Source organism: Micrasema longulum, unplaced genomic scaffold (genome assembly GCF_059751315.1).
Source record: "Micrasema longulum isolate JH-2025_06_02 unplaced genomic scaffold, ASM5975131v1 h1tg001215l, whole genome shotgun sequence".
Lineage (NCBI taxonomy): Eukaryota > Metazoa > Arthropoda > Insecta > Trichoptera > Brachycentridae > Micrasema > Micrasema longulum.
Genome location: NW_028278402.1, coordinates 1 through 234,184, shown reverse-complemented (window position 1 = coordinate 234,184; position 234,184 = coordinate 1). Strand labels below are relative to the sequence as shown.

At 31.5% G+C, this 234,184-nt stretch overlaps 4 protein-coding genes, 2 long non-coding RNA genes and 1 other non-coding gene across 20 annotated transcripts; 2 read left to right on the top strand and 5 right to left on the bottom strand.

The window, feature by feature from the left end:
* The first annotated feature begins 11,068 nt into the window (after nt 1–11,068).
* Nucleotides 11,069–76,199, top strand: LOC148276463 (uncharacterized). 12 transcript variants are annotated; one of them, XM_088234218.1, is made up of 10 exons: nt 11,069–11,191; nt 18,289–18,436; nt 54,334–54,443; nt 56,263–56,409; nt 68,373–68,455; nt 70,148–70,744; nt 73,000–73,105; nt 73,226–73,344; nt 75,524–75,599; nt 75,981–76,199. In XM_088234218.1, the coding sequence occupies exons 2-10, from the start codon at nt 18,315–18,317 to the stop codon at nt 75,992–75,994; spliced, it is 1,374 nt and encodes a 457-aa protein (XP_088090344.1). In that variant the 5' UTR covers nt 11,069–11,191; nt 18,289–18,314; the 3' UTR covers nt 75,995–76,199. The 12 variants fall into 12 exon arrangements, with proteins under 12 accessions (XP_088090344.1, XP_088090347.1, XP_088090343.1 ...); XM_088234221.1 differs by lacking the exon at nt 56,263–56,409; XM_088234217.1 differs by lacking the exon at nt 75,981–76,199 and having other exon boundaries at nt 75,524–75,928.
* Nucleotides 51,121–52,716, bottom strand: LOC148276464 (uncharacterized). The gene is made up of 3 exons (XR_015823728.1): nt 52,576–52,716; nt 52,085–52,175; nt 51,121–51,256 (listed from the first exon to the last, which is right to left on the bottom strand). It is a non-coding gene; the product is annotated as an uncharacterized LOC148276464 (long non-coding RNA).
* On the bottom strand, nt 70,971–117,515 carry Herc4 (HECT and RLD domain containing E3 ubiquitin ligase 4). 3 transcript variants are annotated; one of them, XM_088234215.1, is made up of 17 exons: nt 117,213–117,515; nt 116,962–117,124; nt 114,684–114,917; nt 109,056–109,212; nt 107,059–107,167; nt 106,443–106,574; nt 105,924–106,106; nt 103,543–103,743; nt 102,510–102,689; nt 100,340–100,627; nt 98,484–98,660; nt 95,564–95,824; nt 92,407–92,584; nt 91,965–92,143; nt 91,683–91,874; nt 90,604–90,855; nt 70,971–71,333 (listed from the first exon to the last, which is right to left on the bottom strand). In XM_088234215.1, the coding sequence occupies exons 1-17, from the start codon at nt 117,273–117,275 to the stop codon at nt 71,220–71,222; spliced, it is 3,063 nt and encodes a 1,020-aa protein (XP_088090341.1). In that variant the 5' UTR covers nt 117,276–117,515; the 3' UTR covers nt 70,971–71,219. The 3 variants fall into 3 exon arrangements, with proteins under 3 accessions (XP_088090341.1, XP_088090339.1, XP_088090342.1); XM_088234213.1 differs by lacking the exon at nt 70,971–71,333 and adding an exon at nt 88,686–89,305; XM_088234216.1 differs by lacking the exons at nt 70,971–71,333; nt 114,684–114,917; nt 116,962–117,124; nt 117,213–117,515 and adding exons at nt 88,686–89,305; nt 110,687–110,985.
* A 4,013-nt stretch (nt 117,516–121,528) lies between these two features.
* Nucleotides 121,529–206,094, bottom strand: LOC148276459 (myosin heavy chain 95F-like). Its single transcript, XM_088234211.1, is given in 25 exon segments — nt 121,529–121,680; nt 122,585–122,779; nt 127,241–127,358; nt 129,933–130,053; nt 130,778–130,825; nt 131,641–131,733; nt 132,861–132,998; nt 134,742–134,849; nt 134,931–135,043; nt 135,286–135,527; nt 137,454–137,661; nt 138,323–138,547; nt 138,713–138,907; nt 139,268–139,491; nt 139,867–140,031; nt 141,232–141,389; nt 143,311–143,567; nt 144,959–145,108; nt 145,921–146,183; nt 146,568–146,669; nt 146,672–146,731; nt 146,891–147,023; nt 147,104–147,177; nt 148,436–148,641; nt 205,988–206,094. Coding segments are annotated over 24 exon segments (3,723 nt in total). The 5' UTR covers nt 148,617–148,641; nt 205,988–206,094.
* On the bottom strand, nt 172,132–172,204 carry TRNAD-GUC (transfer RNA aspartic acid (anticodon GUC)). The gene has a single exon. It is a non-coding gene; the product is annotated as a tRNA-Asp (tRNA).
* LOC148276460 (uncharacterized) lies at nt 172,970–175,309 on the top strand. Its single transcript, XR_015823727.1, has 3 exons — nt 172,970–173,142; nt 173,543–173,633; nt 174,463–175,309. It is a non-coding gene; the product is annotated as an uncharacterized LOC148276460 (long non-coding RNA).
* A 4,929-nt stretch (nt 206,095–211,023) lies between the features above and the next one.
* On the bottom strand, nt 211,024–232,476 carry hlk (hulk; the record flags this gene model as incomplete). Its single annotated transcript, XM_088234212.1, has 20 exons — nt 211,024–212,046; nt 212,780–212,962; nt 213,167–213,490; nt 213,580–213,746; nt 213,841–213,997; nt 214,091–214,222; nt 214,334–214,516; nt 215,994–216,107; nt 216,591–216,728; nt 217,855–218,043; nt 218,669–218,992; nt 219,300–219,431; nt 225,247–225,429; nt 225,831–226,151; nt 226,253–226,393; nt 226,548–226,736; nt 226,887–227,201; nt 228,417–228,731; nt 230,838–231,152; nt 232,345–232,476. Coding segments are annotated over 20 exons (4,142 nt in total), but the record flags the coding sequence as incomplete, so codon positions are not given.
* Between the last annotated feature and the right edge of the window lie 1,708 nt (nt 232,477–234,184).

Genomic DNA, 234,184 nt, shown 5'->3' with positions numbered 1-234,184 from the left:
GTCATTGGAAAAAAGTTTTCTGCTCTATACGATAATGTGTTTGCTTTTGCGTTACGTATATTATTTTATTTTATTACTTGCCTTTAAAATGGAGTGTCAAGTAGACGAAAGTTAGCACTTTCGACTGCTCTTTCTATTTGCGTTCAATCGAGAGTTTATTCCCTCCAAAGCTGCTCGCGATATTTGCGCAGTGTACAGTAAAGATGCTATGAATATTAATTATTTGTGGTAAAATAATAATGCAGGTGAATACATTATTTTTGCTTGTTATGTATTTTGTTATCTTCATTTGGAAAAAAATGGACACGTCATATGTTTATTTATTTATTCATTCAAAATTACACTAGTTAAAATATTAATGAACTTATTAAGACTTTTTAAGCTATGCCCGTGTCAAGCGATAATAATTAACAATGAAGATACACAGTAAAATTAATAAGATGAAATTATAATGACATGTGATGCAAAAGAATAAGAATCTAAAAAAAAGGTATAAGTAATAAATAATAAAATTCCAAAGAATACAATGCAAAAAAGATAATCAGAAATAATTTTTAAAATATAAATTATACAAATTTAGATTCACGCATAATCATATATACAAAAGAATGGTATCATTAAAATCGACAAAATAATAGTAAAATATAGTAGTATTAAAAAAAAATTAAAAATAATAGTATAATTGAAATCAATAGAAAAAAATATGTTTCTATAAAAACATAATTGAAATGATAATTGAGATATGTTTTCTAGAAACTCATTCGATACTATAGAAAAAAATATAAGAAATAGGATTAATTAATAATATGCCAAATTATGGTAAGTATTTAATTAAATAATACAAAAATACATCATAAAAAAACAAAACAAAAGTATCAAGATATATAAAAAGCAAATAAAAGTTAAAAGTATGGAAGGAAAGCCGATTTGTAGATGTTAACACCCAACATAAAAAAGTTCAGCTTGTTTGCCTACCATGCAAGAGGTCATGCTATATTCATTTTGAAAAAGTACATTCTTACATTGAGGGGATCCCCTCAAGCCTGCTATCCACTTGCAGCTAATATATGTTGGCTAAACATATAAGAAAGTTAACGAAAATATTCCCAAGGAATATAAACTCTACGCAGATTAATAAGGGGGAGAAAGATGTATGAACAGAGGCCAACACGTCGTCCTCACCCCTAAAAATCACTCAATGCCTCTGTTTTTAATCAAGTTTGTTTTTGCACTAGAATATTTCATAGTCCCTGTACTGGGAGCTGAAGTGTAAGACTGATTATTTTGCCTTAATCTGCCATTGGTTAGTGTTCCAATGCAGTGACCTCAGCCCTATAGGTGCGGAAAGAGAATGATGATGCGTATAATTAGTAAAATAACCAAAAAAATGTAAATAGGTACTTGAATTTATTTTAACTTTATTCAAGCATTTTAAAATATCAATCAATAATTTAACAAAAGCAGAATGGTAAATGTTACGCAATGAGCAAAGTGACCCCATAAACTAGCATAACTGGTCATAAGATCCGTCCACACACTAATACTCCATTCTCAAAAATGTTTTTGTTCATAAGAATGTAGAATTGATTCATTAATATCAAGTACAAAAATGTGAGAACTGGCGGCTAAAAACAATATCTTCCTGCCAACAAATAACGGACTAGTGGAAAATTTGTCGAAATTTGTATTGAAAAAAAACCCGTTATCTAAATTCACTCATTTTTTAATTACAGTTTTATTATAGTAGGCAGATTGAGCACATGTAAATTTATTGATGAAATAGTTTCGTTTTACAAATAATATGATGACACACTTGCCATGTCTGCCTAGATCATGCCATGACCAGATTCTTAGATTATTTTGGATAAATTAATTCATTGTATTATAATACAATCCATCAGGGCTTTTATAAACCTGTGGTTCAGCTTTAAATTATTATTTTTTTCAATAAATTATGGGGAATTTGGGATCGGATAAGGAGTTTGTAGGGAGACAGGAAGAGGATCCAGTAATGGAAAGGGATAAAAAATGAAGGAGGTAAGTTAGGGTTTTAAGGGTATGTAAGTATATTATAATCATTTTTCAAACGTTCCTTGAAGGTAGCCAAGAAAAGTTAATGTTCGATATGAAGAGGTAGCTCATACCAATATCTCTAAATCTTGATAGACTCTCTATAGAGTATAATCTAAGATTTGTTTACAAACATTTGGACTTGGTCAAAAGCATATATCGCTAGCCCAATGCAACAGTGAGATAAACCCGAAATTTCCAATTTTGAGATACACATGCAGATATTTTCAAAAATGTTTTCATATAATAAAGTATTGAAATAAGATAGCTATCCTATGTGAAAATATAGAATTCATAATCGAATTCAAATTATTTAATGTAGTCAGACCCTTTGCATACCTCAAAGTCCGATTATCTCAGAATATGTTTTTCAGAGATATCTCACTGTTGCTTTGGGCTAGCGATATAACTTTATTACAGTGTTGTTTCAAAACCGAGTGAAAATTAATTAAGATAATCAAATTAAATATTTTCTTCGCGTAATATCACTAGGGGCGATCCGCAATGAAACGTCCAGTTTTATTCAAACTTAAATTTTATTTCATCCATTGCTTCGAAACCCGAACTAAACACTTTAAATTTATAAATAATTTATCTGCTACATATCTTTAAAATAAATAAAATATTATAAAACAATTAAAAAATAGTTTTTGTAAAGAACCCAATCTGTCCGTGTCAAAATATCGGCGCTTTGAAAGGACAATAGGTGTTATGAAACGGACATAGGAATGAAATCAAAGATTTATCAACTTAAAAATAAATTTGGCAATTAAATGTGGTAATAGTGATAGGAAATAATATCAAACATTTGTAGACATAAACACGGCGAAATATGAATATAATATTTATCAGTAATGAAAAGTAAATATTTTTTTATGAAAATAATATTTGACAAAATTATTTTTGTCGCAATTTTGAAAGAAAAAATACGTGTCCCTTTTACACCACTTGTCTCGTGACACAATAAATAACATATAATGAATTTCAAGCAGTCAATCTTACTTTTGTAGAACTATTTTCTTGTTTTCTAGTTACTTCATCCTTTTGTTTTTTGCCTTTACCAATTCCCTTTCCCTTCCATTTAGTTTTTGAAGATAATGTAAGACGTTCCTTAGTAGAACGTTCAAGTATCCGTATTATTTATAGATTATAAGAATAGAAATATATATACAACCATAATTTTCGTGCGTACTGTGTTTTTAAGCTTTTAACCATTTACACACAAAATGGATAAAAACATAACATATGTAATGTTTCAGTGATTTAAATAAAAACTCTAAATGTGTGTGTTATGTGCAAATTAAGAACAATCACAGTGAGATCTTTTATAATGTTTCTGGAGACGATATAATCCTCTTTTTAATGTCTAAATTATGAATTTGTAAATACAACGTATATGACAGTCTTGATTTTGGTAGTACATGAAAATTCGATATTCAAGAAAGTTTTAAGAAGCGGTCGGTGGATGTCAATTTTTCAAACTAGTTTATAGTTTACCTCAAAAATAGTTTATATTAAATTAATAATTGGAACTCACACCAGTTAGCAACTACAACTCAAACTACAGTAGACATTTCAAATTTTATAACAATTCTACAAATATAAATTTAAAAAATTGCAGATTGGTACAAAGAAATAAAAAATAAAAACGAAATTGGTAATGAAAGATGATATAGCCTTCGAAACTTTCAGCAAATCATTGGGTGATTTTTCAAAGAAAATGGTTGAATTTTAAATTGAGAAAAAAATTCAATAAATTTCTCTTCGTTGAAATTGAAGGAGTCCAACTGAAAAAATATGAAAATTCCAATGTCCTAATAGAACGATTATTTATAAAATTAAATTATGGAGACATGATAAAAATAAATCGATTACTATTTTAATCCATGTAAAAAATATAATGCAATTCGATTTAACACAAGAGACCAAGAAAAAAATATTTATCAAAAAAAATAAAGCATATATAACCGCTAAGGATTTGGAATACAGTGAATCTATAGGGCAAATATACATAAATGATTTGAACAACAGCAAATAAACAACTGCTCTGGCCAAAGCCACAAAAGCATATGGTTATGAACAAGAAATGGAAATACCTATGAGAAAAGATAATGATTTCCCTGTTTCGAAAATCCGAGATGCTGATGATATTTCACTACAATCATAAAAATTAACCAATTACTAATTTCCAGATACTTCTCGTATTTTGCGTTGACTTCAAGTTGGGTTACAAAAAGTGTTTTTTTTTGTTATTTTTTAATTTTGTATTCTATCGAATTCAGTAAAAACACAATATAAATAATTAACTAATTCTAACAGATAATTAACAAAAATAAATTATTCCCTTCTATCCACCGAGGCATATTATGCATACAGCACCTTCCAAACATACCTCACATAACGGTATCACATTATTTCTTAACACAGACATTTCTATTTTATTATTGTAAATAATATTATTAGTCTTTACTAATAATATTAATATTTCTACAATAACATTTCACTACTCAAATGTCGTTCATATAAGTTTTACTAAAATGAAAAAATATATACAACCCTCATTTTACATGGTCCACCGTCTCCAGATAGTAAAGTCTTCATAAACAAATAAAAAATATTTTTTTATATATACTGTTTATAGGGAAATATTTATTTTTCATTTGTGCTTTTAGGTTTATTATTTGTTTCTTTTATTAAAATAAAGTAATAAGAGAGCGGACGCAGCGAATCCCAGTGACAGCTGTCATCAAGCGGAGGCGATTCAGATTCAGTAGGTTGGGTCATATACTGCGAATGCCTCCTGAGAGCCTTAAACACGCTTGCTTATTTTATTAGACTTCAGGCTCTCGACCTTCAAGACGTCCACTGCTGACTGTTCGTTAGCAGTTTATGAGAAATTCGGGACGAGATCTGACATGGGAGGACGCACAGAAGCTAGCAGCCGATGGAGATGCATAGAGGCTTTTTGTAGACACCATATGCTCTAACTAGGGGGCGGACATGGAATGATGATGATTATATTAAAATATTTATACTGTGTATTTTTATTGTGCACGTGCTGTAACGTAAAACTGAATAAAATCATGTCTAACGCACAGGCTATGCCCGAGTTGGATTTTTTTCTTATTATTTTATTCTGTTTTATCTTATGTTTGTATACTATGTAATGTAAGGAAAAATACAATAAATATTTTTTTAAATAATCAAAGAATAGCTAATTTAAAAATTTCTCCGTTGATGACTGTGCGAGCGCGAAAATATTTTTTTTTGTTTTCATTTCTTTCGCTGATATCCTTTTCTTGGCATTTTTTTTTTTACATTTTTCAATTATTATTTTTTCTGACGTGTCAGTGTTCACTGCACTTTTAAGTTTTCTTCTTCCCATACGGGTTTGTTTTCTCGGAGAAGCTTTTGAGAACGGGCGTAATTGTTCTAGTGATATTTGTGAATGGTGGGATGTTTATGGTTGATTGGTTGTTCGATTATTTAAAGTAGATGCAACGGTACTCAGAATGTCGTCTTCACGCATTATTGTGGCAGATGATTGTATTGACTCAGAAATTCCTTTGTCAGATGATCACTCACACCTAAGGTATAATTTTTTTTTAAATATACTAAGAAAAAAAAACACTTTACAATATATCTTTAAATTAAAATAATTAGATAATTAAACATGATCATTGCCAAAAGAACTTTCATTGCGCAATGAAACTGTAAACTCATATGCAAATCATATTGACAAAAATACTTGTAAATGATTTCATACAGAAATACGAGTAATTGTAATAATTACTAGAATAACATGTTAATACAATAATAAAATTAAAATACACTATAATGTCTACCCATATTTAAAAAAAAACATATTTACAATATCCCAAGTAACACACCTTGGCAAAAACTTGATTTATTTCCCTTTTTATTATTGAAATCAAGAATTGCGTTGAAATTTTTATTTTTATAATTAAAATTAACTGTGTTATATCTTAATCGTAATCGGGGTCCAGGTAGTTAGATCGATGTTAATTTAATTTCAATGTTCCTAAAAGTATGCATGATATTCGTGGATTAGTTCTCCAAGAATGTGACGATAGTCCCAAAATAGTTCCCGCCCGCCAAGTCCGCCCACGGCTACCTGTTCCCGCCCATTCACCCATGCCCCGGGCGGCCGTGAAGCTACCGTAACTCCACTTTTCTTTCGTCTCCATCGTATGTAACGTATCGTGGTCAGACACAATCAATACTGGCCGCTAAATAGACAAGTCGGAATATATGTGTGTTGATGAATGTAGGAACATTGGTCTGAAATAACATGTATACCGAAAGTGCGTCATGCCCTCTCCCATACAAACACACTCATATTAAAAATGTGTGCTTGAGGAATTCCAATTTGAAAAATCACGGGACACAATCTGTAATAATATGTATTTTATGATGTATTAGTACTATAAATGCGAAAGTGTCTTTATTTGTTTGTGTATCCTTCGCGTCTTAGCAGAGCGACCGATCGATTTGATTTTTTACACGAAGATAGCCGGAGAGATGGAAAGTCAAATAAGCCACTTTTTTACGTAGCAATGAGCAAGTAGGCGGTAAGGTGGGATGTTAGAAATAATGATTAAAAAAATATTATTAATATTTACTTTGTGGTCAAACATTTTACTTGATATTATTATTTTACTAACTAACATAAAATCCACCTTAGTTGTTGCACAAAAATATAAAACCAACATGCCGATTTCAAACCAAATGCTTTATGTAATAGTTTGTGAAAATGTTTCATGTTGAGGGAGAAATAGTTGAAAAAAAAACGGTAAAAGTAAGGGTTGCCTACTAAAAGCATGTGGTTTCAAATCAGCAGTTAGTTTTTTATTTTCATAAATTCTATTAATTTGGAGCGAGTGGCCGAAATGACTGATCTTGGTATTATATTTGATGAAAAATTAAACTTCATTAAACATTACTAATAAAAGCATGAAAACTCTCGGATTTCTGTTGCGAACGATTAGAGACTTTGACTCGGTCTATGAAATGAAAATTTTATCTGTTGCTTTAGTACGCAGACAACTTGAATACAACTCGGTTATATGGTCACCATATTACAAAGTGCATTTAAATAATATCGAAAGAGTTCAACATATTTTTTTACGTTTCGTTAATATTAAATTAGGTATTCCAGTTGAACATATTAATTATACATACTAAAATAAATATTTAAATTTACATCATTAGAAACTAGAAAAAAATTAATGATTTGTTATTTTTATTTAAAATATTAAATTCAGTATTTAACTGTTCGGAACTGTTAAAACTAATTAACTTGCGAGTGCCCGGCGGGATTCCTCGATTTAATAAACTTTTCTATATAAATTTATCTACAACACACTACAGTGCACACTCGTCTGTAAGGAGAATTCGTGTGTTTGCAAATGAATACGCAAATGATATAGATATATTTAATACAACACTTTTGATTTTAAAAAGGCAGTGTATCAATTTATTAACTCCAAATTTAAATACTTAAATTATACTTTGTTGCTTTAAATTGTACACCCTTTATTAAAATATCTGTATTTTTAATTTTATTTTTTCTAACTTCTTTCAATTTTTAGATTTTTTTATAAAGCCGATGGGAAAAAATGAACTTCTTTTCTCTACTGGAATATATGTATGTATGTACTAAATGTAAGATTAGTTTTTATATTTTTTTTATTTTGTGTAAAATACATGTCTGTTCTTTTTATATAAAAATATTTAAAACATGTAAACGCCTACAAGGCGTTTAAATAAATAAATAAATAAAATATTTTTGTGCAACAACTATGATGAAGGTGTATAGTGAGTTTTGCATGTTTTTTTAGTTGGTGTCCTGACAAAAAGACGGGTACGTCTCGAAACCGAGACATAGAAAAGTCGGTACGTGGATATATACAAATATTTCATGTAAAAACATGACTACAAAGTTAATGTCTTAAATATGTATTTTTTTGTTTAAAAATGTATTCCTAATTTAATTATTGTTGCAAGAATGATCATATTTCATCAATAAGTGTTACTTTTGAAATTAGTACGAAACCAGACTAAATCTTAACAGCTTCTATTTTGTTGTTAGTCATATTTTTGTGATGAGAGAAAATATTGTAAATACCTTGATGATGAAGGAAGCTTTGGTGAATAAAACTAAGCTTTACATAAAGAAGACCTTGTGCGATCATTTGTCAACACTTCAAGATCAATGAAAAGAAATCTTTTGAAGATCTAAAAACTCACAGTAATTTTCAACAATACTTATTATATTTTTGAACAATGTATTTTTAAATTTTTGTTTTTGATCATTTGTTTTAAAAACTTGCTTTTCTTGTGAATATATTTCACTTTCATGTTTAATTTTTAAATTTACACAATACATATATACCATCATCATCATCATCATTCCCTTTTCGCGCCTAATAATGCAAAGGGCTCTGAATTGGTACACCAATCGAAGCGCATCTTGATCATTTTTGTTACATGAAGGTTAGATGATCAGTCATACGATTTAGGTCCCAGTCCAGGGACTTTGAAATATTTTAGTGTAAAAACACCTTTTTAAATAAATATTTAACATCATCCATGTCGGGAATCGAACTTGAGACCTCTTTTATTAGATGTCTCTGATGGAGAAAGAAGAAATCGAGTTTCCACGCAGAGCTTATCCTAGGGATAAGAGGATGAAGGGGATCATTTTTTATTTAAATGTTTAATTGTTTAATTTTAACCACAATATGAACTACAATATTTTGACGCTGTCCAAATGTTTGTAGACAGGAGACTGGAGTTCACTCCTTGGGGAGTCATTAAGATAAACAAATTACAACAGAGATGGAGATCATTTTAGAAAAACCAACTGGTTCATGGAGAAGTTTAAAAAAATTTAAAAAATTTTAGGCGTTGCCTAGAATGTGAACCAATGCGATCAATTTAATGTCTTGACAACAATAAAAGTTTAAGCTCTTTAACTTCACGATAATAAACAGATTGAAGAACTGGAGTAAAATGAAAGTTCAAACATAGGCAAAATTGTGAATGTTACAGTGTGTAAAGTAATCACTTCAACCAGCCAACGACCGGCATAAGCTCTGTAAATGCCTAGACTTCCATATTCTCTTCTCTAAAATGTTTTCCATATCTGTTATAATTTGTTAACAATATAAACTGTTTACAAATTGGTTTTTACTTTTTTTATTAAATTTTAAAAAAATGTAACATGACAAATTAAAATAATTTATTGGAATAAAAAATTGTTGTATTTAATCATTGTAATGAGTATTAAAAATAATTCAATCAACATAGTTGAATCTAATTTAGCTTTGACAATGATTTGAGTATGTCTAAATGTTTGCAGAAAGGCTGGGTTTCCTCCCTCGGGACTAAATTTGTTGCAACAGAGAGGAAAAACCAGCCAATGACAGTCATAAGCTCTGTTAATGTCAAGACTTACATATTCCCTGATGAACTAGCTGACAGGCGTCTTACGTTTAGATCAGCTACGTCTACGGCGAGAGGAAAAAATATTGTACCTCTGCGCAAACAGCGCACTAAATTCGGTGAACGCGCATTTGCGATCGCAGACCCTATGGCATGGAATGCTCTCCCAACAGAGGTGCGAGGCTGTGAAAGTGAAGTAATGTTTCGGAAAAAACTTAAAACCCACTTGTTCTCTAAATCATTCAAATAAATCCGTAGTATGCAATTGCAAAATAAATTGTTTTAATTAAATAACAAATTAAAAAGCTTCAATTAAATCTTTTTAACATTAGAATCACTATGTAAAGCGCCCCTGAGGAAGTGTATTACGAAAATAGCGCTTTACAAATTATCCATAATAATAATCCCCTTATCAAAATGTTTTCCTTCTCTGTTGCAACAAATTTAGTTACTAATTTTTTAGCTTTTTTTAATATTTATTCCGCAGAAATTTTATATTGTAAATTTAACATAAATTAGAAAATTAAAATTTATGTATTAAAAAAATCGAATTGGTCCAGGTAAAAGAAATAGAAACTCATAGAACAGAATACTCGGGCATAATAAAAATTTCTTTATTTCTATCTCGCTGGGAATCGAACCCGCAATATCCGCACCAAGCGTCTTAACACTGCTTAGAAGCCCCCCCCCCCCCCCATACATAATTATTTTAATATTTAGTTGTTTATAGCCAACATAGTTAGAGTATTTCATTAGTAAATTTCTTTAAATTTCACGGCCGTAGAAACGCGCAATGAGGTTTTTTGTTACTATATCGTGTGTAGTTTGCATTTTTTCCAACGTTTCAGATCGTGTTACAGTGCTCATCATCGGGATTGATGTTGAAAACTCAGGAAAACTCCTTGTGCAAAGCAGTTTTTTTTTTAATTTTTCAAATAAATAAAATTAAAAATACAGAGAAAACCTATTCATTTATCGAAGTTTTCTGTTATTTTTTACATTGACTCACTAAGTACCGGAAAATTATTTTAAGATTCCTTTTGAGAAGGTGTTGATGCGATTCTTATTTACACCTGCCAAATGACATTATGTGTATATGCAGTGCACAAAAAAACAATGACTACGCTCTTTTTTTTAGAAAAGAAATATTTGCGTTTTTATGATTTTCCCAAATAATTTAATTTTGGGGGCCATTTTTAACGAGTTGTCAATAACTCACTATTAAAAAATGGGAAATAAGTTTTGGTAGAGCTAGGTGCAGATTTTAACTAATTATTCACTAATAATATTCAAAAGAGCAAAATAAACCCTATTCATAACAAAATGGAGAAGTATTTAAAATTAAACTCACTTTTTTAGTAAATTAGATGCCATATATATTGTATAAAAGAACGTCGCTGATATTCTAAAAGACATTGAAAATGATACAAACCTGAGTTTAGAAAACCAAGCTATGTTTGATAATTGTTTTGCGTATGCAGAAGCATGGATAATATCTTTCAATACAAAAATCTCGCCTGTATAGGTATAATGATAATATAAGAAGTTAAGTGGAAGGTGGTAGCGACGCCTGGCGGAGCAGCGCCGCGACGCCGACGTCCAGCAGCCAGTAGCGTCCATATCGTCTCCCTAACAGGCGTCGCACACTCGACAGGTAAAAAATTATTGCATTCTGAAGGTGAAATATTTTAATTTTTCATATTTTCAGACTCGGAATTTCAGTTTTGACTCTACTAAAAATAATTCAGTGATGCCAATGACTCCTTAAAAATAATTTAAGTGCTTTTAGTTTTTAAATATCCTCGTTAAACTCAAGTGAAAAATATTATCGTTTTTTTCGTGTATGTAAAAATATTTGGATGAAATTCATAACATTATGCATTTGAAAAAATTAAGAGGTTTTTATTTGATTAAGTCATTCGTGTGATGTAATTAAACAATAATTGTATCCTACCAGAAGTAACTTGAAGTATTTTATAGAAATACTTTATTTGTTATATAAACAATACCCATAATCAGTGAACATCTATAAATAGTTTGATGGTTTTTATTAAATAGTTTTTCTGTTAATTATTTTATTTTGTGAAAAATTTAATATTATACCCGGTTATATAAATGTATCGTGTCGTGTCGTGTGTTTGAGTGTCTTCAGCCAAATTTTTCTAGTTATTTCGGTTCCAGATTCTCAAAATAATTTGCCGTGACACAATCTCTTTAACTTTACAATGAACCCGGTGACATTGTCACAGATTTCACTAGAAATTTATTGTTTTATCTTGTATCTATTATCTATTAATTAATCGACAAAAATACTTTCCAGGCCATTAAAGTAAACAAAAACAGGTGTCTTTCATTTATTTTTATTTTCAAGATAGGAATCGAATTCTTTAACAATTTATTCACTATAATTTTCTTTATAAAAACTGTCATTTAATGTTTTTTGTGAAAATAAACGTAATAATTTACAGTGGAATTATTTGAATAGAATTTATTTGAAATAATTGTTTTTCAATAAAAAAATTCGATTCTCGTTTTTCATTGTAATTTAAAATAGCAATAAAAGGCATTTAATTTCCTTTTTAAAATAAAAAAAGTATTTTAGCAACTAATTTAGAGAATATCTTAAATATATATTTTTTTTTTCTTTTAAGAGAACGTGAAATGCTTTATTTAATTCATTAAATATGTTTACTATTAAAGTGAATTGGTTGGCGCTACCATTCTTAAGGTTCGATTTCAGGCAAGGTGGATGTAAAATATTGATATTAAAGGTTGTTAAAAAAAAATTATCGCAAAAAAAAAACAAAATTGGCGTTCTTAAAATTTACCAAATATTACAATTTTGGTGGCCATCTTCAACGAGTTGTAAATAACTCACTATTAAAAAATGGAAATCAAGTTGGGTTAGTGAGGGGTTCGAACCTCGGAGCTCTGACCCGTGAGTCTGCAACACTAGCCACAGAACCACAACCTGATTTCATTGTTACGAAACTGGCACCTGAAGCGTAGGACTGATCGCCTTACCTACATATAACAGACGATCAAAATACGCTGTTTTGGGCTTACCAATGCAGTGCCCTATGCACCCCAGTGCGGGAAGGGTAATGACGATGTATAGAACGCGTTGCTTAGTCGACGTCCCTTGGTCAATAGAACAAAAAATGACAAAAAGTATCTCGAACTCTTCCAAGAGTAAAAACTGAAAGTGTTTCGTAGTTTTGAATATGAAATTCAATATTCCGTGCGTCAAATTTAGATTCACGTGGGAGGGAGAGTGACGTTTCTCTCCTCTCTTCTCTAACACCCCCACTCTTTCTTCACAACACGTTCCTATAATATCTTGACAGTGGCGGCATTGTTCCTATTTGCCAAGTTCATTAATGAAATATTTAGCATAATAAAAAACAACCGCTATCGAACCAAACCTTGCGCACAATTTAATTGAAAATGTAATAATTCATGTTCAACAAAAAAATATTACGGCAATGATAATTTTGAATAAAATATTATATTCAAACAAAGTAAATTATTTAACGGAAGTTAATTGTGATATATATATAAATATATATTTATTTTTTGTTAATAAATTTCATAAAAGGTACATGTTTTTTTAAAACTCTATACATATCTACTTTTACACATCTAGTAAATAATGTTATCACTGTAACTCTCCAAAAAAGAGACTAACTCTTGTGCTTGGACAGTGACTTACACTGTTGTGGTTGTTTATTGTTTATTATAAGAGTTTATGTAATTTTAAATACATGTATATATTTAATAACGAAAAACTTATTATAATTTATTTTATATTCTTATCCCCTACAAAATAACAAATATTTTATGGAGAAACCTGATGATTGTTTTAGATTTTTTTAAACAAATCATCATTTTTTATTATTTACTATGTCTCCTAATAACTTTTATCCGTATCTAATAGTGCGTAAAGCTTTGCATTGGCACATGATTACAGGATAGCACAGTATTTTTATGTTGTACGAAGGTGAGATGATCAGTCTAACATTTTGATTTATAAAATATCTCAGTTTATTTAACATTTTTTCCGATAATGTTAATTTTATTTTGGCTTTAACTATTACGTACTTGCCTGATTGAACATGTGCTTTATTTGCGTTTTTTTAGCTTAATTTTTCAGAAGAATCAGATATTGACTTGTTTGTATTTGTAGACTTTGCCAAAACTAGTATCTCTGGCAGGTGATTAGGCGATCGTAGATAAAGTGTTTATTTGAAAGTTGGTCAACACCTAAATAAAAAAGTGCTTTGAACTTATAATAAAACACTTCGTAAAAAATATCTTTGATAATATTTATAAAATGTCACGAGCCTATTTTAGGTTCATAATCACAAGACTCTCAAATTAAATTTCTAAGTAAATTATTTATTTCTTATTAAAAATAATATGTTTCAATTAGTGGTGTTCCACAAGGTTTGCATTTTGGCACAGTTTTTCATTTAATTTTTATTAAATTTATAAAAATTATAAAAAGAACTGGGCCAAAATACGAACTTTGTCATCAAATAATCATTAAATGATATTTTAAATCGATTCAATAATGTACAATCACTTCTGATCAATCACATCTTCTTGCTGGTGATCTTAAATATTTAGAACCATTAAATGTACAAAAGAATAGTTATATTATTCAAGAAAATATTGATAATTTAACTAAATGGTGTATACATAATATGCTGTATTACAATATCTTAATGTATACAGTTATAATTATATCGTACAGAGAAAAAAAAAATTATGCCCGATTTCACTTTACACAATGAAGTTTAACAATCAGTAAAAATAATCCACGTTTAGGAATTACTTTTGATGAACTACTGAACTTTCTTAAACATATTTCAAATGTCTGAGATAAAGTCATCAGAATGCTAGGCTTCGTAAAGATGTCCAAAGACCTCAATACTGTGTAAGACAAAGTACTGTGCTCAAACATAGTCTCCGAATTATAAAGTACATATTAAACTTTTTGAAAACAAAGAAGACTTATAAAACAAATTGACTACAAGCTCAAAATCTTAATAAATATAATGAACTATAAAGTATTACAAGCAGAACTAAAACTACCTTCATTGTATGACTGAAGTGAAATGTTTAGTTTTATGTTAGTGCATAAAATAGGGTAACTATATTTTATTGCATAGAAATTTATTTATTTATTTATTCATTCAAAATTACAAAATTAAATATTTATGAACTTATTAAGGCTTTTTACGCTATGCCCGTGTCAAGCCACAATAAAAATACATCGTAAAATTAAATTGATTAAATTATTATGACATATAATAACAATCTAGAAAAAAAAGGTAAATGTAATAAATAATCAAATTCCAAAGAACACAATGCAAAAAAGATAATCAGAAATAATTTTGAAAATATAAATTATACAAAATTAAGAATCACACATAATCAAATATACAAAATAGTGGTATCATTAAAATGAACAAAATAATACTAAAATACAGTAGTATTAAAAAAACAAAATAGTAGTATCATTTTAAAAAATTGACAACCTCGTCCCTATCGATGTGCAGCAACCAATTGCAAACATTTTTCTTAAATACATTGGCACTTGTGGAGTTTTTTATGGATCATGGAAGTTACCGGAAATTATAAAATTAATAAAGTTTAGTATATCACAAAGATGTACCATGCAAAAAAAAATTCCGGAAGAAAACTGCCTAACCAACGTCAATTACAATAGTATTATTAATAGGTAGGCAGTTTTGTTGATATTTTTAAAACGGGTCATTAGGAAATCAAAAGATGTCTAGAATCCCACTTTTTACTCTTAATTTACAATAATTATACTTAGTTTTCTCCCTTTTACATGTTTATATTGTATCATTTCTTTATTTTTATTTTCCATTTTAATTTTGGTGTCTCCGATTGTCTTTGGTTTATTAAGTATTTGATGTAATTTGTTTGATTTATTACGTGTCCCAATGCATGAAGGTATATTTAATTTTGTTTTGCCGTGTACAATAAAAGGCAGCAAGCCGTTGTTATTATGTGGATGGTAAGGTGCTAGCTCAGCTAGCTTACGCTTCAGGTGCCAGTCCAGGAATATTGAAATATTTTAGTTTGAACAACTACTTAAAATAAAACCTAACGTTTTTGTTAAAAAACATGTATTGAGAAGCATATTGATAAAAATCACCTATCTTTTTTTACGATTCGAGAGAGAAATAAGCGTTTATACATTTTTTAAATTCTACGATTTAGTTAATTACCGTTTTTGTTCATTGCGCATGTATTTCATTAAATCGTTGGCAGAAACAAATAGATAAAAATCACATACCTTTATTTTACGATTCGATAAAGAAATAAGCGTTAATATTTTTTTTAAATTCTAATTTTTAGAAGAACGTGTTTCTTATTTATCCGCTTTATTGTTTTTTTACATACCTGTCATTATCATTATAAAAAACCTATTTACCGAAGTTAATTTCACGAGTTGTCAATGAACGTATCTAAAAACAGTAAAAGCCACTCAAAGGAATAATAATAATCTAACACTCGTATTGAGAGCGTTAAAGGAATGCACAAAGTAAAATATAGGAAATCATAACAGGGTTGGCAATTTGAAAACAATTTTTTTTTATCATTTCTTTCAAAAGACCTGGACTTCGGGCCCAAACTATACTCGGTTGCGAATAATTTTGCGTCCAAACAATAAATTTAAGAAAAATATTTTTTACCCTGGCTACCCTAAAGTTGTTAGTTATCTTTGATAATATGTCAACATGACATTTATTTTCTAATAGCATTATTGCATGACATTCTTACATGCGCTCACTTTTAAAGAAGATATTTTGACATATATCATACATTGCGCCCAAATATTATTTAAATGATTTTTACTTGATTTTGTAATTTGGCGCAAAGTATTCCCATCATATAATACAATATGATACTTTCCTCTTAATTTTGAATCTTTTTTCTGCATGATTTTTTTTGGTTTTATTTATTTATTTTAAAGGAACAAAAAGTCGACATTGATATAGTAACATTTAAAAAAAACAGTTTAAAGACAGACCAGCAAAGTTTCTAAATAAGAATCATAAATATTATTAAATAACAAAAGGGTGTGTTTATGTGTATTTGTATGAGAGTACGTGTAGATGTGTGTGTATGTGTATTAGTGTAGGAGTAAGTGTTCAGGTGTGTGTAAATGTGAGCATCATTAAATAGTAAGTGGGATCATATCGGAGCCAGAAATAATGAGTCTTAATTTATTTTTAAATAAATTAAGGGGCATGTAAAATACTCGCATATCAATAGATGAAAAAAAAGCATTATAGTTAGAGCAAGAGAGATAGAAGGAGTGTTGTGCATATTTAGTACTACAGACTGGCAGATCGAACAAATGCCTATATCTTGTCACGCGAAAGGGCAAATAAGGATTTTTATAATTTTGGAGAGTAGGTTTAAAGAGTCGTCTTTATTATTGAATAATTTTTATAAATGTCATAATTCATGTACAGTGCGTCTATTTTTAATGGTAAAAAATCCATTTTGTTTGGCAAATTGGCTGTAAGTACAAAGTTTTACTCAATAAATGTGAAATGTGCACATTTTCTATCTTCCAAAATGTGTGTTTTATTTTATTCTTGATACATTGGGTAGGATTTTTAATATCCACGATCAGTGCTTATTATGGAGCGTGAAGTCACCCCGAGTTAAATAGAATTCACATTTTTGGTACTGCAACATAGAGATCGCTAACTCAGCGAGGGAGCAAATAAATGCAAAACAATAGGGAAATATCACATACTACAAATACCGATAAAAATATGAGAAAAGGATTTAGGAAAATTAATTATAAATTTTACATCAATAAGAATATTGTAGAGAAATGTTATCATACATTTAAAAAAATGTTAAAAAATATGTCTTCTTAAAAACGTGACACGTTTAGCCTTGACAATAATTGTGGCGTCAAGATTCGTGACGATGTTCTATTTAAATTTAAACGATAACAAAAAGTTCATATTTCAACCGAATCTTGACGTATTAGAGGCGTGGCCAATGCAATAAGCCGTTTTCGCGGGAATTTTAAATAATACTTTTTTTTTAAATATGTTCGACATCATTTCATAGACCATTATCAATTTAAATTTGTAAAAAAAAAATATCTCCCTATCGTTCTGAAAAATTTTGAGAGATTCAAAAAAATATTTTTGATTTGAAAAAAATATTTTTGACTAATAGGTCGTTCTTATAAATTTTGTTTTTCATCAATTATTGGATTCAAATTAATATTAGTTTATAGGATCAATAATGTTAATTATACTATACTATGCATATTAATCTAATTAAATAGTGCAAACGCTCTATAGCTGATGAGAAACTGTGCCAGCAAATTCTCGACGTTTTTTTCTAATAACTGTATCATAATTTATTAGCACCTGACTACGCATTTGTGCATCAATGTCAGCATCGTTTATTTGATTTTAAAATGCAAACCTCAACTTTAAAATAATTTATTTAATATGCTTCTGTTTGTTTTCAAAATAAGACGTTTTAACAGTCTGGAAAATAGGTACGTAGGATTAAGTCAATATTTAATGCTTGTAACTCTTTTCAAAAAAGAGGGTTATAAAAAGAGTCATGGTAACCGTTTAAAATTTGTAGGATACTGAATTGGTTTTTCAGGTGAACACATGGTTATCAGGTATGACGCTGATGATTTTATTTTGTTTTATTATTTTTTTATAGGATAAGACGAACTCGAGATACCTAAAATGGCGACCGGTCCACGTTTAGTGAACAAGCAGTTCAACTCTCCGATTGGTCTGTATTCCCAGTCAAATATTCAGGACACTCTCAATAAACAGACTCAAGTTCTCAACAATGGAGCAATGGGGTGAGTCTAATACCAATTTATTACTACAAAGGCGATTAGGGGAATTTGAAATGTATCTGTAGAGTAAATCAACCGAAAACACCGGTCAGAGGAAAGTCAAATTATATGTCTGGCAGAGTATGCTCCAAAACATTTATTTTTTTATTTTTTTGGAGTTTTCTTTAACAAAAAAAAATTATTCTGAATTTAAGAGCTTCTAAGCACACGGTCTTTGCCAAACACTTTTCTCAAATGACTGCCTCAACATATTTGTTTTAAAAACCAACTACTTATACAACCGCACAAGTGGCAAACTATGGCTTAAGGATTTCTTAGTTAGAGTAAATTTAAATTTAGATTAGAGATTATAGATTTAAATTTAGGTTAGATTAGAGTAAATCTTAATTAGAGTAAATTTAAATTAATTAAAATGGCTTTGCACCATACAGATTGTCTTTTATTATTTTGTAAAAAATACTACAAATCTCACAATCCAAGTTTTTAAAATTGCTGTTTTAAAAATATTTTTTTAAAGAATTGAATCCGTTTATTTTGTACAAATCGTTAAAATACTTATGTTTTTAAGTCATTAACTCAAAGCATTCGAACTCCTAAAAAGTTAAATAAATTCGAAAAACAATAAGAGCAAGTAGTTAATTTTTAAGTTTGGTTATGAGAAATGATTTCTAAATATAAATAACGTAAGCGTTTCATTTTAATGTTGCCAACCCTGCTGATAAACAGTGTGAGTCAACAACTTAGAACATCCTTCATCTCTATTTCAATGAAATACTTAGCCAAAAAAGCATTAACGATCTACTTGGGTCTAGACTTGTCTGATGCATCTTTCCAATTTTTCTAAACACGCTGATTCGATCTGCCATCAATAATAACAAGCAAAAATACATCACTTCTCATTACAGAGAATTAGCCAAGTTCCATCCTAATAGTACCCATGTATTTTTGGTACGTTTCTGACTCACAAAGTTTTATGTTTCGCACGCGTTGCAAATATTTCGTTCCGGCAATGAGATCTTCTTTGTCGTGTCTTAACAGATGTGAAATACGTTAACAGATTATGATGCGTCATCGATTGTTAACTGCAACTATTTTAGGGACACTAAAACTTGAAGTAAATTTAGACTCAACACACAAATCTTGACACATTAAGAAAACACACTCTCCGCATATTTATACGAGGAATTTTGATGGTGGTTAAAAAAGGAAACGGGTCTACAAACGACGTATTTATTTATATAAATACTTATTTTAGTGCAAACACAAAGAGGTTTCTTCGCTTTAAATACAAGGTTTGAGTCGTTTATTTAAATTTATTTAGCCAATATGTGCATTATTAGATTACCCTATTTCATCTACCAGCTTTTTGTTTTCATTTTGTTCCTTTCGGTATATTTAATTATTTGCTTCGGGTTTTCAAATTCCTTATGTTTTTTTCTAACTGGGATACTGTGGACAGTTATAAAAATTTACGTCCCAGTTTTATTTTGTTTTGTAAATGTCTTCTTTTTTTTGTAGCTTGTTATTTCACAAAAAAATATATATATAAAAATTGTATGGTTCATTAATAGTCGGTAATCAAATCAGAAAATTCAAAACTGTAAGACGGCACTAAAAAAATATTAGTTTTATTTTAATTTACCATTTTTGACACTTTTCGTTCAAAATATTTATAAAAGGAAAAAAAAAATTATTGCACTACTATTTTTATTCAAAAGCATTAAAGTTATCTAGTTAGAGCCAATTGCAGCCAGAAAAAGTATTGAGAATGTTAAATAATTTATGCGTTTTTTTTGAAAATGGGAAAAAATCTCATGGTTTTCACGAAACAAATGTTGTCGATTTTGACGAATACTCAACCATTATTGAACTTTTTTTGGTGCAGCTGACCTTTGGTGATTATTAGACGGATCAATAAAATTTATTTAGTTAAACTAGACAACCCAAAGTTAACATTTACTGTACTTGGTAAAGTTTAGTTCATCTATTAGTATAAGCAAAATTTCATATTTATTATGGTTAGGTGCTCATAAAAATTAGGAGAGTTCACTAAGACACGACAAAATATTTTTTTTTTATGATCAATCTGAGAAAAAATACATTTTGATTATTACCTAAAAATAAAGTAACATGTGTTGTGTCTGATATTACATTATTACAAAATTATGGTCTGACAGCGCTTGAGTTATGTGAGCCAATTAGGTGAATCATCAACTGATTGACGACATATTCTTATTGTGTTGTAAACATAATTTTGGTTCATCTCCAAATTGTATATTAAAATTAATGAAATATGTCAAACACGCATTCTATTAGCCATAAATTAATTATTTTCGCTATAATAATAGAAAGAATTGTATTTGTTCAAATAGCGGTTAATTGTATTTAAACCATTATATGATTTAAAATGATTTTGAACTTTTATTACCGCATAATATGAAAAACACGGTTCTCATAAAACATTGTTTTTATATTATTTTGTACCGTGGAATATTTTTGTTCGACTATGAAATAAATAAATATTTTAGTTTTTTAATGAACCACATATAACTTAAGAAATGAAACCCGCTGGTAGACAAACTTACTTTATATTATAACCAAATCAAAATACATATATACATTCATATATCAGTAATTTTTTTATAATAAATTAATAAATTGAACCAACCAACGTACATGGTATAAATGATGTCACTGTCGAATGAGATTGTCATTTTTTATGTCAAATCTTAGTGCGGATTTTAAAATTTTAGAAACCGTGGACATGGATAAAAAATATTTTGTCTTTGTTAAACTAATTGTAAGTGCCTACAAATTCTAAAATATAAAAAAAATAATATTCTTTCTTTTTTATAACTTTTTTCAAACTACCAATTAATGTTTTTGATTTTGGACACGATATCTTAATTTGAGATCAAACTCCTGTGCGTGATATTTATTGTGATGAATATTTAACATAATAAAAATAACGCTGTCAGAATGTGATTTTTTTTCTAAATGGGAGTCTGATTTTTACCTTGTCTCTGGTATTGTGGAAAACAGAATCTGTTGGCTTAAGTATAAATCATTAACAACTCTGTAAATTAATTGTTGGTTTTAAGTTTTTTCCGAAACATCACTTCACTCTCACACCCTCGCACGTCTGCTGAGAGAGACTTCCACGCCATAGGGCTTGCAACCGCAAATGCGCGTTCACTGAATTTAGTGCGCTGTTTGTGCAGAGGTTTAATAACTTTTTCTCTCGCCGTAGAAGTAGCTGATCTAAGCGTGACGAGACGCCGAGCAACTCAATTAACAACTCTGCTCCCGAACATCTGAGGGAACTATGCATTCCAGATGAACTAGCTGATAGGCGTCTTACGCTTAGATCAGCTATGTCTACGGCGAGAGAAAAAGTTATTAAACCTCTGCACAAACAGCGCACTAAATTCAGTGAACCCGCATTTGCGGTTGCAAGCCCTATGGCATAGAATGCTCTCTCAGCAGACGTGCGAGGGTGTAAGAGTGAAGTGATGTTTCGGAAAAAACTTAAAACCCACTAGTTCTCTAAATCATTTGAATAAATCCGTAGCATGTCATAACAAAATGGATTGTTTTAATTGAATTACAAATTTAAAAGCTTCAATTATATTTATATATCTATAGAATCACTTTGTAAAGCCCCCTTAAGGGTCACAAGTTATAATATTACGAAAATAGCGCTTTATTTGTTATCCATGATAACAATTATTGTGATCATGTTCATGTTGACTTTGATAATTTTTTTTCCAAAACTCTTGAGTTATTTTTAAAATAAATAATATTGTACGCAATCGTCATATTTTGAAAATATTATTTGCTTATACGTTAATTCCTTAAATACATTTACCATCAAATTTACACTTTTATATGGGTTTTTTTTTTCAAAATGATTTTAAAAACTTTTGTTTTGTAATATGGTTAGTTAGTTTAAATGTTCTTTGTTTGATAAAAATAATATGCTGCTACAGTAGTTAATGTATGGTTCAATAATTGTGTTGTAAATACTTTTGCATGAATTCTTATCAACAAATCTTCTAATTCTTCCATAACTGTTTTTTTTTGCAATTTTTTTCGTTACCATCTATTATGATGAAATGTAAGTTTGGAATGCTTTATTACACCCAAATATTTCATTTCACTAACTTCATTAAGTTTTTCATTATCTACTACAATTGACGGCGTTACTTCTTTCTATTCTGTTGTTTCCTATAATGAGGAACTTCAGCCCTACGGGAAATTGGATACAAAAAATGTTTTCTTACGCGGGGTAAAAATTAGAGCATTAAATTGTACTGCAAAGTTTCTTGAAAATGTACAGAAAAAAATGATAATAAATATTTTGATAAAAACGCACTACTTTAAATGACGTCACTGGTTCATGTGAATCAACCTATAATCTAAGAGCTATGAAAGATTTCCGGTCTGCTTGTCGCTTCTGGACCAATGGGAAGAACTGAATGAGAATAAGCGGAAATGAACCTCTGACGTTACACGTGGAGTTATTTCAGAAATACAAAACTTTGAAAAATCGTAGCGCCGATAATACGATATACAAAAATTAAAAAAAAAAAAAATTGACTTAGTTTAATAGTCTATTAACAAATGTTTTTTTTTTTAAAACCACTGAACTTCCTCATTATATATGTTTTTTTGTTAATATTTAATTTTAATTCATTAGTTTTTGGCCATAGAAATACACTATTTAGATCAAGATTCAAAATATTTTATTTGTTTTTACATTTACAATTTTTTTTTTTGCACCACAACAGGCCAGAATGCCTAATTACGGTGGTGAATTACATCACAGAGCACCCAGGCTTGAGAAAAATGTTTTATCGTTGTTTGTCTCTCCTCTCCCGGTAATGTGTAGCCAGTACATATTGCTTCTTATAACTTAATACCTCTATAAATATAATAAAAACTGGGTTTATCGCCTTTAACTCTAAACAAATCTACATTATTGAAGCAAATGCGAATGAATATTCTATTTTTCAGGTTTTAATCCTTAATTTTTGCGTGCGTATTGACTGCACATCACCGTAACGCGTGGATATTTTTGGCACAGCAAGGGAACAGTTTATTGATACAGATTGACTATCGAATTAAACTGTATTTTTAACGTCTATTTTCCTAAAGTAGTTTATAATAAGTATCGGATATAATATATCGCTATATACATTAGACATTTTGATGTTTATTGACAAACTCAAAATTAATGTTGTTCGGAAACGAAAAAAAATACCTACATAGACGAAAACAGGCGTAATATTTTTTTCATGAAAAATAAGTATTTTCCATTACATACTCCTATAACGAAAATTTTTCAGTTCCCGTTCCATTCAGTTATGAGTGTGAAATAGAACTAGAATCCAGGAAGTGTTCTTAAACCTTAAAATCCTTAAAAAAGTCGAGTTTAAAAAAATCCACCTCTTAGTGTACTGGTTGGCGTGTTTCTCTGGCAGGGTCCAAGTGAAATATTTGTTTAATGGTAGTTTGACACTGTAATATTTTACTGTCCCTGGATTGGCTTATGAAGCGTTAGACTGGTCACATTACCTGCCTGTACCACATGATCGAAATATGCTGTATGCAGGTTATTTTTCAATGCAGTTCCCTATGCACCTTTAGGTGCAGATAAGTGTTATGAAAAAAACAGTTAAATACATTATTTTAAAACCTGTTTTTAATACGTTTATTTCTTCATCAATACTCTTTTGTCTGCATCACATTTGGTAATAATGTAAAATAATGCATTAAGCGCTGCATTGGTAGGTACCTACACCAGTTTGGACCTGAAGCGTAAGACTAATTACCTTACCTTCCACGTATAAAAAATATCGAAATATGTTGCAATTAGGAAGTTCAGTGCTAAAAGAAAATTGATAAAAAAATATTTTCGTACACGCGTAAAAAATTAGAACACTTAATTGTAAGGCATTTTTTTTTTTGAAAAGTGTCTGAAAAAAAATTTACTCAAAACTGCACAAACCGTTACAGAGTGTTTATGTGCCGCGACAGATTTCAGGTTTACAGGAAGTAACTTTTTTCAACGTTTAGTGTTTTTCGAAAGCCAGGGGATTCAACTTTTAAATGTCAGAACAACTCACCGATGACAACTCATGACGTCACGGGTGGAGTAGTTTCAAAATTACAAAACTTAAAAAATCATAACGATGGTGATACTTTACACATATAAAAAAAAAAAATGGCTTAGTTTAAAAGCCTTTTAACGATAAAAAAAAAACCACTGAACTACCACATTGGAATACCAGCCTTACGTACCATTGGGCGCAGGTAGGGAAACTATAGTAATGGTGAAGATGATGAATTTTAAAATTATAATACTGAGTCAGGCTTTACAAAACCCACCATGTTCAAAAAAAGCTATACAGTATATTCGTAATAAAGTTTTAATTTTGGTGCCAAAATAAATAATCAACAGTTTATTTTTAAATTCATTCATATTTCAATTACATTAATATTTATTACTTTGACAACTATTAATATCTGTCATGTAGGATTATAAAAAGTGAATAATGTATATATTTAACCAACTAGTATCGTTGCCAAATAAAAACTCTTCAGAATTGTACATTCGAAGTAGTCGAAAAACAGGGAATAATAGATTAGAGAAGGTAAGAGATTGATTAACGAAAAGAACAAAAAAGATAGACGAAAATAAGTTATTTCTGTACTGATCTCAAATCTCGGCACAAGGTTAAACAATTTTCAACCAACAATGTTTAAGTATGTCCAAATGCTTGCAGACTGGCTGGGTTTCCTCCCTATGCAGTTATTCATATTAAAATTTATTTCAACATAGAGGGAAAACATTTTTGAGAAGGGAATATGGACGTCTAGGCATTTACAGGGCTTATGACCTGTCATTGGCTGGTTTAAGTGGCCACTTTACACACTGTGTAACATTCACCATTCTGCCTATGTTTCAACATCCACATTTCCTCAACTCTTCCATCTGTTGACTTTTGTGAAGTAAAAGAGCTGAAACTTTTATCACGTGGGTGAGATTCATCCGGCTGAACCAAATCGTAATTAATGTGATGTTTCTCCTTGGGTAACTCCTAATTTTTGTTTAAAATAAACTCATTCAAGAACATCGTCATCGTCGCACCCATTGGTGCATAGGGCATTGCATTACTACTCAAATGTCTGCTAATATGAAAAAAAAATACATGGAAGGTAAGGTTATCAGGCTCACGCTTCGGGCGCCAGTCCATGAACAATAAAATATTTATTTATCACGAAAATCATAGTCTTTTTCATAAACACAAGGTACAAGAAAAGAGTTTTAAAAAAATAGACCAATTGCAGATTTCACATGATGGAGATTGGAAAAAAATTAAATACTAAAAAAATGCTAGCAGGACCGAACCACCTTATGAACCAATATTTCTCATCCTGTCAGGAATCGAACCTAGGAGAGGTTGAGAAGAGAGTAGACAACGCGTTTAACACAAGACTACGGGGTGGACAATCTCTACTCCATTTCCCCTCTCAGGATTTTTACCGAGTACCTTATCTTTATCACACATACGTATGTATAACTCTCTTCTTCGCCAGGACACAGACAAGTTATGTGTCAGTCCAGCTCTTATGTCGGAGTTATCATTAAATGTCCCTGGCTACCGCACCCGTCACACGTCAAGCTCTCTATTTCATGTACCAGCAGTTCGTTCGAACTATGACCAGAACTCTCCACTAATACGTTTAGCTCGTGAATATAATTTAAACTTTTCCCTAATTGATCCGTTTGATATTCACAAATTAACATTTAAAATGCGCGTTTCGAAACAAACTTTTTTTTCTTATACTTAATTTATACAATAAAATTTTATTAAATTCTCAATATTTAAAAAATATATATTTTTGACACTTGTGCAATAGTATGTACACACTTGTCCACCCTTATTCCATAATAACACCCACCCACCCACCCTCTCACACACTTACACTAACACAAACACACTAGCATGTATTGTACGAGTATTTAATGTATTTCTGTGGATATCTATCATTAGTTTTATGCTCTGTATATTTTATTTGTTATATTTTTTTTACATGTATTACTGTTATTATAAAAAATATATTTAAAAAAAATTAAAAATCTAAGCGAATCATTTTTTATGTTCTTCCACTACAGTGATCTTTAACATCGATTTTTTCTGTTAATTTTATTCATGTTTTTGCGAAACATCTTCTTCTTTAGCCTTGTTCTCTCCACTGCTGGATAAAAGCCTCATCCAAACGTCTAGATTCCTTCCTATCACCCGCTTTTATCGTCCATGTTTTACCGTCTGTCGGGGCAATGTCATCGAACCATCTTTTTTGTGGTGCAACACTTCTTTTGTTTGATCTTGGTCTCCACTTTATTATTCTGGCTGTCCGCCTGCCATAAATTTTGCTTTTTTGGTACAAAATTGATAATTTTATATTCATCAAGTTAATCTATGAACATCAGCTACAGGAAATATTGACTAAATTTGGTCATGTATCCAAAATAAAACACGTTTATAGGATTTTAATTCTAGTTGATTTTTTTTAATATTCAAGAGGGTATATTGTGACGTGTTTTGGATACATTACCAAATTTAAAATTGAATTCTACCAATTGTCTGCATACACAATAAATATTGACTCAATTTAAATACTTATTTACTAACACAATACATTACTAATCCTTTGTCTATGTATTATGTAAAAGAAAAGAAACTTCAATTCAAATGTGTACTAAATAGCAAAAATATTAGTTTATGATTATATAAGAACTTTAATTCAGACAAGGCATTTACAGGGCTTATCACCAGGTCATAGGCCTTTAAAAGTCTAGATTTCTTCATATTTCCTTCTCGAAAATGTTTTCCCTCTCTGTTGCAACAAATAAAGATCTAAATACCTCCCTAGGGAGGGAATCCAACCTATCTACAAACATTGGAACATATTCATAACGTTTTTGACTTAAATATTAATTTGCGAACAAACCAGAATTCTGTCTCTGCCAGTTTTCCTTGCATGCTCGTAACAAATGTAGGCATAAATAAATATTAATATCAATAAATAAAGAAATGCTATAATATTAGCTTTATTTCCATTTTATTTTTTATCATCAATGTAGTTTGTACTTCGTGTAAAGGTTTTAGATGGTTTGTTTCAAAAAAGTATAATATGCGAGTATAATGCTATTCCTGGGGCCGTTCCGGTGTTATTAAATTGGAATTTTAACTCTTCCAGACATGTATGTACTAAATTTATTCTGTAAACAAGAAGAGCAAAACTATCTAGCATTCCTCTGGACTTACCTGAAGTTGTTTGCAAATGCCGCGAGCAATATTTTGGCGCCAATTTCAGTCTGTGGATTATTTTTAGCGGGAATTTTCGAGTTATCGCGCAACGAAATCGGATTAGTTATTGAATTTTCTAAAATTCAGTTAATGCTATTTATTTTTTATTTAAATTGACATATAAGTTTATGGTACAAAACAATAAAATATCATAATCGTCATCATTCCCTTTCCGCACACAATGGTGCATAGGGCACTGCATTGGTACACCAATTGCAGCGTATCTTGATTATTTTTAGTTACATGAAGGTAAGATGATCAGTCTTACGCTTCAGGTACCAGTCCAGGGGTTACGAAATATTTTGGTGTGGAATCACCTTTTGAAATTAATTTTTCATTTCAACCATGTTGGGAATCGAACCCGAGACCTCTCACATTGTAGGCAAACGCGTTGAGTATTACACCGCGTCGCTGATAATCGAATATACAGAAGCAAATAAAATATTCCCATCATGCCACTTTTTGTGGCATGTTAGTGGAGATTTACCTATATAAAATTAATCCTACTTAATAATATACATAAATATAAATATACATAAACATACATATCCATACGATAAAAGTTCAAGTAAAGTTCAATAAAGTAAAGTAAACAGTAAAACAAAAGTTTTTGTTTTTTTTTTAAATAATTCAATCAACACATATTACATATTTATGAAATATGCATATATGCGTCTACTTACATAAAAACCCAGCAATATGTACATTAGAGTGGGCCAATGATGAATTAAGGGGTCTAAAAAGTTGCTTTTTGGATCACATTGAACGGAAAAATTATTTAAAAAAATATTCCATGCTAAGTTTGGCTCTCAACCGAGGTTTAAAGTTTATAACTGTCTGAACATTTTGTTTATTATCCATATTAATTAAATTATTTTTTGTTAATAAAGATATAACTTAATCACATTACAAATTCAAACACGTTTTAAAACTACCGAAATGCAAAAAGTTTACACTCTGCGGAATTAATTCCATTGAGCGCCTGGCTAATTTTGATAATGCTACCCATTTATCACAAAACAAAATGCAACTTACGCCCTTAGATACTTACTTAATAAGGTTTAGTGCACATTATGAAATTTAATTTGACTAATTTTATTTTTAAATGCGAAATGACAGCCGGTTTAGCGCTAAAAGTTGACTTTTTCGAAAACTTCAAGATCAGGTTGAGGGCTTAAAGTAGCTTCAATTTTTTTTTGATATTTTTCGCATTCCGAGTAATCCAAAAGGCAACTGTTTAGACAGACCCCTTTCATTTCAAAATTCAGAAAAAAAAACTATCCGCCCACCCTAATGTACATACATTAATATAAAACTCTTGGTCGAGTAGCGAGTAGTCTTTTTATGTCCTCGTTGTTTTTATTTAAATTAATCAAACCAAAAACTTCATGTTTTTTTTATGTACATAGAAATTTTTAAATATTTTTATACGTTCTTAAGTTTATGTTTGTATTATCATCCTTATTCGACATTTTTTACCGCATGAGAAAGTTTTTTTTATCAAAACACGATATTCGCCCTAGATGGCGTTTCGATTTTGATTTTTTTTTAATTTAAAGCCAGTATTGAGCATGTTTTCGGAGTTAAAAAATATCAATGTAAAAAGTATCAAAGGTTTGAAAAATGATTTTTTATCATGTATTAATCCCTAATTTCAACAGTTTATATTAGGTACTAATGAAATATAATCGGAAATTATGAACTCACAATGAAATTACCTTCAGGTTAAGTTGTAAGGTGTAATTTTTTAAAACAAAGGTTGTTCACACCATTTGACGCGAATCACAAAAACCCTCTCTTGAAAAATTACGTTTCAAGCGCATATCGTGTTTTGAAAAAGGGTAATTACAAAATAACTTTTTCGTTCTGCGGGTGAATTTTAACAACACAGAAAACCAGCGCTTTATAAAAATCACATTTAAACTACTGTGATCTAACCGGGAATCGATCCTGTAGCTCCCGTGCATGAGGTAAGCATCTTAGCCATTACAACATGAGAGACGTCATTCAAGCAACCATACTTTAATATGAATCAACGTTCGCGTATTGTCGAACCTTGTTTTATTGTTGACATTATATCGTATTTACTGCATTTTGTGGTTACCTACCGTAATCGTATTGTATGGGACTCGTCGCACATTATTCATTCAGTGTGTATCAGTTCAATTTTAAAATAAAATGCTAATTTTTCAGAATATGGTTTTATAATCTAACATACTTTCAAAAAATACAATTTATAACATTTCTTGATTTAAATTTGAACAAAAAGGTTTCAAACTTTTTACCAAGCTCTTTCTTGTATCATTTTCAATATATTTGCAAGTTTTAAGCAATTATTGTTTTATACTTACCCACCCACACACACGCACCCTCTCCCTCACTCATTTACGCATACACACATTAACATACATATGAATACAAACGTCACACACATAAAATTACGTTAACTATTTTCTTATATATTATGTGTCATTAGATTTACAGTGGATTTTTTTAATTGGCTTAAGTATTGTTAATATTTTCTACTTATTTTGTTTATGTAATAGCTGTAAAAACCCCAAATAAAATAAAATATCTTATCTATTATTTTTTATTACATGGCATCATATATTTTGAATTAACTTCACCTAGGATTTTATGCAAAATTTATTTAATGAATTTTAAGTAATTTGGGTTATTTTAAGTGCATTTCTTTAAATAGACCTAAAGAAAACTATTTATAATGAGAATATTTTCACCTAAAATACAATTGATTCAAATGAAGAAGAGACCGACTGAACTTCACTCGATTTCCTTAAACAGGTTTTTTCCTGAGAGGAGCCACAAAATAAATTTGAAAGATTAAATATAATAATAATAATATCTGAAGCATTAACTTTGTGGTCAAACATTTTACTAAATATATTAAATATTTGTATGTAACCACTTACCGACTTTCTTATGTCAACCAGTTTTGAGACGTACCCGTCTCTTTGTCAGGATACCTATTTAACTAACATGCGAAACACACTATATGTTAAGTAAATAACAGCATTTATCGATATTATTCCTTGCCGATTACCTTTCGTTCCCATCCTTCCTTTGACCCATCCTTATGGTACCTACCTAACATCAAGATAGAAGATATTCAAAATTAGAAGATTCGGATTTAGAACAAAAACAAAACAACATTTTTGACTTGACATAAAATCGGATAAAAAGTGGTTGGAATCGTCGCGCGTCGTGGAAAACATTGTTCCATTTAATAGTTCATTTTGTCATCCAGTGCCAGAAATTGAAGAACATTCAGATCATATTAAAGGTAGCTAGCTATCCATTCCATATTCCTATCCTTTCTCAAATATTTCCCAATAACAAAACTGAATGAAATTCGTCTTTCATTTACAGTCCGCCTTTTCGTTATCACTATACAGTTTCACCATTAAAAATTCCCTTCATATTAAACATCAATTATCTCAGTTTGGGGTTAGTGTGGCTTAACATGTTTTTAAACAACACCATCCACACATGAATTGGGCGTTTATGTAAGATACTACGTTAATTAAGGGAATATTAAACTTACAGAAACTTTGCATTTTATTTCCAAAAGTTTATTAATTATTCCTCATGTTTAATCTGCGATAATCACTATGTGCACATGTAATTAGATTTTTTTTAATTCGTCATAAAATCGTATGTTTGATTGAGAGATATCAGGAATGTCAACTTTACCTTCTTAGATAATACAGGAAAAACATATTACTTTCTTTTTAGAAGAAAAACACGTATTCTGTAAATCCTGCACAGTCCATAATACTATGGAGTTGCATTCATGCATATGTATGCATAATGTACATTGTACTCGTACATGCAACGGATGTTAAAGTAGGATTGATTACATTCATAAGTAATTATTTTTTTCTTCTTTGAATATTAAAAGAAATAGTACGTACGCAATAAATATGTAGTTGGATAATTTATATAGCGCCATTTTTGTGAAAATCACCTCAAGGGCGCTGTCCAATTAATAAATATCCCAGTACGTCTTGCAGCTACAGAGCGCATGGACGGTTGGGATTCTAGTTCCTCGTTTTCAATTAAGATCAATCAAAAATTATAACAGATATGAGCTAGATTACAGGACGTCTTGCAGCTGCAGAGCGCATAGACAGTTAGAAATTTAGCCCCCATTTACACATTTTAAAAATTGACAAATAAATTTAGGGTATTAATGATACTAAAAAAATAAAATAATATGAATAATAAAATAGATTAAGATTACAACACGTCTTGCAGCTACTAAGCGCATAGACGATTGGAATTCTAGACCCCATTTACAAAATTTAGGTATTTTAAAGTTGATATATGAAAGCTAGATAACCAATCATCGTGCAGCTACAAAGCGCATGGACGAGTGGAATTCTAGCAAAGTTAGAATGATATCAATAAATTTATAAAAAATAGAGCATAGTAGTAAGTTTTTCAAGTGTTCATGCCAAGAAGTAAGCAATAAAAAACTAAATAAATAAAGCACTGTATCAACTCCATGGTTAACAAAGGGAGATAGATGTCCGATGAGAATCTTTTGTAGACAGTAGGTAGATACCGTCACCATGTGGCCCACTGGCTGCTGGAGAATATCTGGAAACGCACGTGTGTAGACAAGTGTGTACGCAAACCATAAAGGTCAAGCAGCACTACAGAGTCGCTGCACTTCAGCGGCGCTGCGCGATAAAATTTTGTATGGAGTAACGCGCTGTGTAGTGCAGTGGTGGTATGGTTTGTTTCATCCAAAACTCAAATGTTTTTTTAAATATTATAATATTATTTAGATATTTTTAATACAAAATTTTGTGACTTCAAAAAAAACTTTTTGGAACGCTGTAAAATGAAACATCTGCCAGTGTGTAATAAGTTTATGTTCCTTTAATTATTAACATATTACAACAGAGATAAAGAACATTAAGGAGAAGGTAATATAGAAGTCCAGGCATCTACAGGGCTTATGACCTGTCATTAGCTGGTTTAAGTGACCACTTTACACACTGTGTAACATTCAGGTCATAAGCCCTGTAGATGCCTGGACTTCGATATTACCTTCTCTTAAATGTTCTTCATCTCTGTTGTAATATGTAAATATAAACAGCTCCCCAGGGAGTTGAATCCAGTCTTTGTCTACAAAAATTTGGACAAACTGAAAATATTGTCCTTTAATTATGTTTATTTTATTAAAATATAAAAATTTTGAATTGGTCAATTATATTATGAAAATCCCTCCTCCACTCCTCCACTCTACTTCCTCATCCCTTAACCTTCTTACGAGCTCTTTTTTTCTCATGTCTTTTATAATATATTATTTTTCTCTTTACTTTACTGTTCTCTCATTATATTTGTGAAAAACTTTAACTGGATGCATATACTAATTTTTATATTTTGTATTCTTATAAAACAACTGTTGTTTTTCCTTAATAAATAAAAAAAAAAAATTAAAAAAAATATTTGATTATAAAATTTGTATTTTTTTTTCTCTGTTATATACTGAGTCAAAGTCAAAGTCAAACATTAGAAAATTGTAAACATTTTCTTGCTTTGTTTATAATTGTAAAATAAACGTACTAGAAAATATTCCAGAACCACCACTTACCGAATTTTCTATGTCTACCGGTTTCGAGACGTTCCCATCTCTTCGTCGCGCCATTTATAATAACACCAACATGCAAATCCTACTTTATACCTTTACATGGTTCTTCACCGACTATTTTGGTGAAGGGTACGTCTCTAAACCGGTAGACATAGAAGAGTCGGTAAGTGGTTGTAAAGGCATATTTACTAACATATTTATTGAAATGTTTGACCTTGTTAATGCTCTAATTTTCTTGACTCCTCTTTCACAGTAGTAGCAGCTCGATTGTGGAATAATCTACCTACTTATGTTATATTCAAATCAAAATTGAAACGTCACAATCTTTGAATGTGGTGTGAGATGTTTGAGATGTTCCTTTCTCCTTTTTCTTTTCTTCCCATCCCTTCTCCACTCCTCTCTTTATAGTATAGTGTAAATTGTTAGTTATTTTTTGTTTTAAATGTTAGTATGAAATTATTAGATTTTGCATATTTACCTAGAATATGTCCTTGTACTTTTGATTTTCTCAAACAGAACGGTTTGGGTAGATAGGAAGAAATTTCCTTAAAGCAATATGCCCGCCCTTATATATGTATAAATTGTTTGGATATATAAAGTTTTGAATAAATATTTTATTTTTATTAAATACTACATTGATACTGTGTCAAAGGTTTGCTGAACCGTTAAAAATGAATAAAATGGATATGTACCACTTTTCAACAACACAAAATTAATGTTTCAAATATAAATTTTATAAAAAGTGATCTATTTTTGCGTATCGATTTAGTTTAGTTGAGATAACTAATCATTTTTTCAAAGCTACCGACTTTATGTTGCTCATGACAATATGACAAACAAATATATGTACCTATAATAGTTTCCACGTAAAAATTAAACGTGAGATATGTAATTGTGCGCTGGTTAATAATATTTTTAAAAATATTCACTAAATAGAATTAGTTAAGATTCTGTATTCTGTATTCTGTCCGCCTGGGTTCGTGCATGTACGCCCTGTGGGCAAATAACAGTAAAGGTACAGACGGACCTACATTGGCGCCTCACAGATGCAGTTCTGACCGGCAGAAATGCAGCAAAAATAAAACCATGCACTTACGAAAGCTCGGCGTGATACCAACTAGAAATCTCAAAACTGTATTATTTTATTTAAAATTTTATTGAACGTATTTTGAATTGCACACAATTTGCATTTAAAAAATACAAAAAAGATCATAACATAATAATTAACAATCCTCACCGATCCAATTTATATGGCGTGTCGACGGTGATCTTTTTGAAAAGGGGCATAATATTAATACTACTAATCATTGCATTCAAATCTACTACCTAAACTGCATTTTAAGAGCGAGGAAAAAAACTGTTAATTTATATTTAACTGGGGTGTTTTACAAATTTTAAAAATTAAACAATTTATGTTTATTTCATGTAGGTTTGCTTTGATTGTCGTTGGTAAAAAATAAAATATAGCCAACGCGTCTTATTTATTAAAAACAGTTGCTTGATAAGTATCTAAATAATAATAATAAATGCTATTTAAAATCGATTAAAATAATATGTTTGGCAAAAATAAACTTTCATTCGATTAATATGGACCGATTTTTTTTTCGTACTCAAATTGAATTTTCACACAGAACACAATGAATATCCATATAAATTCAATGCTTAGTAATGAACTGAAAATAAATATTGTAAAGTATGTCAGGTTCTAGCTAGGGTGTTCTATCCTTTTTTACTTTCTCTGTGCGCGTATGTCGTGACAAAATGTAAAGTTACTATAAACGATAGGATAACAATATAATTTTTAGAAAAACTTCTAGAACGTTTTTGTAAAAAAACTTGCGTTTTCAAAAATTTTGTAAAAATATTTTTTTAAATAACCGTTTTCGTGGTAGCGTCGAGGAATCACGAATTAGCGGTTCAAAGTTCAAACACCGCTCTACCACAACTCAATTTCAGTTTTCTAACATAGTTATTTATCGACTTGTCAAAAGTGGCACAAAATTTTAATACTCAAAAATTAAAAATTAATCGTAATTTATTTTTCTGACAAATAAAAATTGTATTAGATTGAATAATTACTCGAACGGCAATATTATCTCCATTTTACCTTCACTGTAATCACTTTATCTTGTTAATTGGAGCTATTAAATCATATAATTATTGTTTTAGAAATTGAGTTAATATCTGTATGATTAGACAGTTTTTCACCTACCGGGAGAAGTGTTTCTACTGCACGCAACGGCGAGCAACCGAGAATATGTGGAGATACTTTATTACTTCCAGTGACGTAGGATATTAGTTTTTACAACGTTATTTATCTAATCAAAAGCTTATAATAGTCCTGCCCAATGAGATTTTGGTCCTCTGTAATGAATTAGAAAATTACTTTAATTGGAAGTAAATAATGCGATCTATTTTGGCATAATGTTAAGTTATTTACAAACATTAATATATCGTCGTTGCACATCAAATATGGGCTATGTGACTCGGATCACATTCTGAGAAAATTATCAAATGCGACTTTTTGGCTTAAAGTAATAAATATTTAAATAAACATATTACTTTATTGAAAAACACTGTATTTTTCCTACTTCTTCCATACACAGAAGTGTTATTTTTGGTTTAGGTTTTTTTTTTAAAATTGTTTTTATCGATTTTCTCAGAACGTCCTCCGAGTCACATGGCCCATATTTGAAGCTCAATGACGATATGGTAAACAAGTGCATGTTTAATATCGGCACAGTGTTTTTTTTTTGTTTTTACGTATGAATTTTTGCTAACTTGTAAGGGAGAGTTGGACCAAAAAAGTGTCATGATCATCATTACTATTTCTCGTCCACCCTGTCACAAATATAACTTTAGGCATGGTGGGTGAACTTCCTTTTAAGGATTTTTATCTGAAAGCAGCCATCGAGTCGAAAGCACTCATCCATGGTTCTGATTCTATTTCACACACAGAACTGTATTATTCATCCACCCGGATACATTTTTTTTATAATCGGGTCGTTAAATAGAATATCTGTATTTTTAATGAAAAATGTAAGTAGTTGTTTCTCAAAAATATTTTGATTTTGCCTATATCAATTGTTTTCTCCATCCTCACAGGCACAAAATAAAAGAATCATAATCTTTATTTCATTTTCGTCAAAACTGACATAATAAGTAACATGAAATGGACGAGTAAGTTGTTGAGATAAAACAAACTACTTTGAGAAAAACGCAACTAAAATTCTAGTTCTATCTTTTTCAACATATTTTTTGTAGTTATCGCTTACATGATACCTAAAGATATTTAACAATACTTTATCATTGTATATTTTTGCACCACAACCGACCAAAAGGCCTAATTATCGCCTATTTAATATGAAATGTTAGTTGAAAAATAGGATATATATTTAACATATTAATTTTACAATTCAATTAATGAAATTATTCTAACCACCTGTTATCGGTAGACAAGTACTTAATTTGTATCAATCGCATATTAATCAAACTAATGCAATAATAATAACGTAGTTTTTGGATAACTGTAAAATACATTAATTATAGGTTTTTTTTGTTAATAAAATTGAACTGAGGAAAGAAAACAGCTTCTTATATATATTATTAAATATACATACTTGTTATGTGGTTTTAACTTTATGAAATTCGCAAGCGAAATCTTATTTAAAAATGTACTTTTTCTGACTCACCTGTTTACAAAACAGCATCTTTCTCAGTAAACTTACACATAAAAACAGTATTCAGCACAGCACATTAAGATGTCACTTTAGAAAATGAATCACAATCCTCAGCTGTATTTGTCACAATTGTATTTTAACTATATTTAGAAGATTCGTCGTGTTAGTGAGACGCCAATGCCTCAGTAGTCCGTATATACTTCTCGTTGCATCTGATATTTCTGGATTGGTCATACACCATATTTGTATTATGCTAAAGGTCTCGAGATCTTAGTCGAACTCAACACCCGGCCACCAGTGGTCCTCTTAAACACGAGCATCTACGTACGAACTGACCAATCCGGTGCTACTTTGAAAGTTACCGTTATTCGAGAAATTCTCGCCAGCATAACAAATAATTGTTTTCATTTTTTCGAAAAGTTTTTTGTGAATCGGTGGAATATCTTTGATCAAAATGACGAGTATTATGTCTAACCCCGCGCATGGGTAAGATTCAATATAAATTTTTATTTTTATCATTTCGTATAAATATTTTTGTAAGCCAGTTGAACATTTTAATGAATTTTGGTATCTCTATTTTTAGGAATATTATTTTAATATATGTGTAGGAATATTATTATATAAGACTTTTAAGTAGAACTTATTATTTAAAAATATTTTAATGGAATTAAACGATATTTTGGGTAGGTAGGAAGAAATTGCCTTAAGGCAATATGCCCGCCCTTATATGTATATAAATTGAATGTGTATAAAAAGTGTTAAATAAATAAATATTTTACGCATGTTAATTATTTATTAAAGTTAGTAAATACGTTGTACACATTTAAATATTATAAAATGATAATTAATCAATCTTATTACAATACCAATATAATCATATAATCGGTCAGTTATATATTTATGAGGAATTTTAGCGGAATCAATGTATCTAATTACCGATTATAAATTAAAACTTTATTATAAATATTACACAAGTTTAGCATATTACACCAGAGATGTAGAACGTTTTAGAGAAGGAAATATTGAAGTCTGTTTACAGAGATCAGTCATTGGCTGGTTTAAATGGCCACATTACACATTGTATAACATTCATCATCCTGCCTATGTTTAAACATCCATATTCCTTCAATACTTCCATATCTTGTTTTCTGTAAAGTTTTGGCGCTGAAACTTTTATTGATGCGGGTGAGATTCATCTGACTAAATGGCTAGACTTCCATGTTCCTTTCTTAAAAATGTTTTCCATCTCTGTTGTCATTTCTTAATAACTTCCTAGGGGGGTGAACTCCAGTCCATGTTTACAAAAATTTAGACACACTCCAAATATTTAAGATTACACACTTTTGTTATTAGTATCACAACTTTGTTTTTACAACACATCGTTTAAAATATTTTCTAATAAACCATCATGAAATAAATCTTGATTCATTCAATAAAATTCTAATTGCAATGTTGATTACACGTAATGTCTAATTTAGAAGTAAAATTCGGTTGGATTAACTGTTTACAAAAACATCTTATATGTCTACATTTTTTTTTTCTTTAAAAAAAGAAATATTTGCGTTCTTATGATTTACCCAAATATTTAATTTTGAGGGCCATTCTCAACGAGTTGTAAATAACTCACTATTAGAAAATGGAATCAAGTTGGGGTAGAGTGGGATTCGAAGCACGGACCTTTGGTCTGTGAGTCCGAGACACTAGCCACGGGACCACAACCCAACATTGACTAACCTTTCACGTAAACTCTACAAATCATTAACTTACAATTACAGCAACTAGTTAAATAATATTCTACTCTTTCTAGGAATCTAGGAAAAAAAATAATTAAGAAATATTTGCATTTTTTATGATTCATTTGAATATTTCAATTTTGGGGGGCATTTTCAGAGAGTTGTAAATCACTCACTATTAGAATGGGAACTAAGTTGTGATGGAGTGTTCGAACTTCAGACCTCTGATCCGTGAGTCCGCGACACTAACCACGGGACCACAATTCGGTTCCAGACCGACATAGTTTATTTATTTATTTAACACTTTATATACATATGCAATTTATATACATATACGAGCGGGCATATTGCCTTAAGGAAGTTTCTTCCTACCTACCCAAATCATTCAGTTTGAGAAAATTACAAGGTTTACTACATTTTGAGGTAATATGTTTTATTTTTTTTAATGACTTTTTGGAAAAATTTCATTAGATATTTTTTTTAAACTTACGATAAGGAATGTTCCTCTGAAGTTTTGCGGTCTGGCCCTGAAAAACCGTGTATACCATATATCATTTTACGTTTAAATTAAACTGTTTTTTGTTTTTTTTCTTCTTTTGTATGGTATATGCCTTTCGACGTGGGCACAATTCAATATATTTTTTAAGGCAACGTTTTTGTTTGTGAACATTTTTTCGAGAATTCACAAATTTCAAGTATACGTTTTTTAACAAAAAAAAAATGTATTTATATTTTTTATTTTTTTGTGGGAAACTGTATTATTCAAACATACATTCATTACATGAGTAACATAAGGTAGATAAACGTGTAGGTGTAGGTACTTCGATATCAATACAGGTATTATCAAGTATCCGATTGTAATTTAAATCTCACAATTTTCTTCACTTTCCCGCTTCATTTCTGATTACACAATCTTAATCATTTTACTTTCAAACGTTGAGAAGTGAAATTGTTTCTGCGTCAAATAAAAACATTAAAAATTTAAACTAAACACACATTTTGATAATTAGGAAAAACAAAGATATTTAATTAAACGTCGTCTGATTATTTTTAATTACAGGGCAACTATGTACCTATATTAATTCGTTGTTAATCAATAATTAATTCCCACATCAGTAACATCATGTGAAATAAGTTTGCTTTTGTCTACATTTAAAAAAAAAAAAACAAGTTATTTTATTTAATGGGATTGCATAAACATATATTTTTTAAATTAGTAGTAAGTATGCTCGTATGCTGCTGTAGGCATTCCTGTCACAAGGATCAACTTTAAATTACAGAGAGACATTACCTATTACTGTATTATTTACGAACATTCTAAAATAAAATAAAAATAAATAATTTTATATAAATTGTACAATTCAAGCCAATTGTACTTTATTAGTAGGCTTCGTGGTGTAATGGTCAGCGCGTTTGCCTACCATGCTAGAGGTCTTTGGTTCGATTCCCGGCATGTTTGATATGAAATATTTCATAGTATTTCATAGTCCCTGGACTGGTACCTGAAGCGTCAGACCAACGACTTTACCTTCATGTAACAAAATTGATCGAGATATGCTGCGATTGGTGTACCAATCCAATGCCCAATGCACCATTAGGTGCGGAAAGGGAATAATGATGATGATGCTGAGTATGCAATAATTTAATCATTCTTCTTTCTTATATTATACTCGTATATTAAAAAGCATAATAATTATGCAATACTATTGTTATTAAAAATTCAAGAATTATCGATTTTTTACTAACTATTTTATTAATTATTTTTTTCATAATCCATTTTAATATCTTTCTAAAACATTATTCAATTTAATACCTGGTTGCGGTCCCGTGGCTAGTATTGCGGACGCGCAGTTCAGAGGTCCGAGGTTCGAACACTGTTATTTACAACTCTTTGAAAATGGACTCCAAAATTGAAATATTTAGGTAAATCAATAGAACGCAAAACAATATTTTTCAATAAAAATGTTTTAGGTTTTATCATTACATTTCCTTTTATCTATTTTTGCATTTTTTTTTTCAATTTTTACAATACTTTTAATTCAATTTAATCATTTATTTTGCTCATTTTATAGAAATATGTATTTAGTTAGTGTTTACATGTAATTGATGAAAAATAAGTAGTGTCGATTTTTTTTTCCAATATTTATGTGTATTATGTATCATTTTTAATTGTTTTTAAACCAAATAAATAAATTTCAAATGTTTAATTTATTTACCTTTATATTTTGTGATGAATATTTACTACTGTATCCCAATATATTAAGTAAAATGAAAAGATAAATATTATATGTCAATAAAGGTTTTTATTTGGAGAAAACAACCTGATAATTGGTAACTTGTTTATCAACATATATACAAAAATCAAAAATGTTACCTGTGTGGATATTCGCTAATAAGCGGAATGAATGGGGAATGTTGTAGTACCTACTTAAAGTGGCCACTTAACCCAGCTAATGACAGGTCATAAGCCCTGTAAACGCTCGAATATCCATAAATCCTGAATTTGAAAAAATTCTACCTCATCTCTGTAGGGATATAAATAAAAAAAGGGAACTTGGGTATTTTATTTAGAGCTTTTTTTAGATGTTTACAACTTATTTTCGGTCGAATATTTTATTAAAAAATGAGTTAGGTTGTAAATCGCATAATAATAAATCATGTTGTATATATTACCTCAAAGACCAGCATTTTGTAGTCCCAATATGGTCTTGTTTTCATATTATTTTAATTTATCGCATGTTGTAATCAATCATAGATCTTGAGAAGCAAACGAATCATATTATGAAACATGGATTTTTCACATGAGATATTATTTCGCCATTGAAGAAACACGTTGTATAATACTAAAATAAAAAAGAAATTCGTATTGGTACGGTATTAGAAAATTGTTATTTTATGAAAGTAACTATTATTTATTGAAATCTGTATTTATTAAAAAAGGAAAAAATATTTTAGAACTAACATGGCTTTAAATTACTTGTATTTGACTTGTTTTACGTTATCACTTTATAAACTGCGTAATAGTCGCCATTCTGCCCATTTTTTCATTTCTGCTGCAGGCTTATTCTGTCACAATTTCGTTTCGTAAGTTCGTTCATTCGTCATATATCCATCTCATTCTAACGCAATTAAAACCGTATTTCGCTCTCGTTCCCTCTCATACGATACGAATTTTATTATTTTTATTTTATTTATTTTTCACGCCCATAAGGCTTTTACACACATGAAAGTTATATAAATATGAGTATATAAACAACATTAAATTTAAAAAATACAATATAAAGCAACAAAAGATAAAACAGTGTTTAGAAGTAAAGTTGGTATAAAAAAAAAGAAGATGAGTATAAAAACAACATAAAGTTTTTTTTTTAAATACAATATAAAGAAATAAAAAATAGGAACAGTGTTAAGAAGTATAGTAGGTATAAAAATAAAAATAAAAAGATGAGTGTATTGACAACAATTTTTTTTTTTAAATACAATATAAAGTAATAAAATATAGAACTGTGTCTAGAAGTTAAGTTGGTTTTTAAAAAAACTATAATAATATATATATTTATAAATATTTTTTTTATTTTTTTTTTTAATAAGCTAAAGAAATGCAGTTAAAGGTTTAAAGCAGCTAGGTACATAATGTTATAAAATAAAATATGAACAGAATATTAAGTTATATTTGATATGGAACATATACGTACATTGATATTTAAAATTTACAAGACTCACGTTAAAGACATCGAATTTACGAAACGAATAAGTTACAGCATAAGGCCACAGTGGCATGATGTTTATTTTATCGATTTATTCAAAACAAGAATCTTAGATCAGAATCATAAGTTATTACTGAATAATACATGCGTTTAGTGACCTACATGTTAAATTTCGTCTGACAACTTCACTTACGCGAAGGAGTTCAAGGCACAAGGTCAATCGTCAGTCACTTCCATATTTGGCTATGTGGCACAAAATCCGCTATACTGCAACGGATATATACTTTTACTTTTAAATTGCGCTATACCGTCAATTGTTTTGTTTTTGATTTGAAATAGTTCATAATTTATGCCTCGAAGCCTCTAAGTAAAAAAAAATATTGCTCGGATAACCTAGCCACTGCGCTGTATCTTGTTAAATTTTTCAGTAAGAATAATTCATATTTATTCATTTATATTAGTTTTTCTTGTATCGAATGATTATAATACCGAATACACGCCTATGTTCGGAGAAAGTTCAATTTCATAAATAGGATCGTAAAGCAAATTACGAAATTTCAAAATTTTCCTTCTTTTAAAAAACATGCACTATCCTGGATTCAAACTAAAGATACGAACTCTTTTTTTCTATGATTTATTTTGTTGCCCTTTATTAAGGTTTAAGGAATATTTTTGTGTGTTTTTAATATTTTTTATTTCCTTTTTTAATTACTATAAAAAAACCATATTATATTTTACAGAATATCTTATTTTTTCTTTCTTATGTTACACAAAAATATTATAACTGTCCATTATTTATTAAAGGAGCAAAAATTCATTAACATTTTCTTGTATACCCACAAACAGGCCATGCCTTTGTGGGAGTTTTTGTTTACTATTTTTACTACATATTACTATGTATTTCATTTTTATGTAATTATGCTTTATTTTTGTAATACTCTGTTTTATCATTTATGTTTATTGTAAAAAAAAAACAAAAAAAAATTTAAAAAAGCATTCAGAACTCAGTGTCTCACTTTTCACTCTTCACAAATTTCTCAGTCAGTCCTTAATTTTAAATATTGCCTCCGGCGAAGTAACCCAATATTTTTATTTTATTTATACCAGTAATTTGTAAAGTAATTACCTTAGTAAAACGTTGTAAAGTTACAAGTCATAAAATAAACTTCAAGAGTTCGAAACAGAAAGACGGCGTTTTTATTTTAGCAAATTACACGTAGAGTTTACCTTTTAAAAGTTTAGTTATGACTTATAAACCAACATGTATGGATGAAAAAAACTTCTTCATTCCCTTTCTGCTCTAGGGCTCTGTATCGGTACACCAATCGCAGCGTATACACCTTATTAAATAAATAACCATGTCGGAAATCGAACCCAAGACATCTTTTTTGTTATATGCAAGGATTTATCCAATATGTTTATCTTTAGGTTATATTCAGTTGACTAACATTTTTCACCGTAGATAACAATAATAAAAATAAAAGCAGAATCTGAATAAACAAAATAACTCTAGAAATATTACATTAACAAATAATAAAAAAAACAGCCGTAAAAGTTGGACGCAAAAAAAACAAAAGAAGCTAAATACCACCATTAAATAACTTAGCCTGCTTGATCATCGATTACAGTTCAGAAGCTCAGCTAGGTTATTTGTCGCAGTAATCCGACTGTTTAGTTTGCATTAAAGCTTCCATCGAACCTATCGAACATTGGGCAGTATATTAGAAGATGTTCTACAGTCTGCTCAGTGATGCCATCACATGGGCAGCAACTATCGTCTCGCAGCCCAAAGCGATGCAGATATGCCCTCATGCATCCATGCCCCGAGAGAACCTGAGTTGGTTCATATGTAGGCGTTTCAAGCTTCCAAAATGTTTTGGCTCGTCTGTGCTTCTCAAAAGTTGCTTGATTTACTTATTGGCCGTTTTTTCTTTATATATTTTCCTTCACTCATTGGATTTATCTTTTGAAAGGGACCACCTTACATGGCTTATGGCTGTCTGGGACAAAAAACTATAATGAATGCATCAATACACACTTAGACCTTACACCTGTGCTTTGATAAATGGTGAGGATATGAAAAAACGAAAAAAGTTATATCTATAGATAATAATAATTAATTATAAAACACTACAAATGAGGCCATGAATCTTTGAAAAAGCGTCTTATGATTTACCCAAATATTTCAATTTTAGGTCCATTTTGAAATTGCCGACGTCGTAAATAACGGCAATAAAGATAGGTATGGTAGATCGAATTTTAAACCCCGGAACTCTGATCCGTGAGTCCGCGACATTACCACGGGCCCACGCCTTGGCTCGAACTAGTATTAACGCATTTTTGTTCACATGTTACACCCCAAAAATATGATATATTCTAACTTATTACCCGTAAGATTCTAGGTTTTTATGTGAGACTGGAATATTTCCATTCAATCATTTAATACTTTTTTTGATCAAATATTACAAAAAATAACTTGAGTAAATTTGTTTTTTTTCTTCTCTTATTAATTAAATCAAATAGGTAAACGAAAAGTATCTTTAGTTTAAAACATTCTAAATAAATCATTTTCTTTAGATCCCGGAAGTTAGGACTTTTATGTTATAAATAAATCATTGTTATAAATATATTCATTAAAACAGTTTTATATTAAATATATTACGGGATTTATCTTAACGGTCAATGCGGAAATGTAATATGTTTTAATCTGTCACATTACTTACATGGTACATACTGATTCTCCATGGTGAAAACTTATAAATCTGGTATGTTGAATGTAATGGCGATTAAATGAAAATCAGTATTCTAGTTTGATAGATTCAATCCATATACGTGAGCGGTTGAAGATATGTCACATTGTGTAAATAAGCAAAATATTGTAATGAGCATCAAATACTGAGCTCTATAATATCCCGACAAGACTACTAAAAAATTTTCTTTTTAATATTGAAACCTATAAAACTAATTATGGTTATCACTCCACGTTGCCTAGAATTCTTAAGCTTGGGTTTCCTAGGAAAACGGTGCCGATATCTTAACGGCCGTACGAACGGTGATGCGGTGAACGGCCGCCGAAACGGTGACTAGAGAGTGGTTTCCTAGGAAAACGTTGTCATATCTGGCGGCCACGGCAGCTTATCTGTCAAAAATATGCCCTAGAATGCGATCTGTCATATTTGTCGTTATTTATGAATAGTTTGTCACAGTTTTATTTAATTTTAAACATTTTCGAAGGCATGCGACCTTCTCGTGCACGAAAATTGTATTAAAAAAAGAGTCAACTCTTTTTAAGATTTTTAAGACAGTGAATTCAAGGAGAAATACTGTTTTTCGAAGGAAAATATGAGGCGCATAATTACTCTAGTAAAACTCGATTTGGAAGGACACAAACGAGATGAGAAAATACCAGTAGAACTCCAGGGCCTATTTGCTATTCGGTACTGGGATAGTAATGAGGTATGTAATGAATAATAATTTTGGCAATATGTAAGTATCGTTTCTGTCAATTCATTTGACAATTTTAAATACGTAAATGTTTAATGCCTATAGATATTAACTTTTGATAAATCTTCCAGATTCAAGACGACTCTGCTGATATACACGAATTTAGTCACCAAACTATTTCAACATCAACATCAATTGGCATGAAAAACACCGGACTATATTATAATGAAGCCAGTGTCCAGAACAAATCTAGTTATATCCGGCTTATTTTGTATGAGAGGATTTCTTAAAGTTATAGGTGCAATAGATTTTTTTTTAAATTTATTAATAACAAATTTAAATATAATATTAAATACAATTTTTTACATTAATCAATTACATATATTTACATTAACGTTTCCCATTACGTAAAAGAAATAAACAATTCTTGTGTACATAATCGGGAGTGACGTCTTATAATAGATTATTTTAGAATAACATAAATAAATTACAAAAAAGATATTAACGATGTTTTCAATCAGTGTTACAAAAGAAGAATTATAGATGTAATTTTTTACTTCTTTCTTAAATATATTGTATTCCTGACTGTACTTTTTATTATCTTTGTTCATTTCATTAAAGAAAAATATTCCTCTGTAAGTATAATGATGTTGTGCAGTAGTTGTTTTTAATTAATTTAATCCATCACAATAGATCTTCACAGGTTGCAGTGACGTCAGGAGTTTGTATACAAGGCCTACTTCACAATATCTTTGATATCCGATAATAATGCTATTAACAAAAAAGGCATTTGAATTGTTTCAAACAGATAAAATATTACTCCCTAGTTTACCTCACCCTTTAGATAATAGTAGAACTTTATTTTTCAAATTTGATCCTGTACTTACATCTTATTAAGTGTGTTTGCAATAATTGGATCAATTCAAAATAATCCTCATTTAAATGATTTCAGTATAATATTAGACGCTCAATTTCAACATTCGAAATTCATTAATGATCTTGAAAAAAAAACCTTGATCAAATTTGGGCACATGATATCATACAAAGTCCTATATCCAAGCAACATTCTAAAACAAAATGTATCCCTAGAGTTAAAAGTTTTTAATGAGAAAACAATTGGTGGGTTTAAAGTGCGTAGCGCCTAAAAATCCAGAACTGTTTGTAGAACCCGAGAGTACTCTAGATTTTAAAAGTATATTTTGTAGATGGTGGAAGATTGTAAATGGGTAAAGTGTATTTGAATTTCAGAGATTCAACAATCTTCACAAGGAACCCATTAGAGAAGATAGTGTAGATCATAAAAATTTTCTAAGAAACATGTCCCTTTGGTTAAAAACTTGGAGACTCTCAATACCTGAGAGTTAGTCTCTAGGTGTACAAAAATTTAAATCCCCCATTACTACATTGGATGCGTTTTCAATGTTGATCCTATATATATTTTCCATACATAAAGTAGAATATTTACTCTTGAGTAAATTTCAAAACGATAACTTAGAAGCGAGGTTCGGCTGTTATCGTCAAACGAGTGGAGCTTATTATTGTATTATTTATTTGCAAGTCTTAGAGAGTGAGAGAAAGCTTTGATTTAAATGTGCTGTAATATTGCTGGAGTTGAGTGAGGTTTTGGTAGGTATGTGAATATGAGAGTTAGTGTATATGAGTGTGAGGGTGGGTTTGTGGAAAGGGTGAGTGTGTGTTTGATACAAGGGGATAGAAACATCTTAAATTTATAATGTAAAAACAAATATATGATTTATAGTTTATATAATATATGTTTAGTCTCTCTGATTTGATGTTATATGTTAAACTTTTAAATAGTATTCCTTGAGTATGTTGGATTTATAGATAAATATTTGCAATTTGTAAAATATCATAATTACTTATAATCACATCTATATAATAACTAATTTTAGTTTATTTAATCCTGTAATTATTGTTATTAATATCATACTAAATGGGATATGATAAGGTTTGCTGACGATATTGCTATGGTTGCTGAAAGTGAAGAAGAACTGCAAGAGCCCTTACAACTATGGAAAGCATTCTTCAAAATAACTACAGTATGAAGATAAATAAAGACAAAACAAAGCTACTGACTGTAGGCCGAATGCAACACCAGATGAGAGTAGTGATGTCGGGAATACCACTAAAGAACACCAAGGAGTTTCTCTACCTCGGGAGCAAAATAACGTGGGACGGTTGGTCTAAGAGCGAGGTCGACAGCCGTATACATCAAGCTAGACTTGCATTTAATAAAAGGTCCAAAATAAAAGAATCAAATAATATAGACCTAAAACTAAGAATACTCCTAATCAAGACCTATTTATGGAGTATCTTGATGTATGGCTGCGAGACATGGTGCGTATCCGAAAGAGATAAACAGAGACTAGAGGCTTTTGAGATGTGGTCCTATAGAAGACTACTAGGAATTTCCTGGAGAGACCACATTACAAATGAGGAGGTTCTCCAAAGAATCGAAGGTGGAAGGCACCTGCTCAGGACCTTGTCCGAAAGGCGAGCGAGATGGATCGGTCATGTAATACGTCAAGAAGGCCTGCATGTGCAATGGAGGGGATGACCGAGGGAACAAATTCTAGGGGATGCCCACGCCAAGAGTACCTGGAGGACCTATTAGAGGACGTGCGCTGCTCATCATATGTTGACTTTAAATGAGCCGCACAAGACAGGGAGGAATGGAGGAGAAGAATGAAAGGAATTGCTGCCAGCCAATCCCAGGATTGAGACCAGAGAAGAAGAAGATCATACTCAAATAATTTTAAAAAATACATTACATAATAATTTATAAAATAAAAGGTGTATGTTTTTGATTAAATAAAAATAATATATGCAATAACTACATTTTTATTTGTAACTGATCTTGGTGCGTTCTATTCCTTCACAGGGCCAATTTTTTAGTGTTTTGGTGAACAAATCATGATATCCTGTAAACAGAAATAAGAGAAAGAAATATTTTTTTCTTTTATTTAGGAAACATTAAGTACTATTACATAGTTTTATAGTATGCAAAATTTTATGTAAATTATGTTTTTAATACCTCTTATGAATATACACATTATTGTTATTCCATTTTGTATTATAATTTTATATGTATTCTTCTCCTTTTTGTAAATCATGAGAAATGGAGTTTATACTCACATAATATATTCTCTATTGCATAATATTTATGTAAATTTAAGATCATAATGAAAAATTCTCAAACGATAACGATACTAAAACGATTTCTTGTTTAGCATTAGGTCTTATACCCATATATATGTAACTAATATAATATTTGTACTTTTATACAAATATGAACTAAACTTTTCTTTTTTAAATATCTCTTTGTAAAACAAAAGAACCAGAATTCACTTTACTTTATGTTTTCTTTAATATTCATTTATGAACTTGTAAATATTATAGTAACAATTTATACTGGAACATCAGAACTTAATATTGCTTACCATATATAAACTCTACAGATTTCTTCTGAAAAATTACAATCATTATACACTTACTTCTTACAGACACCATAATATATACTTATAACTTTCATATGTAATAATATACATAACTAATTATTCTTTTCTCACTTAAAATTCTTATCTATTTTTTATTTTTTTGTCACATTTAATGTTTATATCTTTTTAATTTATGAAAACTTTATTGGTCTTTTTATGTTAAAAAGTTGTTGTTTTTAATACTTATTTTTTATTTTTTTTAAAAAAGAAATATTTGCGTTCTTATGATTTACCCAAATATTTAATAAAATAAAATAAATAAATAAACTACAAACTGTAAGTTCGAAACCAAAATGTCTTCAGCGTTTAACTAATAATTTATGTACCTCACAACACAGTATTGTATAACTTTTAATTCTTTAGGAATATCATCTGCTCCATATCATACAAGTATATGTCCAACCTCTTTGAATCATAATTAAATTCATTTTATTAGTCTGTCAAAATATAATATAGTATTTTACATAGTAACAACAAATATAAAGAATACATTTGTCATTACAAAGCAGACATTGTAATCAATTCATTATTACTCTATTATAGCTATGTAAGTACTCACCTAGAATTTACATCCATAATTTGGAATCCACAATACATTACTTATATTGACAGGCTGGAGAAAGTACAAAATATTTTTTTAATATATTTGAATTTCTGATGCTCTTTTACATTTCACTTGAAAGACTTTTATTCTTTCTTTTTTCACTGCTGGTTTTATATTTTTAAACTTATTTGAATTACTTTTAGAATAGCATTTAAAAATAATATATTGCTTTTTTTACCATAATATGTTATTATTTTTTTAAGATGTTTTTTTAAATTAACTTAAATTTATTGTCTTTTTTTCTTTAAATATCTCTTTTTACAAAGAGATATTTAAAGAAGAAAAGTTTGGTTCATATTTGTATAAAGAACTAATATTTTATGAGTTATATGTATATATATGAGTATAAGACCTAATGCTAAACACGAAATCATTTTAGTATAGCATACTTGAGGATTTTTCATTATAATCCTAAATTTACATAAATATTATGTAATAGAAAATATATTATTTGAGTATAAACTACATTTCTCATGATATAAAAAACGGAGAAGAATACATATAAAATTATAATACAAAATGGAATTACAATATTGTGTACATTCATAAGAGGTATTTAAAACATAATTTGCATCCAGGTAAAAATAGTTTGCTCATATTTATTAGTACATTTTTGTTTTTATGATCAGTATTATTCTGGGAAGTGTTCATTTCAGGGGAGTGTCTGCCTTCCTGGAGGTGGATCTGGTGAGTCCGAAGTAAGTACTGCTGTGGGTATGGTGTCATTGGATTTTTCCATCACAATAGTGAAGGTAGATTTCAGAAAGTCTTGTCTCCCGTCTATTCTACATTGTATGGCGTTCTGGAATGGTCTTCTGTGGCAGTCAGTAAATATAAATACGTGGCTCGTGTTGAGAAGTTCTTTGTGGATAAAGGTTTTCTTTGGACTGTGGTGGATGCCTGGTGTTTGTCTGATGTCTGCGAGTCTGAGTCGTAGGTCGTTGACGAATGTCCCCTTGTCCTTGCATGTTGAGGCAGTGAAGAAATCGCTCGGAAGCCTAGTAATTTCTGCTGGCAAACATTTGAGTTCGACTCGCACAGCAAACCTAGTAGTACTATCGGGAGAGTATCTACCCTCTCACTACTCATATCTTGATCTGCACTTGGGTGAAAATAATTTTGTAGTATGTACTTATTCTGAAAATAAAATTCACAATGAATATACAGGAAAGTTATTGCAACCTACCTTATGTATCTAAATAAGAACTTATTACTGGTGTTTATGGAGTTGCTACAAAACTAGTTTGAACTTGTCTCAAATATAAATGGGAGCTCATTTACATACCATATTATTTAATTGAATTCGGTGATAAGAATCCTGGAACAAATGTATTAATAAGTCCCAAGTATGTCTATATTTAATCGTTTTTCTGTGCCATTAGTTTACTCATTAAAAACAATGTTTTGAGTATGTCCAATGTTTGCAGACAGGCTGGATTTCCTCCCTAGGGAGTTATCTAGTTCTAAATTTGTTGCAACAGAGAGGGAAAACATTTTCGAGAAGGGAATATGGAAGTCTAGGCACTTACAGGGCTTATGCTCTGTCATAGGCTGGTTTAAGTAGGCATTTTACACATTGTAACATTCTCCATTCTGCCTATGTTTTAACATCACATTTCCTCAACTCTTCCATCTGTTTTCTTTTGTGAAGTCAAAGAGCTGAAACTTTTATCATTTGGGTGAGATTTATTCGCCTGAACCAATTCACCTACGACGCAAATTCAGTATTCCCTTCTCAAAAATGTTTTCCCTCTCAGTTGTAACAAAAATTGTTTATGTTGGTGACTACTCTTTGGTGTTTGTAGCTTTCTAGAATAAATAAATGTAATAATTAATGCAGAAAAAATATTATAGTAATGTTCATACAAGAATTACATTGGTATACTTATTTGTATCCATTGACAAATTTGTTGTATTCATTTCATGTTCAAAGGGCATATTTTATTTAAAATTCATCAAACTTACTCTGTTAAGATTATGTTCCAGGCATTTTTCTTGGCTCTTTAATATTCATGGAGAACTCCTTATTTTAAATCACACCCATGTGACTTTTAATCTGAAATGTTGTGTGTTATTTCATAAAATGTCAACTTCAAAATAGGTTAGGATTTGGTAAGGTAACCTAATAAAAAGTTTGATAATGTCCTTACAAGACAAAATGCGTCACATTTTACACCCTTGTAAATAAAAAAAATAAAAGGATAATTGAATCCAATAAAAGCATTTTACTTTGGATACCTTACGAAATTTTAATATAGAATTCAACCAATTATCTGCAGACACAATAAATAGGTTAGGATTCCTTGGAATCTATTACGTATAAACAATGTTATAATACATGTTTTGAATTAGAAAAATAACATTATGATAGATGCTTAGCTTTTTTCTTGTAGCTTATAAACATTTGCTCTGTTATTTTTATATGATTCTATTGTTATTTACATTTTAGTACATACCTGATATTTCAAGCGTTGTCCCGATATTTCTTCACGAACTTTGTTTCAACTCGACTTTTTAATAGTCTTTGCCCTTCCATTACATAAATCGTCATGATTTTTACAAAATTAATCAATATTTCGACATTTTCAACATTCCGCACCACGTTTGCACTCATTTTGACAGCCAAACGGTCACCGCTTCGCGACAAAAACCGTTCGAAAACAGTTCGCACCGCTGTGACGGCCGTCTTGCAAATGGCGGCACCGTTGCTTCGACGTTACGTTCACGGTCAACGCTCTCTAGGAAACCAGCGCCATTGATTTACATAGTCAACGTTTTAATGACGTCATCCGCCGTCCCGTGACGGCCGCTTTGTGACGGTACCGCTGTCTTAGGAAACCATAGCTTTAGGTCTACCGACAAATATCCCAGCCTTGATTTCTTTGATAACAAGTTGACTTCTTCCAGCGATCACTGAATCAAATTCTACCATAACTTTCTCATTATCTTCGTTTTTTGCCCCGAGTCCCAATATGCTGTGAATATTGTCCTTGTAAATGCGCATTAGGCTAATATATAAATAAAACATCAAATGTATATCAAATATATTATACAACGGAAAATAATTCAAAGTTTTTTTCAAATTTATATATTTATATTTTTTTTTTTGATTTATAAGTTGATGAAGATTCCCGATTATCCATCGATTTATTTTACAAATGTCCTGTAAGAGGGTAAATTATAATGTAAATTTAAGTTCATAATTGTTCAGAATCGTCCTTGAAGTGATTTTTCACAAAAATGGCGAAATATAAATTTACCAAATATTATTAGATCATCAAACGCTTTAGCTGCTTGATTTATGAAACGTGATAACCATTTGTTAAATATATTTCAACCTTGCCAGGAAGCGAACCCTAGATCAGTGGCAAGGTAAGAAAATGCACTCAACAGTACACCTAGGGGGACTAATTTCCACTCGATATTGTTTTTCAGAATTTTACCTGAGAGTCGAATCAAAATCACTCTTCCATAATTCTGGTTATATTTCATACCCAAAACTGTACTTATTTTTATTTCTACCCGGACACAAAATCGTTTACTTTTAAAATAACCGAATTTTTTTTTTAAGTGTATTTATTTATATATTATTATTGAAATCATGCATTCTTCAATAAAATACAAGGCATAAACGGACAAATTTTAAAAATAAGACCGAATTCAGATTTTATAAGTACTCGTATATTTATGATAGATACGAAAGGGATAACACGTACTTATTTGTAGTGTTTGTAAAAAATATATGAAATTCATTCTCCATTCATTTCCCTCTGTTTCCATGTACATTTATATTATTTTTAACTAAAATTCCAAATCAATTCATTGAAAATAATAAGCAAAGTCAGATTATTTTTGTTGGAAAAATATTTGTCAGAAAAAAATATTTGTTAGGCGGTGGAAGGCCTTACAAAACTCTTAAAAATTTCAGTTTTAATAGTTTATCAAGTTACAAAGTTTGGTTGAAAACTCATTTGATATAAAAATATGACTTGTAAGCTGTGCCCCCATTCAGAATGTTAATAATCCTTAGTTTCAACAGTATTTCAAGTAGGTAATACCAAGAAAATATCTGGTAATTTTGAGTTTCCTTCGAAGATCATAATTCAATGTTTAATGATTAATTGTCTAGTGCATGTTTTGTTTCCATTTTCTTTTGTAACGTGTCGGTACGCCATTTTAAACAAGGGAATAATTTTGTTTATTTTCTTTTCTAGAATCGATTTCAACAACCCAGTGAACACCAAACCCTCAAATCTCGCTAACTCCGCGGTACTCCGCATGTTAGAAGAAGAGGAACAAAGACAAAGAAGTGGACAAGGAGCCAGTAAGTTCAAACATTGCTAATCTTCTTCCTCTTGACTTTTATGTTCTCCCGATACCTTTCCACGCAATTTATTGTAGAGAATTAATATAATTTACACTCAGTAATTAATCAACTTGTATATGACGTGTCAATGTCTGCTTTGGCTGTGAAATATTCTGAAAATAGCATTTTCATGTTTTTGCTTTGTGAATACAAGTTTATATATTATTTTCCCACAGCTGTCATCTCATAAATATCTAAAGCCTATAAATTATCACAATACTGTAAAATTACGTAAGAATGTGTATTGTTGCGTCTCCGTTAAATTAAAGTAGGTATTTATTTAAAATATTAAATAACATTATTTGTTCTATATGGTTTGTGTAACTTTTTCAATTTCTACATTGCTATCGTGAATTATGTCAAAACACGTTTTTTTTATAAAATGGTGTTTTTTTGGTAAATTTGTCATGTAGTATTTATGTAGGTACTTTATATTAGTTACTGGGTAAAATGACATATTAACAAAAGCGTTTTCACCAAAATATTGTTTTAAAAATCTTTCTACAAAGAATGAAAAAAATCATGTGATGCTTTTCTAAATATACCGACAATTATTAAGCGTGTCCCTATCCGCACCACGTGGTCTACAGGGCATTGCATCCGTACATAAAACGCAGCGTTTGCTCATCTATTACATGAAGGTAAGGTGATTAGTCTTATGCTTCAGGTGCCAGTCCAGTGAAAAACAGTGAAAAATTGCAGTGTCAATCTACCTTCCAGATCAATATTTCATGTCCACCTTCCAAGGAATCAAACTCGGGACCTCGCGTATGGTAGGCGAATGTACCAACCACTACACCACGAGGCGGACTTATCTTAATTCAATTCCATTTTTCGGGATTTCAACCTGAGAGCACCCATTGAATAAAAAACAGTCGTCTAGGATTCCCCTGACTCGAAATTACATTATAATTTGTTTAAATTATGCTGTCGCCTAAACCAGCATATGACGGGTCGTATGCTCTGTAAATGCCTAAACTTCCATATTTCCCTCTTAAAGGTGTTTAGCCTCTCTGCTACAATAAATTAAAATTGTTATTAAATTATTATTTGAATCGGGTTGTGGTCCCGTGGCTAGTGTTGCGGGTTCACGGACCAGAAGCCCGAGGTTCAAACCCCACTCTACCCCAACTTGATTTCCATTTTCTAATAGTGAGTTATTTACAGCTCGTTGAAAATGGCCACCAAAATTTAAATACTTGTATAAATTATAAGAACGCTAATATTTTTTTTCAAAAAAAATAATAATTAAGGCTAGTTGTACAAAAAAAAACGTATGGCTTACTTTTGAATTATTTTAATAAAATATTTGCGTTCTTGCGATTTGTCAATATATTTCAATTTTATGACCATTTTTATGAGTCATAAATACCCGTGTTTGATAATGGAAAAACAGTTGTGGTAGACCGGAGTTCAAACCTTAGATTTCCAAGCCTGTAGACCGTGATACTAACTTTAAATAACCTTTTCTCGATGAGACAACCCTTCAATAATATTAATTTAAAAAAAACTTAATGCATAAACATTATAAGAGGTCTTAGGTTACTGCCTCCTGTTAAAAGCATTTTAACCCAGCTAAAAACATTTTTTCATAGCAATCGTATGCAATTTTCGCAGCGACGATCTAATAAAATTGTTCACGAAGGTACCTTTGGTGGTGACTTTTCCCCGATTCGTGGCTTATTTTCCAAAGTGTTGTGCAGTGAGAAATTGTAAAAGTTACACAAAATAAAATAATAAAAATGGTTTGATTGATAACGAAATCTCATTACCGAAGGGTATAGACGAGACGAAAGAGACAGGGATCCATTTATACGAAGAATCGACCGAACAATAGATTGGCCCCCTAAACCCGCAACTGACCAGACACAGATCAACATGAACAATACTTATTCGGCCAAATTTTTCCGCCCAAAAACCGAAGGTACTATATGGTTTGTTTTTCTCAGCGCTCATCGCAAATAACGCATAATGTGGTAAAAGCCATAAACTCACCCGCCATTATCGCCAGACGCTTAAAACTTACATGGAGTTTGGATATATCAAATTTCTTCGTACATTTAAAACCATAACCATATTATTGTTCATATCCGAATGGTTCTATCGAATATCGATGTATAATAGTCAAATTATTTCTTCCAAACCATGTTAATTTGTTAAATAAAAAGCAAAAAATTTCGTTAATGCACTAAAGTAAACATTTTGTTATGAGACCAATTGAATTTATTTTGAAGCACTGTTATATAATTTTGAAAATCACAGATCTTTCCGAAACTATAAAGTAGTGTTTAAAAATACTCATAATTCAAGTGGTCTCATAACAGAGTGTTTAATTTAATCAATGTAATCATGTTATTCCACAAAGTTAATGCTCATTCAATAAATAATACAAAAAATGTTATATTGAAAATTTGCATCAATCATACATTATTCATTCATGTTTAAGTATCCATAACATTTTGATAAATTTAACGACGTTTGCTTTTTATTTTCAAACCAGTTTTTTCGTAATTTGGCTCTTATTCGTCGATAAAAAATATGTACAATAAATACATTGATTGTGTGTAGGTACCTAAAAAATAATATCCATATTAAAATTATCTAATAGATAAAAATATCAAGATAAATATAACGTACAGACATTATACGAGTAGTATTTTTAATGAGAATAAGCGATTTCACTTTACTCTTGAGACAAAAAATAACTCAGCTGTATTTAATTGATGCATTGCGTGCATTTTAAATATACCTGCATTGTCTCAGTTTTAATGCACACTTTTCCATTAAATTTTACCACAATCAAGAATTTATTTTTAAATCACCAATGTGAATAACTTAACGATTCTCATTCTGCTAACATTTGTCGTTTTCTCTAGTTTACACATCATATCAAAACAAAATGGTGACTGTATTTTCATGATATTGATTTATATCTACTTATAAAACTCAGCTTTTTCCAAGTAAGTTGAAGCAAACCTTCGAATGATTATTTCAAGGTAAAGTTCTGTAAGACGGTTTATGTTTACTGCATAAGGCTTGGTAGAATAGTATTTGTATACCTTCATAACTGTTTTATTATGTGTTCTGTTTACGTACCAATGCATCTCACATAGGGACATGTGTAGGTAATTTATTATTTATTAAAAACAAGAACATGATATACCAAATAACATAATACATATTGCTGAACGAGAACTAACCAAGCAACAATTCATTTTATACATAATATCATTTATACATGCCACAGAACAAAGACAAACTTTTACGGAGGCACATAAATAAGGAAATAGTCGTTCGTTGTACACCATAGATTGAAGCTAATTAAAGTTGTACACCTCAGAGTATTTCACATAAACTTCGTTATACTACAATTAAAATAACTAAAACACCGTTTAAATTGTTTGTTTTAGTAATAATAGTTCAATAATATTCTTTACTGTTAAATTAAATGACTTTTAACTACCGTTTCTAACCAAAGTTATGTTTAGATTAGTTAATTGGGAAAATTAATTTGACATTTAATTTTTCCAATCATTATTCCTCGTGACAAAAATGCATTATAACACGGCGTTCACGATGCATATATGTATTTTACAAATTATAGTTTTTCTATGAAAGTAAAGCGCCTTGCTCCGAATTTTTACCTACATAAAATCAGACTGAATGTCTATTATTTCTCGGAAAAAACACAAGATTTGCCAGATATCTATTTTCGAAAGTTTTTTGCTGCTCTGAGCAGATACTTCGAGAAAATGCGAAAATAGTAGGTGTCGTACATGCCGTCGTTACAAACTATCTTCACTTAATCTCCTGGAAAAGAGGGAGATACGCGATATATTGATGCGATAGGTGCGAGGGAATCGAGTGTATTTAACCAACGGAAAGCAAACATCTATAAGAAAATTCGTGGCAAAAACATTCGTGGAAAATTTAGTTTTGGCGATATGTGCAAAATCACTAACATGAGATAAACGATCTTGAAAAGTTTCCTTAGTCATATTATTATGCTTTCACAGCCAACAATGAATGTGGCATTACGAGGGAACACGTAGGCAGTAGGTGACGCCAGCTTCCAAGTTCTCACATCGAAAGTGCATATTATTCATATAGCTGCTTCATCGTCGTCGATTCCCCCTCTCCCGCGAGCCGCGGGTGGGGGAAGATGCTCCCGAAATGTTCCCGCCAGGTTTATTTTGACTTCACCTTACATTTTGGCGGAATCCGCTACCTGCTCATTGTAACTTTACACCAAATCGCGTTCGCATCGTGCAACCGCGGCCATTTTGAAATTTAAAAAATTGGACTGCACGCACGCGCACTCAGTTCCATTTACCTACACACCGACACACGGTTTCCCTCGTAAGTGATTTATTGCCATTTTTCATATTATTTTAATACATTCTTTTATTTATCTACACATTTAAATCTCAACGCAACATTAATTTAATTACCCGTGATAGAATTATGATTAAATTCATTTTAAACTAAGTAGGTAGGTACGTATATCATTTTATGACAGTTCTTTTTTTTACTTTAATCACACTTATAAATTAAAATCATTTTGACACACTGTAGGTAGTAATTGAATCAGAGTTATATTAATGAACGGCTAATTCATGTGGAAGATGATGATCTTAACTAAATATTATATTCACCTTTCTACCTTTATTATGCAATGCATAACGCCAGCTTTTTTAGAAATATAATTACTTTTGTGAATCTTTAAAATTACGCATCGACTTTAACAATTATATTTTCGTACACCTAAGCGCAGCGCATTCGGCGAGCTAATAATTTCTTATGGAACGATAGGTGTATTTATTAATAAAATAAACCCGGCCTCGATTCCCGCAAGATGAGAGTTGATTATAAAATTATTTAGTAAGAGATGTCGCCACCGGTCGTGATGAAGGGATACGATTATAGCAAAACAGAATGTTGGCAAACTATCATCGGATGAATTCATACTTCAAAATAGTCCTGAACCCGCTTTTTGCGTAAAAGCAACCTATCAACGCAAACTTCGTATGAAACCAAGATTAGGTATGCAAGATAAAAAGTAGATACACTACAAACTTTTAAAGAAAATTATTTTTCTGTCTTCGAGACACAAAAAAAAGTGAAATCCGTGATTATTTTTGCATGTATATTTAGGTAAATATTTATAATAGAAATTAAAAGTGAATTAAGTGATTTTTACTATTTCAAATAAATTATTTATTAGACTTTTTATTAATTAGTAGGTACTTGTTTATGATTGAATTCGAAAACAATTTTTTTTTCATATTAAAATATTGAATTTAATTGGGTACCTAGGTACTTGTTTACGGTTGAATTCCAAAACATAAAATAACTCATTTCCAAATACAGAATTCTTTTTACAAATGTCAAACTCTGCGCTACTTACCAACAATGGTGCATTTTGTGTAAGAATCCGTTTTTCAAAAATGGATCAAATGTCAGTTAAAATTATTTAAGCATTACTAAAAATCCATTAAAAATATGTTAATATGTAAAAACTAAGACATTGTAAGTAAATTAATCAATTCAGTGTCCATTAAAAATAATTTATGTTTGTACAAACTTTTTTACTACCCAAAAAAACATAATACGAATTTTTCAATATATGCATTTTAGTCGCAACCCTGGAAGTTCAATGAAAAACACATATTCGGTCCTTACTTTTTTTCTAATGAACACATTGAAGATATTATTATTTACAAACCTAATTCACGTAAATTAGATTATTTTGCGAAAAATTGCATGTAAATTGGTCCAGTAGTTATTAAGTCTATTAAAAACAGACATACACACATTCATCTATATATACATAGAAGATAGATAGAAGATGTCTCTATCTCACTTTCGCACCATAGATTACATAACATATCAAGATAATATTTATATTATTATTGTAAGTTGTATTATTTATGCGATACGTATTCTTTTTTCAAACCTTCTGACTGGTATAAAAGTTTTATCAATACCTATACACACCTATACACACACCTATAGATAAATCAAATTTAATTCTCGTTTACCTACTGACTTTAATCTAATACTAATAATTCATTATTAATCATATTTGATACATGCAACATTAAAAAAACAAAGCTACATGTGGTTAGATGGCGGACTTATTGCCACTGGAAATCTCTCTCAGTCAATCGAAAATAATAAACCAAAAAAATACCATAGAGAAAAGTGACCAAATATGGAATAATATCTCTAATATGGAATGCCACAATTTCTTTCGTACAAACTTCATATATCTCATTCATTCACTGTCGCCTCATTTTATATCGTCATTTCGACGAACGCTGTCTGAGTGGTGGAAGATTTTGTTTTGGCAGTGATAGAAAAATTTTCAAGAAAGGTTCTTAAAAGTTAAGTAATTTTCGTTAATTTGTTGAAAATAACACGATGAATATATATATGTTCAGCAATCTATATTTTCGTTTATTTTTATACATTTAACACGTTTTATTGTTATTTGTAAAATATACAGAAAAGTTTGAACTTAACTGTAATTCCGAATATGGAAAGTCACTGGGGATCTTATTATGGAATATTCCAGTTTGGATATTTATTATTATATTTTTTTAATATCTTCGTCACACTAAAAAAAACTAAGAAAATATTTAACAGGAGCATAGAAGCTTATGTGACCCTACAAAAATGATTTGGTATAGATCAATAAAATAAAAATACAGAATATTAAAAGAAAGAAAACTAAAGATCCTGGAAACTTAACAATTATGAGTGCGCTGATACTTAGATTCGTAATTTTCAGAAGTAGATTAAATTCGGTCTTATTCTTAAACAAGTGTCTCCGATCCCTTGAACGATAAACATTTTATTTTCAAAACAAACTTTGTGCCTTTTTATGATTATCCATATTTGGGTACCTATTCCATAAATGGATATTTTTGTTATTTTAATTTTTGGACAATTTTGATAATTTTAATTAATTTTGAAACTATAAGATCTGAATTCAGCGAAAATGTTCGACCAATTATAAAAGTCTTCAATTTGTAAAACGTTTTTCTTTTTTGTCAAGAAAACAAAATGGTATCCCATATTTGGTCACTTCCCTCTGTTAGTTATGATAACACACAAAATAATAATCGCTCACATTAAACACATTTACATTTACTCAGTTACGTCTTCAATATTTTGTCATCATTTGCAATGGTGCATAGGGCACTGCATTGGTACACCAACCGCAGAGTATCTCGATCATGTTTGTTTCTTGAAGGTAAGATGATCAGTCTAACGCTTCATGTGCCATGGACTTTGAAATATTCACTAAATATTTCGTGTCAACATGTCAGAGATTAAACCCGAGACCCTTCACATGGTAGGCAGATTCGCTAACCTTCACACTACAAGCGGGCTTGTATACAGGTAATTCCCCGTTGATCGCGACCCCGGCGAGGGCGGATTAGTTAAAACGCGATATTTTTCGCAATGTAATGCCGTTCTTATTCTTAGAGGTGGGGGTCAGTGCTATACAAGCTTCTGACGTCACTGAGACCTGTGAAGATCTATTGTGACGAAAAGAAACTAAAAATAAAAGAAATGGTGGTAAAATTGCAGTTGTAGGTAGGGATTTTAAATTGCCCGAGTCTACAGCGCGATCAATTGAGGAAAAAAAGAGAAGAACGAGGAAAAATTGTTTTTAAAGCAATCAATGGTTCGTTTGATTGGTTTAAATAACGATGAAACTTGCATTGCCTTAAAATAAATTAAAATCAGATGAAAAATATCCGAAAGAGTTCCATGAAAAATCCCCCGTTGATCGCGAAATTTCGCTTATCGCCATGTCCAGTAGCTCAGCATTGAGGGGAGATCCTCAAGCCCACCATCCACCCGCAGCTGTTACAGAGTCCTGGGGGACTCTCTGTCAGCTGCGAATAGAGGAAAGTTATTATAAATATTCCTAAGGAATACAAACTCTATGCAGATTAAGGAGGGGGGAGGAGGATGTACGGACAGAGGTAACACGTCGTCCCCACCCTCAGGATCCCATCAATGCCTACGTTTTTTTTATTAAAAAATATGTATTTATACAAACAAATTACATAAATAGTCCAGTAGCTCAATCACAAATAACTATCGATGTGCTAAAAAACATATTAAGCATTTGAGCAATCACAATAAACAATTATGAACATGCTTAAGTTATTTATTTATTGTGGATAACTTATATAGCGCCATTTTCGTAATAAAATACCTCAAGGGCGCTTTACATGGTGATTCTACTGTTAAGTTAATTTAATTGAAGCTTTAAATTTGTAATTTGATTAAAACAATTCATTTTGTTGTCACGTGCTACGGATTTATTCAAATGATTTAGAGAACAAGTGGGTTTTAAGTTTTTTCCGAAACATCTCTTCACTTTCACAGCCTCGCACCTCTGCTGGGAGAGCATTCCATGCCATAGGGCCTGCGACCGCAAATGCGCGCTCACCAAATTTAGTGCGCTGTTTGCGTAGAGGTATAATAACTTTTCCTCTCGCCGTAGACGTAGCTGATCTAAGCGTGAGACGCCTGTCAGCTAGTTCATCTGGAATGCATAGTTCCCTTAGATATTCCGGAGCCGAGTTGTGCAGTGACTTATACATAAGCCAACAGAGTTTGTATTCGACCCTCTGTGGAAAACGTAGCCAGTGTAGTTCCCGAAGTAGTGGAGTGATATGACTGAACTTAGAGATTCCGAAAATAAGTCTCGCTGCGGCATTCAATACAGATTGTAGGCGAGTCATTTTGTTCATTGGTAGACCTGCATAGATACCATTACAATAATCGACTCTAGACACTACAAACGCATTTATTAATTGACGGGCGGCATCAACCGGCAAATTTTTGCGTATGCATTTAATTTGTCTCAGCTGGTAGAAGCATGAACTTATCGTTCTACTAATTTGAGCGTCAAGAGATAGGTCAGAATTGAGTAAAACTCCCAGTAGTTTAACGGTGGGTAGAACGGCACTCCCTACATTGGGTAGAGCCGTATCCTGGATCAAATTCTGTCGTCTGGCTGAAGCCACCCACAGTTGTTCAGTTTTTGATGGGTTTAATGTTAGTCTGTTTTCAGCCATCCAGTTTCCTATTTTCTTGATGCATCCATCAATTAAATTGACAAGCACACTTCTCTCGCCTGGTTTGCAATAAAAATAAATCTGCGTATCATCTGCATAGCAGTGCGACCACAATCCACATTCTTTGATAATGTTCTCTATATCTTTAGTGTAAAGGAGATAGAGAAGTGGTCCGAGTACTGACCCTTGAGGCACTCCTGTAGACACCCGAAAGTTGGTTGAGCTTTTACCCTGGAACACGACTGCATATTCTCTTTTATTAAGATATGAACTGAACCACATATGTGCCTGATCACGGATACCATAAGTTTTCTCCAGACGTTCAAGCAAAATATTATGGTCTACAGTATCAAATGCAGCACTCATGTCCAGAAGAGCCATCAACACCAGATTACCAGAGTCCACCGACGTTATAATGTCAGACAGTACTCTTATCACTCCCGTCTCCGTGGAATGAAAACGTCGGTATGCCGATTGCCTTACCGAAAATAAAGAATTCCGCTCGATATAGTTAACGAGCCTGTGAGAAACTATTTTTTCTAGTATTTTTGATACGATGGGAAGATTTGAAATAGGGCGAAAACTGGAAAGATCTTCCACATCTAGTTGGGAATTTTTTAAAAGTGGAGTTACATTTGCTTTTTTTATGGCTCTCGGAACAATGCTGCGCTCCATGGATGTATTAAATAAATCTGTTAAAAATGGAGCTAATACGTTAATGCATTTTTTCAAAAGCCATGTTGGCATCGGATCTAATATACATTGTTTGTTGGGTAATGCTGCAACAATTTTTTTAACCTCATTTATAGACGTTGGTTCAAATTTACTGAATTTTTGAAGGGCATTATCTAAAATTACAGGTTTTTTCGCTGAACTACACGCCAGTCTGATTTTTTCGACTTTATTTGTAAAAAAGTCGGCAAAATCAGTGGCAGTAGCGCTTGTGTTAGATGTCTCTGCTATACAGTCACCACGAACAGATTGAAGGCTTCGCCAGAGTTGTTTTGGAGACTTTTTCTGTTCAGTGATTTTTGTACACCAGAAACTAGATTTTATTTCTTTTATAAATGTCCTATAAGAGGCTTGCATATCTAACCATATTGATCGGTCCAAAGTTGACAGTGTGTTTCTGTATTTGCGTTCTAGACGTCTTAGCTCTTTTTTTTTGAGTCGACAATTTTCGTCAAACCATGCATCAGATTTCCTTTTTCGAATAGTTTTCGTAGTAAATGGTGCATGTTTGTCTATCAGGTTAGATAGTACCTCATTGTACAACCCAACCAATTGATCGACGTCGTTTGAGCGACGGTCAATGTCCGGACCAATCAACGATGTCAGAAGTTCGGATTTAAAATGTTCTAAATTTAATTTTCTCCATGGCCTTGATGCGAGTGTTTTGTAAGTTGGTGTTGGTTTTTGGATATTAATTTTACAGTGCACTAATCTGTGGTCTGAAAGTCCGATGTCTGTTACAAAAACTGTGATTTTTTTATCACAATTCCGTCGTATTATAACATCAAGTGTACCTCCCGCATCATGTGTAGGGGTATTTACTTCTTGTGAACAATCGAAATCACTTAAAAGTGCATTAAAATGAACCGATTCTGAATCCGTCTTGCGGTCGAAACGAATGTTCAGATCTCCAGTTACGTATGTTACTTCTGTACGAGTGATGGCCCATTCAAGTAAAGATTTTATTTCCGAATAAAATTTCCGAGGTGGTGCTTTAGAACCTGGTCTATAAATTGTGATTAAGGTAAAATGGTTGCTGCCTGCGCTAACCCTACAGCCAATGCATTCAAAAGTTGTGTAGAGTGGTATTTTAATTTTTGTTAATTTAAGCTGATTTTTTGTTAGTACAATAATTCCACCGTGGTTCGTCCATGTTATATTATTTTTCTTATGAACGGTTTCAATGGATGGTTTCCGTGCCTCTTCAATAACATTGAAACCCTTACTACGAAGTAGATTAATGGTAACAGAATTATGGTCTTCATGCCAAGTTTCCGTTAATGCAAGAACGTCTAGATTATTATCGTTAATTATGTTGGGGATATCATCAATTTTATTTCTGATTGAACGTACATTCCATGTACCAAGTGAAAGAGGACAAGGTGTGTTTGCGTTTCTATTTATTTTTACGTGTTTAATTGTTTTTGGTTGATTTTTATCTTTATTTAAATATGTGACTTGTGACTTAGAAATCTGATAAATAAAAGTGTTATTTGTGTTATCAACTGTGTTTGTTTTATTTTTATTTTTTATTTTTCTTCCCCCACGACATCCTCTATATTTCTTAAATAGATTTGAAACTTGTCCTGAAGAAATTAAATTATATTTATATACTATATCGATAACATGCTGATCTAAGCGTTCTTTTACATTTTTAAACTGAAGCAATGAGTCTGTTGTGTAGGTAATGTAAGGTAATGAAGAGACTCCTTTGCACATGCCTTAACTTTAGAGAATCGACAAATTGTTAACAATTTTGTCGACGTATCATAAATCAAGTAAGGGTATTTGTAACTTCCCTCAAGGGTACGGAGTGGCGGAGTGATGAACATGTGGCAGTTCTCTGTCCGCTATCCCCGTCCACGTGCTCGTCTTAGGTTCCGGTGGCTCACGAGTCCGATGGTTTAGTACGCACAAAACTCAACTGAACTAACACTAGCGATAGAAAATTACTTTATAATTTAGTCAAAATACGCGGATGTACAAACAAAATAAACTATTTTATTCACTTAAACTGAGGTAATAATGCTAATAAATTATTTGATACAGAATACGGATTTTAGAAAGTCAGATTTCTTTAGAAAAAATATTGTTTTTTGAGGAGCGAGTAAAAACACGTCAGGCCGCTACAGAGCGCCAGAGACGTCTTAAGTTATCTCAGTCATAAGTCAACGCGTGTGTAATCTCTAAGTCAACGCTCGTGTCGGTTTGGTTTTTGTTTTTCTCGTAAATAAATGCAGTTCATTGACGAAAAATCGGCGATTACTATAAAAAAATAATACAATATATTGCAATTGCAAAATAGTGAGGAGTATCTAATACAAAAAAGTGAAAATTAAATTACAAACAATTACTATGGCGACTGCTTTTTTGACATTTGGGTTGCCAACCGCCGCGCTGGCTAAATGCAATGAATAGCGTGATAAATAATAAATAAATTAATTAAAATTTTGGAATATTTTCCATATTTACACCGGTGAAATTCAAATATGCGATTGCGCAACAGGATAATACGTCGCAAAACGTAATTATTTTGACATTTAATATTAGGTGTTCACGGATGTTCCATTGTGATCGTGAATGTGATAAACAACCATGGTGAGATATTGTTATCACGTCGCTTATTAGCACGTTGATAGTTATTTGTGATTGAGCTACAGAACGCATCCCCGCGGTCAACGGGGGGGTTACCTGTATTTAAGTCTAATCATTCTTACTACTTGCTATAAAACAATTTTTAAAAAAGGGTTTTCACATACAATGTACACCTGTCAAATCAATATACTAGGTAGGTACTCATACAAACTTATGAAAATGCCATTTCGCTTTTCTAATTATGCAAACCCTGATTGTGGACACCCCAATAACATCCAGCATTTATTGTTTTTTTTTATTAATATTCAATGTTTATTATAATTAATTTTTTTTATAAACACTTGTTAAATATATTATAAATATGTTTCATCATCATCATCATTTCCTTTTCGCACCTAATGATGCATAAGGCACTGCATTGGTACACCAATCGCAGCGTATCTTGGTCATTTTTTTGGTACATGAAGGTAAGATGATCAGTCTTATGCTTTAGGAACCAGTCCAAGAACTATGAAATATTTTAGCGTAAAAACACCCTTTCTATAAATATTTCATATCAACCTTGTTGGGAATCAAACCCGATACCTCTTGCATGGTAGGCAAACGCACTGACCATTACACCACAAGGCGAACGCTTACATTTGTTTACCTACCAAAAATAGCTGGATTCTTGGTGTTATTTAGACCTTTTAAAATTGCACGTGATTTATTTATGTTTTTTTGGTTTTCATCTTTGATTTATATAAACTTTTTATAATTTTGGTCAGTTAAATTACTATTTGTGATAAAATTAACATTAGAAACGTAATTTTTTTATAGAAAGAAGTTCTCTTCAGAATCACTGACATGTATAATTAATGTATGTAGGTATTGAGAAAACTGTTAGTGATGTCAACGACAAAAAATAATGATGGACTAACCCACAACCAGCTAAAATAAAAAATGATTCCAGTAAAAATCGTCTAGTTTTGAGATATTAGCACATTTTTCAATTTGCGGAAATCAAGAATTTGTTTCGGGTGCCATAAGTACAAAATGCTTTATTTTTAGGAACCTTTTTTATTATTTCTATACTAAATAAATACTTCCGGTTGAGTCAGTCTGGATTCAAATCTAAGTACTTGGTAATCCAACACATCAATAATATCAGGTGACTATATTGTTTTAGGGAACACTTTATTTTATATTGGAAAACACTGAGGTTATGAAAATGACACTACAAAATATTTTTAATTCAATCTTTTTAACTTTCATTCCAATTCTCTGAGATTTTCAAAAATTTTTTGGGCTTTTTGTTCTCATATGGGCATCTACGTAAATCCGTGGGATTTCATATCCCCTTCAGAAATAAATTATTTATTCTTGTATCTAATAAAAATCTCGCGAGGGTCAAATTTGTTAATGTCCTTTACTGTGAAGATTTTTTCATACTCAAAATATAGTTTTAAAATTTCAGGTACAAAACGAGTTGCGTGGCCCCCCCCAGCTGAAGAAACCAACGGTCAAGAAGGAGAAAGTGAGGCTCCTGTACAAAGACAGGTACAACTAACTGATCACCTTTCTCAACAGAATATAAACACTGCCCAACATACTAAATTATCCGCATCTTTACAAATTTCCCCTTTATAGTATTTTCCCAAACTTCATATTGATCTCTCAAATTACATACTATCAATACCACAAGCACACCACACTTTGAAGCATTTTAGATTTTTTTATTAATCTGACTCATTAAGATGCCAGCTAGAGGATAACAGTGTTAGGATTATCATCAATATTATAAATATAACATGAAATTCTATAAAAACATTTCGTTTCATCATATTTTTTCTTCCCAGTGGAAACATAAATGCTTTCCTGAATATTTTTTTTTATTGCTTGTAGTTAGACTCCTGAGAACGCATTAGATTGTTTTATTTGCGTCCCTTGCTCCTCCTAATGTGACTGTTTATGTCCATGAAATGTTTTTGTAGCTGACAAACTGTGGAATAAATGCCCTTTTATAACTAAAAAACAAAGTATAACAGATATTTGACAGATAAAACATTTAAGGTACCTACCTACATATATGTCAAATTATTTATCATAATAATTCTACATTTGCACAATGCTTGATTTTAATTAAAAGCCATATGGAATTTTATCAAGAAAATTCCACCATTTTTATATCACTATCTATAAGTACCTATATTGTAATATTTCAGTTATAACCCGTAAAACAGCTTTCATCTCAGCACTTAATTTCATGGAGTTTATTTATTTCTTAAAAGGTTTACGCTTTTGAACAATCTAAACATTAAAACATCACATGTATGCACAATTATCATAGACAACAATATTATCATTCTCTCCCTTTCACAATTTTTTTTATTTCAGGTAGAATGTTGTTCACTTAATTTTTTTTTAATTCAGGAAAGTTTGTATTGTAGGGTTGAAACAATTTCTATTTTGGGCTACGATTTACTGTCTCTAACAAGTAGTTCCTATATTCTTGTACTAATACCATACTCCTGTAAATATGACGCAGCATGCTGCTTATATTACGTCACTTCTCTATCATAAATGGTGATTGTGATGAATATGAGTTTTTTTCAAAGTTATTTAAAGACATAAGTAACTGGTGACAGATATATATATTGTTTTTATTTATTTTAATACCAGTAACGGTAATGTGATGGGTATTTTTAATTTGTTCATCATAATATATTTTAAAATCAGTAAGTATGAAATGTACATATGATAGATCCTCGAACATTTTATATTTGTGCGGTCAATCATTTTCTCCTAAAAACATATTAATAAAAAAAATTAAAAACGGAATTAAAATGCCGAAAGAATGCAAAAAATTATATTTAAAAACGGTTTCCATCTACCGTTGAAATTCTCTAAAATTTATAACGTCTACATTAAATACCCGTGCCAAACTGATGGTTGTACATTTTTTTTACTGTCCTAAATGAGGTGACCAAAACACTGGCACGGGGTAGAAATCTGAATTTGAGAACAATTTGATGTGAACTTTTTGAAACAAAGGTGTTTTTTGATGTGGATCGCGAGTCTCCTGACTTGTTATTATTTATATTTTATTTTATTTAAGTAAGTACAATTTAGCAAGGAAAACTTTGTTTTCAATACATTTAGGTGTATTTCCGTCTAATTGAAAAAAATAACTATGTAAAAAAGTAATCCAGTTATGCGTGAGATTAACAATAATTCCGGGTGCCATTGCAGGCTACCCCTGTCAAGCTTCACCAATCCCCCGCCCTCACTCGCCTGATCCCCATAGAGCGCGAGGGGGCTCCCTTCAGCCCTCCCGAGTCCAAGGTCTACTCTCCCCAGCCCAAGGCCTTCTCTCCCCAACCCAAGACCTTCTCTCCCCAGCCTATGGCCTTCTCTCCCCAACCCAAACATCAATCCCCCGCCTCCACTCGCCTGATCCCCATAGAGCGCGAGGGGGCTCCCTTCAGCCCTCCCAAGTCTAAGCCCTACTCTCCGCAGCCCAAGGCCTACTCTCCGCAGCCCCCCCTGGGCTCCCCCCAGCCTCACACTCCGACCCAGACGTTCCCCCCGCCATTCCCAGACTCGTACTCCACCTTCCCCCGCAAGACCCAGTCTTCCTTCGCGCCGGTCTCCCCTAGGGGCTACGGCGCTCAGCCTTTCGAGTCCCCCAAGACCCTGCCCCCGGTGACGTCCCAGGTGTACGCCCCCGTGCCCTTCCAGCAGCCCTACAGCCCCTATAACCCCTCTCCCACCCCCTCCAAGTACGGTGAGACGAGAGTACAGCAGCCGGGAGCCCCCGCTCACTACGTTGCCCCCAACCATCTCCAGGTATGCGGTGTTTCTCAACATAAACTGTGTCGCTACTGTTATATGTCATTGTTGACGCATAGTGATAGACTTTTAGATTAAAAATAAATTAATTTGATAACGGAATGCATTACCTTTTACAGAAAAATCCTAAAAGGTATATAATATTTGTCCTCCGGTTGCACATAAAATCTTAGGTACCCATGGAGCTGGCAAAATAATTTATCAAAAGAAAACAACAGCCATTATAACAAAAAAATATTATTTTCAAATAAACCAAGATTATAGACCAATTGTAGTTTCCTATACATTACTAAATACAATGTCAAAAAAAGATGAAAAAAAAGGCGTACCTTCAAAAAGCGGAGTGGCTCTTATTAATCATTTAATAATGTAAATATTTAGTAAAATCTACAAAAAAAAATCCATTAGCCAGGAATATAAAGTATTCGGTGTGATGGGACTGCAACATTGAACAGATTTATGTTCATTCAGGTTAGGTAAAAAAGCTTTTTCCGTATCCAGGCAGATGAAAAATACAGTTCTGTATGAAATAGATCCAGAACCCTGCGGGTGCTTGAGACTCGATGGCTGCTCTCGGGTAAAAGTCCTGAAAAATAAAATCAAGTGGAGATAAGTCCACCTCGTAGTGCAGTGGCTGGTGCCTTCACCTATCATGCTTGATCTCCTAGGTTCGATTCCTAATATGGTGGACTATTGGTTTTATAGGTGGTTCTACACTGCAAATTACATTTCTCCTGGACTGGTACCTGTAGCTTAAGGCTGATCACCTTGCCTTCCGTGAGACAAAAACGACCCATATACACTGGAAACGGAATTCCTGGGTGAGGATAGGGAGATGATGATTTAAAAAAAAAATATTTTTCATGCAACTTAGTACATTATGGTCATTCAATGTTATCATTTGACATAGAATGGATGTACATAATTCTCGGTCGTAAGTTTGCTCTAAGTTCATAAGTTACAAAGTAAGAAAACAACAAACATATTAGAGTGTTTTTACTCTATCAATGTGAGAACAAGTGGATATTAAATTTAGAAAACTCGGATTTTCTCAATACAAGAGATAACTAAAACCGTCAATACTTTGTTTTCGACTGTTTTCTTAAAATTATAAAGCTTCGTGACATATAACATAATGGGACACAGCTTATCAAAACAAATATAATTAAATGTGACTTGCTGTTGTGTAGGCTTATGTGATAATTGCAATGTTATTCGTTAGATCATATTTACATAATATTATAATCATTTTACTTAATTAAGTGGAGCATCATGTATTTTTAAACCATTACTTCAAATTTCAAGTGCTTAAAATTATTTTTTAACGCAACCTGATCCTTAATCATACATAATAAATGCTATGTTGAAATTGAATGATTTTCATAAACATCCATAACCCTTTTTTGCTTTGTTAATCTATGTACATATTTGATTTGAAATGAAGACTTACACTATTTTTTAAATTTTAACACTGTTTTCCTACATTTCAAAGCATATTCACTCAAATAAATACTCTTACAAAAAAATTTTATGTGATGCTCCACTAATAAAGTAAATTGTTTGTATGATTTTTGGTTGAAATCTTAATTATTTTTAAATCCCAAACTGCGCAAAGTTCACTAAATTTACAAACACAATTGCAGTCATATGTTTTGAAAACATTTGAACATTCAGAGAAACCCGCTTATTAAGGAAATTGTTCCAGAATAAACATACTTCTTCTGTTTCCTTACTGCGAGCATGTTTTATATGTATGTATGGTTGAAAGAATGATAAAATAAAATATATGTAAATACTTATAGGTACACTGCTTACGCTAGTAGAAACATTAATAAAAAATTAAAGTTGCATGACCAAAATACAAAATTCACCTGTATTAATTATTGAATTACACAAAGCATGAGATTCACTAACATTCATTTTATAATATGAATTAACAATTTTACCAAAAATATTTTAATGCACACATAATTATGTAGGTACTTAGTATGCCAATAATTTACTTAATGCACTTACTTTTTTAAATACATAAAAAAAAATGCATATTTTTTGTTAAAATCATGTTTTGTTTTTTAATGAAACATCTATTACTAATTTGATCAGTTAGACTCGCTGACATACTCTAAAAGCATGCTAAATATGCTTGTTATTTAAAGGCTCTTCTCTTTAGTTCTAATACATAATACTGTAAACGGATAAATAATCAGTAAAATGCAACTATTTAGTAAAAGGAGTTATGGTTTGTGTTTTAGTTTGAGGAGCCACCACCGTCTACCGTGACACTTCGCCCAAGTGCCCCCATCCACCAGAAGCCAGCCCCCATTGTGGCTAGCCAACCCGCAGCAAATTCTTTCAAAGGTTACCTTTAAATCTTTGCACATTCTTTCACTAACTTTGATTGAACCATTTAATATACTGCAGTGTGCTAAATTTAGGAAACAAAAATGCATTTATCTATAACTTTCATATCTTTATCAGGAGGAGTCAATATGAGAGGAGACCAGAAATGGCCACCCCAGTCGGTGAAGGAAGCCGTGGAGGCAGAAAACTTCGCCAGAATTAGTCTGGCCAAAGGACCTGCCTGCAGACCTAGAAAGGTACTTAATCCAATATATTTTTACCTTAGAAAACTCCAATCATTGTAATTGTCAAGGTTGAATTATAAAACATAGAAATACAGATCCTTATTACTTAACGAATGAGTTCTTCTCTTGAAACTAAGTTAAGATAATCAATCGATAAATTGGAAACTCCGTCTCTTTATTTGTTATGTAAAAATTAACACACAATATTATAAACCAATACTGTAGGTACACACATATGCAGATTAAAAAGCATAATCTCATAACAAACTAAACCAACAAATAACAGCTGAGAATCCATGTTAACTCTAGAAAGATAACCATATGTCGATTCTACGTGTATATGTTTGAGTGCACATATTTTGTGTTGTTTGAATGGTAATGTATCACTATAAATGTCACTGTGTCGTGGATAAATGAAAAACTAAAAGATTTATTCGTATTTTTACTAGGAAAAATCTTGAAATAACAAAAATGAAATACAAAACAAGAAAATATTAAGATCCCTTCTTCAGACTTACAATTTTAGCTATGAACTTTTTAAAATCAGTCTTTTGTAATCTTTGTTATATAAGGAAAGTTAGTTAAAAATATTTTTTTTTATTAATTTTTCCTTTTAACCCTAGAAAGATAACCATATTTTATGGTACATTAAAAATAACTATACATCTCTTCGAAGTACGGTAGGTATATTCAAGAAAGTGTGCACATCTGAGCGGCACATGTGTCTCCTGCAAGCTCTGTTGGTCAACTGAGTTGACAGAAACGGCGAGCGCAGTGGCGCCATATACGAGCAAATGGTATTGATATTTAAAGATCAATTAAGTTGATTCAACGTAGGTTATCTTTCTAGGATTAATACTTCTGGACACCCATATTCAAATTGAAATTCTGTCAACTGAATAATATTATGTACCTTACATTGTCTTCTCTCTTCATGATCTATTCATTTAAGTTTTATTTTTTAAATTATTTGTACAAGGTGGCGCAAAAGTTGTCACCCTATGTTCTTTGAATGTATTTTTTTATGAATGAAAAATTTTGGTTCTGCTTTTGGATTGTGTTAATTTAATATATTTTTTTTCCTTTAAGTCGAGAAAATGATATCAGCCAAGGGGCCGCCGCCAGAATTGACAACCATGCGGGCCCGATTTATGGCATTTTCCATCACTCTTTCCAAAACTTCTCGTATTTTTGATGAATATTCTCTTTGAGGGTTTCAAGGGTCTGAGGCTTGTTGACATTCTCTTGATTTCAAAAAACCCGACAAAAAGAAGTCTGGAACGGTTAAATTGGGTAATCTTGCCAGCTAGTGCAAATCACCAAGACGAGCGATTTAGCGACCCGGCAATACAGCCCTCAGAATATTAGTTGTAGCTCGTGTAGTATGCACCGTTGATCCATCCTGTTAGAACCACATGTTCTCCAAATCCAAAATTCTCTGTAAAGACAGCCAATTGATGCACAATTGTGTGACAAGTCGTCTGGTTGATACTCCAGGGTCCTCTGCAACATTTTCAGCCACAGACGTGATATTCTCAGCAGAACGGCTGCTCCAAGGCCGGCCAGATCTGGCAGCATCTCCTGTTGTCCTATACACTTCCAGGCGAGCAGCTAAACGCCATAGAGCTTTCCCAGTTGGTGTTGGACGACCGGGAAATCTACATCTGAATTAACGCTGCGCCATCACCACTGACTAATTATTTTGCAAAAAAATCAAAACAATTTTTTCTCATTCTTGAGGAGTTTAGCGATTCTGTATCTGTTTACTTAACAAATGTCAAATCAGAACTGATATTTGCCGCCATTTGCAAAAGTTATGGCATCTTCCAATAGGGTGATAACTTTTGCACCACGTTGTACATACATTTTCTTGTCCTGGCTTGGAAAATCTCTACGATTATACTGAATTTATTAATAAAAATGGTAAAGAACTAAATGCTAAATATTACATTAATTATAATAATAAAAATACATTATAGTTTTATTCCACTTTTATTTACAATTTTTTTACTGACAATGTCTAACCTGTCTGACGATGTCGATCACGACGAAACCCAGTCACTGGTAAAAAATTTATTAAAAAAATTATAAATTAAAGTGGAATAAAACTATAAAGTATTTTTATTATTATAATTAAAATGCAGTTCTACCAAGAAATGTCAGTAGAAAAACTTAATATACATTATTCCAGGTGAAGAAGGACTACTCATCATTCTTTGCCAAGAATGCTCTTCCTCACAACTATCCCGGCTACAAGGTCCCCCCAGGTACGCAGCATTACGATGATCAAACTGGCACAAGCCAGTTCTAGCCAAACTCAACACAATTTAATATAATATTCCACATTACCCCAAATACTTAGCTCAAACCACCAACTGACATTACTCCAAAACCAATTCATAGTACTTTCCAAACAAGCTGATGTTTTTATTAAGTCATTTAATCTGACATATTATGACAAACTAGAAAATTATGTATAATACTGATTTTGCTTTAGAACTTGAAGCTTGCTAAAGTTTGATACTTTTCGAATACAAAATAGAAAAACCACAGTTTTTTTATTGAAAAAATAAACCTTAAAAAAAAACTAAAAAAATATATAGGATATTATTTTGTAAGTTTAAAATAAGTTCTGATTTTATGTATAGGCAAGGAGCAATGATGTTATGAAAAAACGCGTACACGCTTTACGTTTCGTCAAAATTATTCTTATTTGCCATATTACTTTGTAAAATAAAAATGCTTTACAACGCTTAATTTGAATGTGTAACTTTATATTACTGAATATAATGTTAATTTATGTAAATGTTAATCATTCATAAAATGTACTTCATTATTTATTACAAATAAAAAATCTAAAAATGTTATCCGGGTATTTCTTATTGCTTAACGTTTCCTATATTGTAATAACCATAGAATTAAGAATAGTCCAGAAACCGCATACGAGCATCAAACAGAAGGCGACTAAACTACTCATAAATGAGTAGTTTTACGTTTTGACCAATTAGTTTCTTTGTAGACGTCGCTCAGTACGCAACTCCTGATTTGAATTCAACTATGCTGTGTTGCATCCTTTTAAAGTATAAAAATACCTCTAGGATCTTAAAGAAACAGGATGGGATCACATTTCATGTATAATTAGCAAATGAATGTGTGAGTAGCAAATACATTACTTAAAAATTTAATTATTTTTCCATCTGTCAGATTGTCGAAGACATTAAAATGGACATTTCGTAAGTGTTGCCAGGGTAGTAATTTTTTCACCCTACTTTGCTCATCTAATGAGAGAACTAATAAAAATTGGACCTCGTATATAACAACTTTGTGGTGGACATTTGACTGATATTATCTTTAAAACATAAAATATTATTTAACATGATATAAAAATATCAGTTTTATGTAAAATAAAATTTGTTATATACTTTAAGTTCAAAGTTCATTAATTTAATTACTTTTATTAAATGACCCTTTACTTATTTACTCTGTTGTGTCAATCAATATTTCCGCGTGCACAATAAAATTTTAGAGAAATTAACTGATTGCTTTTTTTTTACCTTACATTTGTGTTATGATTACATTTTTTCCCATCGTGCAACATTACGCGGCGTCATCACGAATACGCGCGGCGAAAGTGGAGAATAGTGGGGGATTTTTTGGACACAGTCCGATGTATTCAAATATGATTCTACGCTCCTTCTGGACTATTTTTAATCCTATGGTAATAATCTTAAAAACAAAAAAAATATCCTACATCATATTGAATCAGATACATAATGATTTTCGCTAACCAAAATTCAGATGACATGAAAAATTATATGAACAAGTACACCTGCCTTTAACAGAATAAGTGTAATTTGAAAATGACAACCAAAAAAACCTTTAGAAAATTTAGTTATTTTATCTATAAATTAACCCGTGATTCTAAAAATAAACTGGACACATTTCTTAAGTGAAGAGCATGTGTGTGAGAATAAAAAAAACCTCTGCCATAACAATATACTGTTATAACCAAAAATTGATGCAATTTGATAGACAAATCGCATTGTAGTAAAAACTAGCTGAATTGGCAAAAGTACATACATAAATTAACTTGAGACTTTTTTGGGAAACTAAGTTGTCCTCCAATAACTGGGATTTTCTTTGAAAACAATAATTTTATTTTTTTTACATGATAGTGATGTCAAGATGACATTAATTCAATGTTAGTACCTACCCACACATTCAGTTTTTCTTATTGGCAAGTGGTAATAAAATGTTCCATATTTGAAAACCCTACCCAAACAAAAGAATCACTTTTTCTATTCTAGAAAATTTCAGTAATTTTCAGTAAGTCAGAGAGTGAGTCAGAGATAATGTAGAACTATTACAGTAAGTTCAGTAAGTGTCAAGAGTTGTTTGATTTCAATAGATTAGTTTAAAATTATTTTATAATCTTTATCAACCTGAGTTACAAGTCAACCTTGCTAATGAAAATTACGCAAGTTTTAATGAACACATAATATTATACAAGCAAAATGTATGAGAGTTTCTAGATTCATATACATATATTCCACAAGCCCGGGTATTCCTAACTTTAAACACTTTTATCTTATCTTGACATGTTGAGAATAAAAAAGTAAGCTACCATCCTATTGCCTCATTTAAGCACAAACTAACCATGCCTTTTCATAACCAAAAATGATGTGTTATGAAAGTTATATTATATATTTATTATGGTGATCCTTTGATTTGTTGGCTTTTATGGCAGTGGGCTTTTTCTATGCTCCATGTCTGAAATAAATTGGTAAGAAAAACCTACAATACATAAAATAAGTCCAAAATTGACATTTTGAGACAGCAAAAACAAAGTTTGAAAAATTCCCCTCATTCATCTAATTATGATAATTTGTTCATGTGATACAAATAACAATTTATGTTACTGCCTTTTAATTGTATGTTCAACATGCTGGCATAGGTTTCGTTATGTTTTTGAAGATTTAAAAAAAATGGCATAAAATCTAACTAACTTAATGGACTTAACTTACTACACATATTATCGATTTATTATTTTTATTCAGTCAAATATAAAAAATATTCCTCCCCGATACCGTGCGAAACATACAACAGCACGTCGAACTGATAATGCACGACTAAAATCGACGTTTCGTTTTTCAAAATGATTGAACATGTTTGTACCATACGTCCCCAAACCTCCGAAGACAGCAAATAAAACTGGGCATTTTTATAAGTATTTGAATGGTCTTAGCTCCCATAAGAAACAATTTATCAAAAAAGCAAAATGGAGACATGTCAATGGTAAATATCTAGTGTGTAAAAATTACTGCTCTTAAAAAATTCAGGAAGAAAATACGTGAATACGTTTGTATGAAGAATAGTCAGGCCGCATTTCCTCTCAAAAGATTATTCTATGGACTTAACTGACTACTCACTTCAAAAGATAAAAAAAAGTCTAGTCAAGTGGCGTTTAAATCCCATTTTTACTTTTTTGTGACTTACGAGTATCTGACTACACACCCCGATCCGGGAAATGGAAAATTCCTCAGCACTGATTTTTTTTTTTAATGCAATATCTCGCCTCTCAGAGGCTAGGGAAGAAATTGTTAGATTAGACACAAAAATAGTAGGCTCAATTTTTTTTGTATTTTGTTCTTATTTTTTCATAATAAAAATTATTTACTGTATTTTTACATGTCATATAATTTGTTTTTTGCATAATCTCATTTTTCCAACACACACAAATACCTAAATGGGTTTTTTTCTCATTTTATTTTTTTCTATGGATAATTTTTTTTTTTAATTACTGTCATTTTTGTGAAAATCATCTGAAGTTTGTAAATAATAGAACTCATTATACCCTTTCTGCGGCACATCTTGATCATTTTTTGTTACATGAAGGTAAGGTGATCAGTCTCAGCCAGTCCAGGGACTATGAAATATTCTGATTATTACCTACATTCATTTTACAAAAATAATACATCATTTTTTTATTTGTTGATATTTTATACATTTTTTGAAAAGTTTGTCTGAGTCTTTTGTTTAGTTTTGTCGGGTAGTTTATTGTATAATTTCAGTCCCTGATTTGTTAGTCTCGATTGTCCTTTTCTCGTTTTGAAATGCTGTATGTGATATTGTTCAGATATTCTTGTATTATTGTCAATGTTTATTACAATTTTTTTTTAAGTTTTAGATTTTTGTCTACAATGATATCAGTGGCTAACTTATGAATAAATATTAAAGATTCTAGTTGAAGAAGTTCATCAACATTTAATTTTAAAAAAAATAAAAGTAAATATTTGTCAGAAATCGAACTCGAGACCTTTCGCATGGTAGACAAAAGCGCCGATTATTATACCACGAGGCAATCAACTTTCTAAAATGTTTTTTTTTTGGTTCTGATTTAAATAGAGTCCAGATTCTGATTTAAATAGCTCGAAGTATGAAAAGATATTTAAAATAAAAACAGGAAAATAACCTTAAAGTAAAAAAGTGTAAAGCTGAGTGGAAAAATTGGTCGAATTTTGCAATTTATTTATTTTTTAATTTCTAATATTCAAATATGTACTAGTTTAAGAAAAATGACAGATTTTTGTTTTTTTTTAATGGGGAAGAGGGAATTAATAAAATTACCTTAATAGTGGTCCAAATGATCTCACTACCTTGTTAGCCAAACAAAAATAAAACAACTCTACTAATATTTTATGTTTATTTATAAATTTACATAATGCTCAAAAACAGTATAATAATTCAGTACACACATTCTAACATATCCATTGCAAGGTGTAGAGGCAAGTGTAACACATTAGCCACACTTCAAATCAAAACATGTGTTTGTATATCATAAAAATAAACAAAACATCTATTTGCCAACAAGTGACTTCAACAGAAATGTGATTAAAAATTAAAACAAATGAAAATTTTGCATTCATTACTTGTATCCGAAATGAAACATAGGTAAGACAATAATACAAATAATTAAAATTATAAAATTGTTTTGTGATGATTCTTACTTATTGGACATTCTTTCTATGCGAGTAAACAAGAATGAGGAAGTTCAGTGGTTTTTTTATTATTTGTTAATAAACTATTAAACTAAGCCAATTTTTTTTTACAATTTTCATACATCGTATTATGAGCGCTATGAAGTTTTGTATTTCTGAAATAAATCCGCATGTGACGTCAGAGATTATCTTCCGCTTATTTTCAATTAGTTCTGCCCATTGACGGCAAGCAAACCGGAAATATTCCATAAGTCTCTTATCATTGGTTGATTTATATGAACCAGTGACGTCGCTCAAAGTACTTCGTTTTTGTTAAAATATTTTTTATTATTTTTTTCACACATTTTCAGGAAACCTTGAATTACAATTTAATGCTCCAATTTTTACTGCGCGCAAAAAAACATTAATTGTATCCAATTTCCCGTAGGGCCAAAGTTCCTTGTTGATTTGTATGTTTTAAATATTTTAGCAGGACTTTCAAACTTATAATGTTTTTAATAGTTAAAAATAATTTGAAATAACAGAACGGCGAATTATTAATGTAAAAATTAACAACTGTATCACAAAGACACAATATTAAAAGTGTAAATTAAAGTTACATCTTTTTATACAAAAATATTGACTGAAGAGAATTTCATACTCTCAGAGTTACAAAAATGTGGATTTTTATAATTGTAAGAAATAACATTAAAATGGTTTGAATTCTTAATTCCATATACATTAATGAATTTAAGGTTATTTGCAGTATGAGGGATGCTCAAGCATAATGACTAATAGGTATTAAATATTTTTTTATAAAAATGTATAAATTGGATGCTAGCAAATCATTGCTTAAATATTTAAATCCTATCTATGTGAGCATTGCCTATCATGAACATTATTTCACAGGTACACATAATTTATGTAGGTTCATAATTTATATCCATTTTATACAAAATTTGAGATAATTTATATTTGAATATCTATGTAAATTTAAACACAGCTGTATTTTTATCACTGTGATACAATACGTATTTTACTTGCTTCAATGTTGACAACCACATACGTAAGTAATGAGGAAGTTCAGTGCTATGAGAAATTTAATGTAAAAAAATGTTTTCTTACACACAATAAAAATTAGATCATAACTGTATGGTGAAGTTTCTCAAAAATGCATGAAAAAATTCATAAAATTAGGCTACTTTGAACTACATTGATAGATTTCTGGTTTCCGGGTAGCGATTTGTTTCAATGTTAAGTGTATTCTGAAATCTACTCCTTTTAAATGTCAACTCACTAAAACTCATCAAACTCAATTGCCGTGGAGTAATTTATAAATTACAAAACTTTAAAAAATCATAGCGATGATAGATCCATACTTTTTTATTTATTTAGTTTCATAGTTTATAAACAAATAAATTAAAAAAAACACTGAAATTCCTCATTATCAAAGTAATTTACATTATCATTTAAAATATTTTTAAGAAAGGTGATTTTTTACTGCAATATTTTGTAGTCCGCGGGCTGGCAACTAAAGCGTAAGACTGATCTTGCGTTCACATACGTCTGATCAAGATGTGATATATTTGGTGTACAGGATGTGTCATAATGCAGCTCTCTTTTCACCATTAGGTGCGGATAAGAGGATGATTTAACTAATACATTGGTAACTTCCATACTACTGTTACCAAAAACTAAAACGGAGTTAGAAGTTAAGTATTAACTAACTGTACAATACTTACCTCTTTCCTAATATTATATTATGAAATGATAATAGTTATTATATAAATCCTATGCATTTTTAAATCATTTTTACATAAAAATTTACTATGACAATAATATTATTTCCGCAAGTCTTGGAAAGAAAAGGTTGAACCTATATATTGTATAATGTATTCATATGTATTTGGAAATTGAGTAACATTGGCCTGTACTAGAAGTACTTTTTCATTTATTTTAGTTGGTTGGGAGATATTTCTACATAACAATAAACCCGTCAATGTACACTCTATACAAAAATAAATTTGTTAGCAATGTAAATAAAAACTCAACTATGTAATAATTTACAAATCGATATACATTGGTATGTAATTTACAAACCCATATAAACTATCCTACCATTGGGACTACATACATCTACATATTTAAATCAAAACTGGATTTTGGAATTTATGTACTTATTTTGCTATACAGTAAAACCTCGTTTTTACGTTCCTCAATTTCACATTTTCCCCCTTTTTACACCGAAATGATCAGGACAAATTTTTCTTCTTACATTTTCATACAAATATTCCCCCCAATTATTATATTATCATAATATATTCAATTATCATAACCCCGGTTTTACGTTTAAATTTTTTCGGAATTCATTTGATATGTCAAAAAATCCAAAATTATGTCGTAATAATGATACTATGGCCCGCACTACACCGTGTGTGCCACGCGAATACGCGGTAAACAACTAATAAAGAATAAATTATTGTCTTAACCTAAATTCAATGCAGGTGCAGTGTAATTGACCTTTTTGTCCAAGCGTCTTCCTTTAGGGTTAGTCTTAGTTTTCATTTGAACAAAAACGTCATATTGACGTACAAATCATGATACACAGTCGACAAACATTTAGAAACAATAAAGTTTTAATATCATTAAATTGCGATGTTTAAAACATAACAATAGAAATATTTAAAGTTATAAAAAAGATAGTTAAAGCGAGCTATGAGTTATTTTTCGTGATGCCATAGAATGAAAAAAAAGTGATACCGTGTAAATAAAATTTCCCTACATTTAGGGGAAAAATTATTTTATGTTATTTTATGCAAATTCAAAATTCTACTTTTGTTTTTTTTTTATTTACACATAAAATAATTTATATCTTACTGACTTTTAGACTGACATTCAGTACAGCCCTAATTGCTTTCGAAAAGGCTGGTCTGAAAAAGTCAATAAGATATTGTTTTAAATTAAATATGACAACCAGAATTATCTTCTTTTTTCAAAAAAAGAGAATACAATTCTATAAAAAAAGGCTTCAACTAAAGTATTTCAATATTTTTTAATTTTTTTAAAGTATTACCGAATGCATAATTTTAAGTGTAAATTAAAGAAAATGTCACAAAAATGTATATGATTTAAAATGCTTGTATTTTTTTTCAAAAACAAAAAATTAACATTTGGCCGTGGCCACTTTTATGTTAAATGTATTATCTTCAAATTATCACAACAAATTTATGTTCAATATATAGTCTTTATTGAGATCCCAGATACCTAAGTTCAGTCTAAATTTGAAATGGCGTAATCTGCCGGTATAAAAGTAATTATATTTTAGTTACATAAAACTTTTGAGCATATTTTTTAACAGAAATACCTTTAAAACATATTGTTTTTATCTAATTGATGTGTTTTTGTTTTTGTATTATTGCCCGATTAAAAAAAAACATTCATTTTAAAATGGCAAAATCGGATGATTTCGTAATTTTGCATTCGTTTTTCCCGACTACATCCTCCACTTATCACCATTTTTACAATTTTTCTGGAAGTATATGTACACTATAGTGTAGAAAATAAATTTTATTTTGGTGTAATTCTTATTTTTTCCATACATTTTTCATTTCCTCACTTTTGCGTTTTCCTCGGTTTTACACTTTTTTTCTTGATCCTTGAAAAACGTAAAAAGAGTGTTTTACTGTATTTTTTTATAGAAATTAAAAGGTGACAAATTATTGTAAGAATTCTACATTTTTTTTACTAGTCTCAGCATTTGAGAAAGTATCAATAGAGTATTAAAAAAAAACTGAAAATTTGAATGGTCTAATCTTGAAGTCTAAATCTGAAACTTGTTTAGGCCGTACGACTACAACCAAACCTAATTTAACATGTCACTTGTTATTTTTTAAAAAAGAACAATCATATTTACAATGTTTTACTAGCAATTAACATGTATTTTGAGAATTGACAAATTTATTATTATGATGAAGTGCCCTTTGAAACAACTTACATATACATACTATGCTAAATTAATTAAAACTGGCAATGTCAATGGCATAGATTATAATTGAAATATCATTGATTAAAAAAAATACAATAGAACTCCATTTATCCAAACTCCACTCATCTGTATTGCCTAATATCCGGATATTTATTATGAAATGAAGAATAAAGGAAATGTTAAGTTGTGTTTATTCATCAAAGCAATTAATTTTGTTGGACATTTTTAAGTAAGTTTTTAATGTGATTCCAGCTCTCTGTATTATTTCAAAAGCATTAAAAAAGTGATATTAGAGTAAATTTTATGTTTTCTTTCAAAACGTTACCATAATTGAATGGTTAATCCAACTTTTCTAACTAACCCAGATAATTGTAGTTTTACTGTATAATCAATCTGATACATTACATTTAAAGGGATTTTTGGAATGTATGTCGTATTTTTGTTTAAAATAACGCCAGAATGCAAAAAATATTATGTAAATACATGTTTTATAGTCAAATATATAAAACAATGAAAATTATAATTTGCTTCATCCCATTCGTTTTAAATCAGTCCATCAGATGGTTCATATTTTGAACATACAATGTTACAGGGAGCTAACTACAGTAAGATTATGCATAAAACTATCGAAGCAATTATTTTATAAATCGCCAGTCCAGAGTAAAAACTCACTAACTGCAATTTTCAGATTTGTCATCTTTGTTTTTATCCAATGCCATAACTATTAAAATTTGCATATTACCTATCTTACAAGAGTTTTTACAAACATTACAATTTCATAATCAACTTCTGGAATTCTTAATAACTTATTTTCCATATAAGTATTTGCTTAAAGAAAATAATTTAATAACAGTGTACAGAAATACTGTTTGTCAGATAATGAATTTTTGCTTCGGACCGACAAAGTACAATAAATGAAAATTAAATTTCAACAGATACTACAAACTTAAGACAGTTAATGAATACATTTAAGATATAATTTCAAGAAATGTGTAAAATTATAATCTACCTGATATAATATATTGTCGCTGTGCCTGCAGAAACCAACAAACATATAGCGTAAATTCCAGTATCCACTAATTCGCGCACAAAAAAAACCAGCTTAGATATATGGACATTTCCAGAACAAAAGTTCTGTAATCTACATTTTCACAATAAAATAATTAAATGCTATAAATAGCATATGTAAACATAGTCAAATTTTCAACCTACAAAATATTTTTTTGCATAATTATAATAAACATTGAGACCTGTAATCCTGTAAAACAGTTGTTTTTCATTTGCCGGTTTTCGCAGGCACAGCAACTCTGTGTATATTCTATAACTTGTGTTAAAGGCTAGTTAGAATTCACAATGACTTTTTCGACTGCGTGGCTGATATTTTAGTTATCTTAGTGCAATAAAATTTGTTTTAAAAATATTGTATTGCAAAGTGTAATTAGTTAAAGTAGAGAGTTACTAAGCAAACATTTTTGGTGCTTTTTCCGAATCTTGTAGCTATATAAAAACAATTCAAATATTGATATCGTCACATTGATAACAGAAACTTAATATTGTTTTTGTTCTATAACAATGTTCGTAAGTATATGGATATTATTACTGGCCATAAAACATAATTAACTATTTATTATTCTAAGAATATTCATACATAATGATAAAAATATTTCACAAAAACTCTGTAACAATAATCTCAGAAAAATCCTAGACATAATGAGAAATCCCTTATAGGTAAGGTAGGAAAGAGTAAAAATATATATAATTATATATTTTTGTAAAAAAGCAACTATGTTCATGAAGATTACTATGAAGGTTTTTATAAAATAACAAAAGTGAAATTTAAAAAATATTTTTTCTAATTTTATTTTCAATACATTATGATTTATTTAATAGCTCATAAAACAAAACCTGCAATGAAATAAATCACTTGAATAATTTGCGGATGTTCATAAAGAATGTTTACTTATATAGTTTTAAAAAAACAAAAAGGTATTTGTCAAAGTGCCTCTGATGTTAAAGTTTTCTAAAATAAAATGATTTGATTGGTCAACGAAGAAGTCTAAATGTCATTGTTTTATAATAATTCTGACTTTAATACTATATCTTTGCATGTATGTTTGAACATCCTTATATTTTATCTTTTTAATGCTGTAGTGCACTCGTAAATGTTAGCAGGAAGCATAAACAGCACACAGAAAGAAAACGCTATCAACATCTATTGTATGTCGGTGAAAATCTACAAATTCTAATATGCTTATGCTTTTAATACTATGTACTAAGTCCAATTATTGTTGTATTCATTATTTTTATTGCACTTTGTTGTATAACTTGTGATTGTATGTAACAATTGAATGCTATAATATAGTTCATTCTTAATATGACCAATATGATGTCAAAGGCCTTAAATATTTATCAAATGAAAAAAAAGTAATTTTATATCCATATACAATATACATAGTTATTTCACAAAGTTTTTTTTTTTCAAATTAAAAAATAAACATGTTTTACGTAGGCAGGATTTTTTAATGACAATTAAATAATGTGTATTGCAAACATTTCAGATTAAGCAATATAAGAGTAATGTAGGGATACAATGTGTTTGATTATAATATCGAAAGGCCATTAAATTTTAAAGATAGAACATTTACTATATGGTGCCATTTTTTAAAAAAATATATAAATATTTGCGTTTCTACTTATAATTTAGCAAAATATTTTAATTCAGAGACTTCCATGTACATAATCATATATAACAATTAGACAATGATTTATGGAAGAGCGGAGAGCAAACCTCTGATACCTGACGAGTCCATGACACTACTATTGGACCACAACCCTATTAAAATATCACGTATAATAGTACTCGTAATGAAAAACAAGATAATTCATTGTTTTCCACTATGAAGAATCTGTATCCTGCTACATTTGTCAGGCATGGATAATCAGATAATTCTCATTGCTAGATTAAATTATGCTGAAAGCTGCTTTTAAAATCTGGGCAAATAAACAGGCCTGCGAAACAAATTGGGGCATTCAAATAAGCACTAATGATTTCAAATGAAATTATAATTGATAATTTTCGTTGTAAATGACTCCACAATAAAATGTCTAATTTAATTATTAAATTGACCCTTAATATAAAAGGGTTGTTTTTAATTAAGTCAAACTTGGTTATTACTAAGAAGATGAGACTGATTGAATTTTCTCATTATATGCATTACTCATTACAAAAGAAATGTTCTTTTTTAAAAATACAATCGCCATTGAATATTATCACTAAGTAAACAAATAAATATACATATTTCAAACAGATTAAAACAAACCGTTAAAAAAATTATAATAAAGCTTACAAACATAGTCATCACACGAAGACATGAAGTATATGTCACATGACACTGAATGTCGTAATTCAAACAAAAATACTGTTTAAAATGCATAAACAGGAATGTTTACAACATAAGAAAATCTGAAAAACATTGTAAAAACCCCCAAAACAAGCATGTCATTCATAAACTACAAAATAAGTTATAAATTGTAATGAGGTGCCGAGCTGGTACTTATCAAGTTCAAAAAGCTTGGATTTTTTTACAAACAGGTATCTAATTGGAAAACACCAATCAGGTACTTGGATACCGATTAGGAGTATTTAATATATTTCTACTTATTTTTTTATGTAATAGCTGTATAATAAACGTAATCTGACTCCGGCACCCGGCGGCATCGGTCCTTTAAGTTAGCCGCCTGCTTGAATTTTATTGCTTGGGTTTTTATTTTGAAAATGATTGAATAACTTTTGTGCAATCGTTGACAATATTTTTGTTCACTATGTCCGAGAAGTAGCTTGTTATAAAAGTGAATAAATGTATTGAGAAAACCATAAACTAAAATGCTTCCTCATTACATCCGAGATCTTGCTATTTCTGTGAGCATTATAACCAAGTTCGACTGTATCATTCTTCAAATTTAATTTTAATTCATCAATAATTCAAATAAAGAATAAGTATTACTTTAACATTAAATGATGCAGCAAAAATATCATATTATTTGTAACCACACTGTAAAATGTAACTACAAACATATTTAAAGTAAACTAGTAAAGGCGGGTAAATAGTGATAACATTTTGCATTCATCCATAAAACAATAATAATATTTATATATTACGCAAGTCTTTCGACTAATTAAAAAAATACATCATATAAATAAGAAGAAAAATGTATTAGGTAAACAAATTATTTATTTTTGATAAAGCTTAAGAAATGTTATTTATCCATACTTTTTTTTACTTTATATTGACAATTTGTCATGTATGCGTGTGTCAATATAAATATCACATGCTATGAATTCACATTATGTGCTTAAAAAAAGCTCTAATAAACAAGCATAAAAAACATTATTAATTTTGTTGAGATATTTATTGGAATTAGAAAAATTGAATCATTGTTATTCATCAGTCATCGATCGCAACAGTACCTTTAAAATATAATTTACTAGATGTATTCATCATAAAATCAAATGACCATTTTCTTATAGCTGACTATTTTCAAAAGATGAGAAGAGAGCGATATGTGTTTACTGCTACTTTTATTTAGTTAAAATACCTATATTAATAAACAATAGAGGGACTTCGTTTTATACATGACTGTAACTTGCCTTAAGCATATCAAAGTTGAAAATAGTCATCTATAGGGAAAAGTCTCAAAGAAAAATATTTTTAACACCACATTCATAAAAACAACCGACAAATTTAATAACTTTTTAAACAAATATTTATCAAATACATAATTCAGTAAAATTACATCAACAATAAAATAAATTCTCAGTACGAATGCAAGGGAAGTACGGCATAAGAAAGAAGGTATTTTACACAAGAGAGAATCCTTCAGTTTGTTGAATTGCTTGAAGTAATTTGTATTTAAGTTTCTCTTTGGTAGAATAGCGCGGGAGGTCCAACAAGTTGAAGCAAGTGTGCGCTACGGGAAGGTACTTGTCATCTGTAGTGGGTTGGATTGTTATCTAAAGGAAATTGATGTATGTTCATATTTCATGAGACTGAAGAAAATTTCATTTAACATTACAAAGAACCTTTTTTATTTATTAATTACCAAGCCTCACCAAAATTATGCATGGGATTAAACATAAGAGGGCCTTTCTTATAAACCAAGTATAAAATTATGCCTAGACATAGTGGTAGAATAAAGATGGTATAGTGAAAATTCTTATGAACCTCGCATAAACTTATGCTCGGTATATAGAGCTGGGATAGCAACCATAGAAACTTATTCCACGCTTATATCTGTCACCCGTCACATTTTTATTTTGTAAAATGGATTGTATTTATCTCGAATTTAAACAATTTATAAAACATGTCATCTTTCCAGAGACTTTAAAGTGAAATGTCATTTATGAATATAAAAATGATGGTTAAATTTACATTACATCCAAGTAAATTTTATTTGGCAGATATTTTAACGATTCTTGTTATATTTTACAGTATTTATGGATAAAAGTTTTACTATACATGTGTATTTAAATTTATTAAATTAAAATATATACATCCTTTCATTTAAACATTTATCAATGGCATATTTCAGTATGTAATTTATCAACTTTATGATCAGTGTGAATTAGTGCAATATCTAAGAATTGTCTTTCTACAATTATTATGTATTGAATGAATATTCTCTTTCAAAAGTCTCATGATGCCCTGAAAAAATAGTTTATAAACAGTTTTTTCATTTATTTGAAATTCCAAATATAAAACACCACAATAATCAAATAATACATCAATAAATAATAATATAATTGTCGAATTTGATAAAATTGATAGAATTATATTTCATTAGTAACGCTCAATATTTGTTTAGTTTAGCGCACACGACTTGTTCATAAATATGCACAAAAATGTGACATAGTCATAAAATAAATGATGGAATAAAAGTAGTATAATTATTCTAGGTCATAAATATTTTTATAAGCAACCTTTTTCTTATACCGGGTATAGTTATTCCAATGATTCCATTCCATATTTTTCGGACCATAAGATGCACTCTTTCACTCTGGAAATTCAACCAAAAATTGGTGTGCATTTTATGGTCCGATGCGTCTTATCGTCCGCAAAATACAGTATGTTGATATATTTAAGTACACCAAAGACTAAGAAATGTTCAAAACAATGGGCTTTTCTCGGTAAAATGGCGTGGAAGAAGGTCAAAGTGACTTTTTGGAAATTGAGGTTAAAGTCAGAGAAGAATATTCTTCAGAAAGTATGAAAGAAAAAACAGGTTTGAATTTTTGAAATAATTTTAACTTACCACAATGGCTTTCATCCCTTGAATGGGTATACGGTCGCTACCCGTGAGGAACAGCAGGAAGTTCCTCTTGTCCTTGTCAGGCAGCTCGTGCAGCACCTCCCAGAAGGCCCGAATGTTAGGGTCCCCGCTGCTATAGCCGCCCTTGTACTGAGCGCCCTCCTCCAGCGCCTGCCAGTCGTACTCCTCGTTCCCCGCCACCACAGCCATCAGCTCATGCGGCTGGAACAGCTTGAGGACCCGACCTCCGCAAACCTGAGTACCAGTAAACACAATGCAAGTCTTTGGAATCCAAACACACTTTATTTCCAATGTAGATTTTTGGGTCCCAAAATATTCAATGTTTTACCCGAACATTGTAAAACCATGACCCGAATTTGCTTTGCAGATTTGGGCTCAAAGGGGGAGATTTAGCAAACTGAGAACTCTCGCCTTCCACACAATAGCCAGGCTCTTTATAGACCTGGCTTGGAGGGCGAGAACTATTCACGGTGACCCGTCACAATAGATCTTCACAGGTCGCAGTGACGTCAGGAACTTGTATAGGGCTGACCCCCACCTTAAGAATAAGAATAAGAATGACCCGGATTGAATTTGCAAAAAAATGGTTACTAGATTTGGGTAGAGAAAAGTCATAAAAATTGCTTAAACACATTTATCCATACTAACATTATAAACGTGAAAGTGTGTTTGTCTGTTTTTTGTTCCTTCACATCTCAACGGATCAACTAGATATTTTGCATAGGGATAGACGGAGGGCTGAGAAGTGCCATGCTCTCCGGCTATCTTATCTACGTATCTATTTACTTTTTATCTCAAAATTAAAAAAGTACACTACAGAATAACGTTTTATGGCAACAATGAGCAAATTATTTGCAAATGAGTAGGCGGTAAGGCAGGTTGGCAAAAACAATAGATATGAAATTAATTCTTTAAATTTCGAAAATAAAATGAGACATGATAATAAGGGTTGGCACTGCATCAGCCATAACAACTATGTTGCCAGAACTATTCTTTAGATCATAGTGTATTTAAGTGTATATATACATTTTATGTACTATAGTCCAAATGGCAAGTGTTACCTTGTAGAAGCCGATGTAAAATGCTTGAAATTTGTTCCTAATTGAAGAGTTGAAGATAAAATCCACATACAAGTCCACAAACTCCTCCTTATTGCTCTGAGTGACAGGAATATTACTTCCATTTTCTTTCAGTGGATGAACACGAGTCTCACCAAATACTTCTCGTGATATCTCAAAATTCAAACTGAACACCTGAAATTCAGAACCATATTTAAACAACATACATATGTAACACTATTAATAAAAATTAATATATTGAAAGTAATTTGTCAATGCAGATACCTCTTCTAGATTGTTTTCGCTATATTGTAATAAGCTTTTGAGAGAGTTGGCTACCACTGGATCAAGGTGTGCCAAATCTTCAAGGGACAAAGGAGCTCCCAGTAACTTCTTGTAGAGAGCCAGGGGAAAAGGCACATTAATTATGGTGAAGTTATAGATGGCAAGACCACAAATCACACCTACAAATAGATCAAAATATTACACTTCATGGAGAACCCGGATTTGTTTTTTTTAAAGACAAGTTACTTTATGTTATTTCAATGCAAATTTACTTATTTATTTCTTGCATTTCAAATACTAATTATTATTTATACCAGTGGTTAGGAACAATCATACCATTCCACAAATCTAAATAATTACTATCCAAAATATGTACTTTATGTTTATTTCTTTGTAAAATATTATGCAACTATAGTAGTTGTAAAATCTTTAAGATTTTTACCAATAAGTTGGTACATATCCTCTTCTTCAAAGGAGTCCTCGGCAAACCAGACCAGATGGGTATCAGGGTAATGATGGAACATTCCATACTTAGGATCCAGAATTTCCCTCAATAGAAGCAAGAAGAATTCCTTACGTACACCTCCCGCGTCCTCTGCCTCTTCCCCGGTGAACTTAACCTGAGTAAAAAGACCAACATTTACTACATAAGATTGTATGAAACTCGAAACAAGATTTACTATAGTTGATTTAAATTATGTAAGAAGACATAAGTGAGGCCAGAAATGTCTCAGCTTTTAGAACAGCGAATCAATTTTATATTTTTTAAAAAAGAAAATTTAGAGTGTTACCACACCGATCGATCGATGTTGAGTGAGATCAGTCAAAGTCGATCGACGGTTCCTGCTACACCAAATTGATTGATCGATATTTTGTCGACTGATATTCATCGATTAGCCAAAACTACCACACCACTCGATCGACATTGATTGAGTTGTGTTTGTGTTACTGTTTTGAAATTTGATCAATTATAAGTGTGTAAGTGTTCAGTATTAGTTTGATAATTAATAGTAATCATTTTTGTAACTGAATTTATTTATACTAACTAACAAAACATAATTTAATCAAATTTAATACATACACGAGTGCATCATATCCAAAAATTAAATTAAATCCTGAAATTCATGTTTGTGTTCTAAACAGTGGAAAAAAATGGGTTTAACATGTACAAAATGTGACCTCGTCAAGACTTTGTTAAGCAGAATATTATGATAGACTAAAGCGTCAGAACTTTTATACCAACCGTAAAGAAGAATGTAAAATCTTGAAAGAAACATAGTGTTCTAAAGATGACTAAAATTTACATTACAATTTTTTTTTTATGAGAATTTTTATACCCATGATCACAAGTTGACTGTCTCACCTTCTCTTATCCATTTTGGGACTAGTGAAATAGGCAATCTTCTTCGTTTAAGAGAGAGAAGTCTGTTACATTTCATCATCATTCCCTTTCCACACCCAGTGGTGCATAGGGCACGACATTGATATACCAATCGCAGTGTATCTTGATATTTTTTAATTAAATAAAGGTAAGATGATCAATCTTACGCTTCAGACGCCAGTCCAGGTACTATGAAATATTCTTGTGCAAAAACTATTTCAAATAAATATTTCGTGTCAACTATGTCGGGAATCAAACCTGAGATCTCTTGCGTGGTTGGCAAATGCGCTGACAAATACACCACGAGGCCGACATCTACATTTCTGTCTTACAAAACTATTAATGACATCATCATAGTCATACAATAATAATAACTGATTCGATGTTAAGTATTTCAAGCCAATTAAATCAGTTATCAGACAGTGTTGCAATGAGTGAAGGTAGTTTTTCACTTCCTTTTGGTAAGAAAAGCTCAGTTTACCACCGCAGTTGCCAGTGGTAAACTGAGCCATCGATACGTACATTAATTACGTAATGTCAATGTTAGGCAAAATTATTTATAGCTCTTTATTGCTATAATTATTTTATTTTTTTGCACAACAGGCAAGGAGGCCCCATTACAGTGGTGAATTACAGCGTAGAACACCCCGACTTGAGAAAAATCTAATTCAATTTTGTGTTCTCACCAGAAATCAAATCCGGAACCTTCCATGTGTGTCAAGCGTCTTAACCGCTACAGCCAAGAGGCCGCCAATTTCTTAGAACCTTTAAAATTACATTGGCTGTTTTCCGTCTTTAGCTATGGTAATTGAATATGATCGCAGATTAATACATTCTTGCACAAACCATTGTTCCAAATCTCCAGAATATATAATTATCAAGAAATATGCTTTGTTTTGAACTTCCTTGATAGATTTTACCAAATTGCTTAAAAATTTAAAATTTAAATATTTTTTTGTATGCATGTTTTTTGAAGTTATGCTATAAGACTGTATGATGAAATATCATAATGAGGTGGAAATGAGGTATGTATTACTTCTGTTATGATTTTTCCTTATTTCTCTCGTTAATAGTTAAAATGTGCACAATGTTAAAATAATAATATTGACAACAAGTTTTTAGGTTTTGTCATCTTTTTCTTAATAGGAAAAAACATAATGCAATTTATTGTGTTAAAAAAAGTAATTATGTTGAAAAGGCAGAAGGTTGTGAATGCTACATGTGTAAAATGGGCATTTAAACCAGCCGACAACAGGTCGTAAGCCCTGTAAATGCCTTGAGTTCCATACTCCCCTCGCATTAAATTTCTTCATCTCTGTTGAGATATCCAATATTCACACATATATTGATATCGATCTCTCAAGGATGAAATCCAGTATGTGTCTACAAAGATTTGAACATACTCAAAGTATTGTTGTATTATTTTTAGAAAAAAAATTAAGCTGAATCTAAAAAGATTGTAAATTCGCTAACCAAATCAATTATGTGAGGATTATTTCAATAGTTTCCGTTATTGTTATTTAATTATTATATTAATATAACAAATCTTAAACAAAAATATTATTGATCTGAATTTTATGTTAAAGAAATACTTTCTCCTAAATTCATTCATGCTCATTTTATCTACACAAATATTATCTCATAAATAGGGCAGATAAAGATGGTGAGTATTAAACAGAGATAATGTACTTTCGCTAATGTCTCAGGCGTATACATTTGGCCGCACGCTCCCGCGTGAGAATAAGATATTTTTATTTTGTACAGCGTTTTGAAAAATGAACCTTAATTATATTATGATATTTTTTCCAACCAAAAGTGTAAAATTTTTGGCATTCCGAGTTTTGTCATAATTCCCGAGAAAATGGAGCTAATACATAATTACAATTATCAATATTGATAAAAGCGCCATTTATGAATACTAAATTTTATATTTTCATTTCAAATCACCTGAACCACTTACTTTAAAATAAGTGGGTAAAAACAAAGTTATTTTAATTACATGTAATTTTTTTTCAATGTATTATAAAACTAAAGAAAAGTATAGTAAATAGATGGGCATTAGAAGCGAATTGAATATTTTCGTTATAGCGTAATCTATTGTTCTTTTTTTAAATCTATTCTCATTGTTGTATTCCGAGAGAACAAGCCCAATTTAATTTTGTTAGTCGAAGATTTGCATAAAAGAATTTAAACTATTTAAACAATTATAAAAATTCACCTTGAGCGGTTTTTTAAGGTCGCTGGTTCCATAGTGTGGCAATTCCCGGAGAGTATCAGCAACTATGTTGGTGCGGGAGACGTGCAACGTCACAAACTGCTGCTCGATGGGTCTGCCGTGCGTGAACAGCTCAGATATGGCTCGAGTAGCAGCCATGTTCATGGCCGAGTGCATCTGTATAGCCTGATCCAGCTCTAGTAAAGAGGACTTGCAAGTAACGTTGAAGAGAAAAGGAAAGTTGCACAAGTAAAAGTTGTTCATCTGAAAACCCCAATAAATAAGTTTATTTTTAAAATTCCAAATGAAAAAAAGTCAAACCCATAAAAAAACACAATTTTGATATTTTGTTTATTTTTTTCAATCATTCGGAAAGAAAGTAATTTTTTTTTTTTATGAGTTTTGCTTTTTATGATACAAGGGCTATATCTTCTGTAGATTGGCTAAACATATTTTTGCTTTTTTATGGGGACAAAAGAGCCTTAGCTATCTGTCAGATAATACTGTAATAGGAAATATATATACATATTTTAAAATATATATATATATATATGTATATACATTTTATATAAGAATATAAAATCATGGGGTAATCCCGGCCATGCATCAACATCAACGGCAAAGCCGAATATCTATGGTTCCAAAATCATGCTCTGTATTTGGCGGGATCAGCTGGGTGTAGTGTATTATGAGCGTTTTAAACACAATGAAACCATCACCATTGAGCCGAGTATTGAAGGAAAAACGGCCGCAATATGAGAATAGACACGATGAAGTTATTTTGAAGCATGATAATGCTCGGCCCCATGCTGGAAGGCCAGTCAAAACATACTTGGAAACGCTCAAATGGGAAGTCCTACCCCACCCGTCATTTTCACTGGACATTGTAGCACTTCCATTCTTATCAAGATGCCATAAAATGGCTTGATTCATGGATAACCTCAAAAGATGAGTCATTCTTTTGAGGTGCTATTCGTATGCTGCCAGAAACATGGGAGAAAGTAGTCGCAAATGAAGGACAATACTTTCAATGACATGTTCTTTACTAAATTTAAAAATAAACAATTAATTTTCAAGCCCTAATACATAATTTAAATACACAGTTTACAGGATTGAAAACAATAATTTTCAAAACCATTATTTATTAAGCGCACCCTAAAACATATACTAAAACGTATACCTAAAACGTAGCTGATGAATTAGGGAGGCTGAGAGCCGAGAGCAGCCCCAATAGCTCAGAACCTTAATGTGACCCAAATTCGCTCCTCGTATTGAACTTATTATTATTATGGATATATAGCGCCATTTTCTTAATGTCTATTTGCACCTCAAGGGCGCTTTACCAAGTGGTTACATAAATAAATTTAATTTTAACTTTTTGAATTTGTAATTTAAGTAAAACAATTTACATTGTTATCACGTGCTACTGATTTATTCAAAAGATTTAGAAAAAAAGTGGGTTTTAAGATTTTTCCGAAACATCACTTCACTCTCACAGTTTTGCACTTCTGCTGGGAGAGAATTCCATCCCATAGGGTCTGCGGCCGCAAATGCGCGATCACCAAATTTAGTGTGCTGTTTGCATAGAGGTATAATAACTTTTCTTCTAGACAACTTATGTCATGGTCCCGGAAACAGAGCATAATGCTTTGGCAAAAAGCACCTAGTCAGCACCATGCAAAGGAACTACTAAAAAGGTACTCGCAAAGGTTTGCTTTTGACCCAATGAAACTTAGCTAAAACCAACTGAGGGTTATCACTAGAGCCCTTTGAATGAACCTTTCTGAAACTACTAGATGTAGGCTATACATTGCTGATGATGAAACACCTATACACATTGTATGTCAATGTGATACTTTTTATCTCAAAAAAATCCACATCTTCGGAAGACCGCTGGTTGAACCTGAGGATGTTAGAGCGCTCGCCCCCTACCTAATAGCCCCACACCTTAAGGATCTGGGCTTGAAGGAGAAAATTAGGTAATAAATATAACCCTTTTATTTAGTAGCCCGGCTCTTTAAAAATCTAGTCTTGAAGAGTGAGAATGAACTTATGGGGACTGCTCACAATAGATCTACACAGGTCAAAGTGACGTCAGGAGCTTATTTATCACTGACCCCTATCATTAACCCATTGCACCATTAATAAAGATGGCATAATTTGTTCATACAACACACTATTTAATTTTGACACATTTTTTTATTACAATAACACTAAGACTAAATTAATATTTTGTAATAAATAATGTGAAATAAATTGTGATTATTACATTTTATTATGAAATCAGCAACCGAAATATACTTATTTATGTCATCTTTATGAATAAAGTTATTGTCATTCAGTTTTAATGTTAAAAAAAATAACTTCAAAGACAAACCGGCGAATCGCCGGCCATGGTCAATTTGTCACTGACTCGCAAAGCCGGCGATCCGCCGGCTTTGTGTTGCAATGGATAAAGAATAAAAATATCATATATCCCAAGTGCTAATTTAAAGATATGCCAAAACTGCTCCATTTCTTGTCTGAGATATTTGTTTTCATTTGTACATTTGTAACCCAACCAGCCCAAAATCATGATTAACACAAGTGTGCATAGTGCAAATATGTCTGATAATTGCATATAAAACTGTGAATATAAAGGTACAACAGTATGGAAATTGAAGTGCTCAATTTTACAAAAAAACATATTTTATGCCAACATTGAAATTTCACACCAAATACTTGATCCGAGTATCTACCAGTTTATTTCGTCTTGATTTACGTTTCGGCTGCAGTAAAAAATATACAAAAGTAAGGAATTAAAAATAATTTAAAGAGTGTTTTCCACCACAGTATTTCATAGTCCCTGGACTGGCACCTGAACCATAAAACTGGTTGTCTCGCCTCCGTGTATAATTACAGTGTCCTATACACTATTCTTTACCTGTGAATCAGTGAGCCAGTTGAGGTAGTCCTGCCGCACATCCACCAGAGTATCGAGATCAGGAATGTAGAAAGTCTCAGGAGGAGCTCTCTGCTTGCTCGGGTTGGACATGTTGATTTTGTTGAGGCTCTCCAGCGCATTAAGGACATGGATTATTCGCCAATCATAGTCTATTCTCTATAAAAAATCATTAGTATCAAAATACAGTATTTTTGTTTTTTTTTTTCAGAGGCATTTCAGAAGCAATATATTTGACTTTATATTAACTAAATATAACATGATGACTAATACCCGTATGCAGAGACAAACCTTAAGGTGAGGAAAGTACATTCTATTGTCTTCACCTTCGGGTTATTCTCTGCATTTGAAATTAGAATGTACTTTCCTCACCTTAAGTTTTGTCTCTGCATACGGGTATTAGGCTGTTTATTTATTACACCCCAGTAATGAAGTTTTGTTGAGTGCGGGACCTTGCAAACATTTTAATTCATATTTTTTGTTATGACATAGTGATGCATGAATTTTGATACAAATAATTTTAAAAATTGGTAAGTTTCAATAAATGTTTAGTTGTTTGTGAAACTATTTTAAAAAAAAACATTTTTACTAGAAAATAATATAATTATAGTCCACATTTTATAAATATGTTGTGAACTAGTTAGGGACGATTTGGAAAAATTATTTATTAACTTTTTTGAGATATTTTTTTTGTAAAATATTATTTATATTGGTGTATGAAATTGTGGACAATACCTGGGCTGCAATAATAACGGGAAGTTAAGGACGTCATACCTTCACCATGACAGTATAGTTGAAGATCAATTCTCCTGAGCAAATACGAAGATACACTACCGACCTCCCCCCCTTCAAGTTTTGGGTACATTGATACGTAACAAGGGGAAGCGTGCGTCACACATATCTATGCACTAAAGTGACAGCCTCATTATGACGTCATAGTTTAAAATAAAATTTCCCAAGTGATTACAAAGATACACTACCGATCCCCCCATCATAAAGTTTTGAGGTAGGTACATCGGTATGTATCGATGAGTCTAGTGCCCCTCGGTACAAATATCTGCGCATTAAAAGTGTCCAAATTTTGTTCCACCAAGCGATTTTTCCTTTAATTATGAATTATTTTAATTTTTAATCGTTCTGAGGTTGGCACTTTTTTTTCTTAAAAGCATATTAAAAATATGAGAGAGAAATAAGTAAATATTGAAGTCAAATTAAATTCTGACATAACTGTCAGTTTTGAAAACGAACGCCTATCTAAGCAGTCTGCACAGATAATGTAGCTAAATTCTGCCTAATTAGCATATAAGAGCATCTAGGCGTAAAAATGTTGCCACTATAAAAAGTAAATTAAGTTATTTTATTTTTTCCATCTGTTTTACTATCTTCTTGAGTGTACGTACCGAAACGTTAAAGAAGCCGACTTTGTAATTGCTCGGTAGATAAATACGATGACCATTGAGCATGCTTTCTTGGTAATTGTGAAAAGTCATAAAAATCATGTTCAAGTGAGCATTTTTTGGTTTAATTGGGATGTATTCGAGTATATAGCTTTGAAGTGGCCACTTTTTATCATGGAAGCCTATTTAAAATATAAATTAGAACAATTTAAAATTTTAATTCAATAAGGAACGGGGTCTAATTTTCGGGGTCATTCATTGGTTGGATTCGATCATATGATGTCGAGATGACAAGTCGGTAGAACATACCGAGGTAGTTGGAGACAGACAGAACAAAAGTTAAGTATAGCGTCTCGGTATGTACCAATGAAGATAGCCATTATAATCGCAGCCCAGGTCATGCATTGAATAGAAGAATAAGTATACATTTTTTTTTAATACCTTGTTCCCCCTCACGGTGAGGTAGTGGTGCACGACCCCCTTGAAGCAGTCGACGAGCGCGGGGAAGTGCGGTGCGGCGACGGGCGCGTGGCACCACGCGGCTAGGTAGCCCTGCGGCACGGGGCGCAGTGCCCCTAGCCCAGCCGCCAGGGGGCCCTGCAGCGCCCGCCAGCGCCGCGGGTTACGGCACTCGTGGTACAACGGGAGGGTGAGGTAGCAACGCAGGGCCTCCGCGTCAGGGGGACTCGAACTCAGGCCCTCCAAAGCGGACGTGATGCTCTGGAGTATCTACATGACGTATCAATTTTTTACCACATTTTCCTTAACCTTTTGCACTTCAGACTATTTTTGGTATTATACACCAGGAAATCTAATGGATTTTTTGCAAATTCAAGTAAAAATAGTAATGTTTATTATAATATTAAAAAAATAATAACCTAAAGGTGGCAATTAATTTATGTTTAAAATTTTCACATATAGATTTTTATTACTTTTTTCTGACAATTAAACAACATTCAAACAACTTACAATGGTGATATATTGTCGCAAATAGAGTGCAAACGGTTAATAAGGTAGTTTTTTTTTTATTATTTTACAGCAGCAAAACAATACTTTGTTTTTTTTTAAGAAGTAGTAGCATCCTGGTAGTATGGAGGACTCATGGATCAGAAGTACTAGATTCAAGAGCCGCTCTCCACAATTTAAATTCCATTTTATAGCACAATCATTAATTTAATAAAGTTGAAATATTTGTGTAAATCATAAGAACACAAATATTTCTTATTTTAAAAAAAGTTCTGTCCATTCCATTTCAAATTACAGTAAAACCTCGTTTTTATGTTCCTCGATTTTACGTTTTCCCGCTTTTTACAACAAAATATTCAGGACCCATTTTTCTTTATACATTCTCATACAAATATTCCCCCCAATTAATGTTTTTTTCATTTTTCATCACCCCGGTTTTACATTTTATTTTTTTCGGAATTTATTTGATGTGTCGAAAAAGCAAAAATTACGTCGTAATACTGGTGCCGCAGTCCGCGCGCCACCGCGTGTGCCACGCGAATGAAGAATAAAAACAGTTAAACAACTAATAAAGGATAAATTATCGTCTTAACCTAAATTCAAAGCAGGTGTAGTGTAATTTACTTTTTTGTTAAAGTGTCTTCCTTTAGGGTTAGTCTTAGTTTTCATTTGAGCAAAAACGTCATATTGACTTGTACAAATCATGATACGCAGTTGACAAACGTTTAGAAACAATAAAGTATTTATATCACTAAATTCCGATGTTCAAAACACAAATATAGAAATACTTAAAGTTATAATATAAGATTAGTTTAAAAAGTTGAAGTCGAAAAATTTTGCCGCGATGTATATGACAGTTGTTTTAAGTGATACCATAGAAAAAAAGTGATACCATATAAATAAAATTTCCCAACATTTACGGGAAAAATTATTGTGCGTTATTTTATGCCAATTCAAAATTATATTTATGTTTTTTTTTATTTACACATAAAATAATTATAACACGCTGTTTTTAATTCAAATAAAAAAAACAGATCGCATAATATTGTTTGAAAAAATATAAAAATATTTTTAGTGAAATCATTGAAAATAAGTATTAAAAAAAATATTATACAATTTTTCGGGAAGTCTATTTACACTGTTGTGTAGCAAATTAATTTTATTTTGATGTAATTCCTATTTTTTTCATACATTTTTCATTTCCTCACTTTAGTGATTTCCTCAGTTTTACTTTTTTTTCTTGCTCCCTTGAAAAATGTAAAAAGGGGGTTCTACTGTAATTTGCATTTCTATTTAAAGAGGCAGTATACATAATATAATGTGGAATATAGCAATTTTTACGTTAAAAGCTCATCCCGAATCAACAATTAAAATAAAACCACAAATTGAATATTATAAAATATTATTTTTTGTATTTATAAAAGACGAAATATTTTTTTAAACCACGATTATTTGATGCCAATTATGAAGACATCTCTTTTTTTTATTGTAATTAGCAATTTGTTCCAGAAACCCAACAATATTGCGATTTCTCTAAAATACACATGCATTCATTTATTTCAAGATGCCTTTTAATTTTTGAAAAAAATTATACCACTGTACCAAAAGAGTATGAAAACATTTGCATAAAAAGTTTAGTACTTACAACTTCTAGGATAGAAGTATTTTTAATCTGTCCAATTACATCAAACACTTTCGCAACAATGTCAAAGTCTATACCACTGGTGCGAGAATTGCAACACAAATGGCCATTGTTGGGAAGGAGGAAGGACCCATTAATGCAAGCTAAGGACTTGAAAGCAGTTTCCAGGTAGCACAGTGTCTCCTACATAACAAAAAAAAATTACATTAATAACTGAATGCTAAATTTTTTTTTAGATGAATACTTAGAAGTTCGTGTAATGCGGAAAATATGATCAATTATGAACAAACTTGTATTTTTAACACTAAAAATACGCTACAGCTTCTATGGCGGAAGTCACCCGCCTGTCACGAAAAAATGTGGTAACTATCTTATTTTATGACATCCTTTTATGAATTTTTGTTATGGTCCCGTGGCCAGTGTCTCGGACTCACAGCTCAAAGATCCGTGGTTCGAATTCCACTCTACCCCAACTTGATTCCCATTTTCTAATAGTAAGTTATTTGAAACTCATAAATCATAAGAACGCAAATATTTATTTTTAAAAAATGATAATACTACTACTTCAATTGACTTTAGAAAAAAAAAGTCTCTCAAAAAAAATTTTTAATTCTTGTTAAAACAGATTTCTATTTAAAAATATAGAACAAAATAAATCCAATTTAGTCATTTAATGTTTGGAAAATGGCCGGCCCATCGCGTAATATTTTTGAAGATGAGATAAAATGAAAAGCAACACTTTTTAGCCAAAAGAGAGAAAAGTGGATCCAAGGACTGTGCAGTGTGCAGTGACCGAAAAAAACATGGAAAGAGAAAAGGAAGTGTGGTTTTGCAAAACGTGTTTAGGAAACTCGGTCTGTGCCCAGGATTGTGTTTTGAAAAATACCATAGGAGAAAAAATTAAATTTTGATTTTAAATAAAACCTTTAAATTTTCTCAATTTTATTTTTTATAAATCGATATTATTTTATAAAAATTAAAAATCAAAACTAGCTTAAGCAGTGAGTCTAAAATAAATAGAGTTCAAAGGGTTAACCTGATCTACTTGTTCCTCCTCCCCCAAGGCTAGACACAGCTCCATCTTGTGTGGGTCGACAGTCAGTATCTGCGTATGTGGAGGTTGAACCCGACTGTCATATGGAAGTCCTTGCTTTGGTTGAACAGTAACAAAGCTACGATCACCGCCAGCAAAAACCCGCAATATGCATGTGTCTTGATTTTCAGACTGCAAAATACTCTAAAAACAATAAGAAAAAAAAAACATATCATCGGTGATACTGCAATACCGCGTAACTATCAATTGAATTTATTGGCAAGGTAACATAAAGAGTCTCCTATATATTAGTTACGATTTTAATCAACCAAAAATACCACTAAAGTATCGCAAAAACTATGATTATTCAGAGTATAAATAGCAATAATTTAATTTAAAACTAACAGCTCTTATCCCCTATAATGAATTTATTAGAGTAAAACATTTACATAATAAAAAAACAGGCTACGCAGTATTGCAGTATCACTGACGATATATTCTTTCTTTCAAGAACTTAACCTCTCCAAGAATATGGATGAAGTTGTTCATTGAAACAAAAAATTGCTTACAAAAGTATGGGCGCACCCTCGCATCCGAGTGTATGGGAGTTGTATTATTATTTGAGTTGTGTTTTACTGCATAAATAATGAACCGGGTTGTGATCCTGTGGTTAGCGTTGCAGACTCACGGATCAGAGGTTCGAGGTACAAATCCCACTCCACCCAAAGTTGATTCCCATTTCTAATGGTTTATATTTATATACTTCGAAGAGATAGTTATTTCTTTATATACATCTAAAAAAAGTTCACTTACAAAGAAAAACTATATGGTTGACGGCAATCCATCACCAAGTATGTAATATCACCGCCTAGGTCATCAATTTACTATTATGGTAAATGTATTCAAACATTGCTAGTAAAACAAAAATTAAAATATATATAATTGTAAAGTAAGATTTTCCTAATTAAAAATGCGTAATTTTACTGAACACAAATAAAAATAATAATTTTATCTTCTCTCCTCTGAAGTGGTCAAATTCGAGCTATACGGTGATGGATTGGCGTCAACGATATACTCTAGTTTCAATTCTTAATGTGTGAGGATCGGATGGCATGTTTTGGCTGTGGCCTATTTCAGGTCAAGTCATACTGACTGTCCGTCTCGTGATTTCATGGTCAGCACCTTTGCCTAACATGCGGGCGGTGTCAGGTTCAATTCCCAAATCGGTTAACATGAAATATTTATTTAAAAAGGTGTTTAACACCACAATATTTCATAGTCCCTAGACAGGCAGCTTAAGTGTAAGACTGATCATCTTTTGAAATACGCAGCAATTGATATATCTACCCACCCAGTGCCCTGTGCACCATAAGATGCAGATAAGGGATTAACGGTGATGAACGCTGATTGAAGTGAATAAACGATATAAGACGTAAAGTTCATTAAAATATTATAAGTATAAGTATGCGTGACAGAACATTTTCAAATAAAATATTCTAGCGTGCCTACTATCACGAAATTAAAATAGTATTTTTACCTGGTTCATCGACAAGCACCAACACATTAACATAGGGTTATTAAACATTCTAACACACTGTGCGCAGTTGGTGGCTGACCTTGACCTTTCTGACCCTCTGACCCACTTACCCGGATCCGTTTTAGAGGTTGTGTGGTCTCTTTTCAGATCCGCACATTGCAAAAACAAATTTTAAGCTTTTATAAACGGTTAATTACTTTTTCTTAATTAAAAAAAAAAACTTTGTTTATAAAATATTACCGTTATTTAGAATTTACATTTACTGCTTTCAATGCCCCTATCAATGTCAGTACACCTCAGCATATTATATAGTCAATTTGTCGGTCATCCTCAATTTTATTTTCCCAATTCTGAGAGTGATAGGGTATGTTAGTTCATTAGCTTGTTAGTCAACTTGAAGAGACAAGTCCAATTGGGCAAACCAGAGCCGTCGCCACCGCTCCACCGGCCATTCTGTAACAGTTCATAAAGAGCAACCTTTTCATATTATTTTACCTGTTTCAAAGATTCGATTCAGACATCTTCTATCAAAAAAAATTCAAACCTGTCAAACCCAAAAGAAAATTATAATTCATAAATTGATGACGTGAGTGGATAAAGGCGTTATGTCGCAATTTTTTTGATGGGTACTTTTTTTGCATGCATGAAAATTTTATGTACAGCCCCTTTCACGTAAAGCCAACTACATTACCAAAAAAAACAGAAAACCAATTTGACAGTGAATGAAGGTGTTTTGTTATCAATAATTATACTAATGTTTAAAACTTCAACACCAGATATCTCTGCTTTTTGTTTTTGTCCCATAACACCTTTATCCACTTGTCTTCAATTGATTCAGGTGGCTGACCTGCCAAGTGGGCTTGACGGAACGCGGCAGCGTAACAGGGGCCCCCTGCGGCAGGGGACCCAGCCCCAGCTGGCCCGCGCAGCCCAGCCCGCAGCTCTGCAGACGCCCGCCATCCGTGATCACCACTAGGTGCCTCCGCCCGCATTCAGCCTGCACCACACTCGTGCCCATCAGCTCCATCACCTGGTAAATCAAGTGAACAGTTAAACCAAGTTACAAAAGAAGTGCAATAATGGATTAAATTCAAAACCTAGGCACAGAATGGTAAAGTGCTATGTTTGGTCACACACTATGAACTAGTTGGGAGGTATTCGAAATGTGACTTGACAGAAGAATGCTTCATATAATGTGGACAGATTCCATCAGCAATGTAGAGGTGCTAAGGAGATCCAATTGCAACAGAGAATTGTTAAAATGTATAAAGGTCTGTAATATTTCCTATCTGGATCACAGTATACTTTAGCTAGGAAGCACACGTGGAATGTAATATTTAATGACATGTAATATTTGTAAGATCACCTTTCTTGGTAGCATTTCATCTTTAACATCACCATGTCCTAGTTGGCCGTATGTTCCCGAGCCACATGTAAATACGCCCCCATCTAGAGTAAGGAATACGGTGAATTCTTCTCCGCACGATATATGACTGACCTTTAAACAAACAATGTACATATTACATGTTAAAAGAAACACAAAAACTTATCTCATAACATCATCATCATCATTCCATGTCCGCTCCCTAGCCTCCAAGAATCTCTGTCGGCTGCAAACTCCTTTTTTTTGCACCCACAATAGGCCAGGAGGCCCAATTACAGTGGTGAATTACATCACAGAACACCCAGGCCTCTGAAAAATCACATTTAATTTTTGTGTTCTCACCGGGAGTCGAACCCGGAACTTTCCGTGTGTGAGTCAAGCGTCTTGACCACTCTTTGATTCGATCTTCTGTATTCAAAAAAATAAATTATATTTACAAATTAACAGATCAGTCATCCAATAATTTTATCTTACCTAGTAAATTTAGTCAAATGGTACATTCGGTAATTACTCATTACATTATTAATATTGACATACCAGAAAGTACTTTCGCTATGTTGTTTTTTTTTTTCTTTTTTAAATTAATGAATAACCTTACTCTGATACTTCTTAAGCTCTTAAGGTGTGTTGGATAGCAGCGATTGTCTAGATCATTAAGTCCTAATTGGCCATTAGTATTTTTTCCCCAACTGAACACAGCTCCCGATCTGTAAAATTTCAAAATTCAAAAAATTTGCTGAGAAAGGCAACGATGTATATTTAAATAGAAATGTTAATAATGCAAAGAAAATGGCATTTCAATTCATAGGTTGAAACGGCCTTCCGTGCCTTCATCATCTAATGAACTTTCATTGTAATCAGACATGATACTACGCAGAAATATGTCGTCGTGTGTAATGAGAAAATGCTTTAATTTAAATATATCCGATTTATTAAATATGTAGATAGTTAATAATCTTTTTAAGTACGTTTATTTTTCAGAATTATAAAGCACAAATGTTTGCATGTGTATTGTAATTTGCTATCTCTTTATTTAGAATCGTAGAGGGCTATGCAATATTACCTGAATATGAGAAGCAGTTTGGTAAGGCAATAATGTTTTTATTTTTTATGCGTCAGTGAAGAAGGGTTATAAAAGACTCGGCATTTACAAAACACAACCTGTTAATTTATTTGTAATAAGTTATCCCTTTAACACATTCTCTATTCTGTCTACGTTTATAATTTCTTCAACTCTTCCATCTGTTGATTTTTGTGAAGTATCCGTCAATAGTATATATCAGTAGAATGTTAAATTCAGTAATTGTTTACAAAAACTTATAAGAACTGTATATCCCAAAACAGCAATATTTTGTTCTCAAATATACTTTTCCACCTATGCTAAAATTGCTTACTACATACATTTGTTATTCGTCATATTGTTTAAGAATATTGAGTTAGGTCATTTCCATTTTCATAGAATATTGTTTAGTTATTGCATTATGTATCTAGTTCACAAAAACAAATTTCGAGTAGATAATTTAAAATGGAAACTCGATTCAGTAATTCATAATGCACGGAACGAGGTCAGCATTCAGACCTAACATAGCAAAACAGGTATATTGTTTGACATAATAAAGAGTTAAACATAACAGTCAATAACAGATCATAAGCCATGTAAATACCTATATTTCTATATTCTTTTCTCAAAATGTTCTCCATCTCTATTGTAATTTTGATAAATTTTGACAAACTTTCTAGAGCATAAATTCCAATACTTGTCTACAAACATTCGAACATACTCAGAAAAGTATTTTCGGGAGTTTCCCTAGAAGGTGAAAAAATTTGAATGAATCTCACCCTCTCTAATAAAGGTTTCAGCTGTAAAAGCACTCACTTCACATTCCCTGATAACAGTTTTAAAGGCCGAGGATCTTTCTATCGGTTTCACTCATACTAAAAAACAATTATTGGTTTGTCTGTTATCTTTACTGCTTTCATTGTGAGTTTAACAGATTGCATGGTAGGCATTGGATATTGTCATTGTACCATGACCATGTTGCAATTACGTGAGTGGTAGCAAAAGCTGTTTGTGTAAAGCGATCACTTAAACCAGCCAATGACAGGTCATAAGCATTGTAAATGCCAAGACTTCCACATTACCTTCTCAAAATGTTCTCCATTTCTTTCACATATGGATAGCTTTACAGCATCATTACCATAATATGATACCGCAAGGGCGCTCTTGTAATATACAGGGATTTTCGTGGCCATACGGCAAAACTTCAGAGGATAATTTTTTATGATGTAATGATGCTATCGAGATTAAAAACGTATTTGAGCAACGAAACGATACACACTGGACGCAGACTAGGAATGCAGCTGGGTAGGAGAGGGGTAGGGAATTGTGGAGGGATGCTAGTCTGAGACATTAAGGATTGTCTCCATTATCAAATAATATATTACATATTATATTATACATAACAATTAACTTTCTTCATTTAAAAAAATGAGTTTAAAAAAAATTAGATTTTTTTAAAAGTTTACCATGAGGAATGTTCCTCATGGTAAACTTGGCTCTGACACACCGTGTATATATCAAAATTAAATATTTACTTTGTAAGGGCGAAAGTGTGATGGCCTCCAGCAGCTAGAAATGCAAAGGGTACTCCGGCAAGTGACAATATTAGCTGTGGTTTATCTTCAAACTGGCTGAAGTTACCGAGCCCAAGCTGTCCGTAGGAATTGGCTCCCCAGGAGTATATATCACCATCTGAAAACAGCAAGATGCATTATCAGCTAATATTGTATACCAAATACAACTGGACAATACAATGATCATGTATTAACTCTTAGAGAGATATTGTCATAGGTCTGGCAATATAATATGTTAAGTGATTTTTATTTTTTAAACATATTCAATTTCTCTTAAGATTATACAATTTTGTTTCAGCAAAATATACTCAAATGTTTTATTCAAAAATAAAAAAGTATTTTTCCTTTTTGTTAACCAATAAAAAAATATGTAAAAAGAATAATGTATCATCAAAGGGTACATTGTTTTATTAATCTCCTTAAAAAAAATTACAGTGTTACTTAACAGGTATTGCCGGCGCAACGACGATGTATCAAGTCTTGTATTCTATATAGACTCATGTGACATAACCAACAAGGGTTAAAAATTAATGATATGAGTGTGTCAAAAATGAAAATTAGAGACTACTTAGTAATTTACATGTACAAAAAAACAAGAAGTCAGATTACTTAGGTCGAATTGATTTTATTGTTTCGCTGATTTTTCCCCACTCCTGGCTAACTTCACGCCTATTTATTGGTAGTTATAAATATTTACAAAAGTATTAAGTATAAAATTTAAAAATCTAAATGTCTCTAAATATTTTCATAGTTCCAGAGAAAAAATAATTTGGGCAATTAATAATTCATAAATGTAATGCATAAAGAAATCAATTTATTTATTTTATTTCATTTCAAATTAATTTATAGTTCACATATTCACAAAACTATGGCTTTTCAGACTGTGCCCATGTTAAGCAATAATAATTAACATAGGAAAAATACAGTAAATTAAAATAAGTAATTACATATTATACAAAAACAATATTAACCTTCAAGGATCAGGACTATTTTATTTACCGAACACACTGTTTATTCCATTGTGCAACCATAATATTTACTTAAAAACAGGAGTGAGGATAGTGTTTCGCAACAGTGTCTGGGTTAGACTTTGCTAAATAGTTTTATGTTTTTTTTGTTCAGTTTCTTGTACATATGTTTCTTTATATAACTGTTGAAATTGTTGTATGTAACTGTTGTAGTAGTTGTAAAAGAATACTTTTTTTTAAATATAATAAACATTATGCATTGTTACAAATAGAATAGCAAATCAATGTAAAATTTAAATAATTGGGGAAAAAAATGCCCTAAGTATATAAGAATACAAAATTAATTAATAAATTCAATAATGGATCACAACTTAGCTTATATCTTAGATTACACATAAAAATATCAAATTATAATGAAGATTCTTTTGCTATTATTAAATAATTAAAATTGAAAATAAAATGTTTGATTAATTAATTATAATTTTTAATATCCCTTAAGGTACTAATAAATTTAGATTATTCATTAATAACATAATTTATAACTCTTCACTTCTAATTTTCAGAAATGTAATATTTATAATAGGTCATATAAAACATAATACATTAAGAAAAATGGGAACTTACTGCATAACAATGGCTACGGTTTGAACAATTGGTGTAAAAATATTTTGATTAGGTAGTAGATTAGATGCATGCAAACTTCAATGGTTACCATAAAAAAATACTTTTTCAAAAATAACTGATGTCGTCTGACTTTAGCGTATCGTTGCAGAATCGACTTCAGAAAAAATAAAATAACATCCCTGACGAAGCTTAACGATATTCCTTTAAAATTGTTTATAATAAAATTATATGTGTCCAAAAATAAACCCATTTATAACTCTGTAGGCACAAGAAGCAAGCTTTGCGCTTCACACTACAATAAGTGCTATTGATATGTGCATTATTAATAAATACATAAAAGTCACTAAAACATAAAAATAGTACAAAGTTCAATCAATGTATATGCAAAATTGTTGGACGATCGAGAAACACACGGCCTGTAATTTTCGAACTAATATTATCCTGCTATATATAACTTCATTAACACACAATTCAAATAAGCTCCTTACTACATAATCAATATCAAATAAATTATTATAAATGGAATACCTTACACATCAAAATTTTACATTCTTCAATACTATATTATAGTTAGATAGATATGTGAATGCAAATTCTTCTGAGAATGCAGAAAGTGTTGCAAACAATCGAAAACTCATGTAAATTAATTCAGTATACCCACTGAATATGACTGCTGACATAACTTAAATGTGCAATATAATACAATAAATAATTTATTTGCTTTTCCTTACTTAGCAATTTTTAAAATATACATAATATACGTAGTGCAGAGAGAACGCGTCAGAGAAAGCATTTATCTATATAAAATAAAAATGCAAAACTGAAATAAAAAAATACATTTATGAAATTCAAACTTTAAATACGTAAATCATAAAGTTATTTTTAATAAAAATTTAGGTTACATTATGTTTGAGAATTAACCAAAAGAACTTTACTCAAAAAAACTATTATTAATAGGTTGCTGCACTTGATTTTATTAAATGATGCTAATCTAGAAAAAATAATCAACCACAGATGTAATGCATTATTTTTACTGTCTACAATAATTGAGGGCATTGGAAGCAAAGATAGAAACTCCCGTTTTGGTGTTTTCAAAAAAATTACAGAACTTAAACTTTAAGATACTAATAAATTAGCTTTAATAGAAACACGAATTCAAAAAAACTTTCCTAATATTTGTACGGCACGGCCATTTTGAAAATTTAAATCTCAAGCCTGTCATTGGTCTAATAAAATGGCCGATAGATATTGCTATTTTTGCTTCCAAACAAGTTTTTCAAACCATCAGAAGTATGTTTTTCAACTACATTTGCAACTCAACTCATGATTTTTATAAAAATAAAGTTGATAAACTACAGAATGACATCATAACCAAAAAAAAAATTTTTTGGAGGTTGCTATCTTTGCTTCCAATGCCCTCAATTATCCTGACACATGCATTCCATATCTACTAGAAATAAAGGTTATTCTAACATATTACAACAGAGATGAAGAACATTTAAGAAAAGATAATATAAAAGTCTAGGCGTCTACAGGGCTTATGACCTGTCAATGGCTGGTTTAAGTGGTCACTTTACACACTGTGTCTAGACTTCTATATTATCTTTTCTTAAATGTTCTTCATCTCTGTTGTAATATGTTAATATAAACAGCTCCCCAGGGAGTTGAATCCAGTCCTTGTCTACAAAAATTTGGACAAACTCAAAATATTGTTGTTAAAGGTTATTCGCTTGTTTTAAAAAATCTTCAATGTCACTTTAGGTGCCAGTTGAATATTGGGTATTAATTAAATATTGCCACGATGAAATATTGCAGTGTAAAAACACCTTTTAAATAAATATTTTATGTCAGCTATGTCAACAACCTAACCCAAGACCTCGTACACTTAAATGAAAGCACCCACCCTTTCCTGAAGCTTCAGTTTAAAATTTCTTCATAATATTTTGTGAAAAATTGATTTATATTTATAATCAAACAATAATAAAAGATTTAGAAAATTTAAAAGCTTTCATTATACCTCTCACTGCAGTAGTCAATTTATGATCACTAAAAAATCACTTTTAGGCAGTTTTAAACCCGATTATTGTTTCCCTGCATGACAGTATTAGTTGCAGCTCCAGATCCCAAAGAGGAACCTCGGGCGCTGTATTCCAATGAACTGACCACGTAACAATAAGATGGAATTAACAATTATCAGACTTAAAACATGGTTTAACCGAGGTGATTAAGGGCTATTTCATATCTATCTTTATTTTTAGACAATTGACAGGCTAACAAAAGCCTTTATGTCGTCTGAACACCAGAGATGAAAATAATCCAACATTAGTTCTCAAATTTCCTACAGCAAAGACAGCATTGGTGTGCAAATTATGACGGGAAGTTAATCTGAACAAAGATATTATTAAGATTTATTAAAAGAAAAAAACAGCCATTACAACAAAAAAATAAATATTTACAAATAAACCAAAATTATAGGCCAATTATAGTATTCTATACATTACTAAATACAATGTCAAAAAAAGGAAGAAAAAAAGCGTACATTGAAATAGCCAATCTGTATCATTCCACACGTAAAAAATAAATAAAATATTACAATAATAATGAAATAATAAAAAAAAATAAAAAAAGTTTTTTGTTTAATCGAACTTAAAAATCCTTTCGCCGGCGGATCCATACGGAGTAATATGGATACTTCAGTAATACTTATTTCTTCTTTCAAAGAAGGGAAAATAATTACAATATTAAAGTGCACAAAAAAAACAAATATTAGGTAGGTACAGTTAGATTAAATTATAATTACTATTTTTAATTAGGGTTCTAGCATTTTCTTTAAATTTGTTTAATGTGAGGAAATATATATCTATTTCAGTAAAAAAACGTGTTATAATTATTTAAAATTCTGGGCAAAGATGCATTTTTATTATTATTCGTGCTTGAAATACCAACATGAAATAAATGCAGTCGAGTTGAGCCGTTGAGGAATACGAATTTTATTTTTTTCAAGCAGTTAAGGACAATCTAAGTTATTATTACATATTTTGTAAAGGAAAGCAGTATCATTGATGAGCATCTATATAATTAGATATTTTATGGGCATCTATATAATTAGATATAATTTTGTGCAGAAATATTAGGGTCTTTAGGATCACAGGGGGGTAACTACAAAAATACATGTGAGTAAAGCATTGTTTCAGTGATGCCATATTCATACTCGTATTTTAGGTTTTCGCATCACAATAACTATTACTACAAAAATATGGTTTTGTGATAAACAAAAATTTAGATTTTGATCCCATGAAACTCGAAAAATATGATTATGGCATTACTAAAAGTGAGCTTAACTCATAATCTAAATTTTTATAGTTACTCCCCCCCCCCTGTGATCCTAAGCCCCCGTATTAAACCGGCCACTCTCAATTCTAAACTGAAAATTCGAAAGTATTCTAGACGATCATGATAGTTGATTACAATAGTATGTAAATCCATTGCTAAATATATATTTTTTTTAAATTTTCATTGCACTGGTTTAATCCGCATTATGCAGCGAAGAATTCAAGAATCAATAGAATATGCAATTTATATAATTGCCTTATTTGCCTTATTTCCAAAGCGAGTAATATATTTAACTCAAAAATGAAATCAGCGACAGCATGCAGGCTTTATCAATGTAGGTGATGATCAAGTAATAACGTTGAGGCTTTCTGTTTTAAAGTGTAACAACTTTTTCTGCAACTATATTTGTGTTGTTTTTTTTTCATTTTATATATTTCTTTTAGTCTTAATACATTTTAAAATAAAATATGCAAACTTTAAATAATAACTTTGTAATCACAGTTAATCTAGTATTAAGTATGCATTATAATTGTATTTCAATAAAAAGTAAAAAAGATTAACTGATTGTTATAATTAGGAGACCGCTTTATTGAAAACACAGTATGATTGAAACTATCGACCAAAATATTTTTTTAAAAAACCAATGGAATAGTTAGTCTCTTACTGCTCATGAGTGCCACGGAATGGTACCCTCCGCAGACCAGTTGCACCACTTGCTGCGTGGCCAGGGAGCGCAGGATGCGCGGAGTGTGCAGCGCAGCCCTTGAGCCGAGCCCCAGCTGGCCCTGCAAGTCGGAGCCCCAGCCGAAGGCCTGTCCCCACTCGTTCACCCCCAACGAGTGCGTCGCTCCGCACGACACCTGAACCATCCTGTACGCGTCCAACGCCAACACCAGCTCTGCAACGTACAATCATTCAAGGTGTACAAAGTAAGCACTACCCTTTCTCGAAACTGTTTATAAAGACTAGAGTTTTGTTTTTAATTTTACAAATTCTTTACATTTTTTTTATAACCTTTTGCAACCGGCGGAACAACCTCACAGCTTTTGATTATGATCGCAACCACAATTAATAAACAGAAAAAAAATCTTAAAACATTTTTGGAAGAGGTACCAGTTTTCTGTCAGAATTTCGTTTTGTAAATTCGTTTGTTCGTCATATATATGTATATATATTTTGGACTATAAGCTGACATACAACGAGCATATAGATAATATAGTAAATAAATCACTGAAATTACTTGGCTTCATTAACAGAATATCCTCTGATTTTACTAATGTCCGCACTATCAAAACTCTTTATTGCTCAAATGCTTGCCTTCTTCTAGAATATGCCTCGGTGGTCTAGTCTCTATTCTATGTGAATCCCATAAATCACATTGAATCAGTCCAACATCGCTTGCTTCGAAAAGTAGTGTGGATGCTTGAACTAGAGAGAGGTAACTATTCATATGCTGATATAGAGGCAATGTTAAAAATTTCTAGTCTACAAAAACGTAGAACTAATATTGACTCCATATATATGTTCAGCATACTTAATGGTATAATCGACGTGCCATCATTGCTGGGACAGCTAGAATTCCATATTCCAACTCGTAGGTTGAGAAACAATGAAGTTCTGTTCATCGATCAGCATAGCGCAAACTATGGCCTTAATTCTCCAGTGACCCGTATTTGTCATATTGTTAACTCAAGACAAGATCTGGACTCTTTTGTTTGAGTTTACAACGATTTACACGAGCACTAAATAAATAGTCCAGATCTTGTCTTGATGTCCCTTATATTATTCAATGCTTCTTTCTTCTATTTTAATGTTTTAACTGTTTTTATATTGTAATATTAATACTAATAATGGACCATGTCCTTAAAATAAAATAAATCTACTCTAACGCATTCAAAATTGTATTTTGCTCTCGTTCCCTTTCATACGATACAAATGAATTCACGAAATGAATTAGTTACAGAATAAGGCCACTGCACAATCGTGCCATTCAGGAATAATTTGACAGTTGCATGTCCGCGCGCTTTTGATATTGTGTTGGTGAAAGGCAAACTCGCGCTCATATGGAAGCGGTTACAAAGGAAGCGGTTACTATAATTTAGCAAAAAATTTATAACTTTTTAAAACTGATTCTTCATATCTATTAAAATGTTTTAAGTCAATATATTTTATTTATTTATTGAATACGCATACTAATCAAAAACATGGAGTTTAATGATTATCCTCACTAGGTAAGCCTACATCACTCAATATAACATTTCTTACAAACAGATATTTTATTTTTAATCTGAACTGGGGACAGTCCATTCAAATGTGCAATAAACTTTGCTTATGTGTGCTTGACAGAATGTTTTCAAACAAAATATTCCAGTGTGCCCACTAAAACAAACGAGATTAGTATTTTCAATTGGTTCACTGACAAGCACTAACACATTAACACGGGCTTGTTTAATATGCGAACAAACTGTTCTAAATTGTTTTTTTTTTTAATTTTCACTAAGCAAACCTGCATCAACAAATGTATTTAAATTCATTTTATGGTTATAAAACTTTTTGGTAACTTTCTAAATGATATTTCCGCATAAACGAAAAATACTTGGTATTTTTGCACTTGTTTATTTATTCCAATAAAGATTTCTTTATTTTATGGGTATATTTAGATTACAGAAGTATTTTTTATTCATGATGTGTGTTAAAACTTAATTTATTGCATGATGAATGGATATGTGATAATTAATTAATTATCAAGAATTGTGATAATTAATCAATACAATATGTAATCTTTTCTTTCTCGCCACGTGATGATTAAAAAATAAATTGAAATGATAGCTGTCATGTTTGCTAACTATTAACTTAAACAAACATTTGTGCAAATGTTTAAAAATAACAATGATAGTTTGTAGATTTAACACACTTAAAAGGATTTGAATGGATATACTTACGTGGTCGCTTGTTTGGTTTGTCATGTCCCAACTGCCCGTGGTCATTGTTCCCACAGGCATAAATCTTTCCTTCGGCCGTTAAAAGTAAAGTGTGATTCTCTCCACAAGCGGCATAAATCACTCTGTACGATTGTGACCATGATGAATGAACTGGAGTGAATATCTACAATAGAAAGCAGTCAAAAAGTATGTTATTAAGAATACAAACGTACATTGTTTATTTAAACAATATTTATTTGCACAATACAAACCTGCTCTTCTTCAATTCCTCCTAATCCGAGCTCGCCGTGCACTGTACTTCCCCAACAATACATTTTGTTATAATCATAACCTTACAAATTGCAAAATACGCATTAAGGATTGCACCACTATAATATTGTGTTTTGTGTGTAGGCCGATTTCCCCATTTGTACTACTTTATTTACACTGTATTCTTTTAAAATGAGATAACACATAAACCACAAAACACCAAATCATAAAATCTAGAAACGTCTAAAGAAAACAAAACTGTGTCAAAGTCAAAATCTGTCATGTGTGGCGCCATCTGTAGTTTTATTATTTTACGTTTTATAGCTATTAAATGCGACATTTCTAAAGATATGTTCATGCCTATTTATATCGGGGAAGATTGTTTTATTTTTAAATGAAATTAATTGACATAAAATAAAAAAAGACTACATTAATAATGAATATCTATTGTTTTTATTTAAATTTATTTCAAAAGAGAGGGAAAACATTTTTGAGAAGGGAATATGGAAATCTAGGCATTTAAAAGGCTTTTGACCTGTCATTGGCTGGTTTAAGTGGGCACTTTACCATTTATCGTTTTATTTTTACCGCCATAAGTAAGGAATCGAACTATACACGCCAGCAACCATTTAAATTATTAACGATAATACTTATCGATTTTGGCAATTATTAATTGTTATTACACAATAGTACAATACATTAATTTATTTATGACTACTTATTGATTTTCGTAAAAAAAAGCATTGAAAAAATTAAACCTTTTTCAGTATTCCTTTCACTGAGAGTTTTACGTTTTGTATGAAAGGACTGTTGATTATTTTTTAATGTGGGTACTCCATGATTTTTTAAACAATATATATCAACCTATGTATATGTGTGTGTGAATGTGCATGTATATGTAAGCTTTTGAATTAATTACAAATACCTTGACTCAACTCAGATTTTTTAGCAAGTGAGGTGAAGTTCATGGACCATTTTTGGTTTAGTCACTATAAGCTATGTCTCTGTACTCAATAAATGTATGCATTTAATTATTGAATGTACTTGCAAATAAGGTAATATAATTATTTCCGAATATTATTTACCTATCTATTACTAAAATAAGATTATCAATTATGATTGGGACTACTTTTACTTGGTCGGATACCTAATTACTTTATCTACTACTTTTTTTTCTTATTCCGAGGATGAACTGGTCCTCGAAACTCGACTCCTTCTTTCATTATCAAAGGCATCTAAAAAAATATAATTATTTCTTAAATCCATAGCCATTATGGTATTCAAATATTATTTGTTATCAAAAGAGGCAGTACAATCCAGGGATACTGCCTATGGTAATTTACTACCACTGAGTGATCTCATTATGACGAAGGAGAATCAACTTCGCACATGAAAAGAATACTGGGTAGCCTCCTCCCAAGCCGAGGGTCAACATCTTTCTATCTTTAAGCAAATGTTACAAAAAATCTTGATTCTCCGGTGATTCTGAACAAGTTCAAGCTTGAGAGGGAAGATTATAAATCATATTTTTTGGAGGTCTCTCCAATATTAATGTTCCTACTAAAATCCTAACTCTCCTGTCTCCACCCAATAAACTTGTTTGTAAAATTTTGTGTACATATCTGATAATTAATGTATTTTATTTATTTCTTATTAAAGATTACAATACAAAAATATCATATAAAGTATTAAACCTGCAACTTTTATTAGTGTAGATAAGAATTTTCTTTCCAGATAAGTAATGGATTTAACCAAGATGGGTATTAATAACTTTTTAAAAATCCTAGTGCGGCAGATACGCAATTAAAAATTCAATATCTATGTATTCAAAATGTCAATATATTTTATTTTTTATTTTTTTTTATTTATTTATTTAAAGAAAACAACAGCCATTACAACAAAAAATACAGTATATACAAATAAACCAAAATTTTAGGCCAATTATAGTTTTCTATATAAAAACTAAATAGAATGTAAAAAAATTTAAAAAAAAGCGTACCTGTATTAAGCCACTCCGTATCATATCACTTGCAAAAAATAAAAAAAAATAATAATAACTAAAAGTACAAAATTTAATTTATTATTATAATTTTTAAATATTTTTTTTTTAAAAATCATTTTACGGATCCCCACGGAGTAGCTTCAGATCAGCTTTTCCTCTTAGACATAAATACAAATGTACAAGTATATAACAAATTACAAATGTTAAATAGATAGTACTGATTAAGTTAAATGATTTTGTTTTGATTATGTTAAAGTGAAATGATAATGAGGGAGTTAAGTGGTTTTTTATTATTATTTTTTATTTGTTAATGGATTATTAAACGAAGAAATTTTTTTTTTTTTATTAATTTCATGCGTTATGATTTTATTAAGTTTTGTATTCCTGAAATTACTCCGCGTGTGAAATCTTCCGAAAGAAAAATGTGTAGGTAGGTACTTTTGTCGTTAAAAAATTCACTACAGTTGATTAAAAGTATTGCCAGTGTAAAAATTTATTTAGTTTTGGAAGAGAAAAAAAAGAAGTCCACCAATCCCACCTCCGGGAGAACAATGATTCATGTGCGAATAACATTTTCCAGAAAACATTCTAAAATATTTTGAACTTGAGTCAAGGTCTAAATTATAACTTATGTGATTGTTTATGTTTTTAGCTACATATGTATATAGCTACTTTACTGTTTTGTATAAACATGTTTTTTTTATTTTTAAACAGTTCATTTATAGCCTTAACAATGAGTTGCACCCGTCAATTATGTCATTGTTCCGCTAGAATTTTGTAAGTACATCAAATTAATGTAGGTTTTTTTTTATGTATAGTTTTGATTAAAATAAAAAAAAAAGATTTATAAAAACAATGTTAAAATGAAGATATTAATGTTAGTTGCCATTCGCTGTTGCAGGCGTTCGTTTTTTAATCCAGTATTCCGTACTTTTGATGTGAAAGCAATTTTCGGGTTTCATCGTCAAATCCTGAATATTTCTTCTATTAAAATTACGTCCAGTGCCAAGTTCTACTTTTGCATTTACATAATCTTCTTTGTAAGAGTTCTTATATTAATAGAACTCTTGACCTTCTCAAAATTTAATTTTTTTGAAGGGAGTTAAGATAATAAATTGGGATAAAAAAAAAAACAACTGTGCTTCTAGAAGTCAAAAATAATTTGTCATATTTACCATTAGCGTCGATGTAGCTCTACAGATGTTGACACTCCGCTGATGCAAGCGAAGAACTGACCAAAAAAACGCTGTAGCTTTAATACCTTGTGAATTTCACACCAATATTACAGCCACAGTACCGCTCCATGGCAGAAATAAATAGAACTAGCAATTTCATCCTTCTTCTACAAGTACCAAACAACTATTGGGATTTTTGACAATACTCATCTCTGTTTGCAGAAAATTTGCACTTGTGTCATTGTTCTCCCGGAGGAGCGATATGTGTACCCGGGATGCTAGAGGTTAGGTAATAAAATAACGTAATCATACACTAGACATTAATTTATTAGCAATAAATACATTTCATGTGAATATACAAAAATACTGTTGAAAAGTATAAAACTGATTTTAGCGAAGGAATGTATAATTTTTAAATATGAAGATTTTTATTACTACATAAGGCAAATTTGTAAGGCCAACTATTACATTAATTCAAATTGTGTTAATAAGTGCTTCTTCTTTTTGGTCATTCATCACGATGTTCAATTGTTTTATCTGAAAATTCAAAATAATAATATTATATTTTTAATTGTATGTAGTTGTGATTCAAAACTATGAGATAACAGTGAAAATTTGAGACATAAAATATATTTGTATATCAGTCGTATAACTTATGGCTCGTCACTGAAGACCAATACCAATGTACTTTAACTGTGCTTCAGTTTTAGCCAAAGTTTTAGTGAAATGAGTTGTGGGCAAATTTACATATTATGAAGATGCAAGATAAAAAGTTATAAAATTTATATTTGGAGCTCTAACTGAGTGGTTATTCATTGTTATTCTAAGGAAAATAAAAACGCTTTATTTTTAACCACTCGCTTTTTATTTCATTGCTGACCAGTTTCGGATATGGATTAGACCTTACGACACTTAAAATTATAAAACAGGATTTATATTCAATCCCCAATTATATCTCGATAATGGAGCATGTTTCTCTAAAATCGGTCATTAATTAAATAAAAAAACAAGTGGATAAAAACAAAGTGTTTTTATTTTAATTTTAATAAAGAAATAAACATTGATTATAAAGCAAAATTATGCATATTTTGTATGAAGTGCATGGAGATAACAATAAGGACCTTAAATATTTATAAATTTATTACTTGGCTCTCTGTGCCGGACTGACATAGTCAGGTCCTCCATGTTTAGCCCACTCCGCCAGGAAGTCTGGTTCTAGAATCTCTGCTCCCCTTTTTCTGGTCAATCCGGTCTCTTCTAAGCTAAGCTCACACATTTGCATGTCATCAACACCTGCAAACGTAATGATATGTTTAGTAAGAACTAGTAAATTGAATAAAATAAAAAATCAACTCAAATTAAGTGATCAGCACATTTGGCCATAGAAGAGGTCGTGGATTTGATTCCTGGCTATCTAAATTTATAAAACATAAAGCTGTTTTTTCGGTTCTTAATGTCCGTCTTTAATTTTCAGTTTTACGGATTTCTCTACCCAACTATTGTATTTCACTTAAGACGAAAATAAAAAATTGGATACCGAATCACAAATTATTAAATCAAATTATTTTCAATCAAGTAAGAAAAATATACAAAAACTGAACCATCTTGGAAATAGATGAAACTAGAGTATATCTGTCGCATTAGGAAAAACGAAATGAAGGCAAAAGGGGTATCTAATGAAAAGACCTGCATTCATTGAGAAATGTACCTACTGTTCATTACTCAAATTCCCAAACAAAAAACTACCCAACAGGGCGTGTCCCATTTCACATTTATTGTCTTTTTATTATTGTCTTTTATATTTACTTAAAATTTATTTAGCAGCTACTCTCAGAAAAAAAATCTGCAAAGAAAATTGAATGGAAATTAGTCCGCATCATGGTGTACTCATTATTGCGTTTGCCTGGCATTATATTAATAAATACCTATAATAAAAAAATTATTATAAAACAATAAATATCAATCCACCCTGTATTATTTGGTCATGCTATGTGGATTTTTGCTATCGTGTGAAATGTGTATATCATGTGATATCACGCAGTGGGCTCGTGGTCCAGTGTCTGTCGATATACTTTCGGTACCTGGTTCAGATCAGGTTCCGGGTAATAAAAGAGTAGTAATTGTCAATGCCTGATCTCATCCAGGATATCAAAAGAAAAAAAATCAATTGATTACGTATGAAATGCAAAATTGTAACCTGCAGTGAGCAGCACCGGAGGCTTGTCGGGGTGAAGTTCCATCTGGCGGGCCACATACTGACCGTGGAAGTGAGCATACCACCATCCCCTCCTCTCCTCTGTAGCTCCTGGTCGCACGAAGGGAATGCGGAAGTAGCGATCCAAGGAACTGAGAATATCTGTTTTGGCTTGGTGTCGGGGACTGTTCTTAGCGGCTGGAAAAAAATATTCTTTTAGTATGTTACCAAGTTTTTATGCATTAACATCAATATTTTAATAAAAACATGCAAGCGGGTAATTCAAATTGGAATCAAACAGAAACAGTGATTTATCACTACATTAATTGAAAAGCTGATTATTTTTTTAATTTTAGTTCTAGGATACCTAATGTTTTTTTCATGTTTTTCATTTGTATTTATTTATTTATATAAAGATATATATTACAAAATAATAATAACGTATCCCTACATCTAAGTTATTATGTTAGTATACATGCCCATGAAGTATGCTAAAACTTTCAGCTGTGTTCATTGTTTACTTTGTCTGTGGCAGACGCTAAGGTTAGACGTGTTTTTATAAGTTCCGCGATTTTCGTTTGTTAAAATAATGGATCAAAGAATTTGTATCAAATTTTGTGTAAAAAATTAAATAAAGTGTAACAAAATTTGTGAAATGTTAAAAAAGGCCTATGGTGAATCTGCTTTGAGTAAAACAAGAGTTTACGAGTGGTATAAGCATTTCCAAGATGGCCGTGAAGACATTGAAGATGACGAACGGCCCGGACGCCTCAGCACATCAACAACTTATGAAAACATGGAAAAAGTTAATGAAATGGTTATGAATGATTGCCGAATCACAATCAGAGAAGTCGCTGATGATGTTGGCATATCTATGTACTCATGCCATGAAATTTTTTCAAATGTTTTGGGTATGAAACGCGTGGCAGCAAAATTTGTTCCAAAATGGACGAATTTTGAACAAAAACAGCGGAGAATGAAAGTTGCTCAGGTGTCACTAAATGCAATCAACGACGATGCAGAATTACTGAAACGTGTTATAACAGGTGACGAAACGTGGGTTTATGGATATGACGTCGAAACTAAGGCTCAATTGTCCCAGTGTAGGCATTCTGGATCGCCAAGACTGAAAAAGGCTCGACAAGTGCGATCAAACATGGTGATGCTCACTGTCTTCTTCGAGTTTAATGGCATAATGCATTGCGAATTCTTGCCACGAGGCCAGACGGTCTATAAGGAGTACTACCTACAAGTTCAACGCCGTTTGCATGAAGCAATCTGGAAAAACGCCCGGATTTGTGGCAAAACAATTCATGGCTTTTGCACCATAATAAACCACCTGCGCACACTTAATTGCTAGTTCGTGAATTTTTGGCCAAAAACAATACTGTAACGATGTCCCTGTATTTGCCAGACATGGCTCCGTATGACTTTTTCCTCTTTCCAAATATAAAAAGAACCTCAAAGGGCCGTCATTTTTCAAGCATAGATGAAAGTAAAAGCGCATTGCTGAAAGAGTTACAGGCTATCCCAAAGATCGAGTTTAAGAAGTGTTTCGAGGATTGGAAGAATTGCTGGCACAAGTGCATAATATCTCATGGGGACTATTTTGAAGGCGACAACATTAATGTAGACGGATAAATTAATATTTTTTTTTCTAAAAATTAAAATTCCCGTTGTTTTCTGAACACACCTTGTACATCCAATTAATGAATAAACAAAAAATATATACATAAATAAATTAATTAATCATCATAAATGAATATTTTTTATATCATACCATTCACACATTTAATTTCCATTTTAAAAAGAGTATCTATTAGATATTTGAGATTGACATCCATCTTTTATGTAATGCTTTTTACTGACATCCCTCTTTACGTCCTGCATATTGGAGACATGAGTTCAAAAATAATAATGAAATAGGTCAATTATAATTTACTATCAGTGAAAACTATTTGTAATTTTATGAAACAGTATAGATTATTTATATTTGGTAGGCTCCTTTATATTTTACAAGTTCATTTTAAAATACAAGAGGTTTGCAAACTTAAAAATGTATCTCAACACATTTTTATTTTACATTCATCCTTTATACCCTGTACCCTTTTAATATAAATACTAACTATGGTAAAAATTAACATACATATTGCAAAGTAATACAAAATAACAAGATATGATTTTTATTAAAACATAAAAAATTTATATTCAATGAATATTCAATATTCAGCTTTTTTTTTCAATTATTTAATTATATATTAAAAAATAATGTGTCCTCACTGGGGTGACCCGCACGAAGACACTTAACAATATACTTCTTTTTTTAAATTCATGTAAGAATACACAGAGAAAACATAAAATATTGAGACTACAGAATATCTGTATTACCCATAGTTCAAAACACTGCGTATGATTTTATTTCTTTATGTAATTATTATTTAGTGAACCAAAAACATTAGACTGATACTTATACATCAAGTGCACTTGGTTTTAAACATATTTTTTTAAAAAGAAAAAATAATAAGTTTACCAAATAAAATGATATAATAAATTGTTTTGTTTTAAAACTCACTAATTGAACATTAATTTATAATATTTAATACGACTGCATTTTCCAAGAGGCTTTTCTGTTGCATTTATGTATATATGAATTGTTATGTTAGCAGATCAAATTTTGTGGAGATGGAAATGTCATAAATTATGTCATGGGTTAGTTACTACAGTTAGGTAACTTCAAAATCAGCATTTTTGAGTTATCCACTAAAAACACATATTTGTATCTTCCTCCATGAATGCCTTAAATACGGAAGTCATGATTCATTAAAATCATATTATAATGATTTGAAGGCATGACTTGTCTATTTACTTAGCTTTCGCCCAATCCATATTACAGTACGGAATAATCTGATGGGGTGGTGCTTTTAAAACAAATATCTTACCGGTTGAAAAATACAAAAATGAATTATGAAAGTTATTCTGAAAAAACCGTCTACTTTTCCCACAGTTCAATTATTTAAAAAATTAAAGGTTTTTTATTTATTTTTTATTTTTTAGAAAAAAAAAAATATTTGCGTTCTTATGATTTACCCAAATATTTAATTTTGAGGGCCATTTTCAACGAGTTGTAAATAACTCACTATTAGAAAATGGGAATCAAGTTGGGGTAGAGTGGGATTCGAACCACAGACCTTTGGTCCGTGAGTCCGAGACACTAGCCACAGGACCACAACCCAATTTGATATAAAATAAAATTGCTATATATAAAATTGCTATATAAAAAGAATCGTTTGCTTCAAATACATAAAGATAAAATAAATAGTAGTATTTCAAGGTCACAAAACGTAAGTATGCGACCTAAAACAGATGGTAATATCTTAATTCCTAAATTAAAGACAACTACTGCACAACATCATTATACTTACAGAGGAATATTTTTCTTTAATGAAATGAACAAAGTTAATAAAAAGTACAGTCAATACAATATATTTAAGAAACGAGTGAAAAATTACATCTATAATTCTTCTTTATGTAACACTGATTGAAAACATTGTTTATATTTTTTTTGTAATTTATTTATATTATGTTAAAAATATTATTAATCAAAATAAAATAAACTATTGTAAGACGTCACTCCTCATTATGTACACAAGAATTGTTTATTTTTTTTACGTAATGGGAAACGTTAATGTAAATATATGTATTTGATTCATGTAAAAAATTCTATTTAGTTGTAATATTGTATTTTTATTTGTTATTACTAAATAAAAAAATGTATCATTCATTGAGGAGCATAAAAAATGTGTTTTTAGTGGGTAACTCACAAATGCTGATTTTGAAGTTAACTAGTTGTATAATAGTAATTAGTAGACATTGAAATAAAATGCAGCCCAAACAGCATTTAACAAAATGAAAAATCTTCTTTGTGATGATAATATAAATCTTAAGCTGAGACAACGAATGGTGAAATGTTATATATGGTCTGTCTTACTATACGGTGTAGAGGCGTAGACTCTTAAAGTTAATATTATAAACCACCTTGAAGCAATTAAAATGTGGATCCACCGTAGAATGTTAAGAATATCTTGGACCGATATGATAACCAACAATGAAGTATTACGTAAAGCTAATACTAATAGAGGACTATTCACCACTGTTAAGCTCTGTAAGATTTCATATTTTGGCCTTGTGTCGAGAGGTGATAAATATGCCATACTTCAGCTTCTCATGAAGGGGAAGATCGAGAGACATAGAGGGGTCGGAAGAAAACAGCTTTCCTGGCTTCGAAACATCCGAGCATAGATCAGAATTAAAACTGTGGAGGAGCTGTTTCGCACTGCTCAGGATAGGGAAGCTTTCTCCCAAGCGGTCGTCAACGTCTGGGGGACCCCCGGGGGGAAGAAGAAGAAGATAATAGTAATTACCTTGCAATGCTATGTGAGAGCACTTGCCACTCACTTAATGACTAAACTTGGAGGTTGAGATTTGCAGGAACGGGGGCCCCTCAATATAACAACACAATGTTATTAAATTTATAATAGTTCTTAAAATATTATAAACAAACTTAATAAAGCATAAATAAATCAACAACATGAAATTAGGACCTTATAAAGCACTGACCCTGAAGAGACTTTAAAAGGAAAAAGCGTAATTTGAACTAACCTGCTTCCATGATGGATTTGGGTGCCCTTTCAGACTCGGCCATAGTAGTCCTTCGTTGGTTCTTGGATTTCCAAGCGTGGTAAACTTTCAAGCGACGATGGAACTCCACACGGCAGGCCTATTCAAATATTAGCATTTATTGAATGGGTGGATAATGCGTAGAACTTCAATATATGTACATATTAATAAAATAAAAATACACAGGTTTTTTGTTATACTTATATATTTTATTACTTTACGTGAAAACTGTTTCGCCTTACAAGATTATGAAAATCATATAATGCCCATGAAAGTCAAAATAGTTATTGTGTGAAGTAAAAAAACATTATTATTTTATTAAAAACTACATACACCTGAACCTTTTTTTGCACGGTCGACTTGTTCCACGCAGTACCGTGTAAAAGAAAGTATACTGAAAAATAACAATGGTGGATGGGTTTCCTTGCATAAAAATCATGGCACAACTCGATAAGCACAAACGTATATCCTTCGATACTTGGGTTAGTTACATATATTTTATTTTCAAACCTGGAATATAAAGCCTTTATAAAACCTTTTCAAGATCAAATATAAAAGAAAGCCAATGTCACAGTTTTTGCACATCCGTCGTTGTTCTACGATCACGACGATCTGATATAAAAGCCAAGAACATTTTTGTAATAGGTAAATAAAATTCAATAGAGATAAAGTTTATTAACTCGTAATGCCCGATGGTTAAAAAAATATCACGAGTGGTGAAGTGGGTCAAAATAGACACAGTTTAAATAGTCGCTTTTTAGGCCTCTTTCGTGATGTTTTTTTATTAAAAAATATAGAAATTTACTATAAAGCAATGAAATGACATGTCATAAGTTTTTTGTGAGATTTCTAACGATTTTTCTAAGTATAATTAAAAATATGGAAACAAACCAAATACGTTCTATCCGCTGTGTTTTATCCTGTTGGACTATTGTTTTTATACTCTTTATCATCTACCGGCCGTCTCCCCGCTCCATGCCGCTCATCACTTATCATGCAAATGTAACACGATTTGGTGTCCAGTTGGCATACTTCGGTGGTAATAAACATTTTTTTTAGTGAATAAAAATATATCAGCATTTCGACCTTGAGCCCCGAACATAACATTTTGGGTTGTCATGCCAATGCTGCATAGTGCGGATCCTGAACATATAGCTGTTTTCAATAATTATTCACTTTCATTGATCTTTTTTTTATTTCATAGATCTATCTCTTTTCTAAACCAAAAAAATCATCAATTTAATATCACTGACTTGAAGGAATATAGATAAAAATAGTAAAATTTATTCCATAAACCACTAGATATAATACATGTTGTAAGATCTGTAAATGTCTGGTAATCTTGTTAAACTTCCGAGAGTGTTAAATCCAGTATTTGTCTACAAACATTTATACGTGCTTGAAATATTGTTGAAAATATATTATGCTGATTGATAGTGCTAAGCCAGTCCGATATTTCTGTCACATGCGCTTATCGCGTTTATTCAAGATGTATGCATGTGCGTATTAGATACTTGGGAGTTGACGTATTTATTCCATTAGGATTATGGCAAAAGGCTTTCATTATGTACACGTGCTGTGAATACTTTGTATTCTTATTGTTTTGACGTTATCTAAAATGAATAATCGATATTAACATTTCATCTGAGAACGAGTTATATGAAACCTATACATTTGAAAAGAATGGTCTTCATTCAATAATAGGGAAATATCTCTTTTTTTTAACATTTTTTAAGTAATAAAAGTCTATGAAATACTGTCCAGTAAAAAAATATTTTTTTTTGCTAATTATTAATAGCATAAAAAATATTTTTAAATATGTAATTTTAAATTCCCGCAAAAACGGTCATTCCATTGACCATGCCCCTAATATGTCACGATTTATGTTTATTTGTCGAAATTTGAAAACCTAGCCATTGAAATTTGTTTAGAACATTATCAAAAATCTTGATGTCACAACAACCAAGGTCGTGTTTTTCTATCAACGTATTTTTATTAAATTTATTTTTTCATTTATTTATGAAAACATTTTACAATATCCATATTGATTTGAAAAAAAAAAAAATCTAAATCCATGTCTTATATTTTTACCGGTATTCGTAGTATGTGATATTAGAAATTGTGTGGTACGCTGATGGCTCCAAGAAAGATGGAAAAGCAGGTGCTGGGATACACGGAGTTAGACCAGCAAAAACATTGAAATGAAAACAAAAAATTGGCTCTGCACTATTTAGCCATTTTACTGGAATAATTTTACTATATTAAAATTTATTATTATTATTTTGACCTTCATTTTTTGTACATTGTTATTTTGTGAATAATTATTGTTATACTGTCCTATGTCCTTTTATTGAGTAGATTTTATTTGGTATTAGTTTGTAATGGCACTCAGCAGTTAAAAATAGTTGACAATATCTCCCAATTCTTATCTTATTGACATTTTATGTTGATAAAGACAAAAAGCGATTATAAAATTCACGAAAACGATAAGTACCTATTTTTAGGATTAAACTGAACAAAAATCGCGTATAAAATTTATTTATCGCACAATCAATAATTTTCGTATTCATAGGGTCTGAGAATCCTATGAATACTCTGCCAGGAGGAATGTTGAAATAACTATGATCTACACAGGGTTTTAGTAAGAAGGAACTCTATATTTTCAGCAATTTACCTCGAGAAGTTCAATATCGCAGGAAGTATTGATTGTATCTCTTAATTCTGAATATTTCCACTTGGAGAGATCATACTTCTGTTTTTCCATCAGTGCTTGTTGTAGCCTTACTTTCTCTGACCTGAAAGAGAATTAAACAAAACATTCTTGCTGTTTTAAAACTTTATCGCACCTATGTATTTTCAAATGCATTCCACAAAACAAAGACAATAGAGATCTTCCAGGGCTGGTATTCCGAACGCGTTTACAGCGCGCTATAATGCGTATTTAGTACGTAAAAACGCGCTATACCGCGCTATAATTTCGTTTGGAATACCAGCCCAGAACAACATAACATGATTCGAGAAAATACAAAAACATTTTTTAATAATTAAATTGAGACATTTATCAAAAATACCCACTTTACAGAAAAATATATGTTTTGACAAAAAATAAGTACAAATAATTTATTTATTTATCCCTTTTAAGTTTTTTGGACTCTTTAAGGCAGGTAATTAAAAAAAATTGTAACAGTTTATTCAACATTAAATTGATTGATAACAGATGCACAAAAATATTAATTTTAGTTGTTAGTTTTTATAAAAGTAAATAGTGGTTTAGTTTTTCAGTTGATACAAATTTACTATTAACATTAAAATTATTTGAATCCACAAATAAGTAAATTATAAAAAAAATGTGTTTACAAAAAACGGAAGATACCATAATAAAATTAACCAAAAATCAAATAGGTTGGGTTAGGTTTGAGTAAATTAGGTTAGGTTTGGCTAGGTTAGGTTAGGCTAGGTTATGTTAGTATTGTTAAACATGCGCAATTAGTTTTAGCAGGGGTGTAGTAGCGTGGGTACCTGTTTAATTTAAATTCTCCACCTATAGTTCCATCCAGGGGTGTACAACTGTCGGAAATATAACAGTTATCATTAAGTTTAAATATATATTCCAGGGACGGCATGTTTATGAATAATTGTGATTAAAAGAAATGTGAAAATGTATTTACAAAGATATTTTACACATAAAGTATTTATTGAGATCATGCAGCTTTTGTAGTTATTTTAGAGAATGCAGTACCCGTAACAAACCTATCTTAATTGAAACAATATAATTTTTCTTGGATAAAGATTCTTAATATAGTTTTTACAAACTATTTATTTTATAAAAAATACTAACATATTTAATATTTTTATGCTTGATTAGCTGATAAAATTATTCAATGTGTCTAACTATACTTCCCAATATAATGCATGAACATTTTAAAAGATAGAATTTTACATATCTGAATGCCAAAAAGTTTAATATGGTGTGTATTTCTCTAACCATATATCTGAGAATAAAAAAATATATTATTTCTGAAGTAATTTACACTAAAAACTCGTTGAATTTGTGGTAGCATAAAAAAGTGAGATAATTCATTCACATACATAATTTTTTAATGGATAATTTATCAGTTAAGAATGAACAATTATTTTATTCAAAATGATCATATTTTCACTGGGTATTTTTATGAGAGCAGTTCTTTCTACATGAAATTAGAATTTCTCACATAGTATCAAATAAAATTTTGATTCAACATAATGGCATATTCTGCAAAAACAAAATTGCATAAGAAATACAATGATTTTAATATGTATAATAATTATGATTCATACAATTAATTAAAGTGCATTCACATTTGTATGTAAAATAAGCAGACAGGTCTAAGCTTAATACGAACCTACGAAGTTGAGGAGGTGATCCTTCTACGTGCCCGTTAGTTTCCTTCGCTAATCTTAAAGCCATCTCGTGATCTCGTCTTTCTTGCTCCAATCTAGAATCAATAATTTTGAAAATTTTACATTTCCATGATTGTTTGGATACTGCTGTTCTTTATTTAGTGGGTATGCTCTGTGGCTATGTGTGTACATCTTTTTTATGCATGAAAGTTAAGGTATTATTTAACATAGCTTATAATATACAACTTATCCACCACACACCGCATCTGAGGACATGTCTCGTTGGTGATGCCTAAATACATGGAAAAATGGCTTGTTGCTGAACGAAAAGAACGAGGGAGCTCTCTGTAATTTGATAGCCTTGGCTCTAGGCAGCTTATAATGTACAATTATATCCCATCCCATAAGCGGATTTTATTATCAGGATCTGTAAATTTGAATAGTATTAGAAACAAAAGAAAATGTCAGTTGTGATTTCTCCATTTTGGGTAACCTTACGCATTAGGTGCCAGTCCAGGAACAATGAAATAGTTTTGTCTAGAACCACCTTCAAAATCAATATTTCATGTCCAGTTTATGATTCGATAAGTCAGGAATAATTATTATCATAAAAAAATCACAAAAATGATTGTTAATGGGAAAACAATATTAAAACCTAGTATGTGCCTGTAGCAATTTCATAACACAGTAAGCGAATGTTAGTTACTTAGGTTTTTTTTTTGTTGTGAAATAATTATGTACCAGTTTTTAAAGTGACTAACGAGAAATGGCATGTTCCTTGCTAGATTTCAGACTGTTAAATTTACCCTTATATGAAATGATTTCATACAAAACTTCAACATCAATTAGCTTACTGTTTGCATTATAACATAGTATCTACGGCAAAGCAAAAATTTTGATTTTTAAAAAATTTATCCATTACTAGGTTTTGAAATTTGACAGCCGATTTTCTGAGATAGTTCAATGCACCTACCTAAAAAATATTATAAAAAAAACACTAGATAAGAAACTGTCACATGACTAGAAATATAACTAAGTATAATGAAGCTGGGCCTGTACAATATAAAAAATATCAATTTTAAATGTTAAAAATTAATATATTTGAATTGTGTTTTTGCAATTTTGTGAATTTGATATCAATCCGACAATAGGCACCTAAATATTTAATTTGCTGAAAAATTGAACGTGATATTTTTGAATGAATTAAGGAAAATTGTGTGACCTTTCTCTTTCGTGTTCATCAGCAGCTGTGGCTTCTCTCAACTGTTTCTCCAGAACGAGAGCCGTCTCTCGATCCTTCTGTTCCTGTATCAGGCGTTCAGCTTCCTCAGCCTTACGTCGGACTTCCATTTCTATTTTCCTATAATGTAAAATAAAACTATTTATGAAACAGTTGATGTTTAAATTATCTTGAATGAAAGATTTTTTTATGCATTAGGTTACTTTACGGGGATCTAAAGCAGGGGTGACCAACTAGATCAGACCTGAGATCTACTTTTTATTGTCCAATGTCCGTGCGATCTACTAATCATGATTTACAAATGAGTCCACTATAAAATAGTCCTTTGTAAAAACAAACATTTCACATCGAATCTACCAGGAATCGAGACTTAGATGTCAAGCAGTCGAAAATAATCATTTCGGATACTGGTTCTATTTTTAATAAAAAAACAAATATTTGCCTAATATTTCGGATTTGAGAGTGGGAACTATTTGAAAATGGGAATCAATATAATAGAGTGGGGTTCGAACCTTAGATCTCTGATCTATGAATCTGCAACACTACCCACAGGACCACAACCCAACTCTTTCCTTAGCACTCAGTATTGTATTTTTTAACGTTACCAAACACACAAAAATTCAATTTTGTTACTCATGCAGTATAACTAGATAGAAAAAAATCTTTATTTCTGTAGCCTAATTTTTTTCTTTACCTTGTCGCGAACGACAGTCCTAATATAGATACGATCGACTAGTCAATCGCAATCGACCAGTTGGCCACCCTGATCTAAAAAACTAATATTAACATGATAATATTGTAATTCACATTATATATAAAATGATTGAAATATATATTTTAAAACGTTAAATTAATTTGTAATATTGTAATTCACATTATATATAAAATGATTGAAATATATATTTTAAAACGTTAAATTAATTTGTAATATTTAAGCTTTGATGTCCTTTATTTCCTCGGGTTATTCATTAAATTGTAAAATTTTAAAACCCGTATACAGTGACTTATTAAAGAAATAAAAAATCAGTGATACTTTAATAAAATAAAAATTAGAATAACCGGTGACCGGTTCCATCGCTTTTGCAGCATCTTGGAATATTTGGATATATTTTGACAAAAAAACTTGAATGTCTTATGCAGTGTGTTAAGACTATATTTTCAGAGTTTTATTCTATATTTAGTTTAATATGTTTGTATGGAATTGTTTCTTAATTTTAAACATGATTTATTTATTCATTAAAAATTACACTCGTTTAAATATAAGTGAACTTATTAAGGCTTTTTAGGCTGTGCCCGTGCCAAGCCATAACCAATAACAATAAAAAATACATAGTAAAATTAATAAGATTCAAATATAATGACATGTGATGCAATATAATAATGATCCAGAACAAAGTAATAAATAATAAAATTCCCAAGAATACAATTTAAAAAAGATAATCAGACATAAATATTAAATTATAAATTATACAAATTTAGATTCATACATAATCAAATATACAAAAAAAAGTACAACAGTAAAATAAAGTAGTATTAAAAAAAAAAACAAAATAATTGTATCATTGAAATCAATAGAAAAACAATATATATATATATATATATATATATATATATATATAACATAATTGAAATGATAATTGAGACATGGTTTCTAATAATATGGTAATAAATAATAAGATTGAGTACTAAATGAAATAATGCGAAAATACATAATAAAAAAATACAAAAAAATTACATAAAAAGCAAATAAAAGTAAAAGTATGGAAGGAAAGCAGATATGTAAATTTTTGCTAATTGCTAATCTCGAACTTTAAACTAATTGACGACCTCGTCCCTTATATTATATTATACATAATTACTTACAATCTTCTATGTTCTTCATCATCCTTAATTCTTTGTTCTTCCTTACGTTTGGCTTCCTCCAGTGCTTTCATCTCTTCTTCCATTTTACGAAGGCGTTCTTGTTCTTCTCTGAAATGTACAAGTAAATAATAAAACAAACAACTTTTATGAAAAAACAAAACAAAGTTAACTTAAATAAAACAAAATTACCTGTTTTTCTGTTCAATCATTGCAGTTTGAAGGGCGCCCATTTGTGTTTCAATTTGAGTTCGAAGTAGATTATACATATTGTCAATAGAAGCGCTGGTTATATTTTTTTCATCCTGAAATAAAAATTGAGTTTATGTTGTTTTGTTCTTTAAACATTTTGAAATAAAATACTCAAAAGTTATCTACTCGTAAGTATAGAAAAAAAGACATTTAAAATCGAAAAATAATATTTTCAGAATGAGCAGTGACCATAAGATGACAAAAATAATTTAAATACAAATTATTTATTAATTGTTTTAATTTAAAACAGACAAGTGTATCTAAGTATAGAGATAGAAATGAGTGCATTTTTAACCTTAATCTTTTTACAACATCGTTCAATAGAATCCATTAAATTTGCAATTTTGGTCATTGCTCCAGCTTTATCATTCTTCAGTTGATTAGAAGCGGTCTCCAATTGTTTTATACTACTCTCCAGAGCTTTGATCTTCACAATTCCTTTATACCTTGGCCTGTGTTGTTTCCGCACTAAATATCCTCTTACAGCCTTCTGCATAATTATCAAATTAGCACGGCGATAAAGTATCTTATACTTTACTGGAAAAACAGACAAATATTATTTATTATTAAACTAAAATTGTCTCATATTTGAGAAAAAAAATTAACGGTGCATAATTTTCAATGAGATTTTCTGGGTTACTTTTCCATGTGTCATTCACACTCTTTTTCAACATTTCGGATCGGATCATAGTGTCCAACATCAGAATTGATGTATATTGATAATAATTGCCTAGACATTTACATGGCTAATGATCAATCAATGACTGGTTTTAGTGATACTTTATACACTGTGCGACATTATTTATTCGTACCACATTGTGCCTATACTTGAGCCTCTATAATTATTTCGCCTGCTATGAAAAAAGTCAGATAAAGCAACCCGTTTTCACATAAATGTATGATGTATTTAGGTATAACCTTTTTTTACATGGCGTTTTTAGATGCCACTAAGAAACGACTAAAAATGCCAATGAATTCCCTATTTCCTTCTAAAGACATATCAAATTCTCTTAAGGGTCAGATATTAGAAACATCACTTCACATCATTCCAACAGAAGCAATATTGACATATTACAACAAAGATGAAGAACATTTTAAAGAAGGGAATATAAAAGTCTAGCATCCACAGAGCTTATGACCTGTCATTGGCTGGTTTAAGTGGTCACTTTACACACTGTGTAACATTCACCATTCTGCCTATATTTGAACATTCTAGGGGGGGCTCCTAGGTGGTTGAATCCAGTCCTTGTCTACACAAATTTGGACAAACTCGAAACATCGTAGAAGCAATATTATTGATGATTCAACTATTAATTCTATATGGGTAGTCAGGTATATATCTAAAGTGTACGGTGATTCAATTTTAAATTGAAATTTTCCCATGAGAAATAAATGCAGGAACTTATGAAAAAACTAGTAAAATGCCTTTTGCGTCATGCTCAATTACAGACGTTTTACTGAAAAATCCTTTCATAATCCCACATACAATAAGTTCAATAATACTCTAAATGCATTAAAACCACATCAAAGTAATTCAATTTTCACCATAATTAAATAAAACTTTTAGAATATATCAAAACACTAGAGTCACCTGTATCATTAGAAATTTACATTGGAGTTTTGATACATGACCAGCGGCGGCGCACCGAAATAATTCTAACAATATTTACTTGTGAAATAGACATTTTTAATACGACAATTATCAATTTGAAAACGTTCTTAAATGCACTGTTTGAAAAAAATAATTGATGTCGTAATAAAACTTTATTTTTCATACAATTCTTTCTCTGTTTTTGATGTGTATTATTATTATCTTATCTCTTTCTGATATTAATTTATCAAATATTTTTGTGTACCGGATATTATATTATTTTCACATATATACTTACTGTTAACTAATTTTCATTATTTGTTTTTAACAATAATTTGTTGATACCATTTTTTTTATACTTATAAGTTTATGAAAATGTATTTATTTTTTTTGTTTGAATTCTTAACAAGTTATTTACAATTTGCTTTTTAATTCAATTACTTTTCTTACATCCATTTATTTATTTTTTTCTTTTTTACCATGTAAAGTTTTACTTTTTATTTTGCATGGCAGTATGCTTCTTATTGTTTCTAAATGTTTACAAAAAAGCGTTGTTTATCTTTTAAATTTTTACGCACTATGTTTGTACTTAGCTGTATATTTTTTGTAAATGCCCCTTGGGCGTATTGTAAAATTAAATAAATAAAATAAAATTAAAAAAAAATATTAATTTATATCTCAGTTCGGTGAAATACTTTGAGCTGGACCCATGTCTGTTTGAATTGTAAAATTTTAGAAAAATATAATGCGACGTGTGGGAAGTATGTGTGTAAGTACATAAAATACCCAGCGTCAGCGGCCCGCTAGTTTGTGTCGTGGGCTTTAAAATACATATTTTTATTTTTAAAATAAACATTTTATATTGAGCTTACATTTAATAATGGAGAGGACTCCGAATATGGACTGCCTCCATCGTGACTTGACGAGCCACTTCTCTACAGCCTTCACGATGGCCTTCAGGTTCTCGGGATCCGACTTCATAATAGTGTCAAACTCAGCATACTTGCCCGGCCGGAAGAACACTCGCGTCAGACCAAAGTTGAAGTCTTTACTGTTTAGCTGGAAACTGTGAAGAATGGCCTACGGAACGAGGAGACTTTTTACCACATTTTTAAGTCATACAAGAAAATGAATTGAGAAACATAAAATTAAATTCTGATAAAAACAATTAGAATAATCTAAAATGATGTTATATTAAGGAGTAAAGCATACTCAATAATAAATAAACTCGAATGTGGTTAAAAATTATATACAGTCATGTGACTATAAGTCACTGACGTGTAACATGTTAATCCAAATATTGCATTTCCCCTTAACAATTAAAAATAAAGAAATGTCAAATAACAATACACATGCAAACATAAGTGTGAGAAAGAGATATACGTAATTCCTTAGTTCATATTTCTATGTAGGCTACACATTTCCGTAGTTAGGACACTGACTCAGTGTTACTACTTTATTGTAAAAAATGCATTTAAATATAAGTATCCACTTAAATTGGATTGTATTTATAAATAAAACAATTTAATATCTGTAATATTCTTCAAGTTGCAACGCAATTAAAGGATATTTCATCAAACAAAATAGTATTTTTATTTTTCTGCGTAGTGCCACCTCTGATCACAACAAAAGTCCGTTAGAGAATAAACACAAGGCAATTATTCGAAAATTTAAATGTTATTGGCTTTGCGCTTGTTAAGTGTCCATTTAATTACAAACCAATGAGTATAAGTTGTGTTACCTCGCAGAATGTTTTGGGATTAAGTCTGCTAAGAATCGGAGGCAGGTAGGCCGAGTACATGGAGTGTAATTGTTGGAAGGGGGCCCGCGAGGGATAACCGTGCTCCATAAGGCGGAGTACAGACACCATCCCACTACACTGAAGCTGCGTGAGGATGAGGAAGCTGTCTGACTCTCCATCTATCATGCGGCTATTTGGCTTCACACAACGGACAAAATTTGTAGCCTGAAATATAATACACAGGGAAAAACAAATTAAGTAAAAAATTCCCTACATATTAAAAAATCTACAAGAAGATGAAATACTTTTATTATTCTTCTTTAAGAGCAATATGTAATTATTTTCATGAACATGATTAAGTTTGAGAAAATATTAAGAATTGGTACTTACATTTTTGCGAAGTTTTTCCATGAGTTCCCCAAGTTGAGTTTGGAATTTAGATCCTACAGAGATAAATGTCAATTTTCCTTTAGATGTGTTGTTGTTGTTCTGGAATAATCCTTGTATCAGCGAGTTATTAGACTCCTGAACTAGGAACTCTAGTGAAGCGTGAAGAGCATCATTATTCTTTTCAAGAAATTGGTTCTGAAATTTTTCAAAAAAACTCTTTCAAATTTACTCACAATATTCAATTAATTTATAAACAATGAAATATGTATTTCTTACACACCACCAAATTAAACTGGGAAGGCCTTAATATTGACCGGGAGAGACTTATATGGAGTGGAGTGCATGTCCCTAATATGACTCCTTATAATATGTTGAAACTAGGTCACTGTACGCGCACTAGATTCTCGGTCAAGGGGAGCAGTGCCCAATATTACATTAGTTTTACAAATAGGTAGATAAAATGACGGATGACATGCAAAAATACTTCAATATTCATTAGTACTATGATGTTTAATTAGTTTGTATGATTCCATTCTTTTTTATATAGTCACTTACAGTATTATAGCACACCGCTCCAGCAAAATGACGTATAAGGAAGCCCTCATCGTCTCGGATGCCGCGATGGGCCTTCAGCCGGGAGTGCCTCGGGAGTCCTAGGCGACCCGCAGAGCTCCACTGCTTCTGAACGGCCTGCGTGAAGTGGGTAAAGTCGGGCTTGGGCAGCTTGGATTCCTCATCCAGGAGGTTGAATATACCGCCATTTTTGCTCTCAATCAGGTCTACAACACAATTTGCAAATAGTCAGCGGAAATGCAAAACACTGTGGGAACAAAACGTAAAACGTGAAGGCAGAGGTGTATTTTAGTATTTGCATGTATGTGTAGTGAGTGTCCTGACAAAGAGACAGGTACGCCTCGAAACCGGTAGACTAAAAAAGTTGGTAAATGGTTATATACTAATATTAATTAAAATGTTTGACCACAAAGTTAATGCTTTAAACGTAAAAAATACAGATATTAATTAAATAAATAGTTTTGGTCTATAGAAAAACATAAATGAAAGGAATTAGCAAATAATATTATTTTTTCACTGATTCAACATACCGTAATAAGAACTTAATTGATAAATTTTAATATACTTCCGTGAAGACTCACCAATACAATCCTGGTTGTCCACATAGGATATTTCGGGAACATTGAGTCCTTCCGCTTTGTACAAGTCCTGTTCATTTTTAAATATCCTTTCATTAAAGAACTGTTGCAGTTTTTCATTACAATAGTTGATACAAAACTGTTCGTAACTATTCACAGTGAAATATTCTGGAAAAAAAGCATAACGTATCTTTAGTTATGGATTTCTACAAACAAAAAAAACTAAAATACGCACTGAAAGAATTACAGTATGATGGACCTTTAGTGATACTAATTTTTTTTCAACTAAATGTGTTAAAATTGTGTGGCGAAATTTGTAATCATTAGTTTTCTTACTTATTATTATTAATTATATTTTTTTATATTATTTTAATTCTCCTTCCTTCTCTATTTTCTCTTTCTATTTTTTTGTTCCATTTTTTGTACTTCAGGTGAACTGCATGTTATGTTTTATACTATCGTTCCCATGTGAAATTGAGAACCGTTTTTACAAAGCGAAATGTCTACAAAAAACCAAAATGCGTTCTTTGACGGAAATCGATTCTTCTATAGGTCCATCGATTGGTGAAATAAAATTTTAGCAAAATGATATATGTGTGCGGTTGCAGCGAGTCGAATAGGATTGGATTATCATTTGATTGGGTAATAATATGAAAAACAACAAACCTATACATAGGTCCAAAAAATATAATAAAAAAAGGTTTAATAATGATTTCATGCAAATTGAACTCATATGTTATATTCCTAACACAAATCAACTTTTCTTTACATTCCTATCACAAAATATGCAGATCTATCGTTTTTGTGAAAATTTTGAAAGTTTTTATTTTTTAGATAAATAGTTCCATTTTTCCATATATTTCCGGTATATGAGTTAGGATGTAAAATCTCTATGAAACAGAATTTGTGTTTTTATTAAATTCGAGTAGTTATTTTTTTATCATAAAAAAACCTTGTACTGAAATTTTACTTTTTGTAGATATTTAGCTTTGTATGCATTATTTAATTTTGTATGAGGGTCTTTTAAGATTATTTTTATTATGGCCTTATAAGATAATTTCAGAACAAGTCGATTCCCACTTTCTAACACGGTTATTTTGACTACCAAAAAATGGCCCCAAAAATGAATTATTGAAGAAAGCAAAGAAGAAATGCCGTAAAATGTATCTCCATACTCCTTTATGCATACATTATTTGAGACATACACAGTACAGCTAAACTTGCTTAGAGGTTAATGGATATTTGCTAGCCAATAGGAGTTGCATGTTTGTGGGAAATAAGATGACAGTGAAATAGATTTTTAAAATCTATGTTTGATAATTCATAGAAAAAGAAAAAAATATGCCACGGAAATCTGAAGTCACTTACCAAAGCCAGCAATGTCAAGAATTCCAATATAGTAGGCTGAGGCTTGAAATGGAATACTCTGGTTTATCCTGTTCACAATGTGATCAAACAGCCGACTATAGACGGCCTTGGCCAGAGCATCTCTCGCATTGTTGGCTTCGTATACCTTCAGAGGAACCCTGCCAAGGAAATAGTATTGTCGTGAAGAACTTAATCAAATTTTATAATAGATATTTCTTCATTTACAAGACAATTAAAAGCGAAATATAAATAACATTTAAATATACTGTCAACCTGGATGAAAAAATTATTGCAATAAATATGAAACAGTAGGGTTTTTATATCGTTTAAGTTTTAATAAGATTCAGTTTGCTTTGCTATGAAACATTTGACATTATTTATGTACCAAGTTTTTTTTTTTTTTTTGCATTATTTTTATTATATTTATACACCAGCAGCTAATAAGATGATGAAAGCACTGAGTTTTAAATACAGAAAATATAAATGGAAAACATAATAAATTAATGTGTTCATCCAGGCAGTTTTAGAATGCATTCACCGAGCGTGCAACAATCTTTCCCAGGAAGGCTTCCAATGCTTCACAACTCATTTGTCAATGAAGATCATGATACTGTGCATGACAAATACATCTTTGATTAGTGATAAACTGGTTCATCAAAGATGGATGCACACTTCGTTTGTTGTCGTGCACATTATCACGACCTTCATTTAACTGTCTCACCCATCTCTTAACTATTTGATCACTTATCACATGTTTTCCATATACCTAATAGACCTGTTCATGAACGTAGACTGGTTTAAGGTTCTTCAAATTACAGATCTTATCTCACAGGCAGCAGGATTTTCAATGTTATTTGGCACTTCCGACAAGCACCACTATGGGTAGACAACACTCAGCAAACTCTCAATGGCGTCAGTTCCTTCTCAATAGGTCAGAGTAAGTACCACAAAAGGCGTTTTCGGCCTCGTGGTGTAGTGGTCAGCGCGTTTGCCTACCATGCAAGAGGTCTCGGGTTCGATTCCCAACACGATTGACATGAAATATTTATTTTAAAAGGTGTTTTTACACTAGAATATTTTATAGTCCCTGGGTTGGTACCTGAAGCGTAAGACTGATCATCTTACCTTCATGTAACAATAATGATCAAGATACACTGTGATTGTTGTACTAATGCAGTGCCCCATGCATCATTGGGGGCAAAAAGGAAAGATGATCGATGATTATTATTATTATTATTATTTATTATCATTATATTACATACACAAAATTATAATTTATGTAAAGTTGCTTTGACTGTCTAACTAGGGCTATTTACCCCGTTCTAAAACAGTCAAAAAAATATAAAAAACAGTAATCAATTTATAGAAACAGTTATAAAGATACAGGACAAAGTGAAAAACAAAGTAAAAAATGGAGTAAAAACATGGTAAAAAATGTAGTAAAAACATAGTAAAATTGTAGTAAAAACATAGTAAAATTGTAGTAAAAACATAGTAAAAATGTAGTAAAAACATAGTAAAAAATGTAGTAAAAAAAACGTAGCAAAAAAAATAAATTATTAAAACAAAGTAATAAATGCAGTAAAAACATAAAAACAGAATACATAGTAAGAAACATATTTAAAGTCATAATAAAAAAATGAATGTATGTTGTATAGCAAAAAGCGTATTTAAAGAAAGAAAAGAAAAAAAACAGCATATTAAAAAATAAAGTAAAAGATGTGATAAAAATTTTAAAAAAAAAAATACATAGTTAAAACAAGTTAAAAAGTCATGAGGATCTTAAAAATTAAATCAGCAAAAAAATTTAATCAGCAAAAAACTAAAAATATATATTAACAATTTAAATTAAAACATGTGTTGGCCATCTAACAGCCGCCATTAACCCCTCAGACTCCCTGCGACCAATTTCTCCAAGGAAAGTAGTCAGCAACCTCTTTATGATGATAAAGTGCCACAAACAGTAAGAAATAAAAACCGAACTTACTTTCTTAATATACATCGTAATCAGCAGGTATATTCTTAATATACCGTGTAAGGAACGTGTAAATTGTAAACAGGAACTATTGAGATACTCACATGATGGCGGTCCCCTTGGCGCCGCCGCGCGAACTCTGCATCAGGCGCGACACGAGCGCCATGCGCAGCTCGCCCGGCTCGGCGCCCAGCAGGCGCGCCGCGTGGCGCAGAGCGCCCTCGCTGCCCGCGCCCACCGCGCACCCGCCGCGCGCGCCCTCCGCCTCCTCGAACTGCACATTGCCCAGGTGCAGCACAGCGGCCACCACCGCAAAGATGCCCGCGCGCTCCTCCTCTGATATGCCCAGCCGGGAGAACGCCTGAACACGAACGTTGAACATTATTATTTAGAACGTGCATAAGTGCAGGGCACTGCCAAGTTAAAATTTAATCCAAATAATTATTGATGATGAATAAAAAACATAAAACAAAACTGTGAAAAAAAGAGACAGAAATGTGAAAGAGAGATGTATGCTGAGGATCTAATTAATAGAACATACATTTTTATAGTGATATTTAAGAGAGCATTAATGATTGTTTCCTACAAAGGGAAAGGCACAATTAGTCTTATTTTGTCTGTGATCAACGGCAGGGTTATTCAGGATTGCGTAACATAAATTAGAATCTTAGAAAACGGAAATTTTTTGTTGTGGCACTTGAGAAACCAATCAAGGCATAGATTTTCACGAAATTCATAAAAGTTCCAATATCTCAAAAACAAAAGATTTTTTACTGAGTTCATAATATGCTCATATTCTGGTGAGTCATGATCTGGCATGAGTTTTGGGACACCTGTATATAATGTACATATAGATAATTACAAATAATTATTATTATTGGTGTTGTGTTAGGTTTATGGTTTTTTTGTGATAATATCATTGTATTATACGGACATAGCACTGTGTGCACAACAATAAATAAAAATAAATATTAATTTCTATATTACCAATTTTATAAATATTTTAGTGAATCATTATAACCATTTCCCTATCTGGACTCAATGGTGCATACAGCACTGCATTGTTACTCTAATTGCAGAGCATCTTGATCACATTTATACTTGAGGGGGGCAATTACAATTGGAAGATATGTAAGTGATACCTTCACCATGATGGTATAGTTGACAATAAATTCTTCCGAGCGATCACGAAGATACACTACCGACCTTTTATCTATAAGTTTTGAGGTAGGTACATCAATTTGTACCGAGGGCTCTAGTACCCCACGGTACACTTACTGCGCATTAAAAGTTTTTATTCGACTGAGCAATTTTGGCTTTAATTATGATTCACTTCAATTTTAAATAGTTTTCTCACATAAGCCTATTTAAAATACGAAAGAGAAAAAAATTAATTTCAATTTAGCATTGTATGCGGAGTAAGGTTCTGGTTTTATTTCACACTCAGAACTGTACCTGTTCTTCATCCACAAAGAAAAAAATAACATTTCTTAGTATGTGCGTAAATGCAGACGCCTAGTTAAAACACAATCCAATAATTGATAATAGAATAGTAATACATATAACAAAAATATGATTTCACAGAAGTGGTCGGTCAGACGAGACCTAAAAAGGCGAGTTTTATACTTTTTAAACATACCAATAGCAAACACATTAGGTTGTACTTTTTAAATAGAATCAACTAAAAACAAACAAGAAGACCGTGATAGGATAGATACGGATAATTAATTTGAGTTCTGAATTAAAAGTCACCTGGTCCAATTTGTTAAAATCTTCTACATCATCTAGTATAGGGTCTTTCAATCCACCTTTGGTTTGTTGCTGTAAACTTTTTTGATTTGGGTGTAGTTTTTTTTCCGTTGTGGGATTTGTAAAATACTGAGTGCAGCCATTCTTCAGATACTGTGGAACAAAACAATAATGCAAACAACCGAGAATAATGTATCTTTGAATAAAAACAGACGATGTTAACATGTTTTCCTAATAGTAACGATTTTTCACATAATTTTTTATTTACCATGATAACGTAGAATCAAGCAAATTGTCAAATTATTTGCTTTCTTAGAATACAATAAAAATATGGATGTAGAGGTTTCGCTTTTAGTAACAGATTATTTTGCTATTATGAAATTTGAAAACAGTTAATACCTATAATGGTTAGCGTATTTAATGAGTACAAATTAATATATTATTATTTTAACAATAAGCATTATCGACAAAAATCAAGAAGGGTTCTGCTTTAGTTTGGACCTCAGAGTGATAAGGCGCCGCACACATTCTATGTGAATGTGATGGATTACATCATGAAAGGAGCTAAACTCTTGCCTTCCATACAGAAGTCAGGCTAGCCAGTAGAGGGCGAGAACTATTCACGGTGACCCACCACAAAGGATCTTCACAGGTTGCAGTGACATCAGAACCTTAAAGCATAGCACTGACCCCCACCTCTAAGAATAATAATAAGATAAGGCGCCACAGCTGTAGAAACAGCATTGTGCTGTATTGCATAAAAAAGTGTTGCATATTTTTGATTCGGTTTGCAACAGACATGTAACGGATGGTTTCGGTTTTTGCTTGTGATTCTCGACCTGAGTATCTACGGCCCATTGTTTTACCGTAAACTATAGCTAACTTTGTGATTGATAATCCAATGATTTTGAGATTTTAAAAGGGATCAATAAAAAACAAATCAATTGGGTTGTTAAGTTACTTACATGATAATCATCTGGTTTGGTAATCTTAAGAGCCTGTCTCAAACTTTCGGGAGCACCAGCACATAAAAGATAAAATACGTGATAGTTTCTCTCCTCGGGTGCTTGGACACAAATTCTGGACTTTTCTAGAAGGTAGTGAGAGATGAATCCACCCACAACTTGCCACTTATTGTTGAAGTGGACTTCCATAAACTTTCCAAATCTAGAACTGTTGTTATTTCTCGTTGTCTTGGCATTACCGAAAGCTTCTAATACTGGATTGGCTGCGATCAAAAGGAAACAGAATTTCAAGTCAACTGAAAAAGCTCATTTGAACCAAAAACACTTAATAAAAATGATTTGGATAAAAAAAAATGAAGAAAAAAAAGTATTTTATTTCTTCAGGTAACTCATTGTATTGTTTTAAACCCTTGTACAATATGTATTGAGATTCTGGTTTTCGCCTCATTGATAATCTTAATATTTTTAAATCAAGGACGCATATATTAGTACTATGTATGATCTTCCACACAGTAACCTAACGATAGTATCATTTAGAAAACGAATGAAAAATATCAATCTAGTCCCACTGGAACTCAACAAAATAAAGAATTGTGGTCATTGGTTCTATTATAGAAGTGAATAAAGTGAAAATATGTTTGTGTTACCATCTAATATCTTCTGTTCAATAGGCCCAGCACCGGCAGCGTACAGGTCACAGAGGTATCTCAGGATGTATTTAGTGGACTCTGTTTTACCAGCTCCCGATTCCCTGATACAATAATGGACTGGGATTGTTTCATTGATTTCATGTCCCGGAATGATTTGTCAGCTGGAAAAGAGCTCATGTTATAACTTACATCAAAAGCGAATGAATGTGGTTCCGTGGCTAGTGTTGCGGACTCACAGATCAGAGGTTCGAGGTTCCGAGGAGAATATCGTTAAGTATGACAACCAATCATGTGAAGAATAAATGTTTTAAACTACGAACTTACCATAGCAAATACATGAGGTGGCATTTTTCCCAAAGACAGTCCGTGGTACTTTTTGATTGTATTTGAATCGTATAAGTTCACAATTTCCTTATATGGATTTACTGCAACTAGTATATTGGCTACGTAAGTCTGAAAAATTATAACAATTTACATAGTTTTTTCAAATAAAATCAAAATATCAATGGAATAAATAAGGAAATTCAACTTACGTATATTTTTTCTTTCTTATATCGCATCTTAATATTATTTAGAAGAGTAGCTTCGTTAAGAAACATCAAATTACCTGAAAAATAAGATGAAACATATTATAAATACATTTATAATAATATTATTGATAACAAGAGGACCATAAAGAAATCGCAACAGTTTAAGCATAATTCCCATTCTATTCGTTTTACCGATGCTTTGTAAATGTAACTGCACAGTTGACCATGGAGATTGGATTGTATCTGAATATTATAAGTGACTAATGGACCTAATGGTTAATCGAGGATCTGACTTTACCAGGGATTGTCATCATCAAATTTTGAAGGCCGTCCAGATTTAGGTGTATCTTTTAAATTTATATTACCCGATTTGAGCCTCTGAAACCAAAATAGACAGACATCTACATGTTATAAGGACTTCACCACAAATTTCTTTAGTGGTGTCATTAGCCTCGCGGGCATTCGAGCCCTGATGGTATGCAGTGCCTGATATGTCCTTCATCAATTTCCGGTTTCGACATTTTACCCTTATCATGGCACCTCACTAGAGTCCAAAGCAGCAAAATTCTGAGTTTTGAGAATAGGTGTCTCAGAAGAATCTTGGGTGTGCGGTGGTTTGACTTTGTGAGGAATGAAGTAATAAGAGAATGGATGCAGCAAACTCCGGTGACACCTGTCATCAAGCGGAGGCGATACGGTTGGCTTGGCCATGTGCTGCGGATGCCTCCTGAGAGCCTTAACCACGCTTTCCTACTTTACAAGGCATCAGGTTCTCTACGTCCTGGACGTCCACTGCTGACTGTTCGTCGGCAGTTCGTGTCAGAACTACGGGATGCGAACCTGGCTTGGGAGGATGCACAGGAGCTGGCAGCCGACAGATATGCTTAGAGGATCTTTGTGGATGCCATATACTCCAACTAAAAGCGGACATGGAATAATGAATTAATGATATTTAAAGAACCGTCTGTCCGTCTAATATAAAGGGATTTTTAAAATTCATTATTTCATTATCAACACCCAGTGGTGCATAGGGAACTGCATTAGTACTCCAATTACAGAGTTGCTAGATCATTTTTGTTCATAAAAGGTATGCTGATAAGACTTACGTTTCAGGTACCAGTCAATATTGCGGCGTAGAACTACGGAAAGAACTACGAACTGTGGTGATGAGAAATTTTTCTTGGAATGTGAGCTCCGCCAAGGGGACTTAAGTCCTCAGACACGGTGTGCGGTATGTCGTGGGCAAGCTGTCATTGAGAGTCATGAGTACGAACCCCACTCCATACTATGAGCTACTAGTTACTATACCATTCAGAGATGAGGAGAGTAACTCACAGTTGTCATCCACGTCGGCGCTGGGCTCCCCGGCCGGGAAGAGGTCCTCCAGCGCGCAGGTGCGGCTGCGCAGCTGAGGGTTGAGCGGAATGACCTCCACTCCATCTGCCAGCAGCTCGTGGATGCGTCCCAGCACGAAGCACTCGGTCGAGTCTCGCGCCCACACCACCTGCTTCTCCATCTTCCGCCTCTAGCTGCTAGCTGCCCTGGTAAACAAATCAAACATTACTAAATGACGGAAGAGCGCAGACTTGATAAAAGGCGTGTGAAAACATTGACAGCATTCTCCCCATTTTTTCATTTCGAGTAATGTGCGATCAATATTTTTTACGCTGCAAGGATAAATAATTTATTATTTTATTTAAAAATAATTGTTGCCAGAAGTTACTCTGTGTATATTTTATTTATACTTTTACATCGTTTGTATTCTTTTTTTTATACATCCCTCACTGGGGTGTCCCGTGCCGAGAGAAACATTTTACAAAATGTGCAACATGCCTAAGATTAGCTATTTAACAAAGTTAACATAATAATAACAATAAAAAAAACGTAATTAATCCAATTAACCTAATTATCATTAACATAAACGATAAAAAACTAAAATAATCATAAAAAACATAACCAGTTTATTTAGACCAATAGAACAAATTTCATAAACAGTACACACATTTTACCTATTTGGCTTATTCACAGGTAAATTATAGACCTTTTTTTCATTAATAGATGGTTTTGGATTGTTTTATAGTTTTTGTTCTGTGACATAAAGCAAATTCCGTTGGTGTTGCAGAACTAAACACATTATAATCGGGTTGTGGCCATGTGGCTAGTGTCTCAGACTCACAGACCAAAGGTCTGTGGTTCGAATCCCCCTCTACTCGAACTTGATTCCATTTTCTAATAATGAGTTATTTACATCTCGTTGAAAATGGTCCTCAAAATTAAATATTTGGGTAAATCATAAGAACGAAAATATTTTTTATACTAAGTAAAAATATATATTTAAAAAATGCATGAAATACTGCCATTTATGCTCCGAAACCTTTGCAGCTGCCAATGGTATTTTTATTTTTCTATCCATCGCCATATCTAACTCATTTCAGACCAACGGTTAAGATTACCGTCTTTATTTTTATATCCTGAATTATATTATCGCTAAGATTACTCGCTGCAAGAGATCTATTAACTTAACAAAAGCACCCATTTGCAGGGTGATCACTGAAATTCTACCATGCCTAATTCCACTTTAACACATGATCATCATCGTCAAACACTAATTCATACCTGGGCTGGTATTTTGAATCTGAATTCTGTGTATAGGGCACAGAATTGGTAAAATACATGAACTAATTACAGGAACGTAAGATGATTAGTATTAAGCTTCGGGTACCAGTTCAGAAACAGTGGAATATTGCAATGTAGAACAACCTTATAAACAAATATTTCATGTTGACCCTCCCAGGAATCGAACCCAGGAACACGCCAACCACTACACTACGGGGCAGACTTTTCTCCTCTCGATTTCCTTTTATAGGATATTCACTTGAGAGTAGTCATCGAGTCAAAAACACTCTTCCAGGATTCTTGTACTGTTTCACACACAGAACTGTATCCTTGGTAATTATTTTTCATTTGCCCGGACACAGACAGGACCTCACCTCAACACAACTCTGAGAAAACTGACTGTTCCAGCATAGCCATTTTACACTATTCGGGATAATTTACAAGTCAACCAATTCAAAAATCTCCTGGACTCCTTTGTGCGTAAGAAACGCTGCAGACAAAATGTGTAGCAAAAAGATTTAGCTGTTTGAAACCTATTAGGTAGATTTCAGATGTTGCTATGTGGATGGAGTAGAAGTAAATAAAATGAATCATAAAAATCAGCAGTTGGCAAAAAATAAAAAATATTGGTGGTGGAAAGACAAAAGTTCCTAAGGGACATGACGTAGCAACTTTACAGAAGAGCCGATTAAAGTTTTTTTTTTTATATGAAAAAATCTCATGCACGAGCGTACCTATTATTTTGGTGTGATTCAAATATTTTTTTTTAAATTAAAAAGTACTACGAAAACCGATAAAAATATGTGAAGTGGTTTTAGAAAAAATAATTGTATTTTTAAAACCAATATATATTGTGATAATATATACTGTAATATATACTGTGGAGAAATGTTTTCATACATAATTTTTAAAACGAAATTGTTAGAAAATATGCCTTTACAAAAACGCGACATGTTTGGCCTCGACAATTGTGGGATCAAGATTCGTGACAATGTTCTATTTAAAGTTTGAACGGTCACAAAAAATGATCAAAATTTAACCCAAAGGGACGTATTAGGGGCGTGGCGAATGCGATGAACCGTTTTCGCGGATTTTAAATTATAAATGATTTTTTATGCTATTAGTAAGTATTTAAAATTGTGAAAAAGTTTTATTTCCCTACTGCAAAGTTGGCTACATGTCGCTTAAGAACTTTTGCCTCTCCACCGTCGATATGGATGTAAAACATAGGCAGAATAGTAAATTATTTGTTGTGCTTGCAGACAATTGATAAAATTCCATACTAAATTTGGTAATGTATCCAAAATAAAACACGTTTATTGGTAAATATTTAAGTTAGTTTGAAAATGTCCTAACATGACGAAACGCGCCACAATATACCCTATTGTATATATTTTTTAAAAAAGTAGAATTAAAATCCAATAAACGTGTTTTATTTTGGATACGTAACCAAATAGATTGGTAAATGTTACTCATCGTGTAACGTGAATGTTTAAACCTAATAACATTTCATAATCCGTGTAAATAGCCTAACTTCTTTAAAAGGTTCACAGCGATGTTACATTATTTAACTGAAATGTTAATTTACTTTACACAAAACGCCCTAACAAGACTTTTGCTTTTAATACACGTAATTCCCTTTTCAAGTATGGAAAATTAATGAAGCAAATAAAATTCATTATGCAAAGCGTGCATTATTGATACTTTGTACAAATACGAGCAAATAATACGACTCATGAATAAAAATATCTCAGAAGGTAAAGATTGATTAAATTTTCTCTGAGACTTGTATGGATTCAAAGTTCAAAGACTTCAAGCCATACAATACAATTATTATCACAACAATCTTCAACTGTGATGTATTATATATTATATTTCATCTACGCAAAATGATTATTTTATTATTGATTTATCTATGTATTTCACGAGAACATACAACTTCACAAAATTATTCACACATCATATGAAAAACGAAATCTGTACATAAAATTGATGGCACAAAAAAATAAAATAAATACTAAAAATGTTGAGATTCGTGCATTATGTAAGGCTAAGATGAGCATTATAGACAAAATAATTCAAGGAGTTTTGGTTGGTTTGGACAGGTAGAGCGAATGGACGGCGAAGAACGGCTATGGGGTTTAAGAAAGAGACTGCCCGCCTATAGTCCTTAAAATATAGCTTGATTAGAATGACAGCTGTCAAACTAATTTCATTAGTGATGGAAAATTACTGATCACTGATCAAATCGATTTTATCAGTTATTTCATGCAATCATGAAACTCTGTTTCCGAAAATTGATATAAAAAAACGCAAAAAATTAGACATTTTTACTTTTTTCATGAACAACATAAAATGAATTTTTTTTTTTCGATCAATTTACATTGATCAATTTGTCCCATCTCTAACGTTTTCGCAAAATGATGTAACCTTGTAAGAACATCGTTAATAATTAGGTTTATTTTAGTTTTAAAGCTGATTTTATATATTAATGTTGATTTATGTTTCAAGCATTGTAATAAAAAAATAAATTAACACGCCAGATACAAATGATTTTTCGTGTGTCAATATAAATAACTCCTTTGACGTTACTACAAAGTTATGTCGTCACTTTTTCTGACAACTGTCATTCTAATCATGGACATTTTAAGGACTATAGTCGGCAAACTTCGGCTTTGTAATTCATCTATTTTATACAGGTACCAGACTTGTGCGACAGAGACGGCGTTTAACAAAGTCGGCAGTCTCTTTCTTAAGCCTGATGTACTTTATTAACTGCCGGGTGCAGTACGTATCATTTACAAATAGGCTGAAGAAATATTCCCAATAAATTGACTGTATATTTTTAGAACTGGATTCCATAATGCCTGTCTAATGTATTAACTTGTCTTTGCCTTTCTTTGTTGTATTCCTTCTATTATTTGTTACTCTGTTATTATTGTTTTTCGTTATATATTTTTTTTAAATTGGAATTGTCCGTAAATTCGTTAAATAAATATCAGATGTTTTTTTTATTAATATTCGGTTCAAACAGTTCATTAACACGCCGCAAAATTACTCTGCTGCAATACTTCGATTGACGAGATAGGCCCCTTTAGATCCGAGCCACAGCATTCCTGGATTTAATTTTATCATTTATCATGTTTTATTATTTTTTAGTGGCTACTCTCGGGTAAAAATCCTGCTGAGTGGAGATTAGTCTGCCTCATGGTGTACTGGTTATTGCATTCGCCTGGCATTAAATAAATAAAAACAAAAAAAAAACGTCCATCCCTATGTACAGTAATATTACCGTTTCATTTTTTATAAATTTTACTTATTGATTCTTTTTTGTTTACATTTTCTAATTTTCATTTAACTTAAAATGTAAAAACTTTACATTTTTGATACATTACACAAAGTACACATCATTAAATCCTAATCCACACCTGGTGGTGCATATGGCACGACATGCAGTGTATCGCGATCATATGTTACAAGAAGGTAACGTGTTCGGTATTACGCTTCAGGAACCAGTCTAAGAACAGTAAAATATCGCGGTGTTAAATCACCTAATAAACAAATATATCATATTGACCCTCCCAGGAATCGAACCCAGGACCTCAAGCATGGCAGGCAAACACGCCAACACCACGAGTTGGACTTTTCTCCACTCGATTCCCTTTTTAGGATTTTTACCTGAGTAGCCATCGAGCTGAAAGATATTTTTAAATATATATTCTAGCCGAGCATCTGTAATTTGTAAGCTGGATTTTTCAGCTATACAAGCGAGTGATGGTTTTCTCTCTGCCTACCCCTGCGGAGAAATGGCGCGATGCAGCAGTTTAGATGTTATTAGTAAGGTATCGATCTACGATTTCTTTCCCGCGTAGTACGATGCCTAGTGTCAAGTGGTCCAATAAACGCAAGCAGGAAGCGAAGTGTGACGGACACGCTCCGAAAAGGCACGTCTAGCTAGCTATTCTGTATTGCCGCCTAAACTCTCGAAAATATGCTAAATAGTGAAGCTATTGTTGGCCGCTGCTCTCGAATTAGGGATGCTCGACTGAAATCAACATTTAGAAATATCGATATATTTTATCCAATTATCGATAATATTACAGAACTAGATCCCTGGAGTGTTTTTGACTCAATAGCTTATCTTCAGTTTCAATCCTGGGGATTGGTCGGCAACAAAGTTCTGCATCTCTTCAGACACTCTCGGCGAGGACGCCTTCTGCCAATCGATCCCTCAATCATTCCCTCCAGGAGATTTTCATGTCGCAGCATTTGACCTATCCATTCTGCACGCCTTTTCGATAAGGTGTTGGACAATTGCCTGGTTTCTTCGACCCTGCTGAGAAACTCGTCATTTGTAATGTGGTATTTCCAGGAAATTCTTGGGATTCGACTATAGGTCCATATTTTGAAAGCCTCCAATCGTTTTCGATCTCTTTTGCCTCTGTACCATGTCTCGCAACCATTCGTCAAAATATTTCACACGTGTGTTTTGACTCATTGCTTGTGGAGTTTTAGGGCCATGTTGTTGGATTCGAGAATCTTTGTTTTATTTTATTTATTTTTGCACCACAACAGGCCAGGAGGCCCAATTACAGTGGTGAATAACATCACAGAACACCCAGGCTTGAGAAAAATCACATTTTTAATTTTTGTGTTCTCACCGGGAGTCGAACCCGGAACCTTCCGTGTGTGAGTCAAGCGTCTTGGCCACTACACCACGGAGGCCGCAATTTTCTTCTACATTATTACATCATGACATCCTTTTTAAAAATGTAATTTCCAAATTGTTGATTCAATTGTTTCCCTTTGCCTTTCATTAACATTTCTGTTTATTTTATTTTCATTATTTACCTTTTCACACTTGTAATTTTTCAAACCGTTAATTATTTTAATCATTTTTTCAATGTAATTTTTTTATAAACGAGTTATATTTTAAAGGATGTCTTTTTATTCTTGCATGTAAAAATCACAAAGCGCCGCTCATTTGAATAAAATAAAATAAAATTACGTTCACCGTATTTATCAATATACTAGAAAACTTGGCCCAACAAGTTAGTAACGGTTATTTTAATGTATTTCCATTTTACCGAGAAAGCATTACGTGAAAGGGGATAAACTTGTCTACTTTCGTTATGTTATTATGAATATTGACATAAATACTAAAACATTCGTTTTTACTTATCCACAAAAAGTGGGGAAAATGTGGTGTTTCTACCACCGAAAGCATATCGCTAAACCAAAGTTATTCACAGTTTGTTTCTAGGGCTTATTTCCTAACGGGTAAAAAAAAATATAAACCAAAAGAAACTAACGTTCAATTTTGATTACACGTGATTATGATCTGTTGGTATTGCGCGTAGGCACAAAAATCCAACCAAGCATTCAAAATGCGTCTTAAAAGTCAGAAGAGATATCAAATAATGGTATTCGATACGCTTTCTACAACTTCTAGGGAAATAATATTAAAATAATTGCAATTTTCACATAATATAACATATTACGAGATAAGTATATAGAGATTTTACGCTATATTATGTCGTGTGTAATTCATATCCATATTATATTATGAGTAGATTTCAGTAACAAAAAATTAATGAAAATAACATACAAATCTCAGATACAGGAATATGTTGAAAACAAGAATATGCGTTGTGAAATAATAATATCAGGGGTGGTATTCTGAACGCAAAATCGCGCGTAGAAAACGCATTTTAACGCGTATTTACGTACTAAATACACGCTAACAGAGCGATCTCTTCGCCGTTCGAATACCAGCCCAGATACAGTAGAATTCCATTTATCCGAACTCCAGTCATCGGGATTGCCAAATATCTAGATCGTTATCAGTAAATAAAAAAGGAGATGTTTTAATAACAAATGAGAAATAAATAAGGGCGCGGGCGGCTGGCGCGATTCTTCGTTAAAGCCATTAACTTTGCTAGACATGTTTAGGTAAGTTTTTTTGTGATAAAGTCGGAAAGTCACTAATTTATTTATTTTAATTTAACCTGGATTTTTACAGCTATTGCATTACAATAAGAATATATATATTAACAATATTAGAGCTAATTTTAAAAAATCCACTGTCAATCTAATAGGAGAGAGTTTAGGTACATAATTGTATGTGGGAATAAAAAATCTCATAAATTACCATGTTTCACAAATATAAAAACTAAGCCAAGGGTAGTGATTGACATTTAGATAACATTTTCAAAGGGTGGTGTAAACAGGGATAAAACGGAATGCCTAACGGAATCTGAAAGGTCTGTGACATTTTAGACTATTTTTATCTGTTCCATTTGTAATTAAAAAGAAAACTTATTACAAATTTAAAAAATTCTTTATCTGCAGTCAGGTGTACAATACACATGAATATAGTATAATTATCCAGGTTCTAACAGGAATGCTTAAAAATGGAAAATACACTTAGAATCTTATCGGCCCATTTTTATTACTATTCCAAAGATGCCATTTTTTTCATGGCCTTCCTTGGTATAAAGCGAACTTTTAACAGTACGTCGTAGCAACGAGAAATTTACAATTTACATTTAAAATGCCATTTCTAGACTAATTGTGCTGTTTCCAAGTCATATTTTATCGGGCTTTTTCGGTACATGTAAAATAAAACCGATTAATGGTAAGTCGTAGAGGGACGTGTAATTTCAAAATTTCGTACTATTTTAAGATGAAATTACATAGCAAGGTAAACAAAATTACAAAAACAGGATAATATTTATCACAACCAAAGAAAAAATATTTTATTTTGATATTTAAGCCGGGTAAAGAATCTAGTAACTACATAAAGGCGAAATTCCACGCAGGAATGCAAGTTACAATTATTGTTATTATTGTATATATTATTATTATATTCACGGGAAAATTTATGCACAATATTCTACGTTTTCCTTTGTCCACTATGCACACTTTCCATACAGTTTATTAGTTATCTACCTTACATAATTTTTGGAATATAATTGTTGATCTTATAATATGAATTGAAAGAGGAGTAAAATGATAAAATATAAAATATCAAAGTATCTTCGTCGGTAACCCGTAATTAAACATGTTTAGAAAAAAAAATGGTAACATATTCTTTTTTTTATACAGTAAACTTAATTTTACTTTGTAGATAAAATTAAAGATTACTATTTAGTTCCCATTAGAATACGGGCCCAGGGCCCCGATTACAGTTATTACGAAGTTAATATTTACCTTCAATTTTATATACAAAGTAAAATTGAGTTTTCTGTATGAAAAGCAGAATATGCGTACATTGTTTTATTTTAAACATGTTCAATTATAGGTTACCGATGAAGATATTTTAAATGTTCATGCAAATATACTCATTTTCGTACAGAAATATCGATTTTTCTTTATAGACAGTCGAAGAAAACTCGACTTGATAGTTAATTTTTTTTTTTTTTTTTTGTTATTTAAATCTTGAAGTAGGGCACACATATCATACATATTGTTATGTGTGTTCTAATAATAACATTTCAAATATATTTAATTTATAAATTGTTTATCACATATGTCTTGACCATTATTTTAAATTTTGATATGTTTTTTTCTTCATAAATATTTTTTTCCATTTCGTAATACTTTAATATTTTAAAATTTTCAAAGTAATATTAAGTTTTCTGTATGAAAAATATAATATGTTTACAATATTTTTTTCACTTTCGTACATAAATATTGATATTAGTTTATAGCGTCTCGGTATATACCGATGAAGATAACGTTCATAATCAAGGCCCAGCTTGTAAAGTAATAACGGCTATAACATTTTTAATGCTTTCGATACCGAGCTTCATATTGTTTTATTCCATTCAGGATTGAATAATGACTCTTCTCCTCGTGCGAGGTTGGTGACCATCTAGAACTCCAGCAACAGCATTGTTGCATCTAAACCACTACCGAAGATGTGCCATGATGTTCCTCTACGTCCCATACTCCGTCTACCCTCTATCTACCCTTCCCCTGCGAACTGTTTCTAATGCGGGGCGAACAAGGTTTGAGCCACTATAACCACCATCAATAAGTTGATGCTCGTCTAATAGAGGTAAAATTATTAGACGGGAATATCTTTTCCAACGGAATATATGGCTAAAGTACGCGGCCTTTCGTCTTTTGACAGTGGTTAACAGTTTTCAACCCATTCCCATTATAATGATTGCTATGTAAAATCAGTTATGTTAAATATACAGTGGGCCTTGCTCATAAACTTGCCATAAAGTTACACTTAAGCATGGTGGTGTAATTCGAATTCTACCACTATACTAAGAGTGGTATTCCCATCTGAATTATACCACTACACTTAGCCGTAATTTTACGCTGAGTTTATGAGTAAGACCCTGTTTTTTTATGAATAAAAAATATCCTAAGATAGGTAGTAAGAGAAAGGAGGAAATGTTTGTAAACAAATAAACTCGAGAAAGACACTCGTACGATATAAAATTCATGAACAATAAAATAAAGAGCATTGTGTTTAAGTATAATAGTAAGTGCTGTTACAGCATAATAATTATTGTATGAACAAGCAAATCTTGCAAAACTAATACTAATTTGTAACTGCCATTTTGTGAAAATATAATATGACTAGAATTACGTTTGCCAGATGCTATACTGACGTATGATAGTCATAGAAATATACGAGAAAAGTTTTTCTCTCGCTACAAATAATAATAATGGACGTCTTATTAAAAAAATGGAATCAAAAGAAATCGGGAGAGGTCAAGTATTTTTATTCCAACCGCGTATAATTTTGGAACGAGAGAGGTATTTCGCCAGTAATAAAGTTGTTTTAACCATAAGATAAATTTGGATATTTTTTCAACTGAGATAAAGCTGTTGAGAATAGGAAATGTAGGCATTTGCAGAGCTATGATCTGTCGACGTCTGGGTTAAGTGATCACTTTACACACTGAGTAAAATTTACCATTCTGCAAGTAGGTAGTTGACATCCATATTCAAGGTATGGTATTTTTCTATTCTCTCTACTTATGCTGGGTTTGAATATTACAGAAATTTACTAAATCCACAATTTTTTTTCTAATAAATTACAATAAGTTTTCATTAACAAACTTGAATGCTTTTAAATACTACATACAGAGAAGTTCAGGGCTAGCACTAGCGACATATTTCAAATTCAGATCCAATATCACAGTTCTCGTTTTCGTAGGATATTTTTTTTCTTTGAAGAGATTTAAAAAGGGAAAGTCTAAAGTGGAAGATTCATCTTATTTCCCACAGACCAACGCGACTAGTCGTATCATTGCGCTAAATATATGCACTTATTTACAGTATTATATCGCGTGTTACTTGCATTGTGACTCCAACTGGTATTTAGTGGATAGTGGATTCTGAATACTATATCTCCGTGTGAACTTACATCATAAAAAAACAATATGAAAATGTAAGTGAAGTACAGATGAATAGCAATCTCAATTTGCCGTGACGCATGACGTGACGCCGTAATGCACAAACGAGAAGCCAATATCAAAACCGCGAATCAATAGAAGTTTTTACTCCGCGGCGAATAGTAACAGTAGGTACGCTTGAAAATAAATAAAATGGAATGGCTCCAGTAGAGATTTATCTAAAAAACATTTTCCTATCGATACCAAAAAGCTATTTACAAGATAAGATCTTCAGATTCGACATGCCACCATCTGTCTTCCGAAAGTTTTCTTTCAACTCTAATAGTTTTTAATTCCTTCATAGAAAACGGTACTTCTGTAGAGCATAACCGTTCTTTTTAACCTACACTGCAAAACCGTTGACCTGTCATATAAAAACATATTTAAATCGATTTCATCGCTTGTTTTATCGATAATTTGAGGTTTGAGTTATTTATGTACGTAAATGTATCGGTGCATTTTTTCAATGTGCATTCAAGGATAAATCGCTTAACGTGACGGAATATTCCTATAGAGGTTTTTTTTTAAATTTTTTAAAATATTTTTTATTTAATATAATATAAAATTACAACATGTTAACAAAAAGAAATACATAATAAAGCAAAAGTACAAAAATAAAAAACGAAACGGAATACCACACCAAAAAAGAAGCAACTTCTTGTGCTTGCTGTGGGATAACAATATTAATAATTTAAGTACAAAATACACATATATTAAAAAAAAAAAAATTAGGTATATAAATACATTTTTTTATAAATAAGTGCAAAGCATTAGGCGGTCTCCGTGGTGTAGTGGTCAAGACGCTTGACTCACACGCGAAAGGTTCCGGGTTCGATTCCCGATGAGAACACAAAAATTAAAATGTGATTTTTCTCAAGCCTGGGTGTTCTGTGATGTAATTCACCACTGTAATTGGGCCTAATAATAAATAAATATCCATCCAAATGAGCATGCATGTATAATATATTGTCGGCAAACGTGTAAAAATGCAATGACATCAACGTCACGTCGCTGAAAACAAATAACTGAAAGACAAAAATAAATTAGGTATATTGAAATAAAGAAATTTAAAATGCAAAAAATTATCTACAGAACTAAACAAAATAAAATCAGCCAATATACATTTTTAAGGTGAAACCATGTAACTTTGATCGTGAGTAAAACAAGTATAAAAAAAACTTTAAATTTAATAGAATTTGGAATCTAGTACACTGTGCCAAACTGCCATAACTAAAGGGCTTTACTTATAAACCTGGTATAACTTTATACTAGGTTTATAAGTAAGGGCCAAAATGTTCATCAAAACCGCACACGAGTGCATAATGGCACTATAACATAATATTTATTTACATCCATACCAAAATTAACAATTAAACATATGTTTGAATAAATAATTGATGTTATTCAATACATGTATATGTATACTCGTATGTTGTAGTATAATGAATAATTATATCGACTACATTGTTTTATATTGATCTGCGATTAGCCTCGTGGTGTAATGATCAGCGCGTTTGCCTACCATGCAAGAGATCTCGGGTTCGATTCCTGACATGGTTGATATTAAATATTTATTTAAAAGGGTGTTTTTTACACTGGAATATTTAGAGGTATTTAGGGTAGAGTGGGGTTCGGACCTCGGAACTCTGATGAGTGAGTCCGCAACACTAGCCACGGGACCACAACCCGATTCAACATTTACATATTGATCTGTGATTAGCCTCGTGGTGTAATGGTCAGCGCATTTGTCTACCATACAAGAGGTCTCGGGTTCATTTAAAAAGGCGTTTTATACTAGAATATTTGATATTCCCTGGAATGGTACATGAAGCGTAAGACTGATCATCTTACCTTCATTTTTCTAAAATCTAGATACGCTGCAATTGGTGTTCCAATGCAGTTCCCTATGCGCCATTAGGTGCGGAAAGAGAATGATAATGATGTGGTCCAAAAATTGCGAATGTCAAAATCTTTTAAGTCGTTTTTTCTCAGTTTGAGGCATTTGGAGTTGCGGTACAATAAACCAGCGTTTCCCAACCTTTTTAAGTCTGCGGACCGGTGAAAATAGGATTAAAAAAATTCGGACGTGTAAAAACTTTTTTTATGTAGTATTTTGTTTATTGGTTTTAATATTACATAATAACGGGCATGTTGGTTTCCCAAATAAAATAAAATAGCTTTTTTAGTTTTAAAATAGGCGGAAAGTATTTCTGCGGAACGGCAGAAAATCTCAACGGAGCGGTACCGGCTGCTCGAGATTATTGGGTGCGATATCAGTGCCTCGATTATGATCGCTATCTTTATCTGTATATATCGAGACGGTATATTTAACTTCTATACTATCTGTATCTTACCTCGGTATGTTCTACCTACTAGTCATATCGACATCATATGATCGAAACAAGCCAATGGAATGACCACAAACAATTAGTCTGCGTTCCTTACGTCATTAACATTTAAAATAGTTCCCATATATAGTTTCAATAGGCTTTTGTAATAAAAAGCGCTCACTTCAAAGCGATTATAAACTCCAATAAATCCCAATTCAAGCAAAAAATGCTCACTTGAACATGCATTTTGTATGACTTTTATAAATAACCAAGACAGTACGCTTAACGATCGTCTGTATGTATCTACCAATCGACTACAAATCCGGCTCCTTTAACTTCTGGATACATACACTCGGAGAGATAGTAAAACAGATGGAAAAAATAAAATAACTAAATATTTTTTTTAGAGTGGTAAATTTCTAACGCCTAGATACTCTTATTTTTTAATAGGACAGAATCTAGCGACATTATTTTCACATCTAGGCGTTCGTTTTATTAAAGTGACAGTTATGTCGAAATTTAATTCGACTTCAAAATTTACTTATTTCTCTCTCATATTTTAAAGGGCCTTTAAGAAAAAAAGAGCCAACCTCAAAACGATTAAAAGTTTTAATAAATAATAATTAAAGGAAAAAATACACGGTGGAGCAAAATTTTTGACACTTTTAATGCGTAGATAAACGTATCGAGGGGTTCTAGACCCGTCGGTATAAACCGATGTACTTACATCAAAACTTGATGGTGGGGTTATCGGTAGTGTACCTTTATAGTCGGTCGGGAGACTTTTATTATCAACTATGACGTCATACTGAAGCTATGTCATTTTAGAGCGTAGATATGTGTACCGCGATGTACGCTTCCCCTTGTTTCATATCGATATACCTACCCAAAACTTGAAGGTGGGGGGTCGGTAGTATATATTTATAATCGCTAGAGGGAATTTGTCTTCAACTATACCGTCAAGGTGAAGATATGACGTCTTTATATTCCCATCATAATCGAGGCACAGATGATCATTTCTCTAGATATCCAAGATGGCAAAATTAAAAGATGGTATTAGGTAGATTATTCTAATGATTAAGGGTTTTCAACAAAGCTGCACCTTGCTGCCGAGAGGAATTGGAAGCGGGGAATATTGATTGATTTCCTTCCTTGCTGACTGCCATTCGGTAGGTATAGTAAGTATAAAGGGGCAAAAAAACATAATACATCCAAGTTTTTCTTGATCGTTTAGGAACGTAATTTTTCCTATTGACTGTACTATAATTTTATAACAATCATTAGTGATTATTAATATGATTGACTATTTTCCTTCTCATAGATTGTATTTTTAAAATTATAATTTAGTAAAAATAATTTGCCAGACACCAGAGTATAAATGCCGCAAATACCATCTAAATTATAACTTGTGGTTTTGAGTATTCAATAACACGAGATTGGAATGAGGAAGCAATGAAAGTTTTTTAGAAATCGAAATTGAGTAGTTAACACACCAGGGTACGTATTCTGAGGGAAGTTAAAATGTATCTTCAATTTTATCTACAAAGTAAAATTGAGTTTTCTGTATGAAAAATAGAATATCTTTACTTTTTTTTTAACATGTTTAATTACCAGTTACCGACGAATGTATTTTGAATTTTTAATACAAATATACACATTTCGTACATAAATATCGATACTAGTCTATACCGTCTGTCCCCTTTCACACACGCCACGCCAACCCACCCGGCCCAGTAATTTTACCGGGTACACCCTACGAAAGGTGACACATTTGTATGCGTTTGTAGGATGTATTAAAAATTACTGGGCCGGGTGGATTTGCGCGGAATGTGTGAAAAGGGCCTCTCAGTATATACCGATGAAGATAGTCGTTCATAATCGCGGCCCAGGGCCCCGAATACAATGGGAAGTTAACAGAGTTATCTTCAACTGTCTATAAAGAAAACCCAAAATTTGTGTACGAAAATAAGTATATTTGCATGAACATTTAAAGTATCTTCGTCGGTAACCTATAATTGAACACGTTTAAAAGAAAAAAAATGTATGCATATTCTGTTTTTCATGCAGAAATCTTAAATTTACTCTGTAGATAAAATGGAAGGTAAATGTTAACTTCCCATTGTAATCGGGGCCCTGATCACTAGCCATTATTGATAAATTCAGAACAATATTGACGTATCACAAAATTATCAATTCGTATCAAACTCTCGGCGGATTTAACCATAGTGATACGGGTTGTGTCACCCACTTAGTGATAAGAGATAAAGTTTACGTTATTCATAAAAATAATATAATCCTGTAATAGATTTCTAATATTAATATGAATATCATACTATAAGAGTACCACTAAAACAATAAAATGCATGGTTATCACAAAGGCGAGCTTATAGATAAAGGAATATCCGCTGAGGTATTAATTATTAATCTTTATTCCTATCAAACAAATTATCTACTAATAAAGTCGTATTTTAAAATAATCAGTCATCAGTATACTGGAGGATAGAACGACTGATTGACGACCACGGCCTAGGTTTGAGTTCTGAACAGACAGTTGGTCTTGTTCCTGGGATATAATAAATAAATTAAGTATTGTTTAAGTGTATTTTTTTAATAGGTACAATTATAGATATACACTAGGCACCACTACAGAGTTCGTTGGCTGTGTGCGCAGACATAACCTCATCAAGTAAGGCCCCTAGAACGGATATTAATTTGTCTATTCGAGACCCCACTGAAACTAATGTAAAAAATATTTGTAAAAAAAATAGTCCTGTCTTAGTAAGTTTTATATCTTGATAAATCAAAATGCACAATTTATTTCAAGCACTTCGAGATTTTATCAAAAGGTGCGGGGAAGAGAGAACCAACAATTTATTCAGGCTTAATACTAGACGCATAAAGACCCATATAGTCGGCGCGTTCCATCCTCACTGTGGCTGCTACGCATCCATTAAAAATTGGAAAATTGAAAAGTACTTAGGTGCCTAGTAAATAGATGCTTACAATATTAAAAATAAATTTTACAACAATTCTTATACACGGTGTTTAAGGGCCAGGGGTGGTATTCCAAACGCTCTCGCGGCCGTATTTTTTTATTTAGCAGCTATAATTATCTTTTATATATATTACAAAACAAATAACAAATAAGCCAATTACAGGTTTTCACAAGTAGCATCACAGCGAGTTAAAAAAGATTCTCTAACATAAAATGAATAGTAATTAAATGTAAATTCAAAAGAAAAGAAAAAATACTACGAATTATTTCGAAAGCAAACGCCGTACGTCATTAAGATTATTTAAAATAAATCTATGTTAAATGATTTATTTATTACATTAAAATTATTAAAAGTTCGCCATAAATATGAATTTTGCCTATAATTAGATGACTTGGAAGGAACATTGATAGAAAGTTTGCATAGTAGTTCAGGACAGTCAATTGAACCAGAGGCAATTTTAAGTAAATAAATTATATCCGTTATTTCCCGACGTTTTTGCAGAGGCAATAGGTGATGTTTTTTACAAACAACAAACAAACAAACCATCACGCCGTTTCCCCGTAAGGGTAGGCAGAGAGGATAGAACGCCACAACACTCTATCTTTGCATACAGATCTCGCTTCCTCTACATTCATACGTCTTCTCATGCACGCGCGCCGATTATTCCGACTTTTGACATGTCCATCTTTAAGTATTTGTTGGAATTGGTCATGCCATGTCTTTCTCGGTCTTCCTCTATTTCTGCATCCATCAACATTCGCATTGTAAATATTCTTAGCCGTTCTCTCGCTGTCCATTCGTTCTACATGTCCAAACCAGCGCAGAGCTCCTTTCTTGATTTTGTCGATAATGCTTGTCTCAGCCTTACATAATGTACGGATCTCAACATTTGTCCATCTATCGTACATAGTTTTACCACACATTCGCCTGAGAGATCGCATTTCGACAGCATTCAGCCTACTTTCATCCCTGTTTTTCCAAGTCCATACTTCGCTCCCATACATCAGGGACTCCGTTGTGAACTGCCAATTTTGCCTCTTGTGACAAGCATTTATTTGCCAAGGTCGATTTATATGAATATACTGGTTTATATATTATCTCGCGTATTTACATAGTTTTCTCATGCCACGAGAGCGGTTCAGAATAGCACTCCAGACCGCAAAACTTCAGAGAAACATTCCTCGTGGTGAACTTAAGAAATCGTTTTTTTTTTTTCAAAAACTACTTTTATTTGACGAAAAAATTCATTCACTTAAAATGGAGAAAATCCTTTAGGTTTCGGACTAACATCCTAACCATAAACCTCTTTCCCTCCCCTACCTAACCCCTTCCCTAATCCGCGTCCGGAGCGTATCGTTTCGTTGGTCAAAAATAATTTTAATCCATATTTCTTTTTTGAATAAAAAATGCAATTTTCCAAAAATTTGTTTGTTCCTGAAAAACTGTGTATACAGGTGTTTTTTAAACAGTGTCACATCCGAAACCACAATGATCAGTGTGAGCAAGAAGACATATTGGCACATTAAAATATTTTTTTAGAACGAATAATTTTAAAAAAAATAAAATATCAAAAAAGCAAATGGTTGCTTACTTCTGCAGGGGTGAAACGAGAAGAGGGAAGAGGGGAGTCTGATACTTCGCCGCGCTCCCCTCACTTCTCCCCTGCAGAAGTAAGCAACCATTTGTTTTTTTTAATATTTCATTTTTCAAATTTTTCTTTGTTCTAAATATTTTTTTAATGTGCTAATATGTCTTCCTGCCCATAACTATCATCGTGGTTTCGGATGTGACAGGGTTTAAAGAACACCCTGTAAAAACACATAACTGATTGAAATTGTAAATTTGATAATTTCAGTACATCTAAATACACCTACTTAATAACTACTAAAAGTGTAGACATTATTATGCATAGTGCATAGTAATATTGAGCAGATAACATAGGCTAATCACAAAGCATTTAGCAGTAGCACCAGTTAGTATTAAGCAATCGGGAAAGCTATGAAGACTAAAGACTTGACAGAAAGCTCACAAAGTGGAAATCAGGGTTTTTTTTTATTCTGAAGGTCTAATAAAAGGATGCTGTTTTCACGTTAGCGAAACGAAAAACATTTAAATCAGTCATTTAAATCACTTATAGGCACTTTATGAATTCACAACATTGTATCGTATCGAAATCCAGAAGAAATAAATTACTGTGCCTTGATGGATTATAACTACCGTCAACTCCACATAATAGTCTTATTCTGAGTAACGACCGTGATGCGGGTAACGGGATAAGCCATTAGACTTCTCGGGTACAGAATGACCAACGGATAACGGCGGATTACCGATAACTGGATTGTTACAGAAGCCTAGCGGATCTGAACAAAACTACAACTCTTTGGTATCGGAAATAATTCACTGCAATCTCAATTAGTTTTTCTTTGATACGCTCTACAAGAATAGATAGCGAACTTGATTTGACAATGTAACTACAGCGCATAAAGACTTCTCGTGTTTCTTTTACGCTGCGCTGCATTGAACCATAACAGTATTTACAAAGTCCTTCTCTTTCGACCCTTCCAACTACATATTTATGGTAATTTTTAATGGCTTATGAATTATTCAAGTCGATACATCGGAAGCCTAATTTCATTTAATCACTAAGTTATACGTTATACCTTAAGCACTCTTTACATTGTAAAAAAAATGCCTTTCCAACTGTTATTCCAAAATTCTAGACGATATTTTATTTCTTTTTTTCGTGTTTTAATTTTTAACCATTTTCAGAGAGGAAAGTACGTGTTTCGGATACCATTTTGTTTTCATGTCGTTAATCATTTCATCAAATATTCATTTGATTCTAAAAATTCGAACACCCATCGCAATGGAAAAATAAAAAACGGCTCGAACCCGATGCAAAATGGCGGCCACAGCTCTAACCGACAGTGGTTAACAGTGCCACTCGAATAATGGTTTAAGAGTTATCACGCTATCCGAAATTAAGACATTATACAAAATATGGGTACCTTCCTCTGTGTTATGTGCCTAAGTTACCAATCACCATAAAAAGCGAAAATTGGAATGCGTGAAACTTCGTTACAAATTTCAACGTTTTGCAGTGCAAAACCATTGAGATATAATATATGGAGATAAAACTCGATACAAATCCGAGTTAAAAAGTCGTCCCTTGAGGAAAGGGATTGACCAGCGGAGATAGCAAGTATCGTCACGTCGACTTTGACAAGCAAAACAAGTAGTACAGTCAAAAGCACGGACTGTTTACATCGGTCTACTGTAAGTTGTATTTAGTATGTCGCTTCCTTTCGCATACGCGTCACCTTTGTTTATCGTTTCGCTTTACGCCTGACTAACTGAGCAAGACGGAGACAGGAGATAACTCACGAATTGTGTTTTGACATTAAAATAGCTATTTTAAACAATTATTGATTAAGATAAGAACATTACTTGCCGGTGAAAGGTTATACCATCGCTTTTCAAGATCGATTTGTGCAGTATCTTAGCGTACATATAGGCATTTTAGTAATTTCGTAGCTGGCGAACTAGCTTCGAAAAGTAGCTGGCGAACGCTCGCAAAGGACTCAAGTCCGTTCTATCAAACATGGACCAATTGGCCGCAGGTTGAGGGAACATATTTCGAACGCTTATGTTTACTCTAGTTATATACCCTTATGTGCAAAACCAGGAAAAACATTAATTTATTTGTAGGTGTGTATGCGAGACGAAATAATTTTTATCCATAAATAATTTTACTTTTTATCTCTAAAGATATCAATTTAATTTAAAGAGTTGATATACCTTAAATTACATTTAAAATACAAATAAACACGTTTAATTGGACGATTTTTGGCATACATTTCCGGATGCATACCCCGGAACAACATAAAAAAGAATGATAAAGACCAAGGATAATTAAGAGGGTGGCCATTGGACCGGAGTATTTGGCTGGTAAATTAATCGGTATCGAACAGTTTAATGAACACAATTTTACGGAACACCACTACCTGTAATTAGACCCACCGAATCAATGACGCAATTGCTAGATTTATTAAACTAATCTTGGTAACTAAACGGATTTTCAAATGGATGTCACAACCAACGAATTATTGATATTTTGTCTAGGTATCTTGGGAATACGTTATTTTCGTTGTGCGTACTATTATTTAGGTGTCAGACCATGGCCGCTTCTGTACGTTACAAAACCATCACTATAATATCACAAACTGTTTATTATAAATATTGCTTATGATGCGGGAGCCAGAAGCAGGACGCGATGCAAAGTCTTAAAAAAAACAGGCAAACATGGTTAAAAGGCACTTGGGAAGAATTATTCCAAGTAGATACTAGTAAAAACCAGCAGTTCGAGAAGTCATCATCTGGGCCCCGATTACAATGGGAAGATAACAATCGGGAATCGGGCTGTGGTCCCGTGGCCAGTATCGTGGACTCACGGATCAAAGGTCTGAGGTTCGCACCCCCCTTTTTCACAACTTGATTCCCATTTCCTCCACTTTATTTCCTCAACTCCAACTTTCTTACAGTCCTCATGTTGTCTCTTCTAATATAATATTTAATATTTTCTTTTTATTGTGTAACATGTTCTTTCATTATATTCGTGAAAAACTTTAACTGGATGTATGTTCTGTTTTTAAAATTTTGTTGTTTTTCCATAATAAAAATTAAATTAAAATCCCTGTTGTATTTGTTAATCTTAATGACTCTCGAGGGGGTAAAATCCAGTCTTTAGTCTACTAACATTTGGACAAACTTAAATATTGTTATAAAACCAACAGGTCCAAGAAGAAGTTTGAAAATTGGAAAATTGTTTTCAGGCGTTGCCTAGTATGTGAAATAATTCAGTCTAATGAATCTCTTCACAACAATAAAGGTTTCAGCTATTTAACTTCACTAAAATCAACAAATGGATGAATTTGAGAAATATGGATGTTCAAACATAGGCAAAATGGTTAATGTTACACAGTGTGTAAAGTGGCAACTTAAACCAGCCAACGACAGGTCATAAGCCCTGTAAATGCCTAGACTACCATATTCCCTACTTTAAGGTATTCTCCATCCCTGTGGTAATTTGTTAATTTTAATTAAAATAAAACAAAATAAAAAAAAATATTGCATCTGTAACTAAATTTGTATTATTTATAAATATTTTTTTATTGAAATTCTTTATTGTTTAGTTCTTATTCTTTATTATTTGTACATTGTTTTTCTGGATGGTTATTCTATTGTATCACATGTTAATACGGTTTGATTTATTTTACTATGTATTTTTTATTTTTGTTAATTATTGTGGCTTAACACGGGCACAGCCTAAAAAGCCACAAGTTCACGAATCTGTAAACAAATATATAATTTTAAATGAACGAATAAATAATTTATTATTATATTTTCAAATAGTGAGTTCTTTACAACTCGTCGAAAATGGCATCCAAAATTTAAATATTTTAGTAAATCATAAGAACGCAAATGTTATACAGAAAACACGATTTTACTTTAGGCAAATGAAAATAACTTTGTTAATTTCAATTGTAATAGGAGCCCAGATTAGGGGTGCAAAATGGAGCTTTTACAAAATGTCGAGAATGAGGAGTTCAGAGATTTTTTTGATTTGTAAATAGTCTATTAAACTAAGCCAATTTGAAAAATTATAATTATAAATCGTAATATCAGCGCTACGATTTTTCTGCCGATTGGTACGTTGACGGTAAGTAAACTGGATATCTTTCACAGCTCTCTTATCACTGGTTGATTCATGTGAACTAGCGACGTCGTTCAAAGTAGTGTGTTTTTATTTTTTAAAATTCGTGCATTTTGAAGAAACTTTGCCGTACAATTTAACGCTCTAACCGCGCGCGAGAAAACTTTTATTGTATCCAATTTCCCGTAGGGCTGAAGTTCCTCGTTGCCCACCTAGCTGGAAATAATTACACAAATAATACAGATACTTATAAATTCAATTGATATTTTCCCTTTCTATCTTGTGGACTGATTTTCCATTTTGAAAGAGTCAATATTCCACAAATTTGTTGCATCGAATGAAACGTGTCAGAAAGTAGAAACATGTAATTGCCAGAAGAAAATAAATCATCGTAGATCTCCACCACGTACAAGATCTATTTCACGCTTAGATTATGCGGCGAGACGATTTCACTGGATGCTGCAGACTGTAGACAGTGTAGACTACGGTCGAGAGAAGGTAAGGAGAGTCATCGGTATCCACTTTAGCTGTTCTAGAGTGCTGACTGCTACGAATAGCGTTTTCACTTACCGTTAGTGAACCGCTGACCGAGATTTGAGTCCCTTCGATACACAAACTATATAAATAAACGACTGGCGGGATTACTGTTTATCCAGCGAGCTCAACTCGTTATCAGATAGTGGGGTCATTTGCTGAGCGTTTTGTTACTGGTTTTTTCCTCAATCCTAACTAATCTAACTAATTTACAGTCCTTTACATGACGAATAGATTAGATTCGTTAGATCTTTTTATTTTACCTTTTTTACATAACATTAATTGAATATTTTTTTCATTGTGTATTTTTATGTTTTTTTCATTGTGAATTTTTGTATTATTTAATTTAGCACTCAATTTTATTTGGTATATTATTTATTACTCCTAGTTCTTACTACAGTGTATAGTGAGTTTATAGAAACCGTATCTCAATTATTATTTCAATTATGTTGTTATATAAGGTGTAAAAAATTATAATAATCTTCCCAATGAACTAAAAACTATAAAAAATAATACATCAATAAATAAATGTAAAGTAAATCTAAAGAAATTTTTTGAACACGTGTAAAAACTACATTAAATTTTAATTAGTATGAATGTATTATTGTTTTATGATTTTTCTTTACATTTTCTATGTTTTTTTTTTCATATGTACTCGTATTTAAAATTATATAAACTCTTATAAATAAACAACTACAACAGTGTAAGTCAAGAGTTAGTCTCTTTTTTTGGAGAGTTACAGTGATAACATTTACTAGATGTGTAAAAGTAGATATGTATAGAATTTTTAAAAAACATGTACCTTTTATGAAATTTATTGATAAAAAAATTAAAAAATAATAGATTTACGAGTATATATCCTTTTTCTATTGATTTCAATGATACAATTATTCTGTTTTTTTTTTTCAATACTACCATATTTTACTATTATACTTTTTTTTGTTGGTTTCAATGATACTGTATTTTTTATATTTGCTTATGTATGAATCTTGTATAATTTGTAATTTACATTTATATAATATTTATGTCTGAATATATTTTTTAAATTGTATTCTTTTGAATTTTATTATTTATTACATATACCCTTTTTTCTGGATTTTCATTATATTGCATCACATGTCATTATATTTGAATCTAATTCATTTTACTATGTATTTTATATTGTTATTTATTTTGGCTTGACACGGGCATAGCTTAAAAAATCTTAATAAGTTCACTTATATTTAAATTAGTGTAATTTTGAATGAATAAATAAATATCATAATCATTCATCATTCCCTTTCCGCATCTAATGATGCATAGGGCACTGCATTGGTACACCGTTACATGAAGGTAAGATGATCAGTCTTACGCATCAGGTACCAGTCCAGAGACTTTGAAATATTCTAGTGTAAAAACACCCTTTTGAATAAATATTTCATGTCAACCACGTCGGGAATCGAACCCGAGACCTCTTGCGTGACAGGCAAACGCGCTGACCACTATACCACGAGGCCGCAAATAGTATATTGTTGAATCAGGTTGTGGTCCCGTGACTAGTGTCTCGGACTCACGGCTCAAAGGTCCGCTTCGAATACTACTCTACCCCAACTTATTTTCATTTTCTAATGGCGAGTTATTTACAATTCGTTGAAAATAGCCCTCAAAATTAAACATTTGGGTAAATCATAAGAACGCAAATATCTCTTTAAAAAAATATATATTGGCGAGCATATGGCCAAATCACAATTTCATCCTACTAACCAATAAAAGAAAGGTGTTATTTATATAATTCAAGTTTCAAAACGTATTAATAAAAGACGTAAAGATGTACAAAAATATAAAGAGCGGTATTTGCATATAACTTACCTTAAATCAATACAAGTATTTAATGGGAAATGGGAATAAAGAGGAAAGAAGAATAGATTAAGGAAGACAAAAATGTTTCTTCAGACGTGATTTTAACAGATATAGGTACTGTAGAAACCAGGGGCGAATGCTCCTTATAATAAATTATTTGCAGCTTACCATATTTTTTTGACATCGAAAGTAGTGTTTTATGTTAAGCTATGGTTTCCTAAGACAGCGGTACCGTCACAAAGCGGCCGTCACGGGACGGTGGATGACGTCATTAAAACGTTGACTATGTAAATCAATGGCGCTGGTTTCCTAGAGAGCGTTGACCGTGAACGTAACGTCGAAGCAACGGTGCCGCCATTTGCAGGACGGCCGTCACAGCGGTGCGAACTGTTTTCGAACGGTTTTTCTCGCGAAGCGGTGACCGTTTAGCTGTCAAAATGAGTGCAAACGTGGTGCGGAATGTTGAAAATGACGAAATATTGATTAATTTTGTAAAAATCATGACGATTTATGTAATGGAAGGGCAAAGACTATTAAAAAGTCGAGTTGAAACAAAGTTCGTGAAGAAATATCGGGACAACGCTTGAAATATCAGGTATGTACTAAAATGTAAATAACAATAGAATCATATAAAAATAACAGAGCAAATGTTTATAAACTACAAGAAAAAAGCTAAGCATCTATCATAATGTTATTTTTCTAATTCAAAACATTTATTATAACATTGTTTATACGTAATAGATTCCAAGGAATCCTAACCTATTTATTGTGTCTGCAGATAATTGGTTGAATTCTATATTAAAATTTCGTAAGGTATCCAAAGTAAAATGCTTGTATTGGATTCAATTATCCTTTTATTTTTTTTATTTACAAAGGTGTAAAATGTGACGCATTTTGTCTTGTAAGGACATTATCAAACTTTTTATTAGGTTACCTTACCAAATCCTAACCTATTTTGAAGTTGACATTTTATGAAATAACACACAACATTTCAGATTAAAAGTCACATGGGTGTGATTTAAAATAAGGAGTTCTCCATGAATATTAAAGAGCCAAGAAAAATGCCTGGAACATAATCTTAACAGAGTTAGTTTGATGAATTTTAAATAAAATATGCCCTTTGAACATGAAATGAATACAACAAATTTGTCGATGGATACAAATAAGTATACCAATGTAATTCTTGTATAAACATTACTATAATATTTTTTCTGCATTAATTATTACATTTATTTATTCTAGAAAGCTACAAACACCAAAGAGTAGTCACCAATATAAACAATTTTTGTTACAACTGAGAGGGAAAACATTTTTGAGAAGGGAATACTGAATTTGCGTCGTAGGTGAATTGGTTCAGGCGAATAAATCTCACCCAAATGATAAAAGTTTCAGCTCTTTTACTTCACAAAAGAAAACAGATGGAAGAGTTGAGGAAATGTGATGTTAAAACATAGGCAGAATGGAGAATGTTACAATGTGTAAAATGCCTACTTAAACCAGCCTATGACAGAGCATAAGCCCTGTAAGTGCCTAGACTTCCATATTCCCTTCTCGAAAATGTTTTCCCTCTCTGTTGCAACAAATTTAGATCTAGATAACTCCCTAGGGAGGAAATCCAGCCTGTCTGCAAACATTTGGACATACTCAAAACATTGTTTTTAATGAGTAAACTTATGGCACACAAAAACGATTAAATGTAGACATACTTGGGACTTATTAATACATTTGTTCCAGGATTCTTATCACCGAATTCAATTAAATAATATGGTATGTAAATGAGCTCCCATTTATATTTGAGACAAGTTCAAACTAGTTTTATAGTAACTCCATAAACACCAGTAATAAGTTCTTATTTACATACATAAGGTAGGTTGCAATAACTTTCCTGTATATTCATTGTGAATTTTATTTTCAGAATAAGTACATACTACAAAATTATTTTCACCCAAGTGCAGATCAAGATACGAGTAGTGAGAGGGTAGATACTCTCCCGATAGTACTACTAGATTTGCTGTGCGAGTCGAACTCAAATGTTTGCCAGCAGAAATTACTAGGCTCCCGAGCGATTTCTTCACTGCCTCAACATGCAAGGACAAGGGGACATTCGTCAACAACCTACGACTCAGACTCGCAGACATCAGACAAACACCAGGCATCCACCACAGTCCAAAGAAAACCTTTATCCACAAAGAACTTCTCAACACGAGCCACGTATTTATATTTACTGACTGCCACAGAAGACCATTCCAGAACGCCATACAATGTAGAACAGACGGGAGACAAGACTTTCTGAAATCTACCTTCACCCACAGCAGTACTTACTTCGGACTCACCAGATCCACCTCCAGGAAGGCAGACACTCCCCTGAAATGAACACTTCCCAGAATAATACTGATCATAAACAAAAATGTACTAATAAATATGAGCAAACTATTTTTACCTGGATGCAAATTATGTTTTAAATACCTCTTATGAATGTACACATTATTGTAATTCCATTTTGTATTATAATTTTATATGTATTCTTCTCCGTTTTTTAGATCATGAGAAATGTAGTTTATACTCACATAATATATTTTCTATTACATAATATTTATGTAAATTTAGGATTATAATGAAAAATCCTCAAGTATGCTATACTAAAATGATTTCGTGTTTAGCATTAGGTCTTATACTCATATATATACATATAACTCATAAAATATTAGTTCTTTATACAAATATGAACCAAACTTTTCTTCTTTAAATATCTCTTTGTAAAAAGAGATATTTAAAGAAAAAAGACAATAAATTTAAGTTAATTTAAAAAAACATCTTAAAAAAATAATAACATATTATGGTAAAAAAAGCAATATATTATTTTTAAATGCTATTCTAAAAGTAATTCAAATAAGTTTAAAAATATAAAACCAGCAGTGAAAAAAGAAAGAATAAAAGTCTTTCAAGTGAAATGTAAAAGAGCATCAGAAATTCAAATATATTAAAAAAATATTTTGTACTTTCTCCAGCCTGTCAATATAAGTCATGTATTGTGGATTCCAAATTATGGATGCAAATTCTAGGTGAGTACTTACATAGCTATAATAGAGTAATAATGAATTGATTACAATGTCTGCTTTGTAATGACAAATGTATTCTTTATGTTTGTTGTTACTATGTAAAATACTATATTATATTTTGACAGACTAATAAAATGAATTTAATTATGATTCAAAGAGGTTGGACATATACTTGTATGATAGGGAGCAGATGATATTCCTAAAGAGTTAAAAGTTATACAATACTGTGTTGTGGGGTACATAAATTATTAATTAAACGCTGAAGACATTTTGGTTTCGAACTTACAGTTTGTAGTTATGTATATTATTACATATGAAAGTTATAAGTATCTATTATGGTGTCTGTAAGAAGTAAGTGTATAATAATTGAAATTTTTCAGAAGTAATCTGTACAGTTTATATATAGTAAGCAATATTAAGTTCTGATGTTACAGTATAAATTGTTACTACAATTATTACAAGTTTATATATGTATATTAAAGAAAACGTAAAGTAAAGTGAATTCTGGTTCTTTTGTTTTACAAAGAGATATTTAAAGAAGAAAAGTTTGGTTCATATTTGTAGAAAAGTACAAATATTATATGAGTTACATATAATATATGCGTATAAGACCTAATGCTAAGTAATCTCACGAAATGTAAGAAAGCATCAGAAATTCAAATGTTTTAAAAAATATGTTGTACTTTCTCCAGCCTGTCAATATAAGTAATGTATTGTGGTTTGTAAGTTATGAATGCAAATTCTAGGTGAGTACTTACATAGCTATAATAGAGTAATAATGAATTAATAACAATGTCTGCTTTGTAATGACAAATGTATTCTTTATGTTTGTTGTTACTATGTAAAATACTATATTATATTTTGACAGACTAATAAAATGAATTTAATTATGATTCAAAGAGGTTGGACATATACTTGTATGATATGGAGCAGATGATATTCCTAAAGAATTAAAAGATATACAATACTGTGTTGTGAGGTACATAAATTATTAGTTAAACGCTGAAGACATTTTGGTTTCGAACTTACAGTTTGTAGTTTATTTATTTATTTTATTTTATTAAATATTTGGGTAAATCATAAGAACGCAAATATTTCTTTTTTAAAAAAAATAAAAAATAAGTATTGAAAACAACAATTTTTTAACATAAAAAGACCAATTAAGTTTTCATAAATTAAAAAGATATAAACATTAAATGTGACAAAAAAATAAAAAATAGATAAGAATTTTAAGTGAGAAAAGAATAATTAGTTATGTATATTATTACTTATGAAAGTTATAAGTATATATTATGGTGTCTGTAAGAAGTAAGTGTATAATGATTGTAATTTTTCAGAAGAAATCTGTAGAGTTTATATATAGTAAGCAATATTAAGTTCTGATATTCCAGTATAAATTGTTACTATAATATTTACAAGTTCATAAATGAATATTAAAGAAAACATAAAGTAAAGTGAATTCTGGTTCTTTTGTTTTACAAAGAGATATTTAAAGAAGAAAAGTTTGGTTCATATTTGTATAAAAGTACAAATATTATATGAGTTACATATATATGGGTATAAGACCTAATGCTAAACAAGAAATCGTTTTAGTATCGTTATCGTTTGAGAATTTTTCATTATGATCTTAAATTTACATAAATATTATGCAATAGAGAATATATTATGTGAGTATAAACTCCATTTCTCATGATTTACAAAAAGGAGAAGAATACATATAAAATTATAATACAAAATGGAATAACAATAATGTTTATATTCATAAGAGGTATTAAAAACATAATTTACATAAAATTTTGCATACTATAAAACTATGTAATAGTACTTAATGTTTCCTAAATAAAAGAAAAAAATATTTCTTCCTCTTATTTCTGTTTACAGGATATCATGATTTGTTCACCAAAACACTAGAAATTGGCCCTGTGAAGGAATAGAACGCACCAAGATCAGTTACAAATAAAAATGTAGTTATTGCATATATTATTTTTATTTAATCAAAAATATACACCTTTTATTTTATAAATTATTATGTAATGTATTTTTTTAAATTATTTGAGTATGATCTTCTTCTTCTCTGGTCTCAATCCTGGGATTGGCTGGCAGCAATTCCTTTCATTCTTCTCCTCCATTCCTCCCTGTCTTGTGCGGCTCATTTAAAGTCAACATATGATGAGCAGCGCACGTCCTCTAATAGGTCCTCCAGGTACTCTCGGCGTGGGCATCCCCTAGAATTTGTTCCCTCGGTCATCCCCTCCATTGCACATGCAGGCCTTCTTGACGTATTACATGACCGATCCATTTTGCTCGCCTTTCGGACAAGGTCCTGAGCAGGTGCCTTCCACCTTCGATTATTTGGAGAACCTCCTCATTTGTAATGTGGTCTCTCCAGGAAATTCCTAGTAGTCTTCTATAGGACCACATCTCAAAAGCCTCTAGTCTCCGTTTATCTCTTTCGGATAGGCACCATGTCTCGCAGCCATACATCAAGATACTCCATAAATAGGTCTTGATTAGGAGTATTCTTAGTTTTAGGTCTATATTATTTGATTCTTTTATTTTGGACCTTTTATTAAATGCAAGTCTAGCTTGATGTATACGGCTGTCGACCTCGCTCTTAGACCGACCGTCCCACGTTATTTTGCTCCCGAGGTAGAGAAACTCCTTGGTGTTCTTTAGTGGTATTCCCGACATCACTACTCTCATCTGGTGTTGCATTCGGCCTACAGTCAGTAGCTTTGTTTTGTCTTTATTTATCTTGATACTGTAGTTATTTTGAAGAATGCTTTCCATAGTTGTAAGGGCTCTTGCAGTTCTTCTTCACTTTCAGCAACCATAGCAATATCGTCAGCAAACCTTATCATATCCCATTTAGTTTGATATTAATAACAATAATTACAGGATTAAATAAACTAAAATTAGTTATTATATAGATGTGATTATAAGTAATTATGATATTTTACAAATTGCAAATATTTATTTATAAATCCAACATACTCAAGGAATACTATTTAAAAGTTTAACATATAACATCAAAACAGAGAGACTAAACATCTATTATATTAACTATAAATCATATATTTGTTTTTACATTATAAATTTAAGATGTTTCTATCCACTTGTATCAAACACACACTCACCCTTTCCACAAACCCACCCTCACACTCATATACACTAACTCTCATATTCACATACCTACCAAAACCTCACTCCACTCCAGCAATATTACAGCACATTTAAATCAAAGCTTTCTCTCACTCTCTAAGACTTGCAAATAAATAATACAATAATAAGCTCCACTCGTTTGACGATAACAGCCGAACCTCGCTTCTAAGTTATCGTTTTGAAATTTACTCAAGAGTAAATATTCTACTTTATGCATGGAAAATATATATAGGATCAACATTGAAAACGCATCCAATGTAGTAATGGGGGATTAAAATTTTTGTACACCTAGAGACTAACTCTCAGGTATTGAGAGTCTCCAAGTTTTTAACCAAAGGGACATGTTTCTTAGAAAATTTTTATGATCTACACTATCTTCTCTAATGGGTTCCTTGTGAAGATTGTTGAATCTCTGAAATTCAAATACACTTTACCCATTTACAATCTTCCACCATCTACAAAATATACTTTTAAAATCTAGAGTACTCTCGGGTTCTACAAACAGTTCTGGATTTTTAAGCGCTACGCACTTTAAACCCACCAATTGTTTTCTCATTAAAAACTTTTAACTCTAGGGATACATTTTGTTTTAGAATGTTGCTTGGATATAGGACTTTGTATGGTATCATGTGCCCAAATTTGATCAAGGTTTTTTTTTCAAGATCATTAATGAATATCGAATGTTGAAATTGAGCGTCTAATATTATACTGAAATCATTTAAATGGGGATTATTTTGAATTGATCCAATTATTGCAAACACACTTAATTAAATGTAAGTACAGGATCAAATTTGAAAAATAAAGTTCTACTATTATCTAAAGGGTGAGGTAAACTAGGGAGTAATATTTTATACGTTTGAAACAATTCAAATGCCTTTTTTGTTAATAGCATTATTATCGGAGATCAAAGATATTGTGTAGTAGGCCTTGTATACAAACTCCTGACGTCACTGCAACCTGTGAAGATCTATTGTGATGGATTAAGTTAATTAAAAACAACTACTGCACAACATCATTATACTTACAGAGGAATATTTTTCTTTAATGAAATGAACAAAGATAATAAAAAGTAGAGTCAGGAATACAATATATTTAAGAAAGAAGTAAAAAATTACATCTATAATTCTTCTTTATGTAACACTGATTGAAAACATCGTTAATATCTTTTTTGTAATTTATTTATGTTATTCTAAAATAATCTATTATAAGACGTCACTCCCCATTATGTACACAAGAATTGTTTATTTCTTTTACGTAATGGGAAACGATAATGTAAATATATGTAATTGATTAATTAAAAAAATTGTATTTAATATTGTATTTAAATTTGTTATTAATAAATTTAAAAAAAAAAATCTATTGCACCTATAACTTTAAGAAATCATCTCATACAAAATAAGCCGGATATAACTACATTTGTTCTGGACACTGGCTTCATTATAATATAGTCCGGTGTTTTTCATGCCAATTGATGTTGATGTTGAAATAGTTTGGTGACTAAATTCGTGTATATCAGCAGAGTCGTCTTGAATCTGGAAGATTTATCAAAAGTTAATATCTATAGGCATTAAACATTTACGTATTTAAAATTGTCAAATGAATTGACAGAAACGATACTTACATATTGCCAAAATTATTATTCATTACATACCTCATTACTATCCCAGTACCGAATAGCAAATAGGCCCTGGAGTTCTACTGGTATTTTCTCATCTCGTTTGTGTCCTTCCAAATCGAGTTTTACTAGAGTAATTATGCGCCTCATATTTTCCTTCGAAAAACAGTATTTCTCCTTGAATTCACTGTCTTAAAAATCATAAAAAGAGTTGAATCTTTTTTTAATACAATTTTCGTGCACGAGAAGGTCGCATGCCTTCGAAAATGTTAAAAATTAAATAAAACTGTGACAAACTATTCATAAATAACGACAAATATGACAGATCGCATTCTAGGGCATATTTTTGACAGATAAGCTGCCGTGGCCGCCAGATATGAAAACGTTTTCCTAGGAAACCACTCTCTAGTCACCGTTTCGGCGGCCGTTCACCGCATCACCGTTCGTACGGCCGTTAAGATATCGGCACCGTTTTCCTAGGAAACCCAAGCTTTACAGTATTATTAGGAAAAAACACATCACCAAAATAATAGAATCTTGTTCGAAAAATTACACTTGCGATTACTATAAAATCTTGCAGCTTTCATTAATGCAATTTAGTCTTTCAATACTTTTTCATAAGGGCTAGTATTCTTTAAAATACACCAATTTGACTTACGACAGTCTAAGGGAGGTGACAATATACGCACTCTTTACGTGTGAGAAAGAGATAACGAATATATTTTGTATGTCTTAACACGGAAGCTACAATAATACTTAATCATACTTATGTTTCGGTGGTTTGAAAGTAAAATTGATATTTTGATATTTTAATCGAAACGAATTGATATTTTAATCCATAATATTAGCGTATCAGTATAAATCCTTTAGTTGGTTTTAAAAAACAAAGATTCGCTAATTGTTTTTTAATTGTAATTCGTTTTTGTGCATACGATGACAGTTGAATATTGTAGGTTATTCTTCAGTATCCATTTAAACTTTAAAAACTAATTTTGAGTTATGATAAAAAGAAGAAAAAAAATCGCCGTAAAATGAACACAAATATAATGGAAGATATGAATAAGGTTAGGTTCCGTGTCAAAATTCTAAGAACAATCTACTAACATGTTTATTTAATACATATCCTATACCTATATATTTTCAAAAAAATATATGAATGTATTTTTTAAATACAGTTTAAATTCGTTTACAAAATTAATAATAATCTCTTGATATAAATGATATTTTTTTATAATAAATACTAACTAACCAGTTCGTCGATACTAAATTAAATTCTTACAGTTTTTTGAAAAAATCATCTAATTTCATTTGCTTTGATTGTTGCTTCCTTTCTTGCAGAATCATAGCATAAACTACAAATATTTTAATATTCTTTTAATTTCAATTTTAAAAAAATAATTTAATCACACCTTTTTATTTTTCTTAAACACAAAACGAAAACTAACTCGGAAACAATTTCACACAAACAATAGGCTACTCGCGTACACGGTAATAGAATGAAACAACGTGTAAAAGGGTGCCTGCTATTAGAATCGCGACTGTCGGCCGAACCGGGGAATCCCGCGCCGGCACCAACCGGCGTAATTGTAAATCGGCGTAAATCGAACCGGCGCAAAATGACGTTTACCTGTATTATAAATACTGTCTCTTGAATGTGATTTCAGTCAGCAACTAATTTTGGTCTCCCTAATCTCAACATTAAGCTTGCAGAAAGGACACGTAATTTACTATTTGGACTATACGGCAAAACCAAGAACCAAGGCAGCGATTACAAACACTATCTTCATCGGTACATATTGAGACGGTATAAATTCAAATCGATATTTATGTACAAAAATGCGTATATTTGTATGCAAATTAAAAGTATCTTCGTCAGTAATTGGACATGTTTAGGAAAATAAATGTATGCATAATCTTTTTTTCAAAACGAAAATTTAATTTTACTTTGTAGATAAATGCTAATTTCCCATTGTAATACGGGACCAGATACATATTAATTTATCAAGAGTTAAAATATTTCTATTAGCTTAGTACCCACTTAATTAAATGTTATTCGGATTCTAGTTCAAGCCTATTCGCAAGATGTACATAGGTAATGCATTCAAATTTGCTTTTACTAAATTAAATCTTTTCTCAAATCAGTTTCAATGGCTGATTTTTATTGTGACTGCTTGCATGATATGGATATATTACCTATGTCCCGCAGAACGGTGCCATCACCATGAAATACTATGCAAAATAAAATACTTTGTAGCTACAGTTGGCAACAAACTAATTAATCTGAAAATTCAATACAAGCCGGTCTTCCGATATTTTATTTTCCGGTCACGCGAAACTGTCTTCAGGAAATTGACATGCCACAAAATTTACCGACGAATTATCACCAGTCTTGGCGTTTCTATTAAAAGACACGAAGCCACAGTAACTTAGCGAATCCAGGCTTATTTAGTCAATAATTTTAAGCTGAGAAAGTACAATGTATAGTGCGGTATGTTATATTGCATATCAGGTATTACATCACCTAAAGACAAATTCATTCACAACATTTGAATTAGGATTACGGAATCAATAATTTATTAATACAAGTAGTCATAGCGTGGGAGACTTGAAATCCGACGAAAAGGGTTTAATCCATGACGTATAATAAATAGACACGTTACTTCCTAACTAAATGAATCTCAGTTTTACCAAACATTGCGTTGCTCTCAACAATTTGAAAAAAAAAATAGATATTAAAAACATCGGATTGTGGTCCCGTAGCTGGTGTTGCGGAATCACGGATCAGAGGTCCGAGGTTCGAGCTCTACTCTACCCCAACATGTTTACAATTTTTAATAGCAAGTTATTTTTAAATCGTTAAAAAGGTCTTAAAATTTTTAATGTTTGGATAAATCATAAGAACGCAAATACCTATTTTATTTTTTAAAAAACATCACGATATGACGATATAAATAATATATACCTATGTAAGAAAGATATGCAAGGAAGGCAACTATCTACGTATTAAAATGCCAAATTTTACGCGGTTGAAACGTGTATATTTAATTAAAGGGTTGTGGTCCTGTGGCTAGTGTCTCGGACTTACGGACCGAAGGTCCGTGGTTCGAATCCTACTCTACCCTAATTCGATTCCATTTTCTAATAGTAAGTTATTTACAACTCGTTGAAAATGGCCCTCAAAATGAAATATTTGGGTAAACCATAAGAACGCAAATGTTTCTTTTACTAAAAAAAAAAAGGGTATTTGTAGATTTCTCACAAAACTGTGTTTGAAATTCAACATTATAGTTCGCAAAAAAATACAACAACTTAAAAGTGTTAGGGTAAAGTTTACAATTCACCGGCACTTTTAATTTGAATGTTTAAAATAAGATTGTGTGACATCTATATTTGTTTAATAGTTTTTTGGACTCATGGATACAGTTTTTGTGGTTTGATTAATATAATGCATGTAGTCTACCGCCAGAGTGCAGCATAATCTTACTATGGAGAGTTTTATTGCCTACATATTTTAGATCTAAATTTGTTGCAAAGAGGGAAAACATTTTTTAAAAGGGACTATGTAGGTCTAGGCATTTACAAGGATTATGACCTGTCATTGGTTGGTTTAAGTGTCCACTTTACACACTGTAACATTCACATTTCCTCAACTCTTCCATCTGTTGACGTTTGAGAGAGCTGAAACCTTTGTCAGGTGGTCGAGATTCATCCGGCTGAACCAATTCACCTACTAGACAACCCGTGAAAATAAGTTTCCAATTTTTATACTTCTTCTTTTACCAGTTAGTCAATTCAACAATGTTTTGAGTGTGCCCAAATGTTTGCAAACTGGCTGAATTTCCTCCCTAGGGAGTTATTAAGATCTAAATTTAAAAAAAATACACTACAATCTTTAAAATTTACACTAAAAATGCATTATGTAACTTAGTAGACATTTTAAGAATAAATATGTACATTTTCCTTCCCCTTCTTTTCCTCTTTTCAAGCATTCTTATCTAATCCCGCCCAATTTACAGTAACTGAATGTTCTGAAATATATTTTTTTTTTAATATTGATTATTGAAAAATATATTGACGAGTACATGAAAAGAACATTTTTATATGTATAAACTAATATATATTTATTTGATATGTAATATATTTTCTTTACTAACTTTGTATACTTTGTGGAAATCTGCTATTAGTTCTGAGTTTATACACTATATCTGTTTGTTTACTATAAATATGTATGTAGAACTGTTGATTTCCCAAATAAAATAAAATAAAATAAATCAATCTAAAGTAAAAAGTGAGATTCCAGACATTTTTTAATTTGTGAATCACTTGTGTTCAATATTCCCAAATTAACAATATTCCCAAATCAACAATATTCCCAAATCTTCCTCAAGCTTTTGCATAAAAACACCAAATGACTCTACTTATAGTAGGTAAGTATTGTGGAATATGGTTCGTTCGAGGCAGAGCTATAATATGTATCCAAACATTATAAGGTATGATCAAGTTCCTAGTACAGTACTCGCCGATCGTCCCACACCAATCAAGTTCTACGAGTTCTCCTTTCAAGGCGAACAATCAATAATACGATAGTTCAACAGACAGGAACAGTCATCTTGGAAAACTAATAAAGAAATCATCGTTATGGCGAATTCAGAGGAACAAAATTTCGAGAATCAAGGAATTTTCACCAGGAATTTTATTCCAAACACGACATGCCGTGCAACGGAATAAAGCCTAGAGTAAATAAGTTGAATTTAGGTTTATGTTTACGTAACTAAATTTTCGTAAGATAATTTTACTTTTTCAATACTCCATTATCGTCAGATATAATCAGAAATAGGCCTAGATCAAAAACTTAAAATCCAATCAAGGATCACGATAAAGATACGAACGTTAGTGATAATATCATTTTACCAAATAAATTAATAAGAACTATACCTTGAAAGTATATAAAAAATGAACTACAAGCGGTAACAGTATTATTTATAATTTAATATCAGCTTGCCCACCAAATACCGCACACCGCATCTGAGGACATAAGTCTCCTTGGCGGTGCCCAAATACACGGAAAAATTGCTCGTTGCCGAATGAGAAAAGCTGCCCGAAGAAGCTCTCTGTCATCTGGTAGCCTTAACATCTTTGTGCTGCATCGGTTCTTAAATTAATTGACAAATCAGCTAGAATTGATAAGGGAAAGGTACCCGAACTTTTTTAAAAGCAAGGGTGCATGTCCGTAAATGCTATTTTATGGCTCAAATTTGATACTAGATATCGATTTAATAGTAACTACCAGAAAGGGTATAAACATACACATAATACAAGGCTAGCACAACGTGAAGGTTTGTCAGTACCGAGGTTTTTAAACAATTATGGCCATAGAACACTTTATTAATTCCTAAAACTTTCAATAAGATTCCTAAGCAGATCTTGAAAGAAAATGTTCACAAAACTTTTAAGAAAAAAATAATTAAATGGCTAATATGTAACAAGGCTTTATATTGATTATTGTTTTATGTTAACAGTCATCTATTTTAATTTTTGTAAATAAATTTTGAGTAAAAAAATACGTATGATTTTAGTTCTTAATGTTAATGTTTATTTTACTTTTTTAATTAAGATAATTTCTCTAACGTTTTTCTTTGTAAAGGAAAAAATAAGAAACCTGCTGAAAAGCCGGTTTTGCGGTTTAGAGGGTTCCATTATTTTTCCTTTTATATTTTTCTGTTCGTGTTTACCTTCTTAAATAAAATTAAAAAAGAAGGTAATACAGAAGCACATAATATACACTTCATTAGATTGCAAAAAGAGGGAAGTGAATTCTTAATTATAATTTAATAACAGTGAAATAGAGTAAATTATATATCGGTCCTAAAATAGGTCCCGCGGTAGTGTTTAGACCCCGATAGAGTAGCGAATTTTATTTTTTTACTCTATTGTGATATGTTATTACTTTCGCCTTCTACGACAAGCAATCATTAACTTTGAATGTGTGGTTATGTTTACAATTTAACGGTTGTCGGATGTACATATAATAATTATTTTTTTATTATATTCAGCAGACGGTCCTGATTCACCAACAGGGATAGCCATATGTGAAGTAAAATTCGTCCGACGGATAAAGATAAGTGGGATTTGCGGTAACTGCGGAGTATAGCGGTGCCCCGGGCCAATGACCTCCCGGAGGTGAGCCCTCTTTAGCAAAGCCTCCTGAACGCGGGAAAGTAAACCAAAGCACCGATCCCGAAACTCATTTTCAAAGGTAGGCAATAATAAAACTGATTTAAAGAAATTGTGTAAATACTAAGAAAGTAGACACAAATACGCCACATTTAATTAAATAACATTGTCAAAAATATTTATCAAAGGAACATAAAAAGATGAAGAAATATGGGTATCAGTGGTATCTATGGCTACAGCTAACCTGCCAATACGGCATAATTTATAGGACAAATAGTTGTTGAAATATTGTGTACTAATAATGGATAATTTACGTGTACAAATTTACATAAATTTCATAAAATTACCTCGATGATTCGGCGTGCAAATAGAAAATAAAAATGAGTCGTTTTTAGTTTACGTAACAGACCTATTATAATGAAAATTAGCGTAGAATATATGATTTACTGAAGTATCTTTGGGCCATTTTCTGTTAGTCGCAAATAACCTTTAACAAATACATAATATGTTACAATATAAACAAATCTATGGATAGAAAATGGGAAACAAGTTGTGCTAGATCGGTGTTAAAATCTCGGACCTTCTGATCCAGAGTCCGTGAAACCACCACGGGACCGCAACCAGTCTCATTATTTTATTTCGATTAATCTCTAAAAGACACATTTCCTCGTCGAAAACATTTCACCACAGGTGGTCTTAAATATCTTCTCTTCCTTTGAGTAAAAATATTAAAACAGTCGCAGACAGATAAATTTCTTAATAAACATAATGATTGATGTAATGACGAGGAGTTCACAACCAATGTACACATAATGGATAAAAGGGTTTGGTATTGTGATGTTTACTCCAGTTGTAACACTTTCCCACGCCGTGATCCAATATTCACACGACAAACGGTATTTACGAGTAAAAAGAAAGTGTATTTGAATTGTACACGAAAAAATCGCTTGGCCATTCAGTATATATACAATGAAGATCGATGGTATTCCGAAGTCATTGCCGCGGCTTCCGATTCGACAAGAAGCAGACATAATACAGCGGACGTCGTTAGCCGAAGAATGACGAACAAGAAGCGTGTTGAAGATACCGCATAACGTATAGCGGTTACGACATTAGCCAAGAACTCGCTAACAACTAGGGTCAAAGCACCAGTAAATGACCACCCCCCAGTAAATGACCATTGGTTAATGAAACACAATATAATAAGAATTGCTACACGAATCGGGTCGTGGTCCCGAGGTAGTATTGTGGACTCACGGACCAAAGGTCCCAGGTTCAAATCCCACTCTACCACAACTCGACTCCCATTTTTCCAGCACAAGTTATTTACGACTTTTAGGAAATGGTCTGAAAATTTAAATATTTGAGTAAATAATAAAAACTCTAGTATTTCTCTTTTTTTTTTAAAAAAATGTAGTAGGCGGACACATCTTTTGGTAAGAAACTAATCTATCAGTTTTGAACTGTGAGTTGTCAAAAGGTGCGTCTTCCCGTTATTGTTTTAAGATTGATAGTGTTTTTATAAAGAAAGGTGTGGTAAATATTTTATTTGATGCTATTTCTTATGCAATTCTTTGAATATTTCCATATTCTATTATGTTAGGATGTTTTATAATGTTATGATGTAACTAAATCTGAGTTTTATTTTTACTGGGGTAGGTAGTGGTCATTCGCTGGTGATTCTGCTATTTTTTTAGAGTAATATTAATTATAATTGTAATACTCGTATTTCAATAAAAAAGTAAAAGTACTTAGAAAAAATAATGTGTTTTTTACTGTTTTCTTTTATTTTGTACGCTTAAATAATGAAATGTATACCTTTAATGTGGATTTTACTACAAGCTGAACCCCTGACAATATAAAAAAATAACAATGTTTAAAAAAAATAATTTCGCACGCGTATCAGATAACCGCTGACGTCACGGGAAAATATTGTACGGAAACGAAAAAACATGCATTGTCCAATTTACATACTTCCTAATACCGTTTGTTTTGGTTCTAAGGTAATGTGAGTGGTTGCACTGTTATTAAATTTAAAAGTGCGATACGATCAAAAACCAGTTTGGTTGTTTCATATGCTAAACATACTAGACATTATACTAAACTCGTGAAGGATACTCTGACTGAGCCAGTTAATGTCGCTACAGCGAAACGAAGAGCTGAACTTTACGGGCCTAACTTATAAATCTGGTGTAAAGTTACGCCTGGACATAATGGTAGAATACGGATAAGAATACTATCCTTATTACAGTGGTAGAATAAGAATGGTTTTCCCATCATTATTCTACCACTATGAATAGGCGTAACTTTATACCGGGTTTATAAGTAAGGCCCGATATGTCGCAACGAGTGCATATACAATAATAATGATGACGTATAGTAATAGTCAACGTGTTAGCTGATATTTACCAATTGAAACGGTAGCCTTGAAATAAATAATGTTAGTTGAAGGTTTGTGCAAATAAAATGGAGGTACAACAGCGGATGAGAGGTCAGAGAGATTTAGAATTGATAAAAAATGAACAAAAAATAAGTAGTAATTTTACAATAAAAAAAAATTTACAATCGACTATTTTCGTTCCTATAATCATCATTGGAGCCTGTTATTTTTTTCTAATACTACTAAATAAAGACACCCTTCAATGCACATTTGTCATGGCTATACAATTGTGTCGGTCATTGTAACTATTCTCACCTGTGTGTAACGACATTGTACTAAATCTAATTGTTAGCATTTTAAAAGACTTCGTCACGAAAAACAATAAAATTCCGACAAAGCAATAGATTTAGACGCTTGTACCTACAATCAACAATATTCATTTACTTAACACATACATGTATGTATTTCACCGAACGACCGCGGCTGATATTTTCACTATTTCAAATGAAAGATACCTTTTGAACACATTGTCTGGGTAGATATTATGCAAATAAAGCAACCATGACGGAGAATCCTTATCTACGTAGATAAAAAGTTACGAGAATACTGGGCATCGAAAGAGGTTTAACGTTGAAATCAGCACTAGAATAAAGACACGATAATTTACCATTTTATTTTCATTGCCTCGTTCTCTTTAGAAACCTTTGTCGTTTGTTCGAGACAGTTACGGAGATTGGTTTGACCTTTCGACTATTCTTTAGCTCGAGACTAGCTACCACACCTTGCTGGGCAAAGGCAAAATACGTCATAGGTACTCAAATCATCAATGCAGAACTAACCACTCTCAATGTATACAAAACGAATTAGCTAAATACATCAAAATTAAAAAATACATCAACAATGTTTCGAGTATGTCCAAATGTTTGTAGACAGGCTGGATTTCTTCCCTAGGGAGTTATTTAGATTTTAAACTTAGACTTCCATATTCCCTTCTCAAAAATGTTTTCCCTTTCTGTTGCAACAAATTTAGATCTAAAAAATGTTTTTTTTTTTTTCATTGTCTTTTTCAATAAAATACTCACATTATTACAATATTAATACATTATAAAATGAAAACAAAGTATTAAAACATATTTTGTCCCGATAAATTATTAAATAATAGTTTGTCGTCGGGTGCTCAGACATTAGTTTGAATTAATACTCGTAATCAAATAAAATAGTGCAGAAACAATACTGTATACATATAAAATAATGAATATTTATTATTTTGTTTTTGATGCTTCGAAAAATATCATTAAGAAGATAGAAAAGAAAAATCTCAACAAAACCAGATGAAATGATGAAAATAAAAATAAAAATTTAGTAAGAAAAAAGAGAAAAGTTATACAATCAAAATGAAAGAATAGCCATTTACTTGAATATATTTTAAACAAAGGAAAAAATATACGAGTATATAAAATAGTGTGAGCTCATAAATGTAATCAAAACCAGACAAAAAATAAAACAAAGTAAATCTAAAATTTCCATTCATATCTACAGAAAAAAAAAAAATTAAAAGTACCTATTAAAATTAAGATCTAAAAAATGTAAATAAAATAAGAAAGTTCTATGATGAAATGTGCTCTAAAATAATATTTATATTTATTCGAACAGTATTTTTCACTACTGTACACTTTTTTTATAAAATTTAAACTGTCAGTATGTTAAATTACTTTACGAATATTCTATTTTTATTTCATATTTGACCTAGTATATTTATTTATTTATTTTAAATTTTAAAATAGAGCACTCATAAACATATTCTTATGTGTGCTCTGATAATAAAAATGTACATAAATATATTTCATCTATAGGTTGTTTAACACATATTTCTTAACCATTTGTTTGAATTTCGATAATTTTTTTTCTTCATTTTTTTTACCCATTTCATAATATTATTTTACTGCCCTATATAAAATTGAATTTTGTGACTTAATTTTTTACTAAATTGGAAAAATTATGATTTTTTGAAAATTATAGTTCGTGGTCAATTTTTGACTGATTTTTTTTATCGAATTTTGATAAAAAATAAATAAAGTTTTGTGTTTTGTTGAAAATTAATAATACTATACACAAATATCGTCGTACTTTACGTATACATTTATTTTTTAATATATTTAAACTTTTCTATTTTTTAAATGTTTTCCGGCATTTCTTCAAACAACTTTATTCACTTGTACATAAGGCAGTCAAGGGCTGTGATTACAAACGCTATCTTCATCGGTACATATCGAGACCGTAAAAGTAAAATAAACATTTATGTACAAAAATGTTTAGATTTTTTTTTACATATTTTTTATTTTTTTATTTATAGGTACAGTTTATCACACATACTCTTTTTGTAAACTTTGCCCAGCTAACAAGGGTATATACCGCGTTCCAAGCTAGGCAATTACATTTTAGTACAAGTTAAAAGAAAGTATACACATACACCATGTTTTTTTTTCATCTATTGATATATTTTACATGCCCCTTAATTTATTTAAAAATAAATTAAGATCCCACTTACTATTTAATGATGCACACACCTAAACATTTACTCCCACACTAATACACATAAACACACATCTACACTTACTCTCATACAAATACACATAAACACATTCTTTTGCTTTAACACAATTTAATAATATGTATGATTTTTATTTAGAAACTTCGCTGGTCTGTATTTTTTGTTTAAAAAAACTATATTTTTCGTAAATGTTATAAAATCATTGTCGACTGTTTGTTTCTTTAAAATAAATAAATAAATACACAATACACAAATACATATGTCCACGCGCATACACATACATACATACATGTATGAAAATTTAAAGTATCTTCGTCGGTAACCTGTAAATGAACATGTTTAGAAAAAAAATGCACACTTTTTCTATTTTTCACACAGAAAACTTAATTTTACTTTGTAGATAAAATTGAAGATATAACTTCCCATTGTAATACGGGCCTTAGGATTTTGATTACTTTTCCAGTTTTATATTTTTAGATCATCTCGTCGCATAGTTAGTTATGAAAGAACTCATTATTTTAATGTTTGGTTTGGAAACATTTCGTCACTATTACTTGAATTTGATTCTCTGAACAATTGCCATTGTGGGGACGTAAGTAAGGACTTCACTAAAATCAACAAATGGAAGAGTTGAAGAAATATGGATGTTTAAACATAGGCAAAATGGTGAATGTTACACAGTGTGTAAAGTGGCCATTTAAACCAGCCGATGACAGGTCATAAGCCCTGTAAATGCGACAATGCGTAGACTTCCATATTCCCTTATTTAAGGTATTCTCCATCATGTTGTTATTTGTTAAAAAAAAACTAATTGAAAAAAATTTAAAACAGCCAATGAAAGGTCATTATTTATTTTTATAAAGTATTAATATTTTAAATATGTGTGTATTTGATTGAATAAAGACTCTAAAACCAAGTCTAAAATATGTCTCCTAAATTCCAACTTATCTAGAACAAATTGTTCTAGGCACTGATTTTAAACTGAAGGGTTCTACCCCGGTTACATTTAAATGTTAGGCTACGGAGAGTATTTTTTCGACAGATTAAATTAAATTGAATTAATTTTATTCAAATAAAAATCATTGAAAGGAGGTCTTACTGTTTGAGCGCTGATTAGTGTAAATACGATGAGGTGTTTTCGGTTGTATTTCCCCCTAGGCAATATTATGTGTAGTATTGCGTTTGACAGCGTCACACCGTGTCGGCAGACAGGAGACACGCTCCAGCGGGCGTGGGGTCGGAAGTGCCGGTAGGAAGAACGAATCAAGAGAGGAAGTGGACAATACTGTATGCGCGACTGTCACGTCACGTTGCGTCGCGCGTCGTGTTGTGCTTTAGGCCCAAAGTATACAATAATAAATGGCAGAAATTCTGTATATAAATAAATAATAACAAACATCGAACCTGCTTACATACTATCTATACTTTAATATTACAAATACGTCGTTCGTCTGTTTGTGTGTGTTTCTTTCAAATCGCAACGGAGGGACTGATCAGCGTGATTTTGCATATTGCATAGGGATAGCTGAAGAGCTGACAATTAGTGTCACGTGTCACATTTCATCCAAAAAAAAACAAATTCCTCCGTAAAATTTTACATGAAAAAAATCCTTCATATTAAAACAGAATAACGACGTTATGTCGCCATAGACTAACGGATTATATTCGTTGTATTTTTGCATTGCGATAGTTGGAGGATCGGCAATCGATCAGGCTACTTTTTATCCCGAAAAAGTATATCGTTCTATCGGGAAAAAATTTATTGCTAAACAACAGACCTAAATTTCTCCCCAATACCACACGAGCGAAGCCACGGGTAAAAGCTAGTAAGTAATTTATATTACATAATAAGTTTCTGATTCGTATGAAACCACAATTTTTTTACAAACAAATTATAAGCTGAAGAAAGGATAAGGCGATTTCGCACACACCTATGTACATATCGCACCTGAGCGATAAGAATGTCACAAATCCAAAATTGACGTTTTTGAGTTAATTATAAAGAAATGTTCCTGGTTATATTTTCTATCCGCACAATTAACGGCACAATTAACGGCATAATTCTTAAAAATAATAATGTGGCCTTAAAAGCAAAAATGTCGATGTTATGCTATATTTTTTTCCTAAAAATATAAGAAATAATAATAGCATGATGATTGTGTCATTGTTATATCTAAAAACATTAAAAACTAGATGGCACTAGTCTTGTGGCTAGAATGCAAATTAATGTTAGTTTACCGATAGCGCTGATGTGTTTGTAACTGCTCTTCTATAAAAAAGAGGTTTTTGAGTTGTGCCACTGTTATTCCCGGGGTGCGATACATTCAGCGCGGAAAATGTATTATACATTAACTTTTTTACAATTTAAATTTAAATTACCCTTTTTTGCAAGCATTTTACGTGAAAAAACGTTATTTTCCCAAATAAATAAAATAAAATTTATATAAGTTTTAAAAATGTGCGAAATCATGAAATGATTCAATCGCCCTATCTTTTCCTTAGATTCCAACGTTAAAGGTAACCCTTTTTTTCATCATTAATACAATCACAAATTAGTAAAAATATTTCGTCAACAGATTCTATTGACATGTTACATAAAATATATCTCACTGAAACATTTTCAAATATTAGACAAAAACATTTTTTAAATTTATGTTGCACAGATCCACGAAAATTAATCGCTAATAAATAAAAATAAAAAAGGAATAAAAAATAAACGATTGAGCGATTTGAATATTTCGCACATGTGCGAGATTATTCGTTCAAAACATTTGAGAAATTTTCAACAGATTGCCTTACTTTTTTTCTTAGATTCAAAGGTTATTTAAAATTCGCATGATTGAGCGATTTAATAATTTCGCCCATGTCTAAGATGCTTCAAGTAAGCCTAAACAATATTAACGTAAGTGGATCTTAATAAAAATATTTGTAATTTAGTACCAACTATCAACTTGATGTTCCAATCAAGATATTATTTAGATATACATGTCAGGAATACAGGTAAAATAATTCAAATGTGTCATGTAAGCACATATTGTGTCGATACCAAAATAATCGCTAATCAGGTGTGGTAAGTTGGTATGTGGAGACTCATTTGCATCCATTTGTTCAAACAACTCAGTATTTTCATTTCGAAATTAGTCAATTATGTTTTGTGGAAAACGAAGTGAAAAGTACGTAATGAGAAGCGGTGAAAATGTAACTCGACAAATGGAAAATTAGTTTGAATTGTAATTTTTGATTGTTTAGCAAAAATTGTGTAATGCTGATAAATTTACAAAAAAGTACCGAATAAATTTTACCAAGATACATAAATTTAAGGATTTAAATAAATTTGAACATCATTAGGTTTCATGTTTAACTTTTTGGACTTGCATTCATAACAATCATAACTCGCATTAATTAAAAAAATATCATTTAAAAGAAACAATCCGCTTCCGGCACTGGATAGTTTCATTAGATAATAAATATTGGGTTTAAAGAGCGCTAGATTTAAATGAATTTGAAGAGGCACCTGATATTCTCAACGACAGTTGCTCAATTACAGATCTTTATCGACGTGGTTAAAAAGTCTTTAAGCAAGTTGAATGATCACGATGAACATGATAAATTTATCGTGATCACGTGGCCAAACGTCAGGTGACCGCGATATAGCGCATGGTAAATTGTTCACATACAATTACAACTTCATATAATAACACAAATTGAGTTTACTTTACTTACAGTTTCAGAGTATTTTCCATCTTGAATTGAAACAATAATTCAAAAATCCCAAATAATATTAAAATACACAAACCGGAGAATATTCCACTTATTCAAGTATGGCCAAAGAACACTTCACTTATAATTACTAAAATTTTCAATAAGATTAATTCAATAAGATTTCAAACAGATCTTAAAAGAAAATATTGAAGAATCTTTTAAGAAAAAAATATTAAATGGCTTATATGTAACAAGGCTTTATATTGATTATTATTTTATGTTAACAGTCATCTATTTAATTTTTTGTAAATAAATTTTTTGAAAAAATACGTATGCTTTTAGTTCTTAATAATGTTTATATTACTTTTTAAATTCATATTATTTCTCTAACGTTTTTCTTTGTAAAGGAAAAAATAAGAAACCTGCTGACAAGCCGGTTTCGCGGTTTAGTGAGTTTCATTATTTTTCCTTTTATTTGTTTTCGGGTTCATGTTTACCTTTTTAAATAAAAATAAATACAAATATATATACATATACTTATTTTGAATGATGACATTTAATATAAAGTATTGCCATGCAATAAGCTAAAATGTGGCAATATTTAAAAAAAGGGAATAATCCCGATCGATAAACTTTAATTAATGTTCCGTCGGAATCACTAAAACGATAAACGATCACCGCGAGAAACTTTTATCACGTCGATAAATATTTGTGATTGGAGCAACAGGGCCGCGATTATGAACGGCTATCTTCATCGGTATATACTGAGACGGTATAAACTAATATCGATATTTATGTACGAAAGTGTGTATGTTTGGATAAAAATTCAAAGTATCTTCGTCGGTAATTGAACATCTATAGAAAAAAAATTGTAAACATATTCAATTTTTTATGCAGAAAACTTAATTTTACTTTAAACGTATCTATTCTTTATAGACATTTTAAGGGTAATCTCCTCAACAGAATCTCTCCTTTTTCCAATGTTATCCTAATATTTTCTTATCTTTTCCATCCCTCTTAACGCTTTGAGAACGAAATCATTATTATTTAATGTTTATATTTGAAGCACTAACTTTGTGGTTATTCATTACAATAAAATAAATAAAATAACTTTGTTTTTAACCACTAACTTTTTTTTTCTCCACCGACCGGTTTCAAAGCAAACAAGCTTCTTCGTCAAGATTTACGTAACTAATGAATTAATTCCTATTTTATTTTTATCATGTTTACTAAATACTACACGTGGACCCAATAAATCAAGTCTTTTTTTCCTTACATGGGTGGTAATTTGATATCAATATTTTCGATGGTAGACAGGAGAGGACTTAAAGAAATATTGTTTATTTGGTTATTAATTATTTTTTTTCTTATTATCAATATTTTTAATTAAAAAAAAGTTAGTGGTTAAAAACAAAGTTGTTTTATTTATTTAATGAAATCATTATTATTTCATTTAACTCTATCGTATGATATTCTTTGAATATTACTATATACTCGTACATATATATATTTTTTTAATCTGTTCATTAGTATTTCTACAAAAAGTATTATATATTCGTGAAAAACTTTAATTGGACTCATACACTTTATTATAAAATGAATTGTTTATAAATTTACTGTTGTTTTTGCAAATAAATAAAAATAAAAAATAAATTTAAAAAAAAAAGAAAAAATTTAAGATAAATTTTAACTTCACATCAGAATACGTACCTTAGTGTGTATTCAGTTCCAAGCTTACTTCGATTTAAATATATACATCTTATTACAATTTGATTCATGGGAATAACTAGAATAGGTTTGAGAATTTATACCAAAATTACAATTACAAGTCTAAAGACCGAAATCGGTATTTTTATAAGGTCCCACCAAACCACGACGCACAGCGAACAGCACAGACAACAAATGAAATTAAATGTGAGAGGTGAAAAGGGTTATTTAGGTGAAATTTTTAATTACCTAATTTATGAAACTGTGTACTTACACAACATATTTACACCTCCATAACTCTGCATCAGATTAATCCTAACTACGCTGGTTAAGGCATGTCATAAATGAATAATATTTTTAGGTATATTAAAGACTTCCCAAAACAAAAACACAACCATATGTAGGTAACAGGTAGAATTATGACACTTAACCCATGCCCAACGCGAATGTAGTCATTCTTTAATCGCCAGCCGTCTTTCGACCACCGAACTTAAATTATGTATCTAAAATAGTACCTATCTAGATTCTAAATATGCATACTGTCTCAATTAAAAAATAAGTGCGTTAAATAATATTAAAATTATGTATGAAAATAGTAATATTTGTCATTTTTATAACCTAAAAATTATATTTTTCATTTATATTTTAATGTTTAAGAAACTTACCACAACCGCTCACAAAAAGTATGTCATTTATATCAGATTCATCCAAAGTTCTTGGAAATTATGAATAATTAAGCATTTTACTAATTTTTATCAGTATCCGGTAATGTTTTTTTAATTTTCAACACAGTTTTACACTTAGTTAATTTTTCATCAGTTATTTGCGCAAGTGCAGATCTAAGATTGCCATTAATGATATTTAAGGTGGAAACGATCCAAGCCTCAAATAGATAAGAGATAAAATACTTTTACCGGCGATATAATATATCATATTATGAATCACAAGAATTTCAAATACAATCAAGAATTAATCAAATTCCATACTAATTATAGTCGTGAAATAGTAGATATCATATTGCAAGGAAAAGTTGGAGGAAAACGCAGTGTAGAGAGTAGACAATATCTTCAAGCTAAAAATTTAAGAGTGTTTCCAGTGTAGCTTCAAATCCTTATTGCCATCAAAAATTTCCAACGATAGATTATGGCCAACTTCAAACATTAATTATAGCTAACCTCCATCGTGGATCGGCACCATAAGATCTACGAACCTCAAACAAGGCACAAATGCTGTTTCTGCAGAGACCTGTAACTTTTTTTCGGATGATTTTCCATTCTTCATGTCCCTCCCTTAACTGGTACCTAAAGCTTAAGACTGATCGCCTTACCTTCTTGTAACAGATGATCGAGATACTTTGCACTTACTTTACCAATACAGTGCCCTGCGCTCAATCAGATGGGAATAAAGATATGATAATAATGATTACGTCTACGATGCGTAATTGTAAAAATAAGTATGTATAGTATACAACAAAGTTGAAATATTTATATGTAAGTTTAGAGCTAGTGTTTTACAAAACAAATTCATTCTGGGTGCTATCTTGAATCTTCTCTACCCCCTAGAGAGTGATTAATTCGGGATTTTTAACTTTTTCATGCGTTTACACTTGCTTCATATATGACCACACTGGTGATTAAACGTCAAGCAAATATGAACACGTGAAATCAAACATGATGATTTTCATTTAGAACATTATTGCGACCTTATGCATTACCCAAAACACTTGAGGTAGAATTAATCAAACGGTATTCGTTTTTTTCCCTTTTCTAAACAATTTTATACATCATTTAACGTTTAATCATCAGTGTGTCACTATATGGAGCAGTATTGAAATCAATAGTGATGTTTTATTAAAAGCCTCTGCTCATCTAATAATTATGGTCCTGGTGGTATTCCATCCTTCATTATTATGAACTGTGCAGATGAACTCTCTACTCCACTTACATTATATCTTACCTTTATAGCTTATCCTTTACATAAGGCACTTCCCCCAAGCAAGGGTGGAAAATCCTTTACTACCCCTGTTCACAAAGGTGATGCAGAAAATTGTGTGTGCAAGCAAGTGTGATGCAGAAAATTATGGACCAATTTCAGTTTTCAGTAAAACTCACACCTTCTGTTGCTACCATTATTACAACACAGCAACATGATTTTAATAAGAGTAGGTCAGTCGAATCTGATTTTCTTAAATTCACCAATTTTATTACTGATTCCTTTTGCAAAAAATCTCAAATTGACGCCTATAAACTAATTTTCAAAAGGCATTTGATAAAATTAACCATAACATCTCGCTTCATAAACTAGAGTGTTATGGAATTCGTGCCGATCTTTTAAGATGGTTGAATTCCTACGTAACAAATAGATCCCAAGCAGTAGCTATAAATGGTGTCTTATCTTGTTTCAAATACTGCGGCTCTGGTGTTCCGCAAGGTTCTCGTTTAGGTCCCATTTTATTTTCTCAATATCAATAAAATAAACCATCATCGTTCCCATTCCGCATCTAATGGTGCATAGGGCACTGCATTGGTACAACAATCGCAGAGTATCTTGATCTTTTTTGTTAAATGAAGGTAAGATGATCGGTCTTACGCTTCAGGTACTAGTCCAGGGACTACGAAATATTGAGTGAAAACACTTGTTTTTAAAAAAAATATTTCATATCAACCATGTCGGGAATCGAACCCGAGACCTCTTGCATGGTAAGCAAACGCGCTGACTATTAGACCACGAGGCCGATTATGATATAAATCAGTGCTTCAAATTTTCTCAATTTCTACTTTTTGCTGATTATCTAAAGATTTTTGCCAATGTTAGGGATATATCGCACTTCGTAAAATCCAACTAGATCTAAATCGTCTAATCGATTACTGTAATAAAAATCTATTGCATATTAATACCTCAAAATGTCATTCAATGACATTTACTAAAAGTAATGATTTCATTACTCACAATTATACGATCAAAGATAATTCCATATCACGGTGCAGCGAGATTTGAGACTTTGGGAATTATTCTTGATAGTAGATTGCTGTTAGAGTCTCACACAAATTCTATCGTTGTAAAAGCTTACCAAATGCTCCGCTTCATTTTAGGAATTTTCAAACCCTTTAAAAACTTATACATTAAAAACTCCATACGTACGCAGTAACTTGAAGTTTGCATCAGTTGTGTGGAGCTTACAATAATAATAATAATAAATCTTTATTAACCAATACCTAACATACGTTGAAAGGATTGAAAATGTTTAACGGATTTTTTTTTAAATACCTAGATTATAAAAAGAATAAAACCAATCTACCAAACAAAATGGATTTTTCACCCTTAAAAATAGACGCACTTTATCTTAATTATGTATATTTATAAAAATTATTAAATAATAAAGTAGACTCTTTAAACGTACTCTCCAAAATTAATTTTAATGTTCCCTTTCGCGTGAAAAGAAATAAATATTTATTTCATCTGCCAGTCTGAAGCACTAACTGTGCACAACACTCTTTCCTCTTTCTTTCTTGTTTATTTTTTTTTTCATTTATTGATATATTTAACATGCCCCTTAATTAATTAAAAAATAATTTAAGGCTCACTCCCACTTGCTTTTTAATGATGCACACGCTTACACAGACCTGACCACTACTCTCATACAAATACACACAAACAAACCCTTTTATATGTACGCACGCACACAAGAAATACGTTTTTTCTGGACCCGTCATATTACACAAGAAGGTCCATTTCACACCGAGGCGAAAATCCACACGGCACGATAAAATTAATAATGTTATTATGGGTGGATTTATGTTTTTATATTATAACTATTTATTTATTTGATGACAGGCAAAATCCATTACCAGTACACCACGAGGCTGACTAATCTCCACCCGATTTCTTTTTGCATGATTTTTACTTTAAAGTGGCCGATAAATAAATTTGTTTAAAATACAAAACAACATAATAAATGTAAACAAACTTTAATTTTACCGTGTCGTGTGGATTTGGACGATACGCGTGAAATGGGACAAAAACGGTAAAAATGTTGTTAGTATGACCGACGCAAAAAAACAACGATTAATTATAAATATTCCAATAAAAGGATAGAAAATTCCAATCGAATACTTCTATACACATCATCAATTATCTCTTACAGTCCTATTGTGATCGGCAGCCGGAGATCTCAACTCTCAGTACGATGATAAAATTTGGTTTTGTACCTACAACTATGTACACATCAACAGTTAAATAAATAAGCTATTTTATTGCGGTTACAGAATAATAAAGCTGAGGCAGGTAAGGTTGTAGATAATAATAGATAAATGTACGAATCGTCCTAAAATAGTTTGGTAATGCCTCGCACTAGCACGCGATAAGACAACGGACAATGCCCATGATAAAGTGAATGAAGTCGTTCTGAGGTACGATTGTTCTTATCGAGGAAAAATAAAATATTAAGATAATATATACAGGTGATTCATTATAATCACCGCCTCAATATGTCGCATCTACAGTTTGCCTAATTGAAATTTCAACAGTACAGGCGATATTATTCACGCGACTGATCAAATTACTCAGGTCCGAATTGGTCAACAAACTCTTTAGTACATTTCATACCATTGCAAAAATCCACACGACGCGACAATATAATGCGACGTCGGTCTATTCTTACTCTTTGAGGTGGGGGTCAGTGCTATACAAGCTCCTAACGTCACTGCGACCAGTAAAGATCTATTGTGTCGAATCCCCGTGAATAGTTTTTGCCCTCCAAGCTCAGATCTTTAAAGAGCCTGGCTACTGTGTGAAAGGCAAGAGTTCCCATTTAGCTAAATCTTCCCTTCCAAACCCAAGTCCGTAAAGTAACGGGCATTTAGGTAGGGTGCGAGCTGCTAAACATCCTCAGGTTTAACCAGTGGTCTCCCGAGGATGAGACTTCTTTTATGATGTAAATCATCACATTCACATATAATGCGTGAAAATGTTTCCTCATCTGCATTGCAGAACTTACATATAGAAATTTCGGAAACGTTTATTTTAGCAAGGTGTTCGTTAAATCTGCAATGCCCTGTAAGGTCATGTCTACTCGGTAAACCGAGACGGTATACTTAACTTCTGTACTATCTCTATCTACCTCGGTATGTTCTACCGACTTGTCGTCTCATGATCGAATCCAACCAATGAATGACCCCGAAAATTCTGCGTACCTTACTTAATTAAATTTATAATCGACAATTACCAAGATGGTATGCTCAACGATCGTCTGTATTTATCTACTGAGCAAAGAAGATAGTAAAACAGATGGAAACAATATAATAACTGATTATTTTTTTTATATTGGCAACATTTCTTCGCTCAGATGTTCTTATATGTTAATAGGGCAGAATCTAGCCACATTATCTGTGCATTAGGCGTTTGTTTTCAAAACTGACAATTATGTCGAAATTTAATTCAGACTTCAAAATGTACGTATTTTTCTCTCGTATCCTTAATAGCCTTTTAAGAAAAAAAAATGCCAACCTCAGAACGATTAAAAAAATAAGTAAGTCCTAACTAAGGGAAAATTGCTCGGTGGAATAAAATTTTTGTCACTTTTAATGCGTAGATATGCGTATCGAGGGGTACTAGACCCGTCGGTACAAATCGGTGTACTTACATCAAAAATTGAAGGTGGGGGGGGGATCGATAGTGTATCTTCGTAATCGCTCGAGAGAATTTATCTATACCGTCATGGTGAAGGTATGACGTCCTTATCCATCATAATCGCGGCCCAGGTGATCCGGATTCCAAGGTATATGAACTCTCGCGTTTTTCAGTGCTGCTCCTAACATTACTACATTTATTTGCTGCTCATTGCGGGCCACTCAAATGTATTTTAGTGATTGATTTTTATGTTAACTAATGCCAGTAAATATGAGTATATAACCACTTACCGGCATTTTATGTCTACCGGTTTCGAGACGGGCCCGTATCTTCGTCAGGACACTCACTACACCAAGATGCAAATACTAATATACACTTCCATCTTTACCATCACCGTAGTATATACAGGGTATTTTTTAAACCATGTCACATCCGAAACCACGATGATCAGTATGGGAAAGAAGACATATTGGCACAAAAAAATATTTTTTTAGAACGAATAAAATTTACAAAAATAAAATATTTATAAAAACAAATGGTTGCTTACTTCTGCAAGGTAGAAGCGAGGAGAGGGAAGGGGGAGTTTGATACACCGTCGACCACATGGTCACGCACCCCTCGCTTCTCCCCTGCAGAAGTAAGCAACCATTTGTTTTTTAAATATTTTATTTTTTTTAAATTCTGCGTTCTGAATATTTTTTTTAATGTGATAATATGTCTTCTTGTTACTGATCATCGTGGTTTCGGATGTGACAGGGTTTTATAGAACAGCCTGTATAGTATTTACGAGAAAATACATAAATTACAAGCAGAGTTAAAGGGGATGTAAACACCACCGTGTCTGAACATGCACTAAAAAATTAGGTCAATAAAGTGTGTTGGAGAATGGGTAGGCGTGATGATTGTTGTCGTTAGTTTACCTGGCTATAGGAATTAGCCCACAATAAAAGGTAGTGTATCATGACGAAAGCAAAACGGTAATCATTTATCAAGCGAAACTTTTAAAGAAATATAAGTTTAAAAATGGAATAATAAGTATTGTTAAATAAACCATTCATTTTTAAATGAAAGCAGCTTTTCCAGCGAAAAAATATGGCGATCCAATTGGAAAGAAACGGGTGCCTATAGTGCGATAATTGTAGCTAACATAAAATATACTTTTAAAAAAGACGGAAACCTATATAATTGCAGTGCCCTATGCACAATTGGTTTTGGAACAAATATACTAAATCGAACCTGTAAACGCTAGACGGGTTCGTAACACCATTACAGAAGGAGGTTTTATCATAAATCAACTATATTTTGAGTAGGCAGACATGGCTGGATTTCACTTCTAAGATTGAAATTTATTGCAACAGAGAGAGAAAACATTTCTTAGAAGAGAATTTGGAATTCTAGGAATTTACAGGGCTTTTGACCTGTCATTGGCTGGCTTAAGTGGCCACTTTACACACTATAACATTTACCATTCTACCTATGTTTAAACAGAGTTAAGGAAATGTGGATAGTTAAACCAGCCAAAGACAGATCATAAGCCTTGTACGATAATTTAATATACATAAAAAATTGGTTGTATGTTTATTTCTGATAGATTTAAAATAAAAATTATTTCGGCATAAAACACGTGGAAAATGGCGACTAAAGATTTGTGGTAATCCTTGGTTGAATTTTTATATTATCTTGTACTCCACATTAATGTGACTTATTTCTTATTTTTGTTTCAAACTAAGAAGACGTTTCAATGTCTAAAAAGGCAGAAAGGAGTAGCGTTGATTGACATTCCATTATTATACACAGCTTACTCTAAGCAATAAAATATTATTAGTTCACCAATTCGTTTCCTTTCTGTTGCAAAGAATTTCAATTTATCACAAATACCCAATACTCTCTTTGCTTTGTTAGTTTGTATAAACGAGATATTTTATTAATATTTAAAGCATTAACTTTATCGTTAAACATTTTACTAAATGCTGTTAAATATTTGTATGTAACCACTTACCGACTTTTCTATGTCTACCGGTTTCGAGACGTACCCGTCTCTTGGGGAAGTAAGGAAGGGTAAGTGGTTATATACAAATATTTAATAACATTTGGTAAACTAGATATTTTTGTAAATTTATATATGAAGCACTAACTTAACTAAGCTTGTTTAGCTTTGAAACCGGTCGGTGGATTTTTTTTTTTAAATAGTGGTTAAAAACAAAAAAACAGTAGTTTTATATATTTTATTTAGATATTTTTGTTTTATAAATAATATTTTGAGTTTGTCCAAATTTTTGTAAACAAGATCCAGATTCAACAACCTTGGGAGTAATTATACAGCAGGGATGAAGAACATTTTACAAAATTAAATATAGAAGTCTAGGCAGTTACAGGGATAATGACCTGTCATTGGTAGTATTTTCAGGCGTTGCCTAGTATGTAGGTGAAATAACTCCGTCAGAATCTCACCCGCATCAATAAAGGCGCCCCGCATCAACTTTTACTTCACGAATATCAACAGATGGAAGAATTGAAAGAATATAGATGTTCAAACATATTTAGAATGGTGAATGTTACACCATATGTAAATTGATCACTTAAACAAGCCAATAGCAGGACATAATCCATGTAAATGCCTAGGTTTTTATATTCCATTCTATAAAATGTTCTTTATCTCTGTTATAGTATTTTTTTTATTTATTTTTTATATTTGTTTCAAGGACCTTTTCATCGGGAAATTCGTAATTAAAAAATGATATAATGTATTATAAGAAGAAAAATATTTTGATATCAAAAATACCTACTTATATAACTTTTTGAGCTTTTCTGATATTTCGTTAAATAAATTTGAATGACTTTTTTTTAGGAAACGAGTTCACTTATAATACAGGAAATATAAGAAAAGTTTACATTTTCCACGGTAACCTTGTACTTCGCCGACTTTTTTTTAAGAAAGATAAGTTTTGTCGGCAGATAATGGATAAAACTTTACGATTCTGATAAGATTTCTTAAGTAAAGCTAGGGTTTCCTAGGACAGCGGTGCCCGTATTTTAACGGCCGTAGTGAACGGTGATGCAGTGGACAGCCGTCGTAAAGGTGACTAGAGTGTGGTTTTCTAGGAAAACGGTGTTATCAACACCATTTAACACCGTTTTCCTAGGAAACCACTCTCTAATCACCTTTGCGACGGCTGTCCACTGCATCACCGTTCACTACGGCCGTTAAAATACGGGCACCGCTGTCCTAGGAAACCCTAGCTTGAGTGCCCAATTAGATTTTCCACAAGGTTTTATAGTTATCTCAAAATCTAAAACATCCAATTTTTATAAATCCATAATCAAATAAATACTTCAAAAAACTAATTGAACAGTTAGAACCCGGTACAACAAAAAATCGATTAGTTAAATCAATCAATAATCAATAGAACTTTTTAAGTGTTTTATCAAAGTATTACTGGAAAAGTTTCAAAGTAAACTTACCTTATCAAATTAAAAATGTTCGACAGCAGGTGTCAAAAAAAAAAAAAACAACAAAACAGTTTGAAACTTCACCGACAACACACCCGGCCAACAAACCTTACCAAACTGAAGTCGGCGACATACAATTTGTACAAGTTATACGAGAGACTAGAACTTCTCCATATCTCTAGAATTTTAATAATGAACATAAAATGTATTATATTTTTTAGTTCTCATTATATTTATTTTTTAAATTCATTTACGAGGAAGACACTTTGAGAAAAATAGTAATGGTAAAACAAAGCAGTTTACGCATTTGCCTCCCATTCATCTGATCCTGGGTTCGATTTTCGACAAAGTCGACATGAAAGATGTTTATTTAAAGAGTTCAGTTCCAATTGAATTGTGCCTAAAATTAATTTATCGTTTATAAATATTTCAAGAAAAATTAAATCCCACTGAGTAGAAAATATGGAAGTATGTGCGTTTACGTATTTTTTTGCATTTACATTTAGGTTTCTGAACTGATTCAAGTTATCTATTTGGGTATTTTGTTTCAAATTATTAAATTTGCTAGTTTATAGTGGAATTGTTTATACATATATAGCTGATATTTTATGAAATTATTTCATCTAAAAAGGGATACCAGAAAAAACTAATGTGTTCAAATTATATAAACAATATTTTAACTAAATCCCATCCCTTTTAAAACGAGCACTGGATTTAGCACTCCACGGAGTTTACCTAAATCTATATATATTTTAACAGAGATAAAGAAACTATTTGAGAATTACACTACTGTTATTCATTTAAAAAAAGAGTCAACATCTTGCTTCCGTATATTTATACTGTGCATTTATTTATTTGTTTTATTCGTTAACGCCCAAGGGGTATTTACAAAAAAGTACAATTATGCTCACATGCTTAAAAATACAACACAAAATGTACTGAAAAAAAATGTTAAATTAGTTTAAAAAGTTGGAAAGTTCAAAAAATTAGAAAAGATAAAATATCAAAGCAATACCATGTGAAACAAAAAAAAATTAAGGTAATGATAAAAAAAACAGTAAGTTTATTAACAAAAAAGGCAAAGATATAAGTCAATGAAATAAATTCTCTGAAGCACACAAGATAAATAAAATATTTCAAAAAGTAAATAAAATAAACTAGATGTTATAACAGTTACAGAGGGGAAAAGAAGTAAAAGAACAAAAATTATAAAGAAAACATTTACGAGTACATTCATGGCAAGTTTTCAAATATTTAACCATTATCAATGCAGTGAGATATAGAATATTGAGAATAAAGAAAAGTAGATACATCCGATTTAGCGTCAATAATGTTTATGCTTCTGGGTTGATATTTCAAACGCTCTCGCGGTCATCTATAAAGCTTTTAGCGGGATAAGTGTTTTTCACGGCTGCGAGAGCGGTCCAAAATAGCACTGCTGGTTTAAAAACAGATAACTTTTATAATTATAACAGAAACTTAAATATATTGGGATAGAAGGAAAAGCTCTATTATGGCTAAAAAGCTATATGACATGTCGCACCCAAAGAGTAAAAATTCTTAACATCTTAAGTGAAATTGAATTAATAAATTTTGGTATACCCCAAGGCACCGTACTAGGCCCCTTGTTGTTTATTATATATGTCAATGAAATTTTTAAATTAAAATTAAATGGGAAAATAATATCTTATGCTGACGACACTGTCCTAATTATAAATGAACTTAATTGGGAAGAAGTAAAGAACAATGCCAACGAGGGCATCAATTTATTAAAAAAATGGTTTCATAGTAATTTATTAACACTAAACAGTGAAAAAACTTTCTTTCTACCCTTTTCCATTAACCAATTTGATCTCCCAGTAAATTTCAATATCACGATCCATAATCAAAATGACAATATTAATCATTCTTGCCCCCAATTATACTCGACAATTAAAAAAGTGGATAATATTAAGTACCTAGGCATTATTATTGATAGTAATTTGAAGTGGAAAGTACAAATAGCCACTATGGTCAAAAGAATTAGGAAACTTATTTATGTATTCATTGGACTAAGAAATATTTATAAATCTCTAAAACTTATAAAAACAGTCTATAATGCTTTAATACAGTCAATTCTGCAGTATGGAATTATAGGCTGGGGAGGAGCTTATAGGACAAACTTAAAATCACTCTCTATTATTCAAAAAAAGATTGCAAAAACAATTCTTAAAGAGCCCAGAACTTACCCATCAAAACTAGTATTCGAAGAACTTAATATACCAACAATTGAAGAAATTTTTAATAAAGCCTCTATCTTACAAACTTTTAAAGAAAAAACAATTGAAGTGCAAAATTCAAGTGACTCTAGATTTTCTATAATTTAATTTTGCACAGATGTAAAACAGCAGCAGCGTTAAACCATTATACGTACATAGGTAAAAAAAACTTTAATAAACTTCCGGAAAACTTAAAATTTATAAAAAAATATCAAACTTTTAAAACTAAAATTAAAAAACATTTAAGACTCACCCCTTCCTAGACTTCATACCAAAGAATGTTTATTTTTTATTTTTAATTTACCTTGTTTATTTTTAATTTTAATTTTAATTTACTTTGTTTTAATTTACTTTGTTTATAAAAAAAAAATAAAAAAAATGTGAAACGAACTCCCTCTCTAAACACAAGTATCTACTTTATTAGAGAGGTAGAAACGTTATATATAAGATGTTCTGTATACTTACCTATTTTGCATTTCAAAAATGTATTTTGTAAAAAAAAAAATATTCAATAAAAAAAAAATAAAAAAAATATTAACAACGACTGTATCATTATAACTATGACAGTAATGAAATAGTAAAACGATATAAATATTTGTTAATTAAACCGAAAAATGTTCTTTTCCGCACATAAAAAAATAAAATGCTGTGCTTTCACACTAACTTATAGATCACGCAGACATGGTATAGAGTCTTAGCTTATAACTTTAGAGTAAAGATGTATATACTCTAAGTTTATAACCGAGTTACACAGTTTAAACCCGCGCTGTGCCAGCGGATGTCCTGCAAGACATCGGACCCTCCTTTTTCCCTCCATTCATCCCAAAACTCATTGGTAAAACATATTTTGAAGGCATTAAATAAAGGTTTTGTGATAATTATTACAGCGATTTTATCACGCCCAACCGATTTCACACTCAATGATCAAATTTTTTTCCCCTCAAGTTGAAGTTCGTAAATTTAAAGTACTATTAACTTTTGAATTTTTTTTCCTGTGCAAATATGCCAAGGCTACCCGATTACAAAAACTCATTCGAGCAGCTTTTTTGTTCGGCATCGAGCAATTATTTATGTTTGCATATGTTGGCATGATAAAAAATACGTAATTTTAGTCTTTAAATGTGATGCAATATATGATATATGGTGAAAAAAATTTCTTCTTTTACAATTAGGAATAAGTTATGACAAATTATTTGTTAATATATTATTGATACACTTCGATTTGTGTATTTTTTAAATTGATTTCCAGATTCAAAATTATCTTTTGTTTGCTCTGAAAATCGGTAGCTACTGAAAAATAAATCAGTTAATTTCATTAGATTCAGATTAATTTTTAATCCAAGTGGGGAGAGGCAAAATCCCCTCAACAACGGTATTGGGAGTAGAGATGCAAGGCGGTAAAATTACCGCGGTATTTTACGAGAATTTTACCAGATTTTGGTAAAATCACAAACTTAAGGTTTTACTAAGGACCCTATGTCCACCGATCCTGTTAAGTTTCAAAACATAATAACCCTTTTTATGAAAAAAAGTTTAAAAAGTACATACCGAATGACCTTGAACGTCCCATACTTCTAATAAATCTCGACAACCACCAGATGGATCTAAACCTGGTTTTTGCAGTCATGTAAAGAGTCTTAAAACAAAGCTACCCGTATTTGTTATATCTTTGAAAAATAAAAATTAGTTCGTCAAATTCGTTTCTTACCGAAAAATACGGTAAAATACCGTAAATTACGGTATTTTACCACGACTTTTGGTAAAATTACGTAATTTTGCATCTCAAGTTGGGAGAGAGGGTCGTGCTTTGGACAAATTTGAATAGTATGTAGCCGTTCGTGAATGTTGCGAGATAAAAAAATGTTAATCTAAAGTCTAAACTAAAGTGTCAACAACTACCAACTCATAGTTCTACATTATCTCTGTACCAACTGTCAGATTGTCAGTTTTAAAATTACGAGTCGAGTCAAAATGCAACTGTCAGCTGTCAGTGAATTTAAATATTATTATTTGCATTAATATACAAAAAATACGATTGTGTGATTAAAATATGCTCAGCGTATTATATTATTTTAGCATTTTAACTACTTCATACTCCTGTTGCTAGTGCCCGGCCAATGCTAGTCTATAATTTGATAAATAGTGAAATTCAAAGAATCTTTTTCTCTGAAAACCTGCAATGAAGGCCGAAGATCTCTCCGCATAAACCTTAACGGTAATATCCTAACCTACTTATGAATGGTCTGTTTGGGTAGGTACCGCATTTTACGGATTTAATTCATTTTCACATTTTCTCTATAATATTATAATATTACTTCATATTGTAATTATGGTACTCAGTTATGTTATGACAGTTATCCTCAACCCAAAATACCAGGCAATTGTTAAGTTAGTGAAAACGGTGGATTATAGAACATGCATACAAAATATGCAGACGTTTTCAAACAGATATTTCATAAAAATTATATTTATTGAGGAATTTATACTCGCATCTTATGTACACTTAAATTAATCCAAGTTATTTATTAAATTACGAAGTTTATTTTCAGTGTCTTTTGTTTGCGGTGGACTAATGAATTCGACATCCGAACTGCAGCAAATTGTAGAGTCCGATTTTGTGCTCTTAGCTAGTAAAATATCGGCAGATTATAGTAGTTGTCAGATAATCTTATTACTGAGAGAGTTGTGTAGTTACATAAAATATTATGTTAAAATTAAACTTTTATAAAAATAATAGAACACCGTCAGCCATTTAAACCTTTTTGATATTCTTAAAAATAAATCAAAGAATGAGTATTTTAACATTTTTATATTATTTTATATACATAATTATTTACAAATAGTATTGTGGTCATTTCATATTAAATACCTGAAAATTAATGTAAATGACAAAGAAACAAAATGGGGCTAACGGAATCGCATATACTTTCATATATTTGTAACAAAAAATGCAGGTAAAAATGGGAATTTGTTCTCTTATTTATGTTAATTAACTGGTGTTTGTCGGAAGAGAAGGAAAAACCTTAAAACTAAATATTATTATATTGGGAATCGGAAGACTTATTCTAGAATGAGCGCCTTATGATTTAAAATGTTGTTTTAATCCGTTTAGAAGATCAGATAGTTAAACCATTTGATTGTATATACTTATTAAGACAGTCATCAAACATAGGGCGTTAACTTTATATCAGGAAGTCCATTTGGGCCCAACAGTGTTTTGAATTTTCATTACATGTATTCATTTCATCTAACTAAGCATATATAAAATTATAAAAAAATGAATCCGACCATTTTTTACATTGTTTATCATCGTAGTTAAAATAAAAGTATCCAAATTTGAGCCTTGTATTAAATAAATGAGGTGTTTGTGATGTAATGGCACGATAGCAATGATGATAGTGAAGAAGATTCTTATTTTAATGATGTAATAAATATCACATGGTGACCCCGGTTGCCGTTGACTTCTGCCCGGAAGAGAATAGGTCACGTAGACAGTATAACTGTCACGTAGACAATGTAACTGTCACGCAGACAATATAACTGTCACTTAGACAATGTAACCGTCTCGTAGACAATGTTACTGTCACATAGACAATGTAACCGTCACGCAGACAGCTGCTGCGTCTCACGCTTGCTTGGGATGTGCTGGCTGAACAGGGGGAGGTGCCTTGAAACACTGCAGTAGGAAGGCCGTGTACATTACAAATGCAATAGAAAGCGCAATCATGGCATACATAAATATGTTGAGTTCTGGTTGCCGAAAGCGATTTTTCCTGAGCCATTCCAGTACCTCAGATTCTGATAAAATTTCGCCTGTAAAAAAGTTAAAATTATTTTTATTCTCAGTTTTACAAGTTTTCAATTTATTTTATATCGACCTAGCCGGACCGAAGGGTGAATTCGAATCCCCCATAGACCGATTGGGTCAATTTCACTTTATGTACATAAGCATTCGGCAAACTAACAAAAATTAATAAAATACATGAATGAGTAAAATATGTGTACGCGAAAACATGAATAAATTATTGCACGGTCATAAACACTTCCAATGTTTTATTCTCCTGATGCCATATACTAGTCCCCCCGTTCGGATCATGTGTAATTTTTGGATGCTTAGTGAGGGAAAGGTTAAGCACCATTTTGCAGGCAGCTATGTAAAGTATTGTATGAACTATGTATATATATACTTGGCTGCCATTGATTTGCTTCATAAAATCAGATTTTTCACATTGCCGGGAGAGTAAGTTTTGCTTGCTGAAATTTGTGTTGCAAAATGCAGCAAAAAATCAATTAGATTCTATCAACAGGCTGAACTAGTCTTAACATTTATAGAATAAAAAATGTGGTACAGCTTTGAATACCACACGCTAGGCATACATTTTCAGATACACACAATTTGTCTTTACCAATTATTAATTTTTGGCAAATTCTACGCTTTTATTTTGGTAACTAAAAACCAATCATCTGTAAGTTAGACTTTTTAATAACACACCTTGTATCAGAATAAATGGTTTATGTTATATTTTTTACAATGCAGTAGATTTACCTCTGTAGATGCTCGGGAATCTTCTCCTAAAATAAACAATAGCTGGTAGTTTTGTGACACCCCATTTCCTGGCATATCTCGGATCACCCATCTTTACAAATGTTATATCCAGGTTGTCAGTTTCCCCATCAATTTTTTCGAGATGTTCCAAAACTACTTTGCTTTCGGGAAGGTCTTCTTCGTCTGAAAATATGCTCAAAATACGTTACGTATATTAGAAATCTAAACTAAGCAGTTGTGTTCCATAATTAATTGATAGTGGTTGTGTGTGCGGCTTATGTTATTCTTTGAAATTTGTGTATGTGTAATATCTCTGAAGTCTTAAGAAATTTCAAATATTTTATAAATAGAACCTAATATGTTATGTATTTTATTCTTATTACTTACAGAAATAAACAGCTAGGAATTCATTTTCATCTAATAGTTTATCTAACATCTTCTTGTTCACTTCTTCAATTTCATTTTTTATTTCAAAAACATCTTGTGAAGTGAGCCACTGTAGGACGGTTTCAACTTGGTGTAAGTCCCCATCGTACAACATGGGGACACGTTTGCGGAAATACACTAGGGACGGAATATTCACAATGTTGTATTTCTCGTTAGCTTCTGCACTTGCAATCTTCACAAAGTCTATTCCGTATTGGTCCACGTCCGTGTCAATTTGCTCCAGTGATTCCAAAATTTCATCACATTCGGGGCAGTCGTCATCGACTAAAATAAATCGATTAACAATATTATACATATAACTAACAAACAAACAGAACAAAACGAGTACTTTTTACTACTACAAAAACACTTACAGAAAAATACAACTAAAAGTGGTGACTCATCCATTAATCTCTCCAGCATTCTATCATTTACGGCTTCTATCTCATCTGCTAGCTCTCTATTATCATCATCAATTAGCCACTCTAGTACGGATTGTTCGTTTTGTAAGTCGCCTTCGAAAAGTAAAGGATTCCCATTTCTATAATAAAATTGACAAATTATTTCATTATGTCACTTGTATGTCGTATTATATCAACATGTAAAACTAAATATACTGAAATGAATAGTATTACCTGAAGTATACCATAGCCGGGAATGTTTTAATAGAGTAGCGTTTTGCAAGTTGAGGATCTTGTATTTTGACCATATGTATCCCAAACACATCGCACTCATCATCTACTGTTTCCAATCCATCTAATATTTGGTCACAAATATTACAATTGGGTTTATCTGCATCAAAACAAATCTTATTCAGTATTAACATTAGTTCAAATGTTCATTTATGGTGCTTATATATTCAATTTGAGGTACACATGAACTTACAAAAGTAAACAGCTAAATATTGAGTTTCTTCTACCATTGTTTCCAGCATAACTCTTGTAATAAGTTCTATACAATCTTCAGTTTTCTGCGTTATTAGCCATTGTAAAACTTCCTCTTCTTCGGCAAGTGATCCTTAAAAAAAGTTGATCCATTTTAAATATGAAATGTCAATGACGATAATTATTCTTACTCACTTAAAAGTTGGCAAAGTGAGAAATGTGTGATGTTAAATATAATACTAACCTTCGAAAACATTTGGTATATTGTCTTCAAAATACACTAAAACAGGGAAATCACTGACACCGTAAGATTCGGCAATGGAAAAGTCTTGTGTTTTAACAAATTTGATCCCATGTCTATCACAGTCATCGTCAATGTTCTCCAATTCTTCTAATATACCAGTGCACTGATCACATTCATCAGAATCTGCAATACATTTAAAACAAACATGTTACATTTTTTAAATCATGGAATTCAATTTTTTTTAAAGTTTTTCTAAATATCTGTTTGCATCAGCAATTTCATTCATATATAGAAATTTTTCACAGTGTTTTTTATAAATAAAACATTCACATTAAGACATTTTTAGGATTCATAAATACTAGTATTTGACTATTTCAACTACAAAATTGATGTTTTATTAATGATGACAGCTAAAATTCTAGGTCTCAGCTATTCTGTCAGCTCTATCCTAATACATAATATTTTTTTAAATAAAACATGTCATTAGTAGTCATCCATACTAAAATTAGAAAATTATTCACATTTATTTGAACATTGTGCAATAAAAAGTTCTAATTTTGTTAACATTATCTAAGCAGTATTAATGTTGTAGGTAGTTTTCTGTATAGATTCAAACTATAATATTCAATTGTTTTATTACATGATGACTTTGTCCAAATATATATGTAATTATAATGTAGGCAAAATCTAAACAAGTTGTAAATCAGTATTTATTAAAATGATGACATTTTAACGTTAATAACCCGATATCATATAAAACATTGTTTGGTGTTTAGAACTGACTTACTTGATATTCGGCATGTGGTATTTTTATAGTCGGCATCTGTTCTGTGTAAGTGTACATGCGCATGAATTTACGAGAATGTGCGGTTAGATAATATGTGACATTCAGGAAGTGTTATATTGGGTTGAGAGAAATATATAACAGCGTGACAGACAGTGACGAGACATTATGTCTTAGCGCATATCAAAGTCTAAATTATTGGCAAAGATTCACTCGAGCCAGATAATGATTTTAAGAATTTGTGTTTTAACTTATTACGATGATGGAGCATGAACAACTGAATGATTGTTTCTTGTAGTTGCTTTACACATCATGAGTATATTACGTATTACATCATAAAATACCAAGAGTTGAGAAAAATCACACCTGATTATTGTAATCTCACCGGGAATCAAACCCAAAACCCCTGTACAAGAAGCGAGTGGGCCGTTGGGGTATATATATGGCTCAGTGAAGACTAATTTTCAAATTATGTATATAGTAACACTTTTATTTGAATATTATACTTTTATTTTATCCTTCTGCTACATAAAGTTAATGGAAGTCATAAGCATCATTAAGTAATTTTTAAAACGGAAAACTTATGTTATGAAAAAAATAGTAGGATCATATGTCCCTTTACATTCTATTAATAGTTTTGGATGTTTAGATCATTGACAATCATTTGTTTTGATTTGTATCATTATCGACACAATCAAAAATCAAACATTTTATGTTACAATAATTGTGTATAAGAAAAACACAATATGATTAAAATTTACTGTTAGCTGTCAAACTGTGGTATTTATATTCTCTTTATCTTAGTTAGGTTAGGTTATACTATGAGGTTAGAGTGTGCCATGCAAGTTAAGGCAACTGTAGAGGGTTGTTATGTACCCTCATCTGCTGCATGATGGTCTTCTTCAGCATGGGCCGCCGCTTCGTGTTCCTTTTTGGCACGCAATTTACGCATCACTTTGGAATTGCAAATATCGCACAACGTTTTGTTCCCTAAAGCAATCGATATAGAAAACAATGAAAAAAATGTTAAAACAACAATGAAAGGCAAAAATTTATTTGTACATGTAATAGCATTATTGATTATTCGAAAATATATTAAGGCAAGCGATTTTTTTCTTTAAATGAAGATGAGAAATGACGTTAAAATATTTTGAAGCGAATTTTATTCACGGGGTTTAAAGAAAAAAAAATATCTCGCTCGATTATTTCAATTTGCAGCATGAGATACGTGTAAAAATTAAAAGCCATCTTCATTACAGACTTGTGAAAATTACAAAGATATTTAAATTGTATTATTGTTATGCATAAAATAAGCAATGTAGTTTTGATAACAGGTGCAGCTATAGCATTTAAAAGAATCCAGTTATTCATACTATCACAAAAGTAGAAAGAAAAAATATAAACTTTATTAAAGCTAGAAAACCCTGATGCATATTATACTGATTTTATTATGGTGATGTTAAACCTTCTTACAAAAGTAAATGGCGAGAGATCCTTCTTCTTCAATGAGCTTTAAGAGCTCGTCTCCTTCCAGTGCTTCTATCACATCTCCAGCTGGGTCTTTCTGAGTTAAGAGCCAGTTTAGAATTTCCTGCTCATCATATAAATCACCTAGATTGCAAAATACAACATATTACTCTAATATATCATATTATATATTTATATCACTATATTTTTTATGTTTATGTAACATCATGTATTCCTAGCACACATATGTATACATTATATTTATATAATAACGATAATTAAATTCTTACATTTGATTAGCTATGCATTTATAAATAAGTAGTTTAAGTTTTTTTGTTGTTATTGTTATATTAGTATAGAACTACTTATACTTTAAAACGTAAAAAATCTCCATCTTAGAACAGGCTGAGCCATGTTAGATGGAGACTATCCTAACCAGAAGACCCTCTGTATTCATTTTATAATTCACTAGTTTTTTATAGATTCGCTGGTAATAGATATGTATACTTATTTAGGCAATAAATTTATAAAATAAAATAAATAAATGTAATAATGTTTGGATTGAAACTAGTGTTTTGATGGATTTGTTTAAAAAACTTTAAGGGACCTCTGAATTTATACTGACAATCCCCTGGCATTTATGCAATAAATTTATAAAATAAATGTAATAATGGCTGGATTGAAAACTAGTCTTTTAATGAATTTGTTTGAAACTCTTTAAAGGACCTCTGAATTTATACTGACAATCCCCTGGCATATCTCCTAAAAAATCTTTCTAATAAAGCTATAAATTGAGATAGTTTGTCTTATAGATATTGACATATTACAACAGAGATGAAGAACATTTAAGAGAAGGTAATATAGAAGTCTAGGCATGTACAGGGCTTATGACCTGTCATTGGCTGGTTTAAGTGGCCACTTTACACACTGTGTAACATTCACCATTCTGCCCGTATTTGAACATCTATATTCTTAAATGTTCTTCATCTCTGTTGTAATATGTTAATTTTAACAGCTCCCCGGGGAGTGGAATCCAGTCCTTGTCAACAAAAATTTGGGCAAACTCAAAATATTGTTGATTATAGATATTGTTTACAATATATTGGATGATATAATATTGCAACAGGTAACGGATTCTGTTATTTTATCTGATATGTAATTGATATATTGATCATATACTGATATGTATTTGATATGTAACGGATTCTTTTATTTTTCAACTGTGAGTCCAAATTTTGGTTATACTGAATTATTTTTTGTCGTTACTTACCAGCATAAATGACTGGTTCCTTGGATCCCAATTTGAAAAATAGAATGGCAGGCAAAGCGAAGACACCGAATTCCTTAGACATTTTCTTGTCATCGATCTTTACAAAATTGATCCCAGCTCCATCGGCTTCATCATCAATATGTTCTATTTCTGACAAAACTCTTGGACACTGTTTGCAATCATTGCTGTCTGTATAAAAATAACGTTCATTAACTTTTGGATTAGTGTATTTTGATCCCAGTAATTACTACTGCAACTAATAATGGAAAACACATTTATTTGAAGGAACATTATCGTGATTGGCATGATTAAACCTCAAAAGATTCTATGCACATTCGAACAATCACATCAAAACTGCAAAAAATACTGGAATATAATCACAAATATAAGGTTTACTTTTGATAATATCACATAAGCTTACACAGCATGCCTTCCAATATATTGTCGGCTTTCTGGCACAAGTTGATAATGACATTTTGCTAGTTGTGAGATATTGCACAATTTGGGATGAACAATTCAAATGAAACTTCAAGCTGAATATTAGAAAACATTCTTTTTTGTATCTATAAAATATGCAATATTTACTTTTTAAATAAAGATAATTTGATGAAGACATCATTAATTTTTGGAAAATTTGTAGGTACCGACTCTGCCAAAAACCCGACGATACTATAGTGTTTGTAAAAGTTAAAATTCCTTTTGAAAAAAAATTGTGGTGGGTACATAATTTAATTTTAAAAGAATAAAGTTCTTTATTCAATTCTGTATCTGATTTATAGAGAATACCTACATGATCATAATTATAGTTACTTACAAAAGAACACAGCCACATAATCAGATGTTTGTCTAATCTTTTGGAACATTTTTCTATTCACTCTTTCTATGTGGTCTGTTAGCTCCATGTTTTCTGGGTTGGTTAACCAATCTAGAATTTCTTCCTCGTCATCAATGTCTCCATCATAGTTAATATATTTGCCTTTCCTAAAGTAAGTGATGCCCGGAGGATCCCGGAAGCCGTATTTCTTGGCCATCAAACGATCGCTCATCTTAACTATTTTGATTCCATATTCAGAGGCTTCGTCATCTATTAATTCCAAATGACGGAGAATTTTAGGGCTGTCTGGATTACCCTCTTTATCTAAAATATTGTGATGCGTTTAGTGATATTTATTTTTTAATTATATTCAGTATTTAAAAATAAATACTGTATTGAAAGTCTGTTTGTAAAATCTTTGTTACATAAAGGGCCTTACTTATAAACTTGGCATAAAGTTACACTTAAGTATAGTGGCATAATTTGGATGGAAATACTATCCTTATTATAGTGGCAGAATGAGGATGGTATTCCCATCCGAATTATACCACTATACTTAGGCGTAACTTTACGCCGAGTTTATGAGTAAGGCCCTAAGTAACACAAATTTATCTGCTTATTTAATACTTACAAAAAATAACAGCTAAGAATTCCTTGGTCTCGATATATTTAAACAACTTATCTCGCTCAATGTCTTCTATGCTCTCGTCATCTTTTTGTTTTATCATCCATTCTAAAACACTACCTTCGTCCAACAAATTTCCTGTAATCATTTTTTAATTACATTTTTATCGCATTATAAACATAATCTTTTGATGTACTTTATTCGTTGTAAATATTAAGATGCTTCTACAGATATAATATATGTGATCCACAATCTCCTGCTTTTCTCTTAATTTAGCATATAACAGGTACATAAGCCTAAAATCCACATCCTTAAATGACTGTTATAGGAATACAAACTATTAAAAGTAAAATATAATATTTGTGTAGCAACTCACCGCGTGAATGATGAACGTGTCATGCGCTCACATCAGTGTGATATACATTTTGGTAATGAACAGAAAACATGCTTTAGGTTGGAAGTAGAGGATAATGATAAGATTCTGTGTAGTAATAGTAACAATTTATTGATTTACATAACACGATTTAGAAGTTAGGACAGTTCTTTCATAAACCTAACAACTACTAAATACTTCGGAAAATTGTGACAAAATCATGCCATGAAATCATACCAATTTTAGATTTCTAAAATTACGAGAAATCTGTTGTATCACTTGAATTTGTACTAATTGCTAGCATGTGTGAACTAGAGCTCTGTGCTATTTATATATGGGTATATTCCTCTTAGCCCAAATTCAAATATACATATTTTTATAAAAAATATAAGATTTATTTATCAAAATACAATGTTTGTGTATGCAGGAAGACTTCCCTCCCTATAAAGATATTATTTTACAAAACTATATAACATAAAAAATGGTTGGTAACCAATGACATCTATCGTTTTTATTGATAGATATTATTTAGAAAACTTTTAGATTCACTTTTTAAAAGTGTTAAATTTGATGTGTTGGAAAAGTACTAATCTGAATACTTTAATCTATCTATTTATTACAGTAAGTTTATCATTATCAACAATAAAACATAACTAGTATAACAAACTACCATTCCGATCACTAGCCGTTCGGATAATAATTAAAATAGATTTTAATGTGTGTTCTACAAATATTCATAATAGTAGAATGTTCAAATGTGGTTAATTGAACTGATTTTACAGAGGTGTCTATATTTAATATTTACATCTAAAATAAGTTAAGTACTCAGTTCTGTTTCAAAATTTTGAACTATTTTCTGAACAAAAATGCTTGAATTGAAGTTACTAACTTCAAGTACCTAGTAAGTCACCTCGCCATAAAATGCTGTTCACGTTTGATACAAAGTGTTTACTAAAGTGATGTCTGTGTGGAAATTCAAGTTGTTGATTTAGAAGCTCAAGGGGACACAAGTTTAGAGTGCATTGTTATTGTTTAGAAAGCAGCGAGTTAAATGCACACTAAGTTGCAGTCTAAATGTCTGTCACGTATTGCGGGCAAGCTAGATAATATGGAAACCAGACTGTACAAAGCATTCACAACTCATGTCCTCTCGAAGGCCCCGTGTGGAAAGTTGATACCGTTAACGATGTTTGCTGTTCAAAATGCGATATCGTTTTAAGATGAAAGGGATGACGGATTGTGTTTACCACCACCAGATATTACCGCTCCCAAATAAACCTTTCTTCCCCTTGGCCCCCTTCTCCGGTTTGGTGGCTACGGCCTTGTTCTTGGCGTTCTTGCCGCCGAAGGGCAGTGTGGTCGTCTTGTCGTTCTTGTCGTTTCTGTTGACATTGGACGGTGTCGCTTTAGGGACTTTGGTGGCGCTTCCTACTTTGGTTGGGCAGCATTGGTAAGGTTCGTACGTAGGTTTAGGAACGGCCTTATTCCCTCCGAGTCCGATGTAGAAACAGCCATCGCCTGCAGTCAGTAAACAATATGTCAGAACACGTATAAGGGCTGCGTGCTAATGCACAAGCGAAAGAACACAAATGATGCCTCATGCTGTCGCATACCAAGCATTATTTGTTCATTCTATCAATACGTGTTGTTAGTATAAAAAAATCAGATAATTTTGCAAGCAGAATGTAAAGCTTATCGAGGGTTGACATTGTTCGACTGTCTGCAGACGACAACTATTGTACAAAGAGAGATTAGAGGACACAGTAAGATAACACATTCTGGCGAGTACAGAGGGTGGCCATGCAACGTAGTCGGATGGTGTAATGCTATAGTTAGGTGGCACGATGAAGTCTTCCTCATAAATGTTTCAAGGGGCGACAGGGGACAATACCAGGTAAACTTATGTCCAATTACCTGTAAAGAAACGTTTGATCTTAGCAAATATACTTTCATCTTCGGAATCATCACTGTCAGTATCATCAGAATCATCACTGTCATCCGATGAGTCGGAATACTTAGGCAACCTTATTTTTTCTGGCTTTTTCTTAACATTTGGTTTTGAAGATGACTTAATTTGAGCTTGTTTTAGTTTTTTGACATGTTTATCTAGATTCAACTTTTTATTATTTTTCAAATTCTTTCCTTTATTTCTTTTACTGGAGTCATAACCAGAATCATCTGAATCCTCCTCAGTTTGAGAATCATCAGTTTCAACATCACCATCACTATCACTATTCGTATCAGAATCATCTTCTGTATCATTAAGGTCATCACTTTTATCATCATCATTACTAGAATCAGAATCATCGTTATTGTCACTATTATTATCAGAATCATCATCAGAATCATTATCATCTTCATCATCCTTTTCATCACTTTCACTATTATCGTCACTATCATCAGTTTCATCACTACCATCAGTTTCATCACTATCGTCGTCATCATTATCTTCACTATCGTCATTATCATTGTCTTCGTCATCGTCATCATCATCATCGTCATCGTCATTGTCATCATCATCGTCATCGTCATCATCATCATCATCATCATCATCATCATCATCATCATCATCATCATCATCATCATCATCTTCACTGTCGTCGTCATCGTCTTCACTGTCGTCGTCGTCGTCATCGTCTTCACTGTCATCATCGTTTTTATCACTATCATCATTATCACCATCATCATCGTTGCTGTCACTTTTATCATCACCATTATCGTTACCTGTTGGCATTAGTATTGATCATGCATATTACAGTAGTACTCTATTTGCCAAAACTATATATTTTTAATTACATAAATTAGCTAAGATAGCAAGTAAGCTTTATAGAAATGAAAAATTTATTTATAGATACAATTTTACTGTTTTAACAGACGCATGCAATTTTGTCCAAAAATAATTTATATTATTTTTACAATGGGTGAATTATATTTAAAACTATCTCATTTTAAGGATGTGGATTCTTACTTTTTTGTTCTACAAGCCACTGAAGAACTTTTTTCTCATTCTTTAGATTACCTAAAAATATATGGATTCACATGTTATTAACTTTATATGAGGTTTATTTTGTACAAGAACGTGTATTTCTCATATCTCGGGACAAAAATTCTAAATTGTCAAGATCAGGCTTCACTCGGAGCTTTACTTTGTTATTTCTCAATCACATAAAACTGGAGCTTTTTGGTAGTTCGCCGGGCCAGCTGCATATAAGCAAAACTTACCAACTGAGTTTTGAATGCGATATCTGATTGGTCAATTTATGGTTAGAGTCACGCGATTATCGCGTCGCTACCAAAAGAGACCGTGTAATAGTAAGGAAGTTGGTGGCTTAGCCGAGATACTCTAATAAAGACGAGTACGAGGTGTGTTCAGAAAATAACGGGAGTTTTTTAATTAAAAGTTGAGTGACGTTAGTAGGCGCCACTCAGGAGCGGCTTCGTGTTTTCCATCTGCGCAGTTATTGTTCTTTGGAAGAACGAAAGCGCGCATACAAATTCTACTCTCAGAGTTGCAGTTCGTGGCAAAGCTCACTATGAGAGTTTTGTTACGCATTCAAAACTCAGTTGGCCCGGCCCATAGGCACATTCCGAAGTTTCTTATTTATTATTTTGATTGGTACCTACTACATAGTTTTAGTCTTGATGTTTTTTTTTTATAATAAAAGAAAAGGATTTTAATCCATATAATTATTCTTTGACATATGAGAAGTATCCTTCAGCTTCCTTTCTAGTTCTTTTAGGTATCCATTTATGCACTAGAGTTATGAAAGCAGTGTCATTTATTTGACATATTATTTATGTTTTTATTATTATATTTTTTGTAAATAATACCAGCATAAATTTTGATATTGCTAAGGGAAAATGTAAAGAAGGTAGACTTTGACTTCAATTATAGATAATTATTAATGTTTTTAATTGTCATACTTTTATGAAATGTAATCGGATTATGTTCGGACTGCGTTTAATGATATTTGCACAGGGCTGTGTTTACTTTTATTTATTTAGGTATGTAAGATAATAATAATATTCACTTACTGGGGTAACCCCCGTCGAGGGAATATTTTTATTTGTCTCTATGATGCTGTGAGAAACAATAAGAACATCAGAAGATAAGATTCATATACACAGAAATACCTCATAATATCTGAAATATTAACTTAAATATGACGATATAATATTTAAATTTAATTTCTATTTTATACATAAGAATTCTTTATACTGATTGATTTTTTATAAACATTACACATTTATAAATATGAATAAGTTACCAGCCTAAAAGACTTCCGTCAATATTTTCACTAATAAACTGAAATATTTTAAAAACATTACAGCCTAGAAAAAAGGTTTATTTTGAATACGAAATATTAAACAAATAAAGTTTACCGTATTTTTGAATCGCTGTAAAGAAAGATAAACGTGTCATTACAAAACATAAAAAAAACTAGGAATTTTTTATATGTGGCAATATTAATTCGTATAATGGCAATATAAATTACGTACAAATAACATTCTTCTGTACTTGTTGAGTATTTTTTATTTACGTTCAAATACAACTTATAGTGTACCTACAAGGCATTGCGCTGATATACAAATTGCAGTGTATATTGTTCATTCGTCAACAAAGGCAAGATAATCTATGTAACCTCTCAGATGCCGAATCCAGAGACTTTGAAATATAGCAGCGAATACATTTATTAATAAATATTTTATTATTATCATTACTGGGGATCGAACCCGAGACGTAAAAATAAACGCCCTGACCATTACACCGTGAGGTGTTCAATTACTTCAGTTAGAAGTAGATATATTATGATGGAATAATTTCTGTCATTTTTTTTTTCTATAGACAATAATGCATTGTGTTTCTCATGAACGTGTATTTGGTGACATAAAATACTTGGGATAAATAAAATTGTCGTTTTCTCGAGTCATATAGGTGAAAAGATTTAATTCCTAAAATTGAGATAGTGGTACCATTACTGTATTATGAATATTTTTCTTTTGAATTGCTGTAATAAAAATATCAATGATTCTACTATTTTTTCTAACCAATCTCTCGGATAAGACAGTAAGGGATTTACCAATAGTTGTTGATATTGTCAATATGAGTTTACCTTACCAAAATTTAAATATTTGTACAACATTTTGCATATTTGCGTTAGTTACATGTTACCAATAATTTTATTGACAATTTTCAAATTATTCATCATGTTCCTACTCGCAAAAGGTACTGCATTGGCACTCCAACTGTATCGTATATTAATCAATTGATACATGAAGGCAAGATGATAAATCTAACGCTTCAGATCCAGTCCAGGGGCTATGAAATGATCTCAAGCATGGTAGGCTTATCTCTATTCGATTTGCCATTTCAGAATTTTATACCTACATCGATGAAACTTGTCCAGGATTCTACTTCTATGAGACAATAAGTAAACCGACAATTAATAGTTAATCTCTTTCCATTCCATTATTATACTGGTCCTGGCTTTATATTATATCTTTATTTAACTGTAAATTATTTTCCAATAAATGTAAATGGTATATTACGATAATTTTTTAAATAATAATATTACTTACCATCATACATAATAGGCACGCCTGTTTCATAGTACACCAATGCAGGGAAACTGAAGATGCCAATCTCTGATGCGAGTTTGGAATCCTTAGATTTGACAAATTGGATACCGTGCTTATCTGTATCATCATCGATAGTCTCTAGTTCTTCCAAGATCTCGGAGCAGGTATCACAATCATCGCTATCTAAAAGAACAGTCACATTTAGATGTAAAGCAAGAATTAGTGGTGAAATATTATCACATCTACAAGAATTTTCCGATAATTGTCCTAAGAAAGATCGCATTTGAATCAAATTTACCAAGTGCTAAGCTTAAAACATAATATGAACAAATCTAATCATTCGCTTAGAGTTGCAGCATTTAAAGTTTTACGTTGTGTAAAAATAATCATTTACTTTTCTTTGTGTAGTTTACCCAGCAAATTGGGAAAGGGAAAGATTGTAAAGATTTACCGCTGTAAGGAAAACCGTATTATCTACATGTTTTTTATAGCAGTGGAATTGAATAAGTTTACAGCAATAAAATTGTTTTTCATTTAAAACTAACATCAGAAGGATAAATAAATAATTAATGAAATATACTAACAGAAAAAAACAGCCAGGTGTTCGACGTCATCAATCAGAACCCTCAAAGTTTTTCTGTCAACGCTCTCAATGACGTCTGGTTGTGAGTTATGGAGATTTAAAACCCAGTCTAAGATGGCTTCCTCGTGCATCAAATCACCATCGTAAATTGTCCGGAATTTGTGTCTGTAGAAAGCAAGAGCAGGTAGAGACGGCAGATCATATTCCTTATCGATTCCATCGTCAGATGTCTTTACGAAATCAATATCTTTCTCCTCACATTCGTCGTCAATATTCTCCAATTCCAAGAGTATTTTCTGGGACTTTTTGTCACCTTCTTTATCTAGTTAAAATAAAGCGTTTTGTTATTTTTAAAAAGTATATGAGTTATATATTAAAAATACACATACCCTTTAAACATGTACCAGACGAATTAATACTTACAGAAGAAAACGACAATATGCTCGTTTTCTTGAAGAATTTTTTCTAACATGCGAGTATTGACTTCTTCAATTTTTCCGGGAATTTCTAGTGTATTTTCATCTGTCAACCAGGATAACACTTCGTCTTCATCCTCAATATCACCTGAAAATAATATATAATTAATCAAATACGAAAAATCACCATATTAAAATAAAGCGAAAATCTTACATATTGTGTACGGATTATGCCTCAATAGAAATGTTCAAATTAAAATTGAAAATATGCCGTGTAAATTTGTAAAAATAAATATTCTTGCCTTTGTATATAAGTGGATCTTTATTCCTAAAAAATACAAGTGCTGGGAAGTTTTTGATTCCATTCTTTTTGGCGATTGTAACGTCTTCAGTTGTTACGAAGATGATGCCTGTTTCGTCTAGCTCATCATCGATGTTTTCTAGTTCGTCCAAGATATTGTCACAGTGCTCGCCTTCCTCACATTTTCCACCTAAAAAAAAATTTCGATGAGATTAAAAAATTTAGCAAAATAATGCATGTAAGAAACTTTATGGATTTGAAAAGATTCAAAGTAGAAAAAAAGTACTTGAGATAATTCAACAAAAGCAAATGAAATAAAATGTAGTTTTTGGTGACTTACTGAAATAAACTACAACGTATTCATACTCTTCAATGAGATCTTTCAAAATTTCATCGGTAACTTCTTCGATGGTCGCTGTAGTCTTCTGTTTGATGAGCCAATCCAAAACCTCTTCTTCGTTCATGAGCTCTCCTTCGTAAATAGCTGGGATTTTCTCTTCAAAGTAAAGTAGGGCTGGAAGGTGATCGATGCCGTACTGTTTAGCTTCCGCTTTGTTGTCCATACGGACTATTACAATACCCTCCTTTTCTAGTTCATCATCAATGTTCTCCAACTCATTCAGTATTCTGATATCCTGTTTATCATCCTTGTCATCTAAAAAAGCAATCACATCAGCATATTGTTATCAATAAAAAAAGTCAAATAAAAAAAATTATGTGTCTTTTTGAAAAGGGTTTTCCTGCTTTAAAAAAAAAACATGCAACTAAGATGGTCTCTATGTGGGAAGATGATAACATTAAATAAATATTTTATAGTCATCAACATAACATATTATGTTTTGGCAGTAAAAAAATGCTGAAATATTATACTTATGAAAATAAACAATACTCGTAGATTAGAAATAATCAATTTTGAGAGAAAATATTGGAGACTTAAATAAGTTCTTGCTGTTTTTTTCGAAATTTTTTAAAATTAATTTTTTTTTTTTTTACTGGACAGTATTTTATAGACCTTTATTACTTTAAAAATGTAAAAAAAGTGATATTTCCCTATGCGCCTGCTTTCAGGATTTTTACGCATTCATGATGATTTTTTTTCGATTTTTCCCATCCAGAGTTAATGTATTTAATTTAGGTCACTCAAAATTTTATTAGATTTCTTTCTTCGAAACTTTCGCTTCCTTTCGGGGCGGTATTCTGAAAACTTTAACGAGTGTAGAGAACGCGGTCAGAATACCAGCCCAGGTTTAAAAATGCCTTGTGGCGACTTTTTAGTTTTTTTTGTTGTTGGCGAGGAAATCTAAGCTCTACGTTTTTAACATTGTTTATATGTATTATATAAAAAAATACACTAATATCCATAACACTCGCAATATTTATATGTAATAACTATAAAAAATTAATTGTTTTAAAACTATGGTATTTTTATGGCAAGTTCGTATCGCTCAAGTTTCTAGGTCTAGTAAAAAAATGCTTAGCTTTCTTCAGAATATGTTAACATTTATAGATCACATTACATACCTGTATAGTAAACATACCTATCTTTTTTAAAAAAAAATTATTTATTTATTCAATCCAGAATACAAATATATAGTTTATAAAATAAAACGTTTATACAATGGATACATTCAATATAATTTCCTTTTTATTTATGGATGTAGCCACTCCACTGGCCCACAGGCACGTTCCGGAGTGTCAGTGTAGTAATTTTATGTAGTTATTTTTTTAACGAGTGATATTATCTAAAATTCAAATAAGGGAGTTGGATTAAGGTACAGTTTGATATTTTTAACTTTCAAAGGCGTTTGCTATCCCGAAAAGACATAACAGCAAGGTCTGACTTACAAAAGGAATGATCTAAGGTACTCACAAAATATTACCGCTAAAAATGGAGTGGTTTCAATCAGTCGGTCCATCATCTCGTCGGTGACTTCGGGAATCTCACTGTGCCTCTTCTGGTGCATCAACCAGCCCAGTAGCTCATCTTCTTTCATCAGGTCTCCTTCGTAGATGTGAGGAATGCGCTTCTCGAAGAACACGATGGTCGGAATATTGTCGATTCCGTACTCCTTGGCTTCATTATCGTCGTCAATTTTTACGAAGGCAATGTCGTTTTGGTCACACTCATCATCAATGTTTTCCAACTCGGCGAGGACTTTTTGGCTTTTTTTTTGGTCCTTGTCATCTGGAATAGAAAATGTGTTGTTGAAAATGTGTTGTGAAAATTGATAAATACAAATAATAAAAATCTATAAAATAAACTATTGTGAATGCAAAAAAATATTTTTTGCACTTTATCATTTTAGGTATGATTGTAAGGCGAGAGTTGTAGGAATAATTTCTTGTAATATAGCGCATTTTTCAATTAAAAAATTGTAGTTTCAGATAAAAATAGTAGGTTTTTGAAATTAAAATAATACAATTTATAATACAAGTGAGTTTAGAATGCATTATACAGGGGTTGGCACTCGAAGTGTTACCAATGAAATATTCCGTAATTTTGACATTTTTGTTTTTTTTAAATTTAAAAACTTCAGCATAACGTGAAAACATTTCAATTTTAAAAAAAGTTATTGTTTGATGTAGCCACCTTTAGCGCGGATAAAAGCATCGAGTCTGCCCAAAAAGGCTTCACACGCCGCACGAATGTGGGCTGATGGTATTTTGTCACATTCTGGGCGAATAGCAATCTTTAAAGCGTCGACCGTCTCATATTTTTTAGCTGATACTTTAGCCTCTAGAATGGACCATATGGAAAAGTCCATTGGGTTTAAGTCCGGGGAATATGGAGGCCACTGCTGTGATGAAATGAAGCTGGGAACTTTTTCTTGTTAAAAACGTTGGGTTTCACGGGCTTTAGCTTGGTGCCGAATCTTCTTGAAACGTCCAATGGTTTCTACCGATTTTATTACGTGCCCAAGGTAACAATGCATTATTTAAAATCTTTTCACGGTAGATTCGCTGATTTACCTTTACGCCCTGTTCAATGGGTGATCGTCCTGTAGCAGTTACCGCGGCCCAAACCATCACTGATGCAGCGCTTGCTTTCGCAGATCAATTCGCTGGTTTGTCTTTTAATTTGCACCGTAAGCATACACGATCGTTTTGTTTATTTAGATATTGCTGAACCGTAAAAAAAAATTCATCAGAAAAGACCAAATTTTCTAGCTCGCCACCAACGTGCAAGTGTTTTAACACCTTTGCTCCTGCTAGGCTGCTGCCTTTTGTGCAGGCGTTAAATCTAGCACTTTTTGCATTTTGTAGGGCTTCAATCGTAGTTCATTTTTTAATATGCGCCCTATGTTACGAGCAGACACATTGAGATTTTTCGCCAATTGAACTGCGCTTTGTCGTAGATTACGTTGAATTCTGGCCTCCACCTTTCGAACCATTTCTGACGATGTTGCTGTTTTTGGATGTCCACTTCCATGGCGTTTTTTTATGCTACCAGTATCATTGTCACGTGAAATGGTCCGATACACAGACATTTTGTCCACATGTAAATGTCGTAGCTCATTAATAATGGCTGGTTGCGATTTTCCAGCCAAATATAGAGCAATAACAAAATAGTTGAGTTTGAATTCCATTTCGATAACTTTTTTTGACTGTCATGTAAAACGATATGCTTCGGTAGAATTATTAACAATCTAACAGACTGGCACGTGACGTAATATGAGCGCACTGTCATTAGCCGTTTGGTTGCTACAGCAGCGTGAAGTTGGTAACACTTCAAGCGCCTACCCTGTATATAATATTCACGTACAATACAAATTCCGAATCAAGTTTGAATCTCAACCGATAAAAAATAGACCGAAAAAGATGTTTTGATTTTGTAAATACATAATGGTTTTATAAATCAGTGCAGAAAATTCTGCAATTCTTTTAAAAATTATTTTAATATGTTATTTTTGTCTGAAATGTTATTTCTTGATGACATTTAAAATGTGATATTATTTCACTATCGCTGTAGGTACTTTTAGCTGCCAGAAAAAAGCGTGACATGTTATGCCAGTTGATATTTCTAATTTGTGCACTTTGCGTTACTTAACAAATTTTTATTTACAGTTTTTCAAAAAAATCCGTTATCTCAAAGCACAATGCGGCTTAAAATAGCATAGCATTGCGTGGAAAAATATGTTTCTACTCCGGAAATAGATTTTAAGACCGGACACGTTTTTTGCGAACGAAAATGTATGTTTGCTTTGAAATAAATAAATGCATAAAAAAATGTTTCCTGAAAATGAAGCGCATTGGTTCAGTTTTAGCTGGTTTAATTGGGAAAATAACTTACAGAACAAAACGGCAACGTAAGGCATCTTCTCGATAATGAGGTCCAACATTTCATCGGTAATATCTTCAATTTCATCACTCTCCACCTGGTACTTCAGCCACTCTAGAAGTTTATCTTCATCCTCCAAGTTGCCTTCATACACAGTCGGGATCCCTTTCTCGAAGTACAGCAGTGAGGGGATTTTCTCGATTCCATACTCCTCGGCCTCATCTGGGTTGTCGATTTTGACAAAAACTATCCCGAGGGCATCGCATTCGTCGTCAATATTCTCCAATTCATTCAAAACTTTTTGAGACTTCCTGTCATTATTATCGTCTGTAATTAAAACAATTACGTGATTACATACTTAATTAAATTCAATGATATTCTAAACTAAATATTCATAACCAAGGAATCATAATTATTTTAGCATAGAATTAAGAATAGTCCAGAAGAAGCGTAGAATCATTTATTTATTTATTTATTTATTAATGAAATCATACAGTCTTTATATAAACAACAAGGTACAAAAGAACAATTTTAAAAAGTAAGACCAATTACAGATTTCACACTAATGAATGCAGGAGGAGAGGGGAAAAATAATAATGAATACATCGAACTGTGTCCAAAATAACCCCCACTTTGCCCCACTTTCGCCGCGCGCGTGCGTGAAATCGCCACGTAATGTTGCCAGATCGCGCAAAATATAATCATAACACAAATGTAAGATGATTATATTTAAAAAAAAGCAATTTGTTAATTTCTCTAAAATTTTATTGCACACGCGGAAACATTGATTGACACCATAGAGTTGATAAACAAAGGGTCATTTAATAAGAGTAATTTAATTAATGAACTTTGAACTTAAAAACTAAAACAAATTTTATTTTACATAAATCGGGTTGTGGTCCTGTGGCTAGTGTTGCGGACTCACAAGCCAGAGGTACGAGGTTCAAACCCCTCCTCTACCGCAACTTGATTTCCATTTTCTAATAGTCAGTTATTTACAACTCGTTGAAAATAGCCACCAAAATCGTAATATTTGGGTAAATTATAAGAACGCTAATATTTCTTTTTGATAATAAAAAAAAACAACGGATATTTTTATGTCATGTTAAATAATATTTGATGTTTTCAAGATGTCATTCAAATGTCCACCACGGCGTTGTTTAATACGAGTGGTACAATTTTCATGTGAGTATGCATTATGTAAATATTTTGATTAAAATAGTAGATTTTTCAAAAGCGTATGTTTCATATACTTGTACATTTCATAAAATTATTGATGGAAAAAAAAATCAATCTAAATATTCTAGAATTATAAACTTACTGAGCACATTATTCCAGTGTTCTAAAAAGCATTTTCGTAGTCCTTTATTTCGATTCAACCAATAAGGTATAATTGAATATGGATTGAACAGTGGATTCAACTCAAAGATAAATCATGGATAGTTTTATTTGTACACGAATGCGTGTCACTTTACCAAAGTTATAAATTTATGATTAGTTTTGAAATAAATAAACTTACAAAAGAGAACGGCCATCGTTTTCCCCTCCTTGATGAGGCGGTCGAGCATTTCGTCGGTAACATCTTCAATTTCATCCTTTTCCAACTGGTCCACCAACCACTCTAGAATCTCATCTTCATTTTCTAAGTCACCTGCTCAAAAAAAAAAAAAATTTATCCATCTATTTTAAAAGTGCATTGTTCATTATTACATTATGCTTTTATCGGATAAAACAGTCAAAATATCAAGTTGTGAAAAACTGACCATGCCCTTTAGCTGCGAGTTTCATTTTATATTCAAACCTAAATTTTAGTCAGCATTCAAATTAATGTCGTTTTAAAACTGATATTTGAATAATTAAAAATAAAATGAGTAATTTCTATAAATTAAATTTTAACAACTAAAATAATCACTTTGAATTTAAGTGTTTCTTGTCATTTTAGAACTAATTGATTTGAACACATACCTAACTTTAATTTATGTTTTTTCCGAGGATATTATTACTGTCCTAAGACTGATAGATGAAACTCATAAGAGCCAGATTCTAAAAATGTTTTGTCATAATTTTAACAATGCTTATGATGTAATCTACAGGCCTATTTCACATACATCGTCCCAATCCACCCGTTCAGCCCGGTAAAGTTGTGGCGGATGGAACATCATTTCCTTTCCGCACCTAATGGTGCATAGGGCACTACGTTGGCACACCAATCGTAGCGTATCTTGATCATTTTTGTTACATGAAGGTAAGATGTAAGGGTGGATGGATACATATTTATAATTTTCTTTTTATTTCTTTAGTTTCTACTCGCGGGTGAAAATTTGCTTAACCAAATTGAGTGGAGATTAGTCGGCCTCATGGTGTTCTTGTTCCTGCATTTACCTACCTATTATTAATTTCGAAAAAATATTATAATATGTCTATCATAGAACCAGGGCCGGTTTTAGCACAACCAGCGCCCTGGGCGGGATTTCTAAGGCGCCCCCTATCTTCCACCCCTTCAGACCCATACGAAAAACGGCAAGGTTTATAATGAAATAACCATTTATTAAAAAATCCTAATAAAATTGTACTTTTCTAGCCTTTCTATTAATGAACTATTTTATACGTACTTAAGTTTATGTTTTCCACAATTTCATTTTCTGTTGACGAAGATGCCAGGTTTGTGAATCTAGATTGAGATATTGTCGATTGTAGATACGTTTTTATCAGTTCAAGCTTTAAAAACTCCTTTCCCCACTAGCAACCGTTACAGGTAGGTATAGTGATCAATATTCGCATCGCTATCCATACATTTGGGTACAGTTCTTGTAAATTACGATCTTTGATAAAATTCAAAACAATGACAGCATTAACCACATTCTGATCAGGCATAAATAATTTCAGACTTATGAGTTCATCACACAACATACAACTATCTATATCGGATTTAGAATCTACTGTTAATTTCAATTGGAAATTGCCACAGAGTTTGAGAAGGTCTGGTTTTTCCGGAACCTTTTTTATATTGAACAGAAAAGACCAAGATTTTTAGTACTCATTTAACTTTTCAAATCTTTAATTGAGTGAAATTAAGGTAGTGTCCAAAAGGCTGTAGAAAAATTCAACTTCAAATGACTTTTTTGGAGTAGTTATAGTTTCATCGTGGGCCACTATTTTTGTTTGTCGCTAGATTTTTTTTTGTCGCTAGTTTGTCGCTAGATTTAGGAAATTTACGAGTAAGTTGGACTCGCTCGATGAGCGAGTGGATAAAATGAGGCGCCTGCAGCGCCCCTTTATATCTGGCGCCTGCAGCGCCCCTTTATATCTAGCGCCCTTTGGCGGTCGCCCAACCGCGCCCTACCCTAACGCCGCTACCA

Bases quoted from the DNA above. Each gene is read 5' to 3' on its own strand.
- LOC148276463 (XM_088234217.1), top strand. From the start codon at position 18,315: ATGGCGACCGGTCCACGTTTAGTGAACAAGCAGTTCAACTCTCCGATT. The intron at 54,444-56,262 runs GTAAGTTCAAAC...TCATTACCGAAG, and splicing joins AAGAAGTGGACAAGGAGCCA to GGTATAGACGAGACGAAAGA. The intron at 73,106-73,225 runs GTTACCTTTAAA...TATCTTTATCAG, and splicing joins CGCAGCAAATTCTTTCAAAG to GAGGAGTCAATATGAGAGGA.
- Herc4 (XM_088234213.1), bottom strand. From the start codon at position 117,275: ATGTATTGTTGGGGAAGTACAGTGCACGGCGAGCTCGGATTAGGAGGA. The intron at 103,744-105,923 runs GTCAGCCACCTG...TATTGTTTTTAG, and splicing joins CCGTCAAGCCCACTTGGCAG to AGTATTTTGCAGTCTGAAAA. The intron at 95,825-98,483 runs GTAAAGAATAGT...TGGGGTTTTCAG, and splicing joins ACTGGCTCACTGATTCACAG to ATGAACAACTTTTACTTGTG.